Source organism: Apodemus sylvaticus, chromosome 2, assembly GCF_947179515.1.
Source record: "Apodemus sylvaticus chromosome 2, mApoSyl1.1, whole genome shotgun sequence".
NCBI lineage: Eukaryota > Metazoa > Chordata > Mammalia > Rodentia > Muridae > Apodemus > Apodemus sylvaticus.
This window is the reverse complement of record NC_067473.1, coordinates 147393421-147638511: the sequence shown is the minus strand read 5'-3', so window position 1 is coordinate 147638511 and position 245091 is coordinate 147393421. Positions and strand designations below refer to the sequence as shown.

At 51.1% G+C, this 245091-nt stretch overlaps 8 protein-coding genes and 1 non-coding gene across 17 annotated transcripts; 5 read left to right on the top strand and 4 right to left on the bottom strand.

The window, feature by feature from the left end:
• Positions 1 to 24548: 24548 nt before the first annotated feature.
• On the top strand, positions 24549 to 64510 carry Plxnd1 (plexin D1). Its single transcript, XM_052174618.1, has 36 exons — positions 24549 to 26056; positions 38598 to 38774; positions 40679 to 40810; positions 41042 to 41142; positions 41229 to 41358; positions 42529 to 42706; positions 42799 to 42907; positions 43210 to 43312; positions 46725 to 46829; positions 49315 to 49404; positions 49572 to 49665; positions 50096 to 50250; positions 50694 to 50845; positions 51417 to 51516; positions 51593 to 51732; positions 51958 to 52125; positions 52207 to 52297; positions 52454 to 52711; positions 52804 to 52953; positions 53484 to 53598; positions 55444 to 55551; positions 55650 to 55762; positions 56326 to 56430; positions 56713 to 56843; positions 57056 to 57254; positions 58729 to 58875; positions 58992 to 59148; positions 59554 to 59657; positions 59735 to 59798; positions 60244 to 60278; positions 60498 to 60602; positions 60734 to 60897; positions 61743 to 61890; positions 62633 to 62773; positions 63241 to 63315; positions 63472 to 64510. The coding sequence occupies exons 1-36, from the start codon at positions 24731 to 24733 to the stop codon at positions 63586 to 63588; spliced, it is 5787 nt and encodes a 1928-aa protein (XP_052030578.1). The 5' UTR covers positions 24549 to 24730; the 3' UTR covers positions 63589 to 64510.
• Positions 64511 to 69211: 4701 nt separating this feature from the next.
• LOC127679084 (histone H1.8) lies at positions 69212 to 74263 on the bottom strand. Its single transcript, XM_052174623.1, has 5 exons — positions 74158 to 74263; positions 71467 to 71726; positions 70406 to 70715; positions 69538 to 69599; positions 69212 to 69394 (listed from the first exon to the last, which is right to left on the bottom strand). The coding sequence occupies exons 1-5, from the start codon at positions 74261 to 74263 to the stop codon at positions 69212 to 69214; spliced, it is 921 nt and encodes a 306-aa protein (XP_052030583.1).
• Positions 74264 to 82457: 8194 nt separating this feature from the next.
• Rho (rhodopsin) lies at positions 82458 to 87287 on the bottom strand. Its single transcript, XM_052174622.1, has 5 exons — positions 86927 to 87287; positions 85308 to 85476; positions 83872 to 84037; positions 83519 to 83758; positions 82458 to 82568 (listed from the first exon to the last, which is right to left on the bottom strand). Exons 1-5 carry the CDS (start codon positions 87285 to 87287, stop codon positions 82458 to 82460), a joined length of 1047 nt encoding a protein of 348 aa, XP_052030582.1.
• Positions 87288 to 92283: 4996 nt separating this feature from the next.
• Positions 92284 to 160058, bottom strand: Ift122 (intraflagellar transport 122). Of its 3 annotated transcripts, none has more exons than XM_052174619.1 (29): positions 159895 to 160058; positions 148797 to 148863; positions 147108 to 147192; positions 140536 to 140614; positions 139444 to 139520; positions 137017 to 137083; positions 136103 to 136249; positions 133437 to 133512; positions 129846 to 130037; positions 129563 to 129701; positions 127781 to 127983; positions 126312 to 126449; positions 124881 to 125045; positions 122485 to 122682; positions 117472 to 117612; positions 114134 to 114187; positions 110949 to 111110; positions 106432 to 106598; positions 104262 to 104433; positions 102861 to 102963; positions 100836 to 100976; positions 99787 to 99884; positions 96748 to 96848; positions 95619 to 95784; positions 95038 to 95149; positions 94555 to 94680; positions 93566 to 93645; positions 93106 to 93270; positions 92284 to 92724 (listed from the first exon to the last, which is right to left on the bottom strand). In XM_052174619.1, exons 1-29 carry the CDS (start codon positions 159933 to 159935, stop codon positions 92635 to 92637), a joined length of 3552 nt encoding a protein of 1183 aa, XP_052030579.1. In that variant the 5' UTR covers positions 159936 to 160058; the 3' UTR covers positions 92284 to 92634. The 3 variants fall into 3 exon arrangements, with proteins under 3 accessions (XP_052030579.1, XP_052030580.1, XP_052030581.1); XM_052174620.1 differs by having other exon boundaries at positions 99787 to 99881; positions 159895 to 160057; XM_052174621.1 differs by lacking the exon at positions 92284 to 92724 and having other exon boundaries at positions 93155 to 93266.
• Positions 160059 to 160252: 194 nt separating this feature from the next.
• Positions 160253 to 172639, top strand: Mbd4 (methyl-CpG binding domain 4, DNA glycosylase). 7 transcript variants are annotated; one of them, XM_052174614.1, is made up of 8 exons: positions 160253 to 160469; positions 163173 to 163394; positions 164304 to 165139; positions 168087 to 168158; positions 168255 to 168389; positions 169200 to 169349; positions 169752 to 169855; positions 171204 to 172639. In XM_052174614.1, the coding sequence occupies exons 1-8, from the start codon at positions 160384 to 160386 to the stop codon at positions 171279 to 171281; spliced, it is 1683 nt and encodes a 560-aa protein (XP_052030574.1). In that variant the 5' UTR covers positions 160253 to 160383; the 3' UTR covers positions 171282 to 172639. The 7 variants fall into 7 exon arrangements, 5 of the variants coding, with proteins under 5 accessions (XP_052030574.1, XP_052030573.1, XP_052030575.1 ...); XM_052174613.1 differs by having other exon boundaries at positions 168084 to 168158; XM_052174615.1 differs by lacking the exon at positions 160253 to 160469 and adding an exon at positions 160476 to 160910 and having other exon boundaries at positions 168084 to 168158.
• A 2293-nt stretch (positions 172640 to 174932) lies between these two features.
• On the top strand, positions 174933 to 196825 carry Efcab12 (EF-hand calcium binding domain 12). The gene is made up of 9 exons (XM_052172640.1): positions 174933 to 175257; positions 184621 to 185072; positions 186284 to 186469; positions 188264 to 188420; positions 191074 to 191270; positions 192076 to 192289; positions 193470 to 193620; positions 195408 to 195464; positions 196567 to 196825. The coding sequence occupies exons 1-9, from the start codon at positions 174933 to 174935 to the stop codon at positions 196823 to 196825; spliced, it is 1998 nt and encodes a 665-aa protein (XP_052028600.1).
• A 2369-nt stretch (positions 196826 to 199194) lies between these two features.
• Rpl32 (ribosomal protein L32) lies at positions 199195 to 202829 on the top strand. The gene is made up of 4 exons (XM_052174612.1): positions 199195 to 199309; positions 200111 to 200211; positions 201047 to 201228; positions 202652 to 202829. The coding sequence occupies exons 2-4, from the start codon at positions 200116 to 200118 to the stop codon at positions 202779 to 202781; spliced, it is 408 nt and encodes a 135-aa protein (XP_052030572.1). The 5' UTR covers positions 199195 to 199309; positions 200111 to 200115; the 3' UTR covers positions 202782 to 202829.
• Positions 199901 to 200040, top strand: LOC127679521 (small nucleolar RNA SNORA7). Its single transcript, XR_007976823.1, has one exon. It is a non-coding gene; the product is annotated as a small nucleolar RNA SNORA7 (small nucleolar RNA).
• A 1011-nt stretch (positions 202830 to 203840) lies between the features above and the next one.
• Positions 203841 to 232024, bottom strand: Cand2 (cullin associated and neddylation dissociated 2 (putative)). Its single transcript, XM_052174611.1, has 15 exons — positions 231921 to 232024; positions 225967 to 226110; positions 225195 to 225349; positions 224089 to 224212; positions 221629 to 221894; positions 219826 to 219931; positions 219542 to 219681; positions 217525 to 217817; positions 215996 to 216137; positions 214182 to 215684; positions 211794 to 211889; positions 210063 to 210232; positions 207857 to 208021; positions 206231 to 206338; positions 203841 to 204656 (listed from the first exon to the last, which is right to left on the bottom strand). Exons 1-15 carry the CDS (start codon positions 231986 to 231988, stop codon positions 204429 to 204431), a joined length of 3708 nt encoding a protein of 1235 aa, XP_052030571.1. The 5' UTR covers positions 231989 to 232024; the 3' UTR covers positions 203841 to 204428.
• Positions 232025 to 245091: the final 13067 nt, after the last annotated feature.

Genomic DNA, 245091 nt, shown 5'->3' with positions numbered 1-245091 from the left:
CTGGATTTTGTTTTCCCCCCAAGTAAATGTTCACCCTGTGACCTTGGGTTGGGATTCTCTTTAGGAAAAAAGGCTACTACTATGTTATGAGAATCAAAAATAACTCCTTGTGTTTGCTTAATTTATTGTTTAACACCCCTAACTGCCGAAACCAAAGTGATACGGAGTCTTCTTATCTGCATTTTGGCCTCAGCATCATTAACTTCAAAGCTTTATTCTGTCTGCCTAAGAGGATCCATTGAAGATGATTCTCCCAAAAAGCAGAAAAGGAAATGTCAGGTTAGAAGGACCCAAGTTCTAGGTGCACACTTTTGCAAGCTTCCTACTAACCTGGACTGACTTGCACTAATCTGACTGCTCAGTGGCTGTTTAGACACACTTTAGGAAGATAAGCTGAGCTTGGTCCTCGCCCTGTAGCCAGTTCCATCACTCAGGAGGAGCCTGATTTGTTCCATATCATTGGAGGTCACAAACGTCACTTCCAGTGGCCTCTTTCTGTGTGCCCACATGATGCATACATGGGGTCACGTACTATGCCCTGGACAAAGAAGTATGTTTTGCCTATGTCTCCATACCAGGACCTTCTTTCAGAACTAGGGTAGCGTTGCCCTGTCTGTTGGAAAGCATGGCTTACATAGCAGCTCCAGCCTCCTTTTGCTTTGGCCAGCTGGCCTTCTCACTTTGATAGTTTAACTCAGGTACCCAGTCTTCATCCCCAGATGCTTGTTCACCTCATAATAAGTACCCAGAGCAAGGACCAAAAGAAGAACAAAAACTAATTAAAACCAATGCATATTCATGCCAAAACAAATGGTCCCCAAGCCTGTTTAAATGGTTAACTTTGCCTGAAAATATTGCAGCTTCAGGCAAGAGTACCACAGGACACTATGACCTTGCTGGGCTAGCATTTGCTGCTGTAATTAATTGCTCTGGTATGGAAGAGAACCCCATGGGGCTGTGGGAGAGACAGTTCAGTGGCAACCCACTAGCTTCTTTAACCATTCCACGGGAACCCTACACCTGCCCCCCCCCCCCCCAAATGCCACTGTGGTCCATAAGCTGAAGTTGTTTCTAATTGCCTAAGGTAGTTTCTGTGGAAGGAAGAGTCTGGAGCTTCAAAGAGACAGGCAGACTGCACTGGTTCCCCATCTTCCTCTAGCAGACTGTCTTGGGAAGGACCTTCAGCCCAGGACAGGCCCGGGCCTGGCTTCTTACTGTCTTACCCCTGCTTGCTCACCAGGCCCACAGTTGTCTGCACTCAGTGCTGTTTGTAACACATCTGTTATCCTGCCTACCTGTACTTTTTGCTGCCCATCCCTGTTGCCTTTGAATTTGTTGGAATTGTGGCTGTTTGTCAGAGTCTTTTCTATTCACAGCCCTTCTATAGCCTTGCTCTGGTGGTTTTAGCACTTGATCTGAGAGCAACTTGCCCATAATTTTATGCTTCTTTTCCTTAAAACATAAAATGTAAAAAAAAAAAAAAAAAAAAAAAAAAAATCACTAAAGTGAAGCATTTCTGATTCCCTTGTCCATGCTGGTGCCTAGCCCGGGTGAGTGAGGCTGGCTGCGTTGTCCTGGGTGACTTGTGGTCGTAGAGTTGGCCATCACTCTGCAGTGAGCTGTCTGCTCCAGTTTTGGGTCCTTGGTATACTCGGTGTGGCCCGGCAATGAAGGCTTTCTACTCCTTAAGAGGTGCAGTTGGATCCATCAATGATGGTGTTTCTTTAGCCCCATCTCAATTGACATAAAACATCTGTCACCAGAACAGTGAGGTAAAGCCTTCCTCGACAGCTTGTCTGACGGTGAGCATGCTCTAGTGCGGTCTTCACTGTGTTTGGTTTTGTTTCTGATCTTGTATTCTAAGGTACTCAATGAATCCTGGATTCTGATAAGTTCCAGTGTTCTGGCCTTGAAGCCTTGGACAATACGCATTTCAAACAAAACCAAATGCTGGTGTCGGCAAGCCAGCACAGGCAAAGTGATGGTTTCCACAGCACCCCCAATAAAACTGGGATTTTGAATGTGGCTCTACAAGTTAAACATTTCTGTGTGTTGTGTATGCTAGGTGATACCCTCAGAAGGGACTTATTACTAGACTGTGTGTTTTATAGACGTGTGTAAGACTAAGACTCACGTGCACGGATTGAAGAGTAAAGAGACGATACTTGTGAACGTGTGAACGTTAACACTGTAGTTGCTAGATCTTAAGCTGCTAATTGTGGAGAGAGAATTCAGTTATGTTCTGTCTGGCTGCTGCGGCTCCTCAGCAGCACTTTTGCTGTACATAAAATGGAAATAAAGACCTCAGCTAGAAACCTGCCAATTGACTTGGGTTTGTTTTGGTTTTTTATTTGTGCATACCTCATTTCCAGTGCAGGTGTATCTATCTGGAAATTTTGGTTGTGGGTTGAAGGAGGAGAGGGGAGAGATCATCACACAAGTGCTGTGAAACTATAACCAACAACCAGAAAGTTGTCACAACCTCCATGGGCCTTAATGGCGTCATCCCAGATTGGCACGTCCTCTGTGATTCCCTGGGGCTAGGAAAGCAACTCAGTTGGTAGCTGCTTGCCGCAGGAGCACGAGCTCAAGGGCCTGTGTGTGGACCTCAGCCTCCTTGACAAAGTCAGTGCTGGAGAGAGGGAGAGAGACATCTCCCTGGTGCTGGCCAAGCCCTTAGCCACTGCGCCACAGCCCAGCTACAGAATCTTTTGTTGTGGTGGTGCTTTGCTTATGTTTATGCACTTGTCATGGTGCACAGGTAGAGATCAGAAGACAATGTTCTCCTGCCACATGTCTGTAGGTACCAAATTCAGAGAAGGTTTAGTGGCTGTCCCCGGTACCCACTGGCTCATTCAGTAGCTCCAGAGACGAGGCTTTTCATTAGGACTTTTGCCATAGCTCAGAGGCTTTAGAGATGTAGAAGTTCTGGACACAGCACACCTAGCAGGTGGGGGACTTTGTCCTTACTTACTAGCCCTGTATATCCTAACCCACTTGTGAGCTAACAGCCATCACACCCAACCTCAACTGGGTGTTGTGACAGGAAGGGACATCTTTTATGACAGCTTTAAAGATGCTGGGGGAGGGGTACCCTTAGCTTACTGTGGGCTAGCATGTGCATATCACACTCTAGGATTGCATGGTGCAAAGGGGCTGATTTCAAAATCTGATTTATTACCATCTATTAAAATCTTTAGCAGACCAAATGTAGTAGTGTACTCCTTTAACCCCAAAACAGGGGGTTTGGAGAGCAAAAGGAAATTGAGCACATTGAGTTCAAGGCCAACCTGATCTACATAATGAGACCCTCTCTCAAAAATAAATAAATGACTTAGAAAGCCTGCCAGGTCAACATGGGACACATGAGTCCTTGTCTCCAAACAACAATAAAAATAGAACAAAACTTCAGAGGGTATGAAAACATCTGAGAAACTATGGTTCAGAAAACAGATTGAGGCAGCAAATGGCCGCCAGAGGTGTGGCCAGAGGTCTGCCTCACCTGAAGGATTCAAATGTGTTGTCTTTAGACGGTGGGTCAAATTAAATAGCTGGAAGTCTTGTAAGGCCTCATTGCTTAGTCAAGAGCAGCTGGCATGGAGGAAGTGCCAGTCCCCATGCAGGTTCCTCAGCTGTGTCCTAGGTATGGAACTTGAAGGTGGGATTCCATGGCTATCCAAGTATGTAATCCCAGCATTCAAAAGAATGAGCTTGAAGGCTAAATAGTTCCAAGATGCCCTGAGCTATACGTAGTGATAATTCATTGAGGAAGGAAAAACAAAACAAAAGACGAAGGATGTAGCTTAGTGCTGGAACACTTGCCTAGCAAGTGTAGTGGCACACACGTGTAACCCCAGCACTGTGGAGTGGAAACAGGAGGCTTCCTGGGGCTTGCCAGCCAGACAGGTTCACATGCCTCACAGCGTCGGCAGTGAGAGGGCATCAAAAAATAAGGCTGAATGGCACCCGAGGAACAACATGTGGGGCTGATGGTCATCTGGCCTACACACACACACACACACACACACACACTAGAAAAGGAGGCAAAGGTTATGAACAAATGGTTCACAGAAAAGCAAAGATGCAGTAAACATTCCAGAAAAAAGGTTTAGCTTCCTATACAATCTGTATGAAGTGAAACCAGCCAGTTGGTAAACTGTATTGATTTCCATTTGTGTTGAGAAATGTTTTATTTATACAGATTTGTAAATGAATAAAAGCTCCACATTACACTGCCCCCAGCTGTCCCTTGAAGAGAGCTGGTAAGGCTCTTCCGTGATTGGCTCGTGTATGAGTCTTTCTGTAACAAACGTTTTGAAGGTTGGTTTTCAGTTGTCTATGTCTGGGTAGGGTATGTGAAGTGAGCTCAGCGCCAAAAGCCACAGAAAAGGGCATTGGGTCACTGGGAACTGACGTTACAGGCAGTTGTGGGTCCTGGGGGCAGAGCTAGTGTCCTCGGTGAGAGCAGTATATACTCTTACCTACTAAGCCCTCTCTGGAGCTGAGCATGAGGCTTTTTAAGAGCGTGTTTCTTCTCTTGTGTCAAACTTTCAAGGCAGGGTTTCACTGTGCATCCTAGGTTAGACACTCCAGCTAGCTGTGAAGGACCCAACTGTGTACCTGCTGGGTGCCCTAAGACAAGTTCAGAATTTCTGCATCTCAGAGCCTCTGAGCCATGCAAAAGTCTGAGTGAAAAATGATAATCTCAGGACCTGTGGGTGCAGGCACCGGCCACTAAGACTGAGGACCTGAGTTCAGTTCTTAGAAAACACGTGGTAGAAAGCACTAAGTCCCACAAGTCGCCCTGTGGCTGCCACGTGTACACCATGGCAAGTGTACAGATACACACACAGTATACGAGTAAATATAAAAACATAGATAAACACATATAACACACAGAAGGTGTAAGATAAGCACACACAGAAAACTGCCTCTTGAGTGCTCGAATTAAAGGCATCTGCTGCTACCCCTGGCTTTATCTATTAAAAAAAATTGGCACAGATGAGATGGCTCAGCCAGTGCTTCCCACACAAGCTTGACAACCCACGGTAGGAGAACCCAACTTCTAAAAGTTGTTCTCCAACCCTCACACGTATACTTTGACACATAAATGAGCAAATACACACACACATGTATACACATACACAGGGTATTTTTTAAACAAAGAAGAAAGGCCCACGGCTATACAGAAAGAACTATACAGTGTCCTATGCTGGGCTGTACTGGACCATGTCTGAGGTTGTCTGAGGCAGGATCTGAATGGGTTTGGACCTTCTGAGCTCTTCCAGCCTGGGAGTATAGGTCCAGGAAGCAGGGACAGGTGTGATATCAGCATTCAGTGTCCTTACAGCTACAGAGCAATCCGTGCTGGCCTGCAGCAGGGTGCTGACATCAAGACAGGAGCTGTAAGGAGCCGAAACTACATGTGGGAGGGAAAAGGAAGATGCTTCTCACCAGGTGAGAGGGAGCAGCTCAGAGGAGGCTGCAGCGTGACAGGGCTGAGAGAGGATGGCATGCCTTGTGGTTAGCAGTTTTGGTTTCTGGCCCCTTGTAGGAGTGGATGTAAGAAGCTGAAGATGAAGGTTCCACACACGCTAGGTCAGCACTGAGCTACACAGCAGCCTGAGGAGGAGCTGGGGTTTGGTTGGGCTGAAATGGCTTAGGAGGGTGTGTAAATTAGAGGAACTGTGTCAGCAAACCGCAGGCTGGGGGCAGGGGGGCCAAGATGAAGAGCTTGAGCAAGTGCCTGTCATGTGAAAAGCCATAGCGGAACCAGGCTACAAGGAATGGTGACAGCCACCTGGGATAGTAGCTCAGTGGTTGGCACTGACCAGGATGCACAAGGCCTTGGGTCCATCCCTAGTACTGAAAAAAATAAATTAAAAACTAAGCCGGGCAGTGGTGGCACACGCCTTTAATTCCAGCACTTGGGAGGCAGAGGCAGGTGGATTTCTAAGTTCAAGGCCAGCCTAGTGGTCTACAGAGTGAGTTCCAGGACAGCCAGGGCTACACAGAGAAACCCTGTCTCAGAAAAAAAAACAAAAACAAAAAACAAACAAACAAAAAAAAAAAACTAGACACTGAATGCCATACTCCAGGTTTATTTACCTGACCACAAGAGAAACCATTGGCCATGTTGAGAGATGGCCCAGCCATGTGTTTAAAGGCAAATTGCAGCCTTTCAAAAAAAGAACCAGTAACCAGTTTCTCATGTCATCCAAATCCACAGTAAGGTTGCAAAATGCTGCATGCAGACTTTGGCCCTGCTCCCTGTGAATACATAAGGAGGGGAGGTAAAAGTTTGCCACTTCCTCCTCCTTGCCTTCCAAATGAGGTAGCAGCCATTGTAAGAAAACAATTCACATGCTTTAAAGATAATGAAACCTTGGCTATCTCAGGCTGGCCTCAGACTCACTCTGAAGCTGAGGATGACCCTGAAGCCCTGAGCTTCCAGCCGCCCCTCTCCCTGCGCTGGGATCACAAGAGTCCACTACTACATCTTCTAGCTTTAGAAGTCAATTCAAGGCCGGGGGTGGTGGCCCACGCCTGTAATCCCAGCACTCTGGGAGGCAGAGGCAGGTGGATTTCTGAGTTCGAGGACAGCCTGGTCTAGAGTGATTTCCAGGGTAGCCAGGGCTACACAGAGAAACCCTGTCTCGAAAAAACCAAAAATCCAAAAAAAAAAAAAAAAAAAAAAAAAAAGTCAACTCAAAAATTTTTTTTCAAGACAGGCATAGAGGCACACATTCATAAGCCCAGCGTTCTGGAAGCAGAGACAGATTTGTCCATGAGTTTGAGTCTAGCCTACTCTACATAGCAAATTCCACAGCCAGAACTACACAGTAGGACCATGACTCAAAAAAATACGTAAATAAAAAGATTTGGGCTGGAGAGATGGCTCAGCGGTTAAGAGCGCTGACTGCTCTTCCACAGGTTGTGGGTTCAAATCCCAGCAACCACATGATGGTTCACAACCATCCGTAATGAGATCTGATGCCCTCTTCTGGAGTGTTTGAAGACAGCTACAGTGTACTTAAGTAAATAAATTTTTAAAAAGAAAGATTTTTTAAATTTGATTTTATTTCCATTGTGTTTGTGCATGTCTGTTTGTGCATGTGGCACTAATTATAGTTGTGTGCTTGTGTGTGGAGTGGCCATGGGGACCAGAAGAGGTTTTACAATCCCGAGGCTGGAGTCCTGGGTGCTGGGAACTGAACTCAGGTTCTCTGAAACAACAGTACATGCTCTTAAGCAACAAACCATCTCTCCAGACCTTGTTTTTATTTTGAATTCTAAATATATGGAGTGCAGGTGCCTACAGGGAGGCCGGAAGCATTCCTTCTCTGAAGTTGGAGTTAGAAGTTGTGAGCCACCCAAGCGCTGGGAACCAAACTCAGGTCCCCTGTAAGAGCAGCACATAGCTCCTTACTGCTGGGACGAGCGTCTCTCCAGGCCCTCAATTTTTTGTTTTAATCTTATTCATTCATTCATTCATTCATTCATTCATTTATTTATTTATCTATTTATTTATTTATTTAAGAGTCAGGATTTCTCTGTGTAGCCCTGGCAGTCCTGGAATTCACTTTGTAGGCTAGGCTAGCCTGAAAATCAGAGATCTGCCTGCATCTGCATCTCAAGTGCTTGGATTAAAGGAGTGTGCCTGTCTCAAGCTCCTCAGTTCTAAAAAAAAAGGATAGAAAGAAGAAAGGAAACAGAGACAGAGGAGGGAGGAAGGAGGGAGGGAGGGAAGGAGAGAGGGAGAGAGAGAGAGTCACCCAGGGAGAGTGTCATCCGCCTGTCACCCCATCACTAAGGGACCAACTCTGGAGGACTGCAGGTTTGAGGGCAGCTTGGGTTGTGTAGTAAGGCCCTGTGTGAAAACACAAACAAAAAACCCAGTTTCATTTGACATAATCCATCTTATCTAGAATGTTCTTACATTTCAGGAGGGCTTAGGTCAGACGTGACAGATCCTACCAAGAAGTGCAGCAAGTCCTGAGCCACAGTAGCTGCCTCCCTCAGGGAAGGCCAAGTCCCATGTCATACAGTCAGGTGCCCCCATGCCACTCACTGTCACTCTGCAACGTGTCCTCTGTCATTGTCCCCACAAAAGACCAAACAGTCAAGATGTGGGCTTCCCCCAGCAGCCTTGGCTCTTGAGTCTCCTCCCCTCACCCCCCACCCCAACTCCAAAATGTATGTCAGAAAATCCTGGCCACAGTGATAGCAAGAGAACTTCCCAGCCACAAAGGACAAAACCTTGCTAATAAATACACCTGGGCTCAACTGGCTCTGAGGCATTGTCTTTTGTGGCTCTGCCCCCAGTGTGTAAAGCAGTGTGCAGTACACAGTGGGTGCTCACTCAAGAGTAGAACTTAAATGCTTGATCTACTTCTGCACGTGCAGGTGCTGAGGATGGAGCCCAGCTGCTCTGCCAAGTAAGAGCTGTGTGCTCTGCCTGCTCACCTCGTGGTCAAAGCGCTGCCCTGGGGCGTGGCCGGTGGTTTGACGCTCAGACGCCCGCATTTCTGCTGTCCCATCGGACCAGATAAGGGATCAGGATTTGTTATCAGACTGGGGAGATGGTTCAGTGGACCCACTTAAAGCTGGGCTCTGTATCTTTGCTACACCCTGTAATTCCAAGGATGCTGGGGTAGACACAGGGGGTTCCCTGGTCAGTCAGTCTAGCCCAGCCATGGAGGTCCAAGTTAAGTTAGGAAAAAAAAAAAAAAAAAAACCGTGGACAGCAAATAAAAAGACCCCAGCTATGAGCATGGTGATCACAAAGCCTTAGCCCAGCAGCCTGCCTCCCTGGCTGGGGTACAGAGCATGGAGAGGGGGTGCATGGGGGGTTCAGAGAGGCTTGGCCACAGCAAGCCAGGAACCTACATTGGGCTTCTACACACACACACACACACACACACACACACACACACCACTCATACATACACACCCTGCATGCACACACACACACAGCCTTACTATGGCTGTACACTCACACATACACCACTCATACTTGCACACCCTGCATACACACACACACACACACACACATATGTATGCATGCACAAACAGTTCTAGGGCTTCAAAACCAATATTGACTTATCTATTACTTTTGAGTCAGGGTTTCTCTCTGTAGCTCCAACTGGCACCACACTCATAGTGGTCCTCCTGCCTCAGCGTCCCAAGTGCTGGAGTTGCAGGTATGCAGAGAAAATGTGAGGTGAGAATACCAGGTCTTTCTTTCATGGGCAAAGGCTCCTTCCCAAAATCCCAAAATGAGAGCAGCTGTCTCCAGGGTCTTGGGTCATGCTAAGTCATTGCCCTACCTCTGAGCTAAATCCCCAGACCTTCCCCTTAAAATTCATATGTGCAATATTAAAGTTTAAACCAGCCCAAGAAACTTTAGTAAGTCGAATTAAACTTGGAAAAAAATTTAAAGACAACAACAAAAAAGGTAACATCTAAATAACAGTCTCAGAACTTCCCGACTGGGGCAAAAGCACTGAAACACATCTCGGGGACTCCTTGTTTTAGAGTGGGTTTGGTTAAGTCTAATAGAACTGTTGTCATGGTCAAGCCATCTGCCACAGATTACCCATGCAACCTGCCTGTGTCACCTGGGGGAGGCTTGCATGTTATTGGTGAGTGGGGCCCGGCAAACGTTATGATAGGATGGGTCTGATGTAAGGAGATTCCGGAGCTGAAGGAGTTACTCTCTAAACTTGCCTAACTTTGAAATTATTAAAAACAAAACACAAATCTGGTCTCTGTCGCCACCTTGTGGTTATGCTTGGAAATGCACCTTCTGAGACAAACAGTCCCAAGGATTGACCATTCACATTATCTTTAAACAGGTCTACCACAACCCACTCCTATAGTATAGGGCTCCTGCATCCTGTGGGGCCTGCCAGACACTCACATTTCTGCAATTGAACACTTAATGATCATACCTGTAATCCCAGCACTTGGGAGGTAGAGGCAGGAAGATCAAATATGCAGGGTCAGGGTCAGGGCCACCTTTAGCTACATTGGAAGTTCAAGGCCAGCCTTGGGCTGCCTGTGACCCCCATCTCAACCAAACCGAACCAAACCAAACCAAACCAAACCAAATCATCTTTATGACCACTGACCTGTTTCTACCCACCTGTTCCCACCAGAGTGGAAAAACTATCTCAGTGGTTCACCTTGTCCCAAATGCCAAGATGTCCCAATGTCCCACAGAGCCAAGCATAGACCGCGTGCGCTTCAAGTGAGTAAAACTGGAGAGAACAGGAGTCATGGTGGCCCTGTCTGCTGGGAGCAGTGCTTCCCTCAGTCACCCCCAGCTAGAGAAGAAGCGCTGAGGCTACAAACACAGGGAAACCAGGACTCCAGCCCCAGTCAGCAGCCCTCAAGGTTGTCTTTACCAGTTGGCTTAACAGACAACCAGAGAGCCACCTCTACGTCCACCCTAGGGCCCGGCCCAGCGGGGACAATGGGTGGGAGCAGTCCTGGACTGCAGACTTCTGACCAGACACTGACTCACTGCCTGCTCCCCTGGGCATGAGTCACCAGCAGGGCTGGAGAGGAGTGAGTGGTCCCAGTGTGCCTGACTGCAAAGGTGCCCCTGCCACCCTGCCCCTGCCGCCCTGCCCCTGCCGCCCCTGCCCCTGCCGCCCTGCCCCTGCTGCTTCCTTTTCCTCCCATTGTGTGACTCGCTTCCTTTGTCTGTCGCTCACCGGCTCGTTTTTTCTCAGTTACCCTGTGACATTCATGTCCAGGCGGGGCTGACTTGGATTTCCATGCCATTCCCACGCGTAGCTTTAAGGCTGCTGAGCTGTCTAAATCTGAATGTGCTCGTGTGTGGATGTGAGCGTACGTGTTTGTGACGATGAGAAGCCCTCCCGGGCACCTTTTCTTTGAGACGGTCTCTCATGGCCTGGAACTTCCACCTTGTAACTGGGCTAGTTAGCCACGCCACCTCTGCCTGTCCTTCCCATGGCCTCGCAGGCACGTGCCGCCACTCCCGGATCTCGGCCTTTTCTATCAGTCCTGGGGTTTGAACTCCACGTCCACACTTGTGGATCGAGATTTAACCATCTCTCCTGCCTGGTTCACTGTTAGAAGGAGAACTGCTAAACTTTTAGAGATGGCCGGGGAGGGGGTGCTGCGCTGGGGCCGCGGCTCAACCGTGAGCGCCCTGACTGCTCCTCCAGAGGACCTGGGTTCAGACCAACTAACGGCCACTCTCGTTCCCAGTCAGCGCCCGCTTCTGTTCTCCTTGAGCACCAGACAGTCACGTGATGCACACATACATGAAGACAACGCACTTCGATGAAATCAAAGCAAATCCTACAAAGAAAGCCAAGCCCACAGTGGCCGACCTCACTCACCTAGCAGCAAGCAGAGGCCCCTCCGTGTTGAGCATTGGGTTGCCAGGACCTGGTGGTGCCTTTCCCCCCTTCTTTGTCTCTGTGTGTCCGCCGCACGCTTTCACGTGCCTGCAGAAGCCAGAGAATGCTTTGGATTCCCTGAGCTGCAGCGAAAGGCGACCCTGAGCCACCTGCCGAACTCGGGGTCTGCACAACGTTAGTTAACGTGGAAGACGCTAACTGCTCGGCCGCCTCACCAGCTTGGCCACCGCACAGTGTTTGGTTTGTTTGAGAAGGCCGTCTTGAACGTGCTGTGTGTCTAGGGATGTCCCTGGCCTCCTGATGCGCTCGCCCTCACCTACGTGCTGGGATAACAGGCCAGGCTTGCCAGGGTGCGGACTTCCCACAAACGCAGAGGCTCCCCTCCTAGAAGCCCACAGGTCTTCTTGCCACCCCGGAGGGAAGTCTCAAGCCTGCACACGATGCAGGACGTGCGTCTCCACCACCCCAGGAGGCCTGGCCTGGCCCTGCCGCCTTTGTTCCCAACACCCCTGCCCAGACGGGGGGCTCTCGAGAATTCCCGGGAGGGAGGCAGGAGGATAGCAGGATGAACCACTGGGTGTGTAAAGACCAAGTGTACAGCCGACAAGCCTGGCCAGCAGGGGGCCTCCCTCCGGCCGCCCAGAAGCCAGCTCCACCTGACCCCTGGGGACTCCGCCGAGTGGGGGATGGGAGGCAAATCTTGGCTGCACCTACTGTGTGCCAGGCCTATGGGCACCATCCAGTGGGAAAGACAGCCCAAAATGCCAGCGACACTTTGGTCAGGCAGGGCCTCTTTAAAAGGGACGTCTGAGCAGAGTCCAGAGCCAGGCCGCAGAAGGCCGCAGCTCTGGAGTGGAGCAGGGGTAATGGGACCTGGATGGCGGGGCTGGAGGAGGGGCAGGTGTGCTGCAGGGCGGAGGGCAAAGGGACAGGGTCGGAGGAGCGTAAGGCGGAGATAGATGCCAGGGGGACGTGGGGGGGGAGGGGAGGCGGGGGGAGGGGGAGGGGAGGCGGGGCGGTGTCCCTGGTCATGGCCGCCTGGGTGGCTCTGCAGCAGTGATATGTTCTTCAGTTCTAGAGGCAGAACTGAAGCCAAGGTCAAGGTGCCCCAGTTTTCTAACCAGGCCCTCTCCCGGGCCTGCAGCAGGCCACCGTCTCAGTCCTAACCGCCTCGGTAATGGCCCGTCCCCAGAAGCAGTCACACTCCACGTCGCTGAATTGCAGTATCACAATTGAGCCACTGCTTTGTCTGAGAGAGGCAAGGGCCTTGGCTAGGGGAGGGAGAGGGGAGAGGGAGGGAGAGGGAGTGGGGAGAGGTAGGGGGGAGGGGCGGGGTTGGGGTGGGGCTGGAGCCCAAGAAAGAATACTCCACCCCAGGGCGGCAAAGGTCTACTAACGGGGAGGGGGCTGCGAGCTCCGCGGCCCTGAAGAAGTGGTGCTGCGGGTCTTAGGCTCAGCCCCAAGCTGAGGGAGACGCCAGGCTCCTAACTTTCAGCATTCAGCATTCAGCAAGCGCCTACTGTGTGCAGTTTGCCTCCGCGGGTGAGGGAGGCAAGGATAGGTCTAGTGCTGACTCGGCCGGTTCCTCCGGCCCTCCTTCTTCCTCCCTTGTGGGGAACCTGACTCCCACTAGGACAAACATCTTGTGGCTATTTCCGCCTCGCCTGCCCGGAGCCCTGCCCGGCCTGAACAAACACTCAGGGCCCGTGTTTCCTGCCTCAGCTCTGGGAAAAGCCCAGCTGGGCTGCTGAGGTCAGCCTTGGAGGGAAGGGGAAGGAGGGGGCCACTTCCAGGGCTGCCAGTGCAGAACCCCACCCTGGCTTCAGGGTCTTCTCTGAGCTCGGGTCTCTGTGGGAAGATGCAGAACCCCCTGTGCCACCAAGGGGGGCTACTGGGTGTGGCTGGGAGAAGGCTCCCAGCCCCTTAGGACTCTGTGGCCAGTCCACTGGCTTCCCGTAGTCGCCTCCGCACTTGTTCTAGCCCTCCTAGTGCGGTCCCTCGTGCACGCTGCAGAGTGGCAGGCCCTGTCTCCCTGGAGTGACCTCAGATGGCTAGGCCAAGTCTAGACCTGGTCCAGGTGATGGCACCAGCTGAGGGTTGAATAGAGAGGCTGGCCTCTGTGTGTGTGTGTGTGTGTGTGTGTGTGTGTGTGTGTGTGTGTGTGTGTGTGTGTGTGTGGTGTGTGTGTGTGGTGTGTGGGGGGGTGTGTGTGTGTGGGGGTGTGTGTGTGGGGGTGTGGGGGTGTGGTGTGTGTGACAGAACTGCGGACTGTCAGCAACACCCTTTACCCTCAGCGTGTGTGTGTGTGTGTGTGTGTGTGTGTGTGTGTACTGGTGCCATGGAGATAGTACCAAGTCCAAATAAAAGTTGGAGGCCACTTGAGGTGGCTGGGGGACTCCTGTCCCTTGAGCAGTGCCTCCTGTCCTGTCTCCGGTCACTGTAGGGCCTTGTGGTCTCCTTTGTCTTCCATTAGGAATAGGTAGAGTAGGAGATTTGAACATGCCTCACAACGGGAAATAAGGGCTAGAAGACAGGAGTGCCAGCCCAAGTGAGAGCTGTGGCGAGACAGGGAGACCCTGCTTGAGCCCCTCTTCTCTAGAGCCCAGGGATTAGTTAGAGCCAGGCTAGCTGGCAGGCCTGGAGTGAGGGTCGGGACTGGCCAGGATCTAGGGGCAGCACTTGGTGCCCACCGCCTCACCCAGGGTAACCTGGCAGGCCGCAGGGCCTCCTCCTAGGCAAGCCTAGCGCCTTGCCAGAGAAAACCTTCCCAGCTGCAGTGTGAGTTTGTTTTTGTTTTTCAAGCAGGATCTGGGAGCAGAGACAATGGGATTAATGTTATTTTTTTTTCCTTGCAAGCAATTTCTCCTCATTTGGGAACTGTAGGGCTAGATTCCCACCTCAGCTTCCTTCCGGCCTGCGGAGGAGGTTAGGACAGACAAGGCAGGAGGGAGGTCCGCGGTCCCTCCCCTCCCCTCCCCTTGGCCTAAAAGAGCTCTTCTGCTTTGAGATGACCGCCTCTCCCAGGAAGCCCTCCCAAACTGCCCAACAGTTTACAGATGCAGATGGCAGTATCTTCCCACTGCAAAAGCACTGTGGGCTGGCTTACTGACACCTGACTCTGTGAGACCAGATCCAGCACCGGTGCCTAGAGATGGATCAGTGGACAGCCGAGCATGGAGGGGGGCGGGAGGGAGGGGGGGCTCCCGGGCCTTCGGAGTGTGCATGCTTGCCACAGCACACACATAAAGTTCAGAGGACAAGGTGTGACAGTTGGGTCTCTCCTTCCACCATATGGTCCCAGGGACTCAAGCTCAGGTCCCCAGCTTTGGCAATAAGCACCTTCTTATCCTCTGCACCATCTTGCCAGGCCTGCCAGTTTCTTTTTTTTAACACAAACAATGCACACTATTTGAAGGAAACAAAGCTCAGATACAACCGCCAAACTCCCCATTGAGAGGTCACATCCCAGTGCTGTGTCGGGGGCTCTGGCCAAGCTGCCTGGCTGTCTGGGACCCCATATCTACGATGCTCATCTTTGGGAACTAGGCGCAGCTGAAGCCGTCCAGCCCAAGTCCTGAGACCACAGCTTCCTTTGGAATAAGGGTGACAGCTCCAGCCAGGGGAACTGAGACTGCAGGAGTAGGGGTGGGGCACATGGACCCCCCCACCCCCGTGGGGAAGTGAAAGCATCCCAAGTCAGCCTGTCATTCCTAGGCTGCCACAGCTGACGCACGCTGCCCACCATCTGGGCTGCGGACGGTCAGCAACACCCTTTACCCCCAGCGGTGGTCTTGGCCTCCAAAGGCCATTATGGGGGGGAGTGCGTGTGGGGCTTTGCAGCTACAGCTCTCTGGCCAACTAAGGCTCATGAGAGGGAAGGGAGAAACTGAGGCTTGGCAGGAGGAGAGCATTTGACTGGCTGCTTCCAGATAGACGCTGAGCCGAAGCTGAAACAGCTCTTGCCAGGCCCTAATTTGCCGTGGCCCCTGGGGCCTGCAGGACCCAGCCGCCTGCTTGGAGGGTGCAGCTGCTTGTGTCCATGCCACGTTGCAGGGACCGGTCTCCTCTTAGGGTTCTAAAGCAGGGCCAGCAACACAAGCTGCAGTAAACCCAGCCTGCAGCAATTCCAGGACAGAGAACTGGGGAGGAGGAAGGGCCTGGTAACCACCCTTGTCGGCCCCGTGGGCCCCGGGTGTGGACAGATGGTAACCCAGAGGCATTCCTGGGGGCTGCAGGCCTCCTGTTTTGCCAAGGAGAGGGTCTCCTTCCTGCCTTCTGGATGGTGGCTGCCCTTCCGTCAAGGCACATCTATTGCACCTGGGGTGCCGAGCCTACTGGCCTGCTCTGACCATGACTTATTTCCTGCCTCTAGGTGCTAAAAATAGCTCTCGCGGATGGCCAGCCCCTGTTGGGAGCTCCACATGAGACAGACACCCTATACTGTGTTCTAATGTAGCACTGCCCACTTACAGACACAGGAATCCTCACAGCATGCCAGGTCTTGGGGTCTCTGCCCTCTGATACCTCCAGACAATGGAATAATCCCCTAACCACATGCAGAAGTTCGTGTTCGGCACTAGCAGGGAGGCACTGAAGTCAGTCACATGACCCGAGTGGCGCGGGGGCCACGCACAGAACACTTGGCCAGAGACCCGGGGTCCAACTTCACCCTAAATGCTTTCACAGGCCTCCAAGTTGGAGAAAAATAACAGGAACAGATCTGCAGATTGACCCCTCTGGAAGGGGAATGGGGGTGACAGTGATGGGCGGAGCCCAGGGAGGGTTTGCACAGATGTGGTTGTTCCAGGGCAGGAGCGGCAGACATTTGGGAGACATTGCAGAAGTTACAGGGGGACCTGGTACCTCCCAGCTCTGCTTCCGGCAGCAGGATGGGGGTGAGCGAGGGAGTTGGGGTGCACCCTGACTGGGAGATCTGAGCCTCAGGTCGGGACAGCAGAGTTTATGCTTCTGGCCTGACTGTGTTCTCATCCCCCCAGGGGGACAGGGGTCAGGGGATCAGGTAACACGTGCCTATAATCCCAGAGAGGAGAGAGAGAGAGAGAGAGAGAGAGAGAGAGAGAGAGAGAGCGAGCCTGTTCAAGGAAGACAGATCCAGGGAGTCTCCAGGGAGAATGGTACCTCCAGCCACTGCCACCAAGGCACGGAGACTGGGGGTTGCCCCTTACCCCCGTCCAGCCCACTGCTGCTTCCTCGGGGATCCCCTGCCTCCACTTCTCTGCCCAGTGCCTCCCACAGCTCCTGCCTCACTGTCCGGGTGATCATGAGGCCCTGTGAGATCTGCCTCTGCCGCCCCTTATGTCCGGCTACCTTCTCCCCACTGTGCTGGCCCGGCCAGGGGCAGAGCGCCAGCCCAGTGCCTCCTGGATTTTGAACGTGCCCTTCCCAGACTGAGACACTCTTCCCACAGGCCAAGCTGGATCCCTCCTGCTTTCTCCCTTCTCACCTACAGCGACGCCCTTTTCTCTTCCTCCCTCACACAGAATCCCACCCTCAAGGCGCCCAGTATATTTTATCTTCTGACATCCTAATGTGGCGTGAGTGAGCCCCTTGGGTGAATAAAATTTCTTTTATTCACTGCTCTATCTAAGATCCCTGGCTCTCAGTAGGAACTCAGCAAGTGCACCTAGACTCTAGATACTAGAAGGTGAGGGAATACAGGGTGGGACCAGTCACACACTAGGCCTGCTCTCTTGCCCATGCCCCCAAAACCCCCACATTGTCCCCAAGAGGTAGAAAGGGGTGAATGGCTCCCCTGGGTCCTGGAAGGGCAGCTTTACTCATGGGGTAGCAGAGCCTTGGAGAGGCGCTCTGCCTTGGTTCCTGCAACGGAGACACACAGCTGGAACTGTGAGGGACTGAGCCCAGTCCCTCACAACTGTGACCCCACGGCCTTCAGTGGGTTGAGGAGGGACTGCCACATTGCCAGGTCCTAGACTTTAGGGTAGTGCATGGCAGTGCAGGAGGCTGAGGAGAGGGTCCAGGCTGCTTCCCCGTGTTAACCTTCCCTGGGGTCCTGGGAGCTGACCAGAAAAAAACACATCATCTTTTATTCCTTGTGAATCATTTGAGAGTCCAGCTTTGTCCTGGTGTGAGGAACATGGGTATGCCTCGAAAGACCGTGTTCTTCAAACGCCTCAGGGTGGCACAGTAGCCAGTGGCAGGCAAGGCGCCTGTGATGAGGTATGGAAGAAATGGCCCGCCCAGCGCTGGGTTCTAAGTGCCGGGGACACAAAAGAACAGGGGAGGTGATGGGGACAGTTCAGAGCAAAGGGGACTGACAAGCCCTTGGGACTGACATTTTGGGAAGGGATGGAAAAGTCTTGAGGGGGAAGTACAAGGGAAAAAAAAAAGTCATCCTGAGACAGCTAACTGCGGTCAGACTTCTCTCGAGTGAGAAGGGACGATGTCACCCAAAAGTCCCTAAAGGCCTTCAGGAGTTCCTTTGTAGAGGTGACATTCAAGGAACATGCAAGGGGAACTGCTTCAGCTTAAGTGCTAGGCCACTCAGGGTCTAAAGCTAGACCACTCAAGGCCAGTGGTTGGATGACAGAAGATCAGAGACTACACCAACCAGTCAGAGGCGAGGCTGAGTGTGTTGGCTGAGCCCTGTGTGTCACTGGAGACTTGGCCTGGCCTACTTTGGAGTGGTATCCTGCTGTAAGGTTAACAATCTTTGGGCAGATGTTTGAAGAAGGTGGAAGAGGTCCTAACACTGCTTCAGGACACCAGAAAATTCTCAGAAGGGTCATTTAGAGAAGACCCCGAGGGATGTCTAGGAGTTCACAAGGACTTTCCAGAGGATGTAACATTTTGACTGGCTCTTAAAGGATAAAGTTCACCAAGAAAGAGAGGAAATATTTTTTTCTGGGAACTGGGGTCTCCTTGGGGACTCCTGTGGGCCACTAGCTAGAGATTAAGGCATGAGCCTGGGCCCAGGCCTTTCCTCTGCAGTGTGGGGTGAGGGGAGGACACGCCTCAGCTGTTGTCCTGGCAAGGTGGCTACTGCCCCAATTGGCCTGTGAGCTTCATGAGTTCTTGGTATCTGGCTGTTGAGTCTGACTGTGCCTTGCTGGGGTCCCCTCTGAAGAGTCCCTGGTAAGCACCCCCATGATGCCTCTCCTCCTGGTTGGCAGCCCTTCTCCTGGCCGACTGAGCAGCTCCTGAAGATGTTGGACCTAGAGGTCCCCAATAGCTGACACAAGGTGGTTGACATTTGGAGCAGGTAGGGGAGACCTGAGGACAAGTGTCTGCTCACCTGTTGTCACAGTCGTGATGCTCCCAGGGACAGGTGCCAGTGTCCACCGTACCCCACCCCTGTGGGAACATTATGGGGTGCTAATGGGCTTCAAACTGAATGTGTGACTGAGGTTTGGAGAAGCCTCTGGGCCCTTGGCATAGGGGCCTTTGATATTCATGTTCATTAAGAACAAGGTTGGGGCAGGGCGGTGGTGGCGCACACCTGTAATCCCAGCACTCTGGGAGGGAGAGACAGGCGGATTTCTGAGTTCGAGGCCAGCTGGGTCTACAGAGTGAGTTCCAGGACAGCCAGGGCTATACAGAGAAACCCTGTCTGGGGGGAAAAAAATCCAAAACAAAACAAACAAGCAAACAAAAACAAGAAGAAGGTTGGTTCCCCTAGCCAGGCCACAGTAGTCCATATGTTTAATCCAAGCATTAAGGAAGCAGAGGCGGGAGGATCTCTGTGAGTTCAAGGTCAGCCTAGTCTATAGAGTAAGATCCAGGACAGCTAGGGCTACACAAGGAAACCCTGCCGAGAGAGAGAGAGAGAGAGAGAGAGAGAGAGAGAGAGAGAGAGAGAGAGAGAGGGAGGAGGACTGCCCCCTCACACACATACACACCAGCTTCTCCACCCACACATGGGCATAATGTCACCTTCTTTGTGTGTTCTTGTAGGTTTAAATCAGTCAAGGCCAAGTGCTTAGCGCCGGAGAAGAACTAGAGATGTAGCTGTTATTTATTCCGGTTTAGTTTTGAAGCCAGTCTCATTCTATAGCCCAGGCCTGCCTCAAACTCAGAGCAGTCCTCTGCACCGTCCAAAACACCGAGATCACAGTACGTGCCGCCGTGTCTGCCTTGATTTGTCATTTAGTTTTTTGAGATAGGGTCTCACTAGCTATGTCTCCCAGGCTGGCCAGAAACTCGAAGTGATCTGCTTGCCTCAGTCTCCCTGTGACTGGCATGCCACACTGTGGGGAGACTAAGGCTTTGCCCTTGAAAACAGAGGTCACAGGACACTGAGTGGTGCTCCGTAGGACCAGATTCCAAGGTCAGCTGGGCAGACCTCCCACTGATGATCTAATATCACTGAATTTCACTGTGTTTCCTCCCCGGTTCAGAGGCTAGCTGTGTACCTTGTAACTTACTCTGTCTCCACAGCCCGGAAAGGGGGAGACTCTAATGCCTATTTCACAAGTATGCTGACTAGGGCTAAGAGAAGTGGGGGATTCTGGGTTACACAGACAGGAAGCTTGGGGTGATGGGTCCATGGCCCGATGGGGATTCATCCCCACCCCCATCACCCTGGACAAGGACTCAGGGAATTCATGTGAGGTCCCAGCTCCACCTAGAACAGTCATGTGACCCCATGCTGGCCACCTCCCCTTTGTACCTCAGTCTCCCCTTCTGTAGAGAGACTTCCTACCCTTGCCTGGTGAGGGTAAAGTTCTGGCTGACTGCCCAATGAACCTGGGCAGCCCCACCCACACCCTGCCTGGGGGCTCCCATTGGCCCAGCTGCCTGTCATCAACTGCTAAGCCTGCCCTCGTGTGGTCACCACAGTGTCTCTGGTGTCCTTGTAGCAGTCCTGGAACAGTCATAGCCAGACAGGCCAGACAGACCAGCCCGTCACCTGAGCCTCAGTTTACACAGAGACCATGATTGTCTAGGACCCACCAGGCACACAGTGGGTGTTTAGCCTGCCGGCTTGAGCAGTGCCTGCCTGTCTACCAGCTGCCCAGCCCAGCCCAGGCAACAGACACTTGGTAGTGGCCTGCAAATGTGGGTGGGGACCCCCGGGGCAGCCCTGCCCTCATGGCTGCCACTGGACAGAGGCCTCAGTGTAAGCAGACCGGGGGCCTTTCACAGGCCCAGACCCATGACGGGGCGTCTGAGAATGCTACCATTATCCGATTCATAGAACACAAAGGGGCCACGTGGGGGCTCACATAGGCCAGGCGCCTGCCATGAGCCCATAGGGGCTCGGGGGCTCCACCCTGCCTAGTGAGTCCCCTGACAGGTCAAGGACATGCCCAGAGTTAGCAGAAGGCACTGACACACAGGAATGAGAACCATTTCCTCCAGCCCCGCTGGACAACAAAGAAAGAGCAAACCTCAACCAGATCCCTTGGGCGTGGGGCACCCAGGTAAGGGGGGGGGGTCCTCCAGAGTGCAAAGGAGGGGGGCCTGAAACAGGACAAGCCCCTGTAGGACACCAGGAGCAACTGTGAGCTATGTCTCCTGACAGCTTTATCACTCGGTCCCTTCTGGGAACCCTAGGGGTCACGGTGGCGGTGCAGTGGCACATGGATGAGGACATGTGCTATGTGACACCAGGAGGCCATCGGAGCCCTCTTGAGCCTTGGCATCCTTGAATGATAACTGTCACGCAGGCCCTGGATGGCACCTGGCACATATGTCTGCTGGGGCCTAGAGGCTCTCCTGAGGGAGGGACCCAGGGGAGCAGGAACCCCAGTTCCAGAGGCAGCAGGTGGGCAGACACCAGGCTCACCGTAGGCCAGCTGCTCCAACATGTGGCTGGTTTCATCCTCACAGCAGTTCCATGGTTCGGAGTCTGTGCCTCTCCAGATTTGAAACGGAAGCTCATGCCCCTGTGGTCACCAGGAGGTTCAGAACTTAGGGTGTGAACTCCCAGGTGAAGGGCAGAGGACACAGTGGCCTGGAGCTGAGGGGCACTGAGCAGGCTGTGCAGCTTCAGGCAAATGGCCCCACCCCTCTGACCCTTCCTGTCCCCGCTCAGGCTCACAGTAAGGAGGGACTGGGAGGGCGGAGCACCCCCCCCCCATGGCTGCAGGGCCCCCCTCCTCTGTTTTTCCTCTACTCTGCCTTCAGCACTTTCCTGCCCTCCACTGATGCTGTGTTAGGAGCACTTCCTGCCATGGGGAGTGGGGAGCTTCTCCTGTCCTCGGCAGAGCCCCTCTTCCCAGCCAGGGCCCCTAGTGTTATTGTTTCCAATTGAAGAAGAGAAACATTTCCTCCCCTCTGTCTCCCCTCCTCTTCCCCTCCCCTCCCCTTCTCTTCCCTTCCCCTCTCTTCCCCTCCCCCCATTGCCAGAGGAGATTTGCAGGAGGGGGTAAGGGAGCCCTGACGGGGACATGCTCATCCCAGGGGAAAGTTTTCCCCCACCCTTCCCAAATTCCACCTTCTGCACACCTGGGCAGTGGCCACCGCCAGCGCCCAGGGGTCACTTTTCAAGGCCTTCCACGGGTGTTGACCAGGGACGAAGCCACACGCCATGCTGGAGCTCCACTAGCTGGAAGCAGGCAGGAACTTAAGAGCAGAGACGTTCTGAGTAAATTCTAAAAAGCGCAAGCTTATGGTACTGACCGAGCTGGAAACCCTCTTCCTGTTAGACAGGGACAGTGACAAATGCTAGATGCTAGAGAGTCATTAAAGACCCGTTAGCCCCAGACCGAGACTTCTCCTTGATGGAATCGGGAGCCAGGAGCAGGAGAGGAAGGGCCCAGTCATCAGTTGCTGGCAGCCCAATGGCTGTGTGTGGGTATAACTACCTCAGTCAGAGTGCTGGGTGCCATCTGCCTGTCTTCAAATGGATACCCAAACTTATCCTGGGAGGAACCCCAGAATCTCAGCAAGGACTTCCCTCCTCCCTCCCTCCCCACATCTCTGTCCTCCCAGGAGTGACCTTGGTCTTAGAGAAAAAGCTGAGTTCCAGTCCTGGAAACTGATGCCTCAGTTTCTCCATCTGTGAAATGGGCTCAAGTGACCATCATTTTGTTTTCTGGTGCAAGGAAGGCATGAGATGGTGATGGCAGAACTGTGTGTAGTGTTTACCCCCAAATAACCCATCAACGACTATGGGATTCAAGACATAAAACAGGCCAGAACCTTGATCTATTGCCTCCTCCTGCCCCTGCAGGGGCTGCGGGGGCCATGACTCAACCTTGCAGTAGTGTGCTATTATATGGTCCACACCAGGAAACAGGTTCGGAGAGGGCAAGCACCTTGCTGGAGGCCACACTATACTTCCTACCTCAGTTTCCGTCAATATATTCAGACCCTAGAATTCAGGTCCCAGATGCTGAAGGTGGGGTGACACAGCGGAGATCTACCAGCTTGGCAGGAAGTTTGTCCACCATACCCCAAACAATCCATCTGGCCAGCTAACTGGGGATGTCATAAAGCATTATCCTCGAGGCTCAGTGGGGGGAGCTGCAGGATGCGGCGTGAAAGCAAGAGAGGGACAGGAAGGAAGCAACGGGGGAGGGGAGAGGACGGGGACTTGGAGAGAGAGACCGAGAGAGAGATACTGTGTGAAGACGGAGGGGAGGGGAAGAGAGACAAAGGAGGGGGCAGAGGGAGACAGGAGATAGTCAGGAGGCTGAGGAGGGCGAGCCCCTCTGCGCTGGGGCTGTCCAGTGGAGCGGAGGGCCTTGGCTCACACAGACAGCATGACTGGGCCTTCCCCAGACAGCGGTGGAGGCAGGTCCCCTGGGGGCTCAGTGGGCCGCGGAGGCCACATAAGTCTCCAAGGAAAACTCCTGACCATCAAAGCCAAGGCCACGGATGGGCTGGAACATGGCAGGCAGGCACAGGGACAGGGGCAGGGGCAGGAAGGCGGGGTGGGGGCCAGGGAAATGGGGATGGCTGTGCTCTGAGCCCTTGATGCTGACCTGCTTCAGGCCGGGGAAAGCCCCTCCCCACCCTTCCTTCCTATTGGGTGGGAGCAAGGTCGGGGCCAAGTGACAGCTGCAAGCGGATAGGAGACCCTGATGGAGCACTTATAGCTGGGACTGCGGCTTCAAACAGTGGGTCTGTGTCCCACCTTCCCCCTTAGCTGTGTATTCTGGGTTTTACTTTTGGGGCCTCAGTTTCCACGTATGTAAAATGGGTTGAGTATTTCTAAAGAGATTGGCATTTAGTGTGGTCCTATGTGGCACCCCCATGCTATGGAGAGGATCCCACGGGGTTTTGTGATCTTAGGAAGACTACTACTTGCCTTTATCCCAGAGCCTGCCTGTTCCTTTGAAGGTCACAGGAGCCTGGTGCCCAGTGCCAGCTCACACGTGGAATGATTTTAGGGTTTCTCCGAACTTTGGACTAGGGGTAAGGTCCTCAGGGCCCACGGGGTGGGCTCTATCCAGAAACCAAGACCCTGTGGTCTGGTGTTCTGCTCAGCCCAGCCTGCCCTTGCAAGAGGGATGTACTTCCTCTCAACACAGTTTTCTACTTTGGCTGTGGGGTTGTCAAGCTTGCCCCTAGTGCCTGCTGCTTGTGAACTCCTTTTATAGGGCAGTTTGGGGAACAGACCATGGGGTCGCAGGGACCTAATGCCCCTGGTCTGGCTGGTCTTTAAAGCGAGGCTTGGAGAAGATCGGGGGGGGGGGGGGACGGGGAGGGGAGAGGCAGGGGAAGTGCGGGGGGGGGGATGTGGTCAAAAAGGGCAGGACGAGGGGAAGTGGAAGGCTTTAGGGGCAAGGAGAGGAAAAGAGAGAGGGAGAGCTGCGGGAACTGAAAGAAAAAAAAAGGAAAGGCAGATGAGAGGGAGTGACGCGGGAGAGACTTGGGCGGAGTTGACAGGATCGGAGTAGGGGAGTCGGAGAGATTGAGAGAGCGGAACTCCGAGCTGCGGTAGAAGGCAAACAGGAGTCCAGAAACAGAGAAGGGAAAGAACTAGAACGAGGAGAACGAGAGGAAGGATAACAAGCAAGCGAGAGGAAGACATTCCAGGTGGTGGCCAGGAACCAGGAAAGAGGCAGGCTACTTGCAACTGCCAGAGTATCGGCCGGCAGCGACCCCGGACAGTGGGGCGTGGCCCGGGGCGTGGCCTGGGGGCGTGGCCCGGGGCGAAAGGGTGTGGGCCAAGCGGCCGGGGCGGGGAAATGGGCTGGGGGCGTGGCCTCCACGGAGCCGCCCCCGGGCTGAGCGCCGCGCCAGAGTCGGGCCGGGGCGCCGGGGCCGGGGGCGGCAGGCGCGGGCAGGAAGCGCCTCGCGGCCCGGGCCCGCCCCCCGCCTCTCGCCGCCTCCGAGCTCCCGGCTCCCGGCCGCGCCGCGCCCCATGCACTCGCCGCGCCGCTCAGCCCGCGCTCGCCTGGATGGCTCGTCGCGCCGCGGGCGGCGCACCCCCTAGCGCCCGGGCCGCTGCGGCCGTCCCCTTGCCTCCGCGCCCTCACTCGCGGGGCCCTGCTCTGCTGCCGCTGCCTCTGCTGCTGCTGCTGCTGCTACTCGGGGCGGCGCGGGCCGGCGCCCTAGAGATCCAGCGCCGCTTCCCCTCGCCCACGCCCACCAACAACTTCGCCCTGGACGGCACGGCGGGCACCGTGTACCTGGCGGCGGTGAACCGCCTGTACCAGCTGTCGAGTGCCAACTTGAGCCTGGAGGCCGAGGCGACCGTGGGTCCCGTGCCGGACAGCCCTCTGTGTCACGCCCCGCAGCTCCCACAGGCCTCGTGCGAGCACCCGCGGCGCCTCACGGACAACTACAACAAGATCCTGCAGTTGGACCCGGGCCAGGGTCTGGTGGTCGCGTGCGGCTCCATCTACCAGGGTCTGTGCCAGCTGAGGCGCCGGGGCAACATCTCAGCCCTGGCCGTGAGCTTTCCCCCTGCCGCGCCGACCGCAGAACCGGTCACCGTGTTCCCCAGCATGCTCAACGTGGCCGCCAATCACCCCAACGCGTCCACCGTGGGACTGGTGCTGCCGCCGGCCTCGGGCACGGGGGGCAGCCGCCTGCTCGTGGGCGCCACGTACACCGGCTACGGCAGTGCTTTCTTCCCGCGCAACCGTAGCCTAGAAGACCACCGCTTCGAGAACACGCCCGAGATCGCGATCCGCTCCCTGGACGCGCGTGGAGACTTGGCTAAGCTCTTCACCTTCGATCTCAACCCGTCGGACGACAACATCCTGAAGATCAAGCAGGGCGCCAAGGAGCAGCACAAGCTGGGCTTCGTGCGTGCCTTCTTGCACCCGCCGGTGCCACCGCACAGCGCGCAGCCCTACGCGTACCTGGCGCTCAACAGCGAGGCGCGTGCGGGCGACAAGGACAGCCAGGCGCGCAGCCTGCTGGCGCGCATCTGCCTGCCCCGCGGCGCGGGTGGCGACGCCAAGAAGCTCACCGAGTCCTACATCCAACTAGGTTTGCAGTGCGCGGGCGGCGCGGGCCGCGGCGACCTCTACAGCCGCCTTGTGTCGGTCTTCCCCGCGCGCGAGCAGTTCTTTGCTGTCTTCGAGCGTCCCCAGGGCGCCCCAGGTGCCCGCAACGCCCCGGCCGCGCTCTGCGCCTTCCGCTTCGCAGACGTGCAAGCTGCCATTCGTGCAGCGCGCACCGCCTGCTTCGTGGAGCCGGCGCCCGACGTGGTGGCGGTGCTGGACAGCGTGGTGCAGGGCACCGGGCCGGCCTGCGAGAGCAAACGCAACATACAGGTAAGCCATGGACCTGAGGTGTGTGTGTGGGGTTACAGTTTGCACGCAGATGTCCCAGAGGATTGGTTACTGCCAGCACTGCTGGCCCGGGAGCATGCTGGGTCACAGGTGCACACACCTAAGTGGGGAGGTCTAGGTTGTCAAGGTACCCAGGTGTTCCCCGAAGACAGCACACCTACAAATCAGCACTGCAGGTGGGGACCACAGGTGCCTGCTGAGCTGAGAGAGGGAGTGAAACCAGGAGCGCGTTTAGGGGAGGCTATGGGTGCCCTTAGGACATATCTCTGCTTCCTGGCAGAGGTGTGATAGGTGTGGCATCTGGCCCTGAAGATGAAGGGTGGGTGGGTTGGAAGAGCTGAGTATGTGACAGGGACAGCCATCGGAGACCCCAAAAGTGTAGGCATGCAGGGATGTAGAGTCCCAGTGGGAGCTCTTGCCAGGGGACACTGGTATTTGGAAAGTGATTGGTGCCCCGGAGAGGCCACCTGGTTGGCAAATAGGTGTGTGCCCAAGGCCACTCAGCGAATAGCAGATGAGCAGCTCACAGCGGTGTGGCAGACCTGTGATCGCAAATATTTTAACCTGCACCAGCAGTTCTCAACTTGTTGGTTATGTGTGACCCCTTTAGAGTCAAACAGCCCTTTCGGGGGGTGGGGGTTGCATTATCCTGCATATCAGATGTTTGCACTGACTCATAACGGTGGCAAAATTACAGTTAAGAAGTGGCAGCAATGAAATAATTTCATGGTTGGAGGTCGCAGCATTAGGAAGGTTGAGAACCACAGACTTGGTGTGTCAAGGGTCTTCAACAAATGTTCTCATCCCTTTGTACATACAGATGAGGATGTGGGTGTAAAGTTTTAAGGGATGCGCAGAGTCAAAGGAGCAGAGGTGGGGCTTGAACGCAAGCAATCTGGCTCCAGGGTGTGTTCATGCTGCCCGGGCTTTGCTGCCTTACAGATGTGAAGTGGGGCAGTCCAGGTAGCCCCGCCGCACAAATGGAGCTGCGGAGGATGGAAAGGAGTCCTTTGGTGGAGAACTGTAGGGCTGAGGGTGAGGTGAGGCCTCAGGGTGGGCAGTGGCAAGAGAGCCGGGTTAGGGGGTCCCCAGGTGAATTGGCCGTGGATACGGGTTAGGGGGTCCCCAAGTGAATTGGCTGTTCGAAGAATTTCACAACAGAATTCACTTTCTTTCCACCCCAAAATGACACTCTGAGTTTACAAAGGGCTAAGTAAGCCCAGCCTTCTGTGCCCACTGGGGCTCCCTGCCTTGTCTCTTTTCTCTGTGGTCCTCAGGGGTAGCAAGACTATATCCCGTGGGCGTGCCCAACACTGGGGCTTTGAGCAAGCCCAGATTCCTTCTCTTGGCAAAGCCTCCCTTAGCCGCCTACCACCCTGCCGCCTGACCCCTCACAAGAAAGGTCACAGCGGGTGAGAGGCAGACGGACTGTCTGAAGTTTGTAGCGCTGTCACCCGACAGGGTCAGGCCCTGTGCAGTTCTGGGGTGAGGGCAGCACCATTCTTTTCTACAGAGCCACAACCTTACCGTGGCTGTGCCTGGCTGGCTCTGAAGGCTGAGAGAGTAGGAAGATGGAAGCTCTGTGGGCAAGGGAGGCAGCCCTTTGTGGGCCCCTAGCTGATGAAGGGTTCTGTGGAATTTCCTCAGGCCGCTTCTCCTCCCCTCCCCCTCCAGTGAGATGTGTCCTGATTCCCACGGTCCTTGGTGCCCCCCTGGGCCGACACAGTGACTCACCCAGCTGAAGGCAGCTGGATTGTCCTTCTCCCTATGGGGGCAGGGCCTCTACAGGGAAAATAGCCTCGGGGCAGTGTGGTTAAGGCCTGCCCCTCACCCCAAGGCCACATGGTCTCTCTGCGAGGACTCTCCTAGTCTGCCTTCTCCCCAATGCCCAGCTGTGGACACAGGCTAGGGCCCTGGCAGGAGGATCTCGGTGCTGCCAGGCTGCTGCCAGCTCCCCTGAACTGGCTTGAAGCCCGTCTCTCAGTGCCTGGCTCTGTGGCCTTGATAGGGCAAATAGAATCCTCTGAAGCCTCAGTTTGCTCCCTAAAGTTAGGGTAATGCACAGTCTTCCCACAGAGCCATTAGGACCATGAACACAGTCTTCCCACAGAGGACCAAATGAGCAACTTAACCACAAGTCAAGTGCTTAGTGCCTAGCGCACAGCAGTGATTGGTTGGCTGTGCTGCTCTCGGCCCTGGGGATGAAGTTAGCTCTTAGCTGGACTCTAGGCTGTCCTGGAGAACCGTCCTCCTCAGGCCTGCTCTGCAGCTGAAAGACCCCACCACCTGCAGCCCCATGTGGGTTCCCTGAACATTTTACCAAACCCCCAATGTTATGAGACCTCTGCTTTCTGGGGGCCCTTATGTGACGTCTTGGTTTCTGGCCTCCTGGACAGTACAGAGACGTAAGGATGGACTGAGTCTCATGTAGCACAGGTCAGTTTTAGGTGGAGTGGTGGAGTTAAGGACATGTGCCACTGAGCTTAGTTTGTGTGCCTTTGAGTATTAAACCCAGGGTCTAGGTGAGTGCTAGGCAAGTGTGGTACCAACTGAACCCTGTCCCAAATGTAGTCCTCTTCAGAGCTCCTAGGGTCAGAGCGGGCATTGGCGCACACTGTCCTTCGCCAAGCCCGGGAGTTGGCAATTGTGTGATCTAGAAAGCCCACGATGGCTGGCAAGGAGGAGGGACCCAGAAGGCACAGCAGTCAACATGCTCAGGGTAAGATATTCTCCGAAGTCTGCCCTGTGCTGGCCCTGTACCCCTGTGCTGTCGCCACAGGGCAGCAGGCTGGACCTGTGCCTCTGCTGTAGCCAGCCAGGACCCTCAGAGGCTGCTGTGTCCAGCACCAGGGAAGGAGAGGAGGTAGTTAGGTGGGGCTTCCTTCCTCACACCACAGTGTGTTTGAAGGGAAAGCATGTTGGGCAGTTGTGTGCTGTTGGTAGAGAAACTCAGGCAAGGAATGGCAAGGTAGAGCTGGCCGGAGGCGACTCCTTTCTCTGAATCTTTTGCCTGTAAATGACCATAGTGTGTGTGCGTACTTAAGTTGCAGGACAGCACAGCCAATGCCAGGTCTGCTTATTTTTTTCCCCCATGATGTCTTTTTATAGTAATGGCAAGAAAAAAAAAAAACCTCAGGCAGTTTTTAAAGCAGGCGTACAGTGGGTGGCACACGGCTCAGGAAGGTATTTTCTACACCAATTTCAGGGCTGAGATGGCAGGTGGTGGTGGAGGGAGAGAGCTTCCAAGACGGGCTTTAGGTCTGGGAAAGGGTTTGAAGTCAACACCCTGTGTCAAGGAGGCAAACAGAGACCCTGTGGGACTTAGGAGAGGGCCTGGCTGTGATACCCTCCCCTGGAAAGACAGCTGGGACCCCTCTGAGAGTGTCTAGCTCCCATGTACTCAGGGACAAAGTTGACAGAGCTCTGCCCTGCTCTGCCCTGCCCTGCCCTGCCCTGCCCATATGCTGTATAACCCAGGGCCAGTCTGTTACCCTCTCTGTGCCTTGTGCTTCCTGGCTCTAATGGAAAGTCTGTGTCTCCTTTCAAAGATGTGGGTCAAAAAAAAAAAATCCCATATGCTGCACCCAGGAAATGGCAGGTGCAGGTACAAGGGGAGAAAATACATCTGAGCACAGCTTGCGGGTGTGTGGAGCAGACAGCAGGTGCTCAGAAGAGGGTGGGCTGGGCCCTTGCAGCTGATGAGCTCACACCAGGCTCTGAGAGAGCGGGGCTGAAGCAGAGAACTGTGGTAAGAGTGTAGGCAGGCCCTAGCCCCAGAGGAGCTCAGTGGGGAGTACGGACTGAAAGCTAGCCAGGCCAGTGCCTGCTGTGCCCCAACTCAGGAGGCTGGGACAGCCAAGGAGGTTGAGGCCTCTCTGTTTGTTTTGTGGGGTGTGTTGGGCAGACCCAGAACCTGATGCTTGCTGCTGGGAGGTGCTTGTCACTGCCTTGTTCTCCCTGCCCACACTCAGTCCTCCCAGGGTGAGGCTTATGGTGGGGGAAACTGAGAGAAACCCAGACAGGGCAAGGGACTTGCCCAGGGTCATACAGCTCCTCTGTGGCTTCCAGGTGACCAGACTGCTGGCTGGTTTTGGGCTCCCTGTGACCAGCCTTCCCTGGAGGATGGCTTGTCAGCTGAGCGCTCTGGGCTCAGGGTGCCTGGGTTCTCCCGTGGCTGGAATGAGGTCATTTGGGCAATTCCCTGGTGGGTGCTGGGCACCACAGCTCCTGAGAGATGGGTGGGGTGAAGCCACTGAGCATGTGCAGAAGGGCTGGGTGCTCAAGCCTCAGTGCACCTGAGGCAGAGGAGGCCTGAGAACATCTGGCTGTACCTTCCTCTGAAAATGCATCGTCTTAGCCAGGTGCAATCCCAACACTTGGGATGCCGGAACAGTAGGGTTGTAAGTTAAAGGCCAGCCTGTACTGTGTAGGGAGACCTTGTCCCAAACCAAAACCAAAAGTAAAGGAACAAGAGCATCCCTTCTCTGGAAATGGGTGCGGCCCCAGCGCCCCGGAGTATGTAACTGTGTTTATCGGACTGTAGAAACACAGACTAGGCAGGTTTCTTTTGTTTGGTTTTGTTTTTTCCCAGTGGGGTCCCGAGTCACTTGTGTTGGGGACAGACTGGAGAGACTACTCAGGGAAGTGCAGATGGATGTCATGGCCCAGGACACAGTCACAGCAGAGACCATCTCTACTTGCAGGCTGGGTAGCCTGGTTCATGAAGTTTAGGGAGCAGGTGTGTGGCTCACGTTCTAGTGGTTGCTGCGGGATCTGAGCTAGACCGTGTCTGGACAGAGTCCCTCATTCAGTCACCGAAAATGCAAATGTCCCTTTGTAATTAGTGAGGTTTCTTGAGAGTTTGTTTTATGCCAGGCATTTGCAAAGCAAGCACCATAAAACCCAACTCTCCCTGCCCAAAGCAGTAAGATGGGCATTTATCTCCCTCTGCATGGATACGCAGCACACTTGGAGAAGCCACAGGTCAGTGTCCCGTGTCTGCCTCTGTCACTCCAGACAGGGTCTGTCCTTGAGCCAGGGGCTTATTTGCCTAGACTGGCTGACAGTGAGCGCCAAGTACTCTCCTGCCTCAGCTTCCCGGTGCTGAGGTTATAGGTACAAGCATCATCCATACCCAGCTTTTCATGTGGGTGCCAGGATCTGAACTCAGAGCCTTGTGCTTGTGCATTGATCACTTAAAAAAGAATCCATTTTAAAGGTAGGAAAATGGAGCCTAAGAATGCCCTAATGTGGCAGTGAGTGCTCCCAGGAGGCCTAGGGAATTGCCCCAGTCTATCAGAACCGTTCAGCCACTCCCAGATGTGGGACTTCCGCCCCTCCCTGTCTCGTCCAGCATCTTAATTCCTAGGGGCCTCCCTTAGGGAGGGGACTAAGTTTGCTCTGTGGCTCAGAGACAAAAGGTACAGATCCTGCCCCAGTATCCCAGAATGCCAGAAAACTGAGGGCCACTGCCCCGTGCTGAGCCCCATCCAAGAATAGGAGGGCTTCCTGGAGGTGGTGGCTCTGGACAGCACCTGGAGGATGGCTAGACAGGGAAGGAAGGAATCACGGCTGGGACCGGTGGTGGTGGTGTGGTGGCTGACTTAGCTAGCGGGGCCGGGACTGAGAGCATAGGCTCTTGTCTGTGGACCAAGTTCTTAGATACCATTCTGCTGGCCCCGAGGAGCCTGTGTAGCCTTGGAGGGTGAGGACACACGGCTCGTTTGCCTCTGCAAAAAGCCCTAGATGCTACCAGGTGCTGGCCAATGTCCCTCAGGATGGCTGCGCCAGGTGATTCCCAAGGCCCTTCCAGCTCCCGACAATGGTGTGAGCATTGCCATGGAAACCAGCTGTCCCTGAGTGGGGACAACCCCCAAGAGTATCTCTCTGAGCACCAGAACAGGAACCAAGCTATCCCAGAACATAGCTTCCTCTTGTCAAAGTCCATGTTGGGGCCACCCAGGTGGGCGTCTGGCGGCCCCACTGAAGTGGCTTCCTCTGGAGGTAACAAGTGATGTCACCAAGCTGCCTGGCTGCCAGACCCTTGCTCTCCCAATGCACTGTCCTCAGCTCAAATCCCCATAAATCACATAAGATGGAGAAGATGGAGGAAGGAAGCCTGCGGCTCTAGTCCAAGGTCTGTGCAGCCCCAGAGGGCCGATCACAGCAGCACTTTAGGCCCAATCAGTAAATAACAGAGCCGCGGGTAGAAACCTTGAGTGGAGGCCGCGGGCTGGAGCCTGCTGGGCGCTGGCTAGCTGCCCGAATGGGTCATCTTAGCCTTGCTTGCACGCTGTGTTGCGATGCAGTGGGCCTCAGTTTCTCCGCCTGGCTCTCCAGGGCTTGCTAGCTCTGAGTGGCTATGATGGTGGCAGCTGTTTGGGAGCCACAGACTGCAGAACCAGCTGACCTGCCTGGAGCCTAGGAACCCCCAAGTGTGTCAGTGCCCAAGGGACAGGGGGACTACAGAAGGCCAGAGCGGAGGGAGGCTGGGCGGTAGAGGAGGTGTGAGACTCAGGCTGTTCCCAGCCCTCAAGGGACCCTAGTGGCCAGCCCAGGAGACACAGCTGGTCCCCTGCAGTGAGGAAGAAGCAGAAAGCCATCTAGCTGGAGGAGGCCTGCCTACTGGAGGAGCTAGCTGGGGGGCAGGGCCCTGGGCTGGGGGGCAGGGCCCCGGGCTGGGAGGAAACAGAGTGCTGCTTAGACTACACCACGCTGTTCCTGAGGACAAGTTGTGGTGTGTGTGTGTGTGTGGGGGGGGGGGGGTTGCCTTGCTGGGGACTGGGCCAGGCCATGGAATGAGAAACAGCCTGGAGAAGCGGGGAGCCGTGTGACTGACTGGCTGTGGCCAGCTAGCCAAACAACTACCATCTGAGTAAGCCCTGCAGGGTCCAGGCAGAGCCGCTCAGGTCAAACCAACTGTGCAGGATGCTAAGGAACCCATGCAGACACCTGACTGCTGTTGGTATCCAGCAGTCAGCTGGCACCCTGACTCTGCTCATGTCCCCAAAGCCACCTGGGAACGTTGACTGAGCAGCCGTGAGCTTAGCACCTCTAGTAGTCCTGTGTGGCAGGTGCTGTCTGTCCCAGTCTCACTGGAAGGAACCAGCCAAGGGCTGGGCTGTGTGTCTCAAGGAAGCCCCTGCTAGGTATCTCCGGCAGCTCCTGGAGGTATCTTGATGGTATCTTGATGGTCTTGGGAGGTGCATGGACTTCTGGGCAGGAACAGTTCCCTCTGAGAGAACCTTCCAGAACGGAGTCTGTCATGTCCCTTGGCCAGAGCTGATACATTGTAGGTTTAAGGAGTCTCTGTGCCTCAGTTTTCCCTCAAGTGAGGCATTGCTTACGCAGAGTCACCATGTCCCAAAGGGCAGCATGTGCGAAAGCTGGGGGGTGGGGCTTAAGGCTGGATTTCTTGGAGGTGAAGTTCTGCTTCTGATCACATATCTGTGCAAGCTCCAGACAATTTCTTTTATTCCTGAGACAGATATCAACGCTAAGCACTGTGGGCCCCAGCTGGCTAGGCTCTGCAGGAAGCTGCTGCCTACTGAGGATGCCCTTTCTCCTGGGCCTGCCACCCCCACGTCCTCGGGAGAACCCTGCTCCATCCGGCCTGGATCCCTGTCCTTAGCCTTCTACAGAGATCAGGGCTGGAGAGTCGAGGAGGTGTGGCTCCTCGTGGGGCAGAGATGAGGGAGGAGCTGCTCAGAACACAGGTCTCAGACCAGCCACAGGTCAGGGTCACTCTGAGCAAGCCCTGATGGCTTATGTTTATACTGACCGGGATGGAGGCTGTTGACCTGCAGAGAGGTCATGGCCTACTCTGCAGCTGTGTGTGTCTCTTTCTGTGTGTGTGTGTGCGTGTGTGTTAATAAACATCATATTTGAACTAGTTTTCCACTTCTAGGACTATAAGTTATGAAGGCAGGAAGGGTAGTCTCACCCTATGTCCGTCTCCCCAAGTCCCCTTTGCTGGCATCCCCACTACCACAATACCACACAGTATGGGGGGGGGGGCGGTCTGACTCTCTCAGCTAAGCTGCAGAAGCTCCCCGTGGGATGGGGTGTGGCTCTCACAGAGCCCCTGTCTAACAGACTCCACCCCAGAGCAGCAGAGGAAAAACTCTCCCATTGGCTGCTGGTTAAGAGGGGAGTTCTGGACAGCTCAGTAGCTTTTGTCACCCCCCAGTCCGCTATGTGACACTTCTAAGCAGTTGGGAACCTTCCATTCTACACACAGTAGACACCTGGGATGGAACGTGGTGACCACGGTCGCCATGTCTCCCCGTCCTCTGAGTGCCTCCTGCGGAGGTGTAGAGGTCTGGCAGGGTCTGTGGGCAGGATATGGCAGATATACTGTAAGCCCTCCTGTAGCTGGCTTCCTGGGAGAGAAGAGCCGTATTCAGCTGCAGTTACTGAAGGAGTGGAATCAATAGGCCAGCCCTTTAATGGAGAGTGGGCAGCTCTGAGCGTGGCCCCAGGAGGCAGCCGGCTCAGTAGGGAGGGGCTGTGTGCTCTCGAACTGAAATCAGTGGCCATCACCTGCCCCCATTTCAGAGAGGGACAAACTGAGGCTCTTACTGAAAACAGAGCTAGCTGCTAGATTTTGTCTTCCCCCCCCCCCCAACACCTGCCTGCCCCGTGCTCCCCACGTGAACTATGTTTTTTCCAGCACGCCATGGCTGTATTGCCTTCCACCCTCTGCTTAGAAAGGAAACAGCTGAATATAATCTTTACACCTTAGTCAAAATTAATTTCCCTTTATTAAGTATTCCCCCACGAGCACTCCAGAGGGAGCCATCATGGCCGTTACAGTATTGTCACACACACACACAGAGCGCATGAGAATGTGTGTGTCCGCACACACGTATGGGACAGACATACACAGCATGTGGTGGAGCCCAGAGGACCTTGGGTGTCGACCTCACAGCTTCTCAAGTAGGCTAGACTCGCTGGCCAGTGAGCCACAAGGACCTGCGTGCCCTGCCCCCACCACCTCCTGAGATCTGGGAGTCCAAGCCTCTGCCACCAAACTCATTGCTTTTTGTTTGTTTTAGTCATGGTTTCTGGAGATTAATCTCAGGTCCTTATTCCTTCAGAGCAAGCACTTGTCGGACAGAGCCATCTTCTTGCCCCTGGACTTATTTTTTTTAAGAGTCTCATATTGATTGACTAGAGCCTTGCAGGCTGGGTCACCTGGTGAGGAGGCATGGTGGAGCTGGGTCTGAGGGCCCAGACGCTGGCTGCTAAGGGCAGGGCCAGTAGAGGGGTGTGGGGCATGGGTGGGATGTCTCAAGAACTGCAGAGAAACGGTGTGGTTGGCCTCCAGGCAGAATGGAGAGGGGGCCTGAGCCTCCGGGGGTGAAAGCCCTCTGCACACAGTGAGGACAGTACAGCTGTGTCTTGGGGACGATGGTGTGCTGTGTCCTATTGAGCTAGGAAGAGGTTGGGGTTGTGTGGGCCACTTTAGTGAATGAGGTGCTAGGGGAGAAATTCCAGGCTGTGGGCCCATGCTGCTGATCACCATGCTCCGCAAGGCCACCCTCAGGGCCTCTGTGGGTGTCCCAGCCCTGCTCCCGCTTGAGCCACTTGTAGGCTGAGGGTTTCTGGCCCAGGCAGGCAGCTTCCCTCCACATAGATCATTCCAGCCCCTGTTGGGCTCACGTCTCCTTTAAAAAAAAAAAAAAAAAAAAAAAAAAGCCTTTTTTTTTTTTTTTAAGATTTTATTTTTAGGATAAGAGAAAAAAAAAGGTTGGGGGAAAGGCTTTTTCGAAAATTCCTTCGGCACAGAATTAATGGCTTGTGAACGTCAGGGCGGGCTGCCGGAGTCAGTTCCCAGCCTTTCCACAGCCTCCCCTCTCACCACGGCCCACAAATCACCCCCAGCCCAGCCATCATTGGCTTTGCCTTTCCCAGGACCCGCACCCTGGCTGGACAGCCGGGCAGAGCTCAGCAGAGCGCCCAGAACCAACTCCAGGGGTCTCCCAGAGCTGGCATCCCACAGCAGGGCTTTACAATTTTAACTGAAAAAACAACTTATTTAATGACGCAAGTAAGTAATCTGTATTCAGTGGACTGGATGTTATGTAAGTTGTGGGAGACCATGGTCTCAGTGGGATGGGACAGCTGTAGCCCTTGTGCTGCTCCAGGACAGCTGAGGAGGAGCAGGCTGGGGCACAGCTCAGGACCCACATCTAAGGTCATCTCAGCTCACACACATCCAGGACAAAGGCAAGAGGGTTGGGGCCAAGGCTCAGGTCAGGAATCAGCGTGTACAGTGACTCTGTTTGCATAGTCTCACTTACTCTCGGTCAGCCAAGGTTTAAGAATATTAAATGGAAAATTCCAGAAATAAACAATTCATGATCTTGAAATTGCTTGTTGTGCTAAGTACCATGATGAAGTCTTGAGTTGTCCATCCCTGCCCTGCGTCTGAATCTGGGCTGCATCCAGCGTTTCCACTCTGCCTAAGCTACCCACCTAGTAGTCGCTCAGTAGTCATGGTTACTGGTGTCTTGTCCCCAAATGCCAGAGCTTTGTTCGTGTGCCCCTTAGTTTTCTTAAAGTGCAAATACACGGTGGTGGCAATTTGATACATCACAAAAAGCCGTGTCATGCCTGCCTTGGGAGAAAGGGTGGGGGGACTCTTGACACACCACAGCCACCCAGGCCTGAGGTGCAGTAAGACCGAGAGCCGGAGCCCACACTTCTGCGGTTGTTCCATCATTGCCTCTCTTACAGAGACTACTGGTAAACTCTTATAGGAGAGACTATGGGACCAACAGTGTTATAGGACTGGGTCCTTGTATTTTCTCACATTGCCCAAGGACGTGGGGCGTGTTCCTGTCAGGCACTGCTGTGCAGCAACCTGATAGACAATGGCCCCAAGGCAGGACAGGCTTGTGAGGTACAGATACAGGGTAGAGGGCTGGAATGGAGACCTGAGGGAGCTGAGGGCTGGGGCCCACTGAGGAGGCTGGGGCCACAAGTTTAGAAGGCAGCTTCTGGGTGTGGGCGGGGCAGTTACTCTGCCAGTGAACTTACCACAGCATCTCAGACTCCATCCGTGTAGGAGTGTGAGTCTGAGGACACACTTTCAGGAGTCTGTTCTTGACTTCCACTTTGAGGAAGTGACTCTCTCGTTGCTGATGTCAAGTTGAGATGAGTCTCCTGTCTCTGCCCGCTCTCCATGAGAGGACTGGGGTCACAGATGTGCACTGGCCTTTTTGTAGTTTACAGACACACTCGGGTCATTAGGCCTGTGTGACAAGGCCTGTGTGACAGCACCTGTACCTGCTGCACCCTCTCACCAGCCACCAAACCCTCCCCCCACCCCTCACCATAATTTTTCTTTCATTTTTTAGTTTTTATTTTTAAATATTTTATTTAGATTAATTTCATCCAAAATGTTTTGATCGTATTCTTCCCACACGCACACACATTCCTCCCAGACCCTCCCAATCTCTCTATCCACCCGGTCTTTGCTCTCACGAGCTCGACCCACCACGCAGCCATGACGGCTGGCTGGTAGTTCCCAGGGAAGCGCCTGCCTGCTCCTTCAGCACTGGGATCCCATGAGTCAACCCTGGGTCTGGCTTTCACACACTCTGCTCATCTTGCTTGTGTGGCCAGCACTTTACAGACGGAGCCTTCCAATCTGCTCCGTTCCTATGTTAGCACCAGTCATCTCTGAGACCCGATGGTGCCTGCTTAAGTCTGTCCCAGCACCAGCTGAAGACCTTGACCTCTGCACACTCAGCCCACCAACACCCCAAGGGCAAGGATGTGCACACGCCCATTTTATAGCTGAGTAAACTGAGGCTCGGAAAAGCAAAGTGACAAGCCAGGGTTAGCCATAGCAACCCTCCAACACAATTTGCCCATAGGTTTTGGCCCAGAAAACCTCAGCCCCAACCCGTATCTGGATGGGGGTTTGCCATACTCCAAAATTGTCCCAAGAAACTAGGGGACAGGAACAGATGCTAGAACTGTGAGGAAACACAGTGGAGATGGGAGGGACACCTCTTGGGTGTTGCTTCAGTAGTGAACTCAGGCAAGGATGGCCTCAGTGACCAAATATGGGCTCTTCCGGCCTCTGCTGTGTCTGGCCAGGAGAAATGATGTGGCCAGGTATGTGGCTGTGTTACTCAGGATGGTCTGAAATTCCCAGGGTCACGTGACTCTCCTGCCTCCGCTTCCCTAGTGTCTGGGACTGCGAGTGTGTACCCCTGAACCTTTAGTCTCTTAAAAGCCAAACTGCCAGGTCCCTTGGCCAGCCTACCCCTCCCCCTTCTCCCTCCCTTCCCCACACCTAGCCTAGTCCCCACACACCCCAAACACCAGCCACATCCTAGGAGTAGCTGTGTCACCCAGGGTCAAGGCTAGACCCCGACAACGTCTGGGGATCTATTTAGCCGGGCCTCTGCTTGGGTCAGGCAGGGTCTGAGCGCTGAGATCTGCCTGTGTGAACAAGCAGGGAGTCAGAGAAGGTTCCAGAGCGGAGTCTAACCTGCCTTGTCCACAGCTGCAGCCGGAGCAGCTGGACTGCGGAGCGGCCCACCTGCAGCACCCCCTGACCATCCTGCAGCCGCTGAGGGCATCGCCCGTGTTCCGTGCTCCAGGGCTCACGGCCGTGGCTGTGGCCAGCGCTAACAACTACACGGCCGTCTTCCTGGGCACTGCCTCAGGGAGGCTCCTTAAGGTAAGCACATCCCCGGGGAGGGCCAGAGTCGCTCTGCTGTCTTCAGTCTTCCCTCTGGGCCTCCACAGTGGCCTGCCACGGAGGTGGGGAGGAACTGGCCTGAGCCGTGTCTGCTTTCACATCTCCCAGCCTGGGCCTGTGGCTTCTTGACCTTTGCAGTGTGCATGCTCCCTCTGGGCCTCTGTTTCCCTACTGGCTGCAGTTGTTGGGGGACATCAGTGAGGGAGGCAACTGCGGGGCTGGTCACCACCTCAGGGGTCTAGTTTCTGGATTAACCATGAGGCCTGCAAGTTCCAGAGCTAAGGAAGGGCAAGGAACTGCTTCTCTTACCTCAGGGCAGACTGGACACTCCTGCCACTGCCTCTCCACTTCTCTGTGGACAAAGTCAGTCAGCCAGCCAGGCAGGCCCAGCCTAACTGACTCAGAGTCCATAATCTAATTCCCTTTGGCAGCTGCCTGGGTGGGATGGGGGTGGGGCTTGGGCCCAGCCGGCCTCGAACCACCTGTGGTGCCCAGGGACGGCGTAGGGCCCCAGTGCCTGCCAGTTACTCAGCTCAAATTTGAGCTTTTGACTGTTACTACTCGCTGTGTGACCTGAGGACATAGCTTGTCTCCTCTGGACTCCAGGCTCTCTATCCATTGAGAAATGAGGCAGAGCAGGACTGTGGTCCGAGCCCTCTCCTACCCACAAAGCTGCAGTCATTAGGCACCTGCTGTTTACCCTTTACCTCAGGGTACATCATCCTTTAGCTCTTGTGTGAAGCCAAGGATTCTATTCCACAGAAGCAGACCACTGAGATCCCTCAACAGAGGTGACTACCTCCAGAGTGACCAGATAGCTAGAGATGGGGCCGCTGCTTTTCATTTTTAATTGATTTCTGTGTGCCATGCTTGGGGTGGAATACAGGGCCTTAGTGACAGACAGCTTGGTGGCTCTCCCGCCACCAAGTTTGGACCGTCTATCTTAATCCGCCGCTGGGGCCCCAGGACTCAGTGAACACTGGGGAGGTGGAAATGAGGTGGCGTCTAGGGTAGGCCAGCACGGTGTGAACCATGGTCAGGCCTCTCCCAGCATCCCCAGAGGCTTTCTGGCAACATCTCAGAGACCGAGCCTGAGCCTGGGGGGCCTGGCACACTCCAGAATGGAAAGGAGAGAGGTGCTGTCAGGAAGGCGTGTAGCAAAGGTGAGGCAAGCCTGGCTGAGCAAGGTGTATAACAGCGGGAGCAGAGTGAGAAAGGATGGGGGCGTGGCTAGGGGTGTGGCTAGGGGTGTGGCTAGGGGTGTGGCTAGGTGGATCCTCAAAGCATCGATTGCCACAACAAGGAACATCTGCTGGTTTTAGAAACCCAGAGGAAGGTGAGTGGGCGGCCCCAGTGGTATCCAGACCGCCAGCCTTTACCCTCCAGTGAGTGTCTTGGAGTCTTGAGCACACGGCCTGTGGGGATGACAGGGGAACACAGACAGCAGGGCTTTGCCAATCCTTGGAGAGCCACGCAGAGGGGCCTGGGACTCTGGCCAGGACTCTACTTATCTTCTCTCTTATCTTAGCCCTGTGGAATGATGACCATCCTGACTCCTATTCACTGGGGAAACTGAGGCTCAGGGAGGGAAAACAACTCATTTGGAGTGCACATGAGTGCATATCAGAAATAGAAATCAAGCCTTGCTGTTAGCCATGACACCCAGCAGCCTCCCAGAGAATGGGTGGGAAATTACAGCCCACAGATACCCGGGGTCCATGTTGGCATCAGGCAGGAAGGGAGTTCCTGGTGGAGGCGCTCTTGAGTCAGAGAGCGTGAAGGCATGGCGCAGGCGCACTAGGAGCCCCCAGCCCTGGGGCAGCCTGACCTCGTGGGTGGCAGTCTTGGACACCCGTTGGTGACGCTGGCCTTTCCTTCCCCAGATCAGCCTGAACGAGAGTATGCAGGTGGTAAGCAGGCGCGCGCTGACCGTGGCCTATGGGGAGCCCGTGCACCACGTCATGCAGTTTGACCCCACAGATCCCGGCTACCTGTACCTGATGACGTCCCACCAGGTGAGGAGCTGTGGCCAGCCAGCTTTGGTGCAGGGCCTTAGCACGTGCTGACCCTCCTGTCGGGGACACCTCCTTCCCCACCTCCATCTTTGCTCGATCATGTCCGGGACACACTGCTTCAAGGAGGCGATGCTTCCCCTGCATACCCTCTATTAAGGCCTCCAGAGTTAGCTACCCTAGCCTCCTGAGAGGCGTGGCTCCGTTGCTCAGCTGTGCCCCCTCTGCCTGCAGATGGCCCGAGTGAAGGTGGCGGCGTGTGAGGTACACTCCACCTGCGCAGACTGCGTGGGCGCAGCCGATGCCTACTGCGGCTGGTGCACTCTGGAGACCCGGTGAGGCCCCCTGAGGAGATGGCAGGGCCGGGAGGCCTGGGGGGGCAGTGGGCCTGGCCTGGGACCTGACCCCATGGTGCCTGTAGGTGCACACTCCAGCAGGATTGCACCAACTCCAGCCAGCCGCATTTCTGGACCAGTGCCAGCGAGGGCCCCAGCCGCTGCCCTGCCATGACAGTCCTGCCCTCTGAGATTGATGTGCACCGGGACTACACAGTGAGTGGAGGCAGGCCAGCATGAAGCCTCGGGCACAACCAGCCACAGCCAGGCTTTAGGAAGCTCACAGCGAGGGCCAGGCACCATCTCCATGGCTGGGCCACTTCTTCAAGGTTCTGCCAGGCACTCTTGGCAGACCTAGTCAACCGTTAGGACCATGCAACCAGAGTGCACAGCAGGGCACAGGGCCACTGCTGGCGTTTAAATGGCAGTTTCTGAATATGCCGACTGGGGACACCCAGATAGAGAATAAGCCCTTCTTGTCTAATTCCTGGGTGTGTTAGTGGCTGTCACTTATCCCTGATATGGGACAGACGGGGTGGTGGCTAGTGTCGGGAGCCATGCCCACAGCGAGGTGGACAGCCCAGCAGCCTGGGTCCCTCCCGGCTCCTCCTCACTGACTCCTCTCAGGACAGGGCCCTCCTGTGCCACCTCGAGGGGCTCCAGTGGTCCAGATGACATATCAGCCCTGGCCTCAGCTCTGGGCAGCCTGGGGTAGGCACGGTCACCCAGCCCCTTGTCCATTCACACCCTACTATGCACTTACTGGGGCCATGCATGTACGTACTCTGGGGACCCACCCTGGCCTGGGAGGAGCTGCTGTGCTGGTGGAGGGAGAGAATAAGACAGGTAAAATGTAGAGGTGGGACGGCACACAGAACAGATTGGGGTGGGGCACAAGGGTAGGCAGGGAAACGGAGCAGACCAGCCTTGCCCCGGGAGAGGGCGTGGAGTATGAGAAAAATAGCTTCATAGGAAACGACAGTCCAGGGCCCTGAGGTGGGAGTGAGATCTACGTGTCTGGTGGGGGGGGGGGAGGAATGAAGTCATAGCAACTGTGTGCTGCAGAGGCCTTCTGTTTGTGAGACACCATAGCCCAGTCTAGCCTTGAATTTGTAGCAATCCTCCTGCCCCAGCTTCCCAAGTGCTGGGATTGCAGGCTGTGTCTCAACACCTGGTTGACAGAGCCTGTGTGACCTCTGAGATGAGGATCCTCAAATGGAAAAAAAAAAAAAAAACCTAAAGCCCCATTTACGAGTGGAGAGCCTTGAAGTCCCTCAAGACACCATTTTCTGAGAGACACTCGGGCAGGATCAGACAGATGTTCTTTTGCAATAGGATCTGTAAGGGGCATGACCTGGGCCTCACCTGAGGGTATCTCTCCCCCAGGGTATGATCTTACAGATCTCAGGAAGCCTGCCCAGCCTCAGTGGTATGGAGATGGCTTGTGACTATGGAAATGGCGTCCGAACAGTGGCCCGAGTACCCGGCCCTGCCTATGATCATCAGATTGCCTATTGCAATCTCCTGCCCAGAGCCCAGTTTCCATCCTTTCCTGCTGGCCAGGGTGAGTGCCTGGCTGCGGTGCCAGCCCAAGGGTGGGACCCTGCCAGCAAGCACATGTGGGTGAAGACTTTTGTGCCTCTGATCACTCTCCAGACCATGTGACCGTTGAGATGTCTGTACGGGTCAAAGGACACAACATTGTCTCAGCCAATTTCACCATCTACGACTGCAGTCGGATTGGACAAGTCTACCCCCATACGGCGTGAGTGGGCAGCGGGAGGGGCACAAGCCCCAGCTTGGATGACAGCTTCAGCAGACTGGGACACACAGCAGACAGGATCTCACATCCTTCCCTTGCCTGTAGCAAGCTTTGACCAGCCAGGCCCTGCAGACTGACACCAGACTGCTAGAGAGAAGTCAAGAGTCTACCTGCTTCTCCCTGGCATTAGTGGGAAGCCCCTACCATGCAAGATGATCCGTCTGCCCCCTTTATCCAAGGCTCATCCTTCTGGGGCCCAGCTAAGGGTGGGCAGCAGGGATCTGAGGGGTCTCCTTGTCTTCCAGCTGTACCAGCTGCCTGTCTACACAGTGGCCTTGCTCCTGGTGCATCCAGCTGCACTCTTGTGTCTCCAACCAGTCTCGGTGCCAGGACTCACCAAACCCCACGGTAAGCCTTCCTCGGGTGTACCCCCACCCACAGCTTGAGTATCCACTTCTCTTGCCTTTAAAGTCACCGTTGTCCTGGCCCTGCACTAACAGCCGGGGAGTGGGGTGGGGCAGGGGACTCGTCATTGCATGTTCAACCAATCCTCTGTGGCTGGACAAGCGGTTGCCTTTTTTCTGCCCCTGCCTTTGAACCTCTCTGGGTTACGACTCCAGGAAAGCCGGTTCTCAGGGCTACAGTGTGACCTTCTGGAAAGCCTGAGCCAGGCTGAAGCTGTGCCCGCCATCCACGGTGGATGCTAAGGGTAGAACATTGTCATCCGTGTTTTCAGTTTCTTAGACACTTCAAGCCCTTGTCCTATGGCTTTGAGAGGCGGTGGCTTGTTCAAGGCCACCTACCTGGGAGGCCTTGGGCCTTAAACCTAAATCCTTTTACCTTTCTTTGAAATGTAGAGTTGAGTACTAAGACCCCATGTTCCCATGCTGTTCCCATGGTGTGTTGCCTTCACCCTGGAAGGCTCCTCCCTCTTTCAGGGGTCACACATGAAATTTCTGGACCTTGGCCGGTGACTAGCAGTGCCTTGAGCTCAGACATACCTCCCCTGGCCTTGTGTCAGGGATGTGTACCCCAGGAGGGGCTGCCATGGCCTCGGCCTGACCCCCAGGCCAGCCTTCAGCAGAAACCACACCCGGCTCGCAGCGCGCCTGGAACGGGTTCTCACTGACAGGCCCAGGAGTGGCCTGTAGTATTGAGAGAAGCTCTGGGTGTTGGGGTATGGTTCGTCTAGGCCATCGTGCCTGTGGCTCTGGGGTTGGGGGCACCTGGCTGTAGCATGTTCTTACCTACAGCTCTAAGCTGCAGGCACAGCAGGGACTTGGTGACTGCTGAAGACCAGACGTGTCCCTTGCATCTGCCTGGTACATGCCAACCCCTGAAGGACCAGAGGCCTCCTTACAGTCCTCCAGCACTCACTGAGTGCTTGTTGTATTCTCGAGTCTGTGCTACGCACTGGGGAAAAGCCAATTAGATGTAGTTCTGTCTTTCCCAGCACAGGCTCAAAGCCTTAGCTGTGTGGCTGTGTGATCCCAGGCAAGTTACCAACCCTTTCTGTGTCTTTCTCCCTCTGTAATGTGAGGCCCACAGCAAGGGCTAGAGTAGAGATCTGCAATTACTCCAGGAGGCACCAGTCCTGTACTTGGCGCCTAGATGATGTTAAGAGGCTGTGCATGGGTGCCCAGCAGAGTCATTTCTTAAAATGATTTTGTGTGGGTCTTGACACCTGCATAGGAGCTCAACAGCTGGGAGGTGTGTCTGATGCTGGCGGTCTGCCTGTTCTCCCCAGGTCTGCAGTTCTCCCTCAGGGCAGGAGTGAGCCGGCCCCAGAGGGGCTGTCGTTGAGTATTACTATAATCTGGCAGGAGAAGAGGCAGCTTCACCAAGGCCTGTGCACGGTTCTGAACCAGTGCTCGACCTGGCATTTAATTAAGTGCCAGTTAGCTGTGGAGGCGCCAGGCCTCCCGGGCAGACGGCAGGCAAGAGGGTCTGCATGTCCTCCGGGACCCCTGGCTCCTGGAAGGGAGGCCCTGAAGGTTGTGCTTGCAGCCACGCGCGCGTGGTCCTAGTGGCTTCCACAGGGCGGCTGCTGGGGTTAGCTCCGGGGTTGGGATGAGGAGAGGCAGCAAGGTGCCAGGTGTTCCAGGGCCAGCGTCGCCTCTCAGAGCGCAGTGCCCCCAGGGCAGCAGGCTGTCAGGCTTTGGAAGCAGGATGGGAAGTGGTAGCTGGATCAGAGCCTGGCTCGTTCCAAACCACAGGGCGGCACAGTGCTGGAGCCAGTGGCTGAGCGGCCTGATGGGTATTGACAGCCATCACGGACTGTGGGCTGGACCACAGCAAGGGGCAGCAGGCCAGCGGCCCTGGTCACTGGGTCTATTGATGCTTGTTGGCTTGGGATGCCAGTGCTTGCCCTCTTGAGCTTGGAGACACTGCAGGAGTTCTGGGCACCCCTGCAGCTGGCTTCATTTTTCCAAGAGCACGTTTGGGATCCTAGCCACCAAGCTTCGTTCCCTGGCAGTTCCAGCTAGGCGAGGAGAGGTCTGTGCCAACCTACGTGACCCAGAGCAGGCTCTGCGCACACCAGCACAATGGTACCTCCCGACCTCTCCCCGTCTCCTGTGCACTCATCCCTGTCCTACGCGTAACCATACACAGCTTCCCAAGCCTGCAGGTCACGCTAGCAAATGGGAAAAGCCTTCTGAGGCCTAGAAGCCATCTGATGGCCTGGGTGGAAACAGGAAAGGGAAGCTCATAAGGGAAAAGCCCAGACTGGCTCTGGTCATTGGAGTTAATCAGCCAATGCTAGTAAACAGTCATCTTCAGGCAGCACTGGATCCAGGAGCTCAGCGGTGGTGTAAGGGGTTTCTCAACAGTGGTGTAAGGGGTTTCTCAACAGGGTCTTTACTGGTCTAGCTTGGTTGGGGTTCCCCTTAAGGGGAATGTCCTCTTTGTGATTAGGAAGTAATAGTAATATGAAATGTCCCATGACAATCTACTTGTAATCTCAGCACCAGGGAGGCTGAAACAGGAAAAGGCAAATTTGAGGTCATCTTGGACCGTGTGTCAAGCACATAGCGTGTGAAGCCAGAGAGGCTGATGGGAGTGGCAGACCCACGTGTGACCCCAGTACTTGAGGCCAGCCTGTCCGAACAACAGACTGAGACCCTGTCTCCAAAGAGAGAGGGCGAGGGGGAGAACGGAGGAAAACCAGCACCCCAGGAGAAGGTGTCCTTGTCCTGGAGGGTGATCTCACATACACACAGGTGTCCTAACCCTAATTCTTGCCTTGACAGATGTGATCAGGAGATCCCTGGCTAGACTGGCCTCGGGGTGCATAGCTGCCCCTGGTCCCTGTGTCCTCTCCCCCCTTTTCCCCCCACCCCCTCTCCCCCGTAGGTCAGATATCAAAGAACCAATCAGTAGGACTTCAAAGCTCCAGCACAGATATGGTCTCCAGTATCCTGCTGAGGAATGTGGAGAAATAATAGCCATAGCCCTTACCATCTCTGCCCCTCCCCTGTACAGTTCCTTCTGTACAGTGTGGTATGGTCTCTGAGAGCCACAGAGGCAATTTTTAGCCCAGGTCTGGCCTAGTGTTATGCGTCCTGCAAGGTTGAGTCCCAAAGAACCCAGCCCCAACGAGCTCCCCACTGCACAATACCCAGGCACTCTGGGGCGAAGGAGCACACCCCAGAGGAAGACTCCATCTAGATGGAGCATTTTACCTCTGTTTCCTCATCTAGAAAGTGGGGTGCAGGCATTACTATGGAGACTGTCGGCACCCCAGGGAGGCACGACTGTCTGTTGGGGTGGGGGCTCTGAAACATCCTATTTGACCCCCCATCCTGTGTTTGGTCTGCAGAGCCCTCAGGACTGTCCTCAGATCCTGCCCTCGCCCCTAGCGCCCGTGCCCACGGGTGGCTCCCAAGACATCCTGGTGCCTCTGACTAAAGCCACCTTCTTCCATGTAAGTAGAGGCTGAGCAGGGTCTGTGTGGGTTTCAGACTATCCGAGCGCCCATAACAGTGGCCCAGCTCTTCACTCTGAGCCCCATTCCAGCTGCGGAAGACGTGGAGTAGGAAAGCAAGGCTGATGGAGGACAGCAGGCAGCCAGCAGCTGCCAAGGGAACCCTGGCCCAGGCCCCGGTACTCCTGCCTGGAGGCTCCCTGACAGAGTGGCCCAGCCCCCTGCCTCGTACCATGGTCCACGGGTAGATGAGACCCATGTGGGCTCTGCCTGCCCTGCCCAGGCTGGGCAGGACCCTGGCTGCCCCAGGCTCTGTGGCACATACTGCCAGTTCAAGGCTCCCATGTCTTTGCCAGGGATGGCCAGAAGAAGCCATGCCCTTAATTCCCATGGTCTAGAGGGGACACTGACGGAAGGAGTGTTCTGGGGGAGGGGATATGGCATCTCTGCCCACCCCAGGAGTTGTGGGGAGGGGGCTGTTGATGTGTTTTGGAAGGATGCCAGCTTTCCTAATTCCCGGGACATGCCATCTGTCACTGCCACGCGGGAGTTGAGGCCCGTGACGGTTGTCACACGTGGGGGCCACGTGCCAGGCATCTGGGATGTGTCAGGGAGCCTCTATGGGGTAGGGGCTCTTGAGAGCCAGGGTGGAGCCGGCCGGCTTCCACCAAAAGCCCACCCTGCCGTGGCCTGGCGGTCACAGGAGCAGGGCGGGGAGGCTCTAGCCCCAATTTGGCCCTGGCTGATTCTCACCAGCTGCGTGGCACTCTTGGCGCATTCTCTGATTTTACCAGACACAGGGAGCCCCGGCCTCCATGTTACCCTAACCCTGGTGCTGTCTGCCTGCTCGCCTCACCCTGACCATTCTAAATCACCAGGGGTCAGGACTGGGGCCTGGACACCGCCAGCGCTGCTCCAGGCTGCTGTGCCACGTGCTCAGGGAGGGGACCCACCTTCAGCTCTGCACACTGGGAACAGCCAGCATTTGGCCCTGTCAGCAGCCTCCTTCCTGTGTTAGTTTCCGGCTAGGACCCCAGGAAGAAGAGGTTGACCTGCTTTATTCTCAGGGTGTCACATCTGCCGACAGTAGGGGCATAAACAGGAAGTAACTTGCGCACGGCTGCTGGGGCCTTAGTCTGACACATGAAACCTGAGTTTATCACTCAGTAAATATTTATTGATAGGACTCTCAAGGGAGCAAGACGAGACTGAGGAATTAGGCCTTGCTTAACGTGTTACCATTTATTGAACACTTCTGCAGGCACACATTAGACACCTGTGTATGTAAGCCTCTAAAACATAGACCTATTCACATACCTGCATAAGGCTGCACAGTGAACAAGTAGAGTTGGGATTTAAAGCTAGGCCTGTGTGAGGTTGAACCCAAGGTTTCTGCTGGTCTTAGGGGTATATAAAGGTCCCGCAGTCAGCTAGGACCTTCACCAGTAAGCGGAGAGACAGATGCAAACAGCCTAAGGCAGCAAACACGACAGGGCAGGCTTTGGGAGTAGAAATCACCCCTCAGCTCATCCCCTTACTGCTGGGGGCAGGATCGAGTGTGAGGTATACTGATCCAAAGGGGCCTTGACACTGGTGACTCCCACTGATGATAAAAAGGAGACCAGCCTGGGCAGAGGCCTGGCACATGCCACAGGGAGGTTGGTGGGCTGCCTGGGGTTTACCTCTGCAGGGCAGAGACCAGGCACTCAGTCCAAGGGTCAGGCAAAGTCTCCTGGATCTGGGGCATCAGGAACTGGTTTAGGCCACTGGTAGATGGTAGGGAGGCTGTCAGAGGCCTCTCAGATGTCAGCCATCATTCCAAACACAGAGGTGACCCAGGTCTTCAGGGCCCAGGCACTGAGAACAGTCAGGGCCGCCCATAGCACAGTTGTGGACACAGGACAGCACGGTGACCCTGAGGAGAGACAGCTCTGGGGTCAGCATCCTGAAGGTTCTTGGCCAGCTCCTGCCTGTGCTGCCAGGGCCCCCCAGCGTCTGTGCAGTCCTGTGTGCAGTCCTGCACAAACATCATGACCGAGAAGCAAGTTGGGAGGAAAGGGTTTATTCAGCTTACACTTCCACGTTGCTGTTCATCACCAAAGGAAGTCAGGGCTGGAACTCAACCACGTCAGGAAGCAGGAGCTGATGCTATGGAAGAATGTTGCTTACTGGCTTGCTTCCTCTGGCTTGCTCCGCTTGCTCTCTTATAGAACCCAGGACTACCAGCCCAAAGATGGCACCACCCGCAAGGGCCCCTCCCCCTTGATCACTAATTGAGAAAATGCCCCACAGCTGGATCTCATGGAGGCACTTCCCCAACTGAAGCTCCTTTCTCTGTGATAACTCCAGCCTGTGTCAAGTTGACACACAAACCTAGCCAGTACATGGTGGAGTCCCTGGCCCACCTGACAGTGCAGAGGCTGCTGTGTTTTGATGGAGTTGGAGGGGATGGGTGCTAGGAAGACTCCTCCGCCTGTGTCCGCAGGGTGCCTCCCTTGCCTGCAGCTTCGGGCTGGAAGAGAGTTTTGAGGCTGTATGGGTGAATGACTCACTGGTCCGCTGCAGCCACGTGGTGGTAAGTGGGATGGCCCAGCAGGGCAGGAGAAACCCCATCATCGGCCGCCTTTCTCCTCACCTCACCTGCTTCTGCCTCCTGGTCTCCTCCCTCTGCTCTCATCCATCTTGGTGACACCCTGCCCCCTCGAGAGACAGACCCCACCCTTGCCCTTCCTCATTTTGCAGCTGCACACAGCCCAGAAGAGCCAGGTGTTTCCACTGAGCCTCAAGCTGAAGGGGCCACCAGACCGATTCCTAGACAGCCCTAACCCCATGACAGGTGAGCACCCCGCCCGTCTGTCCCACAGGGCCAGTGGGAGGGGCCCAACCTTTGGGGCTCACTGGCAGCCACAGACACCAACCCCATAGGTGGCCAGCCCTCTCTGAGACACTTGGGCCAGCTCCTCTGCTGTGGCCAGCCTCACACCAATGACTGTTGTAACCTCCAGGACCTTACTTTCCTCTCTGAACTCTGTTGTCCCTGTGTCAAGTGAGGCTACAAGCCTTTACCACAAGATGGACCAGGACTCAGCAAGCCAGTCCCTATAAATCTTGTCTGTAAAATGGAGGGTCAGTAATTCCTCCACCCATGGTCCCCATGAGGAGAAGGAGTGTTGATGAAGCTGGGGGCTGGACACAGGCAGCATAGGTAGGCTGCTGACTGTAGAGTGGCCTCGCCCCAGGCTCACCGTGCTGTCCTGTGTTCACAGTTGTGGTCTACAATTGTGCTATGGGCAGCCCCGACTGTTCCCAGTGCCTGGGCCGTGAGGACCTGGGTCACCTTTGTGTTTGGAATGATGGCTGTCGTCTGAGAGGGCCCCTGCAGCCACTCCCTGGCACCTGCCCGGCCCCTGAAATCCGAGCGGTAAGCACACAACACGCCAGGCACACACCGCATTCTCGCCTCATAGGTTACCTCCTGTGGCCACAGACACTGGGAGAGGGAGGGGGAGGAAACTAGGCTTTGAGCCACTGATCGTCCACAGCCACCCAGGAAACCTCGGACTTGGTGACAGTTGGCAATTCCAGCCTGATTTAGCTGGGCGGGGGGGAATCTCAGGGAAGGATTTTGATTGGGTCAGCTTCTGGTTTAGAGGCTGAATTCTGTGGTCAGGCATGGCCACCAGGAGCCACACATGGTGTCATCAGCCTTGGGACCCATGCTGCCCCAGGCCTCTTTGCTCTCTGAGTCTCCATGTCCTCTGCTAAGCAGAGCGTCTGTCCAGCCCCGCCTCCGGTGGGCACATGTGACAGTGAGAGAGACACCCAGGCTCAGACCTTCCCTTGCCTCGGTCCCCCCTCCGGCAGATTGAGCCCCTGAGTGGCCCCTTGGACGGTGGGACCTTGCTGACCATCCGTGGCAGGAACCTGGGCCGTCGGCTTAGCGACGTGGCACATGGTGTGTGGATTGGCAGTGTGGCCTGTGAACCCCTGGCTGACAGATACACAGTTTCAGAGGAGTGAGTGTCAGGCACTGCCAACCTAATCCTTCCCCCAAGCCCTGCCCCCTCCCATCAGGGCACACTGCTGAGTCTGGACCTCCCCACTGTCTCTGCCTTGGCCACTCCTTTATCCTGCCAGCTCTTTGCTGCCTCCTCTGGGAAGCCCTCCGGGCTCTGCCTCCTGCCACATAAGCAGAACTTTGATGAGAACCACTTGTCTACTAGTAAAGTTTGGGAGTAGGGCTAATGGGGTATAAAGGTCAGAGTGCAACAGCTGCCCCCGACATGGTGTGTCTGCAAGAAGGTCATGAGCTTGGCTTCCTGTTGGAAAGCTCTGGGCCAGACTTGCAGATAAGGGCATTAGGTGGCCAGCCAGGCAAACTGCCCGGGGATCAGAGACCGTCTGAGCCTTGTCTCAGAGCCACTGCTCTGGAGGAATCAGGGGAGTGGTGTGCCTCTCTTGGCCAAACCTACAGTGACCATCTTTGGAGAAGATCAGCATTCTGGCCCCAGTGGGAATGGGAGGCAGAGTCCGTGGGCAGACACACACACTGGCTCACCTTCTGCCCATATGCACGCCCGCCCTCAGGATCGTGTGTGCCACAGGGCCCGCCCCAGGGGCCTTCTCGGACGTGGTAACGGTGAACGTCTCCAAGGAAGGCAGGTCTCGGGAACAGTTCTCCTATGTGGTAAGGAGGCCACCACCAATCCAGCTCAATCCCCACAGGCCTGCAGCCAGAGCCTGATCCCTTTCCTTCTCCACAGCTGCCCATGGTCCACTCGCTGGAGCCTTCCATGGGCCCAAAGGCAGGGGGCACAAGGATCACCATTCACGGCAGTGACCTCAACGTGGGCTCCATGCTGCAGGTCCTGGTGAATGACACAGATCCCTGCACGGACCTTACGTAAGCCGTACCCACAGCCTGTCAGCTGAGCCTGCCTTGCTCTGTCCCTTTCTTGGCTTGGGGTGGATCTGGGGAGGAAGGAGCTGGGCTTACCCCAAGCCAGCACATGGCAGTGGGGAGGAGAAATTGTACAGAGGGGAAGACAAGGCTGAGGCCCCTGCAGTGGTGAACAACGGGGAAGGGTCACACTCATGTCACCTGCTCATCACACCCCCCACCCCACAGGCGCACAGCCACCAGCATCTCCTGCACTGTGCCAGGGGGTACCCTGCCCTCTCCAGTGCCTGTGTGTGTGCGCTTCGAGAGCCGGGGCTGCGTGCATGGAAACCTCACCTTCTGGTACATGCAGAACCCGGTCATCAGAGCCATCAGCCCAGGCCGCAGCCCCGTCAGGTGAGAGCCAGAGCCACCCATGCCCACTCTGTCTCACTGTCCAGGCTGCAGGGAGCCTGACAGGTCCTGCTGTTCCCTCAGTGGCGGCAGGACCATCACTGTGGCCGGCGAACGCTTCCACATGGTGCAGAACGTATCAATGGCTGTACACCACATTGGCCGGGAGCCCACGGTAAGGGGACGGGGTAAGTGGGGGTGTGGTGGTCCTGTGCAGCTGGGTCCTGCAGTTCCTGCCTGGCTGCCTCACCTGCCTCCTCCGTCTCTCTCTCCTTTACCCTTTCCTTCACTTCTCCGCTCCCATGGCTTCATCGTACCCCCGTCTTTGCAGTTCTGCAAGGTTCTCAACTCCACGCTCATCACCTGCCCATCTCCTGGAGCCCTGAGCAACGCTTCGGCGCCTGTAGACTTCTTCATCAATGGCCGGGCGTATGCAGATGAGGCGGCTGAGGAGCTGCTGGACCCTGCAGAGGCACAGCGGGGCAGCCGGTTCCGCCTGGACTACCTCCCCAACCCACAGTTCTCCACAGCCAAGAGGGAGAAGTGGATCAAACATCACCCTGGAGAGCCGCTCACCCTCGTCATCCATGTGAGCACCTGACTGGGAGCACGGGTAGTGGGAGGAGGGACAGCTGACCTGGGACCCCCACCCCCATCCCAGCATCCCACACATCCCCACAGAAGGAGCAAGACAGCCTGGGGCTCGAGAGCCATGAGTACCTCATCAAGATTGGCCAGGTGTCCTGCGACATCCAGATCATCTCAGACAGAGTCATCCACTGCTCCGTCAATGAGTCGCTGGGCACAGCTGAAGGACAGCTGCCCATCACAGTGAGTGGGTGGGGCTCTGGGGCTGAGCCCAGCTTCTGGGCACAGAAATCTCCAAGCATTTCATTACTCAATAAATCTGGCCAGCAAAGTAGAGCTTTATATCCTTGACAGATGGAGAAACTGAGGCCTAAATCATTGGTTAGTGCCAGAAGCTATTAACCAGTTGGCTCACATGTGTTTTGGTGTCCTACCTAGAGTGCGGCCTGCTGGTTATTGTGTAGAATCATGGAGTAGAGCAGAGGCCCAGAGGGTGGGGCCTTTCTGTACTACCTCTGCCTTATACCTCCTGCCGCCTCACCCCTCACCTGCTCCAGGACAGCGTCTCCGAGACCCCTCCTAGGCGGTCATTACCACAGCCCTGTGCTGAGTTGGCCTTTGCGCCAAACCACGGTCTGCCTGGCACTGCCTTGTTGACCAGGAGTCACTGTGGTCACCTGTTGTCTGTGAGGCTCAGAGCACACACCAGGAAGAGGAGCTCAGACCAAGCTCTAGCAAAGCCTGATGTGCCGCCCCACCCCCACTGTGCGCAGATCCAGGTGGGGAACTTCAACCAGACCATCGCCACACTGCAACTGGGGGGCAGCGAGACGGCCATTGTGGTATCCATCGTCATTTGCAGTGTCCTGTTGCTGCTGTCTGTGGTTGGTAGGTAGCCCGTGCTTGGAAGAGTCGGGAGGCCATATCCGAATCCCTCTGACAGTGGCAGTGGGTAAGGGGTGGGCACAGTTAGGCACCCTGGGGTGGGACAGGTAGAAGGTGGCAGATACTGGTAGGATCCTTTGTGCTCAGGCCATTGGTTTTGGGTGCAAGGCAGAGGAATTGGGGGGCTACTGAAGAAGTTTGTCCAGGGGAAATGTTCCTGTGTTTGTTTAATGTACTCAATGTGACATAAAGATCAGAGCTCCCCACAGTGCTGCGGGGACAAAGGCACACTTGCCTTGGGAAATGGCCTGTCAGTTCCTAAAAGTCCTTAGGTTAGGTGTGGATGGCCCAGTAAATCCACACCTGCATATCTACTCAAGAGACAGAAAACATGTCCACACAAAATCTCACACAGAGAGGTTTATAGCAATATTACCTACACCAACCAAGAGGTCACAACAGCCCAGTGGCCATCAAATGAGAAGTGGGAAATTAGGGTGTGGTGTAGCCATACAGTGATGTTTTCAGCCATAGAAAAGAACAAAATGCCAAAACATCGCACAATCTAAATGGGCTTTGAAAACATGCACATGAAAGAGACACAAAAGGACGCCCAACGGTTTGGTTTGGCGTTTACAGACTAGGCAAAGCCACATTTGTGGGCGTCTGGGCGAGGGAGGGAATGGGAGCAACTCCCGGGCAGGGATCTCCCCTGGACGGTAAGAACGTTCTAAAGTTCTGTGATGCTGATGGCCACGTGTATGTGAGTGAGCTCAGACACCTGGCCTGTGAGTGGATGGATTCACAGTGTGTGCGTGTGGAGGCCAGAGGTGTCTCACCTCGGCGTCTGCCATCTGTTTTTTGAGACGGGATCTCACACTGGCATCTAGAGCTCACCGATTTTACCTAGGCTTGCTGGCCGCGAGCTCCAGACATCTACCTTTCTGTCTTCCCAGCACTCTGGTCACAGGCTCGGGCCACCATGCCCTGCTTCTTATGGGTCCTGGGGACCCCCAGGTCCTCACATGTGCACAAGTGCTTTAAGTAAACCAGCTTCCCTGCTCCCGTATCTTGTTTTAATTTAAATTACTGTGTTCAATATAAAAAAAGCTATGAGAGAAAACAGGAGGAAGAGGAAAATCCTGAAAGTTTTGTTCCTAAAAATATACACACACAAATATACATATATGTGTATATATGTATATACATATACATATATGCACACACATATCAATGGATACTACATCCCTTCCAAGAAAGACAGGTACTGTATATACTGCCTTTGAAAAGTTTAACTCACAAGGTACATCAGGGCAGAAGCAGCAAATTACCCATAATTCTTCTACCCAGAGAAAGCCCCCTAAGTATGCTGTTTGACAGACTTCTCTCTCTCTCTCTCTCTCTCTCTCCCCCTCCCTTCCTCTCCATCTCCCTCCCACCCCACCCCCCTCTCTCTCACTCTCTCAGTTTCTCGAGACAGGGTTTCTCTGTATAGCCGTGGCTATCCTGAAACTCACTCTGTAGACCAGGCTGGCCTTGAGTTCAGAAATCTGCCTGCCTCTCTCTCCCAAGTGCTAGGATTAAAGGCATGTGCTACCACTGCCTGGCACACATTTCTAAGAGACATCAGGGTTGTCCTGCTAGCTGGCCCCAAAGCCCTGTGTTGTCAGGGAGGGACAGGGAACAGACAGCAGAAAGTCTAAAGACACCTGCTTGCCTCCTTCCCAGAGGCACTGAGGCCAGTGGGCAGAACCTGTCCCTCCAGGCCCGCAACCTGCATACAGCAGGTGCTCACTGGTGCCTTGTCAAGGGTCCTGGGGACCTGAGCCGCCCCTCTGCTACCCACAGCTCTGTTCGTCTTCTGTACCAAGAGCCGCCGTGCTGAACGCTACTGGCAGAAGACCCTGCTGCAGATGGAAGAGATGGAGTCGCAGATCCGAGAGGAGATCCGCAAAGGTAAATGCGGGGGGGGGGGGGGGGCAGGGATGGGTGGGGGGCGGCGCCGCAGCGCATGGCTGGGCAGGATGGCTCACCATCGCTGGTCTGTCCCATAGGATTCGCGGAGCTGCAGACAGACATGACAGATCTCACCAAGGAGCTGAACCGCAGCCAGGGCATCCCCTTCTTGGAGTACAAGCACTTTGTGACTCGGACCTTCTTCCCCAAGGTACACGCCCTCCCACATGCGCTGGTCTCCACAGGGAGTTTGAATCTAAGCACCTCTCAGAGTCTGCTCTCCTGTCCACAGCCATCCTGGTTCCCTTTCTCTCCCGCTTCCTTTCTCTGTTTATTTGATGCTCAGCTTTCTGTATGGAGAGCCGCAGTCCCGGCCTCCATGTTGACCTGCCTCTCCCTCACTGAGGGAGTTGACAGGGGGCAAGGACTCTCTCAGGTCCCTGCCAGACTTCTTGGTCTCCACTTTCCCTTTTCCTCTTGGTAGTCCAGGATCTGAAGACTGACGGTCCACTGTGCCCAAGGAAATACGTGGCTCTACCATTTTAAGATCCCCCCAACCCTATAGCTTTTCCCAACCCCAGAACACGGCAGCCTGCCTTCCTCGGTCTCCCCTGCCACATGTCCAGTGGCCCTCATTCACCCCCTGAGCCTCTGGTCCCTTGCTATGCTATAGCATGGTCTGTGCCCCTCTAAGGCCCTGCCACACTACTCCGTGTGTGGCGACTCCAGGTGCCGGGCCATCTGCAGTGTGACAGCAGTGGTCTCTCTCCGCAGAGCTCTTCCCTCTATGAAGAACGATATGTGCTGCCCTTGAAGACCCTCAACTCCCAAGGCGGCCCCCCGCCACAGGAGACCCACCCACTGCTGGGGGAGTGGAACGTGAGTATCCTGGTCCCAAAGGCCTCCACGCACCCTGTGATCGGAATCATTAGAAGGCAATTACACTCCCTTGGTACAGATAGAAAGTGGTGCAGGGTGGATAGGGCTTCCCTGCCGCTGTCCTTGTGGCCGCATGTCACCCTGCTGCCCCGCCGGCTCTCCAGCAGGAGAGGTTAAGGGGACAGGTAGCGAGTGCCGTATTCCAGGAGGAGTCTACGCAGCCAGCACGGGCACTGGGGCCTCCTGAGACACAAACCCCCGGGTGTTTCCTTCCATGCACAGATCCCCGAGCACTGCCGGCCCAGCATGGAGGAGGGGATCAGCCTGTTCTCCTCACTGCTCAGCAACAAGCACTTCCTTATCGTCTTCGTTCACGCTCTGGAGCAGCAGAAGGACTTCGCCGTGCGCGACAGGTCAGGCTGAGAGAGACTCGGGGACACGGGGGTCCCAGCTGTCACCCACTGAAAGTCAAACTGCGGGCTCCGGGACCCCCAGGCGTTCCTCACGGCCCCACGTAGGCTCCTGATGGAGGCAGAGTCCTCTGTCCGTCTGTGGGAGCTGCCATGGACGGCCACTGTGCTCCAGCAGGGAGGCAGCCTCAGCCTTACCGACACTGTGCCTGCAGGTGCAGCCTGGCGTCCCTGCTGACCATCGCACTGCATGGCAAGCTGGAATACTACACAAGCATCATGAAGGAGCTGCTGGTCGATCTCATAGACGCCTCGGCCGCCAAGAACCCCAAGCTCATGTTGCGGCGCACGGAGTCTGTGGTGGAGAAGATGCTTACCAACTGGATGTCCATCTGCATGTACGGCTGTCTGAGGGTGAGGCCCCTCCCTGCCCAGAAGCCACCCCCCCCCACTGGAAAACCTAATTTCATTAAGGCTCACACGCTGGGGAGGGGTCCCATCTTACTAATGGGCCCCTTTGGACAGGTGGGAAGACTGAAGCTTGGAGATCTGGCTAGCTGGCCGCAGGCACACAGCGTTCCAGGGCCAGCTGGAGGCTGGGTCTCGTCCTGTAGCCGTAGTCCTCGGGGTGCGGGGGCAGGGTCTTTGGAAGAGCATCGGGTCCCTGCAGTCCTGAGCTTTTCTCTCCTTAGGAGAGGGGCACAGAAGCAAAACCTCAGTAGAACAGAGAGCTTGGCCCAGTCTGCCTGCTTGGAAAAAGCCAAGATGACTCACCCAAGGGAGCAGTGGAAAGGAGCCGAGTTCAGGGCCAACAGGACAGTCAGGCCGTAGGGTACATCGTGGGCAAAGATCAGGACAAGAAGACTGCACAGAGTTTTCAGGAGCCGGAGCCTCTCTCTGGAGTTAGGCCAGTCGGGACATCATGAAGGGCCTGCTCCAAAGTGGCAGAGGGTCCAGCGGTCACCTAGGAATCCTCCAAGAAAGGCAGAGAGGCCCAAGATAGGACCCTGAACCAGAATCTTAACTGTTCTGGGTTTGGGACTAGTCTTTGCCACAACCTGGCTGTGTGGTTCTGGGTAAGTTATTACCCTCTCTGGTCCTTAGTTTCATTCTGTTAAATGAGGGGCAGTCAGAGTAGAAAAGAAATGGGGATCCTAGAAGAAAAGCCACATCCTGAGCTATCAGGGATCACTGTAGACTCTGGACCCAGGCTTCTCAGCCACTGTGGTGACCTCAGCCTGGCCTTTCTCTGCCAGACAATGGGGTGCTGGTGACTCCAGGCCAGACCACCACAGCAGGAAGCAGGGCGGGCAGCTGCCTCGACACTGCTGCCAAAGCAGCCTGATGTTATTATGAACGTAATTTTTCCTCCAAGCCAATTCGCCACGGGTCATTCCGTACCCCGTCCAAAGAACAGCTGGGCACTGCTCTAGAGTGATGGGGAGGGCTAGCTTGGGCTGCAGTGATGGTAGTGGTCGAGGCAGGAGGTAGCCCTGGCTGGATCCCTAGAGGCATCCATCTTGGGTTTCCTGGAGGCTTCTTCTTGGGCCTGCTTCTACTCAGCTGTATCTGGGCAGACTCCAGCCTTTCGTTGTAGAAAGGCTCCATCTCAGGCATAGGAGACCATGGGTCCAGTCCCATGTCACCTGTTCCTTCTGTGCATTGCTGTGCAGGGGGCCTGCCCTCCCTGAGCCTCAGTGACAAGGGCTGGTCCCTGGGTGTGCGGCTGGGATGCAGTGGAGACACCCTGGAGTGGGTGTGGGTGTCAGCATCTGTAGGAGGGAATATGGGGGACACCAACAGCCCAGGGCTTGGAGGCTGGAACACAAGGGGAGAGTGGTAAGATGAGGACCTGACCCTGACCCTGACCCTGACCCCCTGCTCACAGGAAACAGTAGGTGAGCCGTTCTTCCTGCTGTTATGCGCCATCAAGCAGCAGATCAACAAAGGTTCCATCGACGCCATCACAGGCAAAGCCCGCTACACACTTAATGAGGAGTGGCTGCTGAGGGAGAACATTGAGGCCAAACCCCGGGTGAGCCAGGGCAGGGCACTGGCCCGGCAGTGGGAGGGTGCTCCGAGCCTCCGCAGCCGGATCACCAGGCCTTACCATGACCGTGGCCCTCAGCTGACACCCCCTCTCTTGCGCAGAACCTGAACGTGTCCTTCCAGGGCTGTGGTATGGATTCCCTGAGTGTGCGGGCCATGGACACCGACACGCTGACGCAGGTGAAGGAGAAGATTCTGGAAGCCTTCTGCAAGAATGTGCCCTACTCACAGTGGCCGCGGGCGGAGGACGTGGACCTCGGTGGGCAAGGGCGGGCACCATGCCTGGCAGCTGACTGCTGCAGCCTCTTTCCCTGTGTTAGTCAAGGCCCCAGGGTTCCCCATGAGGAAGAAACCCTTGTTCTGCAGCTGTGGGCAACAGCAAAAAACAATCAAGGAAAGCTTCCCAAAGAGGGCTTTGGGGGTTGGGTTTTGAAGACTGTGTAGGAGTCATGGTCAGACAGGTTACCAGAAACTGTTCCTAAAGTTCACCCTGAACCAAGCCCTGCTCTGTACACTGGACAGTTGGGGTAAACAGCCAGGATCCCAGAGGGGTGTGGCTTGCTTCTGATTCTAGAACAGGAAGTCTCTTTTGCTGTGGCTCAGGCTAATGGCTGGCTCTGGGGCCACCTCTTCTGTAGCCATGATAACCCCTTTTCTCCTCCAGAATGGTTTGCCTCAAGCACCCAGAGCTACGTGCTCCGGGACCTGGATGACACGTCGGTGGTGGAGGACGGCCGTAAGAAACTGAACACGCTGGCCCACTACAAGGTGCCTAAACTGTCCCAGCCACCTACCACCTCTCCTCTTACCTCAGACCTCTAACCTCATCACCTCTCCTCTGCCAGATCCCTGAGGGCGCCTCGCTAGCCATGAGCCTCACAGACAAGAAGGACAATACCCTGGGCCGAGGTATGGCTCGGAGCTGGGGGGGGAGGGTGATCCAGGCCGGGTGTGAGCGAGCTAGCTCCCTTCCTGGGCCCTTTCTGAGCTGTGCTGGGGGCAGCTGCGGTTTGGAGAGGGGGTCCCCACCTCCCTGCAGCCGGAGCTAAGCTGAGGGCTTTCAGCACCTACAGCAAGGCCCCAGGAGGGCACATGCCCTTCCAAGAGGCGTGGGCCTTGGCCAGGTCTGAGTGGTTGCATGTCCCGAGGGCTCCAGGCCACATCCCCGCCTCCAACTCTAGACTATGTCCTTACAGGCCCTAGGCCCAGCTTGTGGGGGTCCCAGGGTCTGTCCTGAAGTAGAAAGCCAGATCTTGGCTACCCCCCCCCATTCTTCTCCTCTCACTCTCCCCCCCCCAACTCGGGTTACCTTCCCCACCCCCCTCATTTGTTTATCCTGTGTTTCCCTTTGCAGTGAAAGACTTGGACACAGAAAAGTATTTCCATTTGGTGAGTGCCCAGCCTTGGGCCCTGGGGAGCAGGCTTTTCTGGGCAGGGCTTTGGCTTTCTGCCTCCCTGAGTCTCCAGAAAAGTGCTCCTAGGCCCTGGGAAAAGCCAGAGCGGGTGAGGGAATAGGCGTGGGCCTGGTGCCAGGTAGCACAGGGCAGCCTTCCGTGGGAGGGCTGAGGAGGATGCCGGTGGGTACCAGCCCTGCCCTCCGTGTTGCAGGTGCTGCCTACGGATGAGCTGGTGGAGCCTAAGAAATCTCACCGGCAGAGCCACCGCAAGAAAGTGTTGCCGGAGATCTACCTGACCCGCCTGCTGTCCACCAAGGTGGGCCTAGCCTCCATGTCCACCCAGGTCCTCCCCGCCCCTCCAAGAGAGCACCATTGACAACTCAGATAAGAGTCCTGAGGCTCAGAGGTGTTCCGAGGCTGGGCTGATGTCACACATCTTCCCTGCAGGGCACACTGCAGAAGTTCCTGGATGACCTGTTTAAGGCTATCCTGAGTATCCGAGAGGACAAGCCCCCACTGGCTGTCAAGTATTTCTTTGACTTCCTAGAGGAACAGGCGGAGAAGAGAGGCATCTCTGACCCCGACACCCTGCACATCTGGAAGACCAACAGGTGGTGGCCGGGTCAGGCAGGCATGGGGGTGGAGTGGGGGTGGGAGAGGGTGTTAGGGCACCAATGGTATCCTGGCATCAGGGCATCCGAGGCACCAGGGCAAATGATGGCATTACTTAGCCAAGGCAGAGTCTGGCCTGAATGCTTCCTGTCTAGAGTCAGCGCCTACTTGGCCATTTCCCCACTGCGTGGTCTCCGGTGAGAGACCTAGCTCTCGGTGCTGCAGTTTCTCCTGCCTTTGCCCCCCTAATGCCCCATCATACAGAGAGGAACGAAAGCCCATAGAGCAGCAGTCCTCAGGCCCGAGGGCACACATTGGGGAGTGGCAGTGCACATGGACTGTGACTTCTATGCTTAATTTGTAGCTTCCTTTGAGGCCCGTCTTAGCTTTCTGGGGTCACATACTACCCCACCAAGAAGGTCCCAGAACTGTTAGCCTGGCCCTCAGACAAATGCCTATGCAAATTCAGCTGTAGTTTCTCTCTGCTCCGGGTGGGCTGGGGCGGGAGCAGGCACCCCAGGCTCTGCAGGGCTGAGCAGGGGGTTGTCCCCAACCCTCTCTGGCCTCCTGAGGACAGTCAGCCCTGCCTTCTTCGTGCAAGGCTGAGTGGGGGAGGAGCCTGCATGCAGGCAGCAGGGTGGGGGCTTCTAATGAGAACCAGGAGTCTAGTGTGTGTGCATGCGTGCGAGCGAACAGGAGGAAGGCTCTCTGGGGTGAGGGTTGGCCCCTAGCTGGCAGGGGAAGGACAGCATGCCCAGAGGCAGCAGGGGCTGTGAGGATCAGCATTGTCTACCTCCCCAGCCCCCCACTGAGCCCCTGCACCCCCACTCTCCCTGCCCCACAGCCTTCCTCTCCGCTTCTGGGTGAACATCTTAAAAAATCCCCAGTTTGTCTTCGACATCGAGAAGACAGACCACATCGATGCCTGCCTGTCTGTCATCGCTCAGGCCTTCATCGACGCCTGCTCCATCTCTGACCTGCAGCTGGGCAAGGTTAGCTATCCTAGCCGCTCCTGAGAGGGAAGGGGGCGGGGTGCCTGAACTCTACAAGAGTCATTCAAGATGGGTCGAGAGCAGATGGCAGGCCAGAGGGAGTTAGTTCCACAGGCAGCTGCCAAGGGCAGAGGACGTGCTGGTTCAGTGGCAAGAAGCCATAAAGGCCTTCTGAGAAGAGGAGAGGTGACCAAGGTAGCCCAGAACTCAAGGTTATGAGCACCCATAGATCACAGAGCTACGCTGGCTCTGTGGGGCGAGGGCAGGCCCAGGAGTCTCAGCCCACAAGGGAAATGAAATGTCACCACTTCACACATGCATTCCCGTGACAACAGAGCGCTGCCAGCATACGTCTTAGCACATGGTGCTTTTGGGGTGTTGGAAGTGCAGGGTGGGAACCATTCCCGCAGCCAGGAACCGCCAGGAACCAGCTTCCAACCATCTCAGCCACCAAATCCTATCACCCTAATAAGGGAGTAAACAACACAGGCTGCTGGCACACAGCCCAGGAGCTCTTCCCATCAAGTCAAAGTCCCCATGTGGGTCACCGTCCTGACGGCCCCAGCATCGAGGAGCAGGGCCTCCATGTAAGAGGGAGGTTGGAGGGCCAGGAGAGACCATGAGACCCTGACTGAATGGGGGTTGCTTAGCCACGGCTGAGGATCAACCAAGGCCCTCTAGGTGGCAGTGGGGACAAGTCCCATCTTTCAGTCACCCAAACTGCCGGGGTCTCTCTGCCCAGGACTCACCCACCAACAAGCTTCTATACGCGAAGGAGATCCCCGAGTACCGGAAGATCGTACAGCGCTATTACAAACAGATCCAGGACATGACGCCACTCAGCGAGCAGGAAATGAACGCACACCTGGCGGAGGAGTCTCGGGTAGGTGGCCTGTGAGGCCGAGGCCAGGAGATAGTAACAATATCCTTGGCCCAAACCAGCACCATTAGGATGCGGCAGGAGGACAGTGGGAATTGGGGGGCCGTTTCTGTTTCCCACCATTGCCTGCACCTTCATTACAATGTATTTTCTAAAGTCCAAGAATGAGGTGGAGTGTGCTCCTGAAGATGAGAGAGGTTAGAATCCTGGGTCCAGGAGGCCAGTGTGTGTATTCTATCAACAGGCTGTGGGAGTGAGCAGGCGGGGTCCTCATCTGTGGGGTTAAGCCTCCCCTTTTGCTGGCGGCACAATCCTTTAATCCCAGAACTTGGGAGGTAGAAGTGGGAGGATCTCTGAGTCTGGGGCCAGCCTGGTCTACAGAGCAAGTTTCAGGACAGCCAGGGCTATGCAGAGAAATCCTGCCTCACACAAACAAACAACACCTCCCCTTTCTTCTTGCACCCTCTTAGAAATACCAGAATGAGTTCAACACAAGCGTGGCCCTGGCTGAGATCTATAAATATGCTAAGAGGTATCGCCCACAGGTGAGTCCCCCTCCCAAGATTTGCCCATTTCAGCCCATAAAAATGAACTCCCCGCTTTAGATTTGTCTGGGGTGTTGGCGCTTTGATGATGCTGTTGGTGTATGGCCTCCCAGGCTCTCAGGCACGGCACAGCTGACTCACTGCATCTCCCCTCAGATCATGGCTGCCCTGGAGGCCAACCCCACTGCCCGCAGGACCCAGCTACAGCACAAGTTTGAACAGGTGGTGGCTCTGATGGAAAACAATATCTATGAGTGTTACAGCGAGGCCTGATGCCGACGAGTGACCAGGAGCTACGGCCAGGGGAGACAGCACGCAGGCCGCTTGGGCCTCCTCTCGGTTTCTTCCCCACACCTCTCACTTGGGCTGGGAACTGACAAAGAGAAGCCTGCTGGGCTAGGAGCGGGGACACCGGCCTCTTAGTGCCCGGCTGCAGAGCTCTCAGCCTTGTTCCCTGGGGCATCTCTGTCCCCTCCACCTGCCCAAGTCCCGGCTCCGGGATGAAGGCCTTGACTATCCATGGCTGCCAGTCCCGGATAAGACTTCCCCTGCCAACCAGGACAGCCTGGGCCATGCCTGCCTGCTCACTCAATTTCAGGCGCTCAGCACACATTGGGAGAGGTGGCCATATCCCAGAACACTACCTCATCCACCTGGCAGAGGGGATTTCTGCTTCTGCCACCAAGCAATTGTCTGTGTCCCTCATCCAGAGGGGGCTCTGGCCACCAAGAGTTCCAAGCAGGGTCAGCTGTTTGCGGTCCCGTGGGCCAGCGGCAGCATGGGCAGTGCCCATTGTCCACAGAATGGTGGAGAGGGGGACAGGCTGGGCGTTCCTGGTCCCCAGGAAAGGGAGGAAGGTGAGGGTGCGGGGCTGGAGCTGGACTGCTCAATCTTCCTGGAAGTGTTTCTAAAGAGCACCACTTTTTTTGTTTTTTAAGAAAAAAAAATCTTTTATATATTAAAACAAAAACTTATGCACCAACTGTGAATAGCTGCCGCTTGTGCAGATCCCCAGGGGCTCCCGGTGACACACTGGAAATGACTGTTCCAGGGGACAGAAAATACTCATCTGTCCCCAGCACAGCACCGCACCGCCCCCCCCTTAACTGCTCACAGCCCAAGGGAGATGGACTGGAGTGGAGGGCTGGGATTCTCTGGAACATTCTTTATAATAAAAGCCTGCCGGGAAAACCTACTATGGGCTTCAGCCTTTGTCCTGAGATGGCCGAGGAGGGGACATCGGGTTGTCTCTTCACCCCGTTACAGCAGAGAGGAAGTGCAGAGCCTGACCAGACATGGCCTAAGGGAAGATCTCCCAGGAAGTTGCAGCTACACCCTGTAGACATACATCTTGGGACAGTCCAGACAACTAGGAGGATGCCAGCACCTCACGTGCTTCCCAGTAGGTGCTCCTCACGTGTGCTGTGCGGAGCATGGAGCCCAGAGCCCTGTGCTGCCTTGAGTATACGCTCTCCACTGAGCCACGCCCAGCCCCCACACCCATCTGTATTCGAACCTAAGAGAAGCAGACATTTTGTCCTTGCTTCGCAGACAGTGTTGAGGGGACTAAAGGGGTTCAAGAGGTCACACAGTCCAGAAGGACAAAACGGGGACCAGACGGCTGGGTCTTCTCTCAACCCAAGCTCCTCCAGGCAAGAGCTTCAAAATGGAAGGGGTTCCAAACTGACCATACTTACCCCCAAATCCTTCATCTAATCTTCGGACATACAACCCCTTGTTTCAGACAAGGGAACTCAGTTTATCTGAGGCCAGCTGTGGCCTGCACACTTGTCAAAGCAGAGTCAGCACCTGACCACAGCACATCTGACCTGAGGTGACACCCACTGTCCCGCCTGGGGCCCCAGTTTCTCAAGGCTGAGTCAGTGAGGTTCTCCTCAGAAGCAGGATGTGGTAGAGCCATCCTGAAGGATGGACATTCACGTGTCCCCTCAGGAAGGAAAGTCCCACCGTGCTGGCCAAAAGCGAGCCAGAACCAAAATTCCCAACAGCAAAATCCAAGACCCAACCTAGAACTCACCAGCTCAAAAAAAAAGAACAACCTCTTACTCCAAAAATAGCTTTCCCCTGTGTGGGCTGCGGGCGGAGAAGCCATCTTTATCTCTCAGATCTCTGCTGCCGAGGCTTCTTATTAAGGAGCAGATTTGCTAATTTCAATTATTGGCAGATTTGATGGTTTGGATTTTTTTTCTTGATGAGGTGTGACTCCAGAATGGATTCAGAAAACCCCGAAAAATCCAACTTGCAAAAAAAAAAAAAAGCCCAAGAGAATAAAAGCCTCTCATGCTTGTGGGGACACTCACACAAGGTGCCGGCCACACACAAGGCCAGGACACCTTGGCCTTAGTGCAGCCAGGAGTGAAGATGAAGTCAGTCCACACTCCCTTCTAAAACCCGACTTTTCCCTTGCACAATATGTCAGGAACATCTTTCGAAGTCATTAAGTATTCCACAGTCTGGTTCCATGTCTCATTAACATACAGCTCTGCGCTGACATTCAGGAGGGGGTCTATGCATAGATCTAGTTTCCAGGGTCACTAGCGTTGCCAGGTGGGCCACGTCCATGAACTGCAGTCCTTGTGTGGGGCCCCAAAGACATGCCTGGCAGCCATGGGTACCCAGGCATGGACCTGGACAGAGCACCCTCAAGCTGAGATTGCAAAGTGGGAGAAGCCAACACAGCGGAGGGCTGTTCTCCCAAGTCTGTAAGACGGTGCAAGGTCTATTCCCACCCTGTCACGGGGCAGGGCTGATGGGTCCCTAGCTCCTGGAGGCGAGAGTCTACAGGCTCGTCCCCAGCCTCAGGCTTCACCGTGCAGGAACAGAGGCAAAAGCTGAGCCTCTGCCTGAAAAATGCCAGCCTGCCATCTGCTGGGTGCCCCTCGGGGCCTGCTGACAGGCACACTGTAGACACCCCGGGGAGCCAGCAGAACTAGACACAGCTTCCCATGGGACTCCAGAGAGAAGCCGTGGACAGCATAGAGGCCTGAGCTCATACTGGGCACTCAGTTTCCCTGGTGCTGTCTGGTCCCTTCCCAAGTATCCACACATGCCCTCTCACCCATTGAGAATGCCCCTCACATGCACCCGTTCCTCTGAGCCACCCTCTTGGCCTTGGCAGAGTCCCCACCTCACCAAGCAGACCCAGAAATAGGGACGTACCTTTGACCCCTTCCTCCTTAAGGCCCACCAAGCCTCACCTACCATATTGAAGGCCACCTCTTCCCGAGTCTGTGCTACAACAGGGGAGCTCTGGCGACCTACATCCATCTACCATGCTCCTAGGGCCCCTCCCTCCTCCTGTCCTTTGAGTTTTCCTTACAACCGTGACAGAAACCTCACAGAGCTCTTCCTTCGTGACGCCCTTCGTGGTGTAGTGCCGGCAGCCCCATCCTGGTCACACCATCCCAATGTTCAGATGCCAAGAGCAGCACAGGCAATCCGCTTAGGCCTTTGTCACAGGGACATCGTCCCTTTCTACCGCGTGTCAGCAGGGCGAGTTGGAAGGTGGTGTGTGCCTGTGGCGGCCATGACCAGAAGCTCAGCAGGACTGAACTGGGTGCCTTGGCCCTCCATGGGTGGTGTGAACTTCCCCAAAGCATGAGGCATGTCTATGAAAATTCTAGAACCTCCATGTGTGTGTGTGGTGTGTGTGTAGGAGGTACACTTAACCTATTTGTGCATGTGTGCATGTGTGGAGTCCAGAGGTTGACACGGGTGGCTTCTTCAATCACTTCACCTTGTTTGCACCCCAGTAGGCACACACATGGGGGTTACATGTGCAGGCCCAAGGTTGATGTTAAGAATCAATAGCGTTCTCCTTATTCACCAAGGCAGTCTTAATCAAATGCAGAGCTTCTGATATGAATAGTCCTTTTAACCAGCCTACTCTGAGGGTCCCATCAAAGTTAAGGTTTCTATTGCTGTGATCAAACACCATGACCAAAAGCACCTTGGGGAGAAAGGATGTGTTCCAGCTTCCAGCTCTACAGTGTATCACTGAAGGAAGTCAGGGCAGGAGCTCAAGGCAGGAACTGAAGCAGAGGCCATGGAGGAAATCTTGCTTATTGCCTTGTTCAGTCTGCATTCTTATACAACCTAGGACCATCAGCCCAGGAGTAGTGCTGTCCACAGAGATCTGGGGTCTACCCTACCCTCTCCCACCCTCCCATATCGCTTATTATTCAAGAAAATTGCCCACAGGCTAATCTGGTAGGGATGTTCCCTCAACTGAGTTTCAGGTGGCTCTAGCTTAAACTTATGTCAATGTGACCAAAACTAAAAACGGAGTCCTACAAGCCAGGACACAGCCTCCACTTACTGAAGCCAAAATTAATGGGGTGTACAACACTCACTTGCCACTTATGTGGTTCTGGGGAACAAACTCTGCTCTCAAGTACGTTTGCTATAACCACTGAGCCACCTCTTCAGTTCTCCACCCTGTTTTGTTGTTTTGTTTTGTTTGCTTGTTTGTTTTTTTGAGACCTTTGAGTCTTTCACCTGTAGCTTTAGCCCAGACTATTTGTGTAGTAAGCCCTGGGGGATTGTCTTCCTGTCTCCACTACCTGACACTGGGGTTATACACATGTACCACCGCACCCAGCTTTTTTATGTGAGTAGTGGGAATTTGAATGCTAGTCCTCGTGTCTATGTAGCCAACACTTTACCCATCCTGCCTCTAAAGCTGAAGTCTCAGATTTGTCCTGACATTGTTACTTCCCTCTGATCAAGCTATGCAGAGCTGAGACTCAGGGCGAGGGAGCCAACTCCACCTCTCCACGGGAAGTGTCTCAGAGGATTCTGAAGCAGTGCAGACTTTATCCCCATGTCTTGTCTCACTCTTTGGCCACATAAGGTGTGCAAAAACATATCCCTGCCCTAGGATCACTGACGGATTACCAACCTGACCAGCTTTGGGATCACCTAGGGACACCCTACCAGTCGTGTCTCTGAGACCATTTCCTTCCAGAGATGTTTAAGACCAGAACTGTGGTGGAACCGTCTCGTGGGCTGGAGTCCCACACAGGGTAAAGAGGAGAAAGAGTTGAGCCAAGCCCCACGACCTGTTCATCTCTGTTCCCTGACTAAAGCCAGCAGCTCCCACTCCTGCCGCGGGGCCTTTTCTGCCGTGATGCACTATGTCCCTTGAAGCCACTTCCCTCTGCTCTCCAGTGTTTTATCATAGCCGCATGGACAGTAACCAATGCAGGGCCTTTGTGCCCTCGCCTTCTCCGGCTGAATATGCTGTCATCCAGACTTGGGGCCCTGCTCAGCTCTCTCCATCTAAAATTGCACCAAGGGTTGGCAAGCTGGCTCACTGGGCAAAGATGCTTGCTGCCAAACCCGATACTACAAATTCTATCAGGACTCACAGAGCAGAAGAAGAAGAGGGCCCCTTCGAATTATGTCTGACCTCCACACATACACCGCGACACATGTACACGTATACATACTAAATAAACTACAGCTGCAGTCAGCACTGTGCCCCAGGCCGTAGTCTGTCTGCCTCTCTGAGCCGAGGCTTGATGGTCAGGCTCAGGAGGCTTACAGGGGCCTCTGGCCCCTCAAGTCCTCCATCCCTCCTGCAGACAGGAGGCTCTTTGTACAGACATCAGCTACACCACAACCTGCACCGTGTCCTGGATCCCAAGTGCTCAAAACTCACCTCTGCCTTCCTGCCCCACAGTCCAGAGTCCAATGTACCAGTGTGTGAATACAAAGAGAAGTCTTTATTGATAAATAAATAATGATTAAACATTATGACAGTTTGTCAGAGAATAAAAGCTTCAGAGCTGCCATCGCCCCAACTCCAGCCTGGCCCTAGTTACTAGCCTCAGCCTTCTTGCTGCGAGCCTTGGATGAGGCTTGGGGGGGTAACTCAGGTGTTCTCTGGGGTCTTTGCCTTCCTGATCCTAGGTGTGGGTTGTGCCTGGTGTCCCACGTCCAGGGAAGGAGCGGGTGCTGTGGTCTTCTGTACTGTCTTAACTCCCTGAACAGCTGTCTCCGTGTGGGCCACGGCCGCCATCTTTCTTTTGGCGAGGGGAGCAGCACTATTCTGGACCTGTAAGAGAGCAAGCCCAGTGGCGGGGAGACAGCTCAGCTAGCAGCACTCACCTCAGGCGCACAAAGGCACGCACTTACTTCCCAGAGCCCACACAAGCCAGGAAGGACTTGAGACGCAGCAGGCAACAGGCACCTACCTACCTTGCTGGCCGAAGGCTTGGATTTCTCACACGCATCTTTGGTTTTCCCATGGGCATCTGCTTCTATAACATGGAGGGAATAGAGGGGCAAAGGGGCTACAGCTCTGGCGTTCTCAGCCTACCTAGATCCCAGGTTGTCACCTACACACCTGAAGGCCATGTGACCTGGGCTAGCTGTTTTACCCCTAAGTCTCAGGCCCCAATTTGCAAATTAGACAAGATGTTCTCTTTACACAACATGGGAACGTCAGCGTGGATGCCTCCCTGCCAATGGCGGTACTTTAATGTATATACATATATATACATATGCATACACATACATACACACACATACACATACACACACACACACACACACATACATATATATATATATTTTGTTTCAGGAGGGTTGTTTGAGACAGTCTCGTGTGACCCAGGCTGGTTTCAAGCTCCATATAAAGGTAGAAATGTTGCCTTGAACTTCTCATCTTGCTGCCTCTCATCCCCAAGTGCTTAGGATTATGGGTGCGTACCAGCTTCCTTGACTGTCTTGAAACCGTCACGCATGGCTCCCTGACAGAACCTCTCATGGGCGCACGCTGCCCCAGGAGGAGCCTAGACTCTTTGCAAAACCCCCTTGGATTTCTTCTGACCCCCATACAGACACACCCCTCCACTGGCAGCTCTTCAACCTTTTCGCTCAAATGCATCCAAGATGCCTCCTCCAAGAAGCCTTCCCTGACCATGTCTCAAGGCTGCTATGGGCTCTTCAGTCCTTTATCCAGGTCCAACACTCAAGGCTCACTTCCTAGGGAAGGAGGCCCCTCCCCATCCTGCCCCAGTGGCTGCTGGGGACCCCCGTCCCTGCCACCCGCTCACATACCTACCTTTCCTGCTCCCACTGGGTTGGCCCCCGTTGGCAGTGAGAGGGGCCCCTGCAGCTTTGTCTTTTAGGGGGGCCTTTCTGTCCTCTTTTGGTTTCGTCTTGGCTTTCTTAGGCGCCATCTCCAGTGTGGCCGCTGCACAAGGATAAGCCTTCCTCTTCTGTCCTGGTTTTAGAGCCACTTTCTCCATCTTGGCCTTGCCGACTTGGTCTTTCTTCAGCAATCCAGATGTCTTGGGGCCTGTCTGCTTGGTACCTGCAGCTCCCCTGCGGGCTTTCGGAGAACAGGCTTTTTTCTTGGGCTTGGGAACTAGCTAAAGACAGTATGAGGTTGGGGTGAGAACAGGAGCTCTGGATATCCCTATACCCCACACGGACACCAAAGGGGTCATGCTCCCAACAACTGGGTGGAGAGGAGAGGAGAGGAGAGGAGAGGAGAGGAGAGGAGAGGAGAGGAGAGGAGAGGAGACACATCCACCCCCGTGGTCCTCGTTGCATTTTCATCTGGTGTTGGTCTCTCGTCTCCCTGAAGTGCCCTGCTGCTCACTTCTGAGGATCTGTATCTGCCCTCTGCCTTTCACCCACTTAGCCTCAAGCCTCACTCTGTTGCAGCTCCCTGAAGCCCCACCCCTTCTTAATGTCTCCAAGAATACAGGCTGAGAGGAGAGATGACTGATTTCCCAGCTTCCCACAGGCCTGTAAATCGAGGCTTTATTGAGCCATCCCCCATTCCAACTAGGCCCCAGTAGTGCCCCTAGGCCCTAGCAGAGCTCCCCAGTATTGGGACTTCCTGAGATCGACACCCCAATAACCACAGCACCACGTGAAGTTAGTAGAGACTGCCCTACAGTGCGCCCCCCCAGAAGCTGTGGGTGAGTGGCTACGTGGTAGACACAGGCAAGAAACCCCACACAGACCCTGATACTGTGCAGGGCTTCCCACACCGCACAATATGGGTCAGCAGAGGGCTGTGGAGATGTGGGCTGTGGTGAGAAGCAGCATGTGCTAAGGGGTCTGGTGTCTAAAGCTTGCACCAAGGCCTCCCTCTCCTTGGCTGTAGCTTACTTTGAAGCTGCCAGTGGCACCCTTGGCCTTGGAATTGGCAGGCCTGGTGAGGAGGCCTCGACGGACGCCAGTTTCCAGAGCCTGCTTCAACAGGTACTTGAAGCGGGTGTTGTCCACTGTTGGGTACTTATGTTGGATATAGACCTTGATGGCTATAACTGATGTGCCCTGGCGCTTCTCCCTGGCCTTTAGAGCCTCTAGCACCATGCGTAGCATTGTTGGGTTCCGTTGGCCTGCTTGGATTCTGCTACAAGTTCGACCTGTGGGATAGACACAGAAAGGCATCACCCAGACTGCCCTCTGCCCGAGTCAAGGCCTGCTTTGGTGGGGCAGAGCACACACTGAGAACCAACTCCCTGTGACCATCATCGGCTGCTAGTCTGCAAGCCTTACACAGACCGCTGTTCCTACACAGACCTCATCAATCCCCTCCTTTATGAAGACTACTCTCTTCAAGAGGCAACCCTGGGTAGTGAGCTGCCCACAGGCATCTACAGCTGCAGCTGTATTGTACTTGAAGAAGTAAATCAAGCAGCTCAGAGAGGCCCACGATGGCTTCTCCTACACACGTCACCTCGGAGAAGGCACCGAAGACCCTGGGTACAAAAACCCTGAGAAAGCAATATCTCTGTCAAATGTCACAGGACCCTGTTCAGACGCAAAAGGACTCAAAACCACCACCCTGGAAATCCAGACATGGGGGAGATATACCTGTTACCCCAGCAATCCAGACACTGAGGTGGAAAGATTGTTAATTCCAGACCAGCCTGGGGCTATAGAACAAGATAGTACCTCAAAAACTCAGGATATCATAGGATATACACAAACTCAAAATCCAACTGGACCAAGAAATAACCAAATATTCATAGATGCTGGGAGGAGAGGCAGCACTGAAGATGCTTTTTGTTTGTTTTGTTGTTGTTGTTTTGTTTTTGTACTGCTCATAACCCAAGGCTTTGTGCAAGCATGCCAGGCAAGTCTCTAGAACTCAGCTGTACCCCAGGCCTGGCAGCACTTTCTTAAAGGTTCGTATCTTTGGAAATCAACTCTGGACTATTTCCAGCTGAAATGCTGGGCCTGGCATGTGTCTGAGATAAGCCGGTGGGTAAAGCAAAACCAGCCACAGCTGCCGGCTGGGCCTGATGGGCACAGGGGAGGGACTCAGCTGCTCCCAGCCTGATTTCCTCTCAGTCTTAGAAGGTTTCCTAACAAGATGTTAGCATCATCTGTGGGTCCTAGACTCTGTAGCTATAAAGTCTTTGTCCACAGCTGGAAAGAAGGTAGAAATGAAACTCTCTGGGGAGCAAAGGGGTGACGAGGGGGAGGGGAGGAGGATTTGGAGGAATATGCTCACGCTCAAATTACATTATATACTTGCTTGAAGAAGGCCTCGTGTGCAGAGTAATAAAGGTAAAGATAAAGGGAGCTTTACTACGGAGCTCTCCGTAGCCTGGAATTCACTCTGTGGACCAGGTTGGCCCTGAACTCAAAGAGATCCTCCTGTCTCTGCCTCTCAAGTATGAGGCATCATGCCCAGCCCAAAATGTTTAAAAGAAACTTATTTGGGGAAAGGAAAAGGAAAACCAGTCACATTCCTAGAAACACAACCCCCATCCCCAGAAGTGAAACTGCAAGGAGGGTGGAGGAGGAGCCTCGGGTACTGAGTGAGCCTGAGGCCCTGGGCTCCACCCCAGCCCCGCCCACCACGTGCACGGGGCTAGCCCTAGCCCCAACAGCCCAAATGCCGGTGACCATGCATGATATGCTCACACAGTAGAATACTACTTGGCCATAAAGGACTGAAACGTCAGAGGCTACAACACGGAGTGCTTCTAAATGTAAGCAAGCAAAAAAAGCCAATCACAAAGCCTTGCATGAAAAGATGAGAGGCCACAGACACAGGTGGAGTGAGGCTGGGGAGTGATTGGTAATAGCACAAGTCAGCTTTTCTCCTCAGGAAATGACTCAATTCTGAAACAGATTGTGGCACTGGACACACGTGATGACAGACGCTCACTCACTGCACGCTGAAGTTGGAGGGGGGGGGGGCGATGCCGTGCAGGAATGTTTGGAGATGGGCTGTTAGTTTTGAAAAGCAGCAAGAAAAAGGAGGATTTGGGGGAGAGGAATGGAAGAACCTGTCAGCCACAGGTGCATGATTTAAACTCAGAGTGATGCTATCAGAATTATTTGCAAAATTCAGACTCAAAAGTAAGAGAAGGTTTTAAGTAGAAAGAAAAAGCCACAGGCTGGAGAGATGACTCTGTGGTTAAGAGCACTGGGTGCTTTTCCAGAGGACCCGGGTTCAATTCCCAGCACCCACATGGCAGTTCACAACTGTCTGAACTCCAGTTCTCTGTAATCCTAGTTCCATTGGGCTGAGCACCCACAGACATACATGCAGGCAAAACACCAATGCATGTAAAAGAAAAAAGAAAAAGTCACACGAAACCGCAAGCCACAAGCTTAAGTGAGCCCTAGAGTAGGGCCACGGCAGGCTGGACCTGACTGGTCTTCATTGTGAGTCCCAAACCTGGAAATGGGCTCCTCTGGCTTTACCCCCTCCAGGACCGGCTCTCCTCTGCCCATCTGAGTGGTGGGAACCAGCTTTACAGACACACCCTTCCCAGCTGCGGTCACCGGGTTCCCAGGGACCTTGGCCTAAACTCAGAATCCCACTCCCTTGTGTACCTGGCTTGTCGGCCTCAGGGAGCCCACATGGTCCGGAAGATACTGTGTCCCTGGAGGGACAAGAGGAAGAGGAGGAAGAAACACTGGAGACACTCCCAGGAGCCATGGCACAGGCGGCAGCAGGCCAGGCCAGCACTCACTCGGGGGCAGCCTCCAAACCTCCTGCCTTAAATACCTCCCGATTGCATTTAACTAATGGCCAACAGGCCCACCACCTGAGCAGCTGAAAGCTGCCAGTCGGGCCTTGAGGGGGAAGACTCACTCTGAGCACAGCGCCCACCTCAACCCTGTGGGACCCGAGGCCATGGAAAAAGGAGGGAGGCAGAGTCACTGTGTTCTACCTAGCTATTGGAACTGGCACCTAATGGGAGATTACTGAGTTGGGGGAGGTGCTCACAAGGGCCCCCTAATCCCACAAGGGCAGGGATCTGCCTACCCTGTTTCAGTTTACTGTTAGCCTCAGTTTTCCACAAAGCAGCAACTGTGCCCGAGGGAGTGGGTGTTTGGAGGCAGTGGGCTGCCTCTCCTGAGCCAGGGTGGCTCTCCATCTCTTCCTTCTGTGTTGTTTTGATGTTTTAGATTACACTGCAGTTTGAGATGCAGGGGAAGGTGTGCCAGGGTCTTTATATGGCCTTGGCTGATGATGGCCACTGTCTTCAGTCCTAGGCATTCAAAGACACAGTGGGACAGACATAAGTCACTGTTTCCCATCGCACACCTAACACTGGAACTGGCTAAGGTGAGAGAACCAGCCGGCTGCCCCAACAGGGCTATGACTTGGGAAGGGATCTCCCGAGCCTGGCCATTCCACCTCGTTCCCAAAAAGGGCTGAGTCACTGAGATGAAAGACAGAAGTGACTTCTCAGTGAAACCACACGGGCCTGAGTAAATTACCCCATCGCTGTAATACACGCTACAGCATCTATGTCAGGGTCTGATCAAGACTCAGTGGCTTGTTCTTGTTCCTACACTGGGGAAACTGAGGCAGGAGGCTAGGGTGTTTGAGGCTAGCCTAGACTGCAAACCCCTTGACGTAAAAAGAGTTAAAGAGAAACAAAACTGGATGGATTGCAGCAAGCTGAATCTCTCTCCTGGCTGAATGTCAATATTGCTTGTGAAATGTAAGGCAAGCGTTCCTCGTAGTGACTGTCAGGGGTGTATGGAAACCACACAGAGGCTGGGAGAGCTGACAGGCCGGCCACCTTAGAGGCCACTCAACATTTTATGGAGCAAAGATGAACTTGCTCCATGGCACAGCCATCCCTCCCTGGGGAGAAACAGAGGAACTAACAAACAGGAACTCTGCCCCAGTATCAGCAGAAATTCGAGGCAAAGTAAAAACTTGTCGGGATAGAAACAGGCTAAGTCAATTGTTGCCAGTTCACAGTGAGATAGAACGCAGCTGAGGGAATGGGGAGGGCAGCACCGACTCAGGCCTTCCTCTCTCCTGCAGGCCGCCTCTGCTCTGTACGGGATGCCTGCCGGATGCCAGGATGCCGCACTTACAGTGAGGCACCGCCTCAGGTCCCTGACTCTTGAGCTCAGGACAACCAGGATTCTCACCAGGGTGTCAGCAGCAATTGCTCTGGGAATCATGGAGCGCGATGGTGCCTTACAGGAGACTGACAAGCTCTGTGCGTGAGCCCTTCATTTTCTGGAATTTTCCCAGAGAACTCACCATCCATTGTAGGTCTAGTTTGAGAAAGGCTGTGGCCCTCAAAGTTCTTTGCAGTGAAGCAGATTTCCCTCCATTTCTAGAGGTTCCCATGACTCCCTGCTTCCTTTGGGGGAAGTTTGAGACTTCCCTCGGGCTCGTGGTGTTTTCCTCTCTCTTGAATTCCACAATTCAACCACACTGCAGGTGGGATTCAGGGGTGTGGCTCAGTGGCTGAATGAGTCCTTAGCATCTCTGAGTTTAGTTCAAGACTAAACTTTTGAAAACTCACACCGTGTGACCTTTGAATAAACTATAGCTAATACCGGGATGTCACACTTTTGTGCTTCTGTGTCAAATTAATGTGCAGATGGTCCAGAGTTCCCATCTCTGCCCATATCTATATGCACATTCATTGAGACTTTGTTGATCTCAGTCTTAGATCTGTGCTGTGAGCTACCACGGGAGTGGTGCTATCGTCATCCCATTGTCGTGGGAGCAAGCCCTGGCTAGTCTGTTAGATGCTGAGACCCAAGGTCCAGTCACTTGTTAGACATCCAACATCCAGGCAACCCACTGGTCCTCAGCTAGTCCTTCATTTGACCATGGATGCTTGAAGCAGCCCAGCAGAGATGGTCCAAGTCAACAGTGTCACCTAGCTAGTCCCAGGAGCTGGAAGAAATGACATGTGCTTTGTTGTTTTAAACTGTAAATGCTGGGAGCGTTTGTCACACAGCACAAGGTTGCTACCACCCCAGGCCTAGGAAGCCTTCTATTCCGACCTGCCTTCTCTGGAATATGTCTTTCTCGCTCATATAGGTAAGGTTTGCTCAGGAATGCCACAGCTCTGCCTTACAGGTCCCTGACTCTTGAGCTCTGTGGTGGATCAAAGCTGTCTCTGGCACGCAGCCCAACGCTAGCACACAGTAGGCCTTCCAGACTTGTGCGGCTATGGTTTCACGGAGTGAGCAGAGACCTGTGAACGCCCGCTGCTAGCTGGGGAAGGCGCTACGGGAGGCGAAGAGGCAAACGGGAGCTGGCACACACGGGGGCCGTAATTTTGATCCATTTGTGGGGCGTTTCCAAGAACTGAGAAACGCAGAGACTCTGTGGTGTAAACATTCCCACGAGCTTTGCTGAAACCCTGCTCCCAGGCTGTGCCAGGATCGAGTTTTATGTTGGGAAGGGAGTTTGGGAAAAACTCAGAGATCTAAAAATTCTCAGAGGGGTTTGCCACTTGACAGGGAGGTGAGAGCAAGTTAGGGAGATGCCGGCAGAAGTGTGCCCTCCGCCAGCCTCCTGACTTCTCTGTGGGGCCCGGGTGGGGTGCTGTCTTCCTTCTGGAATCTGCTCCTGCCACCCTAGGACATGCTCCATTTTCAGAGATGAATGTCTCGAACTCTGAGATGATCAGAGGATTTCTGCTTCGCATGGTGCCAGCTCCTATGTCATCATGACACTGGGACATTGATTTCCTAATCAGTGCATCAGGGTGGAGTGAAGCTGCAGCCACTGGTGTGCCTGTATAAACTGTATAAATCGGCATCTTCATCATTTTATGCATGAAGAGGCGGAAGTCCAGAAATGTGGCTCACCCCATGCTCAGATCCTGGGCTGCATCCTGGAGTCCTCTGTACTAAAGAGACAAGTGTGGTAATCCCCTACAGCCCTTCCCTCTTGACAACGCCTTCTTTTCAGAACTTCTTTAAGCCTCCCTGGCTGGTGCGAATGCAACTGTTGGTAGCCCTGGGGAGCCAGACCCTGTCTCTTCTTTGACTTAGGGCCCATTTCATGATCCAACAAGACTGCTGCAGCTCCAGTCACTACAATCACATTCCAGCCGACAGGGAACGCAGGGGCAAGTGCAGGGCCCTTCTGGTCTCTGAAATTCACAGCCCAGAGTCTGCATGCTTCTGAGGAGAGGGCGATAGTGGCATGTTGTCAGGAGCTCAGCTAGAACTTAAGAGGACATCACCAATAGGAGGGAAGAAAAGCAATGCTAAGGCACCCAACACTCTTCCTCCTTTCCTGGGTCCCCCTCAAGCTCATCTCTGCTCCTGCCCCTCCTCCGCCAGGGCAGCTGCTTCTGAACCCAGGCCTCGTCCCTGGGCATTGAACAGCCGCGTGCATTGAACAGCTGTTGTCTGAAGTGCCATCCATACTGAGGTCTTCTTGATCCTTCAGACACTATTTCTTAGGTTCTGGGTTACAAGTCCACGCAGGGCACTACCCCCTGAATTTGGGGGGTGATAGAAACTTTGGGAAGAGTAAAAAGTTTCTGAACATACAAAGATCAAGAAGTAATTCAAGACAGGCAAGATGAGTCATGTGGAAAGGCATTTGCTGGCAACCGGATGACCCAAGTGCCATCCCTGGGGCCCATGTGGCAGAAGGGCGCTGACTTCCAAAAGCTGCCCTCTGATGTCCACATTCACAGTGACATGCATGTGTTTCCTCTCCGCTGATAGGTGCAATAAATGAAATGCAATATAATTCTTTTTACATCAATCAAAGTCAAACAATGAATCTAAGGTGTTTTGGGCAGTGCTCACTGCTGTTGAATCATGTGACTTCACAAAGCCTCGGTTCTGCATATACTTGTGCACTTTGGACTGCATGTGCCTTTGTACCACATAGTGCCAACAAACTGCCTGAAGGACAGCTCAGATTCCAGACTATTGGATGTTGTGAACTGCAGGATTTGGTTTGGTTGGCTGGTTTGGTTGTACACACAAAGTTTTCTGTGGTATTGGAACAATAAGAGTTGAATTGTAGAAAACAAAGACTTTCAAATTAGTATAATTTTAAACTAGTATATTTTTATTAAATAAAATAAAAAATAGGATTAAAATAGTATTTTTTGGGTTGCAGTGTATTAGAATGTTTGATCTTTAAAACTGCTGGTTGAATGGCTGACTTGAGTTTCAGATGTAAATCATTTGCTTCAGAGATGGGGTGATATCTTAATTAGGATCACTTGTGCAAGGATGAGGACCTGCGTCTGGAACGCCAACCCGTGGAGAAGCTGGGTGCGAGCCCATCTGTAACCTCAGCTTCTCCACTTCCATATACACAGGTGATAGCACCTCCATAAATACATGGACACACAGGCATATGCACATACATATACACGTATGTGCATGCATATACACGTACCACACACACACACACACACACTGTTCACTGAATTTTGGATTAGGATAATGAAACAATTTCCAACAATTTCTGAAGTGGCCTAGACATGCTTCTTCATGTTATACTATGTATTTATGCGAAGAGGCATTCTCGGCACTGATGATTATAAAATCAAAATATCAGCTCTAACGAACGTTGTATATGCTGTGTCCTACATCATTAAATATTCAGCTAAGATCTATTCCTTGTGAAAAAGCAAGCAGATCCATCTCATTAGAATGCAAATTTATTTTCATCTTTAATCAATTGTAAAATTGCATATATATCAAAGAGTTATTTTACATTGGGTTTCTTTATGATTATCAGTAGGCGTTTGACTTGTGCTCCTATCTAATTCCCTAAATATCTGAGGTCACACTCAGGGTTCTCAGAGGTAAAGTGACCATGGGTGGAAACAAGTACAGAAATAAAACCTAACTAGCTAAGATGTCTCTCACTTTCAGCTCAGAGTTGTGGCCTGTGTAGTCCAGGGACTCACCTTGGGACTGGCACTGTGTTTCTCTGGGGCACCCCAGGCTACCTGATACCCCAAGTGTCTCTTTATTGGGGTGACAGCCCTGTCTGCCCTGTGATTGGCTGAGTGTATTGTATGCTCCACAAATGCTGCTTGCTTGGAGCCTGGCAGGCAGCCCTGTGGGGACTCCAGATCCCAGGTCAGGTCAGGAGCTCTTCGGTCTACACTCACATGACTGCCAGGGGAGGCTGACAAGCGCATCCTGGTTCTAAAGGGATACTTTTCCTGGACAGAAGGCAGGGGTAAAGGTGACACTGCACGGGACAAGTGAACTGGGCATGGAGGAGTGAGGTGGGACAAGGCCAGGCAGCTGAAGCAGTCTACCAACAGCCGCTCCTGGCTCATAAAGCTGAGAAACAACCAGAGGTGTGGCAGCCATGGAATCCCCTTCATCCGTGACACCCAGGAGCCTTGCCTAGCGCATCCCAGTCCCCACCCCTCAGGGCTGGTCCCGATCCTGTTCCCCTGGTTTCTTTTGGGGAACACATCCTATAGACTCCTTAACTATGTGGAGTCAACTTTATCTTGTAGTGTAGGAAGACATGACAAATGAAGGAGCCCTATATCAGACACAGTGGTTGGCTTAGAGGTGATCAGGTGACCCAGGTCTAGCTAATCAGAAGATGAATCTCAGGCCTGTTGATTGGCTTAGAGGTGATCAGGTGACTCATCCTTGGCCAATGAAATGAATCTCTATCTTAGACATGATGATTGGCTTAAGGATAGCCAGGCAACCTAGATCTACCCAATAAGAATCTGACCTGTCACCACAATTATAAAGGGAAGGAAAGCCCTTGCTGCAGACAATTCTGCCACCTCTGAGGATGGGCCTGTGAGTAAGGTGAAGAAGAGAGACACAAAGGGGCACAGGTCCGAGCTTCTAATCTAGCCAGCCTGAAGTGGAGGGGACTGGGGGTTCATGTCTATAAGCCAATAGTCAGCCTCTGTTTGAGCAACTGGGGTGAGTTTCTTGTCACTTGTAACCAAATGAAACCTCATCACTCATGGAGAGAGTAAGCAAATAACCCCTTGCTGTCACCTGCCCTTGCCCAACATAGCACCAAAGGGCTTCCATCCCAGACCCTGGCACCCTTTCCTCCTTGGAAGACCGTGTCACTCCACATCTGAGGCTCCATCTCATTCATTGGCTCAGTGGCGGTGTCCTCGTAAGGGCAGCTCTGAGCCAAGGTCTAGAATTCTAGAGTATGTCAATGTCTTCAGCATGCCAGGAAGTAGGCTGGCTACATAAAGTCCCTTAAATCTCATATAATCCCCTCAAGGGCAGGTCTAAGCTCCTCTTTGCAGATACGGAGGCTTAGAGAGGTCACCATGTCTCTATACTGCTCAAGCTGGGTTTCTAAACTTGATGGAGCTGCTCTGTCACATTCCCCAGGGACTCTGGACTGCTTGTCCCCACACAGTCTAGTCTTCCCTAGTCAGGGGTCAGGGAAGCTTCCCAGTTTCCAATCATTTTGAAAGAGCTTGAGAGTAACAAACCACCATTGCCACCAAGTGTAGGAGCTGAGCTTTTAATGCCTCTGTCCCCATGCAGAGTTGGGCCTGCTGAGGGCCCAGCTGTGGTTCTATAGAGGAGGGATGCAGACTGAGACTGCTCAATTCTGGCACCCCATAGTTGCTGTTGGTCTGAAAGCCAAAACTCTCTGGGATAAAGACCAAAGGCTAAGGAAAACAGCATATCCAACAAGGGAGCTGGATCCATGAGCATCCTAAGTGTGAGGCCTGGTCAGGTCTTGCACTGTTTCTGAGCTCTTCAGAACAAGGGTGGCATCAAGGACTCAGCTGCTCCCTGAAGGTGGGCATATTGGCATGGCTTCTAAACTCCATACTGGCCTGGAACTGTTGCCACTTGGTTGCTGGTGTAGAAGAGAAAATGTATCCAGAAGCCAAGAGGAAGGACTGGGTCTCCACAGGCCAAGTAGGCTGAGAGACATGAGGCAAGGTTTCCATACTGAAGGGAGGACCTAGGCCTTGCCTGAGACCCCTAGTCTCAATGCTTTCTCAGCCCTAAGGGCTGCAGCCCATTCTGCGGTCACTGTCATTTATTCTCTGTAATCCAGCTCTAGCCCTGCACAGGCCTGAAGGCCTGGGTCATTTGCAAAAGCCTACTGAGGCTGAGGAAATACCTTATCTGAGTGCTTGGGCCCTGCCCAATTCCCAAGCAGTCACTAACAAGTAGAGACCATTAGTATGGTTAATTGATTATATTAGTTGGTGTTACTTGTAACACAACTACCATCTGTGCTCTTTATATACAAAGTGTTTACACACACACATACACACACACACACACACACACATTCTCTGTGTCTCCCTCCCTCTCTCCCTCCCCCTCCCTCCCCTCATCTCTGTCTTTGAAGCAGCCACATTCTGTCAGGGCCCTGGATTTGGGAGATCCATCTGGGGTAGGGGTGGGGGTGGGACAGAGAGAACCAGGTCAGGTGTGTAAAACTGGATCTGCCAGGCTGGGCACCTGAGGACGCCCAGGTTCCCTTCCATTAACCCCGTCATCCGTGTGTCCACACATTCATCACTCATTCCTCCCTTCATCCAGCTAGCATTTATTAATCAGCTACTATGTGTTCCATTCTGTCCTAGACACTTAGCCCTAAGCTGGGACACTTGTCATGTTCCTGAAAGACAAGCTGAGGGGAGGGGTACAGATCCCGCTGGCCCCCGGGAACTGGGGACTCCAGGTTGGGGGTCTTGGTAGATGGTTGTCCTTTGTCAGGCTGTCCCTGGTGAGTGGGGAGCCTCATTTTGCTTTCATGAATTCATTAAAAAAAAAAAAAAGAAAGAAAGGAATACTGAGGGAGCCTGCATGACCTCATTCCAACGGGTGCTGCTCCTGGTGGGGGCTGTGGCTGGGGTGTGTGGGGACAGGAGACTGCTACAGTCGGCCACAGTCTCTGGGCAGCCTTAGGCTGGGGCCACCTGGCTGGTCTCCGTCTTGGAGGCAGTGGCAGAGGCCTCGTCGTCTCCCAGTGGATTCTTGCCGCAGCAGAGCGTAGTGAGCATGCAGTTCCGGAACTGGAAGGCAAGAGCGCCAGTCAGGACAGGCCCTACCACCTGCCTAGCCTCAGCCTCGCCTCCAGCATGTCCCCTCACAAAGTCCGGCTCCCCGGGGAGCTTGCTAAATGTATGTTGCCCTCCGACCCGAGATGCTGGGTACACAGACAGCACAAGGGGTTTTGTCAAATGACATCCTGTGTGTCCTGTGATGCATAGGACCCTCTGTGAATGATCTCATCTGATTTGAGAATTTGTGATTTGGCGCTTCCTAGAAATAGGAAAACCGAAGTCCAGACGGGGAGATATCTGACTCGCCCAAGGTCACTCAGCCTGAATGTGGCAGAACTGGAACTTGAACCCAGAGTCCAGGTCCAGAGAGCACATCCTTTTCTGCAGAGAAACTGTGGCTTTTACCAGTGACTTAATCCCTGACTTCCCAGAACCAGCATTTTCAGTAATTTCTTCAGCTTTACAGTGAGATCATTCTATTCCCAGCCTTAGACTACTTGATATTTACTGGTTGCTTCTTGAGACAGAGTCTCATGTAGCCCAGGTTGGCCCCCAAATCACTGTATGGCCAAAGATAGCTTTGAAATTTCTAATCTGCCTACTTCAGCCTCCTGAATGCTGAGGTATAGCAGTGTACTACCACAGCCTGCTTTGGGGGACAGGGGACACACAGCCACTATTTAGCCCAGGCTGACCTGGAGCTCAAGATCCTCCTGCCTCAGTATTCAGATGACAAACATATGCTATTGCACCTGGCTTCTAGCCGACTTCTAAAGCAGACTTCCAGAAAGAACCATTTGGTCAGCTGTCTCTCACAAGAGTGGATGGCAGGTCACCAGGAGGACTTACTCTGAGAGCTCATGGCCGGCAAGCAGTCTGAGTGGACCGCCTTCCCTGCCCCACCCTCCCACTCCCATCCTCCTCCCCACTCTCCACCCGCCCGGCCTCAGCTCAGGCACCTGCTTGTTCAACATGATGTAGATGACTGGGTTATAGATGGAAGAGCTCTTAGCAAAGAAAGCCGGGAGGGTCATGAAGATGGGGCCGAAGTCGGAGCCCTGGTGGGTGAAGATGTACATGGCCACGCTCGCGTAGGGCAGCCAGCAGATCAGGAAGAAGATGACCATGATGATGACCATGCGGGTGACTTCTTTCTCGGCCTTCTGAGTGGTGGCTGACTCCTGCTGCTGGGCAGCGGCCTGCGGGGGGGACAGACCTGTGTCTAGCCCATGGTGTCCATATGAACCCTGGCACCCGGCTCTGGACGCCCAGGGCTGGGGTGTCCCCCTCCGCCCCCCACCCCGGCTCATACCTCCTTGACTGTGAAGACCAGCTGCCCATAGCAGAAGAAGATGACAATCATAGGGATGGTGAAGTGGACCACGAACATGTAGATGACGAAGGACTCGTTGTTGACCTCGGGCTTGAGTGTGTAGTAGTCAATCCCGCACGAACACTGCATGCCCTCGGGGATGTACCTGAGGGCGAGGGACAATAAACACATGCCCTGGAGGACATAAGCGTGGGGTCCCCGCTGGCCCCATCACCTTGTGAGACTTATCTGTCTCTGCCCTTGGACAATTCTTTTATTTTTTATTGGATATTTTCTTTATTTACATTTCAATGTTATCCTCTATCCTGGTTCCCCCCCTCCCGGAAAGTCCCTATCCCATCCCCGCTCCCCCTACTTCTATAAGGGTGTTCTTCTGCCCACCCACCCACTCCTGCCTCCCCACCCTCGATTCCCCTACACTGGGGCATCTATCGACCCTTCATAGGACCAAGGCCCTCTCCTCCCATGGATGCCTGACAAGGCTGTCCTCTACTACAGACGTAGCTGGAGTCATGTGTACCCTTGGACAGTTCTTAAACTCCCTGCCACTTGACCACACAGCTCTCCTCCACCTCCTGCTGCCCTTTGGTGGTTAGGCGATGCTGGAGAGGGGAGCTAGGCCTTCCCTGTGACTGCTGCAGTTTCTGCACGTGGGTCTCTTAGTAACAGCAATGCTTTCTATCATAAGGGTGGGCTCGCTGCTAGCATCAGAGCCTCCATACAGCTTCTAGAAACGAGGATGTTGTGACGATATCTGAGGACAGTGACACAGCCACACTCAGAAACCTGAGTGTCCATTGAGTGTGTCTGTAGAGGCCTGCCAAGCCAGGTGGCTGAAGGTGAGGGAAGAGGACAGTGGGGAGTGAGGGCCTCTGGGTGAGCTCCAGGATGGGGAGGACATGTACGCAGAAGATGGAGATTCTCTGAGGCTCTGTGTCCTCATAGCCTGTCCAGGCGTCCAAACCACTGTCCCCACCCTCTCTTGTCTCATTTAGACATGGTGTCCTGGAGGCTGGATGGGACCCAGTTCCTGGGGCTACAATGTCACCACGCATGTTGGGAAGGTTCATCTTCTCCAAAGGCTTCTCCAAGGTCAGAGAGAGAGAAAGAGCGAGCTGCCCATACCCAGAACTCAACCAAAGAGGATTGTGGTTTGGCCTTGGCTTAGCCGAGGATTAGGGACTCGGCCAAGGTGAAGGGTTCCTTGCTATAGGGCTCAGAGATGGAATTGGACTCGTTGGACCGTTACAGTCCCTCTCTTCTCCCCTGCCTTAGACCTTAGCCTGGGCAAGTCACCAGGATGGTTTTAGGGGGCAAAACCACGTTACATTATGCCTGGAACCAATCCAAGGGCTCTGTGTTCTAAATGGGGATCCCACAAAGACCTTGCCGGACCCACTACTCAGTGCCATTACCTGGACCAGCCGACGAGTGGGGGAGCAGCACAGGCCAATGCCATGACCCAGGTGAAGGCCACACCCATAATGGCATGATTCTCCCCAAAGCGGAAGTTGCTCATAGGCTTGCAGACCACCACGTAGCGCTCAATGGCCAGGACCACCAGGGACCACAGGGCGATTTCACCTGTAAGGCAGCCAGCAGCCGTCAATCCTCCAGCTCTGACCCACACCAGAGAGCACAAACACCACAGAGGACGGGGTAGCATGGAAGCTTCCGGTCTGAGGCTTGAGCCAGGCCTTAGGGACTGCAGTGAGTTTGGGTTGGCCAGGAGGGAGGGAGGGAGGGGTGAGGAACCGTGTGCCAGGGGAAGAGAACAAAGGAATAGAACCCAAGCCCTTCTGTTTGGCTAGCGCTTTAGGCTCCTGGGAGACTGCCTCAGAGTGACGGGAACTGTGGCTTAGGGCCACACCCTGGCTCGTGTCTCAGCAGGGGAAGAAGACGGGTAAAGAGGGACTCCAGACACTAGTCCACCTGTTACCCTCAGAAGCCCAGTATGGGGAGGAACCACATAAACTTGTGAATATTAGGCGTGCTACCAACAAGAATCCTGGATGGCAGGTGTGGCCCGCGCCTAGCCCCACAGAGACAAGTTCCCCAGTGTGGCACCCCAACTTCTGCCCAGAGACTGAGGGTGTGTGGTCACAGAAGGTTGGGAGATGCCCAACAGTGCTACCAAGGCAGTACTCTGGCCACGGGGAGATAAGACAGCACCCTTGGGACTCATCAAGCTAGGCCCACCCCCATCCTAGCTTTGGGCTTGGTTACACCCACTTCTGTCTCCTCCTACATCTACTGGAAACATCTCTGGGTCCTGGCTCTGGTCCTGGCCCTCCCATATCTCTAAATGTGATTTTTGCCTGCTCCCGGCCTCAGTTTTCTCAGCTGAAGAGGCTCCAGAGCTCCTCAAGACAGCCTCACGGATTTTCCAGTTGAGTGAGAGAAAATGTTTGGAAGCACCTGGTATAGAATAGTGGCCCATCCATGCCTGGGATCACAGGGCTTGAGAGGCTGAGACAGGAGGATCACGAGTTCAAGTACATCTTCAGCAGTATAATTTAAGGCCAGTCTGGACTGGACTCTGTGAGACTGTGCCCCACTCCAAAGGTAGAAAAAAGAAAAGAAACGACTGACTCCTTTGAGAGTCCCCTGGTGTGTGGAGCATGCGCTATGGTGGAAGCTCACAGGCAGTTAGCTACGCAGTCCACTGAGCCAGTTCTCACCTGGCCCAGGGACAGCCCTGAAGGACCTAGACTCCTGTGTGTGTCCTAGCTCACTCCTGGTGCTCCGCCTGTGTCTGCTCCAGCTCAGCTGACTCAGAGGACACCCCCACACACCGTGACTCCCCAGTGAGTGCTTGGCCTCTCTGAACCCATGAGATAGATGAACGTTCAGTGCCTGCTTCCAACAACAGCCTGGCTCAGGGTCACCGTGTTTGTCAGCGAATAAGCTAGGCCTTTAGATGATACCGATTAAAGAGACCCATTAAGCTGCTGCTCCTAAGCTGCAGACCCTCCCCAGGCCCTTTCGTGCCCCCTTGGCTCCCATGCCACACCCCAGTTCTCTCCGCTCATACCTCCAAGTGTGGCAAAGAAGCCCTCGAGGTTGCAGCCCGTGGGCCCAAAGACGAAGTAGCCATGCAGTGAGGTGTAGAGGGTGGTGGTGAACCCTCCGAAGACCATGAAGAGGTCAGCCACGGCCAAGTTGAGCAGGATGTAGTTGAGCGGTGTGCGCAGCTTCTTGTGCTGTACGGTGACGTAGAGTGTGAGGAAGTTGATGGGGAAGCCCAGCACGATGAGCAGGAACATGTAGGCTGCCAGCATGGAGAACTGCCACGGTTCGGCCAGGTAGTACTGTGGCTGCTCAAAGGGGCTGCGCACCACGCCCGTGATGTTGGAGAAGGGCACATAAAAATTGGGGCCCTCTGTGCCGTTCATGGCTGCGGCCCTCGCGGCTGCCCCGCGGGCTGATCGTAGACAGAGACCAAGGCTGCCTGGCGCACGAGCTCAGCCACCTACGGCTCCCACAGCGCAACTCCAGGCACTGACCCCCCCCAGACCCTTATAAAGTGACCTTCTCGCCCTAAGCCAGAGGCTGATTCAGCATCCGGGAGATATCATACTAATACTAATCCCACTGCTGCCACTGGGGCCTAATTGGCTTGCAGAGGGGCCAAGGTGACATCGGGTGGAGGCCCTTAGGTAAAGAAAGGGTGTCTCATCTCGTCAGCCCCAGCGCCCCCCAGGAATTTCTCCCCATGTCAGTCTGGTGGCCTCAGGCTGCGACTGGAATCTTTGGGCACTAAGTTCCCTTCCCCAGATTGCTCCAGTTGACAATGTCTTCTCCTGAACTCACCTATCCCATCTCTTCCCAGGACACCCCCGACTTATCCAGTCCCCAGGCCCTGGCAGTAGCTCACTTGACAGATCTGAGTTTTGTGTTCAGTCAGCTCAGTCCATCACCTGCAGTCTCGCCCCTCCCCCAGCCCAGCAGCTCCGTAACTATTTGTTGCGTTCAATTGGAATTTGCTCACTCACTTGAATATTAAACATTCATGAGCCAGCCACCTGGGAGCCGGAGGAGGCGCCCATGGCCCTGCTCAGAGAGCTTCTAGCTTGGGCAAGACCCAGCAGGAGAGGAAATACATTCCAGTCCAGGGAGGGATGACCATGGGCTATGGAGATGGGGTGGCCTGCTGGGTGCGGCAGGACAGTCCCTGCATGAGGGAACAGGCTGCCAGGTTCTTCAGGTGAGCGTGTGGGACCGAGAGGGCATAAGAACTTCTGCCTTACCTAGAAGGCAATGGGCACACAGCTGGGGGACTCTCAGGGGCTGAGAAGGTGACCGGGGACCTGGGGCTCTGAGGCTTCAGGACTGTGTAGGCTGAGAGATGATCCTACTGGCCTGCTGGGGATACCAGTCTGAGGAAGATCCTGGACTAGGCCTAAGGATGTGAGGCCAGCATCTCTACCATGGCGCTGTGATGTCGCCTGTGTAGGATGTGCCAGGATGACTGTCAGGCTAATACATGTGTGGACCATCCACTGAGTTCTGGAGGAAGGATTTGGTTGTGAGGGCCCGAGGGAGACAAGAAGGCACTGGATGCAAGAAGCCAGCACCCTGGGAGAAGATGGTTCTGAGGAGGAGTTACAGGGCTAGACAGGGAACAAAAGTCCCCACCGTGTAGTTACGCTGCACAGCCTTTCTGAGAAGGTAGGGTTGAGCTACGAACTGATGGTGGAGAAAACGCCACGCCCCTCGCCACATTGGACCCTGGAGCCAAGACACAAGGCTGACCAGAGCGGTCGTCCTCTCTGAGCCCCGGGGCCTTTAAGCTCTCCTGGCTTACTCTCCTCACACTGCACCTGGGATTCCTAGATGTTTGCTTAGAAAAGCAGCCCCCTTCCATGCAGGCGTCCTGTTTGAGAAAAGAAACACGGGGCAGGTATGTGTGTCAGGGGCTGGGGCTCTAGCAGTTTAAGGAGCTTGGTGTGGTGATTAAGACCAGTGTTAATGAGGTCAAGGTGGAGGTTCTGATTCTGACGTGACCCTGGTGGTCATCCCTAGGCCTACCCTGCCCCTCCTCAGCTCGGCAGTCTCTGCAGGCAGCCTGCGCTTGAGACAGCTCGGAAGCTTCATCGTAGTCTCCTCGGGGACACTGGCTATCTCCCAGGCTCTAATGTGCGCCTGCAGGGTGGACTGGGTGTACAGCAGGTAAACACCTGCTGGCCCACCGAAAGCGCGGGCAAGCGATCACCTCTGGGAGCACTGCCCCTCTCTACCTGGGGTAACAGAGGCAGCACCACAGGTTGAAAGCTGTCACTGAGCAGAGGGGACACTGGAGTCTGTACAGGGTGTTGGCTCGGTGAGACATGCTGAGTTAAGAGTGTTGTTAGCCGCCAACAGCTGATTGGCGCTGTTATAGAGACTTGGAGAGACTGAGGCCTAGAGTTTGCAGTGGGTCACCCAGGCCACAGAATTAGCTAGCAACAGCCAGGGTTATAACCATCGTCAACAGAATTCTGTCATTCCCCCTCATCTCCCATCAAAACATAGTTCTTAGGAGAGGGCTGCCTGTCTGCTTCACCAAAGCGACAGTCACTAGAGGACAGGGCCTGGACTGAGTCACGTGGACCGCGATGGGCAGTGAGCACCCAAGGCAGATTCTAGCCTGGAAAACTCCACTTCCCACTCTGGGCCTCTGTTTGCCGGGTCTGGAGCATCACAAGCTGCCTCTGCAGTGCGATTAAGGTGCCCTGGCTCCTTTGCATGGCTTGATGTCCCACACGGACCCTTCCTGACCCCCTGCCTCTGCAGGCTCATAAAGCTCATCACCTCGGTCCCTCTGCTCCTCCCTTCAGGTCTCCAAGGAGAGCTGACCCCACCACACTCCACATCAGGCCCAGCCCACCGTGTGTGTGTTCGTGTGTGTGTTCACTAACTACACTGACCTCACCTAGACCATTTTGTTGCTCTCCTGATCTGCACTCATTTGTGTATCCGGAATGCTGGTCAGATGAGCCTGACTCTGTGTGTTCAGTTTTTGGTCCTTAGCAGCAGGTATTCAAGACACACTGTCCCTGCGGGCTGGAACCCCCAGCAGAGGCAAGGCTTGCACAGGCTGGCTGACCTGCAGTTTGAGTTCTCATCAAGTCAGGGGCATTGGAAAGACCAGTGCTGCACAGGAGTGTGGTCAGTGAAGAACTGTGTGGATGCTGGGGCCCTGAGAAGCTGTCTCTGAGGCTGGCTGCAGCCATGTTGGCCCTTCAGAAGCAGGGGCAGTCACAGGGCATTGAATGGAGGATTAGGGACTAAGTCACCTGCGCTAATAGCTCTTAAGCCTCAGAAGGAAAAAGTGGTGCTGGGTCAGCAGACCCCTCCTTTCTCCTCACCTGTGGCTTAGTCCTCTTGGTTGTGTCACCACAGCCTTGCTGAAGACGTCAAGGGACGTCACTCCTTCCCTTCCTTACAGGCCTAATGTTTGCTGTACATACCCTTATTATATTAAGTGCTGTGGTGTCTCAGGGCAGCAGACACACGGACAACAGAGAAAGAACAGTGAGCTCCGAGCTGCAGCTGCCCTGCTCAGCCCTGCTTCCAATGTAGAAACGGAGCTAGCGGGGAGGCAAAGCTGAGGAGCTTCCTCTGAGGTGGAGCTTGGGGGCTTCTGGCCTCAGCAGCCTTTCAGGAAGAACTATGGAAATGTAAGTCTCACAGGAGCCTAGGTGGCCAGGAGGGCACTTGCACACCACAGACAGGTTACTCCAGGACCTTGGCAGGCCCATGAGCCTGGGGGCTGGCTGGCTGGCACCGAGGAGCCACAGTGGGTCCCAGACAGGGAGGGTGCAACTGTGCCTGTGCTCTAGGCAGGACTCTGGTGAAAGATGGAAAGGTTAGGACACAAAGACCCACAGGGCCACGCCACTCACTGGTTTTGGCCTAGACAGTCACCTCCCATCTTCCTCTTCCTTACTGTTGATGACGTGCAACATCAGGACACAGGCCCTGGCTAGTCTTACCAAGCTGTGTGCTCCAGCAGTCACCTGTCCCTGTCTCAGTCGAAACTCCAGGAAAATCCGCCCTAACCCCCTCTAGTCGGGGCCACTGAGCTCCATTCATAGATGCAGGCGATAGCTGAGAGCACTGTATTCCAGCTGAAGAAGGGCCTTGTGTGCAGTGTGCTGGGCTGCGTCCAGGTGTGGGGGGAGAGCAGACCATGGCGCATGGTCTGCAAACCGGTGTGGGCCCAACATGGTTCAGCATGTATGCTTGCTCAACAAAGCACTGACTGAGCCTCAGTTTCACCATCTGTAAAAGGGTACCTCTAGAGGCTGCTCAGACCACACATGATGATTCATCAGCAGATACTGGAGCCGTGGCCAGGCCCTGCCTCAGGGCCTTGGCTCCCAGCAGGAGTCACCTGAACTTCTGTGATACGGGCTAAGACGCTGCATGCTGGCATCAGACAGTCCCCTGCCTCCAACCAGAGACCATCTGATCTGTCACTGTGATTGACGCCTGTTGGGTAGCTGGCACTGTTTCCTCCCTCGCCCCACTTTTTCCCAGCCATATGCAAATGATTTCAGTTCAAGGCACGCGCTAATGGAAATCCTAACACATTAATAAATGTTTAGTGGGAGAGAGAGCATGCGTGATCATAAGCAATTAGACACTCGACGGAGGAGTTGTGTTGGCACAACTGTCTGGCTCCCTCCCTCCCTCCTTCATTCCCCCATCATCTCCACAGAGGCAGAGGGGGCGGGGAGGGCCTGGACCTTGCCTGGCCTCTGTCACTCACCCTGCCCTCATCTCTTCATGCCTGCAGTGGGCATGCTACCCAGAGCCTCACACGGGGGTCTTTAGCATGGCTCCATCTCCCTGCTTCTGCCCGTTAAGACAGTGGAGGAGGTGTGCTGTCTGTCCCTGGGCAGGTGGCATGCAGGAGGACTCTAGGGATTACAAGTCTAGGTGCCCTCTTCATGGCTAGAAGCCCGTGGGCCCAGCATCCGCTGCTCTTCCTGTCATAACCAACACAAGAGCTATGGTGGGGCAGTTTCCCAGTGCATGAGCGTTCTCCTTCCAGAGTCTGCCTGAGGCCCACAGCATTCTCTGGGTCCCACCTGACTGGAGCCCCATGCTTCACGCCCTGGACAAACAAACGGAAAGGGGCCACAAGGCTGAGTACCCGGTGGGAACACTTCCGGGGCTCTAGGGACAAGACTGTCAAGACGGATCCTCATTAAACCAAAATAAATAAACAACAACAAAACCACCCCTGCCCCTGCCCCTTCCCATGGTGCCATTTGATTAGATTACATTTTAAGCGCACGCAAAAGCAATGTTCCTTTAGGATCAAATTAGAAACAGGTGCACTTTTGCATAAGGAAATGAAGTTGCAGACAATATGAGGATTTGCTAAAACGCAGACACTGATGAAAACGAGTAGCCCTTTTATTGTCGTTATTGAGGCAATCTGTTGGCAAATGTGCACGGTAACGGTCTGACAGATCGACGGACTCCAGCAGGCTGCTGCGAACGCATGAGCCCTTCTAAAAGTAACACATTTTTTTTCTTAGAAAATATATGTGAGTTCTCTTCCCTGTCTCCTGGTGCTATTTACAAGGACTGAAATGCCATAAATAGGAAATCTGTGGTTACCCAAGGCAAGGCCCCTCCCCAACATACAAACTTCATCTGGGAAGGAGACGTGTTCTGAAGGTTTAATTCTTTCTCTCCAACAGTCTGGGGACCATGGGAGCAGGCGGTCCTAGAGGCCGTCGCTGCTCACGGGCTGGTGTCATCGATGCGTCTTCGGCAGTAAGGACAGCAGGCATGCTGGAGCACCAGCAGCTCATAGTCCTCTGAATGGAACATCTGCGGAGAGACAGCCCATGACCCGGGGAGGCAGGCCAGGCACCCCTCAAGCCTGAGCCTGGGCTGGGACATGCTGCCCTGAGGGAAGCAGCTAAGGAGTTGCAGCAGCAACCACAGACCTGCAGTGTGCCCACCTGCAGTGTGCTGCCCTGAGGACTGGAGGGCTCTTTATCTGAATGAGGTTCACGGGGACAGAGCCCTCACTCAGGGGAGCACAGAGCAGGAACCAGCCAGGCAGATGCACGTGAGAGGGCGGGCTGCGGGCAGCTCACAATTCCCCTGCACACCCAGCTTCCCACAGGAGATACGGAGACTGGAGGGGCTGTGGGTGCCTGAGGGAGGGGCTGTGGGTGCCTGACGGAGGGGCTGCGGGCTGGGTACCTGGAAGCAGGAAGGGCACATGGTGATGGAGGCGTCAGGCAGCAGCGAGCGGAAGTACTGCCACTGCAGCGGCGGGGGCCAGCGCTTGATGAGCACGTCCCTCCGGCTCATGGAGCGTAGAACCGAGCGGTTCACCACCACAGGCACAAACTCGGAGCTGCCTTGCTGGGAAGGGTGGGTGCACATGGGTGTTATGCCCTTGGCCTGATCCTTGGTGGCCAGAGACACTACTACATCTTAACTCCAGAACTCCAGGCATCCTTAACAGTGACGTGCCACTGCCAGCGCCCAAGTGGTCTCAGAACCACCCAGTCATTATGGAACACTACCTCTTTCTCACTGCCGTGTCTGAGGCAGTGGCTAACACCGCCACACTAACTGAGGGTCCCTGTGTGCCTGAGAAAAGCACTGATTTTCTTCCAAGGTCTCACAGCACGCTCCACTCAAGGCATTGTCTCACCTCAAAGCTCAACTTGGCTGTAAATGGGTCATCTTCTCCTATGGAGTCCATGGTCTCATCCAGCCTCAGCGTCTGGGAATCTGGAGGGTTCTGGTCAAGGATGGAGCTAGAAGTCCAGTAAGGTACAGGTGCCAACAACCCTCCAACCCACACGCTGACTCCCTGGAGCTCAGCTAAGTGTTGCCTCTCACAGACTTGGGAGGAGTGGCACAGAGGCTGGGAAAGACATCCAGATGGACAAAGGGAGACAGAGAAGGGACCCTATCCTCTAGCTCACAGGAAGTGTCCCTCTAAGGGTCCTGAGTAGGCAGACACCATAGGCCTAGAGCTGCCACTTGAGAAACTCAGCAGTCACAGCCATGGAGTGAAGGACAAGAACCCAGTCCTGTCAGCCTTCCCTCTGCCCAGTGGGGATGGGGCCGGCTGAAGTGTAGGCGGGAGGGCCTCAGGCAGGGATTAGGCAGGTGTGGCCAACTGACCATCGAGGACCACAGGAATTGAAATACGGCCTGTCCTAGAGCCTCAGCCATATCACAGGAGTCCACCTCTGTAACTGCTATGGAGGTGGGATGAACGACCGAGGGAAAGCAGAACCGACGGGATGAAGAGGCCTGCATGATAGTGGGCTGGGCACCCAGGGGCTTCACACTCTGTCTTCCTCAGCCTGAGTTCTGACTGCTGCGTCTGCATGAAAAAAGACACCTGAGCGGAAAGCTAGGACCCCGAGTGGACAGACAGAGCTTCTGCTTAGCTGTGGGCCTTCAGGAGGAGGGTAGGGAATCCTCACGGTTAGATGAAGGTGCCCTTGTGCTGCAGGCTCTGGCCAGCTCTCTGCCCACCCACCTCTGATGTTGCTCCTCACTGTGTGGGGACCTCCCCAGCCTTTCCTGATCTTATCCTTTTGCCCCTGCCGGCTGCCACAGCCCATGCTGCGTCCCCGCCCCCCCCGCCCCCCCCCACCCCCGGCCTGAGCCGAGAGCACAGGATACTGTTGCTTGAGGTCTCCCGCCATTTGCCCTCCCTCTTGTGTCTCGGTGCCTCCAGATCGATGAGGGCAACAGCTTCTTCGTCAGTGATCCCCTCTTCCAGGTAGAATTCCACCAGGTGCAGCACCTCTGGGGGGACAGGGAGGGGCTGGGGGATGGCTTCAGGACAGCTTTGAGACTGTCTCTCATACCAGGCAGTGTGTGAGCAGGTAGAACAGCCAGAGCATGTCCTCCTTCCCAAGCAGCCTCTATGCAGGCAAGGGGCACAGTGCACGTGAGAGGACCAGGTCTCCAGCGGCCCCTCCCCACAGGACTGTTCCCTCAGCCTCTCAGACTGGACAATGGTCTCCAGCTGAGCATGGGACTTCTGGTTGGGGACCTGCTGGGCCTTGCCTCTGTGGATTCTGACAGCAACTCTGCATCTAAGGCACGGTGGCATCGCCTTCTGCACACCACTATGTGTCTGTAAAGCAGGGGCTGGCTCACCATAGGAAGAGGCGGAGAAGATGAAGGGCTGGCGGCAGTTGATGCAGACGTTGCCAAGGTTGTTCAGCAGTGGGTTGTTGGTAGAACAGCGGTAGCACAAGGGTACCAGCTCCTACAGAACAAGGACACATCTGCCCAGGCTGAAGCAGAAGTGTGCACACCTCCACCTCCTCCCAGACCCAAAGGCTGCGTGCTGTGTGGAGGCTGGCCAACTGAGGACTACACCTGAGGCTCACTAGCCCAGACACCTCCTCTATGCCAGGCCTCGGCAGGACGCTATCTTCATAGGAACAACTGTATCCACTGTCACTTCCTGCCACTCACCAGGTTCTAGGCACTGTGTCAGGCACATCATTTATGCTGCACAAGCACCTCCTACCTCCTTCCTGTGGGGAAGGGTTTCTGCATACCCACCTGACAGAGCAGGAAACTGAGGCACTAAAGCCTAAGGCACAGCTAGGAAGCGATAGACGATGACCTGGGATTTGAACCCCGTCTATCCCAGTGCACTGGCAGGGGAGCCAAGAACACAGCAGCCATCTTCCAACAGAGCCAGCCTAGGCTCAAAGGCAAGCCCTTACCTCACTGTCGTGGAAGGGCTTGGAGCGGATGGTCAGGGTGCCCAGCTCAATGGACTTCTGGATCCTGGCGGGGATCTGCAGCCCCCGTAGCTTGTCATAGGCATGTCGGGCCAGCTTGTAAGCACCCAGAGCCTTGCTCTGCTTAGCCAGCGTGAAGAGGGTATTCCTGACATTGGCAAGGTTAAGGACAAAAGCGGTGTGACCCGGAGCCAACACTACCCACCCCTGGGCTAGAAAGCATCTGTGTCAGTAGTCACTTCTGTGTTTCTACTGGACAGCACCAGGGGAGGCTCAGCACCCGAGTTAACTAACTTGGCACAAGTTAGACTCAGGAACCAAGGGTAGCAGGGATGGCCATGGTGGTTCCTGTGGTGAGTCTGACCTGCCAGCGAAAGGCCATTTGTTTGGGGTGGTTCCCCTGAAGAGTAAATAATGGGTCTGGACCATCCAGGAAATGAGTTCTTAATGGTGGAGCTAGGGGTGCTTTTCTGGGGCGGGTTCCTACAGGAGGCAGGCAGGCCAGCCAGATGATAACAGGGAAATGAAATTACTTTCAGGCTTGTGAAACGTTGGACTATTTCTCCTCTGTGCGTCTGACCCGTCTGTTGCTCTCACTAGCAGAGTAGACTCACAGGACTTGAAGTACCCCGCACAGGAGCTGGGCTTCTCCACGTCCACCTCATGGGGCCTCACTAGACCACCCACCCTATCTACAGTCTTCCCTGCTGCCCTCGTCTGGAGCACGGAGGTCACCTCCTTTAGACAGCTGTCCCTGACTAGACCTTACTTTTGGGCACAGGGTACACATCTCTGAAACGGGTCTTGCCTCTTATCAATCCTACTAGATGACAGCTTTGTCACCTTAGTTGACATGGTCCCAGATCCAGAAGGCTTCTTGGTTTCAGTCCCACCCTGCTTTGTGGATTTTGGGAGGCCTGGGAAGTGCTGGCCAGAACTGCAGGCCAGGCGCACCTAGACAACCCTGAAAGCCAAGCTAACCCCGGCAATGGCTGCTCAGCTGCCCGGCTGAGCCTCTCCTTCCTCCCCAGTGGCTGCTGAGAGAGGGAGCTTCTGCCAGTAAAGTGCTCTGTGGAGAACTGGGGCCATTAGACAGAGGGGGGGAGGATACACTTTGGAGATGCCCAAGGGGGTGGCCTTGGTCAGGCTGTGCAGCAAGAACTTGGAGATGTTGAAGAGGGTTTCGGGGAGATCAAAGCTGAATGGCTCCTCCTGCAGCAAAAGAAGAGGAATAACATTCCCCACTGGAAGGAGTGGGGGCACACTGAGCACCTACTATGTGCTGGCCCCACTGGCTTTTAACACAGGCTTGTGGGCAATTACTTTCAGTCACATTGTACCAGAGAGGAATGTGGGGCCCTGATAAAAGGCAGCCCATGCTACCTGAAGAAGAGGGTAGAGTGGAGATTCAAACCCAGAGCTCATCCCTCGACCCTGAAGAATGTGCTTCTCTCAGCTACAGTGTCCCTGGGGATGCTCTACTTCCTGAGCTCGAGACCTTTATGGGAATGAGGACATGACCTTGTAGGGAGCTTAACATAGTGAGTCTCTTCTTTATTCTTCAACAGCTACCAAAGCAAAATGTGCCACCAAATGCACACAATGCCCAGGGTGGCCCAAGTTCTAACAGGTCTCCATGACCATGGGCATGACTAGGCCTGTACTCAGAGGCTGCCAGCGGAACAGGGAAGGCTTGTTCATGGTGAAGACCTGCTTTGAGGGAGTCTGACTGCAATCCAGCTACAAGTGCAGACCACACTTCAGCTGTGGACAGGCTGCCCAGCTCCCCACCCACTGGAAGCTCTCCCTGTAGCTTTAGTCAGGACCTCCAGAACAGTCACCATGATAGACCCTTATGAGGCTCAGAGCTGAGAGAAGAGACTTTCTACTTTGGTTCAGAGCCCAATGACTTCTCCTGAATTCCTAATTACATTTCTTTCTGTTTGTTTTTGTTTTGGTTTGGTTTTCCTTTTCTTCCTTTTTGTTTTTGAGAAAAGGTCTTTAGCTTAGGTTGGCCTTAATCTCCTTAGGTAGCGAGGATGATACTCCTGCCTCCACCTCCTGAGTGCTGGGATTCCTGTGTGTGCTACCATGCTGGCTTACCCATTTACATTTTTACTGCTTCTGTTGGCTCCAGGAATTGAGAGAAACCTGAGACTCATGCTCTCCTGGGTGTGAGCTGGCAGAGTCCAGGACTAGGTACGCAAAGTCCAGATGACCAGCTTCTCTAGGAAAGCAGCCGGGAGCCTCAGGAACAATCTGTGTTTCTCTCTGCCTTCTTAGGATCAGCTCCCGCTTGGCCCCGATGCCAATTCCTCAATGACGCTGGCCACCAGGCCTCTGCCAGACCACAGCCTGCCTGCCACAGATCCTTTCCCCTCCCCTTCTTCACTTGTGCCCTCTTTGGTGGAGGGATCACATCCTCTCAAAGAAGCCACATCAAAGCTTTTCCCATGTGGGGCTGCCCTGCTTATTAGGGGATGAAGGGTGGCTCCTTGTGGCAGGGGCTATATCTTATTTACCATTGTGTCCCAGGCCTCATCACGGGGACTATCACACAGACACTGGTTGGGGGAACAGTCCAAGAAAGCAGCTTTGGTCTGGATGCCAGCCTGGGCCCCTAGCTCAGTCCCATGTGCATCAGGAACAGAGCTCAGCTGTCAGGTGAGGAGACCCCTGCACAGACACCATGGACAGGGAGAAGCAGGAGAGCTGGGGATCAGGAGCCCAGGGCCAGGCACCTAAGACAGCTCAGCACACCCAGCCTAGGCTGCACTGCCTCCAACAGCAGCGCCCGCCTTCACAGCTTCTCAGCTGTTTGAGACAAGGGGCCTGAGTGAAAGACGAGTCTGCTTGAGTCCATGGATGCTGTGGGCAAAGAGATGCTACCAGGGCTAAGGACAGACCCAAGTGGGACCTAATGTTGCCCAGAGACTTGGGCAGTGCAGAGAGAACACAGACAAAGAGCAGGACCCTTGGGAGAAGCAGGGCCTCTGAGAACCAGAGAGTTGACACTGGCTGAGGTGAGTGGTCTCCTATAGAAGCTGCTATGAAACCTCTACCTGAGGTATAATGGGGACCAGAGTCACATTTCCAAAGTGAATGCACTGGGCCCTCCGGGACACCCCAACTACCATCTCCATTCCATAGAGATGGAGACTAGGCCCAGAAGTGTGGAACTTCACCACAGTGGGCACGAGGCACCCAGAGATAGCTTATGGACCCACATCCTAGAGGCTGAGAGCACAGACTGCCTGGGCTCTGCCACTTACTAATGGGTCAGTGAGTCAGTGGATCACTATGGCCCTTCTCTGTGTGGCCCTGGCCGTCCTCATCTGCAGGTGCACTTATCTCATAGTGTGGCTAAGGAATTCAATCAGTCCACACGACAAAGCCTGCGACATGGAGCAGGACCTTGCTAATGGGGAGGGGGCAGGGGACACTGGTGTAGCCAGCTTGCTGCCACAGGGCAGGGGACACTGGTGTAGCCAGCTTGCTGCCACAGAGTAAGTTCACAGTGTGGGTTAATCAAGCCTGAACGGCTGAGGAGACACAGGATGAGGGAGATGGTAACTCATTTAACAAGGCCTTATCAAAAGAACCATGGAACGGGGCTGGCTAGTAGTAGCACACACCTTTAATTTTAGCACTAGGGAGGCAGAGGCAGACTGATCTCTGTGAATTTGAGGCCAGCCTGGTCTACAGAGCAAGTTCTAAAACAGCTAGGGTTGTTACACGGAAAAACCCTGTCTCAAAGCAAATAAAAAAACAAACAACAAAAAATACCAGAAACAAAACAAATACCAGGGAATGATCTAATTGTGTCTTTGGAGATCAGGCCAACCCTCTTGTTTTATAGAGGAGACTGAGGGAAAGGGCCTTTACTGATCTAGAGAGGCATCAAATACTGAAACTGGAAAGACTCAGCCCTGTACTGTAATTCCAAGCCCCAAGGTTTGCATCATGTCCACAAAAACAAAAACAAAAACAAACAAAAAACAAAAAACAGTAGCAGGCGAGGGAGCAGGGAGAAGTACCTTCCTTCCCAAGGTGGGCAGGGCTCTGGGCAGCTCATCACATAGCCCATCTCTCTGAGGCCCTTGCTGAGCATGTGACAGCAAAGGTGCTCCCCAGTCTCCTTGACCCTTACCGTGTATCTGTGAATGGTTTGATAGCCGTGGTACAGCTCGGCCAGATGCTGGAAATGGTGGAACTTCTCAAGCATCACATCCTTCTGTGCGGGATCTGCTGTGAGGGAGGAGCACAGGAGAGAGGACGGCGGGAGGGAAAAATGTGTCAAAGGCTATCTTTTCTTCCTCTGCTGCTCAGAGGACCAAGAGGGCAGCGCTGGACAAGTGCCCTGCTTCAGAGAGTCCATCCTGGATGATAAGTGTCTGCTGGCCAGGAATCCCCTAAGAACAGACCCCTCCCAGCTCCGTCCACTGGCTCAGCACCTGTTGTCCAGCAGTGGAGGAGGCCTACAGCCCAGACACTCCGAATTCGGGACCTGGTGGGATGGGCAGAGGGCATCTTCACCTGCGCCATGCTCATGCTGCACGCGCCTTGTCAGCTATTTATCTGAGATGCACATCAGTGGCCAGGACAGAAAAACCCCACCCAGCACCCAGGCCTGAGGGATGGGACTGGAAGCTGACAACTGTGACTCAGGGCAGAGCGGCAGCTCAGGAGCACACTGTAGCCCCCACTACTGCACACAGCCTCGGGGACAGCTACCTCCTGTCTACTTCAGAACTCCTCAGGGGATCATGGGAAGCCACATGAATGAAAGCAAGTCTGAAACTGTCCTCCCTAGGATGAGGGAGATTCTGGAGTGAGTTATTGTAAGGTGATCTCTTCATCTTTTCATTTAATTAAAAGAAAATTTTTTTTTAAAGCCAGGGCTCACTTGGGCCCAGCTCCAGGCTCCCAGGTAGCAAGAAAGGGAGATGCTCTGAATTAGCAATGCAGGGGGCAGGGCTCCTACCCAGAAGACAGACTACTAGAAAGTCCTACTTAGAGGCAAACTTGAAAGAGATGACAGGCCAGATTGTGCCACTGCAAGGCAGGCTCAGGGAGAAAACACTCAATAAACAAGCCCAGGGCTTTAATGAAACAGCCCTGCTCTTCTGATTTTATCTGATGCCAAGGAGGGGCCAGGGAAGAGGCCAGCGGCTGTCGCTCGCTCGCTCGCTCGCTCACCTTGAGCCATGTCGAGGCACTGCATGGACAGCATCCAGTAGTAATAGGCAGCGTCGTTGAACCTGCTCTCCACCACAGCATTGTGCGTGAGCTGCTCCAGCACCCGGACTGCTTCTCCCTGCCTGCCGGCCTTGTGGAAGGCTGAGGGTCATGAAAGAACAGGCATGTCACAGGGAGGCAGCATGGAGCAGGGACTGCAGGGCTTACATGAGACTGCTTGAGAGGCAGACCAGCCATCGGAGCGTCTGTGATGCCGCCTTGCTGAGATGTGCCTCTCAGGCCGCGGGCTATAAATAACCGAGGCTACATCCTGAAATAAGCACAGGGAGATACACTCCTTTTGGCTGAGAAATGGCAACCTACTTTAGCAAGGCACCGACCGCAGAGAGAAAACCTGAAGCACCAAAGCCTGGCTCTGCACACAGGGAATTTGACTCCACTCCACTCCAGACTAGGACTTTATGACTCTGGTAGCACTAGCAAGTCCCACTATACTGTGGAGCCTGGTGGTTTACAAAATACCTTCACTATTAATTACACATTAAATCCTCAGAACAAAAGTCTAAAGATGGAGAACCGGCCCCTCCCCGCCTTTAACTGAGAATGATGGGCTTTGCCAGGTAGGGACAAAGCATCATGCCCAAGGTCAAAGACCAGAAGTCAGCCCAGTACTGAACCCACCTTAGCTGAGTGCTTTCAGATACCAACCTTGAAAGATCTGGCTCAGCTTGCAAAACCAGACATGTATAAAAACAAGCCTATGTCTAACAGAAATTTTCTGGGGACCCTGGGGCTGCCAGAGGACTCAGACCTCTGAAACTGACCATGTGTGAGCATCTGAATGACCCACATCTTCAACCTGCAGAGAAGGAAAGGTCTGGCCTTGGTTCATTCCCATCTTCTATCTCTTGTCTGAGTACCAAGTTACTATGGCGATGGATTCTTGGAAGGGCGACACAGACAGATGGATAGGTTGATGTGTTTTGCCCAAACATGCAGACACTTCAGCAACTGGGTGCTCTGTAAATGCTGAGGCGGTAGAGAACTCGCTGTCCTTCACAGGGGCGTTTAACCGAGGAGCTCCAAAGGGGACATTTGTTCAGCAGTGTGTCAGGAGGTGGTGGTAACTGCTACCGTCACAAGTGTAAATGAGATGCTGTGGAATACGACCCACCCACTTCAATTAGGAGACTTTCTAAACAGGCGTAAGAATTAGGCTCCCAGTTGGACAGATCTGATTCAATTCCGGCTCTGCCGCTCGCTAGCTTCACACGGCACATGTAGCCTCTGCATCTCTGCAGGGCTGTTGGCAAGATTCAAGGTTATGCAGGTTAAATGCCCAGCCAGCACCTGCCACAGTGAAGGCAGTAACATTGCTAACCGATGATGAACGTTATCAGTTAATGTGCCACACTCGCCTTGGCTTCGTTCAGATGCCGTCACACCCTGTGTACGGCTCATTTCACCAACAGAGGCACCAAGGGGCAGAGGGGCTGCTCGGCTTGCCTGAGTCAGAAACAAAGCCCATTTCTTTCTCAGTAGAGGAAAATGAAGGTGAGACCACGCTAGACACCAAGGGCTGTCCTTTCACTTTGTCCTGACATGTACGCCTTGGCTCAAGTAACATCTCTGCAGCTTCCCGGCTAGAGGACTACAGGCAAATTCCTTTATCTCCTTCAGCATCAGTTTCCTCATGGGCACAATGTAAATAACTGTGGTGCCCATGCCAGAGAGCATCCTGAAGATTAAAGGGAAGGCACAGGTGCAGGTGCTTTGCTAGGTTAACCGGGAGCTGCTAAAGAGCAAAGACTTGTCTGGGGTCCTGGAACAGGTCATGCAATGGGCCCGGGGGTCGTGGCTTCAATGTCCCCTGTCCTTGTCCTCAAGTCTTTCACCAGCAAACACATTATGAGCCAGGATGAAGGTACCTGTCTGGGACCTGCTGAGGAAGGGGCCAGACAGCCTCTGCACCATGTCTCAGGAGCCCTCCCACCCCCTTTATACAGTGTGGTCTGTGTGGCCTACCTTTCTGGGCTTCCTCAAAGCGGTCATTCTCTGCTAGCCACTGCGCATAGGGCACGTAGATGTCATCCTTGAACTCAGGGTGCTTCTCACCTAGAGCGAAGGCCTAGAAGAAGGAGTTGAGGCATTCTTAATGAAGCACCCCCTGCAACCCCTGAGAATGTGGCACTTGGCTGAATCTGTTAAGGATGTCATATTTTGCCAGCCTGACAACTCAGAGGGGGAGAGCGTCTCCCCCTCCAACCACCCCCAGCAACACAAAACAAACCAGCTCTTTGAAAACAAAAGGCAATTAACAGCAATATGCAACTGACTGGATTCAATAACAACACAGTCTGTTTCTGGACCACAGAAGCAGCACAAAATCGGAAACATTTTATTTTGAGGGTTTGCGTGGGCTCCTGTAGCGTGGCAAACAGATTTCTTTTAATTGTAGGCGACACCTAAGGAAACAGGATTGACAGTATCGTCATCACTGCTTACTAGCTGTCAGAGAGGGCTGAGGACAGTGCTGCATGGGACTCAGTGACTGCTTCATTAAAGCCCTAAACCACCCGCCCAGCTAGGAGAGCAGTAGACAAGGCCCGGGAGGGTCTAAGACTGCCACGGCTGGATACCCTGTACCCTGAGGGGCCATTACTGCTTCCAACCTAGCCTATTTTTCTTGTCAGTGACCTGTCACCTTAGGAAGTAGAGCCACTTGGAGGGCAGACAGGAGCCAGGCTGCTTTTACTTAGGTAGTGCCTTGCTATAGCCCTGTGAGAAGACCATCATGGCCAGTGGACATCACTAATTCTCTTCAGGTAATGCTCACTCCAGGCACAGACACAGACACAGGCACAGAGGGGCTCTGCCCGAGCTGCCTAACTAGCCTTGGCCCCAGGACAGCTGTCTCTCTGATTTGCCTGGCTGATTCTTTTCTCTGGTCCTCTCAGAGAGCAGTCAAGACAGGGAAGAGGACAAGGACAGGGAACAGCTGCCCTAGAAACAGCTCTGGTAGCTTGTATCTGAAAAATGTGGTTGATATTGTCTGTCCAAACACCATACAGGATTTTATGCCACACTGGTGTGTCCCTTCTTCAGAGGTGAGCTGAGGCTGTGGTGCTGGTCAGAGGCAGCTCAGAGCAGCAGCAGGTGCTGGAGCTGTCGTGCTAGCACTTCCCTAGTGCCTGCCCTGGGGCCGCCTAGAGCTGGCAGCCTGTGTCAGTTTTCCTGAATGAATGAAGAAACAAACTGGAAGTTTGGTGAAAAGGTCCTCCAAGGTATTCTGGCTCAGAGAGTTTGAGGCAAAATCTGGTTGCCGGGCAATGGCCTCCATCATGAGGGCAGCTTCCCTCAATCGTGGTCCCTTCTGCTCAGCTCCCCCGGCCTGTGGCCAGGGGCTCAGCAAGGGTACTCTCTCACCTCGTCCCAGCGCTTGGTGTCCACATACAGCTGCACCAGGGACTTCAGGTCCCCAATCTTCAGGTAGGTCTCAGCAGCATAGCCAGGGCTGTCCAGCTTCTTAAAGTAGGAAGCACACATGAGCAGGGGCTCCCGCTCAGCCTTGTCCAGCTTCCGAGCAATGTCTATCAACCTGGAGAGGCAGGGAGGACAGCTGTGAGGAGGAAGCAGTGTGAAGGGTCTGGTACTACCAAGGGTAGGCAGGCTCTGTGCCAGTTCATTCTGCTCTGCCCCATGCTAACAATACACTATGGCCCCTGGGAGGGGTTCCACAGGCAGATATAAAGGGGACAGATGCACCATCCAAAAGCAACGGCAGAGCCAAGAGTGACTGCAACTGGGGACTGCCCATGCCACATGCCTCTTGCACCAGTCATAAAGCTATTAGTAAGACCTGAGATCCGCTCTAGATACTGAGATGGACTCATGAGATTCCGTATCATCTTTCTCACCCTCCCACCAGCCCAAAAGGTGAGATGACTTGAGTTTGAGGCTATGTAAGGGTGGCCCAAGACTCCACAGCAGGAAGGGCCAGAGTGCTTGTTCCAGTACCGTCAGAAATTCCCACAGGAAGCAGAGGCTGTGCATGAGGCTGCCTTAGCGACTGACGGTCTGGACGAGGTGACAAATGTGAAGCCTGTCCTGGGCCAGAAGCCCCAGCAGTGTCCTCACTCCAGAGAAGGTCCCCAGGGCCAGTCACTCAGACCTTCCCAGTAGTGATCACCTTCCCACTGCTCGACAGCACATGGCTGGATTCAGCGTGGATCTAGCCGGCCCAGGGTTTGGGGTAAAGCAGCTTTCTCAGGGTGGGGACTCTACCCAGCCTGCTTTATGTGAGAACAGAAGAGGCTCTAACAGATCCGAAGCTCAGACAGGCGGGCTCAGGGAGGCCTGTCAGTCTGCGCTTAGAATAATAATGGCACCTAAAAATAACACTGCTTAGCAGAAAAAGGACATGATTTTAGAGAAAGGTAGTAGTACAGGCAGCCCTCTAGAGCCTAAGAGCTCCACCCACCAAACTGACGTTCCTAGGGGAGAGGTACCCGTAACAGCCAGAGGAGGGACAGAACCGACTTAATGTCTCTTCCTTGAACTTGTTAAGTGTCCCCAGGGAAACCTAATACATAGCACTTGCAAAGGGAAGTGACAAGAAAAACTAGTAGGAAAAGTAGAGACCATGAGCCTGCCAGGCCCCTTAGCACCGCCCCTTTTGTAGAGAGACTTCTTGGGGGCACAATCTAAGACCTAAGCGTGTGTCTTTCTGATACTGTTCCTAGACAAGGGAGGGTTGGGGTAGGTTAGCCACTCAAGGTCCCTTGGTGGGCGGCCCACACACCTGCCTCTCCTCTTCCCCAGGGCCTGACTCTGCCACTGGCTCCTATCTGAGGACCACACTGTAGCCTCCTAACCAACAGTGGCCTTTGTTGTACAAGCTCCTTCACCTCAGTTGCCCCTTGCTCAGTGTCACCTGGAGGATGGGTGCCAAGTCCTAAGATGGAACCATCATGTGGCCTGCCCGCTCCTCCATTCTTCTGTATCTAGCTCCCTCTCTGTTCCAGCTCCTCCATGTGCCTGGGGGACTGCAAGCCATCACTGTCCCTGCTGGCCTACTGTGTCTCCTGCCTATACTCTTTCCCCTTCTAAATGATTCTTTCTGAAGGTTCAGCAAGGCCACTTCACGGAAGGACTCAGGGAGGATACCATGGATCCTCACAGAGAGCTGGCGTCCCTGGTGGACTGAGGGTTCTTCTTGTGCCCTTTGGTACTCTCATGCTGTGTTAGGGGCACCGACACCACCCAAGTCAATCTAAAGCTTAGCCCTACAGCTCCCCAGACACTTGGTCCTTGAGGACCAGTCCCTCTGAGGGTTGATTCCCTCATTTACCAGATGAATGTAGAGACCCTGATCTGAGGGGTGTAAGGTCAACACAGTGCCTGAGGGACATCTGTGTGTTCCCTAGGTCTCATACTCAGCAAAGGCAGTGCTACCTTGTCCAAGTCTTCATCTCCCAGAGAACCTAGTCATTTTCATGTTTGGTGCAGATATTTAGAGAAACAATTTTTCTCTTGTCAGTCAAAAACCCAGAAGTTAACCCACTGTCCAGAGTCCCCAGGCAAGGGCTGCACCTACATGTCGACCCAACCATGGCTGCCGCTGATCTCTATGGCCTTGGCATGCTCGCCGGCTGAGATGTACATCTCCACAGCAGCTTTGGGCTCGTTGATGTTCCGGGCCCAGTCAGCCTGCTTGGTAATGAGCAGCCTTGTCTCTTTAGGGTCTCCAGATCCGAGGAAATCCTGAGGAAGCACAACAAACAAAGCCATGCAGGATTAGGACTTCCTGTGCCCGCATTACATCAGCTCCAGACAGCAGAGCAGGGAAGGGCTTCGCGTGGCTGTGCAAAGGAGCAGGATATATGAGAGCCCAGCTCCTGACTGTGGGTCAGTCCCAGGTGTCCAGGAAGGGAGTGTGCACGGAAGTGCCACACAGGCCACCCAACAGTGCTTCTGGGGCCCAGGGACATGTCAAGGACTGCGCCCTCATGTCTCCTTCCCTTCACACTTGTTCTAAACACCTCAGAGACTGTAGAGAAGGGGCTGGGAGCGGTTAATTTGTGACCTCCACACAGTTGGATAGAAACATGACTGGCTGTGAAATTACAAATACTAATCCTATAATCACTAGTCACACTGAGACGACACCAGATGCCCCAGACTGGTGCTGAGCACATGGTTCTAAACTTAAGCATGCACAATGATACAGAGTTCTGGGGTTGGTCCCTTGTGCCCTCCTTCACTGCCACACTAAAGTGCTTTTCTCATCTCTTTTTCTCAGATGTTCTGTGGCCTGAACTAGGCTTATTCTGTTGGCTTTGCCCCTAAGACATATCTATGACAGATAGCTGACAAAACAGTCCTTGGCTCACCCCGCCCCATACACACACACAATTTTTTTTATAGCAGGGTCTCACTGTGTTGCTCTGGCTGGCCTGGTACTCAGAGAGATTTGCCTGATTCCACCTCCCAGTGCTGCCCAGTGGTTCATTTCTTAACTGAGTGACATCAGATCTTGTGAGATTAGATCTGCAGAAGTAGGACTATGACCCAGGAAGGGATGGCAGGAGCCACAGATGAAGGAAATAGTCCTTTGGGGGTTCAGAGATCGGGCAGGGCCTGAGGTCTTTTTACCCCAATGACGGGGGTATTGCTGAGGTCACGACCAGCTTCTCTAAGTTACCGCCAAAGTGCACCAGAAACAACCTCAGAATATTACCTCTTCTTAGGACAGAGCTGCCACTGTTGAAGCTGCCTCAGTGCTGACACTTTTCAAGGTGGGGTTTTTCAAAATGGGGAACTGAGAGACATAAAGCACAGATGTGCATTGCTAGTGAGAAGCGGTTTGTCTTAGGAGAACGTACCCTGCAGAGAGTGCTCTGTGTCAACCCCACTAAGTATAAAAAGCATTCCTTTCCTCGAGATCAGCACTCATTTGTCAGGCAAGTGCAGTCAATGCATGCAGAACTCACTTGAACAATTAGCTCATTTCTTCTTCCATTTGCTTTAAGGGTAATTATGTAGCCCCTAAAACCATATATTAGGTTGGTCTAGGGCAGCCAAACAATTCAGGAAGGGGAGGAAAGGCATCTGTTACCTGTTACAGAACAAATAAAGATAGGGTCGCCTACAGCTGTCTTCTGCCTCCCCATGGGGCACACAGAGATGAAGCTGGGAGCAGCCACTGAGGACACCTAGCTTGGGCTATTACAGACACACTTCCCTCTTGGCAGTCATGATGACTTCAACTCTTCATGCACATAAAGCTCTCCTGCTCAGCTAGCTGCATGAGGTTAGCAACAGAGACAGGCCTTATAAAAGCACAGAAATGTCCTTCAAAGGGACTCTGGCAAATGAGTGCTCAGTGAGATAACAGAGGGAAAAGGCCAAAAGCTAGGGGGCCACGATGCAAGGCACCTCCCCAAGGGAGCCATGTGGGCACCTAGCTCGCTGGGTCAGGGGCACACCCCTCCAGCCGAGCAGCCAATGCAGAGGCTGCGACTTAACTCAAGCTGAGTCTAAATAGTTCCTTCAAAGCTCAACCAAGTGTGTTTTCAAAGGCTTTTTGGTTCTATAAAGCCAATTTGCACATTATCTGGGGGCCACAGCAAAGACTCACAGACTTTCTGTCCTGGAGTGGACAGAAAGAGGTCGTGCTGAGTGATGAATGAGACTGAACAGGGTTCTCATGTTCGGTGCTCCTGATAAGGACACACTATACAAGAGTTAAGAGCATTATAATCCCTTTATCACCACATAAACATGTCACTTGTCCGGAAAGCATACAATTTATTTGTACGTGGGAATGTAATTTAAAAAATTTCCAAAACCAGATTGAATCTTGGGAAGCAATTTCAAGTAAACAAAAACATGCATGTTACTAAGCACTGTATCTCCCACCCCAACATAATGTGTGTGTGTGCACACACTTCCCAAATGCAGACTACCAAGCCAGGGTGTGTGTGTGTGTGTGTGTGTGTGTGTGTGTGTGTGCACTTCCCAAATGCAGACTACCAAGCCAGGGTGTGTGTGTGTGTGTGTGTGTGTGTGTGTGTGTGTGTGTGTGCTCGCGCGCGCGCAGGCTTGAGTTGGGACCAACGTACTGGGAATTGTGATCAGAAATTAAAATCAAAACAAGCTCAAAGTATTTACCTTCATGGAGAGCCACACCAGATGGAGTGTATGAACAGGCTGCACTGCTGGGTAGGAGGCCATGTGCAGGAAGTGCAGGCGAGCCATGAACGGAGCCAAAGTGGGCAGCCAGAGGGAGGTCTAAAGGCATCCATCCACCCTGGAGTCAAACCTGGCCCTCCCACTTTCCTAACATTTTATTTATTTATTTATTTATTTATTTATTTATTTATTTATTTATTTATTTATTTATTTATTTATGTGTGTACACACATGCATGTATGTATATACACACACACACACATATACACAATGCATGAAGTACTGGAATTGAACCCAGGGTTCTACTATACCAAGGCACATCCTTGGATGTGGACTTGTAATTTAATCCAATCACACGCCTCATCTTTCGTCCTGTTTTCATATTTTATTTTATTTTATTTTATTTTATTTTATTTTATTTTATTTTATTTTATTTTGACAGGGTCTCTCTATGTTGCCCTGGCTGTCCTGTAACTCACTTTTGTAAACCAGGCTGGCCTTGAACTCACAGAGATCTGCCTGCTTCTGCCTCCTGAATGCTGAGATTGAAGATATGCACTATCACGCCTAGCTACTCCTCACTACAGCATGGCATGTTAGGGTTTTGCATTGTTCTGTCCACTGAGCTATTGCTCTGCTCTGCTCTGAGGAAGCAGGAACGGCTTGGCTCTGTGAGTCCTCACCCACTGGTGACATGTGGGTTCCATAATCACACTTCACTCTGGCTGCCAAGCAGCCATTTTCAGCTATACCACACCACAGTGGCCCACCAGCAGCTCTGAGGGCTTAGTCTCAAGGAACAACGAAGGCCGGCAGGCTGAGGTACCTAACTTCTGCCCTGGGATCTGTCCCTTTTAGGTGGAAAGGGCATTTCATGTAATGCTGGATGTGTGGGAGGGAGCATGGCTAAGAAAGCCTGAAGCCCAGATCTGAGGTGTAAAAGGCAGGGACCAGGAAAAGCCCTCCTTCTTCTATGAAGGAGCCACAGGGTCTAACAGATGGGTAGCAAGACTAGCTGTGGTTAGGCACAGACACACACAAGAATGGGAAGCTATCCTACTTGGGACTTGTAAACTAGGTGATTGGCTAGGACTTGAGGACTCTGCGGGATTTTGAGGGCCTCAGAGGCCCTTTGTGGAAGAACCTCACTGTTCCACACCTAGGCTTTAAGCCTTGCTGCAGGCTAAGGGTTGACCACTGAGAACGCTGGCTCTTTAGTGGGGCTCCGGTGTCTAGGAAGCACCTTCAAAAGTCTTGAGTACCTAGGGACTAACCTTGAGGGGCCACCGTTCAGATGCAGAAGGGGACCTTCCTGAATACTCTGTAAGGCTCTGTGCACTCCAGCTGCTCAGAGCAGGCTCCCTGGGGAGTGCTGGCGTCAGGGATCCACAGCACCCTGCCTTGTAGGATGGACTGCCACTTAGAACAGTAAACCTTGGTGGCTCCTGACGCAGGTCTGAGGGAGTCTGTGGAGACGTCACTAAGCCCTCAGTACCAGGTAACAGCATCATGCTGGCATGCTCAAAGCCCACCCAGCTGTTGTGGACAGGTGCTCTGAATGTGCTGTCCCTCTGACACCCAGATTCAGGTCCTGTTTATTAATCTGCCTACCCTTTTTCTGACGTCATTCCCATTTCAATTTATTTTATTAACTAATTTATTTATTATTTACTTTTGGGTTTTTAAAACAGGGTTTCTTGTGTATTCCTAGCTGTTCTGGAACTCACTCTGTAGACAAGGTGGGCCTCAAACTCACAGAGACCCACCTGCCTGCCTCCTGCGGTGGAGATTAGAGGTATGCACCACCACCACCCAGACTCATCCCCATTTTCATGTCTTGGATACATGACTTAAAGCAACTGCAGGTCAGAGCCTTGGGAACTGCTGGTGGCAGGCTGGGCCCAGGACATGGTGGGTTACCTTGGCATACTCAAACATGCAGAGGTCAGTGTACATGTCGAGGGCGAGGTTCTCATGCCCGCTCCTCTTGTACAGTTTGGCGGCCTCGTGGAACTTCCCCTGGTAGGAAAACACATCTGCCAGAAACAGGTCATTGTTGGTCTCTCCCCTCTTCTTCCTCTCCTGGAAAAATTAGAAGCACAGGAAATGGCCTTTACAGCCTCGCAGGAAGTCGCCTGTACAAAGGCTAGCTGCAGCTATTTCGGGTCTTCCTACTGGAGCCTACACTTGGCTCCTGAGCTGCTATGTCTCTCACCTATGTCTCTATTGGGAATGTTCAACAACAAAAGCAGATTTTTTTCCTTTTTCAGACCACTGAAGATCAAACAAGAGGCGAACCTTTGTTTGCTCAGTGGAAATTCCACAGGACTGTTTTCCTGTACATTTGCCCAAAGCAACCACTGGATAATTTGAATAGTGTGCACTGTCAGAGTTGGGGACAGCCCCTGCATGCTCAAGCCCTCCAAGGCCCTGATACCTGGGTGGCAGAGCTGTGACCCAGGATGATGACAAACAAGGACTAAGTTTGGGATTTTCAACCAAGATGGAAGGCATAAAAGGGTCACAAAGCTAACTATGTTTCTGTTTCTAAGAGTTGAAGAGATATTCTGTATGCTGGCTAGTTTTATGTCCACTTGACAGAAACTCCTCAGTTGAGAAAATGACCCCACCAGGTTGGCCTGGGGTAACCCTGTGGCGTGTCTCTTGATTGATGTGGCAAGTCCAGCGCACTGTGGGTGGTGCCACCCCAGGACTGGTAGCCCAGGTGCTATAAGAAAGCAGGCTGAGAACCGGGCAGCGGTGGCACATGCCTGTAATTCCAGCACTTGGGAGGCAGAGGCAGATGGATTTCTGAGTTCAAGGCTAGCCTGGTCTACAGAGTGAGTTCCAGGACAGCCAGGGCTATACAGAGAAACCCTGTCTCGAAAAAACAAACAAACAAACAAACAAACAAACAAAACACAAAAAAAGAAAAAAGAAAGAAAGAAAGAAAGCAGGCCAAGCAAGCCAGAGGAGCAAGCCAGTAAGCAGCATTCCTCATGTTTTCACTGCAGCTTCTGTCTCCAGATTCCTGCCCCGACTTTCTTCATTGACAGGCTGTGATGTGGAAATTTAAGTTGAAGTAAACCCTTTCCTTTCCAAGTTGTTTTGATTAGGGTGTTTTATCATAGCAACAGAAACTCTAAGACACTGTGTGCGCTAATGTCTGAAGCATAGTTCCTAACACACACCTGGTGTGCACATACATGTGCACATGCAAGTGCATGCACACTGAAGCGCACCCACACCTTCCTCCCATGTTAGTCTAAAGTGCCAGTGTTTGTAAACATGTGCCAGCACTCAGCCCGAGCCCCGGCAGTTGCCGCTTGCTTGTTTTCTATCAAGTACATCTCACTGGAGGGAGATGAGACACGGAATCAAACCTCTCGACAAGCTGGTAGAAGTTTCAGCAGCTGGAGACAACATGCCTCACCACTGACAGAAATAATTTTTAAACCTTCACACAGTGCGAGCTAATCAACCAAGTAAGCTGACATCTAAAACTTATGAGTGAATTAAACTCTTGTAGTAAGACAGGTGTCAGTTGGTGGGGAATGTGGGCCACAGAAGAACGTGTTTGTAAAGGACTGTCAACATGGACAGATTATTCTGCCACGGGTATGCTATTATCCCAGGTATTCAACAGGAACCCACTGAGGAACACAGCTCCTTGGTAAATGCTGGCTATCCATAATCCAGAAGCTGAGGCCTGAGGACAGTCACAAGAGGTCAGTTGAGTACTCTTTTCTCCAGAGAGTTCCTTAAGCGCAATTCTCAGCTCACAGATCATAAGCAAAGGTAGACGGTTTGAACTAACATGACAAGTGATAAGTGTCAGCTTCCTCTCTGGCCAGTTACTTTTGTACAAAGAAAAGTGATGTTCTGCAGCTTTGGACAAAGATTCCAAGGGTCGCAATGGCTCACACCAAGCATCATCCCCGAGAGCCAGAGGCATGAGACAACGGCACCCAGCTAGCCCTTGCCCACCTCTGTGGGAAGAGGCTGACAACCAGTGATCGGCTGGGTAGAAGACACAGGGAAGGCTCACAAGGCAAAAGTGGCAAAGCTTAGGGAAAACAGGGAAGTGCCTGGGTGTCCCTGAGGTTTTGAACAGGAGGATGTGCCCCACCCTCTCCTAACTTTCCTTCCTCCCCCCGCCCCACCCCAACAGGGCTGACAATGCCACTGGTCCATCACACTAAGGACCTTGTAGGTGTCGCACATTCTTTGGTTGTACACCAACAGACTCAATGAACAGCAGCTACCATATTGTAGTCTCCCTTGGCTCCGCTCCGCTTGCTGCCCCTGCCCTCCCCACCCACACAGGGCTGAGGCCCACAATAAGCCTTTACTCTGCTGAACTGAGTTAGAGGGGCAAGACATTCTCAGTTCCTTCACTGCTTCCATCTGGGCACTCCAGTGTGTCTCACATTCCCTCAGCCTCACAATAAATCTGTTCGGGAGAAAGAAATGTGTGTGCCTTTTTTATAGACAGTCAGACAGCACTGAGATACACAGAAATTAAAAATAGCGTCTTCCATCACCCATAAATGGTGCAGTCAGACCAGATTCTTTAGCCTACCGCAGGCCTTCTGGGCAGGAGGACGCCTTAGTAGACCATGTTGGGGACATTTGGGAAATACTTTGTTTCCTGGCAGATTACTAGCGTCCAGGAAAATAGCAATAGCTACTCATTCCAACGGGGTATACCAGGCTCTAGAGTCTGTCTTATAGCAGTACTAGAGAAGAACAGACCCCCATATTGGATTTTTGCAACAAAGTTTCTCTGTGTAGCCCTGGCTGTCCTGGAACTCACTTGGTAGCCCAGGCTGGCCTTGAACTCAGAAATCCATCTGTCTCTGCCTCCTGAGTACTGGAATGAAAGGAGAGCATCACCACTGCCTGCTGTAGAGATCCCATGGTAGGAACAAGGAGCCAAAGCTTAGAGAGACCCAAACCTTCTCCCTCAACTACCAAGCGACTAAGCGGGTGTTGTCTCTATACAGACACTCTATCCTCCAGAACAGACTATAGGGCCTGCGTCCACATCTCCTTGTGATTACTGGCCACTGTATCCTGTGATGGAAGATGCTTTCATCAGTTACCTCAATACTGCTGATCAGTTCTAGGTATCGAAGGTCCTGGACTCTGGTGAAGGCCTATGGGAAAGGAATAAGAATAGAGTCAGCTGCCTTCCTGTTCTCCACAGGCTGATGGGGGTGGGACACACCAAGCTCTAGAGAGGCAGCCAGCAAGCAGGGGGCTGGGGGAAGCTCGATTCATCATTGTGTGAAGAGAGGCTCAGCCTGTCTTCATCTCAAGGATTAGTCCTTACAAAGAACTGTAAAGAAGTCCTGGGAGCATCAATCATTTTGGGATTAGGTAAAACAGAACTGTGGTGATCCTGAAGTCTACCGTGGAACCCTTGCCAGACACTGCTCATAATGGAAAGGCAAGCCGGGCTGATTCCAGTCAATGGCATCTGCAGAGTAGGCAAGACACAGAGACAAGAGCCTGCACGCTTCTCCCTTTGATCTGGATGGGAAGCAGCAGACAGCTCTGCTAACTCAATGGTGCTATACACACAGGGCACATAGGGAGAGGAGGAAAAGGCTCGGGAAAGAGCAGTGCTCAAGGAGGATGGCAGGGAATAATCTCCTGGTCCCTAGAAAGTAAACTTGCATGTTAATCCTGAATGCGTATCCTCTGCTTGGACTCCCAATCGGGGTAGAGACTTCTGATGATGGATTTCTAGAAGGTTGTGAGGGTCAGGCAGTCTGGGGCCAGTGAAGTGCCTTTTGCTGCTCTTGGGTATCACAGGGACTTAGGCAAACTGAACCTCTGTGTGCTCTGCTGTGTTTTCTGGGTTGTTCATGTGAGATGGACTGACACATGCCCAGAGCACAGTTCCTGAGCCATCGTGGTTTACAATGTGCAGCCCTTGGCCACTGCTAGGTACCCTCAATGCTGAAAGAAGTGCTCAAGCCATCCAGTTTCCGGTTGCCTCACAGATGGCCGCAGGCTGACTTCATCCTACCCTACAGGGACAGGATCTAGTCAAAGGCTGGGGACACAGGAATTTCACTTGGCCTCTGTCCCCTTCCCTAGTTCAGGGGTTCACAGTGGAAATGGAAAGCTTGGAGATTAAACAGAGAGCTAAATCTCCCTGAGCCAAGAGCTACACTAGCAGGAGGCAGATCCCCTAGGGAGGACACTTCCTGTCTGAGCATGAGCAGTGGCACACCGCAGGATTAGGCAAAGCACTGCCCAGGAGGGACCTGGCAAGTGGCTTTCTTTCTGAAACAGGGACTTACTATGTTGCCTAGGCTGGCCTTGACCGGCTGTGCTCACAGGATCTTCCTGCCACAGCCTGCTAAGAAGCTGGGGTGACAGGCACACTGCATAGGACCTAGGACTTGGCCTTTCCTGAGGAACTGGTAGAAGGGTCAATTGGGCAGCGTGAACAAAACTAACAGCTGCCACCCGGATTTGTGCTTCCTGAGCCATGTACAGTAGGTCCCTGGTAATGGGCAGAGCAGGGAAAAGACTCGGGTCTCAGCCCACCAGGACCTTGAGCTATCTCCTCTCTACGAATGGGCTCCAGCAATCCTCTCTGCAGTCAGGCAAGCAAGCGGCGCCTCTCCAACAGTCTTTGTGGTTCTGAGCACTGAGTTCTTGAATTTGATAAGTCTGTCACTGACAACTTTCAGCCTTGATATACCGCAGAGTCAGGGTGCTATTTGGAGTGGTCAGTCACGAGACTGTGAATAACTTCCACAGAGGGAAGTGGGGAGCAGGGAACAGATGCAGCTGGCAGCACTAAGCAGCTCTCCTGTGCCATCTAGTGGGGGGACCCTTCTAGGCCAGGCCCCTCCTGCCACAAGTCTGAGTCCTGAATAACTGGTACCCAGGGGAGAGGAAAGCCAAGGATTCAGGATTAAGACAAAACATCAGTCAAGGTCTATGTTCAAAGCTCTATGACTTTTCTAAATATCATACTACCCACAAGAAATATACAGACAATTTTCATGTGTCAGGTAAAATGACTAAAGAAATACCACTCTAACAAAGAACCCAGGGCTTTGATCCGATCATGTCTATTCTCAAGTGTTCTGGGATGCAAGGTGGGGTGTGAAATGAATAGAAGCTTGTGTTCTAGCTTCAGTTCCCTTTGTCTGGACACGTGCTCAGTGACTCAGAGGTCATGTGCTCCATTACATGCAATACTAACATGAGCTGGCTCTCAGGCTCTAGGTGTGAAGGGGTGACTATCTAGAGGGAACTTTATTTCCAGCTATAGATCGGAGACATCCTGAAAACCTTTTAGTATTCCTGACAGGCTTGCATTTTTAGGTGGGGTAAGAGAATGAACTCCCTATCTCTTCTGAATTCCCAAAGCCCTAGTCTAATATTTCCCAATGCTTATCTGATCTAAAAACATGTAGGTAATTATTGGGTAGCTTTACTCTTCTTCACGTGCTGTGTTGAAACAAGGCCTTGTGCATGCTAGCCAGTGCTCTACCACCGAGCAGGGACACCTCTGACTCTGTGTGACAGGGTTGGGATTTGCACAGCTTCTCCAAACTCCTCTTTACCAGGCCTGAGGAGGCCTCAAGGTGAGTACAAAATAGAGGAAGAGAGCTATGCATTTTCAATGCTGGGGTAGAGAAGTCAGGCTGAGAGAACAGGTTGGGGAAAGCCCAGCTCTGAAGTGCGCTCTGGTTCAATGGTCCTGTTTGACAGGAGGCAGGGACCACATTTGTCTGCAAGTACTTCAGTATCAGTAGCCTGGGCAAAAGGAGACTCTCCACTTGGCTATGGGACAGAACGCAGGGAAAGAGGACAGGAGAGGCTGGAAGCCATTCCTTCTTCTCCCTTGCTCTATCAGATGGGCACTCCTAAGTCTAGGAAAGCTTAAATGTTTTTGACCATTTCTTTAGCTTTTTTTCTTTTTGCTAAACTAGAAGTAACACTACGAGTCATGCCAAGAGGGTGTGGGACACTACCACACTGACTGCTGTGGGAACCAGAGAGCCTGGGCATCTCCTTTGCACTAAGCCATTGCCAAGAACAATGGTGGTGTGAGATGGCTGGTGCTTAAGCCCAGGCTGAGACATGTGATTAATCAATGGCTGCCACGTAAGGCTTTATCTCGGCTCTTTACGTAAATTACTGCTACCAAGACTGACAGCCGGAATCAACCAGATGTTCTACTAGCTTTATCTGCTTACATCTTCCCAGCTTCCTGAGAACAGGGCCTAGTCTGCCAGAACCTTCCAGAGAAACAACCCTGGGAAGGGTGTTCCCACCACTGTGAAAGGGGTGACTGAGGAGACTTCAGAGCCCATTATAGTCGGTTTCTACTCCTTTGGTGTTACCAGGACCCTTCTGCCTCAAGGGACTCTTCCAAGGACCAAATTCTGGCTCACTACTAAATACATACCTTCTTTGCTGTTTCAAACTCTAGTCCTTCTAGGGCTTCCATGGCCAGTTCACGCCAATCAGTGTCTGTCACTCCCAAGCAAGCAATTTGGTATGCTTCTTTGAACATCTTCCTATCAAGGTACTGGTACATCGGAGCAGACTGCAGGGTTTCGAGGAGAGAGAGAATAGTCTATTCAGAGTAGTGGAAGAGTCAGATTATAACCAGATGTTCACAGTGACGTCAGCAGAAACACCTACCAAACTTCACTGATCAGGATCTTTGCGGCCTCGCCTTGGCCCACCTGGGCACCTTTCCTGCCACCCCTCCTGCTGAGCTCTCATCACACACCTTTGGCTGTCATCTGCTTTCCTCTTCTCTAGGTCTACATAATCCTAATATGTCACCTTCTCTGGGAAGATCTGTCCTCTCACCCTCCCACCCCCCATGGAAATGCCTACTTGGCTTTTTAAAGCTCTGTTAACAGGTCCCTCCAAGTTGTCCTTGGCCTCGGCATAGATAATCTTGTGCTGTGCTCCATGTGGGTCTCTGGAGTGAAGCCCTGCCCAGCCTGCGGCAGCAGCAAGGCTCCAGTCTAGTCCAGCAGTCCCTCCACCCAGGCCAGAGGAACAAGTTAATCGACCAGAAGGGAGAGAGATCTGGGATGGCCTCTTCTCAAAGAGACTTTGTCTGAACAGGGCACAGATAGGGAGTTTGCTCGACAGCCCAGGAAGCTCTGAGGACAAGTTTCTCTGGTCCTGAAGACCAACTCTCCCCTCAAGACCAAGCTGCCTAGCTGAGAATATCTGCAAGTATTCCCTGACAACTCCTTTTTTAAGGCTATAAAGACTGTTGCAGTTGCCCAAACATTAAGGAGATGTCGTTACCATTGATAACACCCCAGGAGAGGGAAACTCCTGGAGGAGACCTGACTTGCCTGAGGACACAGACCTAACAAATTAAGAACCTGAGGCTAGAGCAAGAGGCGACCTATGCTCCTTTTTGTTGCGTGCGTGTGTGTGTGTGTGTGTGTGTGTGTGTGTGTGTGTGTGTCCGTTCCACAAATGCATGCATATACATCGGGCTAAAGCTGAGCTGGGCCAGGCATCTTTAGCAAGAAAAACCCTGTCTTGATTTGAGGCCAGTCAATATACTTCAGGGACCTTTGTCTGGATTCCTGGGCAGTAAAGATCAATCAGCCAGGACCTCTGTACTGGAAGTGCTGTTTCTCCATTCGGGGCCTTTATCTTGGAAATTTCCAGTCCTTTTTTGCCCCCTACAGAATTAAAAGAAACCTTTTTCCTTTCAAGCTGATCTACCCTCTGACAGCAAGACTAAGCTGTTCCCAGGGGCTTGTTTTCCCTGAGGTAATACACCATACACTTCCCCTCTTACTGGAGGGAGGCAGCTGGCCAGACTGGGAGCTGAGATAGCACCCAGGCCTGGCTCAGCCACATCCTATCCAGGTGCCTTCTGTTCAGAAACTCTGCCCGGGCCAGGCTTCTGTGGACCAAAGTGGCACTTTGAAAAGGGCAAAGTGCCCATCTTCCTGGACACAGGTTCCATCATTTCCTTAAGCTTTCCCAAGCACCACCTACCCTGCCCTCCAATAAGCTCTCTTCTCTAGACTGCTCTGGTCCACTTTAGTTCTATTTTGTGGCTTTTGATATGTCATGACTGTCTGTAATAAGAAGGAATAACAGGAATTTGGACAGACAAAACCTGAACCTGGGTGTAATTAACCCCATTTCACAGTGGCAAAGCCTGACGTCTCATCTGCTCTGGGGAAGATTACTTTAGCTCTGGAGTTCAGAACTAGTGTGAGCAACATGGCAAGTGCCTGTCTCAAACAAACCAAACCAAACCAAAAACTAATGATCCTATTACACAGAAAAGAACTGAGGCCTCAAAGATGGAGATATGGTGTTCAGGAAGCAGCTGGATCAGGTTACAGAATTAGGATCCAAAACCAGGGCTCCTTTTCCCAACCTGCAGAACTTCCTGTGACAACCGACTCCCTGATGACAAGGGAACATTAAAATGCGGCACAAGAAGAGCTGATTGTACAGCAGAGAGGTACAACCAGAATGAGCATTTGGAAAACATACTAACGAACCAGTCCCCTCTGCGCCAAGCCCTGATCTGGCTGCTGTATTCCAAGCATGACGTCATGGAGCACGACTCAGGTTTACTGCCCCACTTGGCAGCTCGGACACACCAGTTCTTGCACAAGATGATACAAATTTCGAAAGGAAACCAAAAATCCCAAGAGCAAAACTGAGTTTCTTTGCCTGGTCTCGAGACCCAAACCACAAGACTACTGGAGACAAGGCGACAGATAAACAGCCTTTGTCTCCAGATCGCCTTTCCCAATGCTTGGCAGCTCTGGCCTGCTGCATCAGCAGGAAGGCTGGCTGCAACCAACAGAGACTTTGGCTACTGACTCTTGAGGCTCTGGCAGAAGGAGCCCCGGCAGCCCCTCCGGCTCCCCTTGGCTAGCCAGAATCAGGGAGCAGCAACTGCATTTATTTTTGAGGTTAGGATGGCAGTCTGGGGAGAAAACCTTTTAATAAGCAAAGCCTGTTTGGCACCGATGAGGAAGAGTGGGCTCCCGGCAGATGTGGTGCTTGGGTTAGGATGCTGCTGGGGAGCAGATAAGGACAGCGAGGAGAGTCAAGCAGGCAGGCTGTCCTCAGCTGCCACCACACGTCGCCCTGTTCCCATCTCTCGTGCTCTCTCTTTTTCCACAGTTCGTTCCCATCAGAACTCACTGCCACTGCTTGACTATCCGTATGGAGCAGGAGCTGATGGATGTGGACACTGCTGCAGCAAACCCTTGCAGCAACAAGTGACAAGGGCTTCCATGGCTCCGGGGAAGAAGAAGGCAGAGTCTGTAGGGCAGGTGTATGCAGGCAGGCAGACTAACAGCATTCTAGAGGAAAGACAGTCTAGAACGTATGAACATCTATTAATGTATAAGCCCTCTGGCCCAGCAATTTCAGTTCTTGTCATTTATACTAAGTCAGGACATACACAAGGAAGATACCCACTATTTGGGAGAGCAAAAAGCTCTGGGCATGGGCTATCATGTGAGAGAGGAGCTGCACTCTGACAAGAAAGCTAGGCACACAGCAGGGGAGGGGGCATGGGAGCTCGAGGCTGGAAGGTACTCCGGACTGCACGCTGGAGCAAAGGATGAACTACATCACAGTCTTGCACACTACTACCTAAGGGGAATTGAGCAACATACACAAGAAATCACTTGTCATTTCTCACGCACAGATGTGAGCCGACGGTTGTCTTACTGTCTGAAAACTCTGGTAAAGTGTACTCACTGACGTGGCACAACATTCCCAGTAGACTGATGAGCGAAGGGCCCGATCAGTGAGTGGGGCTTTTGGTTTTGGCAACTGTTTTTGTTGTTAATGGGGTTTGTTGTGGATTTGTTTGTTTGTTTGTTTTAAGAGAAAGCACTGTGATACATCCCAGGCTGCCCTTTAAACCTGAACTCCTCTGGCTCCCCTCCAAGTGTTGGGATATAGGGATGAGCCACACCGCTAGGTCAGAGCGCTAGTCAGTAATTCGTCAGCGGGGTGGGCCTGCAATAGCTAAACGTCAAGTTAAAAGAAGACAGCACAGGAGCTGGCAAGACGGCTGAAAAGGTAAAAGTACTTTTCTGCACAAGTGTGACAACCTGAGTCCAACCTTCAGAACCAACAATGGAAGAAACAATGCCAAAGGTTGTCCTGGGACCTTCACAGTCACAGGTGCCCACACACACAGACTTGAACACATTTTAAAACAGATGGTGGCACAACATGACAAGAAGCTCCATTCGCTTGCTTTTGGTCCACGTCAGTGCAATAACAGTCTGGGGTCAGGAGGGAGGGCCCCATGGTTAAGAGAGGACCCAAATCACATTCTGAGCACCCATGTGGGGCAGCTCACACCACCACCCAAACTCCAGCTCCAGGGAATCTAATGACCTCTTCTGTCCACCATGTGCACCACACATATGTATATATGCACATATGCACACAGTTTAAAAAAAATAAAATATCCTCTTAAAGATAGGATGTTGTGGTTCAAGTTTCTCCTTAGTGTTTGCCTTGTTTTTATGACAGTTCTGTGGAGAATGTCTCTCACTTTAGGGATAAGCAGACAGGCAGCGAGGGCAGCTATAACTAGGTCAGTTTCCAGGGGTGCTGTCTGGGTTTTCCTGTCTGTTTCTCCCTTCCCTATCCTGTGGTTTCTACCTGGCCTCCTCTATCTCAGGAGACTTGCACGGCCCCCTGTGCCATCTCTAGGTACCATTCCTCAGTGCCCTCTCTACCTATTCTCCTCTCACACAGCATTACCACTCACACCTACGCACCACCTGGTGGCTTTGCTATCCACACAGTACTGAATACTGCTAACATGGTGCAGCAGGAAGGGGATCAGAACGAAAGAGGGCCAATTTGAGTCTTGCCTAGATTTATGTCACCTTGGCATAAAACTATCATCACCTGAGAGGAGGAAACCTCCATTGAAAAAGATGCCTCTATATAATCAGGTTGAGGGCTGGCCTGTAGAGCATTTCTTAATAATTGATGGGGGAGTGCCTAGTCCATTGTGGGCGGGCCCACTGCTAGGCTGGTGGTCCTGGGCTCTATAAGAAATCAGGCTGAGCAATTCACAGGGAGCTAGCCTTTAAGAAGCACCCCTCCACAGTTCCTGCCTCCAGGTTCCTTCCTGGTTTGAGTTCCTGTCCTGACTTCCTTCAGTGATGGACTCCTATGTGGAACCATAAGCAGAATAAACCCTCTCCTCCCCAGCCTGCTTTTTTGGTCATAGTTTTTCATTACCACAATAGAAACCCTAACTAAGACAATGGGACTGGTCTATTTGTCCAGAAACGCATGGCTACACACAAACACACAAGTTCATAGCACCTTGAGATATCAGATTCCACACTTCCCTCCTCCTCCTCCTCTCTGCTCTTAGCACCAGTCTGAGGGCCTGACCACTCTGTTTCGTGTGTCCAAGGGTTACCTGTGGCACCTCCACGGCAGACATAGAGAAGACATGAAGGCAGAAGATCTTGGAGCCGTTGTAGCCCACCACGAAGCCCTGCAGCTTCTGCTGGTGCACTGGGAAGGTGCTGGCCTTGATGTTGAGGTAGCCTCCGCCCGAGAAGCAGAGCATGTCCTCACACTGGGTGTTCCAGGCCACACTGTTGGCGTTGGGTTCCTGAGGGACAGGGGTCTGTGAGGCTCTGACACCACTCCCACTTTTCACTCCCACCCATTCTTAAAGCCTGGGTGGCCCTGAAGTACAGACAGCAGGAGGAAGAGAAAGAGGGAAAGGGTCAGAAAAGAAGGGATGAGGCATACTCCTCTATGCACTGGTAGAGTGACAGAATTTTTGATATGTGCCATTTTCAATATAAATTATTGTTCCCTCCATATTTTAGTCACCCCACGGTAAGTGGAAGTGTAGCAAGGTGGACTCCATTCCATTAGAGGAAGCGAGCAGGTGGGGTGCTGCTCTGGGGTAGCTGGCAGGCATGTGTAAGAGCCTGGGTTTCTTTCCCAGCTGTAGTGTGTGTGTGTGTGTGTGTGTGTGTGTGCGTGTGCATACACACCTCCATACAGTCCTACCCACCTGAGGAAGAGGCTCAAAGTGTCACCCTGAAGATTAACAGTGACTGCTTTGGGGTGAGTGGAATTGTGAGGGATCTCTATTTTCGTTCCAATTTTAGTATATGTGCTGCTGAAGCGAACACGAGGGATTTCTTTTTTTTTTTTTTCTTGTTGCTTGTCTGGTTTCTTTGATCATGAACTTCCATTGTTTTTTATACTAAGCAAAAGAATGAGGAGTTCTTTTCAAAATTAGAAAATAATACATTGCCTCTGCATGTATAACTCTTACAGTAAAAGCACAGTCACACCAAGAGGTACCCTCCCTACCAGGATCCTGCTCACCTCTAGAGACCTGGGACCAACAGAGACTTAGTCCTCCCTGCCCGAGTCTTCTACCTCAGCAGAGACTATGCTTTAATGAGGAACATTGGTACTTCCCATGTGAAGGGCAAATGCAGTGGGTGACAGACTAGGAAGGTTGTGTTTCCTGGCAAGACCTGAGAGCCACCTTTGCTACTTCTCTAGAGAAGCTGCAGAAAGAGCCATGCGCCTTTCCAACCTCCACACAGGACACACTGAGGGGCTTCTAACCACCTCCAGGTCCAGGCAGTGGCAGTGCTGAGGCTGGAGAGAAGGGCAACATTAGGGCTAATTATGCCTAGCACTGAGCACACAGAAGCATCTTGTTTGCTCTTGAGTTGTTCTTGTGGCAGGTCTGTGAGAATGCAACTTCTAGCTTCATGTTAGCATGGAGAAAGAATGTGGTTTAGTTAGCATGCGAAAGGCCCTGGGTTTGATCTCAGCACAATATAACATCTCTAGCCCCAGTGCTTAGGAAGTGGAGATAAGGGATCATCCTAAAGTCCATCCTCACCTGGAGGCTAGCCTAAGCTATGGAGAGATACCGTCTCAAAAAAAAAAAAAGTTGAGACTCACAGAGGCCCGTGAACACAGGTGACTCTGAAGACAATGGGGATATGATCCTTCCCCTAAACTCTCTGCTTCCTCTGTGATGTGATAATAACTGAAGTCATTTTGGGTTACTGGTAGCCATGTAGCCCTGTCCAACTGACTGAGGAAAGCCAGGCACTTCCTCCCTGATGGATCTGTTGGGAAGGGCAAGGAGGGCCTTGGAAGAGGACCCATGTCTATCTATGACATTGGGAAATCATGCAGGAGAAACCAGAGAGCAGAGGCTCCAGTGTTTCTCTCAGGGGGTCCTCACTTCACATAAATTAACTCTGACGGCTCACAATGCCCCAGAGAGGCCAAGAACAGTCCTAGCATGGCAGAAAGCCTGCCGGGTGAGGGGTACAATCTTTGGGCTGCTCGGAGTCACATTTCTTTCAGCCACAGGACCAAAGACTGTGGAAACAATGCCCATTCCCAGAGATCCATGCAGCTACCGTGCTGTAGCATCCTGTGGAGGAAGCTTAGGTGAGCTTCTACATATCCCTCCTAGTGTGCCTTAGGCCACTGGAAGCAACTAGCAGTCCTGGGTAGGGACTCAGGCTTCATCAAGAGTCACCACACACATTAACTTGACTACCAGACTTGTCACCATCCACTCTAGCACTGCTTGTGGCTATGTGAAACTGGTTACTGGCCCATCTTCCTGACAAGGAAACCAGTGCTCAAGAGACTGGCCCAGCAACCTCCTCCCTGGGGTAGAGTCAGAGTCTACACCTGTGCTGGGTCCCAGGCCCTTGTTGTTCCTCCCAGACAGGGCTGGGTGCCTCCTTGTACAACTGGGAAGCTCAAGGCGGCTCCCTGTTCCAAGGACTGGGTCTCCATCTAGGACTCCACCTGGAAAAGCAGCTCCTTCGTGTGGATGTCGTACACCAGGCATGTGTCATTTTCATCCACCACAGCCAGCTTGTTCCGGGAGGCACTCATGTCCAAGCAGCGCACGGCTGTGGCCTGCTTCAGCAGGACAATAGCAAAGAGATTGTCCACAAAGATCTTCAGGATCTGGCGAAATTTCAGAGAAATAAGTGTGAGTTACCACGGCAACCAGACCCTGGACCACTGCCAGACTCTTGGCATCCCATGTGTTCTACAAGAACAACACCCACTAACTCCTCCAGAAGCTGCGTGCAGAGAAGACTCATTAAACAAAGCAGGGGGGAGGGGGAGGGGGGGACCATGCTTAAGAGTCCAAAAGCATGGTTCATAGGAGGTCACTGAAGCAACAACAGGCTTGAGACAGGCCAAGCTCACTCCAATGTCTGTGCAAACCGGGGACATTTTTAATGATACTGCTTAAACTGCAGAGTAGAGGAGTCATACACTAACACAGGAAGGGCTACTGTAAACACAGGGGGAGACATCTGGTATAAAGTAATAATGACAGTGCTGATGGTGACAGCTGCCATTCACTAACATCCCTGCTTCTGACGGCCCTGAGAAGAAACAGTATTGTCCTTATTTGGACAACTTGAGCCTCAGAGAGGCAACCTCATCTGCCCAGGGCCATACAGCCAGTGAGAGGGAATGTGGTCCCAGGTTAACCTGACCCCAAAGTCATGCTCACAGCCTCCCATGAGACCTGACAGCTGACTGAGGAAGTTGCAGATTCTCCCCCACTTGGGTGCTGCTACTTGACAGCTCCTACTGATCTCATGCTCTGCAACTTCCGTCCCCAGCAAAGACCTGACAGGCTTCAGCCACAGCCATCTGCTACACAGCTTGGCTCTCAGGCTAATGCAGTTATATTTTCACTTTCAAATTTCTATGTAGCCCACATAGAACTTTCTTATTTTAAGCAAAGAATGTAGATGAACACACCGAGAATCTGTTCAACTTCGTGTAGCCTAGATTTCCTAATTGATTTGTCCAAACAGTCCATTCTTCTTTTAGGTTCTAGTAACGCCCTAAGGACCAGCACCATAGACCCCAGACAGGAATACTGATTAATCCAGTCACCGCCTAATAAGGCTCTGACCTGGTGAACAATCCCGCCTGCGTCTCCGGCAATCCACTAAAGCTGCGTCTCTGCCAAATCCCACCTTCGGGGTGACCTTAGCACACTGATCCCTTCTACGTGCAACTTGAAAACCATGGCACCAGCTCTGCCAGGTGGGTGCCTCCCACACGTCTGAGGGCCACAGCGCTGTGGCCCGAAGCTGTCTTTACGAACACAAGCTCCAGGCTGTCTACAACCCAGCGCGTGCATCCCAGACAGGAAGCCCGTGCCTGCCTGGACAGCGAGCTGGGTAGTAGCACGGGGAGACTCACCTGGCCGTTTTTCAGGCCTACCAACAGACCTTCTCTTCCGGCAGGGCCACCGATCACCTTGATGTAGCGAATGAGAGATTCCATCTGCCATTCCCTCTCCTTCACTCCACTGAAGGACAGGCACTGTAGCCGCTTCTCCTAGGAAGCAACCCAAGCTCAGCATGGAGTGTCAGAGAAAAGAGTGCTTGCAACCCTCTTGGGGAAACCGTCCTACTCCATCAGTGGTAATCCAACCCTGGCTCTTCCCCGATCCTGCCATTTCTAATCCACCACAGGCTCCTCAGGGGCCATCTTCAGCTTGGCCCTCCAGAGCAGCAGCAGCAGCCTCCGACCTGCCACAGCTATTCTCTAGCCCTACGTGGCAGGAGTGAGACCCTCACACAGGGTTTGATACTAGTTTTACACTAGAATGGCTCCTAAGCATTTCCTCCTGCTTACCTTCTCTAACAGGCCTGGCCAACCAAGGTCAGGTCCACCCACAGCAGGCTTTTTTCAAAGTCGTCCCAAAACTCCTCGTGGCACTGACCTAGGGACTTTAGAGATCTATGACTGAGGGGAAATTTTTCTTTTGAAAAACTAAACCAAACCAAATAAAAACCTTTTTAGAGTAGTGGTTCTCAATGTGTGTGTCACGATCCTTTTGGGGTTACATATCCTGCATACAAGATATTTACACTGTGATTCATAACAGTGGTAGAATTGCAGTTATGAAGTAGCGTAGAAATAATTTTATGGTTGGGGGGCACCACAGCATGAGAAATGGTCTCAGGCTCACAGCATTACTAAGCTTAAGAACCACTGCCTTAGAGACTTTTTTCTTTTTTTCTTTTTCTTTTTTTCTTCTTCTTTTTTTTTTGTTTTTGTTTTTTTTTTTTTTGTTTTTTTTTTTTGGTTTGGTTTGGTTTTTTTTTTGGTGGTACAGATCTATAGTTCCCAGTACTCCGGAGGCTGGGGCAGAAATATTGCAGGTTCAAGGCTTGCCTGGGCTACAGAGTAAGTTCAAGGACAGCCTGGTGAACTTCATAAAACCTAGTCTTTAAAAAGGTGGAAGAGAGAGAAGACCGGGGATATGGTTCCATTGTAGAGGACTTTCCTATTGTAGAGAAGGCTCTGGGTCCAATTCCTAATGCCTCACGAGAAAAAGTAAAGAAAGGAAGGAACTCTCTTAGGAGGTAAAACTTCCACTTATAAAAGTTTGCCCTAGATGAGTGTGCCACATGCTGTCAATTCAGCACTCGGGAGGTGACCTGGGGGCCACGGGCTTGAGGCGAGCTTGAGCAGTTAGTAAAACACTGTCTCAGAACAGAACGAAGCTGCGTTGTAAGACACTTTACAATACATCTGATCCCAGCGTGTCAACGTGCCCCACAGTCCAAAATCATCCCAACCACAGACTTCATCTCGATGCCGAGGGCCGGCCACTGAGTCAGGACCATCATTTTCCCTGGGGGAGGGGGTGAGCTGCCCACCTGGCACAGGATGATGTGGTCAGCACACACCACCAGCAAGTTGCACTCAAACTTCTTGACAATTTTCTCCTTTACCCGGTAGTGCATGTCTGCCGAGTCATCAGAGTACAGCTCATAGATGAGGATCTTCTCTGGCAGCTGGATAGCTAATCGATTTTTGTAGATGGCAATTTTCTTGACAAGCTCTCTGCATTTAATCCGAACTGTCAACGGAGGGAAAGAGACTCTAGCAAAAGGTTGTTAAGTAAGGTGAAAGGCAGAGAAATTAAAAGCCATCCTTTATTTATTTAATGCTCCTGACAATTAAAGTGACACACTCTCATTACAAAAATCTTTAACAGGGACTGGAGAGACAGCTCAGTGTTTAAGAGCACTGCTGCTCTCTGAGACTTGGGTTTGATTCTCAGTATCCATCTTAACTCCAGTTCCTGGGGATCTGTTGCCCTCTTCTGGCCTCCTTAGGTACTGTACACACGTGGCACACAGACATATGCAGGCACTCAGACATAAGTAAACAAGGTCAATCTGCTAAAAACTCTCTCCAGAGCACCTGCCGTGTGCAGGCAGTTGTGTTGAGTGGGGTGCGGAGCTACATATGCTCCCATTTCAGGGAGAAATATAAAGATCAAGCAATAAATGCTACCGATACAAGCCCTACATGTCTGAGGACATCTAGACTCCTTACTCTGCACAGCAATAAGGCCCCCATAATGACACATTTCATAGCTGGCCCTGCAACCTTCCTGATCACAGGGACTTCCATGCAGTAGGTTCTGCCTTTCTACAGACCAAGTCGGGTAAACAGCACAAAGAGGACTTGGGGAACTGTCCCAGTGGCCACATTCCCACCACGGAGTTAGAATTTTCAAAACAGATCTACCCTGGCAGGGAGAAAAGAAGCCACCCTGAATCTACAGGATGGTCCCTAACTGAGACCCCTATGCAAAGACACCTGGCCATATCTGGTCAGCAGCCTCCAGATAACATGTGCTCTGCACGTCTGGATATGCGTACAGCTGAGGGGAACTTGACCCTTAACCAGCAGAGCTACTTACGTGAACAGAAGGGAACTGTCAGAGTTTACACTGAGAGGCTGGGTCCCTGGTCCTCTCAGCATGCCTGAGCCTATCTACTGCCCGTGCCTGTCTAGTAGAAGGAAAAGTCTGCCAGAGTGGCTCTGAGCAGACATGGTCAGTGCCACAAAGCCCTCAGTCAGCCTGGGTCTCAGGGACTCCATTTACACCATGGGATCATTTGTAAAGGGTAAAGAGCTGGTGCTTTTAAAAACAACCCAGGGGCTGGAGAGATGGCTCAGAGGTTAAGAGCACCGACTGCTCTTCCAGAGGTCCTGAGTGCAAATCCCAGTAACCTCATGGTAGCTCACAACCATCTGTAATGAGATCTGACACCCTCTTCTGGAGTGTCTGAAGACAGCTACAGTGTACTTATATATAATAATAAATAAATTTAAAAAAAAAAAAAGAAGTTTCACCAAGGGCTGAAGAGACAGCTCAGTCATTAAAGGCTAGGCTCACAACCAAAAATATAAGAAGTTTCACCAAGTGGCTAAGATAAAAACACTGATCAAAAAACAAACAAACAACAACAACCCAGGTTTATTGCTTGTGCTGGATCTTCAGAGAAATCTTTGTTCTCCTTCTACTGACAGAACCTACAGCCAGGCCAAGGGAGGCACTGCCTATTATCCTATCGCATGCCGCCACCAGCCCAGTCCCCGCCCCCTTTGCTAGTGTCTACAAGCAAGGGCAAGCTTCCCCTTACCTTTCTGCTCCGTTATCAGGTGTTGCACAATGACATCTGTCATGCTGTCCCTGTAGGCATACCGATCCTTGTAGAGGCCGTGGACTGTGCTGAAGATCAGCTGGTAGAAGGAAATGGTGCCGTCCTGGCAGCCGACCACCTGCACAGAAGAGAGCTGTCAATCTAGGCTGCAGTGACAAGCAGTCTGCCCTCCACCTGTCCGGAGCGATGGCCAAGAATCTGAGTGGCTGACCTGATGCTCAAGGCTTTCTCTAGCACTGCTCTGCAGGAGTCCTCTACTTACCACATAATTGGAGTCAGGTTTCACTCTACAGGTCCACACCCAGGAGTTCTGCTCCCCGACGGTCCCCAGTCGCACTCCGTCCTTGGTGAAAAGAGATACCTGCTTGTCTGAACCCCCCACCAAAATGTACTCTCCTTTAGTGAAGTAGCTGATGCAACAGGGGTCAAAGTTCAGTGGCCGATCCTTCCCAATCTGAGGAAAGAAAACATACCCCAAGTGAAAGACCAGTCCATAACCACCATCAGTAAGGGCTTCCTCGCCAGCATCAGCCGGGTAGGGACAAGGTTAGGAAGCCTTACCTCCTGAGTTAGTCCATTTCCTACACAGGTCTCGCCACCTCTGGAATCCACTCCTCCCCTCAACCCAGCCAAACCTAAAGTCTGCCACGCCTGACCTAAATGTTGGGAAGTTAGCCAGACCTGGAGGCCAGGGAGTCTCCCCTTGTTCGCCCACCTCACCTCACACATAGCTGGCAGCTCACCTCAGCTTCTTCCCTATCTATTCTCTGAGCTTGTTCACTTGAAAAGACTGCCCTTTATTCTTTATTCAATTTAAGAAAAATAACCCTAAAAACCTAGATTTTTGCTTTAAGGCTCAGGGTCACTTTACAAATGTTTTCCTATTTATAAATCTAGGAAAAGTGAGCAGTCAATTGATGCTGACAGCTTAATGAATGCAATTTGAACTCATAAAACCACTGAAGTAGTCAGCTCCAACTTCAACTTAGTTAATTCCCTTCAACTAATTTAAACTGCAATTATAAATTTAGTATGTTCACTTTTCTTTCCTTTTTAGGAATTCCAAATGCCTAACAACCGAAAGCTTCCCTCCTACCTCCCAAAGCTACAAAATCTAAGAAGAACACTGCAGCACCTGTCATGACACCGAGGGCGGAAGCTGCCGGCTGAGGCTTAGGACTCCTTCCAAGTAGCAACCATCAGCTCTAGACTAACTACAAGGACCAGCTGAAGGCAGAAGTGACCAAAGCAGACAGGACGTGAGCAAGGGGAGCAGCCTCAGGCAAGGGTCTCTCAACACAGCTCCTTTTTGGATGGGCAGAGAGTGAGGTGGGGTATTGTAGGTGAGGTGGGGTATTGTAGGAAGGAAGGTCAGATGGAGGCCATCCTGCACCCGAGCCCGGCTCCCCATCACCTTTAGTTACCTACCCACATGACTCACAGGTGACGCCAAAGGCCTGCACTAGGGTCTCAGCTGCCGACCATTGAAAATCCGGAGCAGAGCACAGCAAAGCCAACTACCTGGCCCCCCTCCTCTACCCTTTTCCCCCTTCCCCGCCCTCCAACACTCACCTACAGGCAAACCTGAGAGAAATTAGTTTCTATGGTGTACAATTTACTATCCCCAGAATATAATTCAATTTTTCAAAAAGCAGGACATTATGAGTCTGGAGGCAAGGTTCAGAGGTTAAGAGCACTGGTTGCTCTTGCAGAGGACTCAGGTTTGGTTCTCAGCACTTACATGGTAGCTTACTGGCATCTGTAACTCCTGTAACAGGAACCTAATGGCCCTGTTGGCTGCTGTGAGCACTGCACACATAGGGTGCATAGATGCAAACAAAACATCCATACACATAAAAATAAAAATAAAATATTTCTAAGTAGGAAAGTGTGAATCTTATTTGAGAAAGGACAATCAGCAAGGCCAGACCCTGGTGGCCCAAATGCTGGAACCAGCAGAAGAGAGCTCTAAACCATCTGGATAACATGTTCACAATACTAAGGAAGGGCTGGAGATGACGCATGGACTGCTCCTGCAGACGGCTTGACCTGGGCTCCCACGGGGAACTGGAAAGTGTAGTGACTAAAGTAACTCACTGGATGAGCCTAACAGACATGGAGAGATTATGGAGGGTCAAGCAAGCGACTGGGAGCTGAAGGAACAGAAAGAATGAAGAGAAAGTATCTGAAGAGATGAAGGCCAGAGTTTTATCACCTTTTAATTTTTTTTAAATCTTTGGTTTTTTTTTAAATTTTTTTAAAGACATATTTATTTTATTTATATGAGTACACTGTAGCTGTCTTCAGACACACCAGAAGAAGGCACCGGATCCCATTACAGATGGTTGTGAGTCACCATGTGGTTGCTGGGATTTGAACTCAGGACCTCTGGAAGAGTAGTCAGTGCTCTAACCACTGAGCCATCTCTCCAGCCCTGGTTTTTTTACCCTTCCCTTCATCATGCTTTTTAAAAGAATAAATATATAATTTTTTTTGGTTTTTAAGCCTGGTGAATCCCAAGCAGGAAAATATAATGAATCTCTTTAAAGTCTAATATTGCTAAGGCACCTAATTAAAAATTTTTGTCTTTCCTTTGAAAATCATTTGCATAAAAATCAAGGCTTTTGTTTGTTCGTTTGTTTTTGTTTTGTGTTTTTAGAGACAAGGTTTCTTCGTGTAGCCTTGGCTGTCCTGGAACTCAAGAGATTTGCCTGCCTTTGCCTCTGCCTCTGCCTCTGCTTCCTGAGTGCTGGGATTAAGGGTGTGTGCCACAACCGCCTGCCTAAAAATCAGTTTTTAATTCAATTTTTCCTTTTAAATAGTAATCACTAGACTAATTTGACAGACTTCTAGCATCTGTCTGGTCAGATTCCAAACTAGCTGTGGCCACATACGAAATCACATCCTTGAGGCCAGCGGCCTCTCAAGACCTCAGTTTTCTTACACGTTCAGCAATGGTGGTAGCAGTTCCTCCGAGTAATTTGAGAACTAAGAGAGCTATCCTATAAATAGCTTAACAGTATCTACACCAAGGAATACCAGCTGTGGCACTAAGCCACAACCTCATCAAACACTACAAATGTCTAAAAGGTCAAAATTACACAAATGTTACCTAAGCCTAACAAAAACCTTGACTTTGTTTTAGCCATTCTTATCCTATATTTAACCCTCAAATCATTCCAGAGTTGAAAAGATACTTCAAAACCAAGAAATAACTTCAGTCCCAAACAAGTTGGAGTTACCATCTGTACCATTGTTCAGACTTTAAATGACTCTCAGGAACTCTGTGTCAAAGGCTCAGTCCCCAGCCAATGGCATTATTAAAGGAAGATAAAGTTTAAGGGGTAGGACCTAGTTGAAAGAAACAGGTCACTGGACATGTCCTCTTGAAAGCATATTGGAAATTCCCGAAGAACTACTAATCCAATCTGGCCTTCGATCCCACAGTCCACCATTTTCCAACTGTGTAGTATTTACTGCTCGGGTCTTGGTCTCCCTTTTTTTGGGGGGGGGGGGGGGGTTGAGACAGGGTTTCTCTGTGTAGCCCTGGCTGTCCTGGAACTTACTCTGTAGACCAGGCTGCCTCTGCCTCCCAAGTGCTGGGATTAAAGGTGTGTGCCACCACTGCCCGGCTTGGTCTCCCATTTCTAAAAGTGCATAATTAAAGTCTCTTTTCACAGTGCTGAACAACTGAAGAAGAGAGGACAAAGTATTGGGCACAGGACCTGAAGTCAAGCTCAATATGCAGATGCTAACAATGATCAAGTGTAGTCACTGATAACAATCTCAGAAACACACTATCAAAGTGTGCTTCAGCTGACATGTGTATCTGGGTTTGCATGGTGCTACATACCTGTTTTCCACTCAGCTGGTAGAAGGAAAGTTTCTGTCCCCAGTCAGCTACAGCCAGGATGTCATTATGTTCCTCTCTAATCAACAGAAGACAAAAGAGGTTATAAGGGGGCACAGTCTGCTGATGACTGTGGCTAGGGGCTCAACAAACAACAGGAAAAAGAAAGCCCTGGCCAGGCTGTCAGGGAGCCAAGTACTACACAGCCATACTGGGGCCATCCATCCATCAGCCCAGAGACAGGTTTGGCCCTCCTGGGATCTGCTATTGCACTGACTCCTAGCCGTGAATGGTCTGGGCTAGGGCATGGCTACAGAGGCCTACAGATCTGTCCCATGGGACGGGACTTCAGGACCAGAACCTAGGAGAAAGGCCTCAGATGGGAAGCCAACAACTCAGGATGCAGACAGAGAGAGGTTTCCCAGGCTTAAGGCTGGAACAAAATCCTCCCCAAGTGACTGAGCCTCTATTAACGCCTGCTTCCCTAAGCCCAGGGTCTGACAGTCACCTGGCAGCACCAGTAGCCACATAAGCATGCTCTGTGCAGCATGGTCTGTAAAACCCAGCCAGGACTGCAGTGAGGAAAACGCCATAGACATTAATTCAGAATTCAGAAAAGGGGGGAAGGTAAAGAAATTAGCAGATGAACTGTGCTTACTGAGGCTAAATCCAAACCCTAGCCACCAGTGAAGGCCCCGTGGCTTCACGTGGCTGCATGTGGCTCTGGGTTAGGCTCAGCTGCTAGACACTACACCAGGAGTTTCCAATCAAGCCCATAAAGGTGGGCAGTGGGCTTTACCAAAACACCCATGCTGATGATAAAATTGGGCCAAGGCTCAGATGGGGACCTGAGGGCCATCCTTCTTCCTTTCTTCGCCCCCACTTTCCACCCACAAACCTGGATTCCTCTAATGAGTCTTAGGTGTCAGGGGTACAGTGAGGAGGGTCCCAAGCTAGAATCACAACCCCCTGGCTGCCTTGGCTCTCCCACTCCACCGGAAGGATTTCCCTTACAGATCATATCAACGGAGAGAAGAGAGACTGCCCAGCAGTCAGGACTATGAGTGTGTGCTGGGGTGAAAGTGAAGGGCTCCCCTTTGTATATGTCCTAGCCAACGCAAGGCAAAGCAGAGTGGGACTAGGCCAAGAAAACCATCCAGTAAGTAAAGCATCAGGTGAGTGGTGGTCCTGAAGCTTCTCAGGGAATGTCTAATGTTGCTGGAAGGGGCTCTCTCAGACGTTAACTTGAGAAGCAGGCATGGAAGTCAGAGGGGACATACACAGGTGTCGGGGCCTATTCAGAGACGGCAGTTTACAGAGATATGTCCTCCTCTGAGCTACCAGGTTTCTCCTCCTCTCTCAGAGGACTGCTCTATCTGCCACCCACACGTGCTTCTCAGGGGAGCGTCCCTTTGTGAGTGTGGGGGAACACCAACAATCCCCGGCCCCTGTTCTGCTGCCCTTGGCCAAGGAGTTTCTCAGCAGCATTTGCTTCGGCAGGTCTGTGGGGGCCTGGGCCCTCCCGAGGGTCCTCACTCTGTGGGACACTCACGAGTTGCCGTCCCTGGGACTGTCGTCCTCTTCCTCTTGCTCTTCCTCCTCTGCCTCACTACCCTGACTACTGTACACTGTTGACTTCAGAATGGAAGGGATTTCCTGAAAATATCTGTTGACAATGACATCCTCAGCATCCTCGTTCTCTCTGCTCATCCAGATATTCTCCCATCGGCTGTAGACAGTAAGGGGATGTTCACAATCACATTACCTAGGACTACACTGAAGCTATAATTTCAAAACCTGCCAAGGAGCCCCTGGACCCTGCCCGGAAGAAGACAGCCACCAGGTACACTGGGCATCCTGCTTCTCATGAATTAAAAATGGTAGCTTGAAGCCACAAAGTCATCTGTGGCCACAAAATCAAACAGCAGGAACTCTGGGGTAGGCTAATGGCCTTTGAAGGCATTCTATACATATGGAGGGCCTCCGCTGGACAGAGTTATTCAGGAAGAATTATAATAACCTGTTGTAAGAAAGGCAACAGAATTAAACAGCCTCCTCAATCAAGTGGGCGCCCACCTGTAAAATAACTCTGGGACAGTAAACAACTGAGCCCTTTAATTTACCCTCAGGGAACTCCATGGGGATAGGTTTAATAATATTATAGAATTACACAAAGAGCCGGGAGAGCTTTTAGTCCACCCTCAAAGTCACATGGCATAAAAGAAAAGTATGTGTGAGGTTTGAGCAGGTAGTGCCAACTGTCTGCAGACCTTTAGGTTTTAGGGGCATTTTAGGCTTAATTTTAACTTTTTGGCAAGGAAAATTAAAAAAAAAAAAAAAAAAGCACTCAAGAGAGTGCGGTTCTGTTAACAGTGTAACAGGTGGGTGGGTGCACACTCCTGGATCTCTCTTCTCTCTCTCTCCTCTCTCTCTCTCTCTCTCTCTCTCTCTCTCTCTCTCTCTCCTGGCCTAGATAGTTCATCTGCTTGGCTAAATCTCTGGGATTCATTCCAAAATCCAATATAGGCTCTTTTAAAACTTCATTTATAAAAAGCAAGACCAGGCAAGTGGGGAAAGAGGACTTTAAACTACAAAGACGTCAGGAAGAGAAAAAGGGCTCAGAAGGCCTCTTATAATAGCGCCAGGCAGGAGAAACGCAGCATGGGTACCTTGACGGGTTCCAGCAGATGGACCATATTGGGGAGAGGGAGCCCCCAGGGCGCTCGATCTTCACTTTCTCTTCGCCATTTTTGTTCCGTATGCTGATGATGCCATTGGCCATCCCCAGAGCCAGGTACTGACCATCGTTTGTCCAGCTGCACACACAACCAATGGAGGGCATGGGAGGTGGAGAGGAGCACAGAAGGTAGAGCCTGTGAGGTCAGCCAGGCTGGGCTTCCATCGCTCCCACTTATCCCTGACATAGACTCAGCTTAGACTGCCACTTACATCTGGAATCAGGGAGCCCTGAAGGCAGGGACGCCTGTTTCAGGCGGCACCTACCCCGACTCTGCACACATCTCTACGGCAGCCTGCACTCCAGTCCAGGCCCTATTTTCTGCTTTACAGTTCAACTCCCTCCCTCCCAATCCAAGGGTTCCCAGTAAACAGACTATCTTGTGCCTTTTTAGCCTTAAAACAGGGCTTGACATGCCATTCAACAAATGTTCAATCATGGAGTACCTTCAAAAGGTGCTCAGTTACAGAGTGCCTAGGCCCGCTGGTGCTGTGAATATTTCCGGAAATGGTATTGTTATCACCACTGCTCCAGGATTTAGTAACCACCCTAAGGTCATAGGCCTATCAGTGACAGGATGTTAGATTCTGGTCTGAGTCTAGCACCAGCGTCAGGGGTTCCTGCCTGGCTTTCCCAGAGAAGACGCCCATGCCAGCTCAACACACGAAGGTTATCAAAAGCACCAGTCTTTTCCATCAAGGAGACAAGAGAAGGAAAAAAGGAAACACAGGGGCCTATCCCAATTGGCCAGCAGCACACTTTCCCTGTGGGTGAAATCAGAGGCTTGTGGGAGTCTGCTAGGAGAGAAAGGAGCACAATGCCTGTCGTCAAAGCCCCCTAACTTACCTGCAGCAGGTGATCTTGCTGCTGGATTTGTGCTTGGAGACAGACTTCTGCTCAGGAGACCACAGCCCTTCAGTATCATCAAGCAATAGAAAAGAGAGCAAGACTATTCAGCAATAGAGGGGATTAAACTATCCATTCACATAAAACTCAAATCTCCAGGGGCTTATGCTGAGTTAAGAAAAAGAAAAAGCCAACTTCCAAAGGCGTGACACCATAAAAGTCCATGTATACAACACAACCACACACTTGTAGAACACATCTATGGCCACTGGGATTGTGGGTACCCAAGGGGCAGGCACTGGTATGGGATTGGGATCCTGATTTACAGTGGTCGTTGTACAGTGCCACATGTGATTGAAGGACAGAACTAAAATGCACTGCCCCTTCCTCCCTGGTGCCTGGACTGCCCATTAGGTGCCCACTAGGAGAACAGGGTGAAGACTACACCACATCGCTCTATACGGTCTCTGAAATGTACTGAGAATCTACAATTGTTTTTTTAAAAAAGAAAAAAGGTAGCTGGTGAAGTTCTAGCCAAGTTCTTCAGGACTTAAATCCCAAAGAAAAGCTTAGCTGCTCATAGCTAGGGCATGGCCACCAGAGACCAACCCAGCATTAAAATATAAGGATGTGGAAAGTGCAGAAGTGAAGCTGCGAAGCTTCCCATTGATGACCCAGTCTCAGACAGACAGACAGACACCATGTGTCCTCATGCCTAACTGGCATGACCCAGTCTCAGACAGACAGACAGACATCTCGTTTCCTCATGCCTAACCTTTAGTGTTTGTAAATAAGGGGTATGACAGTGGGTACAGACAATGAAATTAGTAGGAAACTATGAGAGGGAACAAGAGACTTGGGAGAGGGGAATGGTAACAGACATGAAAGTGGGAGGAGGACACCAGGAAGAGGGGGAAATGGGGGCGGGGAAGGGGAGGAGACAAGAAAACCAAGTTTGTTTGACAGTGCCACCGTGGAACCTAACTCTTTGTTAGGCTAATAAAGGTAAAATAAGTAGTGAATGGGCTTTCTGGAGAGCCGCTCTCTAGGACTCTGTCCTGCACATGACTGCGCATGGCACTCTGGTCAGTTCAGGCTTGCTCCCTCCAGTCCCCAGAGTGGTCCAGTGGCCTAAACAACAGACAACAAAGCAAATCCTACCCTGCCTGGGCCGTAAAGTACACGAAATACAGAGGACATATAACTGTCCATGGCCGGAGCACCCATAGGAGCAGAGGAAGCCATGAGTGAGGGAGGGAGTCCTCCTGAGTGAACGTGCTCCCACAAGGCCTCATGGCAAGGACCTCACAGCTGCGGATGGCAGAGCCTTCCCTTTCTGCTCTGTGTGGATACTGGCACTGCATGCAGAAAATGTCCACCACAGCTTTGCTCCCAGATATTTATGGCTTGAAGACTGTGCCCTACAGAGACTGCTCTAGCCGAGACTAGCTAACCCTGTCTGTCCCCTTGATCCAGCTGTATAGAGCCCTGTCTCCTTGATCCAGCTGTATAGAGCCCTGCCTCCTTGACTCAGCTGTAAGCAAGAACCCTGCCTCTATCTATGTTCAACTCTATGCAATAAACACACTGGGCTTCCAGAGAGCTGTGGTCCACATAATCCCAGTTTTTCCAACTGGGTCTTATCTTTTCTTCATTCCCTGCTGTCCCAGTCACATGTGACCCCAGAGTCCCTGTATCTAAGCAAGGTTTAAAAGGGAAATGTCTGTAAATGCCTGAGTCTTCCCCTCCCTTCTTTCAAACATTCCCACCCCACCCATGCATTCTGTCTGTGCTCACTGCAAGTGCAGGAGGCCTTCGGCTGCAGGGACCCCAGCTGCCCAGCCTCCCTCAGGAATGTCTGCACTCAGCTCTGTGGAATACTTTATTCCACAAACAGGCACACAGAGCAGCACAGAAAGATGACCTAGGGTTTTTTTTAGACAAAAGTGCTTCCAGAGAAAACCAGTGCCTGCTAGAGTGAGCCAGAGTCTTCTGTGCCTTCCCTCGCATCCATCCCGCCATCTCTTCCCCTAGGACCCTACTACGGCTCATCTGTCTCAAATGGCTTATCCTCAAGGCCATCACCTCTCACTGTCTCTCTGCAATTTGTTTTTTTTTTTAAGACGGGTTCTCTGTGTAGCTCCAGTTGTCCTAGAACTATGTAGTCCAGGCTGGCCTCAAACTCACAAAGATCTGCCTGCCTCTGCCTCTGCCTCCCAACCTCTAGGATTAAAAGCATAAGCCACCACTGCTAGCTCTTTCTGCAAACTTAAAGGATCAACCTCCCTCGGCTGCTGGAGGTGGAGAAGAGGCCTCACTTTCTAAGGACAGACCAGCAGTTCTTGTGTGTGTGTGTGTGTGTGTGTGTGTGTGTGTGTGTGTGTGTGTGAGCACTCTCCACTAGAGGTGATAGAAATTTAGACTTACCAAAGTCACTGGAGGAACACGATGCCAGCTGGTGGGTGACAGGATTGTAAGAGACACACTGTATAGAGTCATTGTGCCTGGAAGTTGAAGAATTGAAGATTATTCCACAACAAACCACAAATGTCTCAGGAGCTACAAATGGAGAGTCAAAGCAGGCTTAAAGGGGCTGGAGAGATGGCTCACCAGTTAAGAGCACTTACTACTCTTCCAGAGGACCAGAATTCAATCCCAGTACCCAAACGACAGCTCACAGCTGTCTGTCACACCCGTTCCAAAGGATCTGATGCCCTCTTCTAACCAATACAGGCAAAATACCTATACACATAAAATAAATTTTAAAACATAAATTTAAAAACAAAACAAAATAAAAAAGAACAACCCCAAGACTGAAGCCTCTGGTGACATGCTGCAAGCCCTTCTCTAGGGGACCAACAGCACAGAGTCTCACAGGACTGCCCTCAATAACAGCTTCTACCCGCCCAGCATCCCACCCAACTAAAACTCTTCCTCCAAGGCTCTGCTCCTGATATCTCCAGTGTGTCTGAGTCAAAGACAGAGAGTGCAGCCCAGTGCGAGGGGTGGCAGGAGTGGGCTGGCAGCAGAGGCTGCTGCAGCTGAGCCCTATTGATGGGGAGGGGCTGGCTAGTAGAGGGGGAGATTCGAGCATGACCCCTAAGGAGCAGGAAACCTAAAGCACACCGGCCTGTTAGCTTTTGACACTGGTACATGCAAAGCCATTGGAAGAGGCAGAGACACTGAAGGGGACAAGGTGGGTGAGAGGGAATGACAGTTGTCTGTGGGGTCAGATTAGCTGAATACATCACATGGGACACAGCTCAGTGGAGCTGAGCTGGTTGCTGACCACTCCCTACCGACCCATCCCCAAGCTTAATTCAAGCTGGTCTTGGAGAGCAAAGCTCTTCCAGACATTCTTTCCAAGATGTGGCTACAGTGAGTAGCAGTCAGAGCAGAGTTGGGTGTCATCGATGGGCAGTCCTTGTAAACCAGCTACCTGAGGCTGAAGCAGGAAGGTTATAAGCTTGAGGCCTATCTCAAGCAAACAAAACAGCTGTCACCCATGGGGTCACTCACGTGTACTTCAGAATGCCTTCCAGTTTTGAGGTCCAGATAATGATGCTCTTGTCGGCAGATCCAGATGCAAAGCGCTTGCCTAAAGGGTTTTTAAAAGAAAATCCTCACATGTATTTTAAACCAGAATTTTCCAAATAGACTGTCCAAAAAAACGAATTCTTCATACTCAGCTAGAAATGTAGTTCAGTTGCAGAGTAGCTATCTAGTATGTATGAGGCCCAGGTTCAAATCTCAGCACTGTACAGAGTAGTGGTATACTCCTGTCACCCATCACATGTGGTAGCAACAGAATGAGTTGGAGGCCAGCCTGGACTACAACAGACCCTGTGTGAAAAATGCTTTTAAAGGGGAGTACGTGTTCCTTTATTCTCTAACACTGTCTTTGGATGTGGTGTAGGGATGGAACCTAGGGCCCACACACGCTGAGTACGTACCCCGCAAGGAAGCTCACCCCAGCCCTTCCACTGCTTCTCATCGACACTGGCAACAAAGGAGCCTGCAGTTTGGACTCTGAGGTGCCAACCTGCTCTTCCTGGGACTAAGTAAGATACACTGAGGGTCGGCTACATCTGTGCGCCATGCTCTGTAGAAAGGGCTGGGCAGTGATTCAGACGCGTAAGCTTCATTTCCATGGTGTCTAGTCCAAGAAGCAGACATTAAGTTTATCCAACACAGACACAATATGGGAGGGGATGAGGTCTATGAAAGAGAGTAACTGGGAGAACTAACATTAAAATGTTTTTTTAAAGATTTTACTTATTTTGATTTTATGTGTATGGGTGTTTGCTTACATGTCTGTGTACTATGTACTTGCCTGGTGCCTGAGTAGACCAAAAGATGACATCAGATTTCCTGAAACTAGAGTTGAAGGTGGTTGTGAGCCCCCATGTAGGTGCTGGGAATTGAACCTGATTCTCTAGAAGAACAGCCGGTGCTTCTGACTGCTATGGCACTCCTCTAGCCTCCTAGTCATTTTCAGAGTCACAGGTGCATGTAGTTATCTACTCATGTGTTAGTGTGGTGTATGTGAGCACACAGGAGTGTGGGTAAGGCTGACGTGACTCAGGTACCTTCCTCTGTCGCACCAACCCTGGTGCTCACAGACTTAGCTACATTAGCTGTCTAGAGAGCCCGTCCTGTCTCCACCTCTAACGCTAGGACAGCAGGCACACGCCACTGTGCCCACAGTTTTACGTGGGCTGGAGATAGAAACTCAGGTCTTCATGCTTTTGCAGCAGACACTTAACCAACTGAGTCATCCCCAGCCCCACAGCTGTATATATTCATGGAGTACAGTACAGTGTTTTGATATATTTAGTCAAATAATTATATCAAGCAAATTAACATATTTATCACCTTTGATACTTAAAGTCTGTTCTTTTAGCAGTTTTAAATATATATTATTGTTAATTATGATTACCATTCTGTGCAAGAGATCTCAAAAACCTACCCAATCTGCCCACCTAAAACTGTGCTCTTGGGTCAGCATCACCTAGAGCAGTGGTTCTCAACTTTGGGGGAGGGCATGTCAAGTGACACTTTCACAGGGGTCACCTAAGACCATCAGAAAATATGATATTTACATTACAATTCATAATAGTACCAAAGTTACAGTTATGAAGTAGAAGTAATAAAGTAGAAGGAAAATAATTGTATGGCTGGGGGTCACTACAACATGAGGAACTGTACTGACAGGGAGCAGCATTAGGAAGGCTGAGAACCACTGCCCTAGAGGACTGGATGTAGATGAGATCCTTCAGGGCAGATCTAAAGGATAAGCAGAGCTGACCCAAGTACAAAGGAAGAACAAGATGTGTACATGGGTGAAACATGTGCAAAGGCCCTGAGGCAGCAAAGGCTGGCATTGCTGAGAGGCCATGAGAGGCCACAGCTTAGAGCAAGTAGCAAGGAATGCAGCAGCTGAGGAAGGAGCTCCAGGGCCTTTGGGGCCATAGTGCAGGGGGCTCTTACCCCCAAGCCGTGGGACCCCAGAGAGGCAGGCCTGAAAGTAAGAGTGACAGATGTGCCTTACATTTCCACACTGCTTGGGATTTAATGGGCCTGCTGGGCGGTGCTGGTGCACGCCTGTAATCTCAGCACTTGGGAGGCAGAGGCAGGTGGATTTCTGAGTTCCAGGCCAGCCTGGTCTACGGAGTGAGTTCCAGGATAGCCAGGGCTACACAGAGAAAACCTGTCTAGGAAAAAAGAAAGGAAAGAAAGAAAGAAAGAAAGAAAGAAGAGAGAGAGAGAGAGAGAGAGAGAGAGAGAGAGAGAAAGAAGGAAGAAAGGAAGGAAGGAAGGAAGGAAGGAAGGAAGGAAGGAAGGAAGGAAGGAAGGAGAGAGAGAGAGAGAGAGAGAGAGAGAGAGAGAGAGAGAGAAAGAAAGAAAGAAAGAAAGAAAGAAAGAAAGAAAGAAAGAAAGAAAGAAAGAAAGAAAGAAAGAAAGGGCTAAAGAGGTAACATAAACCAAGTAATTCCTTCTTTACTCCATGGATATCAACTGAAATCAGGTCAAAGAATCGGGTACTTCATAGCAAACCCCAGGACCCTTCATGAGGCAAGCACAGGACAGGATTTGCACACCCAGCTGTGGAGTTTTGTTACATTTTTATTAATTTGTAACAGTATATGCCAGAGGCACAAAGACACTGTGATTCACACTGGGACAACTTTTGGGAGGTCTCTCCTTCTACCTTGTGGGTTCCACTAAGCAAACTCAGGTTGTAAGGCTTGGTGGCAAAGTGAAGGGCCCTGGCCTGCTGAGCCATCTCTACAGCCCAGCCTGTTGATGTTTAGACTTTACTCTTGGGGCAAGGGAAAGGTGGCCTTCAGAAGTCACTGCTCCTAGAGCCTCAGTGTCCCCATTTGAAACAGAGAGGGAGCAGTCAGAGGCTATGAAAAGACAACACATCTGCAAAGTTCCTTCTCTAGCAGCTCAACGGAGAGGCTGTAGTGGGCCACACGGCACTGTAGCAAAAACTGATCAAAGAGACTACTGCCGTGTGGACCCTCCCCGTTTCCTGCCCTGGTGAGCATCAAGGGTGACAAGCATAGGCTCCAGGCCCAGAGTCTCTTCATCAGAATCCCTAGTGATGTCACTGAGCAGCTGGGTGACTGGAACTAGCTCCTGGACTCCTCCAGGGTTTCATTTCCGCATGTGAAAATGGACATTAATAGGATTTACCTCTTAGCTGATGAGAAGAAAGAGCATGCACATGTGTGCACGCGCGCGCGCGCACACACACACACACACACACACACATACACACACACACACACACACACGTTCAAAGCAATGCCTGACCAGAACTGGGCTAAAGATACAGCTATTGCTACCTTCTTCATGCTGGCGTATGCTGTTCTTGAACAAGGGGACTCTATCTTTCACACCTTTAATCCTAATAGATCATAATTACTGGAGAAACTTCAGAAGTCAGAAACAAGCAGGCTTAAAGAGCAAAACCAAGCACACTGTGTGTGTCTCAATTTTCAGATCTAAGGGTGCAGACAAGTCTGGAGGAACTAAGACTTCCTAACCATTATGTGTCACAAAAAGCATGGTACATCAGGCAGACCCAGGCACAGTGGTCAGAGGACATCAGTCAGGCTCTGGAATTGCTCCAGGCCTGTTTGCCCCTCTGCCTTTGCTTCGTGCTTCAGAAGGCTACAAGAATAATCCCATGGAATGACATGTGTGACAGAGTTCTACAGAGCACTGGCAAACCCCACTGCTCACAGGGCCACAGGCCACAGGGCTTCCTCACACTCAGGAAACCCGGCAGCCTCTGCATCTATGTACAGATAATTCAGCTACCCAGGCAGCCTGCCACTGGTCTCCTTGGAACATCACTCTCAACTTGAACTCAAACTGTCACAGCACAGACACCTACCTGACCATGAAGCAAGAAACGTGTGCTGTCTCACTAACTTGTCCCAGCACTTATCCATTAAGTGTTCTCCCAAAGTGCATCAAGGGGGCTGTCAGGCCAGAGCTGCAGACGCCGCATACACATGAAGTATGAGCATCTACCTGCAGAGCAGCCTGCAGCGGTCACCTAATTCTCAAAGAAGTCCTCCATCCAAAGGAATTACAGACCCGGGTCTTAGGCTCATCCAAGCTTGGTACCCTTAGATACAGGGACTCCAGCTGCAGTCAGAGCATCATCTCCAGCCCCACATCTGACACAGGAAGTAGCAGAGACGATCATGAACTCAAAGTCAGGGCTTGGGCCAGAAGTTGGCTCAGCAAGTAACAGCACAAGCCTGATAACCTGAGCTCAGTCCCCAGAATCCAAGAAAAGGTGGAGAGAGAGAACAGTCTCCATAAAATTTGCCTCTAACTTCCACATGTGTGCCATGAAAACATGTCCATGTGTGTGAACACATAATAATAATAATAGTAATAATAGTAATAATACATTAATTTAGATATTTTAGTATCTAATTTAGATATTTTAACTTAGATATTTTAGTTTGTGTGTGACTGCGTATGTGTGTGGACTTATGCACTCCACAGTACACATTGGAGGTTAAAGGACAAGTGCAAGAGTAGGTTCTCTTTCCACCATGTGGTTAGCAGGGCTCAAACTCAAACCAGGCTCATCACACATGCCTTACTCTGATAAGTCATCTCCAATAAATTGGAGACTGTTCCAATAAATTAACAAAAGAAAGACAGCTTTTGGGTTGGGCTAAGGTTAGAACTTCCATGGCATAGCACTCGGTCTGTCTGTCTGTCTGTCTGTCTATATACCTACCTACTTACCTACCATTTGTTTTTCTTCATTTTACTTCAGTCTCTGCAGTGCTGCGGAAGGAACTCGGGGCCTTGAGTGTGAGAATGCTGGACAAGCGTTCTACCACTCAGCTGCGTTCCCAGTCCACATGAATGTAAGTCACAATCTCACTTGACACAGCAGTTCTCTGACCACCCCCTCTCCCAGCCTTCCGGGTTCCCCAGCATAATAATCCCTCGTGGCCCAGAGACCCCACCTCCTCTCCTCCGCCGTCCCCCTGCAGCCCATCTCCACGCACTTCCAGGTCACTGCTTAGGACTGTGCATCCTCTATGCTCTGCTCTCACTCACCCTGCCTATAAAACTGCTCCTCAGACTAAACCCACCTCTGCTCCTACCACCATGCAGCTCAGACTGGCTGGAGAAGACAGGCCACAAATGATGTCACCTGTCATTTCCTACCCACCGGCTTCAAGTGCATCCTCTAGTCCCTGGAGGGCTCACTGCACCCCCGAGTTTATTCATTCTTCCACTCTCTGAGGCTGCCATTTTCCCCTTTTCCTTCACTTCCTTCCCAGTCCTCCCTCTCAGTGCCAGTGGCTTCTCCTTACACTAAAACCATGGAAGAAGAAGCGAGGAGATCCTTTAGATCCCTACCTTCACAGGCCCTGCCTGCCACTGCTCCTTTCTGAAGCAAAGCCCTACTGTGTCTTCGGTCCCACATCCTCGCCGCTCAATGCACTGCAGCCATCACCTGCCCTCTCTCCTACCTTAACCTTCCACAGTGGAAATGTGCACCTTCACCTTGGATCTCCACTGCAGCTGCCCCACCGGCAACAGCACCCACATCGGCGGAGGGGAACTGCATCATTCAGTCCCTTAGGTCAAAAGCTTCCTGCAATGTCCACCCCCACATCCAACCTGCCAGGAAGTCCCATCTGCTCCACACTCAAAGTATATCCATCTCTGGCCACTGTCACCCGGTCCTGAAAGATGCTTGTCACTCAGCTTCCTGAACCCTCATCTTTGGTAAAGCTGTTTCCAAGGCAAATATAAAACAGAAACCACATCAGCGCCTGCTCTGCTTAGACCCACCAACAGTGCATCTTTTCACTGAGGATCAGAACCAGTGTTCTGACGATGCTGACACCATCTGGTCACCCCGACCTGTTCTTTTCTATCCCCTCTCCCACTTCTCCCCAATTCTTCCTGCCCTAGCTCCCGAGAGGTGCGTTCCCACCCAAGGGCTCCTGCAATGGCTCTTCCATCTTTGAGAAGCTCTCTTTTCCCAAATGTCTGATGCCCAAATCTCTCTGTCTCAGACAGAAAAGTCTCTGTTGAGCCTCCCTATCTGAATGGGCCCATCTCACAATCACACTGGAGAATGCACCAGACCTCTGTCCTGCCCAGCACTCCCAATTCTCAGTCTGTCCATCTTACTGCCTATCAGCCTAGCACTTGGTCATCCTATTGACTCTGCTCATGCTATGTGTTGCCTGCTCCCTCCTTCCTCTCCAGCTTCCCAACAAGCCTTTCTCTTGCTTTGTTCTCTGAAATAACCCAAGCACTTAAGACAGCGCCTGACACACAGATAGATACCTAAGGACTAGAGTTGTAACTCAGTGGCAGTACATTTTTCCAGTGTGCCCAAGGCCCTGGGCTAAGTCCCAGCACCACAAGAAACCAACAAACTTGTTCAGTGAATAGCTAAAGTCTAAGCTATCTCATATCCTCTGAAAATACAGGTTGTATTTTAAAGATGATCACAGAGTTCCGAAGTAGAAAGCCAAGCAGCTACAAGGCCATCACAGAGACCAGAACCCGGAGCAGCCTCTTACCATCCTTTGCATATGCCACACAGTACACAGTGTCTTTGTGTCCCTTCAGGGGCTGAAGTAAGGTGCCATCGGAGGTGTCATAAACCTGTCAAAAGGGGTAAAAATATCGATTATCTGTGTGACATCCATTATTCAGAATTCCTGCAGGGTGCTACTGCTGCTATTTTTGTTTTTATAACACAACAGTTGTTGATTTGCTAAATTAGTATCAAGTAGAGACAGCACTGCATAACAAGAATGACTACGCCTTAATGCAGGGCAGGCAGGAAGTGGAGGTCCAGCTTACGCTCTGTGTGGCTGGCCACATACTACCAATGCTGGAGAAACGGCAACCACACTGATTCTCACTCCAGGGAAAGTTCTGCAAGCTTCACCCATTTTCTCCACTCCCTCACCTCCCCACCCAGGACTGGGAACTAAATCTGGGGCACTGAACAATGCCAGACAAGCCCTCGGCTTCTGAACTGTGTTCCCAGCCTTCTCTCTTAGTTTTCATTTTGAAATAGTGCTTGACTAAGTTGCCCAGGCTGGCTCTGAATTCCTTCTGCAGCCCAGGCTCTCCTTGAACCTTTGATCCTCCTGCCTCCACCTCTCAAGTAGCTGAGATTATGAGCCTGCAAAACCAGGCCCTGGTACATTTCACTCTTCCTTACAAGGGCTTGGATGAATGATCCATCAAGGCAGGCCCTTGTCAACAAAGTCAGTACCTACAAAGAGCTGGTAGACAACATGGCTAACTGTCAGGGACAACACTGCCACTCGTGTCAGCACACACGGATGCATCATACTTGCTACCACGGCCTGAAAGTCACAGGTCTAACAAACGTGGGTTTGCAAGTGGGAGGGAGTGTTATAAAACCCAGCTGCAGTGTGCATTGAGAATAGTTTATAGTTGTGCAACATGGCCAAATATGTGGAGATGTAAAAAACACAGCATCTGAGAAACGAGGACAGAGCTCTCCCACACAGGCAGAAGACTGAAGAAGGAAACCAGGACAGGGAGTGAAAAGGATCTATGCTGTTTACCCTGGAGAGAAGTCTGCAGAACAACCAACCACAATTATAAGACTATGCAGTTAGTGCAGAGAACACGGACATCAGTCAGTCTGTGAGTCTGGACACAGCAGAGAGGAGGACCGTGTCTTAGGGGAGGAACAGCTATCACAGAGGTTGCAGGACAAACAGAAAGGTGTCTCTGAAGATTACTCTTATATACTAGGATAGGTTCCAGAGGGCACTGGTGGCCTTTGAAACTATGAACAATAGGAGAGCATTCATATGGAATTGTTTAGGGGCAGCAGAGTCCAGAAGTGGGGGTCAGGCCTTCTGACTTCTCATGGAAGGACAGCCTTTAGCCTTACTAATTCACTTTGGTCCAACAAAATATGAACTGACACCCACTCACTTTCAAAGGCATTTTGATTAATTGTCTGCAACCATTTCATGAGTGTCTCAAAGGGGAAAGACAAATGACTCCAAAGGAGGCATTGTTCATGGGTTCCTATCTGATAGACAGTTTACTTACCTGTTTTAAATAGACCATTTCCTTCCTTATTAAAAAGTAATGGCTGGTTTTTCCGCCCTTGCCTTTTTTATCTCAAAAAAAAAGGGGGGTCAAATTTCAGAGTACTTACAAGAGGGAGGGAGGAAAAAAAGCACTCAGAATGGAAACGCAGAAAAAAATCTTACCAGCAATCTGTTTCCTGCAGCCAGAATCAGTTGAGTTCCATCAGGCTTAAACGCGAGGTCGTAGATACTAACAGGAGACAAGACAAAAAGACAATTAGGGACCGAAATGATGAGGTCTGCTAATGGCCAAGAAAGCAAACTTTATTTCCATTACGAAACACTGTGTGTGTGTTGAGGGAAAAATAATGGCTAAAAAATGCATCTGGTTGCAAATTCCACTCAACCACCACACCTTGGCAGCCCGTTCAATCATGATCTGCTCAGCAGTCAGCTCAGTCCTGGTTTCCTCGCCTCCAGAAGCCAGAAATGATTCAAAGGGTCAACAGCTGCGGGCACAGGCCCTTCCAGTCATGCCATGGAAAGGCAGGGGTCACCAGCTAGAGTGTGAAGCAGGACAGCTACACAGATACTTACCAATTACCTGGTACGTGTAGGGCACTAACACACACAGTGGAGGATAGAAGGGAGAGGGCTTGGCAGAGTCTCTCTCTGCCTCTATGAATTTCCACTTGAGTGGAAAACTATAAAGCAGACATGTTGGCCAAGGACTCCTATGGCATCGAGTTTAAGGAACATCCTTTTCACCTTTTTTTTAAAGTAGTTCTTTTTTTTCTTCTTTTTTTTTTCTTTTCTAAATTCTTTGTTTACATTCCAAAACGCTTTCTCCTTTCCCAGTTCCCCCCTCCCCACAAGCCTTCTCTACACCCATACTCTAATCACCTCCCTCCTTTTTCTCTCTCCTGGTACTCCCCTACAATGCTGGATCAGGCCTTTCCAGGATCAGGACCCTCTCCTTACTTCTTCATGGGAGTCATTTGATATGCTACTTGTGTCTTGGGTATTCAGAGCTTCTGAGGTAGTTAATATCCACTTATCAGTGATTGCATTCCATGTGTATTCTTTTGTGATTGGGTTACCTTACTTAGGATGATATTTTCCAGTTCCAACCATTTGCCTACAAATTTCATGAATTCATTGTTTTTAATTGCTGAGTAGTATTCCACTGTGTAAATATACCACATTTTCTGTATCCATTCCTCCATTGAGGGACATCTGGGTTCTTTCCAGCTTCTGGCTATTATAAATAAGGCTGCTATGAACATAGTGAAGCATGTGTCCTTATTATGTGCCGGGGGATCCTCTGGGTATATGCCCAGAAGTGTGGTATAGCAGGGTCCTCCCAAATGGTGCTGGTTCAACTGGAGGTCAGCATGCAGAAGATTGCGAATTGATCCATTCTTATCTCCTTGTACTAAGCTCAACTCCAAGTGGATCAAGGACCTCCATGTAAAACCAGACACACTGAAACTAATAGAAAAGAAACTGGGGAACCACCCCCCTTTTTTTTTAAGATTTATTTACTTTATTTACATGAGCACACTGTAGCTCTCTTCAGACACACCAGAAGAGAGCAACGGATCCCACTACAGATGGTTGTGAGCCACTATGTGGTTGCTGGGATCTGAACTCACGACCTCTGGAAGAGCAGTCAGTGCTCTTAACCACCGAACCATCTCCCCAGGCCCTCCTTTCCACCTTTTAATCTCTCTGAGTTTTCGATGTTCTTCTATGTGTCAGGGAAGTATGGCTGTATTCTGCTCGCCTGCGTGCTTGCTTTCACACTGATGTGCATGTAGTGGTCTTAATCAAGGCCTTGTGAGTGTGGGTGAAGAAATGAGGAATACTGAGACTGTGGAGGGAGCTGCACAGAACTGTGCTGCTGTGCTTGGGTCAAGGCAGGGCTGCCCTGGGGAAGAGGAGACGAGCCACGGAGAATTGGAATGTGGGGAACTCCGAGCGGTTGAAGAACACAGTATCGGCATGCCGGGCAACTCCGAGCCGTGTAGACAAGTGGGAGTACAGCTCTTAGAGAAAGACACAAGCCAGGAAGTGGACACAGCAGGAATGTAAATAAGGAAGCTAGACTGAACCCTCAGACCATGTCTAAGGTGGTGGTGTGGGGACTATCAAACCAGCACCACTGAGATTCTCGAATGTCCCAACCAGAAGAGTCACTATTGAAGAGAATAGTGACAAGGCAGTGAGTGTCCACTGTGAAAATATGGCTGGGATAAACCACATGGGCTTGTCAGCAGTCTGAAAACATACACTTTTCATATTATCATAGCCCTTACTTCTTCAAACACAATTTTATTTCATTTTCACAATAAGCCTATTGGGCAAGGATGATTAAAGTTAACCCTCTGTCCAGTGGACTCTACATCTATGAATTCAAGTAACTGGGTTCAAAAATATTTTTAAATTTTTAAATATTTTTTAAAAATCCCAGCACTCAGGAGGCAAAGACCAATCTTTATGAGTTCAAGGCCAACCTGGTTTATATAGAGTTCCAGGTCAGCCAGAGCTATACAATCAGACCCTGTGGATGTACGTACACACACACACACACACACACATACACACACACACACACACACTCATACATGTATGTACACATACATATATGCACTACAGAAACATGTACACACGCACCCTCAAGGAAAAACCATGTCTGTGGTGAGCACATGCGCTCCCCCTTACCCTTCCTCTGTGACCACAGAGTATGAAGTGATCTCTGCAGCACTCCCATGCTCGCTCTCCTGAGGTGATTTACAGCAGAGCGGCAGCTCTAGGCTCTGCAGACATTATGCTAACTGAGAGGACTTGAACATCTATCGGTTTGCTGTCTTTGGGGTTTCTGAAACAACTCTACTATGGTCAGGAAAGGACAAAGTAGGCTCTGCTTTATAGACAACAGAATGGTCAGGCTGGAAGAAGCCTCACACACACAGCAAGTACCAGGGCCTCTGAAGCCTGGGGTCCTGACCACTCTACTGCACTGCCTCTGCTCACTTGGATTATCACCAGGAGTGTCAAATGTTTTTCTGAATGTTCTTCCAGTAGCTGACATTTATTAAGTGCATTTGTTACTGTGTACAGGATACAGTTTAAATTCTCAATTGTATAAATTCTCTCAACCTCACAGCTCCAAGCCTATCTTGCAGATAAGAAACCAACAAAGTTAAACAACTTGCCTGAAAGTAAACTGCTGCAGAGAAGAGGTGACGCCAGGACTCTGGTTCTAGCAGCCGAACCCTAGCCCATGTGTCAACCCTCAGGCTGTGTAGCCCTCATTATTGCTATTAGCGTATATCATGGTTGATGAAGCAATTCATAATAGCTTTCTTGCCTTCTGAAAACTGCTCCCACCAAAAAAAAAAAAAAAAGTATTATCATTTACTCAGGGCATTCCATGTAGAATTGGAAAGTAACTGAAAAATAATAATTGTGTATATTTATGGGGTATAACATGATATTGATAAAATATATAAATATATATTGCAAAAAGCTAATTAACATGTTTATCACTTCAAAGACATCATTTACTGCAATGAGATATTAAAAATCTGTCCATTAGCCATTTTGAAATATACAATATATAACTGTGGCCCTCATGAGACTGCTGAAATGTATTCCTCCACTAACTGAAGCCCAGTGCCCTCTGGTCACCACCTCCCTTCCCACATCCTCTTTTCTGCAGTTTTAGTATTATTTTATTTAAAACTTCCTGTGTCTTTGTGTGGGGTCATATGGAGAGTCAGAGAAGACTCCTAGAAGATTCCTTGAATAAAAACTCTTCACACTTGCAGACAGTTGAGAGCTGTGAGAGGGAAAGTGTCTGCTAACCCCACATGCGTGTACCACAGCACAATGGAGTAGACGGGCCCCCTGAAGAAATGAAGGGTACACAGCGCTGACGTGAGCAAAGGTGAGCCTGTCTGGCTTGCCCGCTCAGCATACTGCATTCTGTAGCAAATCCTGGCCCAAGTGTGCCCTTGTCCTTTTTCACTGTTTTGTGAAAACAGTGACATGTTTTACATTCAAAAAAGCAAGTGGTAGAGGGGAACTGGGGCCAGGAAAGCTGACCTATCTGAATTTCACCCTTACTATAAAACAAGGTAGAGAGCTGCTTCCTAATGCCAGAGGCCAGGGACCCACCTTGTGTAAAGTGCCTGGCATCTGTGTGTCTTCATGCTGAGACATTAGCACCTTTCATCTAGTCCTTGGTATGGCTTCTTCCTGCCTGTACACATCTGGACCAGTCATGATGACTCTCCGACCTCTTCTCCGAGAGTTGACAGAAGCTGAGTTAGTTCTACTTATATTTGTTTGTTGGGGCGGGGTCTTACTCTGGCCCAGGCTAATCCAAGAGACTCTTTTGTAGCCTAGGCTGGCCTTGAACTTATGATACTCATCCCAAATGCTGAAATTACAAATGTAAACCACTTCACCTGGCTTTTTTTGTTGTTGTTGCTTTTTACACAGTCTCCCGTGTAAAATGGTCTGATCTGGTCCCAGACTCTCCCTGTAGTTGACATAGCTGAGGATGACCTTGAACTTCTGATCCTCCTGCTCCACTACTCAAGTGCTAGGATTATAGGCATGTGCCACTACTCTTGGCTTCAGTTCATTTTTCTTTTACATTTATCAATTTATTTTAGGAAGCAAATGAATGCTGGGTGTATGTGTGATCAGAGAACAACTAGCAGGAGTTGGTTCTCTCCTGACTATCATGTTGGTCCCAGGGATCAAACTCAGGTCATCTGACTTAGTAGGAAGGACCTTTACTTACTAAGCTATCTCCATGTTTCATGTTTTATTTGGGCCAAGTGTAAACAATCTTCTCAGATGTGAAAGTTCACTTTCTAGATGTCCTGAAATATACTTTCTTAAATTACAACATACGTATCTAATTTGTGATTATGTATCACCCAACATGGGTGCTGGGGACCAAGCCTGAGGCCACTGAAAGGAAGAACAGAAAGCACTCTGCTGCCCAATTTAACTCTTGCTGTACTTGGAATCTAAACACTTCACCTTCGCTCTCAAGCACCTAGTCTTCTGTATCTGGCTGTTTCATAGCATGCCTCCTCAATACACGTGTCTTCAGCCTGAGGCCAATAACCAAGTTTTATGTTATTTGTTAGACCAGGGGCCTGAATTCTGATGGCAACTGATTCTAACTGGCAACATGCCCGGATTTTATGTTTAAACCCCAGACTTTAATGATATCACAACATTACAGAACCCCCAAACTAGAAAGGACCCAGACTTTATCATGGAATCTAATGCTCCCTCCACATGACCGCCCAGCCTCAGCAGGCATACCCTAGGCTGGAGACTGCTGCCCTCTGGCACTCTGTGCTGCCCCGGCAGGCTCTCTCCCAACTTGTCCTCTTCTATGAAAAAGATACACCACATGCTCAGCTTTCACTGCTGAGAGATGAGACGTGAGCCCTGCCGACGGTCCTCTGGTACCGAAGGCCCAAGGTGCCCTTCAAACCCACTACAAGCTACACACACTACTCTGCTTATTTTGTTGTCTTCCCCTCCCCCACAACCCCAAGCGTGAAGTCCAAGACTTTCCTCTCCTTTTTCTGAGTCTCCTAGGCTGAAGATCTACTCTTAGCCTCTGAGTAGCAGGGATTTGCAATCTCAGACAAATTATATCACTTTATTAAATGTTTAATGTGGTGCTGAGAATGCTAGGCTTCACACACACTGGGCAAGCCCTCTATCACTGAGCCATACCCCTAGCCTCCTCCATCAATCCCAATATCTGGCAATGCCAGCTAGCCTGCCTAGAAAAAGGTAGGCACTGGGGTTGAGATGAACCTACAGCAGTGTATTTAAGGAAGGACGGAAAAAGAAAGATCAGAAAGAAAAAATAAAGAGAGAAAGCACTTAGAGGTCAGGAGATAGCTCAGTGGGTAAAGTGCTGGCTCTGCGAGCGAGTGAGCATGAAGACCTGAGTTTAGGTCCCCAGTGTTCCATGAAAGCCTGGGCACAGGTCATACCTGTGACCCCAGCGACTGAGCTGTGAGAACAGCCAGGTCCCAGGGGCCTGGGGCTAACCAGTCTAGCTTAAATGGTGAGTTCAAATTCACTGTTGAAACCTAATCTCAAAAAAATAAGGTTGGGGTCTAGAAGGATAGCACAGCATTTAAGAGCACTCTCTGTCTTGTAGAGGACATGGGTTCCCAGCTCCTACTGGCTGACAACTGTCTAACTCCAGTTCCAGGGAATCTGATTACCTCTTTTGGCATCTGCAGGTACCAGGCACTCAGGTAGCACACAGACATACATGCAGGTAGAACACCTATATACATAACATAAAAAAATAAGTAATAAAATAAGGTGGATAGAAATAGAGGAAGATACCAATGTCAACCTCTGACCTACTCATGCCCACGCACAGTCAAGTTCATCTGCATACACACATGTATGCAAATCCATCTGCATACACACACACACACACACACACACACACACACACACACACAGAAAGAGAACAAAAAAGGGGGAGGGGGAGAGAGGAGATGGAAAGAATCAGTTTAGAAGGATCTTTGAGTAGGAATATGGAGTCTTTGGCTAAGGTCCAAAACATAATCTAAATGTAAGCCGCCTAGAGGCAAGAAGGCCAGGGGGACCACCCAGAAAAGGACATGAAAGGGGTCACTCTGGGTTTATGAGGAGCAGAGCAGCAGAATCACAGTAGCAGGTCCTGAGTGAGCGCTTTTGCTGGGTGAAGAACAGACCAGGAGCAAATGCCCAGAGCAGGGAGCCTGGGGCTGACTGTGGAGAGACCTAGTCAAGGGTGTCTGGGATTGCTGGGTTCGATCTAGGTGGGAATTTTGTTCTGTTTTGTTCCATTACATCAGCTGGCATATGTGGCCATCATCAGGCTGCTGGCCTACAGAATCTCTGCACCTCCTACTCTAATAGATTGTTTCAAATCTGTAACAGCCCTAAAAGCAGATAGCCTGTCTTCACTGGTCATTCACTTCATTATTCCTCCATGAACACACACGTCTACTCACTAAACACTAACAGGCTCCAGAAACATTTGGAAATAGAATACAGCCATTGCTTTTACAGGTTTCTAGACTTCTGGGATAAACAGATTAAAAAATAACTCTTACACCCAACAGACAAGAGCAGAATGAACAAAATTCTGTGCCAGGGGTTGAGAACAGAGCAGATCAGACTGCATTTGACCAGCAAATGTTTTGTTTGGCTCACACGGTGTTTTACTTTGTTTTTTCTAATTAGGTGCCAACATTTAAAAATTAGGACATTTCACACTTAAAACGCAGATTCCTAGCTTCTGGTAAAAATAGGAAGATCTGCACACACCAGGCCAAATTTCTACCCATGCTAATTGGCAGGAGCAGAGCAGCAGCTGCCCCTTCCATGCAGAGCGGGAGCCTTCCAGTTTGCCACAGTCCTTGACGCTCCCTATTGCTCGACGACATAGAGGCTGATGCTTGGTTGACAGTTATGGGCAGCTTGTGCAGTGGGCGCTCTTGCTCCATTGGTTGGTTGGTTGGTTGGTTGGTTGGTTGTCTCATTATGTAGCCCTGGCTATGCTGGAACCCACTATGTAAACCAGGATAGCCTCAAACTTAGAGATCCAACTGCCTCTGCCTCCTGAGTGCTAGGATAAAAGGCGTGCACCAGCACCCCTGGCTGTGGGTAATCATATACTATAGAAGGAGGAGAGAAAAGTAATAAAACTATGTTATTACCTCAGCACTGCTAAGGTGGAGGCTGGAGGGCCAGAAGCCCAAGGCCAGCTGGGCTACATGAGACCCTGTCTCAAAAAAGTAACATCAAGACTTTTTTTTTTCCTAACGCTCAACTATTTATTGGGACAGGTGTACCATGGAGCACTTTTAGAGGTCAGAAGACAACTCGGTTCTCTGCTTTCATCACGTGGGGCCTCAAACTCAGATCATTATGCTTGGCAGTAGTTCCCTTCAACTGCTGAGTGCAGTTGCTATTGCTAACCTGCACAAAGCTGTTTATTAAAATGAAAGACACTGAAGCCAGGCGGTGGTGATGCACGCCTGTAATCCCAGCACTCTGGGAGGCAGAGCAGGTGGATTTCTGAGTTCGAGGGCAGCCGGGTCTACAGAGTGAGTTCCAGGACAGCTAGAGCTATACAGAGAAACCCTGTCTCGAAAAAACCAAATCCAAAAAACAACAAAAAAAAACAACAACAAAAAATGAAAGACGTAGCAAGTGACGTGTTCCAAGCAGGATGCAGGAGAATGTCCTGCGAGTAACAGAAATCCCTTCTATTTAATACGCAAGTATGGGCTGTCTATTCACATTCCTCACCTGACTGAAATCAGAGCCTGAGAGAACTGGTTTTGCAATAGGGCAGCCTGCGCTTGCAAGCTGGCTCTACCACGCAGATGTGCACCCATCTCCCCTCTCTCTCAGTCAGTTTCCTTGTCTGTAAAGTGGAGATCATTAGAGCTCTACCTCCCTAGAGCTGCTGTGAAGGGACAGCGAGGTAAAGGACACACGTCCTTAGCTAGTGTCTAAATCAAGTCAGCATTAGCTGTTATGTATACAAATTCCTCCAAAGCCAGCCTTGAGGGACGTTTAGGATCTTAGTGTTACACAAGGAAAGGTCTCAGGACAGACAGTGGTGTGAGGCAGAACAGACCATCTAGGAAGACTCTGAGTCAAGTTGAGAATTATTTAAGCCAGAATTTCCTGAAATGTGTTCTTGGCTGGTAGATTTATTTTTAAGATTTTTTTATTTATTTTATGCATGAGTACATCACCATTGCTCTCTTCAGACACACCAGAAGAGGGCACCAGACCCCATTACAGGTGGTTGTAAGCCACCATGTGGATGCTGGGAATTGAACTCAGGATCTCTGGAAGAGCAGTTGGTACTCTTAACTGCTGAGTCATCTCTCCAGCCCTTTATTTATTTATTTATTTATTTATTCATTCATTCATTTTGGTTTTTTCGAGACAGGCTCTCTCTGTATAGTTATGGCTGTCCTGGAACTCACTCTGAAGACCAGGCTGGCCTCAAACTCAGAAATCTGCCTGCCTCTGCCTCTGCCTCTGCCTCTGCCTCTGCCTCTGCCTCCCAAGTGCTGGGACTAAAGGCATGGACCACCACTGCCTGCTGGCTGGTGGATTTTAATGACAAAATAAAATAGGCCATCAAATCATACTGAATTAATTAAGATGACAAAGCCATTCTATTGTCAGTCTCTCTTTTTAAAACATTTTGATTTTTTTTAAGATTTATTATGTATACAGCATTCTTCCTGCATTTACACCCGCAGGCCAGAAGAGGGCATCAGATTTCATTATAGATGGTTGTGAGCCATCATGTGGTTGCTGAGAATTGAACTCAGGACCTCTGGAAGAGCAGACAGTTCTCCCAACCTCCAGCCCAATTTTTTTTTTTTTTAACTATATATATATATATTTTTTTCTTTTTTGGGTTTTTGTTTTCTTGAGACAGGGTTTCTTTGTGTAGACTTGACTGTCCTAGAACTCACTTTGTAGACCAGGCTGGCCTCACACTCGGGCATCTGTCTGCTTCTGCTTCTGCCTCTGAAGAGTGCTGGGATTAAAGGTATGTGCCACCATGCCCAGCCTCTTTGTTTCCGTGTAGCACTGTTTATGTGTAGCACTGTGTGTGTGCAAACGATACGAGGTACACATGCCATGACACTGGTATGAAAGTTGGAGGACAACTTTATGGAACTGGTTTTCTTCTACCAGATTTCATCTCTGGGCAGCAAGTGCTTTTGTCTGATAAGGCATTTTCCCATCCAGTTTCTTTTGTTTTTTTGAGACATAGTCTCACAGAGCCTGGGCTAGCCTTGAACTCATTATGTAGCTGAGAACTCCAGACCCTCCCGCTTCCTCTCACAGGAGTGCAGGGATTGCAGACTTGGGCCCAGTAATTTCTTTACATCTGTTTTCCAACTATTTTTACTTGCTTGTGTGTAAGTGTGTGTGTGTAAGTATAAAACATGCATAAATATACATGTGTGTGTACATGTGTTCTGCAGAGGCCAGAGAGCATCAGGTGTCCACCTCTCTTCTGACTTGTTCCTCTGAGGCAGAGTCCTCTCCCTTAACTTTGAGTCTCTCTCTTTTTAGCTAAGTTGGTGGCCAGCAAACCCTATCAATTATCCTGTCTCAACTCCCCTCTGTGCCACCATTACAGGCTTACATAGGACCATACCTGGCTTTTATGTAGGTGCTGGAATCAGAACTCTGGACCTTATGCTTACTCAAAGTGCTCTTAAATACTAAGCCTTAATCCTCAGTATTTTAATTAAGCATTAAATTAAGCTCAGTCTTTTAAAAAAAAAAAGATTTATTTTGTGAGTATACTGTGAGATTGTGAGATTTATATTTGTGAAATTTATATGTGAGTACACTGTAGCTGTCTTCAGACACACCAGAAGAAGGAGTCAGCTCTCGTTATGGATGGTTGTGAGACACCATGTAGTTGCTGGGACTTGAACTCAGGACCTTCGGATGAGCAGTCAGCGCTCTTAACCACTGAGCCATCTCACCAGCCCCAATTAAACTCACTCTTAAGTACTAATTTTGAAAATACTCCTCAGACCTTCTAATCAGGAGATGTCTTGATTTGGTGGGCATCTTACATGTTTCTCTGACCTTACAAAAAATGTTCTGCTTCAGACACAGTAGATCTCAGCTCAGGTGGAAATGCTCAGTACCTAGATGCAAGTTACTCACACTGTTTTGTTTGTTCCTGCTTGAAAGTTCTTAATCCCAGCACTGGGGAGGCAGAAGCAGATGTTATCTCTGTGAGTTCAATGCCAGCTTGGTCAACATACTGAATTCCAGACTAACCAGAGCTTTAAAGTGAGACTCTATCTCAAAAACAAACAAACAAAAAAAAAAAACCAAAAACAGAAGAAACTTAAAGAATGTCAGATAAACAAAAGTGTGGGCACTTGACGATGGTTAGGAAGCTGAGAAAACACTGATGGATCAAAGTCCAAGAGTGATTGTGAGAAGAGAGAAGCGAAACTGGATGATGATGACGTATACACTGCTCTAGCGGACCACCACCCTCAGATGGTCCCTAACCCCCTCCAGGAATCTCGGTTTCTCTTCCCCTGGGGAGTTGAAGGCAAGGAATCAGCGTCCTCAGCCCAGGCCGCAGGCCCGTTGTCATGGCAACGCGCCGGTTCCCGCCGCCTCCCCCGCCATCCCCGAGGTTCCCGCTCCTCACCACTGCTCCGCTTTGTCTCTCCACGTCAACACGGCCCTCATCGCCGTTTCCCTCACGCCTCGGGCCCCTCCTCCCAGCCTCCGCAGCAACAGGCTTCTCTCCACAAACCACTTCGGCTACCTGCGCTACCCTTAGCAACGCACATGCGCAATGAACGGCGCGTGAGTTTTTCCCCCCCACCCCCCAAAGCTCCAAGTGCGCATGTCCAAAAGGGAGCCCGGTTCTGCCGCAGCAGCGCCGAGCGCGTAGGGACGCAGGAGGCGGAAGCGTATGTATGACACGAGCGATTGGTCAGGGAAGGTGGGTGGGGCGGGGAGTCTTGACAACGGAGGGTTTGATTGGCGGGACCCGGCTGTGGCTGAAGCCGTGGCGGGAAGGTTGTTGACTTTCACGTCCGTGTTTGGATTCGGCCCAGAGTTTTGGGTTGTGTTTTACTCCACCTCTCGGCCTGGAGCTGCCGCTGCGCCCCAGTGGATCAAAGCAGCAGGGATGGAGAGCCCAAACCTTGGGGACAACGAAGTCCCCTCTGTCACCGCTGGAGAGATCCTAGTTCCAGACCCGCCTTGGGATCGCTGGCAAGTTTTTAAACCTCTCTCGAGCCTCAGAGGAGTCGCTCTTGTGTGGGTCTCCCTAACCTTTAACACAAGGTGACGGACACCTCGAGCTGTCGCCCTGTGGGAGCAGACTAGGGTGTACCCGATTTCTTGGCCGAACTGGCTGGGGAGCTTGGAGGACGAGGGAGGTTTTGTGATGCAAGCAGGTAGCCTTGGGCCGGAAGGGCCCCTCGGAAATTGCCCTATGAAAAGTCACAGAGGAAGCCACTGTTGTGTCCGGGCTAAAATGATACACTTATTTGCATGTCCCAAAACTTGGCCGCTCAAACAATTTTAAGGTCTAGACATTTAACAAAGTTGGTAGTGTTTGCAACGTGGGTTCGAGCGTCAGCACCGAATACCCAGGCTTGGCGTCGTATGCCAGTGGAGGCAGGAGGATCAGAAGTTGAAGATGAGTCTCTGGTACGTCATGGGTTCAAAGCTAGCCTACGGTGCATAAGATCCTGTCTCAAAAGCAAACAAAACTTTTTTTTAATGGTACTTCCTTTTTACAGATGGAGAAAGGAGATTTTGAGCTCAAAGTGACTTTCTCTTTGGAAGCTCGGCTAATAATAAATAGCGGTGCTGGGATTTTGACCCATTTTGTTAACCTAGTAGTTTGTGGGGATTTCTTCAGGTTTCAGTTACCTTGTCTCTCCATAAGATCCGTCTAGCTGATACTTATCGCCAAATTCCATCGAAGAATGCCGTGGTTCTAATTGCAGTTAGACTCTAGGTCTTGCTTAGTTTCCCTGTTTCCCTAGTTGCAGAAAGTAGATTGGGTTAGAAGGTCTCTCTAGAGACTCACTCTTATGTATGTGTTTGTATATGTACGTGGGTGTTGGTGGAGACCAGAGCCAGTGTCAGATTGACTGGAGCTGGAGTTGCGGGGCGGTGGTGGCGCACATCTGTAATCCCAGCACTCTGGGAGGCAGAGGCAGACAGATTTCTGAGTTCGAGGCCAGCCTGGTCTACAGAGTGAGTTCCAGGGCTACACAGAGAAACCCTGTCTTGAAAAAAAAAAAAAAACAAACCAAATCCAAAAAAAAAAAAAAAGCTTCCTGATGTGGGTACTGGGGTCTAGCCCCTCACTCACCTTTTAAAATGTATAGTTTAGTTATTAAAATATGCTGTACTAAAAGCTGGAGAGAGAATTCAATAGGTAAAGCACTCATTGCTCTTTCGTAGGGTGTGGGTTTGGTTCTCAGCACCCACAGCAGAGGCTCACAACCATCTATAACTCAGCTCCAGGGCATCTAGTCTCTTCAGGCCTCAGCACCTGCATGTGCACATAAATAAAAATAAACAAATTCCTTTAAAGGGGGGAGAAATTCACTGCACTGAAGGTTTTGTGGGAACTATTCCTCCTATAACAGTATGGGAGAAGTATTAGGTAGGTAGGCCTAGGTTTTGGGATCCACTCTGCAGGTGATTTGATCTTGTTGTCACACAATTTGTCAATATTTATTTGTTTTATATATAATTGTGTGTGTGTGTGTGTGTGCGCGCGCGTGTGTGTGTGTGTGTGTGTGTGTGTGTGTATTTTGTCTTGCGTACCAGAAGAGAGCATGTGTGTGTGTGTGTGTGTATTTTGTCTTGCGTACCAGAAGAGAGCATGTGTGTGTGTGTGTGTGTATTTTGTCTTGCGTACCAGAAGAGAGCATCAGGTCCCATGTGATTACAGTTAGAAAATTGTGAACTATCATGTGGATACTGGTAATAGAACTCAGGACCTCTAGAAGAGCAGCTAGTTCATCACAGCTAAGTGTAGCTAGTCTTAACAGCTAAGCTATCTCTTTAGCACCCAATGAGTAAATTTTAACCTCACAAAGAGATGAGAATCAAGATTGAAAGAGATTCAGAAGTTCTTATCAGAAATTATGTATCTTTTGGAAGGCTACACCATTTTATGAAAGTGGTAGTTGTTTTTCAAAAATGCACACCTATGTGAAATGTTTCCCTTACATGTTTGCAGGAGAGAAGGGTGATTCATTTAAGCAGTTTGGCTGATCTCAGATGAAAAGTTCAGTTACTGGCTCATATCTCACACTTCCAACAACTTATCAGAATCCTTTACAATAGCCCTATAGTGTGAATTTAAAAAAAAAAAAAGTTTAGCAGGTATCTTCAAGTCAACTGTTACTGTGCAGAGATTCCTAACATTTAAAAACCTATATTGAGCTGGGCAGTGTTGGTACATGCCTTTCTTCCCAACATCTGGGACGCAGAGGCAAGCAAAATTCTGTGAGTTCGAGGCCAGCCTGGTCTACAGAACGAGTTCCAGGATAGTCAAGGCTACACAGAGAACCCTGTCTTGAAAATCAAGATGGAAGCCGGGTAGTGGTGGCACACACCTGTAATTCCAGCACTTGGGAGGCAGAGGCAGGCAGATTTCAGAGTTCGAGGCCAGCCTGGTCTACAGAGTGAGTTCCAGGACAGCCAGGGCTACACAGAGAAACCCTGTCTCGAAAAAAACAAATCCAAAACAACAAAAAAAAAATCAAGGTGGAAGAGGACACCCTGTTGAAGGGCGAGAAGTTGTCATCAGAGAGGGGACAGCACTCAAGACTAACTCACTGACTTTAATCTGTATTCTATGCAGTCCCATTCTGCTGTGGTAGAACTTGAGGAAGCAGGGTACAAGACATTTTAAATGAGTTCATCACCTGGGTTTTGTTTTTCCAGCAAGGAGGATGTTGCTGTTGGACTGGAGGGAGTGAGAGAAGATGGAAAGGACCTGGTGGTCAGCAGGGAGAGCAGCTCCCTTCTCCAGAACACTGCTTCTCCTCAGTCTGGTGGTACTGCAGCGACAGACTGCCAAAAGCCTGTCCCGTGTGGATGGGAAAGAGTTGTGAAGCAAAGGTTATCTGGGAAAACTGCAGGAAAATTTGATGTATATTTTATCAGGTAAGCATTTGGGAAGGAAAATAACAATACAGCCAAGTGATTTTTGTTCGTAATGGAGAAGGAGAGCAAGAATCTGAGGTTTAGGGGCTAAGGAAATGACTCAGGGAATAAAGCATCTGTCATTGCAAGCATGAGGACCAGAGCGCAGACCCCCAGAATCTGTCTACAGAGCTAAGTGGGTGCAGCAGCTGCCTGTAATCCTGGCTCTCGGGGGCCTGAGATGGGATCCTCGGGGAAAGCTGGCTAGCTAGACTAGCTGGGCTTAGTGCCTTCTGGGCTCAGTGAGAAACACTGTCTCAATAAATAAAGTGATCAGGGACACCAATGTTAACCTGAGGCTTCCTTCCGTGTGCAGATACACATGAGAACACTCAACACATGCATAGACCACACATACATTTTAAAAAATGTATTATAAAATCATTGTTCCATCGGTGTCACTGTTTGTATCAAGTGATTTGGGGATAGTCACATAACATATTCATTCACAGTGTTGATCCTGTTACCAATGGTAATGAGACGTTTGGATTTAAGCTACATTTATATGTTGATTTTTTTAAAATATTTATTTATTTATTTATTATATGTAAGTACACTGTAGCTATCTTCAGACACTCCAGAAGAGGGAGTCAGATCTCATTATAGATGGTTGTGAACCACCATGTGGATGCTGGGATTTGAACTCAGGACCTTCGGAAGAACAGTCAGTGCTCTTAACCGCTGAGCCATCTCTCCAGTCCTGTATGTTGATTTTATACTATCATAGAAGAATCTATTGAAAAGGGCCATTAATCACTTTTTGTTGCTTTAAAATGCCAAACATCTTTGGTGACATTTAGAAATTATTAATTGGAATTCTGAAATGTGGTCCAGTTCTTTTTTAAAAGTCACTTTTTTTTTTTTTGGTAGCCCACAAGGATTGAAGTTCAGATCAAAACGTTCACTTGCTAATTATCTTCTCAAAAATGGAGAGACTTTTCTTAAGCCTGAAGATTTTGATTTTACTGTGCTTGCTAAAAGGAGCATCAGTCCAGGTTATAAACACCAAAGTTTGGCAGCTCTGACTTCCCCGCAGCCAAATGAAACTGACATTTCAAAGCAGAACCTGAGGACACGAAGCAAGAGGAACACAGATGTGTTGCCTCTGCCCAGTGGTAATTCAGAGTCGCCAGATAGCAGCAGACTTTCTGACTCTAACTCTGCTCACTTGCTATTGGAAGAACGTGAGGACACTCAGGATGCTGACTCCGGGGAGAGGAGAAAGCCCAAAAGAAAGGTGACTGTTTTGAAAGGAATTGCAAGTCAGAAAACCAAACAAAGGTGCAGGAAGAGTCTCTTAGATTCTACTCGAAGAAACAGAAAAAGAGGATCTGTGGTTCAGAAAGTGGGTGCTGAGAGCGAGCTAGTTCCACAGGAAATTCAACTCAACAGAACCCTCTGCCCTGCAGACAGCTGTGCAAGGCAGCTGGTCAGCCGGGCTGGGGAAGGAAAGGGCCTGGCACAAGGAAAATCGCCAAGCCCGGAGTCGGATCTTTGTTTCATAGGAGTAACTCCTGGCACCACAAACAAATTACCTTCAACTGAAGCAGCAGGTGAAGCAAGGCCTGAGCAGACATCAGAGGCGATCAGAGCGAAGGGAGACAAAGAGGGGGAGGCACATTTGCATATTGACGGTTTACAGGATGGCTCTGAAATGCCCAGCTGCTCACAAGCCGAGAAACCCTTTACTTCTGAGACATTTCAAGGTACTCGGTGCATGAAAGTTCTGTTAGCTGTGTGGTGAACTGTCTGTTCTCCCAGACCTTGTATTTCATACCTGGATGTGGTTGAGATGGGGAGTATAGTGAAGAAGAGCCCTGCGTCAGATGTATTCTCCCACGATCTCCCACTAAGTGATCTTTGAGGACAGGGTTTCTTGTATCCTGGCCAACCTGGGTCTCACTGTGTAGCTGAAGATACTTTTGAAGTTGTATCCTTCTGACTCTGCTTCCTGGGTGCTGATTTAAGGCATGTGCCACTAGGCAAGTTTATGTGATGCTGGCCACAGAACCCAGGGCTTAATGCAAGGCAGACAAGCACTCTATCAACTGAGTCACATCTCCATCCCGTACCTGGTCATTGATCTTGGTCACAAGCCCTTAATTATGGCAAAGAGGTACTCAGCTGGCTACAGCCAGGCTGCTCAGCAGAGGAAGACTGGTGTGTCAGGACTGCTGCCCCCGCTCCCCGGACAGCAGCTGAGAGGTGGGGCTTTCCACACCTGCTATCTTCTTTTTTGGCAGCAATTCTAAGACCGTAAGGAAAATTCTCTGTGAAGAATGTAGATAAGACTCCTTTTATAAACTGACCGAGAATAGTCAGCATCTTCCTGCCCCTCCTGTGCTGCTGCTTTGTGACTCCCAATTTAATTTCTTCTGTATTACATCCTTTTTTTTCTTCTGTTACAGCATGATGCTTCTCTAAAAGGCCTTAGAGCCTTCAATAATTCAAAAGTATAATCGCTTAGTTCATGTATTATTTGTACTGTGCTTTTCACACAAGAGTCCTGGGCTTGGCAGTTTTGCCTGTACAATACCTCAGTGAATAATGGATAAAAAGATCTGAGCAGCTCTGGGTTATTCATTATGCTGTTATGGCATAATGAATATCTCCCTTAAAGAAGAATAGTAATTTTAATTTTACTTAGATTCCCTTGGGAACATAGCCTGCACAGATTGGTGGAACCAGCGTAACACTTGATTTCTGCTTCCAGTCCCATCCATAATTGTGCGTCTTCTCTGTGCCTGGGATTGATGCGTCTTTATCAGATGGCCACATATACCTAGGAAATGGATAAGAATTCCTCAGTGTATGTCCTTTGAGCTTCTTAAAGCATTGGATTGTATAGATATACTGCAATTATAATGGGTAGGTTAATTATTAAAAGCATCTTCTCTTGACTAATATGGAAGTATCCAGCTCATCCTATACTGAAGTCTAGTTCTCGGTATAAGAGGAAATTCTGTGGGATTCTAGGTGCCCAGTGGGATGATCATTGCATGGCTAGAAAGTATCATGTCAACAAGTAATCAAGGAAGCCGGTTAGTTAGTGTGGGAACCCAAGAGAAACATCAGGTCCCCCTAAGGTCAGTTTCCTTTATTCTGCTTCATGCTTCCTTCTGGGCTTTCCCTGGCAGACTAGAATAGCAAAAGCCACTGACATTATGTGAAGACCTGGATACTTGATGCAGTGTTTATTCAATTCTGATATCATTTTCTGGCAACTACTTTAAGCTTTAGTTTCTGAAAATTAAAGGAATACCCCAAATGAGTTCTATTTTTCATATCAAGACAAAAGGCAGCTAGAGAGATGGCTCAGCAGTTAAGAGCACTTTCCACCCTTCCAGAAAACCGAATGAACTTCCCCCGCACCCATGTCAGGAGGCTCATAACTGCCTGTAACGCCAGCTCCAAGGGATCTAGTGCCCTCTGCTGGCCTCCACGGGTATCTACACACAGGTAACATGCATAAATTGAAATTAAACAATTTTATTATAAGGTAGCTGAGTATGGTGTTACATGTCTATAGTCCAAATACTTGGGAGTTAACTGTAGAAAGATCATAGAGTTCAAAGCTATTCTCAGCTACATGGTAAGTTTGAGGTGAGCCTGGACTACATGAGACATTGTCTCAAAACAATAATAAGATAATTGTGTGGGTGACTAGGTGGGTATCCACAGAAGGCAGAGAAGGGTATTAGATTCCCTAAAGCTGGAGTTACAGGCAGTTGTGAGCCACTCAGCATTGGTATTGCGATCTGAACTTAGGTCCTCTGGAAGAGTGGTGAGTACTCTTAGTCCTGAGCAGTCGCTCTACAAGTTTGTTGGGTGGCCCACGTTGGCATCGAGCTCACAGCTTTTTCTCAGCTTCTTCTGTGTGCCTCCTTTTTGGTAAATACAACTGGAGAAGCTTTAAAATGTGTGGGGAGACAGAAGAAAAGAAAAATTACCACTTCTAACAACCACTGTACCATTGGAATTCTATTCTTACTGTATCTATGTGTATGCATACATACACATACAAACTCATGTTTATAAAATTGAGGTCATATATAGAATCTTGCCTTTTTTTTTTCCTATTGTGAATAACAAGATATTGAAGTAAATGTCAGTAGAAAATACTCATGATAGAGTCTCAACATTTCAGTAATCACATTGTACAAATATATTACAATATTCAGACTGAACTGGGCAGTGGTGGCGCATGCCTTTAATCTCAGCACTCTGGGAGGCAGAGGCAGGCGGATTTCTGAGTTCGAGGCCAGCCTGGTCTACAGAGTGAGTTCCAGGACAGCCAGGCCTATACAGAGAAACCCTGTCTCGAAAAAAAAAAAAAATTAAAAAAAAAAAAAAAAAGACTATTCAGACTGTTACAGTTTTGCATACTGTGAGCTGACCACGTAACCATAGGGCGCCAGTAAAGGGCTCAGCTGTTGAGTTAGCCTGCCTGGATCCCCACGGTAGCTCTGACACTAGCTGTGTCACCTGGGACTCATTTAGCTTCTCTGTGCCTCTGTTTCCTTATGGAAAAAGTGGAGATAAAATAATGCCTAACTGGTAGGATATTAGTGGAATTAGGGTAATTTATGTAGCCTAGGCTAGCCCCAGCATTCTCTAAGCCATAGATTAGAAACTATTTTTGCTTTTCAGAAGACAGCATCCCACGAACCCAAGTAGAAAAAAGGAAAACAAGCCTGTATTTTTCCAGCAAGTACAACAAAGAAGGTACCCACCCTTCCCCAAGTAGAATGGGAGGTGGGTGAGGGGAGGGGTTCCGAGTCTTTTATGAGAACAACTTTGACAACCCTATGTTTTTTGTAGCTCTTAGCCCCCCAAGACGCAAAGCCTTCAAGAAATGGACTCCTCCTCGGTCACCTTTTAATCTTGTTCAAGAAATACTTTTCCATGATCCATGGAAACTCCTCATCGCAACTATATTTCTCAATCGAACCTCAGGTTTGTGGGTCACTATCATCTTGTCCTGGTTAAAAGGGAGATACCCGCACTGGTTAGGAGGCCCAAGTGCACAGTACAGTTTGAGTTTGTGATGTCGGACAAGACTTTTCCCTTTTAGCACTCAGAACTCTTTTTTTATTTGTTTGTTTTTTGTTTCAAGACAGGGTTTCTCTGTGTAGCCCTGGCTGTCCTGGAACTCACTCTGTAGACCAGGCTGGCCTCAAACTCAGAAATCCACCTGCCTCTGCCTCCCAAGTTCTGGGATTAAAGGCATACGCCACCACTGCCTGGCTAGAACTCTTTACCTATACAAACATTAGACTGGATAACAGCCAACATTCTTTTTAATACTGAGGGCCAAGTGATCATTGATTTCCTACTAACTGATTAGCTTTGGTTATCAGTGAAGGAGCAGTTAATATTTTTTGCTCTATCCTGGTTGCAACTTCCCTGTGTTCACTGGATGCTTATAGTGGTTATCTAGTGAGCTGATTATTTGAAAACTAGCTGATTATTTGAAACAGTTTCAGTATGGCTTGGACTAACAGCCAGTAGATTAACAGTGCTGGTATTTGGTTCTCTAAGAGGCTGTTGGTTCGGGTCGTGACTTGACAGTAGTTAACCAGGCAAGGCTGGGGATCGAGCTGAATGGTGGAGCCCTCGCCAGCATGCAAAACACCCGAACTTCATTCCCAGCACCACAAGCACAGTCACCGGAATGCCGAGACCTGAAGTTTCTAGATGTAAAACTACCTAAACAAGAAGTCAGCCATTCCCAGACAAGTGTCTGCCTTTGTTTATGCTCCCCAGGCAAGATGGCCATCCCTGTGCTGTGGGAGTTTCTAGAGAAGTACCCTTCGGCTGAGGCGGCCCGAGCTGCTGACTGGAGGGACGTGTCGGAGCTACTTAAGCCTCTCGGTCTCTATGATCTCCGTGCAAAAACCATTATCAAGTTCTCAGGTATGTTCGTTCCCACAGCCCCAGTGGACAGAGCAAATTGTGCCCATGAAGGCAGCCACACCTTAAACTTTAATGCCCTGGGATACTATATTAATTGAGGTCATTTAGGTCAAGCACCAAAGACATTTAAAACAGGCCGCTTGCCCCACACCACAGACTCCTGTTGACCCAAACCATAAATCCTTGCCTGACACTGACTAGCCCTGTGCATGGAACTGAAGTATTTTCTCTGCGTATGTAGCAAAGCACAGAAGAGTGGTGAGGAAGAGGCAGATGATAAGGGCGTTACGGACTTGAGGCCACAATCTGTGCTGCGTCAGAGAGAGGGGTCATCTTGCCCCGTTACAGGTGTAAGGAAGGTGACTTTCTCAGGCTGACCACATTTGGATGTGTATCCCTCAGATGAATATCTGACAAAGCAGTGGAGGTATCCGATTGAGCTTCATGGGATCGGTAAATATGGCAACGACTCGTACCGGATCTTTTGTGTCAATGAATGGAAGCAGGTAAGCCCACCATTGGCTGTACCCAACATAAGCCAACATAGTCAGCATATTTGCCTCTAGGGCAGAATAAGTCCACCAGTGTGCCTGGCTCTGTGGGAAAGCAGTCCTGTTGTAGTCCCAACCAGATTTGCCCTGTGTTCAAAGAGCAGCAGTGGCGTGAGGTTAGGAGTTGTAGTTATGAACTCTTGTGGTGCTGCCCCAGTCACTGTGCTGTGGCCTCCCGCTGACTTGAGCTGTCTGTCACTCCTGACCCTGAGTTCAAATTCCAGCAACTACACGGTGGCTCACAACTATCTGTTTGAGGTCAGATGCCCTCTTGTGGTTTGTCTAAAGACAGCTACAGTGTACTTACATATAATAATAGATAAATCTTTAAAAAAAAAAAAAAAAAAAAAAAAGACTTCAGATCCCTAGGACTCAGAAGAGCCAGGCACGGCAGCACACGCCTTCTACCTGGTAGTCCCAGCACTGTGCGGGCAGAAGCAGGAGGTTGCCTGGAAGCCCCTGGATAGCCTGTCTGAGCTTGTACACCAGCTAGCCTAGCCTGTGTGGGTAGAGCTCCAGGCCGGTGAGAGACTCTTTCTCACACAGGAAGTGGACTGTGAGGCAGGGCGATGGCTCAGGGTGTAGAGGGGCTTGCTGAGCAAGCCTGGTGACCCGAGTTCCATCCCTGGAACCCACACAAAGGTAGAAGAAAATAACTGACTCTGAAAAAAATCATACTTCATGAACATGCCTCAGTACACACACATATACAACTAATAAAATTTAATTTTTTTCTGAAGGTAGAAGGTGCCTGAGTCCTCTGACTGCACACATGCACCAAGAATATACAAGTGCCTGTACTGATACACTCATCCCCAAAACAGGATCCTCCTAGAAGAGAAACTATTTGGACTTAAGAGTGTCTAATTGTCAGATTTCTCTTCATATATCTCAGACTGGAATGTGGCATCTGGGTCCTATTACAACTACCCATTCCATTGTTCCTGCCCAGCACGGGGGCATGTTGATGGCATACTGCCTCCTCACAGTATGGCCCTATATTAAGTCAGTGAGGTCTAGAGAAACCCAGGCTGAAGGGCCACAGTTGTGCCCCTTCACCACCAGAGCCATCAGTTAGCTTCAGAGTCTCCAGTCATCACTGCCTTCTGCTCCAGGTCTGGGTTAGTTCTGAACTGGAGAGCACCTTGTAAACTGTGTAGGGTTTCTGTTATATAAGGTATAACTATATACAGTCTTGGTTGCTGTTGGGTTCGTTGTCCCTGTTTATCTCAGGTATGTTATGATGAACTCCATCACCAAACCTTTAAACATGTCTGTGGCTGATATGTTGCATTTCTTCCAGGTGCACCCTGAAGACCACAAGTTAAATAAATACCATGACTGGCTTTGGGAAAATCATGAAAAATTAAGTCTATCTTAAAGCCGCCTGTTTGAACTTTGTCATGCATTGCTTTGGGCTTCCATTGCTACGGGCTCTGTGGTGTACAATGAGCTCCCTTCCCGGCCTGTGGATTCCCTTCAGTTTGTTAGAAGCTAGTGTACGTCTTAAGCCTCTGCCCCCCCCCCCAAAAAAATGTTGGATAATGATCCTAAAAGTGTGTTCAGTTTAATTTTTCCAGTGATGAAATTCAACATGCTGATTCTCAAAGCCAGTTACCAGCACCCCTGCTGAGGAAAGGCTAAACATGTATTCACTTTCTGTACAAAGTGATACTATCATGTGCAGAAAGATTGTCATTCTTACTGGTATTGGAGTCTTACAGTTTAAATAGTGAAGCATTTACCTTAGAAAGATATCACTAAATAAACAGTAAATTGACTTGCACATGACAGCACACACCTGTAATCCCAGCGCTCAGGAGACTGCCGGAGAAGCATGGAAAGTTGAGGGCCTGCCTGTACTGTAGAGAGAGACTCTGCCTCAAACACAAACAGCAGGGCCAGTGAACTGGCCCAGTAAATGAAGTCACTTGCTGCCAATCATGATCTCAATTCCATCCCTGGCACCTGCTCCTGAAGGCTGACCTCTTACCTTCACTTGAACCCACACATACGTGTTACAAAGTACATAACTTTTTCAGAAATAGTCTGGAGAGAGATGGTTCAATGTTTTAGTGTGCTTGCTGCTTTTACAGAGGACCTGAGTTCATATTTTAGCACCCACATCAGGCAGCCCACAACTGCGTGTAACAACAGCTCCTGAGGATCTGACACCTCCAAGTCTTAATTACTTAACACTGTTTTAAGATGTCATTTGAAAATTCTCAAGGCAACATCCACTCAAAATGCATAATATTCCATCCCATTTTTCATTAACAAAATATGTTCTGATATATTCACACATGCCAATCATGGTGGTACACTACACTTGGGAGTCTGGAGAGGATCATGATCAAGGCCAGCCTGGGCTACATGGCAAGACCCTTTATAAAAAAAAAAAAGTGGGCACTCAGAGACAATGAACAGATGGGCATTATAACGTATACGTGATGGTGCTGCATACATATACAGTACTTGGGATGCTGAGGCAAGAGGGCCACTTCGAACTCAAAACAGCCCGGCTTAGAAGAGTATGACGGCAGCTTTGGTTACACAGCAAAGCCTGTACAAAAAGTACAAAAAGTCCAATTATTTAGCTTGTTGGACTAAATAAACTATGTCTGGAGAAGAATCTGTCTTGTAAAATGGAATTCTTAAGATCCTAATATTCTGTAAAACCTATCACTTTGTATCAGATAGTTAATAAAATATTTTTATTAAAAATGAAGGCCCCTTTGGCATCGTGTTCTTGACCACTTGCATTGGCTCTTAGGAATTTTAGGTTTGGCTTCAATATCCCTGAGAGAGTGGCTTACGGCTCCATTGCAACTCACTCTTTAACCCTGATCCTTCGTGAAACCTCATCTCTCAATGTTTGGTGCCATGTTTATGACAGGTATTATACCATCATGGTTCCTATCCCAAAGATCAATTGTCGTTCTAAGGTTTGGTTTGAAAATTAAATCGAATGAAGGCAGAGTAAACCAACTGTTAGGAAACTGTCTGACACAGGAGAGCGGGTGGATATAGGCAGATGTGCTATGATGCAGGCTAATTGATTTTTCCCTCTGGTGAAGAAGTGGCAGCTGTTAAAGAGCGATGCTGGGACTGGAGAGATGACTGGTGACAGTAGTCAGGTTCAGTTCCTAGCATCTCTATGGAGGATCACAGCTCCAGGGATTTGTTGCCCTTTGGGCACAGTGTGTATCCATACATGTGAAATAATAAGTACACATAAGTGTAAAGAGAGATGTGGCAGGAAAGCTGGCCACGCCTCCCACTTCACAATAACCCATAATATTTCCACAGACATCACAGGAACACCCATAAGTGCAGAGCCCTGGCTGGGGAGAGACCTCCCAGAAAGAACAGTGCTAGCAGTATGGCGGGGCAGAGAAAGTATGGCTGGACATCCAGACACAAGCAGCTCAAGAGTCCAGAGAAGTCTGGATCCCTGGGCCACAGCCATGGTTAGGTGATAGGGCAAATTTCCTTAATGTCAGCTATGAGGTAAGGCTATAGGCAAGACAGGGCTGCTTCCAAATCCCCTCTCCCTGGTCACCTTGAAGGGGAGCGCTGCCTGGCCAATGGCTGTGGCTCCAGGGTGCCTCTTCCCTTTCAGGAAGGGAAGAAAGGGAGGTTGCCTGACCTCTGAGCCTTCCCTTGTAAAATCATGTTGCCTTGTCATGGTCTTGTAAGTGTTCAAAGGCTGTGGCTCGGAAGGGCCAGGAGAAGCGAGTGCCTCAGGTTGTAGGGAGTCAGGAAGATGCTAAATCAGTGACAGAGCATAGAGAACTTGTTCAAGTATTGATCTTTATTTTGTGACATAAAGTTTAAAATCAGTTTAGGACAATTTTTTTTTTTTTTTTGAGACAGACGGCTAGCCTCCAATTCGCAGAGATCCTCCTGTGTACTACCATACCTGGCCAGAGTACATTTTTAAGTTCAATTAAATGATTTTGTTTTGTGTTTAACACATTTACAACCACTAACTCCAGGACATTTTCATCACCCAAATGGAAACCCCATTCTAGCTAATAGTCCCTTCTCACTACTCATGTCTGATCACCAGCAGCTGATTATGTTGTAGACTTACCTATTCTCTGCATTTCGTATAATAGAACCATCCAGTGTGAAGCCTGAGTCTGGATTCTTCCGTTTACTAGACTCCATGTAGTGTGGGTCATGTGTCTTTCCATGCACACCCCATATTTCACCTATTAGTGGACATTTCAAAGGTTTATTATTAGGACTGGTTCCAACCTGTTTCTGGCTTTGATTATTAAAGATAAGCTTCCATTGTGTAGTTCTGGCTGGCCCGGGACTTAAGGCACACAAGTGGTTGTCACCATAACTGTTGATTCCAGACCATAACACTGACCCTGACTGACTAGGATTCTCGGAACCCAGTGTAGAGTATGATACTTTTTTTTAATGAGAAAAGTGAAGCCTAAAAATGAGATCTGTGAAAATCCTGCAGCTTACAAGAAAATAGGAAATGTTTTTCTTCAGAATCAGGGGCCGTGGGAAGGCTGGGGACATAGGCATGATTTCCCAAAAGAGGCACCAGCCAGAGCTAAGTAAATCTCTGATGCTCCTGGCTTCCGGGGTTTGGGGGGCGGGGTGGGGGAAGGGTTCTACCGCCTCCTTCCTAAAAGTGGAAGCGCTCAGCCAATCGGCGTAGGGCATTTGTAGTTATGGCAACAGAGGCTTACTCTTAGCAGGTTGAGCTGCCTTCTTGCAAAACATGAAGCTAATTTGCACCTAATGGCTAAACCGGGGCCATGCTCCACAACGCCATCTACAGGAATCCTCCGGCTCCTGGCGGCAGAGCCATTGGAGAGCGCCAGCATAGGCTGGAAGCCTCATTGTGCCGTTCCCATTGTGGGATAGGGGTTCCCTGGAGTTCCAGAAGGTCACAAACGTCCTGGATTCCTATGCCGGGACCTAGCTAGAGAACCAGACCGGGTCACGTGACTTGGAATCTAAGCCGGCTCTCGTGCCTGGGAGCCTGCATATTTCTCAGGCGACAATGCGTTCTATATTGAAAAGGAGACCTGGAGAAGAGACAGCCAGATGTCTGTCCCCAAACAAGCTCTCGGCAAAGAGCTGCAGTCTGAGAGGTGGAGGGTACAAACAGACAAGGAGAGTTACAGGCCAGAAGATCCATGCTCTCGGAAAGCCGCCTGCCCACCCATCTGGTGCTGCCCAGAGGAATGCTGGTCGCCTTAGCCGCCTTTCCTCAGCACACAGCCAGAATGTGGCAGAAACCCTGGCTAAGCACAGTGGGAAGCCAAAGAAAGCTGAGGAAAAGAAAAGGAGTCGCGTGACATTCAGCTTGACATTACCTGACCTCGGTAAGTGAGGGTGCTTTCCACGGAGGTGAAGGTGTCTGGAGGACCTGGTCAGATGAGACTGGAACCAGGGGACGCCCAGGACCCTGTAAACTACAGAAATGAGATGTTTCTAGAACAACTAGGCCGCACGGTTGTGCTGCTCAGCTCAGGTTACTCAGCATGGAGGTGAGTGGGAGATGCCTCTGACGTAAAGTGTTGAGAGTGACCCAGACAACAGGAGCCCAGGATGTTGGCTAGAAAGGAAGGCAGAGCTGAGACGTGAGTCAGAAAAGAACAAGTGTGTTTTCTGAGACAAGTGAGGGCCTCAGGCGGTGCTCCTGGGAAACACATGTGGGTCAGTAAATGGGGTCTTATCCAGCATTCAAGGCCGCAGTGAAGTTCTCTGTGCTCCTGGGAATGTATGAACAGAAGCAGAGCCACTGACATCAGAGTGTACCTGACTGGTGCAGGAGTGGAAAGTCAGCACATTCCCTTCCAGTTCCACCATGTCTTCTAATGACAAGGTGGTGGCCTCAGCCTGTCACTACAGGAGACCCACCACCTGCCGTGCATAGTCATAGTCCTGAAGAGCACTAGAAAGAAGTGATACAAGAGGGAGTGGGGTGGTGAGCAGGCCACCTGCATGCAAGAGGGTGGCTGGGATGACGCCTCAGGCTAGTCACTGTGCTTCGCTGTGAAGAGGGACAACGCCTCAAGGCGACTCTTATGAAAGACAGCTTTTTTTGTTTGTTTGGTGTTTGTTTGTTTTTTTTTGGATTTGTTTGTTTGTTTGTTTGTTTTCCGAGACAGGGATTCTCTCTATGTCCCTGGCTATCCTGGAACTCACTCTGTAGACCAGGCTGGCCTCGAATTCAGAAATCCACCTGCCTCTGCCTCCCCAAGTGCTGGAATTAGAGGCGTGCGCCACCACTGCCTAGCAAAAGAGGCTTAGTCCATTATCATCCTGACAGGGAGTATGGTGGCAGACAGGCATGGAAAAGTAGCTGAGATTTATACCCTGACACGCACGCTGAGAGAGCAGGAGCAAGAGTGCACCTGATATGGGCTTTTAAAACCTCAAATTCACCAGGCAGTGGTTGTGTTAGCCTTTAATCCCAGCATTCAAAGGACAGAAGCAAGCAGATCTCTGAGTTCAAGGCCAGCCTAGTCTACAGAGTTAGTTCTAGGACTGCTAGGGCCATACAGAGAAACCCTGTCTCAAGAAAAACAAACAAAACTCAAAGCCCACCCCCAGTGGCACATTTCCTACAACAAGCCCCACCTTCCTCCCCTTCCTCCCTTTCCTCCCCTTCCTCCCCTTCCTCCTCCTTCTCATCTTTTCAGTTAAGCCTCCTGATGACTGAAAGTGTTCACACATATGAGCCATTCTTATTCAAATTATCACACCCTTACTGTGAACCACAGAATGGGAAGGGCTGGAAGAGAAGCTTCAAGGAATACCGTGCCCTTTGGAGCTCACAGCAACTGGGTAAATGGAACCCAAGGGCCAGGCAAGGAGCAAGGAAACATGACTGAGGAGAAAGAAGCAATGTGCTGGGCAGTGGTGGCGCACGCACGCCTGTAATCCCAGCACTGGAGAGGCAGAGGCCAGCCTGCTCTACAGAGTGAGTTCCAGGACAGCCAGGGCTACACAGAGAAACCCTGTCTGGGGGGGGGGGGGAGGGAAGAGAAAGAAGGAAAGAAAGAAAGGAAGGAAGGAAGGAAGGAAGGAAGGAAGGAAGGAAGGAAGAAAGGAAAGAAAGGAAAGAAAGGAAAGAGAAAGAAAGAAAGAAAGAAAGAAAGAAAGAAAGAAAGAAAGAAAGAAAGAAAGAAAGAAAGAAAGAAAGAAAGGAAAAAAGAAAGGAAGGAAGAGAAGGAGGGAGGAAGGGAGGGAGGGAGGGAGAGAGAGAGAGAGAGAGAGAGAGAGAGAGAGAGAGAGAGAGAGAGAGAAGCAATGTAGAAAAGAGGACAAGGTGGTGTGAGATCTCAGGGGAGAAGAGGGGCAAAGAGCTTTAGGCCATGGCAGGAGATGTATTAACTCCTTGAGCACCAAGAAATCAGCTGTTTTAGGGTTTTACTGCTGTGAACAGACAGATTAAGGCAACTCTTACAAGGACAGTATTCAATTGGGGCTGGCTTACAAGTTCAGAGGTTCAGTCCATTATCATCAAGGCAGGAGCATGGTGCAGGAGGAGCTGAGAGTTCTACATCCCTATCTGAAAGCCCCTAGGAGAAGACTGGTTCCCACAAGGTTAGGAGGAGGCTCTTAAAGCCCACAGCCACAGTGACACACTTCCTCCAATAAGGACACATCTCCAAGTAGTGCTGCTCCCTGGACCAAACCTACTCAAACCACCACGTTCCTCTCCCTGCCTCCCATAGGCTTGCTCAAAGTAGTCTATGGGGGCCACACCTAAACATAGCATAATGAAAAATGCATTTAGTCCAACTTCCAAAGTCTCCATAGTCTATAGAAGTCTCAACAATATTGAAAGTCCAAAGTTCAAAGTCTCTTCTGAGATTCATCCAGTTACTTAACTGTAATCCTCAAAGCTGAACAGGAAACAAGCCGAGCAAACTCCAAACTCTGTATCTCCATGTCTGATGTCAAAGCAGTCTTCAGATCTCCAACTCCTTTTTCGTCTTTGTTGACCACAACAAACTTCTTTCTCCTGGGCTGGTTCTACTCCCTGTTAGCAGCTTTCCCCAGCAGGTATCCCATAGCTCTGGCATCTTTAAAATTTTGGTGTTTCCAAGTCAAGTTCAGTTTCACAACTTCCTATTCCAGTGTCTGGGATCCACACATGATCTGGGCTCCTCCAAAGGGCACATCACATCTCCAGCTCTGCCCTCTGTATCACGCCAGGCTCTAGTTGACTCCACTCCACTGTTGCTGTTCTTGGTGATCATCCTATGGTACTGGCATCACCAATACACTGGTGTACTGGTTTTGTGTGTCAACTTGACACAGGCTGGAGTTATCACAGAGAAAAGAGCCTTCCCTTGAGGAAATGCCTCCATGAGATCCAGCTGTAACGCATTTTCTCAATTTGTGGTCAAGGCTGGGAAGGCCCATTGTGGGTGGTGCCATCCCTGGACTGGAAGTCTTGGGTTCTATAAGAAAGCAAGCTGAGCAAGCCAGGGGAAGCAAGCTAGTAGCTAACATCCCTGCATGGCCTCTGCATCAGCTCCTGCTTTCAAACCTGCTTGAGTTCCAGTCCTGACTTCCTTTGGTGATGAACAGCAATGTGGTGGTATAAGCTGAATAAACCCTTTCATCCCCAACTTGCTTCAAAAAAACAATGGGTTATTTTTGGGTTGGTTTTTGTTGTTGTTGTTGTTGTTTTTGTTGTTGTTGTTTTTGTTGTTGTTGTTTTTGTTTTTGTTTTTTTGGTTTTTTCGAGACAGGGTTTCTCTGTGTAGCACTGGCTGTCCTGGAACTCATTCCGTAGACCAGGCTGGCCTCGAACTCAGAAATCCACCTGTCTCTGCCTCTGCCTCTGCCTCCCAAGTGCTGGGGTTAAAGGCATGTGCCACCACCACCCGGCAGGTCACAATGTTTTGTGTAGGGATAGAAACCATGACTAAGACAAATGGGGTCTTCTGACTTCACCAGTATCCTCTCACAGGCTCTCTTCATGGTGCCAAGCCTCAACTTCTTTGCATGACCTCTTCAGTCCTGGGCTGTCAACTGCAATTGAGGCTGCACCTTCACCAATGGCCTTCCATGGCCCCTCACAGTGCCAAGCCCCAGCTGCTCTTGATGACCCCTTCTTTCCCCCCTCCCCCCTCCAGAGAGTCTCTCTTTATAGCACGGTTGTCCTGGAACTCGCTCTGTAGACCAGGCTGGCCTCGAACTCAGAAATCCACCTGCCTCTGCCTCTCAAGTGCTGGGATTAAAGGCATGCGCCACCACTGCCCTGTGAAATGTGTATCCCAGGCTGGCCTTGAACTTGTGATCCTCCTGCCTCTGCTTCCTTCCTTTAGCAAATCCTACCGGCTTGTGCCACCACAACCGGTTCCATGGCCCCTTCATATCTTTCAAAACCAGTACCACCTGGGTGACTCTTACACATTACCAAGTCCAGCTGTAGCACAGGGTACAACCTTGGCTATCTCTAGAACACAGCTTCTTTTTGCTCTCAGAAAACACCAGAAGATTTCACCTCAGTGATGCTGGTCTCTTCATAATCACTGCTAATTTCTTAGCTCCAGCTAACCAGCATCAGTTTTCCCTGTAGTCCCTTCTATTCTAAAGGCAGAGCCACATGACCAAAGTTTCAGAGTCCTGCTCCTTGCTAGGTCTGGAACATGGTGCCCCTTGTTCTATTCCTAGCTTTCTGTTTTCCAACTGCCTCCCTGCCTAAGCTTGGCTGTCCTGGAACTTGCTCTGTAGGTTGATCCTGAACTCAGAGATCTGCTTGGCTCTGTCTCCTGGGATTAAAGGTGTGTACCATCACACCTGGAATTAAAGGTGTGTACCATCACACCTGGAGTTATGCTTTTCTTCACCTAGAACTTGCTGTCTCAGGGTAGCCTTAAACTCAGAGATCTGCTTGGCTTTAATCTCCTGGGATTAAAATTGTGTACCACCATGCCTGAACCTAAATTTAGCTGGGTGGGATCTTGAGATCCCCAGAGTCCCACTCCCTTAATCTGTTATCTCCTAGTACACAGCATTTAGCTCCACTCCACTTCCTGGTGCCTCTTTTGAACCATATATTTTGTATTTTTCCTTTCTCAGCTTGATCCTTTTCATAAGAGTGAACTTTGCCACACAACAGAACTTACACCAGGCTGTTTTGAGACTTCCCTTTTCAAAGCAATTAATTTAAATCTCTTCACCTTAGCCTCAGGCAGATTCTTAGGACAATGGCAAAAGGTAGCCACATACTTCACCAAAATGCCCCAAAAAACAGTCTCTAGGCCACATACTGAAATTCTTCTCTACTGAAACATCTTGGGCAAGGTCTGCTGAGTTTACTCTCAGCAACAAAATCCTCCATATTTCTACTAGGATAGCTCATCAAGCCCCACATAAAGGATTCCACTGCTTTCCAAACCAAAGTCCCCAAATGCATTCTTCCAAACAAAAGCATGCTCATGCGTTATCACATCAATACCCCACTCCTGGTACCAATTTCTGTCTTAGAAGGGTTTTACTGCTGTGAACAGACACTATGGCCAAGGCATCTTTTATAAGGACAACATTTAATTGGGGCTGGCTTACAAGTTCAAAGGTTCAGTCCATTATCATCAAGGCAGGAACATGGTGTAGGAGGAGCTGAGAGTTCTACATCTTCATCTGAAGGCCACTAGGAGAAGACTGGCTCCCACACGTTACAAGAAGGGTCTTAAAGCCCACAGCCACAGTGGCACACTTCCTTCAACAAGTCCACACCTCCAAATAGTGACACTCCTTGGACCAAGCCTATTCAAACCACCACACCAGCCTTGGTGGTGAAAGCCTGTCATCCCATAATTTGGGAAAGAAAAGCATCCTGGCCTACCTGATGAGACCCTGTCTCAAACCATGCTATGGTGGGACTAAATGTAGAAACTGTAGGGGACCCAGCGGGGGTGGGGGGGTGGGGGTGGGGGCTGGAAAAGAAGAGCTGGGAAGATTTCAAAGGATAGTGATGCCTGAGCTGGGTCTGAAAAGCAAGTTAGAGATAATTGGGTGAAGGAGTGGGAGGCAGTATGAGTGAACTGGGCTGCCTGTGCAGTACTCCAGGCTGATCTATTGGTACAAACGCAGGTGAGGAGCCAGTTACACTGCTCTGTCCAGTCCCCAGCACAGGGATGGGGGGGATTGATGGCAGCCAAACCATTTAGAAATGAAAGTCTTGAGACATGAAGATCAAGTGACAGTTGAGTAACAGCAAATAGCTGAAAGCTTGACTCTTGGGGCTGGAGAGATGGCTCAGTGATTAAGGTCCCTGCCCTTGCAGAGGTCCCAGGTTCAGTTCCCAGCACCCACATGGAGGCTTACAACCAGTTATCACTCCAGTTCTGTGTAATTCAACACCTTCTGACCTCTGTGGGTACTGTGCACATGTAGTGCACATACATACATTCAGGCAAAACATTCATACACATAAATTAAAAAGGAATCCTAAAACAAAAGTACTTGTCAATGGGACTAATTAAGCTCTGCTAATAACCAACCCAGTGACTTTGGGCCTCTCTGGGCCTCAGTGTCTGTATCTGAAAACGGTACCCAGTCAGCTCCAACCCCATGTCTATATCTGTCATTCATGAACTGTTTACTGAGTTCCCATTACAGGTAAGCACCATGGTGGAGCCAAGACTTCAGAAGCGAATAAGAGACATAGGCAGGGGCATGGTCTTCACAGAGCTTTTTCCTAGAGAAACAACCAAGGCATTGGACCAGGAGTCACAAACAGAGGCAATTGTTAAATGAACTGAGTTTAGCTAGTAGAGAAAGTAAGGAGGCACTGCAAGCTAGAGAGGCCACGCCCCAGGCTGCAATACTACAACTGGAGACCTTTTAAGTAAAGCGTGAGAGCTACCAGTGTGCAGCCCAGACTGCATGCAATGATGTCTTAGTTACTTTTCTATTACAGTGAGAACACACCATGACCAACCATACAGTTTGTAGTCTATCATCCAGGGAAGTCAGGGCAGGAGCTCATGCAAAGATCATGGAAGGGTGCTGCTTACTGGCTTGCTCCTGGTAGCTTGCTCAGCCTGCTTTGTTATATCACCCAGGACAACCAGCCCAGGAGTGGCACCACCCACAGTGAGCTGGGTCCTCCCACATCAATCATTAGACAAGAAAACACAGCACAGACTTTCCCACAGGCCAGTCTGGTCGGGACATGTTCTCAGTTGAGGTTTCCTCTCCTAAAAGGGCTCTAGCTGTGTCAGGTTGACATAAAACTAGCCAGCACAGATGGTGACGGCGGCATGGAGGAGCATATGGGTCAAGGTATGCAGAGTTGCCCTGGGGCTCCAACTGTGAGCTGGGGCATGGTCTAAGGCTGGGAAAAGGAGGAGGAGGACTAGAAGAAGAGGATAAGAAGATTCAGAGCAGAGGAGGGAGCAGCAGGTGGCAAAACCTTAGACAGGATGGGGCTTCCTTTCATCACATAGGAGACAGAAGGGGCCTAAAGTAGCCTGTGCCTCTGGAAGGAGAAACTGGATGCCAGGAAGTCTGTGTGGGAGAAGATAAGGGGCCTCTTGTCCTCAGGACTGCAGCTGTCAGGGTTTGTGATGAGTAAGCAGATTTTGTCATCAGGTATTCAGGTCTGTATCTGCTGCCTGAGCCCCCTGTATTCCAAAGCAAGTTAAGAAACAACCCAATAAGAAAAAAAAAAAAAGGTTTTATTCACAAGTTAGCCAAACTGGAAAAAGGAAATACCTATTTCTCTCTGTCTCTCTCTCTCTCTCTCTCTCTCTCTCTCTCTCTCTCTGTGTGTGTGTGTGTGTGTGTGTATGTGCGCGCGTGTGTGTGTATGTGCGTGTGTGCGTGCGTGCGTGTGTGTGTGTGTGTGTGTGTGTGTGTCCACACAGACTTACAAGTTCTAGAAAAGCATGAAACAAAAGGCAGGTTAGCTGTGAGACTGTCCAGCCAGTCCTTTCTTGAGAGGAGGAGAATGGCTTGGCCTCCAGCGTGCCTAACTGTCTCCATCAGCAGAACAGAGAGGTCTGCCGTAACCCTTATGCGGATGGGTGTTTTCCCTGTACATACGTCTGTGAACAATGTGTGTGCAGTGCTTTTAGAAGGCAGAAAAGGAGGATTGGAGAGATGGCTCAGAAGTTAGAGCACCGACTGCTCTTCCAGAGGTCCTGAGTTCAATTCCCAGCAACCACATGGTGGCTCACAACCATCTGTAATGGGATCTGATGCCCTCTTCTGGGGTGGCTGAAGACAGCAATGGTACACTCATACACATAAAATAAATAAATCTTTTTTTTAAAAGGCAGTAAAGGGTGGCAGACTCTCTGTAACTGGAATTACAGGTAGTTGTTCACCATTATGGGGATGCTTAAAATTGAACCCACATCCTCTGAAAGAGAACTGAACCATCTCTACAACTACCCCCCCCCTTTTTTTTACAATTATTTATTTCAGCAGGTGAAGGGCCTGTGCTGTGGTGCCTTTGCCATGTGGTCAAAGGAAGAATTGTAGTGGGCTTTTCTCTCCTTCCATCACGTGGGTCACATGGATCGAACACAGGTTGTCTAACTTGGCAGCACCGTTATCCTACCTGCTATGTCATCACAAGTTGGGGTCTGAGGAACATAGAACAGGGGCGCAGTACTTCTCCACCAAGTACAAGGCCTTGGGTTCAAGTCTTAGCACTGAAGAAGAGTACATCCACTATACGTAGTGAATGTAAATATGTATATGTGTATGTGGACACATAATAGCACACTGACTACAAAGCAACTTCTAATAAATACCTCCATCACCTGATAAATTAGGTAGCTATTATCCCCATCTTATGGAAGAAACTGAGACACTGGCTAAGCAGGAAGCAGTGTTGAGGTTTGGTCTTTTGCTATGCATTGTAACGCCCTATGTAATATAATGTAATGTATTGTAATACTGGCCCCCCAAGGCCTGGCTGCTCCCATGGATAAGAGAATCCAAGTGTACAATGTGACTCTGCCCCTTAATTTAAAACTATTGGTTAAATAAAGATGCTGACAGTCAATAGTGGGACAGAAGAGACACGGGCGGGGTTTGGGGATCCTGGGCGTAGTGTCCGAGGAGAACCACAGTGAGAGAGAGAGAAGAAGGTGGAGAGAGGAGGAAGCCCATGGGGTAGATGAATCATAAAAACATGCCCACGAGGGCTGGCCAGTTGGAGTCAAGAGCTGCCCAGATGGAACGTGGTAAGTTAGGACTTGGGGTTACTGAAAGGGAGAGTAGATTCTGATAGCATCGAGGGGATATCTGCCCACCTCTAGTGCTGACTGGGGCATTATAAATATAAAAGTTGTGTTTCTTTTATCTGGGAACAGAATGATCAAAGGTGGGGTAGGAGCCCCTGATTGAGATTGAATACCCTCTCCAACTGCGGACCAGGGCTTAGCCCCAGCTCTCTGGCTCACTGCCTTTGCTCCCACCAGAGGGTGCTACGACGCCCAGGATGGTCAGACAGGATGAGGTAGATTCTTTGGAGCATGTGCAAAGTGTAATGGGAATCTGACTGTGGAAAGCCCTTTGCTTCCTGTCTTCTGTTGGTGTCTGCAGGTGATGTTAGCTAAAACCGTTTTCCTTACCACTGTGACGCAGTGATACAGCCAGGCCAGGCACCGTGATACACAGCTAGTTCCTACAACAGCCCCTTCCCTGATTCTTCTTAGTTCTCTTCAAAAAAGGAACTCACCCTGTAACCCTCTTCTCTCAAGGGTCCTACCAGTCTTTCACCTCCATAGACGATGACTTTGATGAAACCAGCAGGGTTCCCGTCTTCAAACCTGAGCTGGTCACTGCTCACTGCTTCAGGCGGTTGAAGGAGAAAGACTTCCACCTGCCAAAGAGCCGCCGGCGGATCATCATTGTGCCTGGCACAAAGGACCAAGTGTCAGTCCAGCCCACAATCCCTCCTGAAGCTCCCCTTCCACTCATGCCCAGCTTCAAAGTTCTGGATACTGGAGACACCCAAGAGCTACCAGTGGACATGAAGGTGTGGCTGAGTCAGAGGGCAAAGCTGCGGCGGCAGCTGGAGACATTTGGTGACGTCAAGGCATGGCTGAAGAATAAACCCTCCATCACATCATCAGAGGCCAAGGTTCTGTCTGTGATTCGCCAGGAGCAGAAAGCCCCAAAACGTACCTTGATTTCAGTCCGGAGACCCAAGGTGAGAAGCCCTAATGACCAGAAGGTGCTGAAGGCTTCAGGAGTGCTGTTGTCATTTTGTTTCCTTGGACTAGACATGACAAAGTGGTTTGCCCCATTTAACAGAGGAGCAAAACTGAGACCCCAAAGGAAAATGTATGAGTTATCTATTGCTGCACAACAAATACTCCAGAGTAACTTAAAAAACAAAACAAAACAACAACAACAAAAACAATAGGCCGGGCAGTGGTGGCACACATACGTGTGTGATCCCAGCACTCTGGGAGGCAGAGGCAGGCAGATTTCTGAGTTCGAGACCAGCCTGGTCTACAGAGTGAGTTCCAGGACAGCCATGGGCTACACAGAGAAACCCTGTCTTGGAAAATCCAAAAAAATCCAAAAAAACAAAAACAAAAACAATACATGTTTATCATTCTATACAGCTGTGTCTGTGACTCTGGACTCTAGCTGAGAGGCTTTGTCTCCATATCATGAAGCTGTGGTGCAATACAGAGGCCAGCCTCTGACTTGACCAGGGCAGGAAAGCAGACCGCCTTCCCAACTTGTTTACACGGCTGTTGACCAGAGGCTTCAATGGCTCCCTCCGGGATCTGGAGGCTGCATAAGAGTACTCACAATAAGAAGGCTAGCTGCCCACAAAGTGAGCCTTCCAGAACGGAGAGGAAGGAAGTCAGTGCTGTTACACCCTCGGCTTTGGTCTTGCGACTGCACCATATCAGAATGAGCCACTGAGTGCCGTCTGCACCATGGGAATGGGAAGGAGAGTCCATCTTGACAGGGGGAACGTCAGAGTCCACGTGGCTGTGCTTTAAAAGCACCCCAGCTGGGGCACACTAGCAGTCTGTCTTGATGATGGACACCTGTCTGCCAGAGTGGACAGCCGATAAACCCGAAGATCAAGACTATCAGGTCAGGTCAGGGAGGAAGGCCACCTGTGGTGGCATCACCCAACTGGGAACCATGGTTTGTACACTGAGAATAGGGTGGGTCAGCCACCCACCCTCAATAAGCCAATTAAAGTACTCTAATAAATAAGAACAGAAAAAATGAGATTTATTCAGTATGGCCACATTGAGAACAGGGCAATATATACAGTGCATCCTGCCCTCCAGACCATCTTTGGGCTTTGAAGTGAGATTGAACTTTTAACAAGAGGGCTAGGGATATGCACATCTAAGCAGTCCTCATCTGCCTCACTCTTGCCTCTTCTAGGGCAAAGTTCAAAAATATGTCCGCCCAGCTGTACCCCAGTTGCGACTGCCTAAGCCCCCTGTCCTGTCTGACATGTATGCCTACCTGCGTAGTCGAAAGATCAAGATCCTGGAGATATTTAGCAAGGGGGAGCGGGGTGAGAATCAGCGCGTCACCAGAGAGGAATTTCTCATGGCTCTGAAGGCAGTAAGTATGAGCTTCTTAATGGGGCTTGGGGTGTGGTCTGCCCTCCCTCCCCCCTGCAGTCCTGGGGGGCAGCCTTATATTTGCAGAACCTCAGTAGGAAACAGCACAACCCACAGTCAGATCGCAGCCTTAAAACAACCTCAGCACTAGGCTGACCTGCAGAGATGGCTACGATACAAGCCTGATACGAGCCTGGCTGCTCTTGCAGAGGACCCGGGTTCAGTTCTGAGCTGCCTCCGTGACCACTGCCAATCACCTCTGACTCCATCTGCAGAGGATCTGATATCGTATTCTGGCTTCCAAGTGCACTGCATGCACATGCTGCATAGATACACATGCAAGCAAAACATTCATATACACACCCAAGATAAGCTGTTCATACATTCTTAACTGCTGACCCATCCCTCTAGCCCACAGCTGTCTCTTCAGCTTGGGCTTGAACCCAGGACCTTGCATATACCAGCAAGCTGTCTACTACTGAACTATATATCCAGACTTAAACTTTCAATTAATCAATTTCCAAACATTTTTATGACATACAATTATGTGAACATCCAAAACATTTTTTAAAAGTAAATGTCTTTGACTACTAAACAACAACAAAAAAAATAGTTTAAATATTAAATCCTGGGCCAGGAGAGGTGGCTTAGCAGTTAAGAGCACTTACTGTTCTAAGAGAGGACTGAGGTTCGGTTCACAGCGCCCAGTGACAGCTTGCAACCCCCTGTACTCCAGGTCCAGGCTATCTGTCACCTTCTTGGAACCTCTGGGTATACTAGGCATGTTTGCAGCACACTTACATACATACAGTCAAGACACTCAGACACATAAAAATAAATCTTTTTTCAAATGTTTAAACATGAAGTCCTTTAGCACCAGGACAGTTCTGAGCTGGTCCAAGGACAATAGAGCAGTGACTGTTGTCTAAAGAGAATGAAGGGACAAGTATATTCATAATCATGTTTCCTTTCAAACTTAACCTTTATGAACATTCAATGTTTCTTGGTAAGTACTGCATACCTCCAAAACTGTCTATTGTCCTTTGTATTAGTCAGGGTTCTCTAGAGAAACAGAACTGATAGAAAAATGTATGTGTATATGTATGTATGTACGTATGTATGTATGTATGTATGTATGTATGTGTGTATGTATGTATGTATATATGGTATTTATCAGAACAGCTTACAGGTTATGGTCCAACTAGTCCAACAGTGGTTGTATCCTGATGGAAGGTCCAACAATCCAATAGTTGTTCAGTCTACTGTCTCAGCTGGTCCTCAGTATAGGTTGGAATCCCAAAGAAGAAGTAGGCTTTAATGGTGGTGAAAGAATGGATTTGCCAGTGAGAGCAAAGGCTTCCTCCTTCCAGTCCTTCAGATAGGCTTCCAGCAGAGGGTGTGGCCCAGGTTAAAGAAAAACCTCTCTTTAAACCCAGCTACTTGGGCTTTAGTTAATTCCAGATGTAGTCAAGTTGACAACCAAGGATAGCCATTGCATCCTTAAAAAAAAAAAGTACGGATTTCTAACACTTTAGTCGAGGAGGGCATACTTGTTCCTTGTGTATACTGATGGATGTATGGCTTTCTTCCCAGCCAGAAGTTAATCAACTGAAAGAGACAGAGGCTTGTGGGGCCTGAGTTTTTAGGGGGGGGATGGGAGTTTGTCAGGCAGGAGTGGCCGCAGGGGCCTGATGACAAGGGCGCTGCACTATGCAGCACCGAGTTAGAGTTGAGAATGCTTGTCAAGCCTGCTCACCAGTGAGGTGGGCCTCAGTAACTTCCTGTGCCTCCTCAGGTCGGAGTTCCTCTGAAGAGCCAGGAGCTGGAGGACATCATCATCTACCTTGGCTCCCTTGGGAAGCAGAATGCCATCACCACAGAAGCCCTGGCCAGCACCTACAAGCAGTGGTCACTGGCTCAGCAGAAAAGCACCATACCGAGTGCCAAGGAGTGTGCGTGCCCATGCCCCACCCCACCCCACCCCAGCCCCAGCCCCTGCCCTGGGATCCAGCCTGGCTTTCTCCAGCACTACATCCTCAAGTGGCTCCTCCTTCTCTGGCTTGCTATAGGCTTGCCAAGTTCTGGAGTTTCCAGACATAGAGACAACGAGGAAGCGAATATTTTCTCAAAGGCCCAGCTGCCCTTTTGTCTATTCAAAGATGAAGTCCAGCCCCTGTCCTTAGAGGATCGTAAACTATTGATTTAAAAACGAACCTGAGGGCTGGGCATAGAGAAGTTGGCAGAGCGCTTGTCCAGCATGTTGGGAGCCCTGGATTCTATTCCCTGCAGTGCATAAACTAGGCTTAGTGTCACATGTCTTCAATTCCAGCACTGCACTTGGGACGGAGGTGGGACATCCTTGGTTGTGTAGAGAGTTTGAAGTCAGTGTGGAATACAGGAGAGCGGGAAGGTGAAAGGCTAACTAAAATCTCTTGCTCAGAAACTGAACGTGTTTGGAGTTAGCTGCTCTGGGCTTTCTGTCATCATGGATATTATAAGGGATGCTGTGATCGGCTGTTTAGGTTAACACAGCCCACGTTATGTTTGCTCTTGTGTGCTTGTGGGGTTGCAAAAAGCAGCAAGAAGAGGCAAACTAGAAAGGATTCTCTAATATGTGGGCTATGAACTTACTGCACAAGCCTGTATCTTTCTTTTGATTGTTTGAGAGAGGGCCTCTCTCTATCGCTCTGCCTGTCCTGGAACTCACTGTGTATGTAGATCAGGCCTACCACAAACTCACAGAGCTCCCCCTGCCTCTGTCTCTCGAGTGCTGGGATTACAGGGGTATGCCGCTATGCCTAGTTTTGGGCAGTGCTGACCTCGAACTCTGGGTTCTGTGCTTTAGACAAGCATTCCACCTACTGAGCTACGCCCCCTCAGCCTCTCTGTCTTTTCTTTTTAAAATTTATGATTGTTATAGTGAGGAAAAAAAACTGAATAGCTCCAACACTCGCCATCCCAGCTCCCATTCAAATAGAGCAACATCCTTACTTCTTTAAGTGGAATGAATGGGTCTTGCTCTGCCCTTCTCCACCAGGTTGGCAGGAAATTAACTTCAGATACATTTTAGGGAGGGGTGGGGTTCTCTCTCCTTTAAGATGAAATAAAAGTTGCCAGGAAACAGGAGGGGTTTTCTTGCAGGGATGGCGAGCTGAAGCAGGGTTTCTAAGTCAGGGTGAATGGTCACGCGGAGAGCCTGTAGCATCCTCCCTGGTATGGTGTCTTAGGCAGCTCCTGCATGGTGTGTCTTCCCCAGCTCTAGAAGTCAGGCTTCCTGTCTGTGTGTCACAGATGTCCTGCAGATAGACTGGCATCCAAGCCCGGCCCACTCCCATGAGGGTCTCTGACACATCAGAACCGCAGAACCCCAAGCACCCTCACAGTTCCGGTGGCCCAGGGTCAGCACCTCATAGATTGCACTTTCCCCCTCTGCTCCTCCCATAATTTCACGAATGCCCAGAGCTGCTGTGATCTCACAGCTGGCTGCAAGTCACTAGGGCACAGTCCCGCTTATCTTGATTTGAAGTCAGGTGATCTTCAGATGCCACCTGACTAGAGGGTGGCAGTTAAGACAGGTATACTTGGGGAGTCTCTCGGTTTGTCTGAAGGAGCAAGCATCTGGGGCCCTGAAATCAGAGGAAAGGAGGACCATGTGGGCTGGCAGCATGAGCTTCTTGTCTGGAGTCTAGGAGGAGGTGAGGCCAAGATTTCACCTCAGCATGAGGCTGCCACCAGGACCATGGCAAGGTGTCCGAACCCCTCTATTGGTCCCCATTTGGCAGTATCTTTCAAATAGGCCCACTTATAGGAACTGGGAGACTGCAGTGGACCAGCCCAAGCCTGGCCTCCATCAGCTTACACGATAAGGTGCTTGTCCACAGAGACGGTTGCCTTGGAGTTAATTGGCTGGAGTGCCAGGACGGTAGTCAGGCAAAGCCCCTGAGCCGACCCTTCAGTGACGGGTGCACAGCCAGCGTCTGGAAAGGGCATCCAAGGCAGATGAACCTGCCAAAGACTTCTGGGATGCAGTAGGTGAGGATGGCATGGAGGAGGGGTGACTAGTGGGATGGCAGCTGAAGCAGATGTCCATGGTGCTCGAGGTCCAGGGCAAGGAGTCTGTTTTTAGTGTGTGTTCCCTGGGAAGTCAGGAACGTTGATGAGTTGATCTTGTTTACATTTTTGTTTGTTTGCTTTTGTTTTTTTGAGACAGGGTTTCTCTGTGTGACAGTCCTGGCTGTCCTGGAACTCACTTTGTAGCCCTGAATTCCCAGAGATCTGCCTGCCTCTGCCTCCAGAGTGCTGGCATTAAAGGTGTGTGCCACTATTTCCAGCTGCCATCTTATAAGAGTTCTTTCTGTTTGCTGCTTGGTGGGAACATGGTAACAGAGGATGGGAAAAGGTGCAGGGGAGGTGTGTGTGGGATATGCAGATGCGGGGCTTCATAGCAACAGAGGAGACAAACTCACAGTGCCCCTCAGACTGATACTGGCTGGACATAGGGGAAAGGGCAGAAGAGCATGCTTCCATCTGCGCACGGACATCAGGTTGAGTTCCACAGCTTGGTTGCCCTCTTAGTTCCGCCTCCATCTTTCCCTCCCACTCTAGATTACAGTTTGTCTACAAAGAAAACTTCCCGGAAGCAGAGCCCTAAAAAGCAGCAGGCTATCTCCTCCCCACAGCCTCCCGAGATGGACCTGCTGAAGGTGCCTGAGGTTGATACGAAGATGGAGGGGCGGCCCATGTCAGAGGAAGACATGGAGGATGTTGGCAGACGCTACCGAGAGAGGCGGAGGCAGTACAAGGTACCTCTGTAGCACAGGCTTGGGCAGGGTGTAGGATTTGGCACTGGCACCTGCTAGCCGAGGAGCCCTCGGGAAGGTGTCACCTCCCTCAGCCCTTGCCTGTCATCTGTACAGTCAGCTCAGTGTACAGAAACACCGCCACAATCCCATCACTTAGGAAGTCCAGTTAAAAGGATTTATGAGTTTGAGACCAGCCTGGGCTACATAGTTAGCTCCAAACCCTTAAACACTTAGAGCTACACAACAAGAGTCTGTCTCAAAACAAGCAAGCGAACAAACAAAAAACAAAAACAACCCATATATGCAAACAAACCAAACAACAGCAAAACAAAACAAGCAAAACCAAAACACAAAACGACAAAAACACCCAACAGCCAGTGGTGACACCTCTCAGCCCCTCTGCACTGGCAGTGTGGGTGCAACTCAGGATATCACACAAATGGCTATATCTGATTTAGAGTCCCCCTGCAGCCAAAGACACAAATATCATTTTTCAACAGGACACCTCTAGGTCACTGACTGCTACTGTGCCTTTATATAGATATTACACATTAGAGAGTACATGGATGCACCCAGCATCAGTGTGTTCTGAGGATTCAGGAGCCAAGTACTCGAAGCCCCTGAGGGGGTAACCTTGACCTCGAAGCTTACTCCTCTAAGCTATTAGCTTTGGAACCTGAACGGCAGCCCCACTACACACACATTGCTCTTCATGGGGGCCTGAGGAGGTAGGGACAGTGCTATGCTGTCTTCTAGCCAAAATGAATGCCACAAAGACACACGATATCTTGTGTTCTCTCTGTAGCTCTCTCTCCCCTCCATCCAATACGTGGAGAACTGCCGGCTGGTTCGATCTGGGACGAAAGAGTTTGACAACCACTGCCTGCCGTCCACCATTTCTGGGGAGATGGAAGAACTGCTCAACATGGCCCGCAGGGATGACTTCCTGGTCTACCTGCAGTGCTGGGAACTCTGTGAGGCCTATGGCCTCCCGCTGACTGAAGATATCCTCATGAGAGGTAGGGGCTTGCTTCAAGGGAGAGCCTTGGCTAATGTGGAGTTGGACCTGATACTGGCTACCCTATACATGCACCTAACCAAGCCGCCGTGGCCTTGGGTGGGGACACTGGGAAGGAGGAGAAAGAAAGGCAGACAGCTTGACTGCTAGGTGAGCTTCCTAGGACACAGGCTCTGAGGTCTGGGCTTCTTAGGTGAGATTTGGGAGATCTGGGTTCTGAAGCTCTGCCTTCACACGCATGTATACACCTACCCATATGTCCACTCCCCATGAACACCCCCCTCCACATCTATGAGACAAATTCAAACCATTGAGAAAACCACCATCAAAATAGTTGAAGCAAGTTCCTACCACTCATCAAAGCAGTTCTAAGGACTGGGAGTGGCGCTCTGTGGAAAACTCTTGCTTATCAAGTACGATGTCTTGACTTCATACTTGACATGCGCACGCGCGCGCGCGCACACACACACACACACACACACACACATTCATGCAGGCACACACTAATTAACCTAGTGAAATCTAGTTGAATCTTCCCATCCTCAACCTAAGCTTGCAAAGCAGCTCCATCCCGATTTGCTGTTACACAATGCTCTCCCTTTCTGGCCCCTGGTGAGCAGGGTCATCCAAAGTCCTTTTCTGATACTGAGCTGCAGCTGCATGCCATGTTGCATTATGAGGAACTGTCGGAGAGTTCGGGAGAGCTTTATATCCTAGCATATTTTGCAATTTCCAAAGAACCTACTACCAACTAAAAATAAGAAGTTGGGCTGGCAAGATGGCTCAGCAGACAAAGGCCGTTGCTGCCAAGCTTAATGACCCAAGTTCAATCCCTGGGACTCATGTAGTGGAAAAGGAACCAACCAACCAACCAACCAACCAACATATACTTAGAGAGTCTGGAGTGAGACGGTTCAATGGATAAGGGCACTTGTTGCCAAGCCCAATGACCCAAGTTCAATACCCAGGGTCCACATAAATGCAGAGAGAACAGACTCCTCAAAGTTATATTCTGGCCCCCACATGCACACTTTGCCACTCTACCTGCCGAGCCATCTTGATAGCTCAAGAAAAAAAATAATCTTTTAAACAGAAGTGAGAATTTTTTAAAATAGTTTCCACGTGACCCTAAGTAAGTAACTTTGGCTAATGGACTCTGCTGTCTTCCTTGCTGCCCACAGCACTGCTGTATCCAGGAGACAAGATAATTTCTCTGAAAGAAGAAGTGCGCCCGATCCGGCAGCCTGGAGGCTATTATATAGACCAGAGGATTGTGCACAGCCTGGCTGGATTCAGAAACCTCCAAAAGCACGGGGGGAAGAAGCGAGACAAGCTGAGTGTCAAGTTGCTGGGGCTGGGACACGGGCATGCGTGTAGTGTCATGTTATGCCAGGATCTGTGTCCCTACCTCGTCACTTCTGGCTGGCCAGTCCACAAGGTCACCCTCAGTGCATATCTTAGGTTCACACAACTCTCCACCTGACCATAGACTTACATAATCATAAGGCCTATGGGAAAGAGCCAAAGGGGGTGTTGTCATCTTACCCTGCATTAGAAGCTGAGAAACTCTGCAAAGGACAAGGACTAATTCCTTCCCTGTACTGCCACCTTGTGGCAGGCACACTCATTCTCCAGCAAGAGGCAGGCTGGTAGCCCCTGGGAAAACAAAAAGGTTGCCCTAACCATTGGACTATCCTCCTTTGAAGTGATCCAAAGCCAATTCCCCCTCCATTCCCACTAGATGTGGGCCAGTCAGGAGGCCCACATTCCCAGGAGGACGTAGCATCAGTAGTGACTGCCGAGGGTTGAATGAGGTGGTATCCCTGCAGAGGGTCGGGTGGTGTGATGTGACAGAATGCCGGGCGCAGTACAGCACAGTGGATGTTGTCTGGTCAAGAGGCAAGTTACTGCATTCTGAACCATGTATAAAGTGGACACATCACTCGAAATACACACAGAGAGGGTTTGACAAGGGCCATAGGTTGTCCTCAGCACCGCCAGTGTGGCTGTTGCTTTTCCTGGCACTTGTTCAGATGTTTTTGAGTACAGAGGCAGTCTAGGCCCACAGCAGTTGTGGCTTGCAAAGTTATGAGTATGACCCAGTCAAGTAGTAGCTTAGAGGGCCTCTGAAATATGCCTTCTAACCTGTGGCTAGCTGGTGTCAATCACTAAACCATGAACCCGGAAGTAGGTTTGAGGACCGAGTTGTCAAACACATAAGCCTGTGGGGTACACAGAAAAGGAGCACACTGGAGAATGAGCAGGCAGCTCACTACTGCAGTTCTGGGGTTCACCGCTGGAAAACTGCCCGAGAGAGTTGGACTGGACCCTGTGCATGCCTGGTATCCACGAAGAGATGTTTTCTTGTGTTTGATCAGCCACATCTGTAAAAGAGAAAGAGGTTCCCTAGCTAAAGGAGGGATATTGGCTCTCTCTCACCTCTAGGGACTAACTTGTAAAAGATCCCGAGGCCAGATGCTAGGGGTAGAGAGCGGACAAGGCTCACAATTCAATCCTTTGTATCAGAAGAAACAATGCAGGATTCTGAGGCCAGATGTGGGCGGGCTTGGGAAGGAATCCAGTCGTCAGTTAGGGATGTCTGCCAGGTGGGTCAAGGTATGGAGGCTGAGTCCTTATCGTGCGTGTCCCACAGAGCTTGGCCTCTGGCGAGGGAAGTGGGAGTCAGGCTCAGCATTTACCAGTTACTGAACACATCTATCTATTTTGGAGGCCTCCATTCCAGGAACGAAGGAAACCAAGGTCAGGGGTTTCCTCACCCTACCAGCCAGGGGTGTGTCTTGGAGACAAGCTAGGGCCTCAAAAGAAAAACATTCTGAGCTCTGCTCTGAGACTCAGCAATGCATCTCTGCCTCCTCAAAGCTCACTTTTCCTTATATTTGTTTGATTTGCTGTTTTTTTGTTTGTTTGTTTTTGAGAGAGGGTGTCTCTGCGTATATCTGGCTTCCCCGGAACTCACTCTGTAGACCAAGCTGGCCTCCAACTCACAAGAGATCCACCTGCCTCTGCCTCCCAAGTGCTGGGATTGGAGTCACGTGCCACCACTGCCCGGCTCCTGGAGTTTCTCTTTGCTAACAATGCTTCTCTCTATTCCCTGGTAGGAAAACATCAAAGAAAATGAAGAAAATGCACTTTCACGATTTCGAGGAATTTACTGGGTTTGTAGTGGTACTGCGTGTCTGCTAGGAGGGCAGGGGATGAGGATGGGAGGACTGGCCTCTCCTCCACCCAGAGGCAGCTCTGGGACCCATGTGGATTGAACAGATTCCTGGCCTCGTGGTGTGCTGGGGTTCCATGCCCAGGTCCTAAGGGGCAGCAAAAGAGTGCTCAGAGAGTGCCAGGCATGGCTGCTCCGGAGCAGAGCCTCCCATGAGTGGGACTCAACCACACTGTCCCCAACAAGCCTGAGTTACTCAAGAGGACACTGACACACAGTCCCAAGTCTGAAGCAGAACCAAATGAGGCTGGCCCCAGAAGCTAGATTCCAGACCTGATAACCAAATGCTTCCGGGTGGGGCCAGGCTGTAGCTTAGCAGCTGGATATTAGCCTAGAGCATGTGAGGCTCTGGATTCTATCCCCAACACCTAAAAGACCAGGTGAAGTGGGGCGAGGAACAAGCCCTCTAGAGCAGTGATTCCTAACCTGTGGGGCGTGACCCTTTGGGAGTTGAACATCCTTTTCACAGGGGTCACCCGAGATCATGGGAAAATAGATATTTACATACAATTCATAACAGTAGCAAAATTACAGTTATGAAGTAGGAACAAAACTAATTTTATGGTTAGGGGGTCACCACAACATGAACTGTATTAAAGGGTCAAAGGATCGCAGCATTAGGAAAGTTGAGAGCCATTACTCCAGAGCTAGGATGGCACATGTCTGAGTTTGGGCTGGAGAGATGGCTCAGCAGTTAAGAGCACTGACGGCTCTTCCAGAGGTCCTGAGTTCAAATCCCAGTTCACGAACATCTGTAATAAGATCTGATGCCCTCTTCTGGGGTGTACTTATATATAATAAAATGAAGAGGCCAGAGTGAGTGGGGCTGGAGGAGGGCTGGATTAAAAAAAAGAAGAAGAAGAAGCAGTGACTCGGCCCTTAGCCACTCATTCACTGAGTGATCTTGATCTTTAGATTTCTAGACTGGAGGTGTTTAGTGAACACTGGACAGTGTGGTCACAGCTTATGTTCTCTGCTGAGAAGGAGCCCTAGGCCTGGTCTCTCTGCCACAGCAACCTTCTCTATGTCTTTTCCCTTTCCAGGAAGCTTAAGTCGAAGAGGCTAAGCGGTCCCTCATGCACCCACCCCAATCACTTCTGGCCCGGTCACCTTCTGGACAAGCTGAGGCTCTACCTGCCCACTGTGGCCAAGGACCGGAGCCTGGCGATCTTCAGCTGTGTAGAGCAAAAGCCCCCTGTTTACTCTGCCATCTACCACTCTAAGGACTGGTGGCCCATGAAAGACTTCGCTTACGTGACCCATGCCTATTATGATGCAAACAAGGTGTACTCCATCAACTAGAGTGGCCTGAAGGATGCTGGGCCAGAAGACAGTGCAGCCAGAAGCCCGCAGCTGCAGAAATGAGATACCAAAGAGCTATACGAAAGGAATGTTCCCGGGAAGGTCTGGGGATGTATCCCCCGATGCCAACAATGTCCAGTGGAGTGTGGATGTGTCCACACACACATGCTGTGTTTTCTTCTCTGTCATGACCTCTGCCCTTTTGAACTAAACCAGGTTAGAGCTGACCTGTAGCCTGGCTCATGTGATTTCCTGCTTAAGGGCTGGAAACTTGAAGGTGTGAGGGTGTAAGAGATTCCCCAGGACACCTCCCACCTCCCATCCTGGGACATTAATACCTACAGGGACGAAACTGACCGTCAGGGTGTCCTCAGTTAAACGAGGTAGCGTGTCCTCGGCTGGAGAGATGTTTAGACTGAGACCCTTAGCCCCTGTGAGTCTTCAGAAACCAGAGCCATCCTCTCTAGTTCATGGGCCTTCTGTATGATCCCCCACTTGCCTTTCTCTCTATGTAATGTACTCTGTAAGGTGCCGTTAGCCACACACTCCCGTGCCCCATTGGCCTTCACATAGCCGTAGGACAAGCAGCATTCGGGAAGGGTGGGCAAGCCACAGACACGGGAAAGTGACAGTCCTGCCCTGATGCTTGCCAACCAGCCTCCTCAGACCAGACACTAGACTTATCTGGGCCTCGACTCCCCCTTTACAGCAAGCACAAGGGTTGGGGCAGCATACCCAATGCAGCATTGTCCCCACCTCCTGGAGCCACTGTGAACATCCCCAGCGACATCTGTTGTGTTTGAGTTTGTAGAATCAAGGTTTTAAATTTTTTTTAATTTATTCTGCTGGGCAGTGGTGACACACACCTTTAATCCCAGCACTTAGGAGGCAGAGACAGGCAGATTTCCAAGTTTGAGGCCAGGGTTACACAGAGAAACCCTGTCTTAAAAAACAAAACAAGGCCGGGCGGAGGTGGCGCACGCCTTTAATCCCAGCACTTGGGAGGCAGGGCAGGCGGATTTCTGTGTTTGAGGCCAGCCTGGTCTACAGAGTGAGTTCAGTGAGTTCCAGGACGCCAGGGCTATACAGAGAAACCCTGTCTGGGGTGGGGGTGGGGGGCAAGGGAAGAAGCCAGGCAGTGGTGTGGCTCATGTCTTTAATTGCAGCACTTGGGAGGCAGAAGCAGATGGATCTCTTGAGTTCAAGGCCAGCCTGGCCTACAGAGTGAGTTCCAGGACAGCCAGGGCATTTGGAGAAATCCTGTCTCAGAAGAAAAAAACCAAACCCAAAACAAAACAAAACAAAACAAAAAAAACCCAAACCAAACTAAAACCGCAAAAATGGTGTGTGTGTGTGTGCGTGTGTGTGTGTGTGTGTGTGTGTGTGTGTGTGTGTGTGTAGGGAAGGGGGAGTTTGAAGAGATGGCTCAGTGGTTAAGAGCACTGATTGCTCTTCCAGAGGTCCTGAGTTCAATTTCTAACCACATGGTGGCTCACAACCATCTGCAATGGGGTCTGCTGCCCTCTTCTGGTGTGTTTAAAGACAGCTACGGTGTACTTATATACATAAATACTTTTTTAAAAATGAGATTTATTCTATTGAGTGTTTTGCCTTCAGGTATGAGTGTGTACTACATGCATGTAGTGCCTACAGAAAAAGGCATCTGATCCCCTAGGGCTGGTGTTACAAGGTTACGAGGCAACACCTGGTTCCTGGGAACTAAATGCTAGTTCTCTTCAAGTGCTCTACCAAGCCACGTCTCCAGCTCTGGTTTGGTTTTATTTCCTCCTAAAATTAGAGTTTTCACAATGATCTGAAAAAATAAAAATTAAGCAAAATAAACTACTCTGCCTGCCTCTGCTTCCCAAGTGCTGTGGCTAAAAGTCGTGCACCACCACGCAGCCAATAGACTATTTTCTTAGAAATATTATCAACCTATCACTAACACATTGCTCTAGGTACATACCATAAGTAGAGAAGATTTAAACATACAGAAGACGCGAGAATGCTCGGTAGCACTTCACAATACAGGGGTTTGCGCATCTGAATATTCTGGAGTTTTAGAACTTTTGCTCAACCAACTCTCTAAAGAGCCTTCGGAAAGTCTCTGTTTTGCTACCTCCAAACCACAAGGGGGCACACTCTGGATGAACAGTTTAAAAAGCTATTGGGCTTCCACTTAGGGCGGAAATAAATGCCCACCTAGCAGGTCTTAGCTCAAAGAGAATCCCAAATTTCTTAAGTAGTCCCAAGAGAAAAATACATTTTAGTTCATTCGAAGATGTTAATGCCTACTACATAACATTAGTACACTAGGGTCTTTTTCAGCACTATTTCTCAGGCATATCTTTAGAGGACCCAGAGCCGGAAGTACTTACCTTTTCTCTGCCAGGACCTAAGAGTCCGTCCCATCATCCCTTGCGCGCCGCAGTCTCTTCCTTCTTCCTCGGCGCTGCCTACGAGGTGGCTGCCATCCTTTTTGCGGTGAGTCTGCATCGGCGGCCATCCGCTGCCTGCGGGTTCGGCGCGACTCAGTCTCCGGGTGGGGAGGCCTCGGCGTCGGCCTCCGTGCTGGCGTTGTAGTGGCGAACGCGCACGGGCCTGGCCACTGGCGCTGCTTCGGAGGCCGCCCGGGACCAGGCATCGGCCAGGGCGGGTTTGCTGCCATGCGGCCCGTGGGTTTCGGACGGCATTTGCCGCTTCCTAGTTAGCTTGTTTACAGCCCTTATTTTGTGGCGGGTACGAAATCCTGAGTCGGGAAGCTGCCGCCGCTCGCCGGTGAGCAGAAATGCTTTCTGAACACGAGTCCGTTGGGTACCCAGTGCCAGCCCGGTAAAGCCGGCTGTCTATGAAGGGGACAGAGCGCACCCTTTGGTTGGTGACCTGGGGCGATCCGGGAGGGACAGGCAGTCTAGTGGCGTGTTCGAAGTACGTGGTGGTTTTGCGTATTTAACGGCGCAACATTTGAAACCTTAGCTGAGTGGCGTTTGCTGCTCCTCCGCTAGAAAGGCCTGGCTCGGGTTCTATAGGTCTGTTGCCGTCCTTTGAGGTTCAGAGTGGGTGAGGTGACCCACTGACCTCTTGGGATCGCGTCTGGAGAGTGACTAGTATTCTGCCAGCTTCGGAAACAGGAGGGAGAACAAGTCTAGCAGAGGTACCCATTCCATTCCCAGTTTGCTCGGTAGCTGGTGATTGGAAGACACTCTGCAACATCACTGGAGGCCTGAGACACGCAGCCCCCACCTCCCAGTTTTTTTACTAACGTGGGTCTGATTTTTGTAAAAGGCATCATGGCTGCCCTCCGGCCTCTGGTGAAGCCCAAGATCGTCAAAAAGAGGACCAAGAAGTTCATCAGGCACCAGTCAGACCGATATGTGAAAATTAAGGTATGTGGTCCTGGCGTGGGGGTTGAGATCTCAGCACACATTGCTGATGTCACCGATCTCTGCAGTCGGTTAACTGAAAGTTCATTTTTAAAATGACACTTTCTGTTTTATATGTGTGAAGGACAGGGGACTTCAAGGAGTCCTCGTCTTGTGGGTTCAAGTCAATCTTAGGTTGTCTGGCAGCGGGCACTTGAAGCCATCTCTGCACCCTGACTCTGTATTTTAAAGATCTTTGAGTTCTTGTCTGTGTGTATGTCTGCATACCAAGCACATGCATGCATGGGATTGAACTTAGGACCTCTGGAACAGCGGCCAGTGCTCTCAACTGCTAAGACTTCTGTCTCTGCCCAGAAATCACCAGTTGGCTGGGTGGGCATGCACACCCAGCAATTACCTGATCCATTCCCTTCCCCTCCACACACACCCCCTCCCCCCTCCTTTTTTGAAACTTAATTGCAGTGGAGGATGATGTTGAAATTCCAGTCCAAGTGCTAGGGATGGAGCCCAGGGCCAAGCGTACTTCAACCTGAGCTACACCCTTAGCCTTGGTGCATGTTTTCTATGGGACAGAAATCTTGGGTACTAAGAACTCAGTGTGCTGTGTGCAGTCCCCACCCATGTGATCAGAATCTGGTCAAGAAGGAAGGTTTGGCTTTGTTGGGGGATTATATACAGTGAACCACAATTTTGGGACTTTTTTTTCTTAAATAGTGGATAAAGCAGTAGGAAGTTACATACCTTCTATGATATGGCCCCCTTGAATTCTGCCCCCTTCCTGCCGAGGAAGAGCCAGACATTTGCACGGGGACTAACTTTAACCTGCCTGTTTCTTTAGCGAAACTGGCGGAAACCCAGAGGCATTGACAACAGGGTGCGGAGAAGGTTCAAGGGCCAGATCTTGATGCCCAACATTGGTTACGGGAGCAACAAGAAAACCAAGCACATGCTGCCCAGCGGCTTCCGGAAGTTTCTGGTCCACAATGTCAAGGAGCTGGAAGTGCTGCTGATGTGTAACAAGTGAGTTGGGCCCCTGGTTAGGAGTGTGCCTGCCTCCTGTGAGACTGGGGGCGCTGCAGTAGGCATGCTTTTGAAATGTTCCTTTGCTTGAGGCGGGGCATTTGCACTCAGGACTGGAGAAGGGGGCTGTCTTCATTTTATCCAGTAGGTCCTTCCTGGTCCTGTCTGGAACACTGCTATAGTGTCATGAGACTGCAGGGGGCTGTGTCTAACCTGGCACCTAAGCTGTGCTTGGCTCTGCTCTGACGGGTGGATTTGCAGAGCAGCTCGGGTCTGTTGGGCTTGAGGTAGAGAAAAAGGCTCCAGGCACAGCTGTAGAGAGGTGTGGGGTGTTCTGGGTACTTTGAGCAAGTTACAACCCTTGGTAATCTCTGAGATGCAAAACTAAGCCTCCCCCTCCCCCAAGGAAATACTCTTGACGTAGGATATGAGGATGTGGTAGGAACAGTTTATTTTTCCCAAGTAAACTAAGACTGCAGAGAGTGCCGCATGAGGACTGCAGAGGGTGTATGTTCAGGTTTCTAAGGCTATTTTCTGGGTGGTTGTATGCAGATGGAAAGAGTCAGCATGGGGAGATTATGTTGTGCATTTAATTTAACCAAGCCTTGACTGAAGTGCTGCAAGTTCTTTTGGAAGGGTGATTGCAGGGTGTGTGTGCGCGCGCGCATACACAGGAGCAGCAGTCCGTGTGGCAGTGTTGTTGGTGCTGCATTTCTAATGGATACATCTGCCCCAGGAGAGCTGCTTGGCATTGATAAACTCTGCAGGTGCACCTACTCACTGAGTTTTTTGGGAGTTTTAAATCCCCTTAACTGAGGAGCAGGGGAAGTGAAAGGTAGTTAACAGAAAAACCATTGGTAGTAGTTTGGGGTGGGACATGGCTGCACATGACTTGTGGATGGTAAGTGCTGGTTACAGCTTTAGATGCATGTGGCCGGGGATGTGGGCTTCAGGTTAGAAAGCGATGCAATCTGTTCCTCACTCTCTCTGTAAGGGAGGGTCCGTCTGTATTTGGTGTGTGTTTGTATGCCTTCCATAGCTTTGCCGTCCTGCTTCCCTAAGGGTTTTTCCTCAGCTCTCTGTCTGGCTTCAAGGTCCTCTCCATACTGGGAATGTGTTCATTAGGAAGTTTGCGGTTGAGGGAAGACAGGCCATGTGTTGTTCGCTCTACTTGAACTGTGTACCTTACAGTGACTGCACTGGAAAATATTGGCTCCTATGGGAGAATTCTGGGTTAGGTTACTGAGTATGAGGAAGACCCTGAACCTGCTGTGGGCCCAGCTTCCCCTTGTGGATTAGTGCCTACCTAGTCACTACCATAGACCACTGCAGGAGCCTTGGTGTCTTGGTCCTCGGGATTTGAGCCTGTAGTGTTCATTAAACCATTTCCCTGGTCACTTTTATTGGTTTGCTTCTCTTTCAGATCTTACTGTGCTGAGATTGCTCACAATGTGTCCTCTAAGAACCGAAAAGCCATCGTAGAAAGAGCAGCACAGCTGGCCATCAGAGTCACTAATCCCAACGCCAGGCTACGCAGTGAAGAAAATGAATAGATGGCTTGTGTGCATGTTTTGTGTTTAATAAAATCACAAAAACTGCCATCTTAGTACTTCCTATTTTTGGTAACTGGAGATTGTTCTTTGCCGCTTGTTCCCCAGTGGGACCTTCAGCTGGAGGCAACAGGGCCCAGAGTCCTGTACTAGCCTCGGTTCACTGCCGGGACTTTGAGGAAGGGGGAAATGGCTTGGTCCTCTACAGTGTAGGCACACAGCACTAGGACCCTGGGGGCCAGGCTAATCTCTGCTCTCACCTGTTCTAGCTGCTAGCATGGATTATCCTGAGGCACTTTTCTGAGGAAGCTTATAGTTTCATGGGATTGGCCTCCCTTGGATTGACAACTTCATGAGATTGGTAAATACTCTTCACATGAGATGCTACAAGGGCATCTTCTGTATCACAGGCCAGACTGGCTCACCACTTGTATGAAACAGTAATGAAGTTCAGATGTGTTATGTTGTCGCAAGTGACATGACTGGACAGGAAGACATTCCAGCCTTTTCAAGTTTTTCTCATTGTACAAATGAGGTTTTATTTTCTTGCTGTAGCAGTGGGGGTTTCGTTTACCTTAAAGTGTTTTGTGTTAGGTGAATGTTCTACATCTGAGCTATTTAAACTTTTGTGTTTTCCTGCATGTCTGCCCTGGGGGCACTGGATCCTTTAGGACAGGAGTTAGAATTGTTGCTACCAGGAGGGCTGGGATCCAGGGAAGAAGGGCCTGGTACTGAGCTATCCTGCCCTGTTGCTGCTTTTAGATATGATCGTAAGTTGCTCACTATAATCTGAGTGTGTAATTCAGTCTCTAAAAACTAGGATAATAGGTCTATGCCATTAGCCTTTATATTTCCTGGACTTAATCAGTCTGGATAAGAATTATGTGAGGAAGCCGGCGGTGGTGGCGCACGCCTTTAATCCCAGCACTTGGGAGGCAGAGTTAGGCGGATTTCTGTTTGAGGCCAGCCTGGTCTACAGAGTGAGTTCCAGGACAGCCAGGGGCTACACAGAGAAACCGTCTCAAAAGAACCAAAAAAAAAAAAAGATTTATGTGAGGAGGGGGAGAGCTTGGTATATCTTTTATTAACTCAGATAACTGGCCTCAGCTGGCTCTAATCCAAGGCAGGTGGCTCTGAGTTTGGGCCATCTGTGGCTATAAAGAGAAACAGCGTCTTAAAAAAATAATCAAAACCCTGGTCACTTGTACTTAAATTTTCAGAACTAACAACTGCATACATGGAAAGAACACAAACCGGCTGTTACACACCTGGGTCCTGGCCAGTGATCTTCCCTGTAAACAGTTCTTATTATAATTAATTAGGCACTAAGTATAAATTGGTTCTCAAGCCCAGACCTAGAGCTCGTATGGGCTTTACATAGCCCTACCCATGGCTAGGCTGGGGTGCTACTTGAGTCCAGAGCAAGTGAAGTAGGAAGTCAACCCGTTGCCTTCCAGTCTTAAGCACAGGCCAATGCTGGCTTCTAATGAGGGGAGGGGTGTGGCGTAAAGGTGGTGGGACATCTTGTGAATGAATGTCCTGAGTTGACGGGCCTGGCTTTGGCACTGGGGCTGTGAGCAGGGGGCCCTAGCAAAGGCACTGAGGCTGATGGGGAAGGATGGGAGAGGCCAAGGCTTGTGTTAGGGACAGCTAGCTGAGCTCCATAGAGTCCATGCTGGAGCCAGAGGCTGTGTCCTTCTGGATGCTCTCGAAGAGGGTGGTGAGTTCTGGGTTGGACCGGATCTGGGTAGAAAAGTCAGCCACACTGGGGCTCTTGCGCACCTCAGGGTTGGTCAGCAGGGCAGCCACTGCCCGCATTGCTGAGCGCTTCAGCTCTTCCTGCTTCTCCAGCTCCTGCTTCACAGAGCCAGCCTTGACCTGCAGAGGGAGACAGTGTCCTCACTGAGCCTGTCATCCATTTTAAACATAGGTTTCAGTTTAATAAAGGCCTAATCTCAATCTGACTCCCACCCGATTTTTTCTCTACTATGTACTGCTATTTGAAGATCACAACTTTGGAGCTGGGTACATGGCTCAGTTGGTAGAGTGTTTCACCTGGCGTGCACAGCGACCTGAGTTAGACCCCCATATCTGAATAGGGAAAAGGGGACCAGCTAGCACCCCACCAAATCTGCTGGCAGTTCCAACACTTGAGGGCAAGGGCTTCAGGGCCAGAAATTCAAGTCACCTTTAGCTGTATACAGAGTTTAAGGCCAGCCTGGGCTACCGGAGCATCTGTGTCTACCTGTCTCCAATGAAACCTGTGCCCTAACAGCCCCAATATCTCCTACATACACACAAAGAAAATGAAAAAATATGTGCCTCAAGTCCCAGCTACATAACAAGCAAGACAGGAGGAAGGAATCATTTGAGATCAGGAATTTGATGCCAACCTAGAGAATATAGATTTATTTATTTTTTTTTTAAATAACAAAGCCACTATTCTGAGTCTCGCCTAAAGACTGAAATTCTTGGTCCTCTGAGTAAATCTTATCCTTAAAACTAAAACTCCAGCTGGGCAGTGGTGGCACATACCTTTAATCCCAGCACTTGGGAAGCAGAGGCAGGTGGATTTCTGAGTTCAAGACAAGCCTGGTCTACAGAGTGAGTTCCAGGACAGCCAGGGCTATACAGGGAAACCCTGTCTCAATCAAAAACTAAAACTGCAATATGGGACTAGGGAGATGGTTCGGTTGATGAAGTAATTACTGTACAAACCTAAGTTCAGATCCCACGTAAGAGCTGGACGTGGACATTTGTGGGTGCACACACAGGCAGATCCCTGCAGCTCATGGTCAGCCAGCCAAACTGAACCAGTGAACCCAGGTTAGCAATAGTGGGGTACACCTTTAATAGGCAGAGGTAGTCAGATCTCAGTTCTAGACCAGACTGGTCTATGGAGTGAGTTCCAGGACAGCCAGGGTTACACAGAGAAACCATGTCTAGGAAGGGGGGATGGAGAGGAAGATGGCAGATTAAGGAAGGCCACTGAAGTCAACCTCTGGCCTCCACAGATACACAGGACATGTGCAATACATAAACACCACACACACACTTTGATTCAACAGGTCTCCACTAGGACCCCGAGTGTGTTCCCAACATTACAACGTTCATAATGCATTCACCCAGATCTCCCTCGAGACCTTGCACTCAGTGTAAGCAGTGCTCTGCCCCGAGGCAGCCAGCCAGCCAATCAGTCACAGGAACCAGGCCCAGCTCCAGCTGGAATTGACATGGACAGAGTGGGGAAGCTAGCACCGGGAGCATCACACCCTGGGTCCCTCTCCCAGGCCAGCACCGGCGGAGTATTTAATGAAGGAATCTAACAGCCTGGGAAGCTGTGTAGACCGGGACAACAGCCAGCCCACCCCACTGCAGTGCACATGGTACAGTGAGTGGTGACTAAAGCCAACAGGCACTCCAGGGGCAGGGCAGGGCAGGGCAGGACTTACCTTGGCAGTACAGGTGGCTCTGAGTGGCTCGATGAGCCGGTCCACCCTCTGCAGGACAGGTGCAGGACAGAGCGTGGCCAGCCGGGCCAGCATGATGAAGGTCAGCATCTGCCCAGGAAGCAGACGGTGAGATAGCACCCAGACAGAGCACTAGACTCAATGGAAGCTCCGGCTTGCACTCCACAAACCGACAACCAAGTCCCTCCAGGGCCCCCTACCCTCTCGGCGTCTGTTTCCTACTATAGATGTACACCTAGGTGCTGAGTCTTGCCAGCTACTCTTAACTGTGTGCCGAAGACTGGATAACAAAAGGCACAGGGAGGGGCAGGTCACATGTTCCCACGCCTCTGGCGCAGGCCTGGGAAGGAGCACAGCAGCTCCTCCGCTCCCACTGACAGTGGCTTGGACACGCTGCAGCTTAGATACAACTTGGTGTGTATCACAAAAGCCTGAGTGCGGGAAGCTTGATCCCCAGGATAGCAATGCTGAGGGGTGACAGAACCTTCAGCAGGAGGTGGCCAGGTCACGGGAAGTGGTCCCGCTGGAAGGGGTCAGGTCTCAGAGGACCTCAGTTCCCAGAAGTGAATGATAAAAAGAACATGCCTCCATCTTTAATCCCAGCACTTGGGAGGCAGAGGCAGCGGACTTCTGAGTTCAATTCAATGCTGCCCTGATCTACAGAAAGAGTCCAGGATAGCCAGGGCTGTTAATACGAAGAAACCCTATCTAGAAAAAAACAAAAACAAAAAACAACAACATAAGAACACACCTCATAGCTGGGCAGTGGTGCTGCACACCTTTAATCCCAGCCCTTGGGAGGCAGAGGCAGGCGGACTTCTGAGTTTGAGGCCAGCCTGGTCTACAGAGTGAGTTCCAGGACAGCCAGGGCTACACAGAGAAACCCTGTCTCCAAAAACAAAAAACCAAACCAAACCAAACAAACAAAGCAAGAACTGGAGAGATGGCTCAGTGGTTAAGAGCACTAGAGGCTCTTCCAGAGGTCCTGAGTTCAATTCCCAGCAACCACATAGTGGCTCACAACCATCTGTAATGGGGTCTGATGCCCTTTTCTGGTGTGTCAGCGACGATGTACTCATATATGGAAATCCCAGATGTGGAGATGCCCATAAAATAAATAAATATATAAAAATGAAGCAAAATGAAATAACCAAAAAGCAGACTAATATAATGGCAATGTGGGAATTTACCTAGTACTATGGGTTGTTTTCAAAAGAAATACTATTTTTCATATAAAATCTCTTTAATTTTTAAATGTTGGTAACATTTTTTAAAGATTTATTCATTTTATGTATATGAGATTTATTCATCTTACAGTATATGAGTATACTGTAGCTGTTTTTCAGACACAGGGTTTCCCTGTGTAGCCCTGGCTGTCCTGGAACTCACTCTGTAGACCAGGCTGGCCTACAATTCAGAGATCCTCCTGCCTTTGCCTCACAGGTACTGGGATTAAAGGTGTGCAACACCACCGGGCTGGTTCCTTGTTCTTGACATAAAGCACAGCTGCTTTCATGGGGTGCCAGGAGAAGGGGAAACAGCAGGGGCCTAATGTTGCCTGGTTCCCCTGCTCTGACCTGGGCTTGCATCGGGTATGGTGCCACCTACCCGGATGTCATAATGGTCCTTCAGCCCATCCTCCACGTGGTTCAGAAACTCGCAGATGTCCAGCTGGCCCAGGCAGCTCTCCAGCAACGAGTACATGCACTCGAAGGCAGCCTTCCTCACGTCCAGCCCATCATCTACAGTGTGCTTGAAGGGCCCCATCTCCACCTGCAGGAAGGAAGGACATGGAGGGCTTTGGAATATAAAGCCCTGCCCCTAGATTTGCAACTCACCCCACCTGCTCAGCACTGCATCCTGGCCCTAAGTCACACCGCCTGTGCTCAGGCCTCAGGTCTCAACACAGCCTGCAGCATCCGCTCTCTAGACTGTCACACTCGCCAAGCAGGCAGAGTGTCTGGTACTATGTGTGCGTGTCCCCTTGCCTGACAGACAACATCTTCCTGGAGTACCGAAGACACCTTGGGAAGGTCTGGGCATATGCCTTAGAGGGTAGAGTGCTTGCCTAGCACACACAGACCCAGGTTTGATCTCTGGCACTGAATAAACATGAAGGCGCGTGTCTGTAACCCGGTGCTCAGAAGGTGGGAGCAGGCCAGAGTCTAACCTAGACTACACAAGATTCTGTCTCAAAAAAAATGAAAACCTTAGGAATAAGGTGTCATTATCAATCCTACTCAACATCCAACTAAGGCTCAGAGAGGTAAACTGACACGCTGGAGGACACAGAGCTGGCAAGTCACAGAACCATACTCAAAGAACCAAGTCCTCTGAAGCTTTTGTTTTTCCTTCGAGACAAGGTTTCTCTGTATAGCCCTGGCTGTCCTGGAACTCATTGTGTAGACCAGGCTGGCCTTGAACTCAGTGCGCCACCGCTGCTCACCCCTCTGAAGCTTTTAACCATGAGATCTGGCTTCTAAGTAAAGTCTGAGCCTCAAAACCCAACTTTAGAGATTACACAGATTAAAAAGAATGCTTTAGGCGGCAACGGTGGTGCACGCCTTTAATCCCAGCACTTGGGAGGCAGAGGCAGGCAGATTTCTGAGTTCAAGGCTAGCCTGATCTACAGAGTGAGTTCCAGGACAGCCAGGGCTACACAGAGAAACCCTGTCTTGAAAATACAAAAACAAAAACAAAACAAAAGAATGCCTTGTGGGTAGGCAGAGCTTCATGTAATGGCACCACCTGCCAAGTGATGCTGGTGGGCCACAGGAACTTCAAGAGGCAATATATGCCCTGTGGACACCCTGGTTCAGCTCAGGGGTACAGATCTTAGACTTCTGACCTCCAGAACCATGTCTGATAACAGGTACAGTAAGCAGCTCACACCTTTGCCTCTACTCAAGAGGTAGAGACAAGAGGATAAATCCCTGTGAGTTTGAGGGCCAGCCTAGTCTACAGAGTGAGTTCCAGGATAGCCAGGACTATAGAGAAACCCTGTCTCAAAAACAAAAAAACTTCAAATGTATTTTTAGAAAACGTTTCCAACCCCTTTTCAAGAGCTTCCTCCTCAGACCTCCCTGAGGTGCTGTAGGGTGACTTGGCTGTCAATCTCAACCCCCTCCGCCCCTTCAGCTCTCTGACTGACTCTCCTAACCGCCGCTCTCCTGGAGGCCAGGCTTCCAGTCTTGGTGGCAGAAGCCAAGAATGGTGGGACTATGTGTCCCGGGACTATGCGACTCTGGCTAAGTGACAACAGTTGCTGACACTGTAGTCCAATCCCACATGCCTGAGACCTGAGGTTCAGGAGATTGCGTTTGTTTGTATTGTGGATTTTAGAATGTTTGCATATTCAAAGAAATATACTGGGGAAGGGACTCAAGTCTAAATACAGAGCCCATGTATATCCAATAAGCATTCTTCTTCATATACCTGAAGGCAGTTTCAGACAGTATTTGTAGGGTGCCTGCATTTTAAATAGGGCCTGTCACAGGTGCCATCACATCTGGGGACTAGGTGCTCATGCTGAACATGAGCCACTAAGCACCACAGCTGCCCAAGTACTTAGGGCATATCCTTGTGGTGCTGGCATGGTGACTCTCCTCACTTAGCTCCAGGGGAAACTGAAGCTAAGTGGGCACTGGGTTGCCCAGTCCGCGCCCCAGCTGGGGAGTGGAGGGGCATGACACAACTAGGGCCATGTGGCCCTGCTGCCTGTGTGGACCTCACTCCTAGTCTTTAATGAGCCTGGCCAGTGAGGCACAGAAGGCTCGACAAGGGCTAGGCCATAGGTGTCCATGCTGCCTCATACCTCTCGGATGAGGTCCCGGCGGATCTTGGTCTCCTGGTAGAGGAGGGGTAGGATGTCATCCAGCAGGTCCCGGACCAGCGATGGTTTGTTGTGCACAGCTGAGTTGAAGAAGGTGAGTGTGGCGCGGCGCACGTTCAGGTCTGGGTCCTGCAGGCTCTCCATGAACTCTGCTGCAGAGGGACAAGACAAAGGACATAGAAGCAGAACACAAAGCCACCTCCGTGCCGTACCTGGTGACCTGGGCACTGTGAGTTATGCAGAATGAAGGGCAGACATGTCCTCAAGTCAGACACAATACCCTCACAGTCCACGTGAGAACGCCTAGCTTCGAGCTAGAGAGATGCTCAGTGGTTAAAAACACTAACTGCTCTTCTGAAGGACCTGAGTTCAATTCCCAGCACCCACATGGTAGCTCACAACCATCTGTAAAGAGATCTGAAGCCCTCTTCTGGTGTTTCTGAAGACAGCTACAGTGTACTTAGGTATAATAATAAATAAATCTTTAAAAAAAATGCCTAGCTTCCCACTCTGGGTTCTGGCAGCCTTGACCTCCTATGGGGCTTTTAGGAGTACGACATGGCAGCAGCTGTAACAGGGCTAAGAGCTGGCCCAGAAGACTTCGTTCTGAGCCAGGTCCTCACTGGATAGCACCAGTTCTGGGATCTGCCTGCCTCAGCCTCTTGAGTGCAGAACAACAAGTGAAGGGCAGGTCTGAAGTGCCAGTCTGACACGGTTGCTCTGAGTAGGCCTGCCTTTTGAGAGGTTTAATTTGGGAATTTGGAATAGTGCTGCGGATGGAACCCAGGGCTCGCACATGCTGAGTGTACATGTTACCACCGAGCAGCATCGTCATCCAGAAAAATAAGACACAGGAACTTGAGTCTCCACCGCGAGCACGCGACCACACAACCATCTGCACCGCAGCGTGTGCTACTGTCATGTGACACCTAATTCCCCCACACTGCGAAGAACTGCAGTCTTCCAGCAGATCAGGACTCAACCACACTGGGACCTAGGGCCCTCCCACGGTGTATGCTGGCTCTGAGAGTCCTGCTTCTGTGAGGATGCAACCCAGGACAGACCCCTGAACCCTCTCTTGGTACTCAGTTTCCTCATTTGTAAAATGGGACCAGTGCTGGGGCTATTAGAATTAACTGACGAGTTTTATCAAAACATCTCATGGCATCTCATGGTGTCCATCTTAGGGAGCTTTGAACTGAGGATCAAACATGCTCAAGGTGGTGGCACATGCCTGTAATTCCAGCACTTGGGAGACAAGATCAGGAGTTCAAGGTCATCCTCAGCTATATAGGGTGAGTTTGAGTCCAGCCTGGGCTATGCAGATTGTCTCTAAAAATTGTCGCCTTGGGAGCTGGAGAGATGGGTCAGCAGTTAAGAGCACTGACTGCTCTTGCAAACAGCCCAAGTTTGGTTCCCAGCACCCAGGTGGTAGCTCATAATCATCCATAATTTCAGTTCCAGGGTATCCAATGTCATCTTCTGATCTCTGCAGGCACCAGGAACACATGTAGTGAACCACTAATACACATAAAACATATCTTTTTGGGGGGAGGAGTTTCAAGACAGGGTTTCTCTGTAGCCCTGGCTGTCCTGGAACTCACTCTGTAGACCAGGCTGGCCTCGAACTCAGAAATCCACCTGCCTCTGCCTCCCAAGTGCTGGGATTAAAGGCGTGTGCCACCCAGGGTGAGAGGTGTTAGTTGCACCTACCAATGAAGCTCTTCAGGAGAGGGTCGATGGAGTGTGGCTGGTCTGAGATGAGGAACTTGACTGCAGTAATGACTGTGCTCCGAGTGTATGGCTGACCTGCAAGACAGGAGGCGATAGTGTGGGGCAGGGGACCACCTGGAGACCCAGCAAAACACAGTACACCCTCTCCCTACTTGAGAAACAACCCCCTCCCAGGAAGTCCATGTGACTATTCCCCATGGCAGCCTTGAGTCTGCCCAGTTCTTCCTCCTGCTGCTAGGAGAGTAAGTGGCTGGGTCTCAGCAGGTCCAAACAGAACACTAGGACCCTAGGGAAAGTCCTGCCCTCAGACTGAGACTGCACTGCCTTTTCAGACATCCTCTCCATTCAAACTCACATAACAAAATGTTAATTAAAATACTGAAGCTGGTGAGGTAGCGCAAACTTGTCATACTAAGGCTCCAGGAGTATCTTCAGGAGTTCAAAGTCAGCCTAGGCTACAGAGTTAGTACCTGTCTCAAAAACAAACAAAACTATGAAGAACTATTGGTCCGGTTTTACACAGGAAAGAGGGACTCAGAAAGGCCATGCTCACGTTTAAGGCCACAGAGAAGAGGCCAGGGGGGATTTTGGCAGGCTCCAGGCCAGTGGGATCCCCCAGAACTCAGGTCCTCAAGCCAGTGTCGTGCAGGACTCAGGTCCTGGAGAAAGGAGGGGCTCACCCAGTTCCCTAGGGATGGAGGCTCATGCCAGGACATGGTTACAAACATCCAGCTTGGTCCTCATCTGGAAACTGGTCATGCATCTTTGGGACAGAGTAGGCTGTGGAAGGTGAGCCTTGATGGTTGCATTCGCCTTTGATTCCAGCCTGAACTGCGTCCTGACCCACTAAGGTGTGAACTAGCCACTCGGCTGGTTCCTGTGGCTACGACTGCTCACAGCAGGCCTTCCCATCATGGCTGGCTGCTCCCTCTAAGCGGGGTCCTTTCTAAAGCTGCTTCTATCAGGTATTTTGTCACAGCAGTGAGAAAAATAACTGCTACAGATCGTGACCCTATATTATGGCAGATCGTGAGAAATGACATCATATGGTCTGTATTTCAGAGTTCCTCCTGCCTCTGCCTCCTGAGTGCTGAGATTAAGGTGCACACTACCACACCCAGCTCCATTTCACCTCTTACTTGTGTGAGACGGTAGGAATGGAACCCAGGAACGCTCATGTGTCATAAGCGAACGTTCTACCACCAACCAACAGCTCCAGCCCCAGCCCCTTATTTATTTATTTGGAGTTAGAGTCTCATTAAATTGCACAGGAAGACCTTCAATATCTGTAAGCACGTAGACTTTGAAGTAATCCTTCTGCCTCCTAGTTATATATTTCTAATCCTGTACGCCTAATGCCATCATGAAGCTTTACATTGTATCTTTACCCCTTAGTATCTTCAGAGGACAGGATCCAGGATCTCTTTGTCTACTAAGCCCAAGGACGCCAAGCCCATTCCACAAAACAGCATTGTGTTTGCACAGAACCTATACATGTTTTTCAATCTTCTTTATGTTATTTACATTGAACATGTCAACAGTAGTTAAATCTATACTGTTTAGGGAGAATAAGGCTTGCAAGATGGTTCTTGCTATACAAGTAGTTATTACCAAGCCTGGTGACCCGAGTTCAAGTCCTCGGGATCCACATGACAGGAGAGAGAACTGACACCTGTAGTTGTCGAGGATCCACATGACAGGAGAGAGAACTGACACCTGTAGTTGTCTTATGACCTCTCTATAAGCGTGCCATGGCAAACACACACACACACACATGCATAGACACACACAAATTTTTAAAAAGTAAAGACAAGAAAAATTTTCACATATTAAGTACAGACATAATATTTTCTTAGGTTATTTTTGATCCAAGTGATTTGAATCTATGATGTAGTCCCCTTGAGTGAGAGGTCTGACAAATAGGGGGACATCAAAATCCCTGTCCTCTTGGACTGGAGAGATGGCTAAGCAATGAAAAGCACTGCCCACTCTTGCAGAGGGCCCGAGGTTATTTACGAGTATCCACGTGGCCGCTCACGTGGGGAACATGGTCTGTAACCCCAGTTCCAGGGCCTCTGAGGGCACTACCTGTATATAATACACATATACATATGTAGGTAAAACACCCATACACACAAAATAAAATAAAATTTGAAGAATGTGGGAGGGAGGGAAGACTTTGTCCCTCTACCCCAGAGACCACTAAGAGGAAACCTGCACATTTGGGGGCCCACTTGTTTGACTGGCTTCTTTCCCTTCATTAACAGACATGTGACTCTCATCTCCAGTGATCTGCGTGAGTTGTGTGGATGCTTGGGGACCAAGGACCGCCTCGTGCTCGGCCCACCTGGGCCACTGTACTCTTACCTGCAGCGAGCTGCTTCCGGAATCGAGGCAGGAGGAAGGGAGGGTTCACAAACACTAGCTTAGCGATGCACTCGGCCACCACACACCGAGTGCCTTCCTCGGGGCTCTCACAGCGCTGGAAGAGCAGTGCCCACACATCCTCAACATAGGGCTTCAGGTTGTCAGGCTGGGCAGCCCCCAGGGCCTCCCTGAGTGCATGGAGCAGCAGGTACTGTCGCCGGGGCTGAGCCTCGATTTGTGCCAGCAGGAAGGGCAGGAAGTCAGGCAGGTTGCCAGCACCCACACGGCCCAGGGCATATGCGGCTGCAGCCCTCACGTCCTCATTGGGAGACCCCAAGGCTTCCAAAAGCACAGTCTTTAGCTCCCTCTGGGGGCCTGGCCCAGCCACCTGGCCCACCTCAGCCAGTGACAGGAATGCCAAGACTTTGACCCCTGTGCTTGAGTGGGGTGACCTGGCGTCACAGACCAGGCGGCTGGCAGTGCCTGCCGCCTCCTGAGGGCAGGCAGCTGAGAGGGCAGCTACACACCGGGCCAGTGAGTGGAAGACCTGCTTGTGCAGGCCGGGTCCTCCGTCCCCAGCCTGGTTATAAACCGGTGCAGTGAGCAGACTAATGAGCTCCGAGTACTCTACACATGGAGGCCGGGTTCCCACCAGGGCCTGCAGGAAGCCTTCAGTGGCTGCCAGTACCCCAGCAGGCAGCAAGGGGGAGTGCAGCAACTGCAGCAGCTCCTCCAGAACAGGTTCACTGACTTCAACCAGAGAGGTGGGCTGGGTCTGGGCCACTGTGGTGAGGAAGTCAACAGCCAGCTGGGCCACATGCATGTCATTCTCGCTGACCAGAGCAGGCAGCTCAGCTAGCACCGTCCGCACGGCAGGCGGAGGCAGGCCAAGGCCCTGACTCTGAGCCAGAGCGTCCAGGGCAGCCAGTGTGGCCAGCCGCAGGGCCCGTTGATTCTTGCGCAGAAATGAAGCCAGGATGGGCAGTGCCTCGGCCAGGATGGGCTGCAGGTCAAGTTGCAATGGGGACACAGCCACCAGTGTCAGTGCCTTGACAGCAGGCAGCCGGGTGATCTCATTCCGCAGGCGATCCAGGAGAAGCATAAGTGTGGGTTCTAGGTCATCCCCAAGTCGATCACCAAGGTGACCCACAAGGTGGCCCACACAAGAGATGGCCCGTTCCTTCACCTCCTGGTCCAGGTCAGTGGCTCGGAGTCGTGACAGGGTAGCTGTGGACATCTCTCCAACGTATGGCTCAGGGTCCAGCAGCCGAGGCCTATCCAGTGGCCACAGAGTCCGCACCAGCTCCTGGAGCACCAGTAAGGCCTCGGCTGCCACCTTGTAGAAAGGGTCAGCCACACAGGCCATCACAGGTGGCAGGAGGGTTGGCAAGTGTGGGTGGAAGGCCTCAGCTGGCTCTGTACCCAGAAGCCCCTGCAGGAAGGCCAGGGCATCCATCCGGATGGTGGAGGAGCTGGAGTAGTCGGCCAGGGAGAAGACGATGCCTGCAGGGGAACCAAGGTTGGGGCTCTTCAGCCTGGCTCAGTCTGGGGCTGTGGTGATCAATGTGTCTGTACTAAGCCACGCATCCGGAGCTCCAGAACTCACCTGAAGCTTAGAAGCAGCCTTGTTTTCCCCGTGGCCAGGGCTTGCAGGGGAGGGGGACGGGACAACACCCACCCACCATGGGCCACCATCACACAGTGCAAGCCCAAGAATACTGCTGGGCTCTCAGGGATTGAGGGCTCAAGGTAAGGTAGGGTCTGTAATCTGGAAGAGGCCCAGAGAGAAGAGAACCAGCTGAAGCCCAGCGTACCTGACACCAACACAGCCATGTGCTCTGCCAGGCTGCCAGGGAGGACGCCAGCCAGCTCCGTGAAGAGGTTGAAGCAGCCTTGGCGGGTCCGGACATTCCGGTCTTTAAGTTGTCGCTGCAGGGCCTTTATCACTAGGGGCACCTGTGAGCAGGCGGGAGATCAGGAAACAGCCAGGAAGTCAGTCATCCCAGGGAGGAAGTCACCCTGGGAGGAAGTTACCCCAGGGAGGATTCCAACACAGACAGGACGCCTTCGTGCCCATCAGTCCCTACGAGTCACCTGATGCAGACTCTGCAGACACAGTGGCAGCTACCTCCATCTTATAAATGTGCACAAGGAACTGGCTCAAGGTGACCCAGCAGCCTGGCTGTCACCTCTGTCTCTATGAAGAAAGCAGAGCTGAGCTGTCTTCAGCACGTGGTCTCTTCCCCCTTTACCTATACACCCTCCCCAGAGTCCTGAATCCAGTGGCGGGAGGACCACCCCGATCTGTACCTCTGATCCAGCTTACACATTTCCTGCCCTCCTAAGTGGCTCAGCCTGGGCATCTGCTACAGTCTAAAGTCTGTGCCCCACAAGGACTCACAAACTGGAAGCTTGGTCCTCGGTGTGGTGGTGAAACTCAGAAGAGGAGGGACCTTTAAGGAAGTCACTAAAACAATGAAATGGGTCTATTGGACAGGTTTATTATAAAATGGGGGCTTAGTCCTTATCGTTCTGGCCTCGTGTCTTACCATGGGCTGGCTCTCTCTTTTGTATATTCACACTACCTGCAAAGATGTCACACAGCTAGGGCAAGCCACACCAGGGCACAGAACATGATTTTAGGACTCTGTTTCAAACCTAAATCTAATTAAGCCTCTTTTCTTAGTAGGGACCCAGCCTCTGGTATGTGTGTGTGTGTGTGTGTGTGGTATGTGTGTGTGTGTGTGTGGTATGTGTGTGTGTGTTTATTATACAAACAGAAAATTCACTACTTAAAGCCAATGAGGAAGGACTTCAACCATAAATGTACAAAGATGTAGTTGTGCCCTCCTCCTCCTCAGTGTCCCCTGTTGCAGGAAGCCAAGAAGTCAGCTACTACCTGCCTATCCCAGACACTAGTAACCTATTACCAGCAAGATCCAGCAGTTCAATCTGGCCCAGTTCTCAACGACCATTCCTTTCAATCCCTCAGCCTTCTGAGTTGAAGGCACCATCTCTTGTCACCTGACACAGCTGCAATGTCCTCCTGTTGGTCCCCAGCCATGACTCTTGTCCTGTCACAATCCATTCCCCACCCAGCAGCCAGAAGAAGAGATTTTAAAGTGAAGCAATCGAAAGTCTCTTCTCTCCTGCAAGCCCTACTTGTGCTGCTGCTGTCTGTGTCCCAACTTGCACCACTCAGACCAAGGACGAGGCAGGGCGTCATCTGAACACAGGCTGGGCACAGAGAGGCGCTCACACCACATCCCTCAGCAAGTGACGAGAGGGGGGCAGAAAAGAAGAACAGAAAGAGCTAGCGAGAGGGGATAAGGACACAGCCTACCTGTGCTCGAAGCATATTGAGGTTCCTGCCAGTCTGGGTGGGCTCCTCCACAGCCTCCAGCCATCCTTTAGGGGGCCGTGTGTGTCGCAGCAATATGACGTAAGCCCCGAAGATGTCTGCCTTGACGTTCTCCTCCCGCTCCTTGAAGCGGCGGATGAGCGCAGGTGCCAGCGTGCAGTGGAAGTCGGGTAAGAGGTCGGGCCGAGAGCTGATCAGGGCTGCCATGCACTTGGCTGCGGCCCGGCGAACCTTCCAGCTCATGTCGTCGTCGTCACTGTACTCATCCTCACTCTCTGGGGCAGGAGGACACACAGAGCTGTCTCTCAGGAGGCAGCGGAAGCCCTGCCCTGGGCTTCACATTCTGACCAGCAGTATTCGGCCCACTGGGAATGCCACTACCCTTAGTGAACACCTGTGGCACGCTCGGGATGGTACCCACGGCTTTGATCTACAATCTCTCCTGTGGGCAAGGACCTTTCCCCATCACAGAGAAGAAAACAAACCAAGAGACAAGAAGATCCACTGTACGATCATCTGCACTTCAGCCACAGCCTGTAGTTAGATCCTTGTCTGACCATGTCAAGGAAGAAATGGGCTGGTAAGCTGACACAGGCCTGTAAATACCAGTACTGGAGAGGTGGGGTGGGAAGGTTATGAGTTCAAGGCCAGCCTGGAATACTTAGTGAAACACTGCCCTCTTCAAAATAGAATGACATGGCCGCCAGGTTTGCAGTGGAGGCCCAGAGAAGCTTTCTGGGGCTCAACCACATCTCTGGGTCAGGTCTGGCCTGTTCATGTACTGGGATTTTCAAAGAGAAAGGCAGACTTCCTGTGCACTCAATGCTAACCCAGTCCCCGGTCAGCTCTCAAAGGTGTTCAGAGAGATAGATAAACGCCAAAGAAAGGATAGGTGCGGAAGGCCCTCTGCTGACAGGCCTGAGAGTCAACAGATAAACAACTCCACAAGAACAAAGGGACTACTGGCCCATTGTACAGATATCAAGGCCAAGGTTCAGAGAGGGTGAGAGACCTCCTCAGGGAACATAGGAAAATGCAGGGCAGAGATTCAATCCATCTATCTCACTAGGGGAAAATGACAAGGAGCGCTCTGCATCCTGTTTCTGAGACCAGGTATTCCTCCTGTACCATTCTGTTGACAACTACGACTCCAATGGCAAAGAAATCTGGACCAGCTACAATGAGCATGGCCTCTGGTCAGCTCAGCATACATCTCCTTTAATTGACCTGTGCCCCGCCTCGAGAAATGTCCCTAGCCCTCTATTACTTGGGCAAGAAAACGACCAACTCTTAGCTTAGCATTCAAGGCCCCAGGAGCCTGCCTCATTTTGTTTCAAGTCTCTAGTCTCCATGTGCTCCCCACGTGTAGGAAATCTGAGTGATGGAGAGGACCTCAAGCTACGGGGAAGAAGCCACTGAGCCCCATCTGGACTTGTCTCCTCCAAGCACCCACCATTCTCACTCTAGCTTTGGCACCGGGCTAAAAACATTATCTTGAAAACCATTTATAAAACTGGTAGCTTAAAAGTGGAAAGTCTATCAGAGCTCACCCATGTCCTAGCGAGGTCACTTCTGGTGTTTCCTTGGTTCCTGTCTGAAATATGAGTTTGATCCTCCTAGGTTTTAGGGTCACTCTGAGTAATATGAGGGAAGAGCTTAGAGTACCAGCTTAGATACTCAGGAAGTGATGATTAGAGTTGTCCCTTGGAACCTGTGGGAGCCTGGATGCCAGGATCGCCTTAAGTGACCACTAAATGTTTATCACACCGGATACAGCATAAACACCCCAACACCAGCTGTCATATCATTGTCTGTGTTGAATACAGACTAACTTTTTCCCAGGTATTTTTAATCTGGGCTATTTAACAGCACAGGCAGGAGGATGATTGCATTGCCTTCCTTACAGCTAGAGGAGAGCAGCATCCAGCCAGGCAGGCCTGTGGAAGCCCCTGCTTTGGCCGCTAGGCCCTGCTCTCCCTCAGACAGGCTGTCCACCGACCTTGGTCACTGAATTCACTGTCCTCAGTCTCCATCTGCTCCTCGTCATCACTGTCATGGTCATAGTTGGGGTCATGCTTCATGTACTGCAGGCAGAGGCTGGTCACGTTGGGTACATGAGGGTCCATCTCCTTGGGGCACCTGAGGGACAAAAGGGGAGGCCCCACTGGAACTCAGCGTGGAAGAGCAGGGGTGGGGCCCACAGATGTCGTGAGCTGTCTCCCATCCCTGCCGGCTTCCCGTGGAGCTCCCCTGCCCACTGTCTGGCGCAGCTGCCACACTTACTTTCTTAGGAAGGCCTCAAAGGCCTGGAGGCAGGACTCTCTCAGCTCATCGTCATCCAGGTTGCAGAACTCCTCCACCATGGGCACCAGACGGTCCAGGTGGGCCCCTGCAGAGCCCAACAGTCACTGAAGTAGCCGAGCTCCCCTCAGGCACCAGCTTGAAGCCTCAGCCCAACCCTGCCTTTGTAGGGCAGAGTCAACTTAGAAGCTTTAGAGGCAAGCTGACTGGGGTCTAGCCTGGTTGCTGTGTTTTGGGGCTGCGGGCCACCTGCAACGACTTCCCGGTCTACTGATGGTGATGGTATGGAAACCAGTGAACCACACTACAGGTAGAGCTGAGCTCTGGTCCCTGCAGATCGGGCACATGTGGTTGAGGCACAGGGCTGTGCCTTATTCCTACACTAGGGTGTGAGGTGCAGATGGCAGAGCAAGAGGGTCCTGTGCCTGGTCCCCACCCACCACCTTGTGATCACTGCCAGCCACAAAATTTCATTGCTACTCCACAACTGTAATTTTGCTAGATATGAATCATAATGTAAATATTTGTTTTCCAATGATCTTAGGTGACCGCTATGAAAGAGTCATTTGACCCCCAAAGGGGTCTCAACCCCCAGGCTTTAGAGGATCTATTAGCCCTCTTTCAGCCACACCCTTCCCACTGTGCAAGAAGGAAGATGCTAAGCTGGAGATCCTCAAACATCCCTTCCAAATGTATTTTTTTAAAGATTTATTTATTGTTATATCTAAGTACATTGTAGCTATCTTCAGACACCAGAAGAGGGCGTCAGATTTCATTACAGATGGTTGTGAGCCACCATGTAGCTGCTGGGATTTGAACTTAGGTCCTTCAGAAGAGCAGTCAGTGCTCTTAACTGATGAACCATCTCCCCAGTCCAAATGTAGTGTGTGTGTGTGTGTGTGTGTGTGTTGCGTTGCCTGCAGAGACCAAGAGAGGGTGTCAGATCTGTTGGAACTGAAATGACCGGCCTTTGTTGGCAGCCTCATACCGGTGTTAGAATCTGAACTCTGGTCCTCGTGACTGAGCAGCAAACACTTAGCCACTGAGCCGTCTCTCCAGCCCTAGACAGCCCTTTATAAACTTTTTAGGATCCTTGGGAACTCAGTTTCCTGCCCAACCACGAGCCCTAGGCTGAGCCTCTCCAGCCTCCTTCCCAGATCCACGTTCTGAGGGTAGCCAGGGGCAGCTGCTCAAGTCCGGCTCACCAGGATTTAGGGTGTGGCTTGTGCTGCCTCCACTCACACTGTCTTGTTCTCATTCCAACACCTAAGATGTCTGTGGCTAACACATCCCTGATGAGGCCTGAGGTGGCGATCTAGGAGGGGCAGAGATGGGAAATGGGAAGATGGTAGGAATGCTGAGTGGGTTTCTTTTTCTTTTTAATCTTATGTCCATCAGTGTTTTGCCTGTATATATGTCTGTGTGGGGGTGTCAGGTCCTCTGGAACTGAAATTACAGACAGCTGTGAGCTGCCATGTAGTTGCTGGAAATTGAACCTGGGTCCTCTGGAAGAACAGCCACTGAGCCATCTCTTCAGCCTAATGATGAGTGTTCTGACTGAGATGTGAGCTCACAGCTGGATGCTGATTTCTGAATAAGGGTTTGCTATCTTGACTTGAAAGGACTACCCCTAAGCCTCAGGCCACAGCAGTCAGTCCCAGAAGACCACTCAAGAGGCATCAGACTCAAAAAGGAAAGGAAAGCCAGCTTATGCTCCCGCTGGGAGCATGTTCCCTCCCCACCCCCACCCCGCGCCCCATCAGCGCTTTAGCCCCGCCCCCTCACCCAGGCGATGGCCGGCCTGACGGCCCACGCTGCCCAGGCACTGGATCAGGGTCCGAATGGCCGCAGGGCTGGCGGGAGCCCGTGGCCCGGGCAGCCGGTCCACCAGGTGGTCAGCAAGCTCCACGAAGAGGTCGGTGCTGCAGGCGGCAGCCAGATGACCAAGGGCGACCACAGCGCGCTTGCGCACAGCCAGGCGCGGGCTACTCAGCTGGGGCAATAGGCAGTGCAGCAGGCTTGCATGGAAGGTGCCTAAAGGAGCACCCAGCCTGGGGACAGGATGGGAGGGAATGTCAGGCAGTTAGGACCCACACCCCCATCCTCTCTGTATCCCTTATTCACGATATTCAAAGACCCTTGGAAAGTTATCAGGAAGCCAGTGGAAGGAGACTGCCTTCTGAAGGCTCTGAAGTCAACAGTGTAAGCCTATGACCTGCGCCCTGGTGTCCAGTCTCTCCGCTCAGGGAGGAGTCCAGTAGGTATGGGGGCTCTGGGAGCCTGGAGGCTGCCTCAATACCCGTCCCTGCAAGTCTATCCTCCTTACTGAGCCTCGAGGGGAATAAAACCTAACACACTTGATCACTCTCTGCTTAACCCTGCTATGGCTCCCCAGTGTCCTCTGGGTAAGCTGAGCTCTGAACTCAAGACAAGCAATAGCCGTCATACAGTCTCTCCACGGGTGGGACCTGGCTCTCGGTGGCCCCAGCGCCTCTCCCACAGTCAAACAGCTCTGGGTGACTTTGACCCCAGTGTCCAGGCTGTTTCCTTCCTGCTCTGCTGCCCTCCATGACCTCATGCTCCTGTGTCCAGCCCAGGTCACTCTGCTGCAGCCTTTACCTACTTAGTCATCTACTGTGTCACAGGTTCTATGCTGGAAGTCGGGCCATAAAGGCAGACTCTGGCCCCTGAAGCCCATGATTGAGGGGTGCCTTCCAAGCTCCACAAACTCAACATGCCCAAATGGAACACACCCCCTCCTACTGTACCCCTCTGATCCTGGAGCACCCCACCCCAATCCTCTCATCTCCTGGTTCCTAACACAGACTTGTAGGATCAATCCTCTAGCCTCACCACTCCACATCCTGTGGGAGTCCACCTCTTCAGACACCAAGAGCCAAGCCAGGCCTATAATCTCACCTGCTAGCAAAGCTAAGGTGAAGGATTACAGGTTTAAGACCAGTCTGGGTTACAGAGTGAGTTCAAGGCCTGCCTGAGCAACTCTGAGATAGAGTCTCAGAAATAAAACATGACAAGGGTTAGAGACATTGCTCAGTGGTAGGGCTCTTCCCCAGTGTGAGTGAAACCTTGGGTCCAATCCTACCACAAATGCAAAAACAAAGACACTCCTATCCAGCCCTGCCTGTCCAGACTACAGAAGGAAAGGGCAAAGGCAGACAGGGCTGTGTCCTCGCTCCTGCCCAGCCCTCCAGCCTCACTGCTGCACACCAGCTTCCACAATCAGCTCACCATGCACAAGCCCTGGGCTCAAGTCCGCTAGGACCCACCACAGAGACTGCTTAGGTCATGATCACATGCTGCTTACACTGTATTAGGTCCCAGACTAACCCCTATACGTTGCATACATATTCATCAATGGCCCCTCTTCCCCTGAAGGTCACTCCTTCCTCCAAATACAAGAATCCTTCCCCGACCCCTGCCATCCTGGATCAAAGAAGGCCTGATTACAAGCACCAATTAAGGACAGTTATCACCTACACTCTGTGGAACCTCTCAACTTCTCTGAAACCTTTAAGGGACCCCACTCTGCCACAGAGGCCTAAACTCTGCTTAGAGACCCACCATGTTGGGTCTCCCCTCCCTGCCCAAGATAGGGTTTCTTTGTGTAACAGCTCTGTCTGTCCTATAACTTTCTGTGTTGAATAGGGTAGCCTTGAACTCATAGAGATCTGCCTGCCTCTGCCTCTGGAGTACAGGGACTAAAGGTGTGCACCACCACACCTGCCTTTCTAATCTTTTAATCAAAAAATACAATCTGCATCAGTGTCCCCTTGAGTTCCAAACCCGAACCCTTTCACAATCCTCTCCTGCCTCTGCCCTCTGAGATGCCCTTAGACCTGCTGGGCCCATGAAGACTCGGCTCCAGTAAGATGCCTGTCCAGCAGCTGGGCTGGGGCCTTTGAGTTGGGCCCTGTACTTGACCTGACCACTTAACTATTGTATTTAGCTGGCCACCTGCCTGTGAGCTCCTCCCCAGGGACAATGCAGACTCACCAATGTGCTTGCCTGCCCCCAGAACAAATGCTCAAGTCACCGAAGTTTATTGACTGTGTGACCTTGGAGCTAACGACCTCCCAGAGCCTGTCCCGCAGGGTGACACTGTTGCTTTCTGTGCAAGGCTGTAGGGTGACTAAGGAGTCCTAACCACAGACAGGCCTGGCATGCAGGCCACTCATCTTAGTCTCACCTGTCCCCATCTTTCCTGCCCAAAGTGGCCTTACTCACCTGCTCAGCATGTCAGAGAGGATGTCCAGGGCTTCCAGCTGCACGGCCACATCCTCCTGCTGGGCGATGGCACTGGTGAGCTGACCTGTGACCTTGCGGCACACGTTGATAGCCAGCCCTGAGCCTGCGCAAGGTACAAGCGGAAGGGTCAGGTCCTGGGTTGGGACAGCAGCTCCAACTCTGGCCCGCTTGTGCTTCGGAACCCATACCCCGATGTCTGTGGTTCAGGAAAGCCAGGGCTTCAGTGGTTCAAGGCTGACCCAAGTCTTAATGGAACAACTACAGGGATCAGCTCTCAAGAAGGTGACAAACCAACGGCTGTGCTGCTGGCTGGCTCACACACTAGGAGGGAGATAGACGTTTCTTTTTCCAGTCCCTTGCTACTAGCAATGGCCAGATGGTCTGGCTCTGGCCAGTGCAATCCATTGGGGAAATGTGTCTCTTCTTACAAAGGGGAGAGAACACGGGAAAAGAATGTGACCCTGTCAGACTGAGTTACAGAACCACTACAAGCATGGGCGGGAGTAGCTGGGCTCAAAGCCCTGCACTGAGTCTCCAGCATTGCCACCAGAACAAAGGAGAGAGGGGAAGAGGAGGAGGAAGGGGAGGAGGGGTGGAGGAGAAGATCGGCAGCAGCAGTCATCCCTCCAGAGAGAGCACAGCAGGTCTTTATGCTACCATGACTTCGAGCTCTTTCCTTATGGCTGGAAACATTCCTGACAAACAGGCAGACATAAGTTTAAACCGATCTGTGTCTGAATTCTTTACTACCGAGGGACCCAAGTGGGTCTTTTAACTTTTCTGAGCCCTCTCTCTTTTTAAATTTGAGACGAGGTTGCACTATTTAGCCCTGGCTGTCCTGGATCTATGTAGATCAGGCTGACCTCAAACCCATACTGATCTACTGCCTCTACCTCCAGAATGCTCGGATTAAAGGCATGTGCCACTACTTACGAAAGATAGTTAATATAGGCGTAAGCACTGGGTGAGGGGAAACAGACATACAGGAGGCGCACTGTGAAGACAGGTGTGGGCTTCCCACGGAGTCGCCTGACCTCAGTATCTGAGACATGGGTGGGCCGAGGAGCAGCACCAGGCCTGGGTACCTGTGGCAGCGGGAGGCAGCTCTGAAAGCACAGTCTTCAGGCCAATGCCAGCGATGTCCCGGAGCTGCTCCTTGTCTGACCGCATGTTGGCACAGAGGGTGTCCACAATGTTCTCCACTTGGTACTCCTTCACCTTGCCCACCAGGGGACCCAGGCTGAGACAGACAGAGGAAGGGAAAGGGTCCAGAAACTGGAGGCGTGGCTACAGCCAGGCTGCCTGCTTCACTCCTCTCAGTCTTGTGGGGACACACGGACCGAGGAAAGACCTCAGCTCAACAGGAAACCCTTTCTTGCTAGGAAAGTGGTTCATGCCCAAGCCTGTGATTTGCATCTTATCCTGGGGTCCCACAGTGCCCCAAAGCCTCACACCTGAGCTGGTGCCACATCTCCCAGGGGGTTCTAAACAGTTGCTGAGTCACCCTGAGGGTCTAGGTGGGGCCTTCCAATGCATGTCTAACTGGTTTCTACTTTCGGATGCCGGTCATCAACCTGAGGTCTGGGGCCTCATTTCTCAAAGCCTGGTCCAGATCATTACCTGGGGACCTCTCAGGGCTATAGAACTCCCTCCCATCTCTTCTCCCCTATTCCCCTTCCTATTCCCTGGATCGCCTCCCACAGAACTTAGATTTGAACTCTTGGCATTGGGTTGACCTCTGAGAATGCTGGCTAAGCCACCATCTGACCCTACTATGGGCTCAAGAACTGCCTGATGATTCTCACAGGCTGCATCCTGGGGCAGTGGCCCTCCCCCAAGTCACCCCCACTCACTCACCACTTGACAGCCAGGTTCTGCACCTCGCCACTCCTGTCCTCCAGGAGCCGCAGGAGCGTCCTCACCACCTTACGCTCGCTGTCCTCATCCAGCTGGATGGAATCTTTCTGCAACTCTGACATCAGGTCACTGGTAGCCATGAACCTGGTGTAGCGGCAGGGGAAAAAGAGGGCTGGCCAGCAGTTCCAAGATCCTGACAATTTGGTGGACTATCTCAGAGCTCCCCAGAAGTAAACCTCAGTGCAAGGACCCAAAGGCAGGCGGGCAATCAGGACTGTGGGCAGGGCTGAGCCCTCAACTAGACCAGCTGCCACAAGGTGGGAAGACTGAGACAGGAGGACGGGCTAAATCACGATTTAACCTTCCCAGTGCTGCAACCCTTTAAAATAATATGTTCCTCACGTTGTGGTGACCCCCCAACCATAAAACTATTTTATTGCTACTTCCTAACTGTAATGTTGCTACTGTTATGAATCATAATATAATATCTGATATGCAGGATAACTGATAGCAACCTCCAAAGGGATCACGACCCACTTTGAGAACCACTGAGCTGGAAGCTCACAGTCTGGGTACTGGGGGCTCCTGCCACTGCTACTTCAAAAACTGGATTCACGAGAGTCAGTTGCCTTCCCCAATCCTTGGTTTACCTGTTTGAAAGATGGGAATGGGGGCCAGAGGTAGTTTCGCATTTAAGAGCACTTGCCAACCAGGCAGTGGTGGCACACACCTTTAATCCTAGCACTTGGGAGACAGAAACAGGCAGATCTCTATGTTCAAGGCCAGCTTGATCTACACATTAAGTTCCAGGACAGCCAGGGCTACACAGAGAAACCCTGTCTCAAAAGCCAAAAAGCAAAAAACAAACAAAAAGAGAAACAGACCCCACAAACACATAGTGCTCTTGCAGAGAACCTGGGTTTGGTGCCCAGCACCCCCATCAGGTGACTCACAACCACCTGTAACTCCTGTTCCAGGGTTCTGACCTCTTCTGGCCTCCAGGAACACTGGATGTATGGTATAAGCACTACTACACAGAAAACAAAAGGAAATACATCTTTTTAAAATATCTCTTTAAATTGAGGGGGAAAATGTGAATTAGACTTGGGTTCTGATAATAGGGTTGTGGGACCCACAACACACACCCGTAACTGTGCGCCACTCACGTGTCACTGTAACAGGTGGTTCATGAACACCTGCCCGTGAGATAGACAACTTCACGGCAGAGTCAGGCGTGCGGCAGAAGCACCTGTAGATGCAGAGATGCACCTTGTTCAGACCTGCCCTTGGCGAGTATCTGAATCTGTGCCCCTCATCCAAGGGGCGTGTTTATCGCAGCTAGGCCCAGCCCAGCTTCTCTGACCTCAGGTAGAGGCTTTGATTTAACAACACACATTTCCAAGTTCTTAGGTGGTGTTCAGGGACACAAACTTGTTTGTTTGGGCTTTTGTTTGTTTTGTTTTGTGAGACAGGTTTCACTATGTAGACTGGCCTGGAACTCACTCTGTCAGCCAGACTAGACTCAAATTCATAGAAATCCCCCTGCCTCTGCCTCCTAAGTTCTAGAATTAAAGTTATAGGCCACTATGCCTGGCTGGTCATGAACACCTTTAAAAACATGCATATTTTGGAGATCAGAGCTAACAGTTGACCAATACTCTCCTAGCTACAGGACTGGGCTTTACCCATCCCAGGAGGGTGAGTCCTTGAGGCCTTCTTAAAAAGGCCTGCTGCTGTCCTGAGCATCTGGCTTGCACTGGGAGTTCAAGTCACAAGGCAACAGAGAATGGGAGTGAAGGGACCTCATGAGACATCATTCTTGCTACAATGAAGAGGGCAGAGTAGACGACCTAGCTGGCTGCCCTCAGTTGTGTGCGGCTTACAAATATGTTTTCCCCTGGGTAGATTACTCATCAATATCTGAACGCCATTAAAGTATTCTTCTAACTCCCAGAAACAGAAGATCTAACTATGACTGGGTCTCTACCTAGGGCACTAACTGCAGAAAACTTCTCCAGTGCACCTAGTCCCACAGGCCACCATGTTTGCTAGCTCCTGCTAACACATGAACGGGAACTTGAGTGGAAATGAGCCAGAGCAGGAGAGATTCTATAAAGAGGAGTCTGGAGAAAGCCTGCTTCCTGTCCCAGCCTCCTGGGGTAAAATCTGTCACCCCTAGAGTGGGTCCCAGCCCTCACATTGTGGGCCTTGCCAGGCCTGCTGTTTAATATCAGGGCAGCCCACAGAGCCTGCAGGACCCTGTCCATACCATCATTCTTAATTGTAATAGCTGGATCAGCCTGAAGGTGCTGAGAAAAAGCAGGAAGCCGAGCTGAAGGAGAGGAGGGTTCTGTTGCTATCCCATCTACCACCCAGGCACTTTAAGGTAAAGGATGTTTGCCTTTGGACCTTGCTAAACGTCTGCTGCATGGGGCCCTGACGGGCCTGACAAACTCCCGTTCACTCACTATCTCAGTTAAGGGTTCTATTGCTATGAGAAAGACCATGACCAAAGCAACTTAGGAAGTAAAGGGTTTATTTCATCTTACGCTTCCACACCACAGTCCGTCACCGAAAGCCCGGAAGCAGGAACTGAGGCAGAGGCCGTGGAGGTTTAAAAGCGTGTGCCACTACGCCTGGAGAGGCCATAGAGGAACGCAGCTCACTGACTTACAGCCATGGCTCCTCCAACTTGCTTTCTTATATTATAAACCCCGGGACCATCTGCCCAGGGTTGGCATCACTCACAGTGGGCTGTGCACTCCCTAATCAACCACACTAACTAAAAAAATGTACCACAGTATCTCTAGGCCAATCTTAGGGAGCCATTTTCTCAATTATGGTTCCCTCCTCTCAGGGAACCATAGCTTGTGTCAACCTGATGAAAACCAACTAGCAGACCCAACAAGAGTCTGATACAAACGTTTCTGTTTCAGGGATGATCCTGATCACTGTGAGGGACACACACCAAAGCATTACAGTTTCCCTAGACTTTGCACCCCTCCTTGACAGCACTGTTCTCCTGTGTGGCAGTGAATGCATGAGAACACTTCGTCAGACTCACACACACACACACACACACACACACTACCCTCCCATATACACATACATATAAGACCCCCCCATACCAAGACACAGACACACACACAAAGGAATACATATACTCCATACATGTACACACAAACATACATAGATATACACACATGCATCTTGCACACACATTAGCACATGTACATGCACACATACCCTTGCTCAGCAAGTTCACATCTGACACTCCAGGCTCAGCCACAGGTCTGAGGTGAGGAGTGAGGGCAGGAGAGTCTGTGCTCAGCAGACCTTAGAGCAGTGGTGTGGATTGAGACCGTATCAGATATCCCACATCAAATATTTACATTACAATAGCAGTAGCAAAATTACAGTTATGAGGGAGCAACCAAATAATTTTATGGTTGGGGGTCACCACAACATGAGGAACTGTATTAAAGGCGTGCAGTGTTAGGGGGGTTGAGAGCCACTGGCTTAGAGCCAAGCAGCCTCGTGGAAATCCGAACCCAGAAATCAGCATTCACAAATAAACCTCAGCATTTCAAACACCTCAGGTCTGCAGACAGCACTCTCAGAGGAAACGGCGTGGTGCTGGGGTGCTGGTGATAATAATTTTACAAGCTAGAGCTCGAAAGCAGAGCGAGGCTTGAAGGAAACACACTTGTCTTGCCTTATCAGTGAAGTCAAATCTGGCCAGCTGCCTCCTTAACCCTGAGTTTCAGTTTCTCCCTGAATAAAATGGGGATTTTCTTTGTCCCTCTCCCATAGCATCCTTGAGGGTATTTTTTTTTAAAGATTTATTTATTGAGAGGGGCGGTGGTGGCACACGCCTGTAATCCCAGAACTCTGGGAGGCATAGACAGGTGGATTTCTGAGTTCGAGGCCAGCCTGGTTTATAGAGTGAGTTCCAGGACAGCCATGGCTATACAGAGAAAACCTGTCTCAGAAAAAAAAAAAAACCCAAATCCAAAACAAACAAACAAACAAAAAACAAAAAAGATGTATTTACTGTATTTTTGTGAGTACACTGTTGCTGTCTTCAGACACACCAGAAGAGGGCATCAGATCCCATTACAGATGGTTGTGAGCCACTATGTGGTTGCTGGGAATAGAACTCAGGACCTCTGGAAGAGCAGTCAGTGCTCTTAACCGCTGAGCCATCTCTCCAGCCCCCGTGAGGGTTTTAATAGATCAATCTGAGACAAGTGGGCTCAGAGAGGTTACAAAGCACCCGCGTGAGGCAGGTCACCTAAATCGTCAAACAGCAATATCACTGCAAAAGGATTTAGAAATCCCTGCCTTATCTCTCAAGTTCCTGGTTTTCCCTGTCAGAGTCTGATCCCCAAATAAAACTGGGAACCAAGGCTTTCTGTCTCTTGCCTGAAAACCCAGTCAGCCATTCCCCTCTGGGAAAGTAAGCCATGGTCTCCTGTCATGTGAGAGGCAGCACAGGACACTAGGACACATGGTGCCTGGACAGCTGGTGGGGGGTGGGGGAAAAGGCTCAGGTTACTGGTATTCAGACTTTTAAAAATAGATACCATTCTCATATGCTCAGGGTGGTTTTAGGTGTCCTCAAGGCTGCTGGCAGGGACAGATTTAAAGGGCTTCTCAGGCGCTGGATGACAGGGCCAACTCCCTGATAGGCCCAGGAATCATTTCCTCAGCTCTGGCAGGCTATGTGACTTTGAGTAAGCCCCCCTCCAGACATCTGGAGAACAAGACAACCCCGGGCCCAAAGAACTCTCTACCAGGACCTACCCCGTTTCCCTGCAGAGTCAGGACAAGCATTCAAAGCACCTACCTGTTACCTAAAGCGCAAACAGAACCTAAGGTTCAGAGGGGATGGAGTATTTGACCATCACTTACAGATCTGGTTAGTGATGGCTGCCAAGATCGGAAGCTAGGGCAAAGGATCCAAAGCCCTACTACCACCATGGGCTTGGGGCTGCAGAGAGTTTTGAGGAATGTATTTACAGGACACAGTAAGGGTCAGATCACACAAACAGGCTTCTAGCCCCTCCTGACTGGCTAGATTGGGAACTCTCCATCTCTGCTGGCCCTACCTTTAGCCTTGTACCCAGGCCCTTCATGACCCTGAACCTCAGTTTCCCTGTTTGTTAAAGAAGGGATAACTAATGTGACAGAAGACTCAGAGTGGGTGCAGTGTCCTGTCAACTTGAGGGTACAGAAGTAGATATAGGTTCCGGGGCCAACCCTTTTTTGTCACTAAACCCCGGTTTCCCCTGCAAGATGAGGGGCTACACCAGATATTCCCATCCTTCTTGGCAGCTCAGTTCTTGTGTTTCTGTGGTGTTTGGAGAGAAGGGTGGGAGAAAGAGAATGGGGGGACTGAGGTAGCCCTCACCCCGACCTTTGCTTCCTGCTCTAAAGCATGCTTAACCTAACATCTTGGGAGGAGAATGAAGAGGATGGGGTAGTGATGAGGGGCCGGGGAGAAGAGGGATGGGATGAAGGGAAAGAGGTGAAAGAAAGTAAAGTTAGAGTTAGGAGGCCCGGCAGGGGTACAGGGTGCGGGGGATGGGGTAAGCTAGAGACCCGGCAGAAGTGGGTCTCGGAAGATAGCCTTGGATGGAGGTTGTGCAGGGAAGAAGCCTGTTTCAATGAGGGTCAGAAGAGAACTGTAAGGGTTCCAAGGAGAGGCAGACGGGGACTTCCCTGAGGGGCCTGGGGGGCGTCCAGAGTGCGGGACTTGAGAGGCCAGGGCAGCAAAGGCGGGAAGAGGTTGGGGGCGGGGCTGTTGCGCCGGGCAGCAGGCCCAGCCAGGCCCAGGCGAAGGGGGGAGGGGGAAGGGGAGGGGGCTCCCACAGGGGTCTGCAGGGGGCAGGGGGGCGGCCGGGACAGGCTGAGACCCCTGCAAACGAATCCCGAGCCGCCGCAGGGCGCACCTGAAGTCTTTGTCGCTGGACGTCATCTTCTCCAGCAGGCTGGAGATGTAGAAGGCACCGGTACTCATGCTGGCTGCGCCGCGGGTTGCGGGTCGAATCGAATATGGCGGCGCAGCCTCCCCCTCCCCCTCAACCACGCCCCCTCCCCACCGACCACGCCCCTTCGCTCTCCCTCACCCCTCCTGTCCCGAGAAGGGCTGAAGGACCGGGCCTGGCCAGTTCTCCCGGAGAGCTCTGCTCAGCATGGGCTTGCACACTCAGAGACCAGCAGCTCACCACCGAGCACTGACCACGCTTTCTCCTGGTTGTGCCTTGAGGAGTCCTTGACCTTGCTCAGTGGCGCTCGTGCATACATGGACATGGATGCCAGTTCCAGATTCTACCAGGTTGCACACAGCCAAAGATCCTGAAATGAATTAAGGATGGACTTCAGGTTCCTAAAGCCCAGAGCAATAGTCCTTCCCTAAAGTTGATCACAGTTTTCCCCAGTTAGGAGCGTGTGTGTGTGTGTGTGTGTGTGTGTGTGTGTAGATCTTTAGGAGGACTCTTTAAACTGGATAAGAAGTGTCTTCAAATCTCTGCTGCCTGACTTGGTGGCCTTGGGAGAGTCACACAACCTCTCTTGGCTATTTTTAGATACTCAAAGGAATAAAAGAAACCTTTATCTTTTTTGCTTTGTTTTGCTTTTTTGAGACAGGGTTTCTCTGTACAGCACCTGCTGTCCTGAAACTCACTTTGTAGACCAGGCTAGCCTCAAACTCAGAGATCTGCCTGCCTCCAGGTATTGAGATTAAAGGTGTGCACCTCCACACCTGGTTTTGTTACTTCTCTACCACAGAGCCACACCCTAGGGTTGGTAAAAGGGAATGGGGGATTGGGGTGGCTCATGCCTGCAATTCCAGAACTTGGCAGGTGAAGGCAGGAAGGCAGGAGGATCAAAATTTCAACCTTGGCTACATAGATCCTGTCTTTAAAAAAAGAAAAAAGAAAAAGAACAATGAGACATCTGCTACATCTTTGATTTTGGCTCTTGATACAATCTCTACTCCTCTAAATGACTGAACAGTGGCTACAAAGTCCCAAGCCTTGGACATCTACATCTCTCCTAGTCTCCTTCATCCCGTCTCACTCACACCTAGGTGGCCATCCCAGAAGAAGGTCATTTTTTTCATGAGTGGGAAGGGGAGACAGCCCTTCAGGGAACTGTGAATACTCACTCTACTCACTCACAGGGAGGATATAGCAGTCACCTGGCACCTTAGGTAGTCATTTAGTAAATGACAGTGGAGCCAAAATTGGATTTTTTTACATTTTATTGTTATTATTTATTTGTATTTTGTATGTAGGAGTGTCTTGCCTACTCACATATATGTTTGTATGTATACATCTATACCATATGTTGCAGTACCCATGGAGGACAGAAGAGGGCAATAGAATCCAAGAAATTGTAGTTACCAACGGTTGTGAGCTGTCACATGTATGCTGGGAATGGGACCCCAGGACCTATGCAAGAGGAATAAATGGTTTTAAATTCTCAGCCATCTCTCCAGCCTTCTTTTTAATTTTTTATAACATTAGGCTGATTTGGGTAAAGGTTGCTACTTCACTCCTCTGGTAAACTCTGTTTACAGTCCAGCACTTCAGACCCTACTTCTTGAGCACTAGGTAGGACTCTGAAAGCCTGCCTGTGTTGGAAGAAAGCATGGTGTTTTAACACAGCAACAGAGGCTTAATTAAGATCAAGGTCATATGGCTGAGCCTACAACTAGAGACTCTAGGAATCAAACTGTCTCCAGCAGCAGGTGACTGCATCTGACCTGTGGGCAAGTCAGAAACTCATCCTCCTGGAACTAACTAGTTGTCATTCTGTGTTGCCTGTGTGGAGACGGCACAATGATGCTATAGAACTTGTAGGTGAACAGGTGTACTCCCACCCCTGACATCTCAACCCTGCAGATTTCAAACTTCCTGTTGGTGAAAGGCACAAGTGAAGTCTAGAGTTTTGAGACACAAGAAGGAGCTATTGAGCCAGGCGGTGGTGGTGCATGCCTGTAATCCCAGTACTCTGGGAGACAGAGGCAGGAGGATTTCTGAGTTCGAGGCCAGCCTGGTCTACAGAGTGAGTTCCAGGACAGCCAGGGCTATACAGAGAAACCCTGTCTTGAAAAAACCAAATCCAAAAAACCAAAAAAGAAGAAGAAGAAGAAGAAGAAGAAGAAGAAGAAGAAGAAGAAGAAGAAGAAGAAGAAGAAGAAGAAGGAGGAGGAGGAGGAGGAGAAGGAGCTATTGAAAGAAGTCTGCTAGCCCAAGGACCAGGGGGTCTCTGGAATCGGAACGTGGTCCTCAGCCTGCTTCTGGCCCAGGCTGCACCTGAAGAAACGTGCTAGCCATTGGGGAATGCGTTCCGGAATGGCTATAGTCCATCATGCCAGCAGGAGCCTATCAGTCAGGAAGCAAAGAGGTTACACTTCATGGGCACAGGAAGCAGAGAGTTCTCTCCTCCTTTTCAGTAACTGAGGTTCTATGGAGGATTCGAAGGTGCCTTGTATGTAATTACAATCTGAAAACTGTAAAAACCAGGAGCCACTAGGGTTCCACAAGAGATTCTGGACATGCCTTTTACTGTAAAAAAAGGTTTCTGCTGTGATTCCTATAAAACTGTAGATTTATGAAAGGCCTCCTTAGGGAGTTTAAGGGACACACTGAGGTGGATTGTCCTCTTGGTTAAGAAGTTTATTAGAAGAGTTATTTATGCTATGGGCAGACAGACAGCATGGCAGAAACTCTGATGAGAATTCTGGCCCCAGAAGCTGAGTGTGTGAGTCTTTTTTTTTTTTTTAAAGATTTATTTATTTATTATATGTAAGTACACTGTAGCTGTTTTCAGACACTCCAGAAGAGGGAGTCAGATCTTGTTAAGGATGGTTGTGAGCCACCATGTGGTTACTGGGATTTGAACTCAGGACCTCTGGAAGAGCAGTCAGTGCTCTTAACCGCTGAGCCATCTCTCCAGCCCCGGAGTGTGTGATTCTTATAGGTCTCAGAGAAAGAGGCCAGGTGTCACAGGCTCACCCTGATTCCTAAGCAGCAAGGGAAGGGAGGAACGTGCTACTCTGAGGAGGTGAGGAGGAGGGGCACACCTAGATGAGATGTTTTCACCACATAGATGGTGATGTGCCAGGCCAGGGATGTGCTGCCTCTGAAACCTCTGGGTCTGGCAACTTGAGGCCTTGCGCTTACGTTCTCCTGGAATCTGGGCAGCTGTGAAGTCTGTTTACAGACTCACAGACAGGATCTTGGAACAGGCCTTGTCATTTCCTTTAGAGTAGCTACAAGGAAGAGGTTGGTGCAAGTGGGCGTGGCCTGACAAGGCCCCAGCCTCAAGCCTAACAGTGTCACAAGATGGCTCCCGGCAACCTGAGTCCAACCCTGGAGCCCAAGTGTGGTTGTTTGAATGAGAAATGTCCCTATAGGCTCATGTAGTTAAACTCTTGGTCTCCTATCGGTGGTCTTGTATGGGGAGGTTATGAAAATTGTTTCTAAGATTTTAATTTATCTTATTTTATGTGCTTGTACCCACATGTCTACCCTCTGAATGTCTGATGTCCAAGGAGGTCAGAAGAAAGCACCAGATCTTTGGGAATTGGAGTTATGGATAGTTCTGAGGCTCTATATGATTGCTGGCAACTGAACGGGGGCACCCGAAAGAACAGTGCATGCTCTTAACTGCGGAGCTGTCTGTCTCTCCAGGGCAGATTAGGGAGCTGTTAGGACATGGAGCTTGGCTGGAGGAAGTGTACCAATGGGGTCAGGCTTTGAGGATTTAGTCTTGTGTTATTTCAGATGCACTCTTTGCTTCCTCTGTGCTACCTGGATGTGATCCGCCAGCTTCCTGCTCTGTGCACTTGCTACCATGTCATTGTGATATATACCCCAGTCATTGTGATATATTTGTGGTGGGGTCAAAGGGCAACTTCCAGGAGGCAGTTCTCTTTTTTTTCCTACAGTGCATAGCCTACAGATTGAATGCAGTGATCAGCCCGGAGAGCAAGTGTACCTACTAGGTGAATCATTATCACCAGTCGGGATTCTATTTATTTATTTGTGTATTTATCTACGTACCTTGAGACAGGGTTTCACCTTGTAGCCCTGGAACTTACTCTGTAGACCAGGCTGACCTCAAACTTATGAAGATCTGCCTTCCTCTATCTCCAAATGCCAGGTTCAAAGGTGTGTGCCACCATGCCCAGTGTCTCAGTTTTCTATTCCTGTTAAGAGACACCATGGCCAAGGCAACTTATAAAAGAAAATATTTATTGAGACTCACAGATCCAGAGGGCTAGAGTTCATGATCATCACGGTGGGGAGCACGGCAGCAGGCGGGCGGGCAGGCGGCCATAAAGCTGGAGCAGTACCTTCGAGCTTACATCCTGATCCACAGGCGTGAGGCAGAGAGGACTAACCAGGTCAGACCTAGGCTTTTGAAATCTCAAAGCCCAGCCTCAGCGATACTTCATCTCCAAGGCAATACTTCCAAATCTATTCCAAACAGTCCCACCACAAGGGAGTGAGCCTGTGAGGAGCATTCTCATCCAATCCACCATATCCAGCTTTATTTTATTTTTTTTAGAATTATATTTCTTTAAGGCTGGAGAGACGTTCAGAAGTCAAGGATAGTATTGCCCTTGCAGAGGACCAGGATTCAGTAGTTCCCAGCACCATATAGTGGCTTACCACTCCAGTTCCAGGAGATCAAACTCCCTCTTCTGAACTCTGCAGGCTTCCGCAACCCATATAAATGAGCAGTCATGCACATGCGTGCACTCAAAAGTTTAAGACATTTTAATTCAATTAGCTTATTTATTGTGGCATTCTGGGGGGGGGGTGCATGTGGGTATGTGGGTGCAAAAGCACACCATTGGAGATCGGAGGACCACCTCCAATGGTCACATCTCTCTACCATAGAGAACCTAAGGATGGAATTATGTCATCAGGTGTGGTGGCAGGTCCTCTCACCTGCTGAGCCTTCTTAGTAACCCTTCTATATTAGTTTTTAAGACAAGGTCTCTCACTGAACTTAAAGTTCAATGATTGGCTAAGCTAGCTGACTAGTGAGCCCAAGCAGCTTCCTGTCTTAGCCTTACCCATAAGCTTGTCCTGGCCTGATTTTGTTTTGGGACAAACTCTCCCTAGTATCCCTGACTGGCTTTAGAACTCTCTATGAGGACTAGACAGGCCTTGAGCTCACTTGAGATTCTCCTGTCATTGATTCTCTGAATGCTGGGCCTAGAGTTATAGACCAGTATTCCTGGCTCTGGCTTATTTTTAAGGCTAGCATTAGGGATCCAAACTCAAGTCCTCATGTTTGAGAAGTAAGTGCTTTACCCCACTCCACCCTCATCCCATCCATGTCCCCAGCATCACCTTTCTGTGTTTATTGTAGAATATTTTTTCTTCTGGCATCTTGAAATCAGAGAAGCTGTAGCTATCCTCACAAGATCAGGTCTGATAAGACCAGACTGATGTGGAGTGTTAGACTGACTCACTTGAGATTCCAGTCCTTCCCTCCCTCCCTCTGCCCCTCTCTCCCTCATGGTACACTAGCTGCAGTGTGTCTTGGGAGGCTCTGTAGTGGACTGAAGGTGAGAAGCTAGCTGAGGAGAGAACTCAATCTAGGCAGCTTCCGGGAGGTAGTCACCTGGCTGGAGTGGGTGTTGGTGGCAATGCAGCTGTCTGGGGCTGGTCACCATGTTCCTTTAGATAAGCCCAATAAACTCACTGGTTCTTTCGACTTGAGCTGGGTGAAATCTTCAATTAGTCATGAGTATCCATCCTATTGTGGGGTAAATTGATATATGTTCCTGCCTTCCTAGGAAAAGTCACACAACCATTTACCTCTATGATCTATTAGCTCTTTTCTGTGGAAAGCAGCGACTCAAGCCAGGACAAGGTTCTGGGAGGAGGACAAGAGACATGCTTGGAAGGATTACACAGGCTTTCACCTCAAACCCTCCCTGGCTCCCACACCATGGGACGGTGTGGGCTGCCTGCCCTGGTTTGGGCTGAGCTGAGACACTGCTTCTAACTGAGTCATTCCGGAGTTCCGGAGTTCCGGGGAGGACCTGAGGGCTAGAAGCAGGATCTGGCTACTGAGGTGACCTCTGTCCAAATACCTAGTTGTAAAATATTCTTAAGGAATTTTTTTCATGGCTGGTGGGATGGCCCAGCCAGTGCTTGCAGTAAAACCTGACAACCTGAGTTCGGTCCCTGGAAATTGCATGGTAAAGGGGACAACTGACTCCTGCAAATTTTCCTCCGACCTCCACACAGGCACCGTGGCCCCTCCCCAATAAATGAATGTAAAGGAACTTTAAAGAATGTTCTTTTGATTTTCCTCCCTCCCTCCCTGCTTCCTTCCTTCTATTCTAACTTTTTTCCTTCCTCCTCTCAACAGAAAATTTAAAAAGCATTAATGTATGTATATGTATATATGTATGTCATTTGTGTCCTCGGAGGCGGTGCTGGACACCCCCCACCCCGCCCCCAGGTGGAGTCACCCTACCTGAGTCCTCTGGAAGATCAAGTAGGATTTCTTAACCACTGGGCCATCTCTCCAGCCCATTCCCACGCCCCCACCCCCAGCCCTCCCCCTTCTTTCTATTTGTCAGAAAAGGACCACTTCCATCACGGATGGAACTCAAGATCCCGCACATTTTAGGCTCAGGCTCTGCCACTACGCCCCAGGCCACTCCCAGGGGGTTCTTTATTCCCGGTGATTGTCACGCATCTGCGAAGGAGCAGAACTGTCCCAGCAGATTCCCTCTCCCCCAGTCTCATGGTTTTACTTCACTTCCTTCCTGCACTGGGAGGCGGAGCCCCTTTAATGAGCTGGCTCCAGGCAGGCTCTGGCTGGGGATGGGTGGGTGGGTGGGGGCGGGGCTGGGGCTGGGCGGGGCATGATGGACCACGTGATGCCGCTGGTTTTGCTTCCAGTAGCTGCGTGCGTTGAGGGCTCCTCAAGGAGACAAGAGCTGTGCCAGTCCCCTCTGTAAAGCCCGTCTGTAAAGCCCAGCCCTGTCCCAGGCCCAGTGAATTTACATTAGGCCTGCGAGAGGGCACCAGCACCGGTGACTGGGATTGTCCCTCTGCACTGCTGTTGTGTCTCCTGAGAGATCACGTGCTGTGGCAGAACTATAGGGTTCAGAAGAGTCCAGGTTGCTTGCACATGGGGAGTGTAAGGGTTCCTGTTGGCACCCAGTACCTAGACAGACACATCTTACAGTCTCATAGAGATTTTCCTTCATTTCTTCACCCTGATTTTTGCAGTATCTCATGTAGCCCAGGTTGCCTTCAAACTTATTGTGTAGCAGAGGCATAGAACTCTCCTATCTCTATCTCGAGTTCCAGCATACTGGGATTATGAGCATGCACAGTTACTTAGCACAGATGGTCTTCTGCTCCATCTTTTACCTACAAGTTGAAGTCTTAAAGCCCTGAAGGCCTATAACCTGGATATAGCTCCTGACCACTCCCTCCCCAGTTTAAAATAAAATTAAAACATGATTTGGGAACGGGAGTGGTGCCATGGGGTGGGTTTGGAAGGTAGGGGACCACTTTCTGGCGTTGGTTCTCTCTTTTGCCGTCACATGGATTCTGGGGATTGAACTAAGGTCTCTGCACATCCCTGGCAAGTGTCTTCACCGCCTGGCCACCTCAGCAGCCTTCCCAGGGCCTCCGCATGGCTGTCCCTAGTGTTTTCCCCCTTTCCTGAAACCCAGACGTTGGTCCCTCCAGGATACTTTGACCGCTCTCTGATCTTGGCTCCTCCAGGCCTAGCTCTCAATCAGGTACCTTTGACTGCTCTCTAGTTTCCTTCCCTATAGAAAGCCATGTTTGTGCCAGACGGAGGGAGCCACAGTAAGTTTGGTTAACTGAAACCTCCAATTTCTTTTCATTTTTCTGTTGTTATTTGAATTAAGACAAGGTCTTGATATATTATTCATGCTGGGTTCAAAGTCACTGTCTTCCTGCCTCAACCTCCTCCATGCTAACTCTGAGGCTTGCTCCACCACATATGTTTCTAAACCTCCAAAACTTACTGGTAATGGCTGTGTGACCGCAAATAAATTCCTTAATCACAGATTTCGGAGTCTCCCTAAAGTTCATTTGCTTCGGGGTCTTACCCTTCCCTCTTCTGGAGGAAGGTGTTTCCTCAAATGTGTCCTTTTGGAAGCTGGCCCTTCCCCTCCACAGTGGCCTCTCTGCTTCTCTTCCTTTGGCAACATGGACTAGACACGGAGCTTCTGTGTAGTGCACACTTGTCTGAGGTGAGAGAGAAGAGTAAGAAAAGTGTCTCCTTCCACAGAGGGCCCATGAGGCCTTCCCTGAAGGGCAGAAGATCCTTTTCTCTCAAAGTCCTTGGCATCCACAGGCAATTCCCTTAGACCTCTAGGCCTAGACTTTCTCAGCTATAAAATGAGCTTTAGGATGACTATTCAAGGGTCAGGCATGGTGATCCTCACCTTTAATACCAGCATTAGAGAGGCAGAGACAGGCCAGGTGATGGTGGCGCATGTCTGTAATCCCAGCACTCTGGGAAGCAGAGGCAAGCGGATTTCTGAGTTCGAGGCCAGCCTGCTCTACAGAGTGAGCTCCAGGACAGCCAGGGCTATACAGAGAAATCCTGTCTCGAAAAAAAACCGAACCCCAAAAACCAAAACCAAGAGAGAGAGAGAGACAGAGAGAGAGAGAGAGAGAGAGAGAGAGAGAGAGAGAGAGAGAGAGGCAGAGACAGGAGAATCTCTGTGAGTTGGTGTCCAAAATGCTTCCACCCATAGCTACAGGGTAAGACTTTGTTTTGAAAAAGAATGACTGTTGAGGAGCTGGAGACTTGACTCACCCTAGAGCTCTTGCCCAGCACCCACGGTGAGGTGCTCGACTCAGGGCGTGGCTCAGCAGCACCCTTGCCTGGCATGCAGGAGGCCTACATTCTAGTCACAGTTCTGGGGGGAAGGGGGCTGGGGGGGTGGGGGGGAGAATCCAAACCACTAAAAACTGTTCATTCAGTCCGCTTGGCCGCTGTGAATAGACAAGGGAATGGCTATTCAGCGCTTTCAGAGAATGGCCTGTGGACACAGAAGGTATCTGCCCACCACGAGCTGACAGAGGATCCGAATCTTCCATTAACTCTGCAGCAAAGGCAACAGCAAGCAGAAAGCAGGCCAGAGGCATGGGCTGACATCTCAGCAAGAGAAAGGTAAGTGTGTGGAGTGAGTCCAGCACGGTTAGCCGGCATGGGAAGGACATCAATGGCTGGGGGTGTGGTTCAGTGATGGGGGCTTGCACAAGGCCCTCAGTTTGGTCCCCAACACCCCAGAGGAGGAAGAGAAAGAATAGGAGAAGGGGGAGAAGGAAGGGGAGAGGAGGAGGGGGGAAGAGGAGGAAGAGTAAGGGGAAGAAGAGGAGGAGGAGAAAGAATAGGAGGAGGGAGAGAAGGAAGGGGAAGGGAGTAGGGACAAAGAGGAGGAAGGGGAAGAAGGGAAGGAAGAGAAGGAAGAGGAGGAGAAGGAAGAGAAGGAGGAGGAAGAGGAGGAGGAGGAGGAGGAAGAGGGGGAAGCTCAGGTTTCAGTTGTAGATTTGAATAGCATAAACTGAAACTACGTAAACCTGTGGATTAACTCGGAGTTTCTCCATGGAGGAGTGGGAAGGGTTGGGGTTTCAAGCCAAGGAGATCTTGCTGCCAATCTCAGCCCAGCCTTGTGACCTTGAGAAAAACAATTTCATCTCACCTTCTGTATCCACGAAATGGACACAATACTCTTTGATTTAGAATTGTTTGTTTGTGTTTAACTAAACTAATTTTTAAAGATAAGGTCTCCTTATGTAGACCTAGCTGGTCTTAAAGTCACAGAAATCTTCCTGCTTCAGCCTCTTGAGTACTACTGGGAGGGAGTACAAGTGTGAGCCATTACCCCTGGCCTTAGAGAATTCATTTTACAGGCAATTTCAGATAGAAAAGATAGGCCCCGCCATCCCAGACATCCTTCCAGGAGGGGTGTAAATGGCCAGACCCCTGGGCCTCACAGCAGGGGAGATTAATTTTCTTTTCCTCCTACATCTACAGGGCATAAGTGTCAGGTCTAACAAGTCACTGGGGTCTTCTTCAAGAATCCTAAGATCAGCCGGGCAGTGGTGGCACACGCGCATGCCTTTGATCCTAGCACTTGGGAGGCAGAGGCAGGCACAACAAGGCTGGGTGTCATTGGCCAGCAGACATGAGCACCCTTGCCACGTGTAGGGAGCAGCTGCCTCATTTTAACAAATGGGGAAACTGAGGCTGGGCTGTTAGACTGTTGTCTGTGGGGTACACATGCTTGCTGAGTCAGGGGCCTGGGTAGCAGTTCTGGAATGCAGGAAAACTGTACGTCAAGCTCAGCTGCTGTGCTGACTCCTGGGACTGTCAGCCTGGCTCCATCACGGTGGAGGCTGTGCTGTGAATCACACACACTCTGGGCACTGACTTCACCTGGGTGGGGCAGGGCTGGGGCGGGGACTCCTTAACACCTCAGACAGGTCTGCCCTGACTACAACATCTGCCCACGTGGAGATACCTCTGTCAGGCTCCAGGTAAATATCTAAGCAGGTGCTGCAGGAGAGGCAAAGAGGGAAACTGAGGCACAGGGAGGGAAGTGCCTCGTGACAGAATTAGAAGAAGGGCAACCAAAGTTAGAGGATTCCTTTGGGGAGGCACTTTCTGTGTGCCAGGCACTTAAGCCTTCCGATGGCAGAGGTGCCAGCACAGATGTGCAAGGACAGCCTGGGGATTCCACAACTTCTGACAGAGCGTGGTTGCCAGGTGATTTTGTCGCTTGTTCATCTAGTGAAGTGAGTACATTATGAGAATAAATAAGGTGTTTTGTTTGTTTGTTTTTCTGAGACAGAAGCTCTCTATGAAGCCCAGGCTAGATCATCTTGATTCAACTTGCTGAGTGCCAGGATTATAAAATGAACCACTGTTGGGCAGTGGTGGTATATGCCTTTAATCCCCGCACTCGGGATGGAAGAGGTGGGTGGATTTCTGTGAGTTCAAGGCCAGCCTGGACTACAAAGCAAGTTCCAGGACAGAGAAACCCTCTCTCTCAGAAAAAAAAAAAAAAAAAGAGTCCCTAATTTACTTCACCCTCCTCCTATCTTAAGAGGGGTCTTAAAGTTTCTTCTTGTGTACAGCCCTCAGGAAGAGGGCTCATTGCCTTTCTTACCAACCTATTCATTTCTAGCAAATTCTCATTTGGAAGTTGGGTCTTTTCGTGTGTGCTGTGTGGAGGTGGAAGCTACCCATCAGGCACTCCCCTGCGGCTTCTGAACCACACGGTCTTGTCAGAAGGATTTACTGGAGAAGGGAGAGGGTTAGAGTTAGTCTGAGGGTCTCCCTCACCCCACATCCTTACCCCCATGTTACAGAGACCCATGGGCTATACTTTCAACCCATCATACACTGTACTCCTAAACCTTTCAGTGGCTACAAGAAAAACTAGTTAAAGTTGTAATACCAGACTTTATTAACGAAGTCAACTTGACAACAGCACATTTTGACATCGTCAATATGAACAACAGAAGAATGAGCAGGGTGTGGCGGTGCATGCTTTGCATAATGGCACTTGGGAGGCAGAGACAGGTGGATCTCTGTGAGTTCCAGGCCAGCCATAGCTACACAATGAGACCCTGTCTCAAAAAGAATGGTTCTCTAATTCCCATTGAGTATGCAGTTTACACGCATACCCCGACCTGAACATCTCCGTCCACCCAGCCACAGATCCCAAGTCCTGTCACATCTGTAGCTGGCAGGCACTGTCTCAACGTAGCCCAGAACTTCCCAGGACCCTGCCCCCAGTCCCCTGACCCCTATTCCTCAAGACATCCTTGCCAGTCCACATCACACCTTCCAGAGCTGTTTACCCCGAACAGCCCTGACTGTGTGGCGCCCCACTGCCCTCCGATCCCCCATGCATCTCCGTGGTGTGGCTTCAGAGCTCCTGCCTAGCTGGCTTCCCCTCTCTGTCTCTTTTGTCTCCAAGGACCCCACTCATACCATATGGAGTGATGTATAAAGCGTGCCCTCCACCCTCCCCACCATCACACACACACCAGCCTAATCTAACCCTTCAGATCTCTTTCTCATTCAGCAAAATTGACTGAATGCCTTCTGCATATTGGTTCCTGTCCCAGATCATAGAGTACGTGCTTAATGAGGGAATCTGCGCCAGGAAATAATGTGTGGAGTGTGGAACAGTGGGGCAGGCTGAGGCTGGCAGAGGCAGGCTGAGAAGGAGCTGGGGCTGATCAAGGCAGATCACTTGGGGAGGTAACATTTGAATAGAGACCTAAAGAGTGAAGGAAGAAGCCTTTCTAAGGGAGAGTTTTCTGAATGGGACAGCCAGTGCAAAGGTCCTGAGGTAGGTGTCTCTCTGGGATATTTGGAGCATTTTTCTGGTATGGCACCGGCTGAGGGAGAGAGGCTGTCATGGAGTTAAGATCAGAACAAGAGGCATGCATGGACTTTGAGAATGGGCTGTGCCCTGAGAACTGACAGTTACGCATAGCGGGTATGGAGCTGAATTGGCTGCTCAGTTGGACAGTAGTGGGGGGCAGGGCAGAAGCAGGGGAAGAGTGGTAGTGGTGTAAGACCCACGTGACAGCTGTGGAAGTGAACTGGGGGTGGGGGTGGGGACTGGGGACAAAGCAGAGGCAGGCTGTTGGACTTGCTTCACAGGTCAAGTCAAGCATATGCTGAGCTTGAGTCAACAGTCATGGATCAGGCCTGAGCTTAGGATGAGCTGCTTTTCCAGGAAACTCCTGGCTCTGGAAACATTTCCTGTCCTGCTGCTCAGGGTGACTGAGCAGGAAGCAGAGGTGGCAGCTGTGTGACATAATTCTCGGTTTCCTGCCTCTTGAGTTCCTACCCATCCTAGAGAGGTGGCTGCCCTCCTGACCTGCCTCCTTGCTTTGACCCAGTTCCTTTCCCAAGGGAAGCACTGACCCCCTCCGCAGTCCCTGAGCTCCCTCCACCTCTACACAAGCCACTCCAGCCTTGGTGTCCAGGAGCAGGGAACATGACAGCATCTTCTAGCTTGCAGGGCAGGTCGGGACACATGGCTGGAGCCTGAATCAGCCT

Coding starts and splice junctions, on each gene's coding strand:
- Mbd4 (XM_052174613.1), top strand. CDS start 160,384: ATGGAGAGCCCAAACCTTGGGGACAACGAAGTCCCCTCTGTCACCGCT. Junction 168,159..168,254: donor CAGCAAGTACAACAAAGAAG/GTACCCACCCTT, acceptor TGTTTTTTGTAG/CTCTTAGCCCCCCAAGACGC. Junction 169,350..169,751: donor AACCATTATCAAGTTCTCAG/GTATGTTCGTTC, acceptor TGTATCCCTCAG/ATGAATATCTGACAAAGCAG.
- LOC127679084 (XM_052174623.1), bottom strand. CDS start 74,263: ATGGCTCCTGGGAGTGTCTCCAGTGTTTCTTCCTCCTCTTCCTCTTGT. Junction 70,716..71,466: donor GTGCCACTGGCAGCTTCAAA/GTAAGCTACAGC, acceptor TACTGTCTTTAG/CTAGTTCCCAAGCCCAAGAA. Junction 69,600..70,405: donor ACCCAGTGGGAGCAGGAAAG/GTAGGTATGTGA, acceptor TCCATGTTATAG/AAGCAGATGCCCATGGGAAA.
- Cand2 (XM_052174611.1), bottom strand. CDS start 231,988: ATGAGTACCGGTGCCTTCTACATCTCCAGCCTGCTGGAGAAGATGACG. Junction 221,895..224,088: donor CTCTCTGACATGCTGAGCAG/GTGAGTAAGGCC, acceptor TCCTGTCCCCAG/GCTGGGTGCTCCTTTAGGCA. Junction 217,818..219,541: donor CAGTGAATTCAGTGACCAAG/GTCGGTGGACAG, acceptor CTCCTGCCCCAG/AGAGTGAGGATGAGTACAGT.
- Ift122 (XM_052174619.1), bottom strand. CDS start 159,935: ATGAGGGCCGTGTTGACGTGGAGAGACAAAGCGGAGCAGTG. Junction 148,864..159,894: donor AGAGACAAAGCGGAGCAGTG/GTGAGGAGCGGG, acceptor GTCTCCTGTTAG/TATCTACGACCTCGCGTTTA. Junction 130,038..133,436: donor ACCAGCTGAGTGGAAAACAG/GTATGTAGCACC, acceptor TTCTTTCCTCAG/ATTGGGAAGGATCGGCCACT.
- Efcab12 (XM_052172640.1), top strand. CDS start 174,933: ATGCGTTCTATATTGAAAAGGAGACCTGGAGAAGAGACAGCCAGATGT. Junction 188,421..191,073: donor CATACCGAGTGCCAAGGAGT/GTGCGTGCCCAT, acceptor CTCCCACTCTAG/ATTACAGTTTGTCTACAAAG. Junction 195,465..196,566: donor GATTTCGAGGAATTTACTGG/GTTTGTAGTGGT, acceptor TTCCCTTTCCAG/GAAGCTTAAGTCGAAGAGGC.
- Rho (XM_052174622.1), bottom strand. CDS start 87,287: ATGAACGGCACAGAGGGCCCCAATTTTTATGTGCCCTTCTCCAACATC. Junction 85,477..86,926: donor CTTCTTTGCCACACTTGGAG/GTATGAGCGGAG, acceptor GCTGCCTTACAG/GTGAAATCGCCCTGTGGTCC. Junction 83,759..83,871: donor TGGTCTTCACAGTCAAGGAG/GTATGAGCCGGG, acceptor TCCCCCCCGCAG/GCCGCTGCCCAGCAGCAGGA.
- Rpl32 (XM_052174612.1), top strand. CDS start 200,116: ATGGCTGCCCTCCGGCCTCTGGTGAAGCCCAAGATCGTCAAAAAGAGG. Junction 200,212..201,046: donor ACCGATATGTGAAAATTAAG/GTATGTGGTCCT, acceptor CTGTTTCTTTAG/CGAAACTGGCGGAAACCCAG. Junction 201,229..202,651: donor GTGCTGCTGATGTGTAACAA/GTGAGTTGGGCC, acceptor CTTCTCTTTCAG/ATCTTACTGTGCTGAGATTG.
- Plxnd1 (XM_052174618.1), top strand. CDS start 24,731: ATGGCTCGTCGCGCCGCGGGCGGCGCACCCCCTAGCGCCCGGGCCGCT. Junction 49,405..49,571: donor TCCGCTGCAGCCACGTGGTG/GTAAGTGGGATG, acceptor CTCATTTTGCAG/CTGCACACAGCCCAGAAGAG. Junction 55,763..56,325: donor CTCGGACCTTCTTCCCCAAG/GTACACGCCCTC, acceptor CTCTCTCCGCAG/AGCTCTTCCCTCTATGAAGA.